General features: G+C 45.5%; 1 protein-coding gene across 6 annotated transcripts; it reads right to left on the bottom strand.

Annotated features, from left to right (window-relative positions):
* Positions 1 to 24,774: 24,774 nt before the first annotated feature.
* Positions 24,775 to 246,537, bottom strand: EXTL3 (exostosin like glycosyltransferase 3). Of its 6 annotated transcripts, XM_077812347.1 has the most exons (8): positions 246,415 to 246,537; positions 147,993 to 148,149; positions 109,761 to 109,808; positions 79,779 to 82,368; positions 39,982 to 40,109; positions 34,095 to 34,239; positions 32,624 to 32,752; positions 24,775 to 25,346 (listed from the first exon to the last, which is right to left on the bottom strand). In XM_077812347.1, exons 4-8 carry the CDS (start codon positions 81,924 to 81,926, stop codon positions 25,137 to 25,139), a joined length of 2,760 nt encoding a protein of 919 aa, XP_077668473.1. In that variant the 5' UTR covers positions 81,927 to 82,368; positions 109,761 to 109,808; positions 147,993 to 148,149; positions 246,415 to 246,537; the 3' UTR covers positions 24,775 to 25,136. The 6 variants fall into 6 exon arrangements, with proteins under 6 accessions (XP_077668473.1, XP_077668469.1, XP_077668471.1 ...); XM_077812343.1 differs by lacking the exon at positions 109,761 to 109,808; XM_077812345.1 differs by lacking the exons at positions 109,761 to 109,808; positions 246,415 to 246,537 and adding an exon at positions 231,279 to 231,425.
* Between the last annotated feature and the right edge of the window lie 21,687 nt (positions 246,538 to 268,224).

The raw sequence follows: 268,224 nt of genomic DNA, 5'->3' as shown, positions 1-268,224 counted from the left end.
CCCATCACATATTGACAGAGCTCATCGACTGCCTGAGGCTAGAAGGCGGGAGTCTGACAAGCCCAGACTTCTTATTGTCTTCAAGTTGCTGAAGTTCAATGATAAAATAATGGTAAGGAATGTTAAGGAATGCTGCCAAAAAAGCTGAAACCCTTTTGTACAAAGGCCACATGATTTATTTTTCCTGACTGTACCTAGAATCTCTATGGCTATAAATTCCATACTTGAATAATAAGCATATAGCAGGAAGACTATACTATCGACCGCCTGACCAGGATGGTGATTACAGCAGAACCACTCGGAAATAGTGACCATAATACAATTACATTTAACATCCTTCTGGTGGGGAAATACCAAAGAAGCTCACCGCAGTAGCGTTTAACTTCAAAGAGGAGAAATACATAAAAACGAGGACACTCGTTAAACAGAAATTAAAAGCAACAGTCACAAGCTGGAAGCTGGATAGAAACTATTTAAAAAGACCACAAGAGAGGTTCAAACTCAATATATACCCCAAACAAAACAAAACAGTAGGAGGACCAAAAAGTGCCACAACGGCTAAGCAGCAGAAAAGAGGTGGTTAGAGGTAAAAAGGGATTCTCTAATAATTGGCAGTCAAATCCTACGGAAGAAAATGGAAAGGAACAGAAACCCACTAGACCACTGGGGAGGGCCAAAAGCACCCTCTGTGTGCAGGCCCGAGACCAGCTAGGGACATGTGTCAGCAGTGCAGCAGGATGAGGAGTCGCCAGAGGACAGATAAAAGGGCCTTTCAGACCAGGTCCTGGAGGATGGAGTTTGAAAGGAAGGACAGGGGAAGAAGGGTGAAGGAGAAAAGAAAGAGGCACTTGAAAAGGAGAAACAAGAAACTCGAATACACTGGCAACAGTACAGAAGCAACCTCCAGGAATCAGCCTTTTTTGGCCAGGAATTGAACCCGGACCGCAATGCTGAAAACACCAAAACTCAACCACTAGATCATCAGGGAGAAGCCACAGTGAAAGAGCAGGCAGCTTCTGCTCACATGTGTGGTCCTGCTCCCAAGCAGACAAGCCTTGCAAACCTCAGCAGAGGAACCTCTGCACTCCAGCTAACTGCAGGGGATGGTCAGCCAGAAGGGGCAAGGGCAAGGGCCATGGAAAAGAGCCTCAGTTGGCCTTCTCTGAGGCTCGAAATCGGGACTTGCAGATTATGAGACTGACGTGCTGCCCACTGCACTAAGAAGGCCCCTTGGGAAAGCCCTCGCCACTGCAAGCTCCCTTCTCACCGACAGAACACTTCACTTCAGCTGCAGGACATCCCCTGCCTGAAGGCACAAACAGCCCCACTGGATACCCCGGAGCTGGCCCCTCAAGGGAACGGCCAAACTGGCTCAGAGCAGTGCTCCTCCTGCCGCAGGAGCCTCTCTTCCGACGGTAGCCTTTGCCAGAGCCGCCCCAGGGAACGAAGAGAAGAGGGCAATTTTGACTGAGTGGTCCCGTCATCCATTTCCAGCAGCTGGAGGTTTCGGGACCCGCAGAGCATGCCCTAATGATTCTCAGGGTTGGGAAGGATTTCCTGGTATTCCACCTGTATTTCCCTTCTCTTAATTTCACGGCCCTCTCAGGCCACCTTAGGATTTTTAGACCTAAAGCTGTATCACTTTACCCTTGCGTGCACTGAAATCCCAGCTGCCCTTCCCAAGGAGAATCCCCCAGTGTATTTACATCTCACCCAAGCTGCCCAGGGCCACCTGACAATACCTTGAGGGTGGATGTCATCAGACACATTGTTGCAGTGCTCTGGACGCAGCCCTGATCTAGCTCATTAACACAGCGGAAAAGAACAGCTTACTTTCCAACACCAGAGGGACACCACTCCCTCAGTCTCTTCTCGGGGACCTGTTGTCATTTCCGTGACCTTTTGTTTCAGCCCATTTAATTTAACCAATTTGCTGTCCAATTTATAGACCTGCCACAAAAGAAGCTGAGCTTGTTACAGGAAGATTGGCTGAAGTCCCCAAGGAGCTCCTGCTTCCATTGTGAAGAATTTCCTAAATGTAAATGCTGTTATATTTCTCTCTCCCTCAGGATACCATCTACCTTACACTGTAATAGGCTTTGTCTGGATCACAAGCCTGCTTTGGGTCCTTAGAAAGATAACAAGATGGGGTTTGTTTGTTTGTTTTAAATGTAAACCTTTCACAGGGTTAGTTTTATGACATTAACTGTCAGAAACACAAGGCACAAATTTCAGCGAAATTGCTTTTTATCAAGGAATGTGTCAGCTGAAATGGAAAATTGAGGGCACTCTTTATTGTGTTGGTGGGGAAAGTAAAACATTGTTTTCTCCTAGCAGAAGAGAATGAATTACATGGATTCTATTTTTAAGAGTCTTTCGTTCCTTTTTCTTCGCCCCCCTGCCCCTGCCCAACTCCCAGCCCACAGTACTGAACAGTCACACTGGGAAAGAAAAACCTCACACTGAACTAGTAACTGTGACATTATGGCTCATATCACCACGGTCATGAGAGTTACAGCTATAAAAATTATTTGACACAATAGGAAGTTTTATCCGATGAATAAGATAATAGTAGTTACAGATGGAAAAGTCACATTAACACAGAGTGTGTCACCCTGCAAGGTCAGCGGAGGATGTACTGGATATTAAACGGATGCTAAAAATCTTGGCATAAACTCAGCCTGTGGCAACACTGTGTTCATTTCTCCAATGGAAATAGGCCACCAGATCGCAGGCCTGGGCCCCCAGGGTTACCCTTCTCTACAGCAAGGTGTGAGCGCACAGTGAACTTTTTAAATCATCGCCCACCAGTTGCTGGATTGGATGATTTAGTTGGGGATCAGATGATTTAGTTGGGGATTGGTCCTGCTTTGAGCAGGGGGTTGGACTAGATGACCTCCTGAGGTCCCTTCCAACCCTGATATTCTATGATTCTATGAAATGTAAACAAGCTTGTTTCTCTTAGCGATTGGCTGAACAAGAAGTAGGACTGAGTGGACTTGTAGGTGCTAAAGCTTTACATTGTTTTGATTTTGAGTGCAGTTATGTAACAAAAAAAACTACATTTGTAAGTTGCACTTTCATGATAAAGATGTTGTATGAGGTGAATTGAAAAATACTATTTCTTTTATCATTTTTTCAGTGCAAATATTTGTAATAAAAATAATATAAAGTGAGCACTGGGCACTTTGTATTCTGTGTTGTAACTGAAATTGATATATTTGAAAATGTAGAAAAACATCCAAATATATGTAATAAACAATAGAATACCAATTGAAATTTATCTGTGCGATTAATCGCGATTAATTTTTTAAATCACAATTAATTTTTTAAATTAATCGTGTGAGTTGACTGCGATTAATCAGCAGCCCTAATTCTCATTAACCACATAAAAAGTCTAATCCTTTTTCTGAATCCTACTGAGCTCTTGGCTTCAGTGTATCTAGTGGCAATAAGTTCCATAGTTAAGATTTTTTTAAGTAGCAAATATATGCTTTTATCATTTTTAAGATTATTGCCTTACAGTTTCTGTGGATGTTTCCTTGTCCTCATATTCTGAGAGGGTAAATGAAGCACCTAGACTTGCCTTCTCTTTACAATTCATTATTCCATTTACATCCATCATCTCTTATTTGTTACCCCTCTAATCTAAACAGTCCTAATCTCTTTAAATTTTCTCCTCACACAGAAATCTTCCCTGGCCTCTAATCTTTTTCTAGACAGTCTCTGTCCCCTTATATTTCTGCTACATTCTCTTTGAGATTAGGTGACCAGAACTGAACACCATATTCTTGCTCAGGGGGTACCGCTGATTTACATTGTGGCATTGTAATATTTGCAGTATTTTCGATCCCTTCTTTATGCATCCTAAAATTCTGTTTGCTGTTTTGCGCACTGAGCAGATGTGCTAATTGAACTGTCAAAAAGCACAGCCAGCTCTTTTTACGCTGCGTCTGCAGTTAATTTAGAACTGTATCCCCATTACCGACCCAAACCATGAATCAGGCCCCAAACAAATGACAGCTAGGTATGTAACTAGAAAACATTGTTATTGCTTATATCATCCAAGCTCTCTGTTTAGTTCTTTTATTCTCTAGCAGGTGTAGCATGGACCAAGCAGAAGGCTGGGAGCCTGCGAATCCTGAGTTCTATTCTGACATCAACTGGTTGCACAGCCTTGGACAAATCGCTTCTTCCTAGATCTGCAAAGATATTCAGGTGTCTGACCCCCATTGACTTTAATGGAGGTTAGATGCCTAAATACCTTGGAGAATTCGGGTCTTCACCTCTCCCTAGCTCAGTTTCCGTTTCCTTAAAGTGGAGACAATTACTATTTACCTAACTCCTAAAGAAGGTTTGGTTAATGGTGAGCGAGGGTTCGTTAGTTATGTGTAACGAATTTGGGAAATGCAAAGCTTTCTGCAAATACCGGTCTGTCTGCATAAGCCAGTCCCTCCAACCCTGAACGGATCCGGGGCTCGTCTCCACATTCCCTCCAGCATGTGAACATGCTCCAGATGTCAATGACGTAACTCCTCCCCCTCCCCCCTTTTGGGATGCAGTTACTGGAGAAGTCTAGAACTTTATGCAATGCGCTAGGCATAGCCTCACTGCTGCCATGCAGAAGGAATACCGTGTTTCTGGACACTGCTCACGGAGGAGCTGCTGCAAGTGACAGCAGATTCCTGCATAAGCAGGAGTCACCACCACCAGGGCTTGAGAAGCCCACTCACCCGTGGAGAGTAGGTTCTCTTCCAGGAGTTAGTCTCAGGGTGGGAGAAAGACACCCCCCTGTCCTCCCCACCCGGTGCGGGAGGGGTAGAATAGCAGAGACTTACCCACCCAACACTCTGGAGCCTCTGCAGCAGGAGGGGAGAGAAAGCTCTCCCCTTTCCCGCAGCCAGATCGATCAGGCATCAATGTGGCTAAATAAACAGACCTAGTTCTGTGCCCTGATGGTAGCCAAGCCCAAGGTCTGATGGTCCAGAGAGGGGCAGGGAGTGCCGCAGGCAGGGCCCTTCCACTGAAAACGTGTAGCCAAAAGTTTCACTCCAGAGCCTGATGGCAAAAAGCTCCCCAAGTGATCTGAATTGTAGCAACAGGGCAGTGGGGAGAAAAGGTCTCTAAAGACTTGATCCTGTTTGCATCTACAATCGTGGGAGGGTTAGCATTAACTGCAGTGGGAGCAGGAGCAGGTCCTCAGCTAGCTGGTAACTAAACCAGTCGTGGCTTTAGAAAGTGCATTGCATGCCATGGTAGACACGGCATGGCTGGCGGCCAGGCAGAATCCTCCAACATGCTTAAAATCCATTCCTTACCGTGGGTCAAGCCTGACTCAGGCAAAGCTGCCATCAACTTCAATGGGAGTCACAGGTGCTCCTCACCTCTGAATAACAGGCCATTTCTATTTAGGAGCTCAAACACAGACTTCAGTGCCTAACTTTAGCCACAAACACAGGCACAAAAGTATGAACAGCACTGTTGCAGTTTGGAATTTACTTTCCTTTTTAGTGCATTTTTTTTTCCTCTTCCCTCTATCTGGGCACTGTAATTTTGTGGGAGGTGAGGGGGGGGTCTATTTAATATTTCACTAAGGGCATCTCAGCTAAACCTGTAGCTCTAATTTCTAATGGCTTCCTGCCCAAAGGCAAGAAAATAATCCTACCACTGTACATCTCCAGCAGGACAAAAAAACCCATCACACAATTAGATACACACAGGGTTACAGCACTGTTCCATGCTGCAAATTGCAATGACATTGCTGGGAGCAGAAGCATGCTATTTCAGTTCTAAATGAGGATCAAACAGGGAGACAGGAATGTAAGAAATCCCAGAAATGGGGCTAGACCACTGGGGACCCAGTGTAGCAGCTTCACTACTTTCTTTTCCTTCTGATCAATCTCCTCGCTCTGTGTTTACAAATTCTTCTCATCATCGCTGGCACTTGCCATTGCCCCCGTGGGAAACTTGTTCTTTATTTTGTATTTGTCCTCTGTACAAATTGCTTCTCTCTGCAGGGAAGGTTCGTCACCAGTTGCAACTCCAGAGGTGTCCCTGCTGCTTGTGCTTTGCTTGTTTGGGTTTTTTTTAGTGTTAATAGAAACGTGACAGAGGAGTAGCTTGCACTGCTCAACACTCCCACCTCTATGATTATTATTCCCATTCCATAAAGCAATTGCCGTTTCTCTAAAAGTCAGCACTGCAGAATGGATGCCTGTCCATTAGGAAGAGACTGCATGATCCAGCAACTGGTGGGCAATGATTTGAAAAGTTCATGGGAATGAGCCTGGTGAAAAGGGGAAGGTCCCAGGGCAGACCACACACACACGCTCACTCTCTCTTCTACTTGCTTAAAGCAAACGTAAGACATGGGTGTGTTTAACATTAACGTGGCCACTCTGGAACAAATTCAGCCCTAACTTATTCCCAGAGTGAATTCACTGACTCAAATCCCTTGATTTATTATAATCCTAGCACCACAGTGTGCAGCGCACTTTACGTACTCGGAGGAAGACAACCTCGGCCCTAAAGAGTGTACGGTCGAGAGAATCTAGACTTCAGTGTGGTCTGCAAGGATGGAGATTAGCCTTGGACTTCTCCTCCTCTTTAGAGTTAACCAAGCTGATCTCATCTGCTTTGTCACCCAATTATATTGACCCGTTAGTTACCCACCTGGGCACGCAGCTCTTCATTGTGACATTCACACATACCTGGCCCCTGCAGATATTGCTGAGCAATGTTTGAAAAGTGAACCGGGCCCCTACGGCACTAGCTAGTGGCCTAAGCCTACCTGCCAGAAGCCAGTACAGAATTACCGAGCTGTGGGGCCCAAGTTAGAACCCCACAACTGCTATTCCTGTAATAGAAAGGGGGCGGGTCTGCCCACCCAGGGCTCTGTTTAAGAGTTACTGATGTGTGGTATGCAGATGGGCAGTAAATACAGTTATATGTAAACATCTGTGTCAGTCATGCCTGGCGCTTTTGTCTATTTGGTGCGGCCAGACCCCTCTGTGCAGGCCGGGAGCCCTGAGTTGTGTTTAAATGCCTCTGTTTATTGAAAAACCCACGGCCTGTCATGCTGGCCAGTATTGCCTCACTGTTTCCTTGTATTTCCCCATCTGTCTGTTCTTAGCCATCTGCTGTCTCTTGCCGTACCCTCAGATTGTAAGCTCCCTGGGGCAGTGTAGCAGGGTGGTCACCCCGCTCCGGCCCCGAAGGGGTTAAAAGCAGCCCTGGAGAGGGCTACGGCTGAGAAAAGCTGAGTGAGTAGCTGACCACAGGTGTGGCCAGCTCAATCAGGGCCCAGCTGGCCCTCATAAGAGGGCTGGGGGCCAAGAGCTGAAGGAGTCTCACTCCAGCCCTGGAGTGGGAAGGGCTCGCTGCCTGGGGGCAAGGTTCCTGAGGTGGAGCAGGGCTGGGGAAGGCCAGAGGGAGTGGGGGAGCTCCAGCCTGGTAAACCCCCAGGCTGCAGGCCTTGGTGAAGGCCTACAAAGGTACTGGGGCTGCAGAGGGGCAGCCCAGAGTTAGGCAAAGGCAGCAGGTCCTACCTCCTTGCCTGTGATGAGTGGCCATTACAGACTGCAATCTGCCCCAGTGAGCGGGGGCTAGATGACGACTGGCAGTAGCCACTGAGGCAAGGTGGGTTTAGAGGGTTGGGGGTTCCCCTGGGTGGGGAGACTGAGAGTGTGGGTTACTGCTGGGGGCAGAACCCTGATGTAGAGGGGCACTGGGGTCCAGGCAGGACACCAGCCTGCAGAGGGCGCTCCTTAAGCTGGAGAGCTAATTCCTAAGACCACCAGCAGGAGGCGCTGCACCAGTCAGTTGTGACCTTGCTACAGGCAAGGACCAGCTTTTTGTTGTGGGGGTGAACAGCACCTACCACAGTGCGGGCCTGGCCCTGATTAGGACTCTGAATGGCAATACAAATAAAACTACAACAAAAAGAAGGGATAATGACATTGGTTTTTGTTTTTTTTTCAGTGCTAAAATACCTCCAGAGCAGTAAATTCCACAGAAAGTAGCACATTTCCAACAGGCCAGTAACCAGCTCAGTGTAATTAGATCTGCCAAACGAGTGACCCCTTCCTCCTCCTTCAGCAAGTTCAATCCAAACGATCGCAACAGCCTTTCCAGCAGAGGAAATTGCTTCTAACAGTTTCCAGCTTCCAAACAGCAGGCAGGTGCGCGACACCCAGCTAACCAGTGCAGTGGCAGGTGTTTCATTTGCTCTACCCCAATTTAGCATGTTCCCCAAAGCCCCTTTACAAACAGCACTTTGCCCACAACAGAATCCTAGCCATTTCTGGGGTGGAACATGGCAAGCATCTAACACCTGTACAGCTAAGCTGCAGCCTACTACGTACAGCAGTCAAGCTCATGCCATTTCTCAGAGTTTCACTGTGGTGGCCGTTTTAGTCTGTATCAGCAAAAATGAGTCCTTGTGGCACCTTAGAGACTAACAATTGTATTTGGGCGTAAGCTTTCGTGGGCTAAAACCCACTTCATCAGATATATGGAGTGAAAAATACAGTAAGCAGTATATATATTACAGCACATGAGAAGATGGGAGTTGCCTTACCAAGTGGGGGGTCAGTGCTAACGAGGCCAGTTCAATTAAGGTGGAAGTGGCCTATTCTCAGTGATCAGAGACCTTCTGCTGACCTTTCTGGGCTACAGGAAGTTATGCCTTTGACTGAGAGCTCCTTTAGGCAGTCCTTTCTTAAAAGCACAGTATTAGTATCTGAATGACCACAGTGCTGCACCCAATTAAAACCACAGAGGGAGTTCAGATAGGAAATACACCATTATTTAAATTAGAAACTGGCCAGGACATCAGGGTTAATAACCTGGTCTTGCAAAATAAACACCATGAGATTTCAGAGTAGCAGCCGTGTTAGTCTGTATTCTCAAAAAGAAAAGGAGGATTTGTGGCACCTTAGAGACTAACCAATTTATTTGAGCATAAGCTTTCGTGAGCTACAGCTCACTTCATCGGATGCATTCAGTAGGGAGATTAATATACACCGAGAACATGAAACAATGGGTGTTACCATACACGCTGTAAGGAGAGTGATCACTTAAGGTGAGCTATTACCAGCAGGAGAGAAAAAACCTTTTGTAGTGATAATCAAGGTGGGCCATTTCCAGCAGTTGACAAGAACGTCTGAGGAACATGGGGTGGGGTGGGGGAGAGGGGAGGAACATGGGGGAATAGTTTTACTTTGTGTAATGACCCATCCACTCCCAGTCTCTATTCAAGCCTAAGTTACTTGTATCCAGTTTGCAAATTAATTCCAATTTAGCAGTCTCTCGTTGGAGTCTGTTTTTGAAGTTTTTTTGTTGAAGAATTGCCACTTTTAGGTCTGAAATCGAGTGACCAAAGAGATTGAAGTGTTCTCCAACTGGTTTTTGAATGTTATAATTCTTGACGTCTGATTTGTGTCCATTTATTCTTTTACGTAGAGACTGTCCAGTTTGACCAATGTACATGGCAGAGGGGCATTGCTGGCACATGATGGCATATATCACATTGGTAGATGCGCAGGTGAACGAGCCTCTGATAGTGTGGCTGATGTGATTAGGCCCTATGATGGCGTCCCCTGAATAGATATGTGAACACAGTTGGCAATGGGCTTTGTTACAAGGATAGGTTCCTGGGTTAGTGTTTTGTTGCTTGGTGTGTGGTTGCTGGTGCGTATTTGCTTCAGGTTGGGGGGCTGTCTGTAGGCAAGGACTGGCCTGTCTCCCAAGATCTGTGAGAGTGATGGGTCATCCTTCAGGATAGGTTGTATATCCTTGATGATGCGTGGAGAGGTTTTAGCTGGGGGCTGAAGGTGACGGCTAGTGGTGTTCTGTTATTGTCTTTGTTGGTCCTGTCCTGTAGTAGGTGACTTCTGGGTACTCTTCTGGCTCTGTCAATCTGTTTCTTCACTTCAGCCTGTGGTTACTGTAGTTGTAAGAATGCTTGACAGAGATCTTGTAGGTGTTTGTCTCTGTCTGAGGGGTGGGAGCAAATGCGGTTGTATCTAGAGCTTGGCTGTAGACAATGGATCGTGTGGTGTGGTCTGGATGAAAGCTAGAGGCATGTAGGTAGGCATAGCGGTCGTTAGGTTTCTGGTGTTTATGTGACCATTGCTTATTAGCACCGTAGTGTCCGGGAAGTGGATCTCTTGTGTGGACTGGTCCAGGCTGAGGTTGATGGTGGGATGGAAATTGTTGAAATCATGGTGGAATTCCTCAAGGGCTTCTTTTCCATGGGTCCAGTGGATGAAGATGTCATCAATATAGCGCAAGTAGAGTAGGGGCTTTAGGGGACGAGAGCTGAGGAAGCGTTCTAAATCAGCCATAAAAATGTTGGCATACTGTGGGGCCATGCGGGTACCCATAGCAGTGCCGCTGATCTGAAGGTATACATTGTCCCCAAATGTAAAATAGTTATGGGTAAGGACAAAGTCACAAAGTTCAGCCACCAGGTTAGCCGTGACATTATCGGGGGATGGTGTTCTTGACGGCTTGTAGTCCATCTTTGTGTGGAACGTTGGTGTAGAGGGCTTCTACATCCATAGTGGCCAGGATGGTGTTCTTGATCTCCAGCACTAGACAACGGCTTGCCTGCCTTCCCTCCTGCACCCTGGAGAGCACAAGGAGGCGTTCGTGCCTGAACAGAGGGTGCAGCAATTACCATGGCATGCTGGGTAGGTCCAGAGGCAGAACAAAAAATGGATCTATTTGAACTAGACTTCGTTGCTATTGAACAAGGTGCCTTCAAGCCGGGTATCTATGGGGACTTGATCAGCCAGTTCTTAGGGCACTCCGCGGTGACAGGCCTGAGAAAGTGACGGTTTGGGGGGAGATGAGAGAAGGGCTGGCTAAAGGGGCCAAGTGGAAAACCAAAACAAAACCACAGAGGATATTTCTTACGCCGACCTAACAAGCAACTGAATTCTGAGCTTTGTAAATCCAGCAAGGGGGAGCTGAATTATATGAACAAAGCCAAACGGGGCCCTCACGGTGAAGTTATAGGCCAACACATTAAGGCTGGGGGTTGATAAGGAAAAAAAGCAAAATCAATACTTCTTTTCGGGAGTGGAGGGGATCTGCTTCCAGCTCGGGCGGTGCAAAGGGAAAGGAAACAACCCACCAGCCATACCCCCGGCACAGAGAAGTCTCACGTCAGTTGCTGTTGGCTCCGACACCTCTCTCCTTGCAGCCCCCGGCGCAGGGGGCTCCGGGGTGGCTGAGCCAGGCTGTGCTCCAGCCAAGCAGAGCTGGTACCCTGGCTCCCTTGCAGACCAGCCGCAGTGGATTTACGATGGAGCAGCAGAGAATCAGGCTGCTAGAGCTCAGCTGCTCTCCCCTGCATCCTCTCCTGGGCTGTGCTGGGTGACTGTCAGCATCATTTGCTCATCAAGGCGTCTCCCTCTCTGGCCTTGCTGTCCCTGTAGTCCCACAGCTGGGAAGGGAGGGCTTCTACCCCCCTGCCCCAACACTGCTGTTTAGAAGCCACAGCTCAGGTAGCCCATTTTCAATTTACAATCAAGGATCTTATTAAAGGCAAGTCAATGGCCATAACTTAGAGCCTCAAGGGCTCCAGCTGGACACTCCTGAAATAGACCCCAACTGTCCTGCTTTCTTAAGGTTTGCTGAATATCTGGAATTGGAGTCCTGGTGCTAGGCATGGGAGGAGAGGTAGATACGCTGGAGGGTAGGGATAGGATACAGAGGGACCTAGACAAATTGGAGGATTGGGCCAAAAGAAATCTGATGAGGTTCAACAAGGACAAGTGCGGAATCCTGCACTTAGGATGGAAGAACCCAATGCACCGCTACAGACTAGGGACCGAATGGCTCGGCAGCAGTTCTGCAGAAAAGGACCTAGGGCTTACAGTGGACGAGAAGCTGGATATGAGTCAACAGTGTGCCCTTGTTGCCAAGAAGGCCAATGGCATTTTGGGATGTATAAGTAGGGGCATTGCCAGCAGATCGAGGGACGTGATCATTCCCCTCTATTCAACACTGGTGAGGCCTCATCTGGAGTACTGTGTCCAGTTTTGGGCCCCACACTACAAGAAAGATGTGGAAAAATTGGAAAGCGTCCAGCGGAGGGCAACAAAAATGATTAGGGGCCTGGAACACATGACTTATGACGAGAGACTGAGGGAACTGGGAATGTTTAGTCTACGGAAGAGAAGAATGAGAGGGGATTTGATATCTGCTTTCAACTACCGGACAGGGGGTTCCAAAGAGGATGGATCTAGACTGTTCTCAGTGGTAGCAGATGACAGAACAAGGAGTAATGGTCTCAAGTTGCAGTGGGGGAGATTTAGGTTGTATATTAGGAAAAACTTTTTCACTAGGAGGGTGGTGAAACACTGGAATGCATTACCTAGGGAGGTGGTGGAATCTCCTTCCCTAGAAGTTTTTAAGGTCAGGCTTGACAAAGCTGTGGCTGGGATGATTTAATTGGGGATCAGTCCTGCTTTGAGCAGAGGGTTGGACTAGATGACCTCCTGAGGTCCCTTCCAACCCTGATAGTCTATGATTCTAGGCACTGCAGAGAGATTTCTTCCCCTGCCCTTGGCTATTTTTTCTTTTCTGTGGGGACTTTGGCTCAGAGCAAGGGTGGAGGCTAACAAAGGTAATAAGTCCTACCCCCTGCAATTCTTACCCACTGTGACCATCTGTACCCCTGTATTCACCCCTTGCACACTATCGTAAAGCTCTCTGTACAATGTGTGCAGTGTGAGAAACTCATAATTTGCTGGTCATTATTGTCCCGGTAAAATGCATATGATCACAATATATGGAAGTTATGAGATTCCACTGGCTGGTGTCACTAAAACGTGTTCTCTAAATCTGGGGAGGGGCCACACCAATTCCTCTGAGACCAAGGGCAAGCTGACACCTCATCCAGGTGTAAACAAGGCCAATGGGCCATCACCTGCTAAACAGCCATTCTTTTGCCCAGGCTCCCTTTCCTGCCAAAAATCTACATCTTAGCAAAGAAACAGGAAGGGGTTCCCATCCACAGATCTGTCTGCTGAATCCCAGCTGGAAATATTTCTCAAAGGGGAGACAGGGCTATACAAAGGAGGGGGAAGACACCCCAAAAGACCCCTCCCTTTCTCTCTGCCCACAGCATTCATGGCACCTGAAGGATAAAGGAAGCAGACTGCCCTGCGGGAGGGATCCTGACAGAAAGAACTTCAGTCAGGCAGAGTGCTGCAATGCGGTGAGAAAGCTTGGCTTTGAATTGAACATGGTTACGTTGGGCATCAGTGGCATTTTAGCTTCATTTTTCTGGTAACCATTTCTGACTTTTATGCCTCATGACTTGGACTCACTTAAAAGCTCTCTCTGTCTAGTTAACAAACTTGTGTTATTGTTTTATCTAATCCAGTGCGTCTGGGGAAACTCCCTTTGGGGTAACAAGTTCTGTGCATATTATTTCCATTGATGAAAGAACTGATCTATACACATTTGTATTGTCTAGGAGAGGGCTGGGCCGTACAGCGCATACAGCTCTGGGGGAAAATCTAGGACAGAGTGTGCTGGTCACCTGGCAGTGCAATTCAGACTAGTGAGAGCCGATGTGAAGCTGGCCGGCTGCAGCTCACAGACAGACATAGCTGGGAACGATTTACGTGCTGGAGGCTACTGCAGCAAAGCAGTGCTAAGGGCAAACCAGGTGAGAGGGCTGGGCTGACACAGTCTAGGTTGTACCTTGGGTATGTCACAGCCACCCAGGCCTCGATCCTGCTCCCACTGAAGTCAACGGGTGCTTTGCCATCGATTTCAATAGAAGCAATCCCCAAGTCGCAGAATTGGCACTGTGGGGGCTATATAAGCATTGACTTACCACCTCCCTGTGGCTGAGAGGGGGCTGGGCTCTGCAGGGCTGTCCTCCTGCTCTTGTGCTGAGTGATGCCTCTCAGGGCTTTCTCCCTGCAGGCCTGGCTCCAAACTCACCAGTCTTTCTCCCCCGGGGGTCAGGGTATTTCCTCCCCAACTTCCCCACTGGTCGGCAGGGGAACCGAGGCACTCTCTCTCCTCTGGGATCCAGTCCAGTGACCTTATGGCAAGCAGCTAAGGTCTGCTCCCTCAGACTCCTCACCACTGCTCTGGGCTTCTTCCTACCTTGGCCTTCCTTCAGGCCTGTCCAGATGGGCTGTAAGCCCCAGGGGCAGCAGTCTTCACGCCCACTCAGAGAGGGACTGCAGAGTCCTTCCGCTGTCTCCCGGCAGCCACGGGGGCTGCATTCTGCGGGCCCCAGGCCCCACGCCCCACGCGTATTCCGCAAAGCCGGCCCAGCAGCACCAATGTCTGAGGCAGGGGAGCACTCAGAAGGGGCCTGAGCTACCCGCCTAGCTGCCCCCAGGTATGGTGGAGCTACAGCAGGTATTTCTCTCCTACCTGGAGGGCTTCACCCCCGGACTCCCAAGTATCAGGGACTCTGCCCCATGCACCCCTGTGCAGGGCTTCACTCCCCTCCCCGCAAAAACCATCTTTACAGACCTGGCACCGATGCCTGCAGCCTCCTCCTCCTCTTTGCTTCCTCCCTTTGTACTCACCACCCAGCTGGGCTTTGTCTTCCCCTAGGCCCGAGCCGCCCTCCAGGTGCAACCAGGGGCTTTAACTGAGCTCACTAGCTCCAGTTCACCCTTTCACAGACCCCATCCCAGGGCCCAGTCCTGCAAGGTGTGCGGCCCCCTCCCTTTCCATTAGTGTCAGCGGGGGCGAAGGGTGCGCAGCATCGAGCCCGGTCAGGCCCTTGGGGCTACCAAGCAGATTTCTCCCCTTGTCTCCTGTATTTAATCACGGCTTTTAAAATAACGTTTCAAAGAGGTGGCCTGCCGCAGCTGGGATGGCAGCGCCCGCGTGCTCCCCACCACTCTCCACTATGGCCATTGCTTCCTTGGTCTGTTGAAAGGAACAGTCCACAGGTACCAGGGCTGTTCCTTTAGCTTCGGCCGCTGGCTCAAAGCCGGCACTCAGCCCCACGCTGGGCAGCCCCACCAGGATTTGGCGTTCCCAAGCCCCACTGAGCATGTGCAGGGGAATGGGAGATGGGGCATTGGTGTGAAGGCTGGATTCCAAGGGGCCGAAAGCTCCCAGTGAAGTCAATGAGCCTGATCACGCAGCCCAGTCAAATCAATTGCAAAACTCCCCTAGACTTCAGGGGGGTGGGCTCAGGCCCCGTGTGCTTCAGCTCCTATTCCCAGCCCTGCTGGCCCATCACCCAACATGTGGCATTACCCTTGTTGTCTTGGGTAACCCAGACACTTATTCAGCTCCTCTCGACCAGCCTCAGGCTCCCTGAGCCCTAATGAATCAGCGCCCATGCTTCACTTTCCGAGTTCTGTGGAGCCGGGCCCGCTGTATCACCACCTTTCAGGAGAGCTACTTGGGACGCCGTGTGGGAGAAGGCGTGAGAGTCGCCCACCCTACGGACTGCAAGAAACAACATTGTAAATTAGCATTTCCCTTCCTACAAACGTGCTCAGAGCCTGTGCTGAAGGAGACCGGATTGCCACACTGAGCAGACCAAGTTGGCAGGTGCCATGCTTTAGACACAGACACATTAGCCACCGTCATTGTCCCAGCATCAGCCAGGGCAGGGGAGCATGGTGTGGGCCGCTATTTTTCCGTGTACTGTGCTTGTGAATGTCTAAGTACTCCGGCCTGCAGAGAGCACAGCTACTGTGGTTGCCGCCTATTACAAAGGAGACATGCCCAGCCTCTGATCTCTCGGCCTCTTGACTTTTTCTTGGTGTCGTTTTCTTCCAAGCGATTCTAGCCTGACAGTGCAATGGCTGGTCTGGGTGGATGGAAAAACATTCAGAAGGGAGCGTAACCTTGTTCCCGAGCTGTGCCTGAGTCCTGGCCCAGTACACCCCGACTGGCGGGCAGCTGTCATGCAGAGTGACACAAGCCTTTCCCTTCACCCACCCAAAAGTACTTCGGTCTTGGCTAATCTCCTGAGTTTGGCAAGGTTATTGGTCCTGAACTGCAAACATCCCTCTTCTACCTCCACTGAAAAAGCTGGGTTAGCAACAGAGAACCATGCTGGTTTCGTTGCAGAGAGACGAAATCCTTTATTTCTCCCTTTTTCGCACAGACACAGCAGCAGGACAACCTTCCTTGAGTCCAAATCATGGACGTTGCTTCAACCTTGGCCACAGAGGAACCAGGGTAGATTCCCTCTTCACAGCCCTGTCAGTTGGTCTTTTGGCCGAGGCCTACACCAAAAGCAGCTAATTGTAGTGGAGTCTTTTGCAATCAGGGCACCTGCCACTATGATTCACATCACACCCGTCACTGCAGAGCCCCCAGGAAGTCGTTTTCAGTCACTGCTGGCTCAATTTCAACCGGTGATTCAGACACAAAAGGCTTTACAGCCCCTTACCTACCTTCTGAGCCATCAAGACCCACCTGGTGGCCTCCCAGATACCGTGGGTGGTGAGACTTGTGCTATGACTCATCCCCGCACCCCTCCAGTCAGCGAACAAGCCAGCGTGCCCAGGCTAGGAACAGGCATGTAGGAATGGGCTTCGCTACGAATGGAAAGATTGGGAAACCGGCCTTCAAGGCTCCAGGCCTCTCCTGCCCGTCGCAGCAGCAGCAGCGGCTGGGTGGCTCACCCTCCGTTCTATAGCCTGGGGTGAGAAATGGGGTGGAGAGAGTGGGGATGAGGAACAGTTGGGCAGGAAGTGCGCTCACTACAGTTCTCCCCGCAGCAGCTGCCGCCTCTGAGCCACGGGTCCAGTGGCACAGCACACACGGGCTCCAGGAACACAGCCCGGCTTTACAGATTACCCCTGGCCTTGCAGCAAGCGCCGGAAAGCTGCCTAGCTTTCCATTCGCGTTCAGACGGCTGCACGCTTAACCAATAGCTCCACCCCCCCCCCCCACACTCGTGTCCCTGAGAACGTCCCAGACAAAAGGGACTCCCAACTCCAGCACCTGCTGCTCCCGCTCCCAAAGGATTTCCGGACCAGTCACAGAATCCAGGGGGTGAAATCCTGGCTCTCTTGAAGCCAGGGGGAGCTTTGCTGTTGACCTCGCTGGGCCCAGGGTTTCCCCCCAGCGGTCCATTCACGCTTGGTCAGTAGTTACAGCGGGCGATAGGGAACCAGAAGGCCTGTATTCTCTCCCCAGCTCCAGCACTGGCTTCCTGGGTGACCTCGGCCAGGTCTCTCTTGGTCTCTCTGTGCCTTAGCCTCCCCACCTGTAACACGAGGATGATTGCGCCTAAGCCTGGCTTGCAAAGCACACTGCGATCTGGGGGCGGAAGGGGCCAGGAGGGCACAGCACTGCTCCCCCCGGGCACAGCAAAATGGTGGTTTAGAACAGCTGCTGCTGTGTCATCAGATCCCTCTGGTAAACCAGGGGCCGGGCAGAGAGGGGAACCTGCCCACAGCCTTGGCAGGGGCCTGGCTCTGGATAGCCCAGGGGACTGTTTGGGGTAGGGGGCGGTGAGGCAGGGGCAGAAAGAACACAGCCACTCGGGGCAGGTCCGCGCCCTGCCCCCGCCACGCCTGGGAAGGCGGAGGGATGATGAGCCGGTGGAGCGCCCCCCCCCCAGGTATGGGGAGGCCTGAGCAGGGGCTGCTGCTGCAGCTGCCCCCCAGATCTGTGCATGTACCTGGGAAGGACCACAGGAGCTGCCGGGGAGGCTTGGGGAGTGGGTGGGTGGGAGAACTGGGGGGGGGGGGGGGCAGAATTATTGGAGGGGGATGGGCAGAATGTTTGTGGAGTTGAGGCCAGCACATGCAGGGGCAGAAGTTAGGGCAGGGGGGTGTTACCAGTGCTTGAAGTGGCCTGAGACACTGTGTGTATGTGTTGGGGGGAGGTCTATCATGGCTCCCACATCTGCCCATCCCCCTTCCCAGCAACTGTCTGCTCCCAACCACATCAATCCAGTTCTCCTAATCCCCACATCAACTGTCCCCCCTTCCCCCAATTCTGCACCCGAAGCCTCACCCCTGCTGATCCTGGCGTTCTTCACCCCTCTCCCCTGCCCGAGGAGATCCCCATAGGGCAATCAAACTCTAGAGAAAGCCACGATCCTACCTCCCTATCCCCTCCATCAACTCGGCAAAGCACGTTGCATTGGAGGCTGTCCGGCCATCACACCAGCTCCCCGGGGCACACAGGCAGGAGTCGGCTGCAGCCCCACGGCATTTACATTCCTTGGTGGTTACAGCTGGAATGCTGAGGGCCGGGGCAAGGGACGCAGACACGAAGACGCCCGTGATCCAAACTCCCCTGATCTCAGGAGATAGTCACAGCCAGGTGGGAGTTTTACCATCGGCCAAGCTACCACGGGGCAAACGTCCCACTAACAATAAACAAATAAATACACCGAGCTGTTCTCTAGCACTTTCCAGCAGCAGGTGTCAAAGGGCTTTACCAAGGAGGTCAGCATCATAAGCCTCATTTTACAAATAGGGAAACCGAGGCACGGGGAGTTGACGTAATTGGTCCATGGTTACCCAGCAGACTGGAGAGCTAGATAAACACCTAGGAGTTAGGATACTGACCCAGCCATATACACCATGTTCCCCTTAGGGCTGGCCTAGGACTGTACAGCTGGGGCAATTGTCATGGGCCCAGCCCAGCCAAATCTAGCTCCCAGCTTTTAGCCAGAGGCTTTAACTCCCAGCCAATGGGACTGCCAGCCAATGAGCACCTTCTCTGCCCTCAGCTCCTCCAATGGGAAACCCAGCAAGGCAGAGACACCAGACAATGGTACAATATTCTGAATGTGAGGGTGTGCAGGTGTGTGTGTGTGTGTGTGGTGGTGGGTGGGGGGTTTCCCCCTTTCTGAGCCAGCTGCTGCTTTCCCTCCACCCCACACCTGCTCCTTCCCATCACCTCTCCTGGCTTGGAGCTGACAGCACAAATGCTGAATCGTGACAGGAGAGGGTACAGCAGAAAACGTCTACAAGCAACAGCAGGATTCGAAGCACCTCCCTCTGCTGTCTGGCTCCAACCCTCCTGCTCAGCGGTAAGGGGGGCAGACTGGGGCCTCAGCAGGACAGGCCTGTGCTGTGAGTTCCTACCTTGCAAAAGCCCTGAACACAGAATGAGGTCTCTGCTACAGGGACCAGAGATAATTGCGCTCACCTGGTTTGGCTTTCTAATGGTCGGCACACTGGCCTTCCCACTCCATGCATGTCTCTGGGAGCACAGGTCAAGCAAGCCTGAGTGCTGGTGCGACAGCCACTGGGTGCTCTCTCTTGCAAGGCTGATCCTCCCAAGACCTGTAATAGGTGCCTGGATCGGTCGGTTTGGGGCAGATGTTGCCCATAGTCCGTAGAAGTGAACCATTCTGGTCTCCCCCTTACCTGCAGCTCCCTTAATGTCTGTTCTTCTGCCCACTGGTCCTTCCCAATCAGTGAGCAAGACGCACAAATACACTCAAGTTAAACGCTCTGTTTATTTGATCCTTTTACAAAATCCAACATACGAATATTGTGCTCGTGTCAGAGGGGCTTTTTCTTCCTTTGTTTTTTTTTTTTTTTAAATATTTTACAACCATTTAAAACCTGATGCTCACAGAGCAGTTAACACAAACACGGGGCTGGGGGAGAGTTTGGGATCCACTGTGAGGACAATGGGAGTTAACCCAAAAGATGATACAGTAACAATATACAGTCAGTTGGATTCCACTGAAGTAGAAGATGCTATTTACAGTGGACATGTACAGCCACATACGTGACACGAGAAAGACCTTGCTTCATTACCAGGGAACCCTCTGGCCCAAATGCCCACTCCAATGTTAAGGAGCAGAGAGAAAGGGACTGCATTGCTTATGGCCCAAAGAGGGGAGAAGTGGTGGATGGTGGATTAGAGCGATGGGGAGTCATCGTGCCAGTAGACGCTGGAGACGTGCTGGCTTTGGACTGCTTGTGCCCCAACCCCTAACGATGCTTGGTGAGAAATTTGCTTTGCCTGAAATATAACGAGGCAGCTGATTGGCTAATTCTGACTCCCTCACCCGTCCTGATAGCAGCTGTTGAAATACAGGTTGCAGTAAGCTGGCAGAACGACACTCACCCTGGTGCTACCGGCCTTGCACTGCCTGGCCAGCAGGCATCATACTGCTCAGCCTCCAAAAGCCAAACGGCTGCTGATTTCACCGTATGCTGCTCTGCAGGTGAAAAGGCACCACCAACCAGTATGGCACTGACCAGCACCAATGGCTGGCATTAGGGAGAAGTTTACAACCGTTCCTAGCCTGCATAATGGGGGTGAGTCTGTTGCGATAGTTGCTGAAACCAAGCTGCAAGGCTGCCTTGCAGTAAGGCGAACGACCTGATTTACAATAGGCAATGGACAGAGTCGCAAGGTGGACAAGTGGGACCCATGTCACCCTTGGAGTTACAGAGGGACGAAACTGGTCCATTACCTCCGGAAGGAGATACAGCCACCGCAGCCTGTAGTCTGTTCCTTTCACACCTGGCATGTAGGACCACAATAAACCAGACCAAAAAACACAGCTGGGAGCCCAACTGCAACAGCCTTGCAAGGAGATACGAGCGATCTCCTCCCTTTGGAAGGGAAAGAGCATTTGCAACACCGATGAAGGACGGGGGAATGGGACGGGGGCAGGGAAGGCCCAGAACAGTTTGGTTTTCAACCTTTAATTTATACATTTGACTGGCTTTAAAAAATAATAAAATAAATGGATGGAAATAAACATCCAGTAGCAAACCAACACACAGAGTTTTAGATTTTGAGCTGCCAGAATTCCTGTTCTGAGGCTTCAGCTTGCCAGAGCAGCACAGCTGCTTGTCATGACAATCTGTTAGGTCGCTGGCTCAGCGTGTCGAACGGCAGCCGTGCCTCGTGGCTGGTGGGTCTGATAATACCAGCAAAGTAGTAATAACATTTAAAAAAACCCACCAGCAATGCAAATAGATCAACACCACACCCATCTTTGATTATTACACACTTCTTCAAGCTTGGTATATTTCAGCCTTGAAAATAATAAAATCATTGGAATAATAAAATCGCCCCGAAGATTTTGAAAATAATTTGATCACAAGTTTTTTTTATATATATATACACATTTTACAATTTTTGTTATAAAGTGCAATCCACAGTCTGCATTCATCTCCATTTTAAATTCTTGCTTGTTTCCTGCGGGGTCGTGTAAGGGAGAGAGCTGAGGGAGTGAGCTACATCTTTGTGGGATGGAAGAGGATCTACATCCCACACAAACACCTATGCTGCTGTCAAAAGCATCTTCTTTAGGTCCAACCTCACGAGAGGAGAATTAATGAAGACAACAGCAGAAAGGTTTGCGATTCTTTTCGGTGAGCTTAAGACTTGTCTGTAGGGATGGGTATTCAGGATCATTCCTGCCAATGAGGAGTCCAGTACATTTGCTAACAGTCTTGTGCTACTTTTGCACCATGAGGGAGCGGAAAGATGATGTCACAGGCTCCTTCACTGTCTATCAATGGTCACTGGTTGCATTTTTAAGGACTGTTACCCTTCAAAGGGTTTGTTTCGATAGCCTGATATTTTTGTGGCTAAAAACAAATTTAAAAAAAAAATTGATCTTGTTTCATTACACTCCACAGTGCTGGAAAACATGGAAAGATACAAAGTGACATGTCCTCTGCTCTCCTGGAAACAGGAGCATTGCCCTTAGCAGCATGCCATGATGGGTAGCAGTTACCCGCACAGTGGAGAGGTAGCGGGGGAGTTTCCACCATGGGGCTCAGATTTTCTGCGGGGTTCACATGGACAATCAGCTAAAATACAGCCATGTGCAGCTGATCATGTACCTCTCAACTAACCGTACTGGAGACTTGATGTAAGCTACTGAAAATGAGATATGTGGCTATAGTGCTCAGCTTTAAAGACAATCAAAATAACAGTTCAAGTACCAGGTCAGTTACCTTACTGATTATATGCCAAATGCACCGATAGCTAGACCGAGACGGGAAAGAGAGGGGTATGTGGCAGATTGCTCCATAAAAATGGGCATTGCTTGTAATCTTGCAGGAGCTGGCTCATCGATCCTTGCTCCGACAGGCTCCCATTCTGTAACATCGCAGATCACAACAGGAACAACAAACTGACCAGGGGGCAAATAAGAAGTGGGTAGTTCCTTCCCCTGCCCCGCCCCGCCCCACGACAACCAACCCTCCCCAGGAAAGTTTGGAAAAAGGCACCCTATTGTTAAAGGGACCCAGTCACATTTCCCTCTGACAGCTTTGCAACTACCATAATAACCAACCCGCTCTGGTTACTAACGGTAAGAGGAAGGTATCTTGGTCTCTGTTGGGTGTATTTGTGGAGAGCAGTGACACTGTTTTGCTGATGGTCAGTGGCATCACTCTCATACACAGTTCTGCAGGCACAACTCCTCTGAAGAGCAGCAGGATGTGCAGGGGTGTTTCCCAGTACCAGCCGTCAGAAGGAATGTACCCAGAAAGGAAGAGGAAGGTGGTCTTGGCATGGCTGGTGCTGGCTGCTTTCAGGCCTGTCCAAAGGACCTGTAGAAACACAGCAGTGGAAGACGAAACCCCTTTGTTTCGCTCCACATGGCTGAGAAACTCTGGTAGTTGGGGTGGCACTTTAGATCTGGATCCAGCACTGGCAAGAATCAGGGTCAGGGAGATGACGGGATAATATTAAGGATGATTTTAGATGGCAACGGGGGACAATTAATACATACAGAGAGCGCTCCTGGGACGCGGCTACTTTACCCTCTGCAGGCTGCCGTTAAAAATCAAGTAGAACAATTGAAGTGGCACGGTCGTTCTGAAAAGAAGAACTGTGGGGTCCTTTCTTGCATTATGGGAAATGAATGAGCGCGCTGCCGAGGGCAAGGGAGCAAAAAAAAGAAACCGCAGCAGCAAGAAGGGTGCAGATGCCAGGGAGGGTCACAGAGCACCACGGACAGATCCGGGGCAGTTTGCTTCAGAGGAAGATGAGCAGGCTCAGAGTGGAGAAAACAGTGAGGTTCAAGAGACCCTCCCAAATTCTGCAGGAGGAGGAGTTTGTTTTAAACTCCAGTGCGATCACCGCCAACGGAGGAAAAGCCGTCCTGCAGCAGTGTGTTTGTGTGTGTGTCCTGCTGTGGCGGGGGGGGGGGGTGTGCTCGTGTAGGAGGGGAGATTTTAAGGCAGGAACACTGAAGCCCATGGCTGTCTTATCTGACTGCCCTGGGGGGTGTAGGCAAGTGAGTATACCATGGCAGGTGTGGCTTTGTAAAGCAGCCAGTCCCGCTGGTACTTCACTTAGGTCCTCCTGGCAGTTTAAAGCTGTGTAACGCTCAGAGGGGGGGTGTATTCCCTCCCCGCTGCCCCATGAAGACCAGAGCAGCATTTGACACAATCCCAGAAGGAGAAGCAGAGTAAGTCCTACTGAATCTGAGCCCCCAGTTCTGAGGGGCAGGGCAGTGGGAAGCCCTGCTCACCACCACCACCGGCGCCCTCTCACCGAAACCAGCTTCTCTGAGTGCATCTACACAGCAATTAAACACCAACAGCCAGACTGGGCCAGCTGGCTCCAGCTGCGGGGCGCTAAAATTGCTGTGTAGATGTTTGGGCTTGGGCTGGAAACCAAGTTCTGGGACCCCACGAGAGGGAAGGATCCTGGAACCTGGACTCCCGTCTGAGCCAAACATCTACCCAGCAATGTTTAGCCCTGCCGCCTGAGGCCTGGAAGCCCCAGTCAGGTGCCCTGGGCCAACCATGGCCATGCTGCAGGTCTTTTATTCCAGTGTAGACGAACCATATAACACGCCTGCCTCCCCATGCACCTACTAGCAAAGCAATGGCCAGCTCCCTCTGCCACCCTGGGGAAGAAGCTGCTCCCACCAGGCTTGTGCGTGTGACCATCCCCCCAGGGTTTTGAATAAGCAGCACCTGCCTTTTTTACTCCGTTAACGATGACGCCCTGGAGCCTTTGGAGCGAATCTTGTGCCGTTCTTGACACAGATCTCCAGCTCCAGCAAATGAAGCCCCTAGAGGATGGGGAGCGTTCCTGATGCCCTTGCTGAAAGGCCAAAATAGAGACAATTTAAACCAAGCTCCCTTTACAACTAAGCAGGCTTCGGAAAACCACAGGGCCTCAGGATCGCCCCAGATCACACTCACCCTGGTTACTGCAGACGTCTGTCACCACAGAAGCAAGGTTTAAGATCCCCAAACAGGAGCCAAGGCTGTCAGAGTGGCTGAAGGTTAATAGTGTTTGTGCAGTGAGGAGCAGGAAGGGAAATGAGTGAGATCAGGGCGGAGAGGAACTGGGCTGGAACTCCAAGTGCAGGTTGGGTGTGTGCAGCGGTAACCGAATCCCTGAACAAGTGTGGCAGCTGAAGCCAGCTGAAGGACAGGTGGACAAGGCCGCCTCGTAAATCTGGTGCTAGGAGCCAGGAAAGACAGTTGGGGAGGGAACCTCTGGAACCCCCCCTCTCTGCTCTTCCCTCTCTGGGCTGTGAGGTGAAGGCGGTGGGTGGGGAGGGTGGCGGGGGTCTGACAGGGGAGGTGAGTTCATCGATGTGACGCCGGAAAGGCCTCAGTAGCCAGAGAGGAAGATAAACCAGAGGCATCGCAGCTGAGGAGCACGGCCCGCTGCTTGCACCGGCTCGTTATAACTTGGGCCGATCGAAACAGGGAGGGGAAGCAAGAGAGTGACTGTACCCCTGCCCCGAAACGAGTTAGCACAGAGGACAATTGACAGACGCAAGAGCTGCTTGGGGGCTGGGAATCGCCCCCCCCCCCGCAGGATAGACAGGCCAGCTTTAAAAAAAAAAAAAAAAAAGCCTCACTCGGCAAATCTAAAACACTTTCATTTTAAATAACAAGCATGTAGAAACCGGTCGCCCCTGGCTAATGGACTAGCTGAGCTACGAACCAAAGTCTCCAGTTCCTCGGCGTACGATCCTAGCCAGTGTCTTCACGCAGGTCAGATGGGCTGGTTCCATTTAACGCGGCGCAGTTACCCTGGGGCGGGCGGGCAGAAAGTATTGATTAGAATCCGTGATTTCCCCTTTGGCTTTGCGTCGCAGCCCGTACTGGGGGCGTTCCTCACTCAGAACCCGGCGCAGATTGCCACCCCTCCGCCTCTCGCCCGTGCCCAGAGTGCCGAAGGGGCCCCCCCACGATCCCGTCCTAAATGAATTTGAAGCATTTAGTCTTGTCGTGAGGCAGGCGGGTCTTGAAGAGGACGGAGTCCACGCGGAACTGGGTGTACAGGAGAGGCATGTGCCCGTACACCTTGACGAAGAAGTTGATGCACTTGTGCCGCTCGTGGAAGTGCGAGTCGTCGTGCGAAAGGGCCTGAGGGCAGCCAGGGCAGCGGAAGGTCCAGCGCGAGGTCACCTGGGAACAGAACAGAAGAGCGGCTATGCTGGGTCACACCAAAGGTCCATCTAGCCCAGTGTCCTGTCTTCCGACAGTGGCCAATGCCACGTGCCCCAGAAGGAATGAACAGAACAGGGAACCCTCAAGTGATCCATCCCCTGTCACCCACTCCCAGCTTCTGGCAAACAGAGGGTAGGGACACCATCCCTGCCCATCCTGGCTAATAGCCACTGATGGACCCTACATGAACTTATCTAGTTCTTTTTTGAACCCTCTTATAGTCTTAGCCTTCACAACATCCTCTGGCAAAGAGTTCCATGGGTTGACTGTGTGCTGTGTGAAGAAATACTGCGTTTTGTTTGTTTTAACCCCGCTGCCTATTAATTCTTGTGGCCCCTAGTTCTGGTGTTATGAGAAGGAGTAAATAACACTTCCTGATTTACTTTCTCCACACTAGTCATGATTTTATAGACCTCTATCGAATCCCCCCTTAGTCATCTCTTTTCCAACCTGAAAAGTTTCAGTCTTATTAATCTCTCTTCATACTGAAGCTGATCCATCCCCCTAATCATTTTTGTTGCCCTTTTTTGAACCTTTTCCAATTCCAATATATCTTTTTTGAGATGGAGCAACCACATCTGCACACAGTATTCAAGATGGAGGTGTACCATGGATTTATACAGAGGCAATATGACAGTTTCTGTCTTACTATCTAGCCCTTTCTTAATGATTCCCAACATTCTCTTCACTTTTTTGACTGTTGTGGCACACTGAGTGGATGTTTCAGAGAGCTAGCCACAATGATTCCAAGGTCTTTCTTGACTGATAACAGCTAATTTAGACCCCATCATTTTATATGTATAGTTGGGATTATGTTTTCCAATGTGCATTACTTTGCATTTATCAACATTTAATTTCATCTGCCATTTTGTTGCCCACTCACCCAGTTTTGTGAGATCCCTTTGTAGCTCTTTGCAGTCTGCTTGGGACTTAACTATCTTGAGTAATTTTGTATCATCTGCAAATTTTGCCACCTCGCTGTTTACCCCTTTTCCCAGATCATTTATGAACATGCTGAATAGGACTGGTCCCAGTACAGACCCCTGGGGGATACCACTATTTACCTCTCCCCATTCTGAAAACTGACCACTTATTCCTACCATTTGTTTCCTATCTTTTAACCAGTTACCAATCCATGAGAGGACCTTCCCTCTTATCCCATGACAGCTTACTTTGCTTAAAAGCCTTTGGTGAGGGACCTTGTCAAAGGCTTTCTGAAAATCTAAATACACTATATTCACTGGATCCCCCTTGTCCACATGCTTGTGGACCCCCTCCAAGAATTCTAGTAGATTGGTGAGGCGTGATTTCCCTTTACAAAAACCATGTTGACTATTCCCCAACAAATTATGTTCATCTATGTGTCTGACAATTTTGTTCTTTACTATAGTTTCAACCAGTTTACCCGATACTGAAGTCAGGTTCACTGGCCTGTAATTTCTGGCATCACCTCTGGAGCCCTTTTTAAAAATTGGTGTCATGTTAGCTATCTTCCAGTCATTTGGTACAGAAGCGGATTTAAATGATAGGTTTACATACAGTTAGTAGGTTACATACTACAGTTAGTAGTTCTGCAATTTCACATTTGAGTTCCTTCAGAACTCTGAGGTAAATACCATCTGGTCCTGGTGATTTATTACTGTTTAATTTATCAATTTGTTCCAAAACCTCCTCTAATGACACCTCAATCTGGGACAGTTCCTCAGATTTGTTACCTAAAAAGAATGGCTCAGATTTGGGCATCTCCCCACATCCTCAGCCATCAAGACCGACGCAAAGAATTAATTTAGTTTCTCCACAATGGCCTTATCATCCTTGAGTGCTCCTTGAGCATCTCGATCATCTCGTGGCCCCACTGGTTGTTTAGCAGGCTTCCTGCTTCTGATATACTTAAAAATTTTTTTGCTTTTACTTTTTGAGTCTTTGACTAGCTGTTCTTCAAATTCTTTTTTGGCCTTCCGAATTATATTTTTACACTTTACTTGCCAGAGTTTATGCTCCTTTCTATTTTCCTCACTAGGATTTAACTTCCACTTTTTAAAGGATGCCTTTTTGCTTCTCAGTGCTTCTTTTACTTTGTTGTTTAGCCACAGTGGCACTTTTTTGGTTCTCTTACTATGTTTTTTAATTTGGGGTATACATTTAAATTGAGCCTCTGTTATGGTGTCTTTAAAAAGTTTCCATGCAGCTTGCAGGGATTTCACTTTTGGCACTGTACTTTTTAATTTCTGTTTAACTAACCTCCTCATTTTTGTGTAGTTCCCCCTTTCTAAAATTAATGCTACAGTGTTGGACTGCTGTAGTGTTTTCCCCACCATAGGGATGTTAAATGTAATTATATTATGGTCACTAGTATCAAGTAGTCCAGCTATATTTACCTCTTGGACTAGATCCTGTGTTCCACTTAGGACTCAATCAAGAATTGCCTCTCCTTTTGTGGATTCCAGGACTAGCTGCTCCAAGAAGCAGTCATTTAAACTGTCAAGAAACTTTATCTCTGCATTCTGTCCTGAGGTGACATATACCAAGTCAATATGGGGATAGTTGAAATCCCCCATTATTGTTGAGTTTTTATTTGAATAACTGCTCTAATCTCCCTGAGCATTTCACAGTCACTATCACCATCCTGGTCAGGTGGTCGGTAATATATCCCTACTTCTGTATTCAGAGGAACAAACAGCATCATCTGACAGCCTGCTCCGAAGCTCCCTAGAGAGCAACGGATCCAGCAATCACTGATGTGCAACAGCAGCTTCCCAGCAGGCTGCAACCACAGAAAGGCTAGTAGAGGAAGTGAAGAGGAATACAGCTGCCAACTGAAAACACAAGGGAGGAGTTTATGGCAACCCTACTCATGTGAAAAACAGGTTCTCTAATGGCCCCAAACAAGACCTTTTAGCTGAGCACTGTGATCGGGACCTGGGCTTGCCGCCTCACTAAAGGCCATCCCTCCAGCAGCATAAGCCTCAGGAAAGCCATGCATTCAGTACACAGACTGAACAACACCACTTCCTTCAGCAGCTGGGCTTTCCTTTTAGGTCTCCCATCCAGGTACTGACCAGATCCTAACTTGCTTAGCCTGTGAGCTGAGACAGTATCACAGCCTCTGATGGGAGAGCTTCAGGTAGGTACTACAACATCACACTGACTCTTCCTGCTGCATGCATGTCTAGGTCTTCGGAGGTGAAAGGTACTAACCCCACCGATACACTGAATCACTACTTCTGATCTGTGACTCTAGAAAATTCAGCACAAGCACACACAGACCCTGCTCCCTACCAGCCATGCCGACTCATCTATATGGCACGGTTTACCTGGCTCCCTTAAAATTGGAGCTACAATTTCATTAGATTTGGCCTCCCCCCAAACACACATGCCCCAGCGATCTTGCTTGAGCAATTTGATTAACCAGGGAAGCACTCCGCCATTACACCGATGAGAGCCAGGAGAACACTTCCTAGATAGAAGGCACAGACTGAGCTCACAGAAGTTTTATTTATTTGATTATTTCAGTTCATTTCTCCAGTCCTTTTCCTGGGGAATCCATCCTACCCACACTATCAGAGGCTGACATTTCTGAGCCATTCCTGCCACCAGGAGAGCCCGCAATGTACCACTGAAAAGTCTGTCTTTTTGGCAGTTCAGCTCTATAAGCATTTAAGATACACAGATAGTATCCTTACTCGGAAATCTCTGGGTTATACTGCTGGGAAAGAGTCTCAGGTTATGGAATGACACTCGCGCCCCTTCCTACGTCATGAAAGAGATCCAAGATTAGAGGATACGGCAGCTCAAAGAGAAGCCATTGGCAGATGACAGGCTCCTTTCCCTGTGGCAGGCAGGCTCCCAGCAATCTGACCCTCTGACTGAAATATATGGAAGGGACATGAACAAGTAAGGAAGAAAACAGATCCTTTCTAGGAATGGGAGACAAAGTTTGGGCAAGGGGCAGAGAGATCAGTCTCACCTCAAGCCTCTGTCTTATTTCTAGGAGAAATCCGAGTCTTCCTTGATGGCTCTAAAATGTTTGGTTCCCTCCCACTGTTCCCTGCTCTCCAGCATCTCTGGGTGAGAGGGGAGCAGCGTGTGTCACAAAAGCATGAAAGGAAGTTCCTTGCAGCATTTCTGGCCTGAACTGAAACCCACAGCTAGTAACTTCCTCCAACTTTTCCACAGCATGAACCAGACTTTATTGGGGAGCCCGTCTCATATGCACCCCTCCCCTCCCTCTGCTCATTCCATAAGAGCCATCTGGCATCCCCAGCCATGGCTTCCATGGGAAAGGAATGTCAGGAAAGGGGAAAAATCTATTTTTAGCTGCAATAAGTGCTTTTGAAAATGCTAATCATGCCACTTCCATTTGCGCTTCATTCCCCTCCCCCCTCCATCTGCTCTGTTCCCCTTTCCTCCCCCCACCCACCCCCCACAGTGCATCTCTGCTGCCTGGCCCCCTTCTCCTCAACACAGATTCTCCATCCTGGTCAGCTCTAAATGACGTCATGGCTTGATATGAGGGTTGGAGCCCACACGCACCCAGACAAGCACTTATCAAATCCCAGCAGCACGCTTGATGCTTCATGAACAAAGACAACCACATGGCACCTGATGTGAGGCTCTTCTAGGGGCTCAGATACAGACCGTGGAACTAAGACACAGAGTGGCACAGGGACAGGAGGTGGGGTAAGACTTTGTTGGCAGACATGATTTCTGAAGGGCTTTGTGGAAGACCGTATATACGTTTTGAGGAGGGGCCTGGAGGAAGAAGCTGTTCCAAAAGTAGGGGGCAGCATGGAAGAAGGCCCCAAGAGGAGATGGGTAGAGGTAACAAAGGGCTCAGATCAGAGGGATGCTCAGGCTCCAGGAGGTAGGAGGAGGAAGTGAGAGTAGAGATGCCAGGAGAGAAGGACACGTCGACATGCAGACGGTGAGTGGATGAGCCTGGTCTATGTAGTCTAGGTACTGCGGGAGATCACTACAGACACTAGTCTCCCAGCCTTCACCTTTCTCTGCCCAGCAGTTGCCATAACCCAAAGCAGACCAGCTGTTAATGCAGAGAGACAGAATGCCCTGCAGCTCTACACGACTCCTAGATGAAGCAGCTGGTCCAGCACCCACCAAATCATCTAGCTACACAGCTGATCTGAAAGGCCGAAGCAATGATCAAGACTTGTTGATCATTATCAGACAGACTATAGCTAACAACCACCCAGTGTCGGAAAGACAAGAGTAGGAAGGGTCCCCCCGAACTGGGTGAATTACTGTGCAATTTCCCTGTTTCCTACAACAGATGGGGAATCTTCCATACAAAAGAAGAAAACAGAGATCGTTGGGAGTCCAAGTAAATAATGCTGAGAACAAAGCAGGTGTGGATTCAAAAGCATGCGACCCACCTCCTAATAAAGACTCCATCAGCTCTTTACTTTCCACACTCCTAAAAGAAAAAAAATCTAGCCTTAAAAGGGACTTCACTATCATCCTGCAGTGAATTTACCAAGAGGTGATGCTGTTGGAATTAAAGCCTGAAAGGCCTAATGTGTAAACTCAAATGAGAAAGGGCTGCTGGGACTTCCGTTATATATAATGCACGTAGCTTTAAAAGGGAATTCTTGATTTTGAAAGAGTGGTTAGTTAAGATGTTTTGTGTTGAGGGGTTTGGGAGGGTGTTTCAGGGAAAGAACTAAAAATAGGTCGGTCACCAAGCTTTAGAGGAGGGTTGGGTATTTAACAAAAACTTTACTGATTGCTAAGTACTCAGAACTTTACAAAGGCTACAACTAAGCAAGTTCTGGTATATTACGGTTTAGGGAGTTTGCTGGACTTACTTCATTGGCCACTGCTATTGCTTAGCATAAGTGCTTTGAAACTGAGACACCGAGGTACTAAGTGAGACAGCGGCAATCCTTCGATTAGAGTGCTGGAGACCAGTTTTCCAGCACTGTGCTCGGACGATGCTGCTTGTCTTTTCAGATTACAGTACATGGAGCTGGGAATGACGGAATCTGAGCTCAAGTCTGTATATCTGAGCAGACACAGTATTGAACAGAACGGTGTCCAGAGTCCATGCCTGATTGTGTTCTAAAGGAACAGGTAATAAGTTAACAACAAAAGAGATTCCTAGATTCCAAGGCCAGAATAAAAAGGGAGCCCTATGAAGCATATGCAACATACTAAGCACCAGCCCATCCTCCCACCCCCTCATTGTTCCTTGCCATCATTCATTGCGTTAAGATGCCGAGACACTATGATGATAGGTGCCAGTGCTGAACCCTAAGGGAGACGGATGGCTGAACTGAGATGGACGCTCTCTGGGGTAGGCTCTGTTCCTTTGGGGACTGCAGATACATGCCTGCTTTTTCAGGAGGAATTAGTGATCCTGAGTGCCTCTGTTTTGGGGTGCTCAACCTGAGATATCATGAAACATCCGATTTTCGGAAAGTGCTGACTACCCTCCCCTCTGAAAATCAATCCCCTTTAATGTGTCTCAATTTGGACACCCAACAACACCTTTACACAAGGGGCAGAGCCCATTGTTTTCTGGGACTGTGCTTCAGTGGAATCAGGTCCCAATAGCCTCATTATCTGTCTCCACCTGAGTGCGAAACTAGACCCTAGGATCTCCAGTTTATAGTAGAATGAGACATATTGCAGCATCAGAGGCTCCGCAGAGACACGCTCCACAGCAGATGGCCTGTGATGACAGAACATACAGCGCTTGGTGCAGAAATGGGCCTAAAGGTGCTAGAGGACTCTACAGACCCTAATAACAAGAAGGAATTGCATCCCCTGCTTGTGCCTGTAACTTAAAGAAAGGTGCAAGACCACTTACCGAGCCTCTCGGGAAGCAAGTGGATTAAAGCTATTGACTCCGATCCCTTTAGCCCTCCCTGGTCTGGGTCCTGCTGGTCTCAGAGACAAACTGTTCCTACAGTGGAGAGCAGCAGGGAGACATGCAAACAGTCCCCCAGCTCTAGGGGACTTGAGGCGTGGCTTCTCACTGATCTGTTCCAGCCCGTTTGACTACCCCTACTGCGTGCTGCAAGGTGCATCCAAGCTGGGTTTCCCTTATTCAGTGGAAAGTCTCTTGGGGCTGGTCGTCTCACTCTCACTATTGGATACATTAGTCCCTGGGCCTAGGTACACAGAGCTAAGATAGGTGCATTTCTAACAGATCAGAATAAATAACTATTTCTCCTGAAATCAGAAGCACTGTACAAGGTTCCCATCTACTGCTTTACCTTGATGGGTGGTTTCCTTGTGATGTGAGAGACTAGAAAGTTCATGGCAATATCCTCGCAGTTGATGTATTCGTCGACCATGTCACGGATGGCTTGTGGCATCACGTAAGAATACAGGTAGGCGTAGTACTGAAACAAACAAACATTCAACAGTAAAACAGACCCAAGACAGCTAGTGACATACTAACTATGGGCCTGATCCAAAGCCCATTGAAGTCAATGGAAAGGATCCCCAGAACAATGCTGGGGGTAGGATTTATCTCCAAGAGAAGTTCTGCTTCATTCACTCACAGAGTAGCAGCAAAGCCACCCCATGGCTGCCATTACAGACCTGCAACTCCTGGGATCCCACTCCATTGCAATCCGGACACACATGGCCACCTCAAATCTTGCTGGTCAGTCTACACAATGTTTCTGCTGCATCTTGGTCCCTTCCCAGCAAGGGATGATGGTACAGAATGAGCCCTTTAAAGACCTAGCCCCTCACTGTCCCAAAAGGATACAAATAGTCTCTTTGTTCTCCACTGCCTTCCCCAGACGGGGAGGAAGGAAGAAGGCTCTGAACACCTGATGGAGCTCTCTGCATCTGTCCCCAACTCCCCTCTTTTTATAACGGTAGCCTCAGATACAAATCAACTTAACCATCACCTTTCTAGCTTCTGAGCCCACTTCAGGATTCTTTTACATCTGGTAACCACAGGAGCCAGAGTTTCTGTGGTGACCCTGTTACCCCTTGCCACACTCGGGATGCATAAAATTAGATCCCAAAATAGGGTTGCTGCTAATTTTAGCTGTTCTTTGCTGGGGGAACCTGGGGCTGTGATTTCCAAGCTGCCTGAGGGATTTGGAATCCTAAGTCCCATTAAAACCAATGAGATTTAGGAGCCCAACTCCCCTAGCTTTGGACCTTAGTTTTTCATTAGTGAAATGCTTTGTGGCTCCATTGTGAAGGGTCCTAAGTACACAGGTGTGTAAGCTATTGTTGGTGTCACAGCAGTGAGCTTTTATGGACATTCCGCAGATTCCTAAGGACTGGGAGCAACAATCCAGGGCTGGGCATCTGAACCCAGACTCCTGCATGGCAGGGCAGTGCAATAACAAATCACTAAGCCAACCCAGAGAAGACCTGAACACTTTGATGGCTGGCATCACAGCACCTAAGAGAATTGCCGCAACTGAACTGGCCACATGCTCAGTCTCTCTCCCTCAGCTCAGAGCCATTCTATGCATCTTTCCTCAAATAAGCCACATCTCTTGGGACACGTATATATTAACCTTTCTTCAGCAGGGTTTCCGTTTGCAGTGATTAATGAAGCTTATGTTGATAATCAGAGACGCAAGAGAGAAGGAATGGTCAATTCTGGCACTAGTTTTTTAATCGAAAACTCAGGCTACTCTGAAAAGGAAAAGCAAAGCTGAGAGCTGGCCAAGGAGTACTGAGACTGGGTTCTCTCTGACCACTTGCTCTTACCTTATGAAAGAAGGCAGCACCAGTCAGCACCATGGACAGTTCACAAGAGTAGTTCGAGTTATAGAGCCAAGATTGATGGGGGATGTCCCACGCATGGTATCGCCCAGGGAATCCAACAATGCGGTCCCTTGCCTCTCTCCAGACTCTGCAAATGTAAAGACAGAACTTCAGTGGGGCAAGACCACAGCACACTCAAACTGTGAAAAGAATCACACAACCCACAACTGTAGTGTGGCTCTACCTAATAATGAAGATATGGATGGTCAGCCAAGGATCCCCAGGCCATAAAACAACGGCATGAAACAGGCACTCGGCAAAATCCTGGCCCCACTACAGTCAGTGGCAAAACTCCAGTTAGGCCAAGAGTTCACCCATTATCCCCATTTTACAGATTCAAAAACTGATGCATTCAGAGGTTAAGGGTGGAATTTTCAAGGACAAGCAGCATCAGTCTAACTCTGCTCCCATTGGAGTTGATGGGAGTTTTAGCACTGATTGCAGTGGGAACAGAGTTATGTAATACTGAGTGCTTTTTGGAAATCCCATCCTAAGAAACATGCCTGAGATCACATAGTAGGGCTGGAAACAGAATGCCAAGGCTCCTGACTGCCAGATTCAGCTCTAAATGCTAAAGAAACACTGGTGATACACTACAAGAAGCAAACTCCACAGACAGGGGCCCTGGCGAAAATTCCTTTTGTCCCAAGGATCTCGAAGTGCTTTAGAAAGAACGTCTAACACACAACGGTACTGGCTGTACTCTGAGCTCATTCAAAACTGATCTTTCAATCCCATACAAGTTTATCATCATCCAACCAACTTTTCCAAGCTCAGTCATGGACACTCTCCAGTACCAGCAAGCTTCTCAGTCCAGCCCCTTTCAAGCAGGGCAAGAGGCTGGTTTGGGTTGGTTTTCCATATGGAAAGAATATTTTTTCCACCTCACCTAACTTGTAAATTACTCAAGGGATTTTCCACAGACTTCAAAACAAAAAACAACCACCCCAAGTATCTTCTGGACAAGAGAAAGCACGGAAAACGAAAACCCAAATGAAATGTGCAGAAAGTTATGAGCAAGGAAAAGCCGGTTATAACAGAAATGGTTTTGTTTGCTACCAAGCCCACACCATAACATAGATCACTCACTTCAAGATGTTTTATCAACTAAGGATGAAAAGTTAAATAAAATCAACATTTCAGCTACTTTTGTTCCTAAATGTTTTCCCCTGAGAGGGGCAGGGTCATGTGTGTGTAGTTGAGGCACAGAACCAGGAGTCTAGATATCTGCGTTCTGTTCCCGGCTCTGCTGCAGACCCCCCCTGTGTGAACCTGAACAGGTCACCCCACATCTCAGCTTCCTCATCTGTCTAGTGAGAGTAATGCTGACCTCTCTCCAGGGGATGGGGGGAGGCTAAAGTCACTGGTGTTTGTAAAACACCAGGATATTAGCAGATGGGAGGTGTGCACAACAGCTAAGTATTATTATTCATCGTCACAGAAATTGGAGCTTTGCCAACTCCCAGCTGTGCAGGAGCGGGCATAACAGCCTGGCAGGATCTGCTCTCCACTCCTCCCCTCTGGCCACGTGGATTCCCCATGAAGGGGAGGAAGGGGCCTCTGCACACCCCCTTTCTCCCTTGCAGAGCCACATAAGAGGGGTCATGATTGAGCCTTATGTGATTAAATGGTGACGGTCACATATGAGAAAGCAAGCACTTAATATTCCATTCTCATTTGAATCTCTCTCCCCTCCAGGAGGAATCTCTCTGGATTATTGGAAAACTGTCAGGAATAATTAAGAAAAACCATCAGCGTGCGAGGTCTAACCTGGGAACTACGCCTGGCTTTATGCTGCAGGGCTCTTTTCAGACCATTTGATCTTGTCCAGTTAATGCTTAGTGTCTAAATTACATATTGCAAACTGGAACTTGGTGCCTCTCATCTAAATAGAACATGTCTCTGTTGAATGCAGAAAGGGGCTTTCCCTTCATCCTAGGAGCGAAGTGTGGCCACACATGGTAATTTTCTGCCACTGTGTATTGTACAAGTGTTCCCACCCGCGGAATATTCTCCTTTCAGGATGGGGGTTACAGAGATCATTGCTGCAGGGCAATAGCAGAAGTGCTAACAAGGACACTGCCAACGCCTCCTGGGCATTCGTTACATTTATCAGTATAGTAGGAGACAAAGATGCTTTAACTGTAGACATTGCTAATTAATTTAATGGAAATCCAATATAACCTGGTAATGAAAACATGAATAATTAAAGCTGTCAGCACCTTCCTGGTCACCATCCTTCCACCATGCAGTTATTTTTGTGGGTTTTTATTAATCCGACATGACTTAGTTTTTAATAGTTGGAGCAGGAACTATTCATGCCCTTATTAAGTTATTCCTACTTCTGCATTACTGGGGTGCTTTTCCCCCAAGCAGAAGTCAAGCCCTGGAAGTCAAGGATTCCTTGGCTTTAGACAACCGTCTAATGTTTATTTCTCTGAGGGGTTATAACTGGAGCATCGCCCCTGTTTTATGGTTAGGGAAAACGAGACAAGGTGAGGGAAAGCGAGATACCCAAGGTCACGCGGCAAGTCAGTGGCAGAGTTTGGAACAGAACCTAAGGCTAGAGCCCTGAAACCTGACCCAAACCCGCTAGGATCCGACTACAACTGTTGGGTCTGGGAAAGCAACCGGACCCTTGCGGGCTTGCTCTCATGGGATTGGTGTGGCAGTGGCCGCGTGATCCCCACTCCTGCTGGCCACCGCCACCTTGCTGCGCGGCGTGCACTGCAGAGCGGGCGTGCCGAGGAGTCCGTGTGCCTCACGCCGCAGCACGGCCGAGCCAACCCCACCCCGGGCAGGAAGCAGCAGCGCTGACTCGCGCGTGGTAGGGAAAGGGTCAGGGTTGCTTGGAAAACAACTTGATCCTTTCAGGTCAGCTGAGCTTGACTTTGGTTGGGGCCTAAAAATTAGGCCCAAACAGACCTCTACCTAGGAGTCCTGGCTCCCCCTTTTACCTGCCTCCCAACCACCAGGCCAACACAGCCTAGTGACAGAGAAGACCTGAACTCCTTTCCCCTCTTCCACTAGCTGACGGAGCTCTTGCATTAGTGAAGAGAGGCCACTGCGCAGACTGCAACCCCTATTGGCCAGAGGAACCAAGAACCAAGTGAGTGACACAAGCTTGCGTAGTGGCATCATCACCCTGCTGTGTCAGCCCCTGCCCTTGGAACACACCTCTTGGCATGTATTTACGAGCTCTTTAGCTGTACGCGTTGAAGGAGAAGCCCCGGAGCCTCCCACGATGGAAGCTCAGACTCAATTAGAACCTGCTGCCAGAGCCGCTCTGACAGCCAGAGTCCATCAGCGGCTGGAACAGAGACTGGCCTCGCTCCCTTTCCTCAGGCCCCAGTTCACTACTTCACCCCAGTCGCCTGCCTCTGCACCCAGGAAACCCTCTGCAAGTGCAGAGCGGATGGAAGTTTAGATGCTGAAGCGGGAGAGGGACGGGGACAACAACAACAACAACAACATGCTGATGACAGGATGTTCTGTGAAAGTTAATACAGCCCCAGTCAACGTGCCAGAGGCAGAAGAGATCTGCGGGGTCACGCTGTCAGGGGAGAGATTCAGGAGGACCGCCGGCAGCGCCTGGCAGTGAAGGACGCGTTCCCTGAGTCAGGGCTATATGTCAAACTGACAATCCCACGGCCACTGAGAGCAGCACAAACAAGGCCTTGCCGCCCCTGCCACCCTCATGCTTCTTCAGGCTTTCATAATTGAAGCTGCCATCCTTCTGCAGCCGGCGGGTAATCCATTCAACTGACTGCATAGGCCCTGCTTCCCCATTAGCACCTACATGGAACCAGGTCCCAGGGGGACTGCCCATCTTTATGCTGCCGCCCCCTACGGACCACATTAGATAGGTGCAGCTAATGTCAACAACAGACACCCCCACACCAGTGTTCCCTCTAATTTTTCCCACCCACGTGTGGAATGAATTTTGTTATGTGCACCAATATGGAGGTGACGTGTGACATACCACTTTCATTTTGGTGCACATAAGAAAGTTCATGGGGTGGGGCCGAGGGGTTCAGCGTGTGGGAAGGAGCTCAGGGCTGGAGCAGAGGGTTCGGGTGCAGGGGGTGAGGGCTCTGGCTGGGGGTGTGGCAGAGGGGATCAGGGCTGGGGCAGAGGTGCAGGGGTGTGAGGGCTCTGGCTGGGGGTGCGGGCTCTGGGATGGGCCTGGGGATGAGAGGCTTGGAGTGCAGGAGGGTGCTCCGGGACTACAGCAGGGAGAGAGGGCTCCCCCCAGCAGCACCTGGGCTGGACGGGGAGAGGTGCCTCTCCCTGCTGCGGCAGCTCTGAGGCTGGGGCTGTGGGAGAGGCACCCCCCCACACACTCCGGCTGCGGCAGGTCTGGGCCAGGACTGGGTTCGGGCCAAGGGAGGGGCGCCCACCCCTGGATGTGGCAGGTCTGGGCCATCCATCCTCCGATAGGTCTGGGCCGGGGCTGGGTTTGGGCCGCCCTGCCCCTGGCAGCTCCCAGCCGGACGGGTTCCCAGAGTGGTGCTAAATAGGCTGCTGCACAGCTTACAGGGAACTTTGCCCCACACCTGGACAGGCTACCCTCTAAGAACGGGTGGGAGAGTTTAAATCCCTTGGTCCATTCAATCCGGGAACTCTGCTGACTTTGTCAATGAGGGGGACAATTTGGATGGGGTGTCTGAGAGATGTGAACACCTTGGAACAGGACAGACCATCCACCCACTTCACAGAGGCTGCTGGACAGCCATCAGTTTGCACCAGCTTTTGTCACTACCTACCTGAGCTGGATTTGACCCAGCAGCATAGGAGCAAAAGGCTTTTCTACCCTGTTATCAGCCCCTGCACCACCCAAACGAAATCTTTAACGTCACAGTTCATGACTATGCAGGAACCTTAAACTTAACTCGGGCAGGCATATTAAGTCAGTTATTTAGAAGTATTTTAATTTAGGGGGTTTTGGTCAGGTCTAAATGCTTAATAAGTGACGATAACAGGAACGATGGGTAGGGCTGGTAGTACCAGATGTTTTTAAGGCTACCCAACACTTCCCATTATAAGACCCTGTTTTCAGTTGCTTATAAAACTTTGCCAAACTATCTGGGCTGAAACTTTCCTCGAGAATGGTTCAGCAGTTTCTGAGAACAGGACTAGGGAAAAATATGTTGTTTTGTCCATGTTAAAAAATTGCGGTGACCTTTTCTTGTGGAAAAAGCAGTATGTGATCGTGTAATTATAATAATTGCACAGGCAACCTTAATTGTGGCATTTCCTGACATTTGTGTGCTTGACTTTGTAATCCTATTAAAGTTCTTTTAACATTGTTTTTCTGTCTAAGAATAATACAGACTTTGTATTTATAGCACCTTTCACTCAGGGATCTCCAAGCACTTTATGATTAATCAGTAAGCCCGCAGCATCCCTCTGAGATACGGAAATATGACTGTCGCCGTATTAGAGATGGGGAAACTGCCCTCGAAAAGGTGAAGGCTAACATTTTGAAATGAGAGTGCCTGACTGTTCCAAAGCACTGAACAATGGCAATACTCACTGAAAGCAATGAGAGCTGCAGGTGCTCAGCACTCCTGAAAACCAGGCCCATTATTGAGGTGCTATAAATGAACTTTAAGTTGCTAACTTTAGACATCCAAGTTTCAAAACTCTGGTCGAAGTGGCCAAGGAAATCAGTAGCAGACCAGGAACAGAATCGTACTTCTCTTGACTCCAGTTCCTGGCTTTAACTACACTTCAGAGTGTGGATCTGAATGGAACATGGCTCGATTGTATATGGCCCGGTCCCCACGACCCCAACCAACCGCACATGCACAGACTTTACGCTACTCACCGGAACCCAAACATGATCTCGTCATGGCGAAGGTGGGCGTCATCGTCGATAGACAGAATGGCCTCTGTCTCGATCTCATCCCATGGCAGGAACCTGTTGTTCAGACTGTTCTTTTCTGTGCGGACAACCTAACAAACACACAACAATTATAGCTAGGTGCTTGCCAGACTGACATAACAAAGCTTTAGAGACAGGGGCAAGCCACCCCAGCACCTGCAGTTATAAGGCCATGTTTCTATACTGCCATTCAGCCCCAGTACCTGATAAACGGTAAGGTTTCTGCTCCCACACTGAATTCAGTGAATTCCAGCTCCTTGAATTACAGATTCCAACCTGTCTCATTTGGTCACTGGAGTTACTCCACATCCAGGGGCACATCAGTAAACCAGATTAACTCCCCTGAAGTCAGATGGAGCCAATTTACACCAGCTGAGGTTCGGGCCCCAATGTTGTTACTCAGAATCATTATACTGAGCCCAACATTTTACTCATTGTTTCCTGTAAATTTCCTGATTAAAGTAACAGAATGACTGAAATTAGAGATGAGAAAAAGGTCTGCGAGGACAGCTAGGCTATACCCTGGCTAGTGAAGGACTGATCTTGCAATGTATTTTCCAGTGCTTTGTCCAGTCTGATCTTAAGCATGCTGTGCGATGAAGCATCCATCACTTCTCTGTAAGAGGATCAAATCGAATACATCTCCTTTTCAGGAAGTTTCTCCAGATATTCATCCTAAAATTTCCCTTTCTTATATTTATCTCATTACTCCTAGCATACACCCCTGAAACCATATTAAATTCCTCCCGCTTCTTGGTTGATTACACTTTCAAATATGAGCCCGCCTCCGAGACTTCTTGATTGACCCCTAGCCTAGTCAAGCTATACCGAATTCAGTTCTTTTAGGTCTTTCCTCCTAGATAAATCTCTCCAGCCCTTTAATCATTTCTGTTGCTCTCCTCTAAACAATCTCCCCAGGGTTCTTTTTTTTTTTTTTTAAAACGTCTGCAACCTGATGAAAAGAACACAGCATTGTGGCAATCAAACTTAATTAAAGAAGATTACGTTTGATCATATAAAAAAACCACACCGAAGGCATTAACTGTGGAAAATATTTGTATCAGGGATCTGTGTGACAGCTGGGGAGATTAAAGTCCCATGTAAAGCCAGAGTTACTGCTCTCTTTTGTCAATAGCAACTGGAAAAAAAAATAGAAATTCAACGGGAATGCATTAAAATATTTCACGAAAGATCCATCAAAAGCACAAACAATTTATTGCAGAGAATGAACAAATTACGCAACTATAAGCTGAAGTGTATCAAGGCCACAGCTGCGCGGGCGGCATTCACACAACAGAAGGGCTGCCTACTCAATTAGTTCACATCGGAGAATACCAACCACAAACAGACACACAATATGGGAAGATGAATTTTTTTCCCAAGGTGGAGAAGTGAAAAAATGATGACAGTACTTGTGCTTATTTCAGTCCTAGTTAAACTGATACAACAGATGAGATCGCCAAGCAGTCTTCTATCAGGGGACTACATCAGCTGGCAGTTTCCTACTCGAATCACAGTCGAGGTGGGTCTGGAGAAGGGTAGTGGTTTTAGACTAAGCCAGCGAGGGTGTTCCAACCATAGGGAGCAGCATGGAAGAAATGAACAGTTGGGTGTTAGAGGATGGCCTGGTCACTGGTGCGGTGGCTTGGTAAGAGAAAAGAGCTGATAAGCAGGAGAGATGGGCGGTGAAGGGCCTAGGGTTTGAACACGATGCAGTGGAAACGAGGAGCTGATGGAAGATTGCAAAAGGGGGCTGACATGGTCATAACAAAGGACAAGGAGGATAAGTGTACTGGGCACTCAGCAAGGCCAGAGAGTAGGAGACTGCGGTAGTCACAATGGGAGACCACAAGGACCTGGACAAGAGTTTGAGCCGTGTGGTCTGGGATAAAAAGGGCAATCCTAGAAAGGTTACTGAGGAAGAAGTGGTGGTGGCCTGGGTGTGCGGGGCAAGAGAGGGAGAGAAGTCAAGGATGACCCCTGGGTGTGGCTCTGAGTGACAGGAAGGACAAACTTTTCCTTTGCAGTGTCACAGACTGGCCCTCTAACTGTCCTGAGCAAACAATTCTGCTGATAATACACAAGGAGGAGAAGAGTCCAGCTTGCTCTCCCTTAGCTGGGTTGGCTCTGCAGGGACAGCAGGAGCAAAAATGTATTTTAGTCACAGCAGTAAGACAACATGACTCTGCACATGCACAAGATACCACTTGAACAGAGTCACTTTTCAGAGGACAGCCAGCACTTTAGGCCGACAGGATGACAGGAGCAAGTGGATGTTCCAGGATGAAACTGTCAGTTGACACTTCCCTGCTGCTCAGGGGGTCACCTAATCGCGTCAGAGCCCTTGCTTTAACAGAATTCGGCACGAAGGACTGCAGTTGCGGAAGAGACTCGATAAAATTACATGCAGAGAAAAGCCCGAGCTATGTAGTCAGTCGTTCAGAAAAATGAGATAAAGGAGGGAGCGGAGCGGCTGCAGAGAAAAACAATCATTCTGTCTGTTTAATTGAGAGCTATTGACTCCCATCTCCAGCCGTTATAATTTATCATCCGACGTATTATTGCATTTACAGGGTTACAACTTTATTATGTGAATGCAAATGCCTCAGTAAGCTTCCTTCCTCCTCCATGCTGCGGACTCCTTCCTGTTTGCATTCTAACAGCTTTGTTTGCCTTGCACACCAGCTCTCAATGGATTGCTAAAGACTTAAGTCAGTGTCAGGATTGTGCAGCTATTGTAAAAGTGGCTGGAGAAGAGGTTTCTTGGTTTATAACATTGTCAAGAGCCTCTCCAGTAAATTACAGCCTTGTATTCATTTTGGAGCTATTCATCATTCCATACGTCTATTCAACAATACAAAATGGGTTTCATTCCCTAATGGATGTCGTGCTGCATTTTTGCAATATGCATCAGTTCACCTCATCATATCTCGTAAGAAAATACAGGCCATAGGTGACTTCTTAAAGAATATTTTCTTCCTCTCTGCAGCTCTTTACTTGCATCAGTTGTGTCTAAGTAACTAACAACACTGCCAATATAATTTCGGTGGGGAGGAGAGTAGACTGACACACTATGTGTCTCCCACATACAATGGAATTTATTATTGATCCCGTCAACCCTACAGAAGTCTTTTCATTGACTTTAGTGGGAATTAGATTGAGACCACAGTGAATTGGGATACAGTGAAACAGTCTTTAAATTATTATCTCTGTAGCATCAAGAGTGTTTAGGTATTTTACAGACAAGGAGGTCTTTGCCCTGAGGCGCTTACAAGCTAAGTAGGCAATGGACAGATGAAGGAAAAAGAGAGGAAAAGCAGCATGAGGCAGAGTGTGAGAGAGAAGGTTCTTCTCCTTTCCATAAGCAAGCAATGGGTAGAACTTCACACTTATCAGACCTACTAACCAGGGGCTGATGTGAAAGACAAAGGCCCCAGAAGAGGATCCAAGAGCATCCTGGTAAAAATCTCAACACCCTTTCTCTTCCCAGCAGCTGGAAGGTAGCAGGGCTGAACTTCCAGCCAGGGCACTGCTCCAGGACCTCACTGACGGGGCCTTTACCAAATGCAGCCAAATTTTCATTGCTTGGAAGGTGGGCATACATTAGATCTAGATTTTCTAGTATCCCCAACATTAAAGGCTATTCAGATCTGGGGGGTTCGTTCCACTGAGCATCGAGAGAAGGTCAAAATGCAAAGTTTGTATCCAGCTCTTCTGTTCCCCAAAGTGTGAGGCAGTTGGGAACTGGGGCTTGACCCAGCTCTAAAGAATTTTTAAAACCAGTTTGAATTTGCAAGCCAGCAATTCCTTTCATGAGGCTTCAACCCTCAGGGAGAGCTCTGTGTATGCTCGAAAGCTTGTCTCTCTCACCAACAGAAGGTGGTCCAGGAAAAGACAATTACATCACCTGCCTTGTCTCTCTAATATCCTCAGACCAACATGGCTACACCACCACTGCATATTTGCAAGAAGGCAGAGTTCAGATTGCGCATTCTGCTTAAACCTTTAAATTTCCTGATTTTCAAGTATTTAACTGTTCAAACAATGTTGCATTAACAATGCTTTTGCATTTCATACAGATTATGCACATTGTTTATAATGAGGCAAAAGTTTTTATTAGGGAGTGTTTAAGATGCAAGCAGCTTGTGAATCAATACATTCTAAGGAAAAGACCTGCACTGTTTATTGATTCAGCTGTTCTCCTGGAAGCTTACTGAACTGCGTAACACAAATATCGCCAACTGAGAAATTGAAATGGATCCTGCTGAATGTATCTGAAATTGGTAGCTTCTGTAGGATAAACAGATTAGCTTTAGTGCACTCCATTTAAATCAGAGGTTTTCAACCCGTGGCCGGTGGGCTGCATGCGACACAATTAGCACACAGCTGCAGCCCTTCTGTGTGCTAAAGGCCGCCAGGCCACACAGCAGGGGTGGCATTCCTGGCACCCCGCCCAGGGCTCCACTCCTGGCCCCACTCTGTGCAGGGGTCTCTGGGCGGGAGGTGCTAGGTATAGGGGTCTGAGGGGTTGGAGGGGGGCACGCTGGGGTTCTCAACCTGTGGTCCAGGTAACACAATGATAAATAGGTTGAGAACCACAGATTTAAACTCTTGTTCCAGTTACAGTAAAAAGCTGCTGCCAGGGGAACGGAGGGCTCAGAGAACTGGTAAAGTGATATAAACACCTTCTAGGTCACCAGTTCAAATCCAGCCAAAGCTGGATGTAATTTAAACTTGTTTACCCAGATCCCTTGTCTTCAGTGGAACTGTCCTTATTTACACCAGTTCAGGATCTGGCCTACTGCCATCTGTTGGCCATTGTTGACAGTTCGCGACCCGCCATGTAATAACCTCGTGACAACCCTGAGGGGTCCCGACCCCCAGTTTGAGAACCCCTGGCCTAGTGGCTGAGCAACTACATCACGATGCACCCTAGTAGCTGGAACCCTTGTGCGGAGCCTACAAGGTCCGCAATGAATGTCATGGAGTTTGTCCCTCTGGAAACAGGCATGATTGGCCATGTGGGGAAGCTGGCACTGCTGCTGTCCATGCTATACCTGTTCTGTAATTAAACGAAGGACTTCAGTCTCCAGGACTGATAGTCCTGCACCTTCCACCTGTCTACCTTAGAACAAAGGGAACACTGGGTAATTAGGTTTTTTTTTACAATCACTCCTTCCTAGTACGTTCCTAGAAGATTAATGTAAAAATATCCCGCTCTCTCTCCAGCAATTTTGCATTTTTAGACACCAAACCTCAATTTTCCCTACAATTTCAAGGGATCTGAAGTAAACTTGGTAATTTGTGTTTAGATAGGCACAGCCAAGGGTGGTAGATCTAAAATGAGACCTACCAGTTCTCTTGACTTGCGGACACATGGATGGTGCAGCCGGGCAGAGCAGAATGATGGTGGCACATGCATTCACCCAAGATCCCAAATTAAACCTGCACCCGGAGTCGTTCCCCGTGGGTTGCCTGCCTGACAAGCTGCCATTTAACAGCATTGCGGTCCTTGATTTAGGGGGCAGAAGGATCTCACACTATGAGGAGGAGGTGGTTTTTAGGGGTAGACTTTGCTCACTGGGTTTGATAGAGCACAGAAAGTTATTAAACCCGCAGTGATAAGAAAAGCAATGCAAAAAAATCAACAGACACACAGGGCAGCTCTGGAGATGCCTCACCCTAGTGGCTGGGTTGCTCTTGTAGACAAGTCCCAGGGCAGTACTGACACCTGGAAGCCTTCTTGCCTGTTCTGCTCTCTGGTCTTCCAGCAGCTGAGCTCGTTGGCCTTGCAGGGGACAGTACAAGATTTTTTTTTAAGCCAAGCTTACCTTGACCTTGGACTAAGAATCTAGAGGTGCTTCCGATCTCCTGACATCTGTTGTGATGGTTGACGGGGCCAGCTATTACTGCTACACGGGCAATACTAGTTTTGACTTTGAATTTATACATTGCATCCATGGGCTGGGGAAATGGACACATCATATATGATTAGATGGAAAAATAAAACCCTGGAGAAAGCTAACGGTATCTTGGGGAAACTTTTCTCCTCCAGCTCAAGTGACTAATTTGGTCCAAAATGGCGTCTTTTGATTCAAGGACTTTTTTTTTAAACACACAAAAAAAATGTCCCTGAATCAAATGCTATCTCCTGAAAGGTTTTTACATTCCAAAGGGACTGTAAAAAGAACCCATTGAATTTGTCGGGCATGAAATGGACATTACCGGTACAAATGTACTCTGTAGATTATTGGGCTGAATGAAAAAAGAGAGGTTATTATACCAGCAAAGTAAAAAGTCAAGGTCTCTCCCTTAGATGACATTAAGTGAGATTTAGCAATTCTTCCTGGCTTAGTCACAAAGCTCAAATAAAACTAAATGCCACTTCGCCCTTCTAGATCACCTTCCACCCGGGGATCCCAAAGCACCTTCCTAATATTAATTACGTAATCCCATTCTGGGGGAAGCCAGATACAATGATGCCTGAGTGTTTTTATAAATACACAGACAGACAAAGATGGATGGGATGTTGCAGCTGAACAAACATCATGGAGATCTGCAAAGTTCATAGACTTATGAAGTTTAAGGCCAGAAAGGACCATTAAATCATCTAGTCTGATGTCCTGTATCTCACACGCCGTCCAGTCTCACCCAGTTACCCCATACTGAGCCCAACAACATGTGTTTGGCTAACTCATCTCTTCCAGAAAGGCACCCAGTCTTGATTGGAACACATCAAGAAATGGGAAATCCACCACATCCCTGGGCCGTCAGTCACCCTCACTGTTAAAAATCTGTGCCTAATCTGAGCTGCTCAGGTGGTCCCTGGGCCAGCCGCATCTGCCACTCCAGAAGTCCCAGAGAGTCATGGAATCCGTGACCTCCGTGACAGACTCGCAGTTTTAAGTATAGTCAAGTCACCTCTCAATCTTCCTTTTGACAAATTAAACAGATTGAGCTCTTTAAGTCTCTCACTGTAAGGCATTTTCTCCAGCCCTCAAATCATTTTTGTGGCTCTTTTCTGCACCCTCTCCAATTTTTCAACAGTTAAACACATGAGAACACAGTAAGTCATCCAACAAGGCACTTAAGCATATGAAACCAATGGGGCTACTCACTTGCTTAAAATTAAGCTTCTGCTAAAACACTTGACTGGATTGTGCCCAAAGAATGTGAGCTTTGTGACAACACACTGGTTCAGTAGACTGTGACCCATGATCTAGGGAGGGTTGAGATAACGAGGTCATGCAATTACCCAGTGAGTGAAAAGAAAGATGAATATGAGTTCAACAGAAACTGCTACATACCAAACTTTTATCAAAGCACATGCATTGTTCTCACTATCTGCATGCAAAATGGAAAAAACATGTTATATGGGTACAAAACTCCACCTGACTTTTGACTTTTAGCTGCCTTTTCCATTACTTTTGTCCTTACTCTAGGAATTTCCCTGTAATTTGTTGCTTGCAGCTTTAGTGATAAGCCATTTAGAAAAGCGGTTTCTGTATTTGGCTTTTAACATCTTTGCTGCCAGTTAAATTAACCAGGGCAGTGTCCGACTCAAATCCCGGCAAACCTGGCTCCAAACTCTTAATCCGACACAAATATTCTGCAAACTCAGTGGATGAATGCGGTTCTTGACAGTCAACTAGTTAGGCTGTGTCAAACTGCTGAGACACACGTTACAAGTTTTTCTGATCTTTTCAATGGCCAGCAGGTCAGTACATGTCCTTCACTCCATAACAAATAAACCCACAACACTAAGCAAACTAGTTTAATAATATGAATTTGCTTCTTCTGTCATTCACAGATATGTTAGCCAAATGGATCTTTACAAGTGTGCACAGATGTGGCAAAGTCAAGTTAGGAATCCAGGATTTGTCTAGCGATAACTCCAAATAAACCAATGCCAATCTAAATACACTCAAATCATTGCCCTGGTGCAATTCTTCTATTACAGTATTGAGGTTTGACACATGGGTTTTAAATGAAGTGTCAGGTATAATCTGATGGTGAAAACGTGAAGAATGCCTGTGCCCTTGGAGAAATCCTGACAGCTCAGCTTAGTGTGCTGCGCTGGTTTGCTGCCAAAGAGCAAACTCTACAAGACACTGGGAGATTCACCACTGAGCCCTTGTCTTTATTGGGGAGGGGGGAGAGGGAGGAAGAGTGTGTTCCTACCACACGTTAGCCAACACATGGTAAGTAACACATGGGACAAGCCTAGTGAAGACAAGGCAATTGTAGTTCTCAAACATGTTCACAGATTGAGGTAAACCCATGGCTCCTCCCTAGCTAACACATGGTAAGAAAACTAAACTTTTTTTTCTAGTGTGGAAGCACTCAGAGAATGAGAGTGTTATACGAGTAAGTGTTCTAAACAGTGGTTCTTCTCAGCTTATGATATACTGGGGAGGGACAGACAGGTTCCCCAATAGCAGTATTAAAAATTCCATTGCAATTTCAGTTTGTATATGGCATTTTTCCTTTCCTAAAGTGTTAGGCAGCATTAAACAGCTGCTGGTTTTCCCAACAGTGACAGCATTTCCGTGGTAGGTGAAATGATCCTCTGGTATAGGTTTAAGTGTGACTTCTGGAAAGAAAGGTGCTATTATAAACATCAGTTTCTGATTATTTATGGCCTTCTGAAAGACACCATCACAGCAGTGAAGTCTGCACTATTGCCATTTTACAGATGCAGAGGTTAAGCAAGCTGTCCAAAGGTCACACACCAAGTCAGTGGCAGAGTTAGGAAGACAACTCTTATCTTATGACTCCCATGAACTAGCCACTAGATAATGTTCCGAACTCTGCCCTTGCCCTGGCCTACAACTGGTGATTTCTAAGGGCTATCTGTAGCACCTATCAGAAGGCATATTGAATCTAGGTGGCTATATGTGAACGAGCACATGCATGCAAACAGTATTAATCACATCTGGTTACATTGTCTCTGGCCTGATCACCTGCTCGCTGCAAAAGTGATGTGTTGCAGCAGACTGGCAAGCCTTTTCCTGTTACTCTAGCTGGGGATGCCCATTGCTGTGACAGCAGTTAGTTCCAAGGAACAAGGGCATCTTTGAGGCTGAGCGAGTCTTCAGAAGACCTTCAGAACCAGCGTGCACCAAGCAGGAGAAAAACGAATTGGAACAATGGACTGTCATAAGTGGGCAAACTGCAAAGTTCCCAAGCTGGGACTGTACCATGATGAGCATTGAAGAGGTCAAAAGAGGATCTGCATGGACGCTATCAGCTTTTCCGCAAGCTCAAAGTCTTGGAGATGGAACTTCTGCAGCAGATCTCTGGATATACACAGAATTTGATGAATCACAAAAGACAAGCAGGAGCTGTCTTAACAGGCAATATTAATATTCCTTTATGATCAGATCTCGCTACCCTACCTTCTACTACTCCCTCTCTACTACCTTCTCCTGCCAACCCTACCCCCTAACTTCCTCCCAAAACAACCCTTTACTCACGCAGCTCTGGTTCCACAGCTTTCCGGGCAACCTTTACTAGAGCAAAGCCTTATCTACACCCCAATTACAGTCACCAAGATAGCTGAACCAGCACAAACCCTAGAGTACACAGGCAAAGCCATGTTTTGTGCAGCTTACTTTGGTTTCTAGTGCTTACCACAGCTTAGAGTAGCTTTGTCTGCATATGCTGGGGGTGGCAAGGTACATCTATGCCAGCAGCCACCAAAGGCTGAAATCTCTACTGTAGACAAAGTTTAATATTTCAGCTATACCAGCTAATGTCACATCCCAGACAATCGTGTGTGCTTTCACCCCCAATGGAACTTGGGCTGCTTGGGAGTCCACACCTCTAAAAAGGGTCATGGGGCTCCAACAACTGCAGGCAGAGTGCCCTGAATCCAGATATTAAAGTCCATTCAGCTAAATACCTTGATTATAAGCAGCTTGTAAGCAGAGGCTCCCCTCTAACAGCGGAGGAACTGGAGCAGATCACAAGTGGCTGTTCAGCTCAGCAGGACTTCAGTGGTGAAGAGGAGGTGCTGAAGTCCTACTGCATTAACTGGCCACTCATGCTCCTCTCCAATTCCAACGGGAGAAGATGGGCAAGTTCTTTCTTCTCTCACAGGCAAAACTGGAACTCTGGTCCTCACTCAACTAAAACCTCCAGGAGACAACCTTAAGTCAGATAAAGGGGGCTCACAGGAGTTAAGAGGCGATAACAGATATCACCATTGTATCCAGTTAAGGCTTCTAGACAAATAAAACTAAGGCAACGCTGGAAAGAAGCAGCAGCCAGTTTCAAAGCAAGATCACAGCTCCCACTAGACATGCATGAATACTACTCACGATGAGACGCCAAGCTTGCAGGGATCATTCACAGAAGCCCAGGACCAGAATCAAAGGCACAGTTTCCCAGAAACACATGTACCATAGAAAGCCTTTCACAACCCATATGTGTTGTTGTAAGCAGGGCCCTACAAAATTCATGGTCCATTTTGGTCAATTTCACGGTCATAGGATTTTAAAACTAATAAATTTCATGATCTCATCTACTGAAATCTGAAATTTCACAGTGTTGTAACTGTAGGGGTCCTGACCCAAAAAGGAGGTGTGTGTGTGTGTGTGTGTGTGTGGGGGGGGGGGGGTTGCAAAGGTATTGGGGGGGGTGGGGGGGGTTGCGGTACTGCTACCCTTACTTCTTTGCTGCTCCTGGCGGCGGTGCTACCTTCAGAGCTGGGCAGCTGGAGAGCAGCAGCTGCTGGCCGGGCACCCAGCTCTGAAGGCAGAGCTGCCGCTAGCAGCAGCGAGGAAGTACGGATGGTATGGCATGGCCTGGTGTGGTATCGCCACCCTTCCTTCTGCGCTGCTGCCTGCAGAGCTGGGCCCTGAGTCAGCAGCCGCCACTCTCCGCCTTCCCAGCTCTGAAGGCAGCAGTGCAGAAGTAAGGGTGGCGTGGTCTGGTATTGCCACCCTTACCTCTGCCCTGCTGCTGGCGGGGTGCTGCCTTCAGAGCTTGGCGACTGGCCAACATACGCGGCTCTCCGGCCACCTGGCTCTGACGGCAGCGCAGAAGTAAGGGTGGCAATTCCACAACACCCCTAAAATAACCTTGGGACTCGCCCCGCGATTCCCTTTTGGGTCAGGACCCCCAATTTGAGAAATGCTGGTCTCCCCCGTGAAATCTATATAGTACAGGGTAAAAGCACACAAAAGACCAGATTTCACCATCCGTGATGCATTTTTCATAGCCGTGAATTTGATAGGGCCCTAGTTATAAGACCAGAAGAGACCGCTGTGTTAAACTAGTCCGACCTCCTGCAAAACACAGGCCATAGAACTCCTCTGAATTAATTCGTTTGAACTAGAGCATATCGTTTAGTAAAACGACCAATCCTGATTCCTGTTAAACCATCATAATCCCTGTTAAATTGCTCCAATGGTTAATTACCCACATTGCTAAAAATCTGCATCCTATTTCTAATCAGAATTTGTCTAGGAAGATTGGATGTTTTTCTAAAAGAGCTGCTTTTGGAATTATTGTGAGGAAGTTCTCTGCTCTGTGCTATACAGGGGGTCAGACAGATGGTCACAATGGTCCCTTCCGGCCTTGGACTCTATGAATCTATCTTCAGCTTCCAACCTTTGAATCTTGTTATATACCTTAACCTACTAGACTGAAGAGCCCTCTATTATCAGGTTTCAGAGTAACAGCCATGTTAGTCTGTATTCACAAAAAGAAAAGGAGTACTTGTGGCACCTTAGAGACTAACCAATTTATATTGGTTAGTCTCTAAGGTGCCACAAGTACTTCTATTATCAGTTTCTGTTCTTCACTTAGGTACTTTTAGACTGTGATCAAGACACCCCTTATCCTTCTCTTTCCTAACGTAAATAGATTGAGCTCCTTGAATCTTTCACTATAAGGCATGTTTCAGAGTAACAGCCGTGTTAGTCTGTATTCGCAAAAAGAAAAGGAGTACTTGTGGCACCTTAGAGACTAACCAATTTATTTGAGCATAAGCTTTCGTGAGCTACAGCGCACTTCATCGGATGCATACTGTGGAAACTGCAGAAGACATTATACACACAGAGACCATGAAACAATTGTTTCCCAATCCTTTAATGATTAATCTTTCAGACTTCCATGCGAGTCATGTGGTTGAGGCCATGATGGCAGGCTTCTTTCAGAGATACTCTGCTCTCTGTTTTTGAAAACAATGCCCTTGGTCACTGGCTTTTAATCTTTGATGATACTTCCTGGACAAACCTAGATAACCTACAAAAGCCTCGCAAAATCATCTCCTCTACGGGCCCAATCCCAAAATCTACTCACCCTCCTTTACTAAAAATTGTGATAATGAAAAAAAGAATGATGGTCACTTACCTCTCCAAAATTAACAACAAAGTTGCTGCCATAAGATGAGCAAAATTTTGCAAGGCTGCTCCTTATTGCCAAAAAACCCCAACCTCCAATCTTCTTAAGAGTGAGGTTCACCCAGCCCCCATTGGCCAAGATTTGGGTCTGGCTTGGGCATCGCAGCATTGAAAAGCAGAGTCAGCTCATCAGTTCAATCTACAGTTCTATAATCTATACAAGAAGAGACAGCCCCATAAATCAGAATATGAAGGTTCTGCCTGTACACACTGATATATCAAGTACAACTATACACATTTTTCAGGGGAGGGAGAGCAGTGCATCCTATTTCACCCTTGCAACCATACTCTGGCCCCATTTCAGACAAGAACTTAGGTACATGCTTCATGCAAGTGCTAAGGTTCCATTGACTTCTACAGGATTTAAGCACATGCCTAAACACTTTTCTGAATTAGGGTTTCTCTGAGCCATCAGAGCCCACCCCACACATGGCGCTTCACAGAATTTATGGCTCCAGATCCGACACACGGCATTTTGAAACTGAAGCAGAAATTCAGTCTTGTTTACAAAGTTATCATTGTCTGTACAGGTTATACCTTGTCCTAATAAGGTGAAGAAAAACAACAGATCTAAAGCTTGTATTGTGGCCAGCAGAGGGGGCTGCTGCACAGACCAGACAGATATTACATTACTGGATGAGGTTGGGACAGACTGTACCCTACCAGTAGAGGAAATGGTATAGACAGAGGGAAGTTTTGAAAGTTCCTAATGGGGACTCACCATTCTGTGGTAAATTACAGCCCTTCAGTTTGAAATTTTCCATAACACAGATAATTCATTTAATACTGTCAAGTATCAGGGGGTAGCCGTGTTAGTCTGTATCCACAAAAACAAGGAGTCCAGTTGTTTTCATTTAATATTGTAATTAACACTTACCATGGATGCTGCCAACTATGGAATATTTAAGAGGGTGTAGCGGGGTGGTCACCCGCTCCTGCCTGGAAGGGCTTAAAACAGCCCTGGGAGAGGGCTGGGGCAGGGGAAATGCTGGGCTGATTGGGAGGCAACCTCAGGTGTGGCCACGCCCCAAACAGACCCAGCGGGCCCTATAAAAGCCAGTGAAGCCAGGAGCAGAGGACTCTCTCTCTAGCCTGTTGAGAGGGTGGAACCTGGCTGCTGGGAGCATACCAAAGTACCTGAGGTGGAGCAGGGCTAGAGGAAGGCCAGAGGAACTGGGGAGCTCTGGCCTCGAAACCCCCCAGGCTGCAGGCCTAGTGGAAGACAAAATAGGTACTGGGGTTGCAGAGGGCAGCCCAAGGTGTAGGCAGAGGCAGAAGGTCCAAACCCCCCTTGCCTATGACGAGTGGAGCTTATGCTGTAGTCAGCCCCAGGGAACGGAGGCTGGGATGTCTGGCGGTGGCCATAGACTGAGGCGAGGTGGAGGTAGAGGATTGGGGGTTACCTGGGGAGGAGAGACCCAGATCTGTGCGGGGTACTGCAGGTGGCAGCTAGCTTTAATCTAGCTAACGTAGGAAATAACAGTAGTGAAGACATGGCGGCATGGACTTCAGCATGATCTAGAAATCCAAGTACGTACCCAGGGTCCCCGGCAGGCTTGTATCTGGCCAGCTGACCTGAATGCAAGCCTGTGCCACCACAGCTTCACTACTATTGTTACCCGTGCCAGCTACATTAAAGCTAGCACGGGTATGCCTACCCATGTTACAGTCACCTTCACTCTGCAGTGAAAACGTACCTGATGTGACCTGCCCACGGTCACACAAGAAGTCTGTGCCAGGGCTCAGAGTTGATCCCTGGTCTCCCGAGTCCCAGTCCAGTGCCTTCACATAAGGGCATTCAAAATCAGCACTGCATTTGATTTCCTCCAATCTCCCAGTAACTCTCCACTGTTCTTTAGCATGAACCTGTTATGTGTCAATTCTCATACAAACCTTTTTTTCTTTTGCATGGGTCCTTACCTGCTTTCCTTACTTGCCTTGAAACAGATTGCCTAGAACACGGGAGTACTTTCCAAGTTATTTATCTGCAACATCCCCTCTCTTTTTTCACCTCTCCTGAGTCACCATCCATGCTGCAGCCCATTGGGCTATTGGCCAGTCTGCATCAGAGATTTCCTTTTTAGAAAAAAGAAAAGGAGTACTTGTGGCACCTTAGAGACTAACAAATTTATATGAGCATAAGGTTTCGTGAGCTACAACTCACTTCATCGGATGCATTCGATGAAGTGAGCTGTAGCTCACGAAACCTTATGCTCATATAAATTTGTTAGTCTCTAAGGTGCCACAAGTACTCCTTTTCTTTTTGCGAATACAGACTAACACGGCTGCTACTCTGAAACCTTCCTTTTTAGAGTGCTCTTCTTCACCAACCTCCATCTAAGTGGCATCTTAAAAGCCTTCTCTACTTGCCACCAGGTATGCAGGCATTTTGGTAGCATTGACAGGAGGTCCCGCATATGCGATGCACTGTATTGGCCCCAACGAGTTTTCCTTTCATTTTAGAATATGGGTACCACATTTGCGTTCCTACACACTCTGGTTGTTGTTAGATTTTTCAAAAGTAATTTTTAGTGGCAGAGTAAATTTGTTAGCCAATTCCCTAGAAGGTCTGTCCAGTTAGGCATTTATATCATGCTCATCTCTCAGAAATCTGGGCTGACTGATTTGTACATGTTCAGATCGTCTACCTGCTCAACAATACCTACTTTTAGCAAGTCTTCATACCTCTTCTATATTTTTCTTATTGAGACCGGAGTTGAGGATCACCATTATCCAACTTCTCATTTATTAATAGACCTATGTGTCCCATAGTGCTTCCTTTGCCCCTGGAAATATTTATAAAAGCTCTCCTCGAGCGCCGGAACCATTATGGCTAGAATTCACTTTTTTTTGCTGTGTTCAGCCACCTCCAAACCAATCTCTAAAGATCTGAATTAACAGTATTAATGGTCTATCTAAGCAGTGCACCTCCCAAGGTTTGAAGGAGAGTTTTATCGACACCGTAGTTAGCTATAAAGATAATCAGAAACAGCATATGAATGAGCAAAACAGATGTATTTCAGAAATACGTAGAATTAAATAATGCAAGATAAAACCCCCATAAATAATCCCCCAATAAAATCAACTCCACACAACATAACACTAGTGAGCAACCCTTAGTCTGATATTGTGTCTATGCTCATGATGTGTGGAAACACTCATGCTGCCTTTGAACTACTTTACCAGTATCAGTGGGTTGCCAGACTTAGAGATGAGAGAACAGCTTGCAAGAGGAATAAAAGCGACTACTACTCATTTCCATATGGATGCAACTGTTGAACATCTCTAAAGAAACAGGAAGGAGAGGAGGAATCCAACATGTTTAATTTTAAATTAAAGAGACCAATGGTTTGTGCCTCTCAAACCCCACCCCCCAGTTAAGGAATTTCATTGCAGTGGCTGCCTGATTACATTTACTTTACCATTCTTTGGCTTCTCAGGACAACTTTAGGATTATGTTTTGCCACTGACTTCTTAGGTCTTCCAGTTCCAATGACTTCCAATGGGACCTGTACTCCTAAATCCCTGTCACAGGGTGGCTGGCCCCTTTAGGTGGAAGCAGGGCCCAGTCTGCCTGTGATGACCTACTTTACAAGGAACAAGCCCCTCTGTGATGAAGCAATGCCCTCAAGAATGCCTCCTCCATATACCAACTTGGGAAAGCAAAGGTCATACAGATGAAGAAGATGTCTGTGTCTTACCACTTGGTAGTGTCTTTTAAAATAGCTTCTCAAGAGTAGACTGAGCCCTGATTTCCCTTCAAGGCACCAGCTACCCAGTGACAATGCCATTGGCATCTTTTTTGACAACCTTCCCTATGGTCTACTGTACTTGATGAGTCTCTTCCGTAGTTGAGCCTTCAGCTAGCACTTATTATGGTGCTGAGTGACATTAAAACCAATAAAGTGCATGGTTGCCAATCATCACATTACAGGACAAGAGCCTGCCTTAAAAATGATGATCAGCTTGAACAATGCATCTAAGGAGAGGAGACTGCACAGTGAGAAATTTTTCACATCTAGGTCACTAGTTTGGAGGTCAGCAACTTGCAAGGCATTAACTTCTGATGGCCACATGGTGAAGTAGATGACACAAGTTGGTGCTCTGTATCAAGGTGCTAGCAGACATATGTCTGCATCACAAATCCACCACCACACCGGGAACCTTGGCTTGTAGTCTTGCTATTCAAAGACTGAATGATCCATGGAGAGTGAATTACCCTCTCAACCTTAGAGGTAGTCCCTTCAGGTCACAGTGAAGGTGCACTGGTGAGGCTATGAGAAGAAGCGTGCACTTCCAGCACTAGGGCTTGTGTGAATATCTGTGGAAATGGAGGTACAGACACTTACACACAAATATTCAGATCCCTCATTAAGGGTCTGAGTAACCAGAAACATTCACTCTTATACAGCGGGTCTGTGGCTGTTTGCTGATGCAATGCAAGTATTTTGATACTGCTGTTACCAGATGTTGACTTAAGCTGTAATGCTCCAGATATGGCATTGTTCACGGCTCCTCTAGGAACCCCTCAGAAGAGGCTGCATGGGCCTTCTAGTTCAATATTCTGCGCGAAGGAAGATTTTCCTCTAGACTACTCTCCGGTAACAGTACCTTAAATACCTGCCTCAGAGCACCCTCTGTGGAAAACCCGTGGCATGGATTCCCAAAAGGACTTCAGTGTTGTGAGGCTTAGTGGTGCAATGCCTAACTTTTAGGCACCTAGAAAGCCACTACAACAACGGTGGGATCCACAAAGCCTGAATTAGGCTCCTAGACGTCTTATACAATGCATGGAGAGACACGGGCACCTAAGAATAGGATCCACGAAAGCCAGCACCCTAGGCTGCAAGCCACCTAAGCTAGCCAGTCTCTACTGTTGAATTTGTTCTGCTTTGTATAAATAATTAGAGAGTCAGGGCCTTGACCCTGAGTCTCCCACTTCTGAGTGGATGCCCTAACTACTGGGCTACAGTCATTCTCACTCTCTGACCCAATGCCTATTTATCCTAAGTGGAACAGCTTCAACAGGAGTGATGGAGGGAACCTGACATCAGAACAGACCCCAGCTCAGGGCGCTTACCTCAGAGGTGGGACACCCCTGTTCAAATCTTCTCTCTCCAGCCGTAAAAGGGGGGAATTGACCCTGAGTCTCCCACATTGCAAGTGAGTGCTCTAACCACTAAGCTAAAAGTTAAAGGAAGCACCACCTCCTTGAGTGTGACTGGAACCCAATCTGGTAGGTGCTCTCTGAGCATGCCTACTGGATCTGGCCTCACAGAGAGATAGGTGGGGCACTTAATTTCCCTTGGCTTGTGGAATACGCTGGGGCTTAGGAGGAAAATACGTGTCCAGGGAGTTTGGCAGCAGGTCACATGCCTACAGGCAGAAATGTAGGTGTCTGGGGAACTTGTACTCTGAAAATTTAGGTGCCAAGTGATTTAGGCACCTACCTGGTTAGGCAGCAGCCGAGCAGGGGTTTTATGGACTGCAGCAGCACCTAAACCTAGGATTTAGGCACCTAAATACTTTTGTGGATCTGGGTCAGTAGGTCTGACTTAAATTTTCCTTTTGGTTTCAAGCCATTGCTCCTGGCTATGCCACTTCAACCCCTAAATCTTCCCCTTTACCGCTCAAAATATTTATAGGTAGTTATGGCAAGATAAAATGAAGTCCAGAGGTCTTTATCACTTGTGGTCATTAAAAGGTTTTATGATAATTTTCAGAAGATCAAGTTGTTAGTTTGGACAGAGTAGTCTTGTTTCATGTTCTAAAATATTGTGCAGTGTTAATGTGCGGTTTATATTCATCCCCAGAAGCAGCTGCATATTAGTGGTGAATGAAACAGTTCTTACAGGTCCCTTACTTAATTCATCATACTATTGTGAAGCTTGATTAACATTTGCCAAGTGCTCCAAGATCCTCAGATACAAGCAATTTATTGAAGGACCTATCAAAGGTTGGCCCTAGATAACAGGGATGTGGGCCTTTCAGACGCTTTTTGAGAATAGCTGTAAATTCCCTGACACACACAAATTTCATTTGACGCCCCATAATGCAGCACCGATTAGCTTAAAATGACAAAGCAACAGGCTCATAAATGTAGGCGGAACTCTAAGAGCTTGAGTCTCATTCTTCTGGAGGGGCAGAGCCCTAGGACTCTACCAGCTCGAAGCAGAAACAAACATTAGACCTGGGTCATTTTTCTGAGTCACTAAGGCTTTTAATTACATTTTAAAATCCATCCAAAGGCTGAATTTTCTTGTCCGCGGTGTCTTCTCTCTCTGTACAATTTTTCTTCTCTTGCACTTTAACACATACAGCACAAACCGGGCTGGTGAGGGACGATGTGCCAAACAGCACTATGTTGGTATCTGTTGTCTTGTATTTTCTATACTGTGCTAATAATGAGTAGTACAGAGAAGGTAGATCAGGAACTTGTACATCTTTCCCCACAGTACAAGAACCAGGGAACAGTCATTGAAATTGAAAGGTGGCAAATTCAAAACTGATAAGAACATAAGAATGGCCCTTACTGGGTCAGACCCAGGGTCCAACTAACCCAGTATCCTGTCTTCTGACAGTGGCCAGTGCCAGGTGCGCCAGAGGGAATGAACAGAACAGGTAATCATGGAGTGATCCATCCCCTGTGACTCATTTCCAGCTTCTGGCAAACAGAGGCTAGGGACACCAAGTGATTAAAAACACTTGTTCACACAATGCACAATTAATCTGTGAAACTCTCTGCCCCTAATATCACTGAAGTCAAGAGCTTGGTGGGATACAAAAAAGCATTGGACAGTTATACAGATAAGACTTTCCAGACTTATAATGAAAGGTACCATGTAATTGCAAAGGCTTATGATTATTTAAAACTCTAAAAACACCAAGTTAAAATAAACGTTTTAAAAACCGAAGTTCAGGTCCTTGTTAGCGCTTCACCCCTGAGAATAAACCTCCTCTCAGATAAGTTCATGCACTTCTAGTTTCATTGAAAAAGGCACATTGCTGGCCCGCAAACTACACAAAGGAATCTGGCAGAAAATGCACTCAGCACTCCCGGGTGGCTCTGGGAGATACTGTCACATCTCATTTGTGTAAGAGAGGGCACGTAAAAATTAGCCTGGTGGTTTAGCGGTACCCCTGAGGTACTCTCACCTTCTTAGAAGAACTGGTTTCATCCAAGCCTACAGCTGCCATGCAATGCTCATTTACTGGCATTAAAGGCATGGTCACAGCAATGTCAGATTTAAAGCAATGGCACTTGCATATGAAATACATGAGGGACAACCAGCGCGGGGGTGGGGGAAAGAAGAGCCAGGCACTGTTTGTCAAGAGGCTGCCTTCCCAGGTGGTGATTTGAAACATCTTGCCCCTGTTCACTAAGTCAGGCAGAGCTTACATTTCCACAATGGGCTCTTTGGCTGACTGCCCTGCTGTTTAATTAACAGAGGCTTTCTTCAGTGCAAATCCTCGGTGCTACTGTGCAATTATTTCTTCGGCAGGCTCCTTCTCCGCTGCTAGATATCTGTACAGCAGGATTTCTACAGCAGCAGTAAAATAAAACCTCTGGCAGAGCAGATGCAATTATTTTAAATTTGTTAAATTGGGTACGTTTCACCAGTTGAAGGTGTTATGGTTATTTTTTTTGGCACGCACAAAGAAAGCCGACATACATATATGGCCAACACCTATACAATCTCATGCTGCTAATGTTAATGCTCACAAACTAAGCTGCCTCAGGCTGGGTAAGTACTTGACCTCCAAGCTATTCTATTCTATATAGGATCTTATATCATACTCATCACCACAATAGCTGAGCCTTCCTAGTAGTGTACTAAGCAATGTGATTACACACGTCACCTGTTCTCCCATCCTCTCCCTCGGGGAGAAGAGCGTGCAGCGGCAGGCCTTGCTCTGGTAGGGTTTTAGCTTCGAGTGGTGATAAAATAGGTAGCACTCTTCCCATTGAGCCAAGGCTGAATCGATGCCCCAGCATGGTGCTCGGCTGTCTTTGGTGAGACATTGAAGATCACTTGCAACATCAAAGATCTTAAGAGTGACCAAATTTAAACTATTTTATTGTCACGTTCCTTTACATTCTGCTTACCTGAATTCCCTTCGCTATTGCAGTTGTTTAAGATATTCTTCACTTTCCATCCTAAACTGTTGCAAAGTGTTACTGTTCATTGTTAAAGCTGCATTGTCACATTCTAGAAGAGCTTGTACTTCAGTGGTGTATAAAATGATCTTTGTGTGTAATTTGCAAAGCAACTTGACTGTGAATCAGAGACTGAAGGAAGAAAAGGATTGGTACTTTACACGAGTTCCACCTAAAATTTAGTAATACTGACACTTTGGGTGTAAAATTGTTAGATTTCAGAGTTAACATGGCACTATAAATAATGGAGTGGGAGGCTGTTCACAGCTCTCTGTGCTGTTTTTCAAGCTCTCTGAAAACTCAGGAAGACGACAGCACATCAAGTTCACACCTGGAGGGTCTGTTTTCTGGAGTGTGAAAGAGGATATAGGCTTGATTAAGGCTTAAAGTCTGTACAGAATTCTGGGGCCGACAATGAGCTGACACAAAGCACTCAATAGTATCACTTGACTCTGACCGCTAAGTTTGTTAAGACTGTAAAACTCTTTGGGATCCTCCTTCAGTAAAAGATGTAAGATCTCACTGAAAGGGTTTGAAGAGTCTGGATAGAATGAATAGACTGTTTTCTGCCAGAAAGTCAATTCTCAGTGTATTATCTACTGATGCGGGCTCCCGTATGAAACATTAGGAGAAGGGGACTAGCAAATGTTTACCACGGTTCCTTAATCAGTATTTTATCTTCTGCTTTACGATATTGATGAGGGCAGCAAAAGGAAGGAAGCTATTTCCATCAGCTCAAATATCAGAGGTCAGAGGTCAGAACAGTGCTCCAGATCTTGATCAAATAAATGAGAAAGGCAGTTTCACCAATCACACAACCTCACCTCAGCAAACAACCTATATCAATCAGTCATATTGCTAGACATAGTGGAACCAGCTTATAACGAACAGGGGTACGAGTCCCATGTTGCTTCAATGCATCTCAAGGGATTTTCATCTGGTTAGAGAGAAGATTTTCCTTTGCAGGTCTCACTGCAAGTACAGCTCCTAATTTACCCATTAAGTGTTGCCCTCCAAATACCTCCTGCTCCTCCATTCAAACAGACAGATAGGGGGAGCGGCAGAAGACCTTGCTCGGACCTATGGAACTATGGAGTTGCAGTGGGGTGCGTCTACGTTTTTCCCAGATTAAGTTGACCTGGAGGCTTTTAATATTAACTGGGGGGCAAGGTGGGTGAGGTAGTATCTTTTATTGGACCAATTTCCATTGGTGAAAGACAAGCTTTGGAGCTGCAGAGAGCTCTTCTTCAGGTTTGGGTCTACTGAGACCTGAAGAAGAGTTCTGTGTAGCTCCAAAGCTTGTCTCTTTCTTCAACAGATGTTGTTCCAGTAAAACATTCTCTCACCCATCTTGTCGTTCTAATACCCTGGAACCAACACATCTACAACAATACTGCAAATATTAACTGGGACATTTAAACATTTTTTGGAATCCACTTTAAAAACGGGAGAACAAATGCCACTTAACATGGGATACGACATTTATCAACAAAGGGGTATCTGTTTGGGATGATTAAACTGATTAAAATAACTTTGCCACAACACACGGAATGGCTTGGAGCTTAGTACCTCACTGTGCTTGAAACAATGAATCTCACAGTTAAATCAAATACAATTTTATTTGGGAAAAAAAAATCCCTATTGACTAAGAATCATCTCCAGTGCTGAAAAATCCAACCCAGTATTTCCCATGTTTTGAAACCCATCCCCATTCGGTCACCTGAATTCAAAACAGAGAAGAGAAGATCAGTACCTTATTATAAAGGAGTATGGTCCAACTTGCTGAACTGCTGTATTAACTGCGTAAGTTAATGAAGCATGTCAAGCCAGTAATATATCAGGTTCCTTCTAACCTCTCTCATCCCAAACTAGTGGAACGTCTACACTGCGGTCAGAGGTGTTGTTGCAGCACATGTGGACAATTCCTAACTAGCCGTCATGTAACAGCAGCAGTGAAGCAGCGCGGGATGTACAAGCCTGTCTGGGACCCTGGGTACGTACTCAACATGCTGCTGCTGCTTCAGTGTTATTGTTATTTGAGCTTGCTAGACCAAAGCCAGCTTGGGCACGTCTACATCAGCTGTAAGGACATCTGTGACTGCAGTGTCGACATACCCTAAAAGACAACACCTTCCCCTTTCTTAACGTTGTCTGAATAGACACCAAACTCTAACAAGGATGGGATTAGGCTCTGCTAGTCTGGAATCTAAATTATTTATAAAACCTAATGACAGTATTAGTCCTTTCAGGTCACAGGTGCTAGAAAGCACCAAAACGCTTTAAAATGTTCTGTATCACACACAGGAAAGATCTTTTACCTAACCTGTTGCCATGTGAACCTGAAAGGATTCAGAGTTCAATTTCCAATAAGCACACAGGAGTCTGAGCCCTTATATGAACCATTTTAATCTGGAAGCCTGACAAGAACAGGCTCACAAGATTTTCCACCTTTCTGCTTTCAGTGAGGCTGGGAATACCATGAGAACGGCCTCTTCCATGGCACTTCCAGGAACCTGGAAGTGCAGAGACAAATATGGGAGGAAACACGGCCTAGCACATAGGGCTGGGCAGGGCAATCGGGGTTATCTATTCCTTGGTCTGTTCCAGATGTGTAGCACGCCCCGGACAAGTCACTTATTGTCTCTTTGCACCAGTCATTCCATCTGTAAGAGCAGAATGGTATTGCTCATCTACCATGACAGTTATGCAGAGATTGGTTGATTAATTCAGAGCTTTGACTATGTCAGATAGAGGATACTTATGATGACTTATTATTCAGAACTGTTGGGATAGGCCGAATTCACAGAAAGCTCAAGTCATACAATGAGAAAACAAAGTGCAGCCCTTGCTTCTGAATCAAGCTACTTAATCACCTCTCTGTTTGTTGATTACATTTTGTGCAGTATGATTCCCTCCTCCCAGGTTAAGGGAAGAAAGGAAGTGAATGTTCCTTTGGGGGAAAAAAGGGACTGCTCTGTATTCACAGGGTGGCAGGAGATTTGTCATGCCTTATCGTTAACAAAAAGAGGAGTACTATTTCAAGAAAAACTGAAGAAAAAAGACATTAATCAAGAACAAGAGGGAGAGCATGTATTTGTCTTCTCAGTGAGGCAAAGACAGATATCACTGGGGTAAGAGAGCCAGAGCCCAGAACGTAAACACTACTATGGCTGTCATGCCACAGTCATTGCTAGCCAGTGTGCAAACAGATCTGGGAAACAAACAACACAAAAGCATCTTCCATCCAAGGATCTCAATGCATACAACACATTAACTAACCTCCACATAGTCCCAGGAGGCTATCATCAGCCCCATTCTACAGAGGAGTAGACAAAGCACAGGGTGATTAAATCCCTTCACTGGTTTTGAATCGAATTCAAACTCCATATCCTCAACTTCCAGCTGCTACACACCTCTCTGTGCCTCTCTTCTCATCTCCTGCTTGAGCCCTGCTTCTGCTAGTTCCTTTCCCCTTCACATCCCTTTTGTATCTTTCCCAAGTACCTCCCACACGCTCCACTTCTCCGCCCCCTGCCCCGGAAAGTTCTCCCCCATCCTGTATGCCATGCAGGCACCCTCACTTCCTTTAAAAGCGTGGCTTTTATGGAAGGTTTATATAATTTCATCCTAACTATAACCAATGCTCCCAACGCAAACTAACAGCATCAAAAAGCAATGTATGCCATATTTTTAGTGCACATAAACCTCCCTCCTCCTCCTTTGCCTTGGGGACTGTCCATTTTTCCTTGTCTTCTTTTTTCCTTTTATCCAGCTGGCTGGGGTAGGATCACTCTTTTCCAGGCTTGCCTGTCCAACTTTTACTCCATATCCACTCTGTCCTCCTGTATGCAGTCCACTGTTTTCTTGGCTGTTCTCTTGTTCTCTGCCTGCAAACTCTAGTCTCAAATGCTTTCTTAACAGGATTCCCTTCATCCACCCTTCACAGTACCCAAACCATCTCAGCCTCCTCTGTTGCAGCTTCTCTCTAATGCCACCAATGTTGGTCTCACTGCTAATGACTTCATTCCACACATGGCCCAGCAATGTCACCGCCCTTAATACCCTCAAACATCTTATTTCAATGACTTTAAGTCTTCTCAAGTCTCTCTCTCTGGTTGCCCATGTCTCTGATCTGTACAGAAGAGCTGGTCTTACCATGGTTTTAAATAGTTGTCCCTTAAGTAGCCTCGATGTCTATTTATCAGAAATCACTCCACTTACTTTGGGCCAGACTTCCCGCATGCCCAAAAGCTTTATTTGCAGTTCTCTGTCGATTTCTCCATTTGCCACCAACCAGCCCCCAAAGTATTTAAACACAGAGCTGATTTAGGTGCTGGCCCCCAATGTCTTGGTTCCCTGTGAGTCACCCACATAACTCTAGCCTTCTCTTAATTAATTTTGAAGCCATAGTTTGTTAGTTCCCTTTTCGAGGCATCAGCTGTCTGGACTAAAGTTTCCTCACTAATGGCCATTAGTGCAATATTATCTGCGGAGATCAACTTTGTACCAACTTCCATTTGGATTTGCTTACTTATGAAGTCCATCACAATGTTGACTAGTAACAGACTAAGCACTGCTCCCTGGTGGAGCCCAACCTTCACTTCAAAACCTTCTGTTTTGGTAAGAGGCGTCCGCACCTGTGTCATGTAATCCTCAGACAAGCCCATCGCCATCTGCGCAAGGTCCTCCACTATCTCGCAGAATCGCAGCAGTCGCCTAGGTACTCTGTCGAATGCTCTCTCGACTCAAGGAAGGCCCATCCATGCAACAGATTTCTCTCCAGCTTCTTTTCCACTAATTGTCTAGCAATGAACATACCTCTTGTTCTCCCTTTTCCTTTTCTAAAACCCAACTGCTTCTTTCCTAAAATCGGTTCCGGTTTTTGTCAGCTATCTATGATTCTCTCTTCTATTGGACCAACTTCTGTTTGGGAGAGAGACAAGCTTTCAAGCTACACAGAGCTCTTCTTCAGGTCTGGGAAAGGTACTCTGGGCATCACAGCTAAGTGCAAGATGGAACAGATTGTTTATCACAGAGGTTTTCAAACTTTTTGATCCCCCCATTGAGTTAAAATTTTGGAATGCTCCCCCCCCAATATCTGCCCCTCCCCCCAAGGTTTTCAGGGTGGAGGAAGGCGTGTGCAACGGTCTCTCTGGGGGCGGAGCCAGCGCTGGGCACGGAGGCATTGACGCCGACCCACAAGCTGGCTGGCTCGCTGAGGGGGGTCAGAGAGTGGAGGTGGCGCTCCTTCCCCGAGCACCCCTGGTGCAGGGCTGGCCCAAGCCACCTGGCATCACCACTTACCTCCCCAAACACTCCTCCGTATCCCCCTAGGAGGGCGCACGCCACAGTTTGTAAAGCTCTAGTTTAGCATAAGTAGTTAGGACATATTCTAAGGGACTGTTCACGGTGAAGTGGCCTGTTAACATCCCTGTAGTCACAGGACTACAAGGGGAGCTTAAATTCCTAACTTTGCTAGACACTTAAAAAAAAAAAAATCATGGTCTTAATAAAGACACTGGATTTATGGCTTATTACAACAATCTGTAACCCACAAACCCCCCTTTTTGTCCTATGATTACAGGGGTGTTAACAGGCCACTTCACCTTGAATGATCCCTTAGAATATGTCCTAACATGCTAAATTATTTGTTCAATCTTGTATTTAGCAGTGACATTAGTACCATTCCCAGACCTGAACAAGAGCTTGTCTCTCACCAACAGAAGTTGGTCCATTAACAGATATTAACTCACCCATTTGGTCTCTCTAATACCCTGGGATTGACACAGCTACAACATCACTGCATACAACACATGATTCACTCTAACAGTGTCATGGCGTGGGACAGCAACTTAATTCCTCAGTACTTTGAACAGTTGTGTATATCACCTTTTAGTTTGTATATCGCACCCGTATGGTCTTTCTACATTCTCTTGGGATTTTCTTCTCTTTCCAAACTGTATACAGGACTCACATGAGCCAGCATACACCAACCTCTCTCAAGGCTTTGATAATTTCCACTGGGACTTTGTCTGGTCCTGATGCTTTTCCAGATGCCTTCTTCAATAGTGCAGACTTAACATCTCCCTTGACAGGCCATTGAGATCCAGGATCATCAGTTCACACAATGCTCATGGCATAGAAAGAGTTCTCCTCAATTAAGTAGGCCCTCGCAATATTCTCGCCATCCGTTATGGACTGTGTCAGGCTGATGATTTCCTAAACAGTTTACATAGTTCATTGCAAACCAACACTCCTACACCATCTCTCCTTCCACTACCACCTGTATAGTCCACCTTACAGCCAGGACTGAGTTCTCAGGCAGCATGTGTGCAGGAGGCCAGAGAGTATATTGGTGTTTCTTCGGACCATCATCTTGGCCAACTCCATGCCTTCACTTGGTAAGGACAGCACACCAAGTAGCAACTTGTGAAGAGTTGTTAAGCCTTCGTTTCACAAATCTAAACTTTTGTCTAGTAATTCACCTTTTGGGCTATTCTCCCCAACTCTGTGGAGACAACCGGGCACTGGCCACTGGCAATCCTACTGGCCTGGGGCTGTCCGGGTTGAGACAGATGAACTCCCAGCCGAAGGCTGAACAGCTCTCCCACCATTTGTGAGCGTCCCTGGTGGTGACACATAGGCTGGACTAGCCACCCCTTAAAAGCGCTAACTACTCTTGCTGGTTAAGTGTAAGCTGAAAAGAACAAAGATGCAGTGTGTCACCTAGTGCCATGATCTAGGTCTCTGGCTGGCAAGGCCTGACAAGACCTGCAGCCTCGGAGCTGCTTGCCCCATCTTGGAGTCCTATGCCATTCAGCTGGTTCTCAGGCGTTTTCGCTGGTCTCTCCAGAGCTCCATCACAGTACTTCCACTGCCCAGACCTCGAAATGTTTTCTCTCATCTCAAGAGGGTTTAAATTGGGGTTTTCCTTCTCCTAAGTGACTTGCTGGCCATGGCTAACTGGCCCCACCTGCCCTCAGCAGCCTGGTTTTAAGGCACCAGGCATTTGCCTTTCACCCTCCCTTTCCCTCCCACTTTTTGTTTGGAACATCTCTGCCATGAGAAGGCAAGTAGTAGGAGTTTGATTGTCAGAGGCTGTGTGTTATGCTGGCCATTTGGAACGTTCTTTTTTATAGGGACTGATAGCTCTTCCTCAGGCCCATCCCATGTCATGGCAATCCCGGTAGAAGGTTGTCCACTGCTCCCTGTATTGCATCATATTTCATCACCTGTGGACAGGGACTGTGTCTTTACACAGCACCATTCACACCTCTGGTCTATAACGACTTTCCCACAGAAGTCTGTGGTACAGGTGGGAGGGAACCCAGATATCCCAGACCTGTGCCTTAGCCACAAGACCACCCTGCCTCATAACATGGTTTGGGTGTCACCACACCTGGTTGCAGTAAAAAACACAACAACACAACACAACAAAACAAAACTAGGCAGGCAGAGGAGACTGAAAGAAGATAAGTGGGGAAAGGGAAGGGAGAAAAGATGGAGAAAATGCACACTCATTAGGCCTTTGGTCCACATTCCATTGCACATGTTCACCGAAGGGTGTAAAATGTCCTCTAGCTGTTTAAATATGCACACACACACACGCCTTCTAAAACAGTGCAACATCTGGCAGTGGGTAAACAATGTGGTTTCTGCCCCTACACTGATTCAAGTGTCATTTCCTACAGTGCCTCTCCTGTTCTATAGCAAGCAATTGTGATATATTGTGCACAAGAGCAAAGACTGCTTTTAAAATAGAAAGACTATCTAGCCTTTCATACTGGACGCCAGACTGCACATTACTCTCCAGGGACCCGACACTTGCTGCTACTTCCTAAGTACAAACACCAGGCTTCCACATGTGAGATTTTATATGCAAAAACCTGCCATGAAGTACTTCCTTCCCAGTACTCCCTTTGCATCATCTCAGCAATTACTACTTCCCCTCTAGGTTACCGATCCTGTTAGCTGCAGGATCTAGTCAGATTTCTGAGAACCAAACCTACAGTAATATACGTAGGTGTGTCTATGCAAAGATATCCAAATAGAGCATACGGCATGCAAGAGAATTAAGTGCTGGTTTTAGGCAGCAGCACTGGGATGCTGAAGGGCATCTGACTTAATGCTCAGTGGATGTATCCCTAAAACGTCAGTGCAGCTTGTTAAATTATCATTGTACATTCATGCCTCACTGCACATTTGCTTAAGCCCTGTAGTGACAAGCACCTGGACTTCTGCCTCTCTGGTAGATTAAGTGTGTGCTTTGTTTCTTTCCTGTCCACCGTGGAGCCTTTAAAAATAAATCAAGACAGTAAACTAATGGGGATTTGAGATGAAGTAATCTGATGTATATGGCAGCACTGTGTTCTCTCGGTGTGCAGCGGATAGTGCTACACACAACAAAGGGACAGACAAATGTAAAGGTAATAATGCTATTCATTTCTAGACTGCCTTTCATCAGATGATCTCAAGGTCTTTACAAACATTTAAGCAAGGACCACACCTCTGCAGAGGTAGGGAGATGGTATTATCCCCATTTTACAAATGGGTAAAGGAGAGGCACAAATGCGGATCTACTCTGAAATGACAATTTTAAAAAGGCATTGTCTAGTGCCTGTTCTGTACGGGACTCTAGATCAAATGTGCTCAGTTTACAAGCGAAAAGCTAGTTTTCCTAACTACCAGCCCTGCTCGTGCAGCCTGGGACACGTAAGCTGGGCTCTTTCCTTATCACATACTAATAGAAATAATAAGACTTCCGGCCTACGGGCATTATTGCAAAACCACTTTTTGGAATAAAGCTGTACTTTAAGTTACTTGCTCAAGATCTTGCAGGGTGAGAGTGGCAAAGCTGGGAATAAAACTCAAATAACCCTTCGACATCACTGCCCTACCTCAAAGGGCTGGAAAGGTACTCTGATATGTTTATACAACCCTCTTTCTTCACACAGTCTACTGGGCTTTGATTGCTCACACATTGAACAAGAAACAGATTTAAATTAGTTTCATTCAGAGGGTGGGATCAGCTTTTCCAAAGCATGAGGACAGAAGTCCAGTTTAAGGCCCTGATTGAGCAAAGTACTTAAGCACAAGTCCAACTTTCAGCATGGGAGCAGTCCCAGCAAACTCAATGAGATTACATATATGCTTAAAGTTAGGCATGCGTTTAAGTACTTTCCTGAATCAGGGCCTTACTTGGTATTTATGCAAAGCTACAAAGAAGTCCGAAAGGTGATACAGTCAAAAATCTGACCTAATAGTGCAATCAAGACTCCCGGAACACTTCTGTCCTTGACTCACTGTGACTAGATGGAGTTAATCTACTTGAAGTTCTTCGCCTCAATTGGCTTATATAACACACTTCATTTTGGTAAGAGTTACTAGTGATGATGTGCAAGCCAGTAAAAACACATCCTTCTCATATCCCCAGTTGACACTGCAGGGCTGGCTTCTTACTTGTCAAAAGAGCACATTTGATCTGGAGTCGCTGAAAGATGAACACGGAACCCGACAAGGCCAGTTCTACAGCCATTTTTCCAGAGTAGAGAGAGACTCCACAAGGTGAGGTGAGGGTCTGTCCATGAAAGAAATCATGGCAGTTAAAGAAGTAAAGTTTCACCCCTTCTGTTCTTGGCCGAAATCTGCATCCATCCTTCTTGTACAACATAGGTGGTGGTGTTGCCTATAAGTAATTTGCAAAGCACTTTAACATCCTTGTGGCAGAATGGTGCTGTAGGTATAAAATGTCAGTATTACAACAACGCCACTGCACAGTATGCAGCATTTGCACAGGGATTCTCTGAATAAGAGGTTTGGAAATCTTTCCCCACACTGTTTAAACAAGTGCCACTGCGAGGGTCCACGTGCCCAAGCAAATAGATTTGTCATTGCAGTAACGCCTCTGGATTAGAAATCGTCAGGGGATTATTTCTTTTTAAACTAGCATCTAAAGTGAACAAATTTTCCAGGCCGGCCACTGAGCCAGAGGGAAAAGGACATTATGTCGCTGGAACTAGATGCACAGATCAAAGCTAGCTACTTATTCTATAACAAAGCTGAGGGAAAGGATTAGTCACTGACAAGAACTACAGTAGCTGAACGCAGCTGAATTGCTCATAAGTGCCTACAAGTGCACAGAGAAACCCAAGAGGAAGAGGGGAAAACTGAATGCTGCCATGTTAGTATAGCTGCCACTCTACTACGAACAGGACCAGTCTGCACAACGCTGATCCTTCCCGAGAGAGAGAGCAAGAGAGGGGCTGGAAATTAACAAGAAGAGACAGGCGTATAATCAGGGTATGATCAGGGTATAATCTCAGAGACCGGGTGAGTGATTTACAGAAATATTAGTACATGGGCCTAGAGTGACTCGTCCCAAGGTAAGTGGAACACGCTCCCCAAGCTCATTAGCTTCATTTCACAGGTCTCCCATGCTGAGGAACCAGAACGCAACATTCCAGATAGCAGAGGCTGGTGACACAAACTTATTGGAAATTTGATTTATATGAAATTCCCCCAGAACCTGGATTTTAAAGCCAGTCACTAGATCCCTGAATGGGACTTTTTTAAAAAATCTCACTTCCGTCCCACCCTGCTATACGCACTCCCACTCGCACCTGCATTGTACTGTGTCCAGTTTTGGGCCCCACACTGCACGAAGGATGTGGAAAAATTGGAAAACATCCAGCAGAGGGCAACAAAAATGATTAGGGGACTGAAACACATGATTTATGAGGAGAGGCTGAGGGAACTGGGATTGTTTAGTCTGAGGAAGAGAAGAATGAGGGGAGATTTGATAGCTGCTTTCAACTACCTGAAAGGGGGTTCCAAAGAGGATGGATCTAGACTGTTTTCAGTGGTAGCAGATGACAGAACGAGGAGTAATGGTCTCAAGTTGAAGTGGGGGAGGTTTAGGTTGGATATTAGGAAAAGCTTTTTCACTAGGAGGGTGGTGAAGCACTGGAATGCGTTACCTAGGGAGATGGTAGAATCTCCTTCCTTGGAAGTTTTTAAGTCAGGCTTGACAAAGCCCTGTCTGAGACTATTTAGTTGGGGATTGGTCCTGCTTTGAGCAGGGGGTTGGACTAGATGACCTCCTGAGGTCCCTTCCAACCCTGATATTCTATGATTCTATAATAGACATCAAACCTCTTTCTATCCCTTGTTTAAATTTAAGTATGTAAACCTTTATTTAAAAAGATTTAGTTTTCCCACAAATTACCACAGTCTGTTTTTTGCTCACCCAAAGCCGCCCGCAACAAAGTACATTTTACCTGCTCCCGCTACTATGGCAGCAGGTCCTATGGGATCCCAGTCCTGCTGCAGAACTCTACCAGTCACTGCTGGGGCACATGGATAGGTGCTACGCTAAACTGGCTCTGAATAGAGTAAAGGGATGTAGATATTATCGGTGACCTGACCCAAAATCCGTATGTGGTAACACAACCAAAATTCTAGAGGAGCACAGAACGTAGACTGTAAGCTTCAGAGCTTATCTGCATTTTACTCGGTCTCTACAGTGCCCAGAACAATAGAGTTAGAACCTCTAGAAGCCCCCCTAGCTCGCCCCACCTCAAAAAACCGTGAGGTTCTACGGCTGCCATCATTGTTTACTCTGCTTGCGTGTTCTGCCCCGCCCTGTGTCTGTCTGGTTTATTTCGATTGTAAGCTTTAGTGGACAGTCCCTGCCCTGAACTCTGTGTTTGTACAGCACCTAGCACAACATGGGCCCATTCTTGGTTGGTCCTTTGGCACTACTATAATAAACATGATTAATACTATTTTAATACATAAATAATAATGTAGGCACCTGGCCAATGGGAATTTGACTGAGTCTAAGCCAGTAGTTTTCAATCTTTTTTCATCTGCAGACCCCTAACAAATTTCAAATGGAGGTGTGGATCCCTTTGGAAATCTTAGGCATAGTGTGTGGACCCCAGAGGTCCGCGGAGCACAGACTGAAAACCACTGATCTAAGCCTTTCACACAGACCACTAAGCAGCCATCAAATGGTTAGAAAATTACTATTGCTAATGTCCTGGTAAGAATGGGAATTGATAACCAAGAAATGAAAGGTTCTAGCCATCCAAGTACTCCTCTCAAGATACATTGCTGAAGTATTCCCTCACAGAAGATCAGACCAACAGGAGCCAACTCACAGTGAACCAGCAATCCAAGTCGGTTTCTAATATTTCACTTTTATTATCTCGCTTTTCAACACAGAATCTAGAGTACATTGGTTTAAGGGCAGATTAATTCTTTTGCACGGAAGGTTAGGATTATCATCATCATCACGTGAACTTGTCTCACTTGGGGATTGCTTCTCTTGAGTAACATCTGGGCAATGTCTTTGTATGTGCCGCTCTAAATTTGATGTGGGTATTCCCATCATAACACTCCTGCAATTACCACCTTTACAAGTAGAAATTCTTGGCCTGGTCAAACGAGAAGAATTTCCTCACAGGATTTTTTTTTTTTTTAAAACCCTACCCATAGCTGCTTGAAGCCTGTCTTCCATTTGAACATGTAGCCTGATGGTCATATCAGTGTATCATGGTCATCAGTGGAAGGGAAACGGAGTTAGGGCCTATGTTTCTGGGGGGACAGTTATCAAGGACACGCCTGAGGGACTAGGTAGGAATAGTCTCAGTTTGGGGCTGGGAATGATTCAGCAATTGGGCCAGCAGTATGGCAAGAGCAATGGATTGTGTTTAATTGGTTCTACTTGTATAAGCCAATCAGCTCAAAGATTTAATGCAACTGAAAACACTCCAACATTCTTGTAAGATTAAGAATGAAAGAGAAAGTTATTAGTTAAGTACTTGACATTGAAATAAAGGAACCCAAAGAACTAGCAAAGGACAGAAATAGGCCTTAGAGTTTTTTCCCCACTAATACTTCTTTGCCTATTCTAACAATAGAAGATTCTACACCATAGAACTGCAAACCTTAAAAAAAAAAAATCATCAAGCAATATGCGATAATTCTATTGTGGAAAAAACCTCCTCTGGCGTAATGGGCAGAGGGAAGATGTTCTAGGCCCAGCCAGTCAGGGAGGTGAGGTGACAATGGGGTCATTAGTCAGAGAAGAACTGCTACCGAACCCGAACCCCTTCAGACTGAACTCTTCCCTAGCCCCCTCAGTCCACTCCCTCCCTTCTTTCAGGCCCCCAGAGATTCCCTCCTACAACCCCTGCCCCTACTTCCTTCAGGAGCCCCCCCCAGCATAACAGAATAACTTACCCTGGGGTGGTAGCAGGGAGGAACTTCTGTGCCAGGGACATAAAGCCAGGAACAAAGTGCAGTGGAGCCTTACAGCCGCAAGTTTAAACAAAGGTCCTGTGTTCCACACTTCGCCTGTCTCACCCACCAAGTCTGAGGCCTGAGTTGCTGGCCAATAGCATTCAGACAGAATTGGGAGGAGATGGAGAGGTGAGGGAGGTGTTCTGGGAGTTTTAGTTTCCTTCCATGGGCAGTCCTCTACTTGGCATAAAAGACAGGAGAACTACCAATCCCAGAACCCCTCTCTTTCCCCCTCCTTCCTCTCTTCTCATCTGCTTCAATGGCTTCCTGGAAAGTGTGGTCTCTGCCCTTTCTCTCTAGGCTTGGAACAGAGAGACTCTTCCTCAGCACCTGATTATTGCACCTGTTATTTTGAACCAGCTACCGGTTTTTGTTTTATAGGCTTTGGTTTCAGTTTGGGTTCAATGTGAGAGAGGTTTTCAGCTCGGGTTCAGTTCCAGTTCCCTCAAAAAACCTCTCTGAATCAGATCTCAGGTTCAGGTTGACGCCTGGTTTTTATTACTATTTGCAAGGGTTGGGTGAGTGGTCTGTCTTTTTGAGATGGTTTATTTTGTTTCCCTTAACCCCTCAACTGGGTGAAAAGGGCTCTCAGGGAATTGCAAAGCAGGGAAAGTTATTCCTTGCCATTCCCTGCTCACTGTTTAGGGATCCCTCAGAGGGGAGATCCTGAAAGGGGAAGTTGGGAACCTCCTCTACAACCTCGGCAATATTTTGTCCCTAATGACAAATTCTTTTTCTGCGTTAGGGAATCTTTTCAGGATGTGTGCGCACACCCATGCATGTGGGGCATGGGTAGAGTGTGAAAGCTAACTCATCATCAATCTCTCTCTCTCCAAAGCTCTCCTGTGTTCTTAGCTTCCGTTCCACCTGTAAGAAAAATTATTTACTTGTCCCTGTTTCAGGAGTTAACTGAATGGCATAGAGTGGCTGCACCCTACCTAAAGTCAGAGGAATGATTAGTATCTCCCAATCAAGGAGATCTAATTTGAATGTGTTTATTTTTTCCCATAGCAGAGAAATAGCAGTTGCACTCTCTGTGGCTAAGTGGAACCTGACATGGTGTTAAAAATTGTGGCAAGATTAAGAACATAAGATTAATAACATAAGAACATAAAAATGGCCATACTGGGTCAGACCAAAGGTCCATACAGCCCAGTATCCTGTCTACTGACAATAACCAATGCCAGGCGCCCCAGAGGGAGTGAACCTAACAGGTAATGATCTACTGATCTCTCTCCTGCCATCCATCTCCACCCTCTGACAAACAGAGGATAATGCAATAGACCTGAATCAGTGCTGATGGCTGCCAGAAAGGTTTAATCCCTCTTGCAAACTAGACTTTAGCCAAATGAATCAGACAATTTTGCTGGATAACTCCTAATGCTAGAGACAGCATGATACCCAGGGCTGGGAAAACACTGCAGAAAGATGTTTGAATATGATCAAATTTTTAGATGCATTTGCCTTGGCAAATTCATACCCCTCCAAGTTCACTTTCAATGAAAATTCTGCTAATTCACAGTTCTACTCATACAAATACTTGAAGGAAGTATATTTTACACTCACATACATGAGAATTCTTACATGGTATTTTTACACGGGATGGGGAACTATTTTGCCATGAGAGAGGACTCAATCTCTCCGAAGTCCCCACCACAGCCCTGGCACAGACACACTTAAATTACATGGGGATCTGATCACATCCTTTCCAAATGGGAACATACATGCACACCCCCGCCCTCCCCCACTCTCTATGAATGAGACTAGGTAAAATATAATTTCAGCTCTGCACACAGCCTACAGACCTCAGAGTACCCTGATTTTTCTAGGAATGTTGCTTCAGGCATGGAATATATGGCTCAGAGAGAAAGAAAGAGGTTTAAAAGTAAAATATGTTTCCTAACTTTGTTTGCCTTCTCCCTCTCCATGAAAGATTCAAAGCCCCAGAGGCTTCTTCAAGCCTTGCTCTTGATTGTAAATTACACTCCATTGGGAAACAGAAATTATACCACGTGACTTTGTGAGACCAACCACAATTAAGCAGCGCAGCCCAAATACCAATCATCAAACACTCAATGAACTGTCTGTGATCAAACCATACAGGGGAAAAAATGACAGAATAAATTCAAGGACATGGCAACTTCTCCTAGGTATTCTGCAAGCAGAAAATATCACAACAAATTATTCACCGTAAATTATTTACTCTGCCGTAGCAGCACGACTGGTGAACTTTTGGGATCATCTGGGAGGGAAGGACTTCTCGACCAACTGTGACAAAACACAACATGGAAGCAAACATTACTAATTATCTGCACTGGATGCACAGGTTTCAGGATCCTTTCCTTCATCCTGTAATATGTGCTGACCCATTGGCTTGTCATTCAAGGTTATCAGTGGCTAGACTTTCAGCCCAGGATATACTAATCATGCTGCATTCTGTCTCATTACACTGTAATTTACTTTACTTCAATAGCCTTCTGGTTTTAGGTGCTTTGATCAGTGATCGCTTTAGCACAGCTGTATTATTGCTCTGTTCCTAGCAGTCATACAGTGCTAGTAATTGCTTGCATTGGAAGAGAGAAATGTTAAAAACCACAATTTTCTACCTGTAATTTAAATTAAGGCCAATTCTTGGCTCTCTGAATTTACTGGGCTATATGCTCAATAGACCACAGTAAAGACATTCTACGCTGCTTCATAATCTGAATATCCAATATTCTTGGATATTCTTCTCTTGTAAAGGGTTGAACTATACAGCTTGAAAGGTTCTCCCCTCCTCCTCCACCTTTCACTTCTGTGATTCAATTCCAGCTAGCTGGCTGGGTTTATGCTCTTATTTCATTAGCCCCACAGAAGAAGGGGGATTTTATAAAGCTAACTACTATGACAGACTCCCAATATGAGTTAAATATGAAGTCAGGAAACAGACTGGCTAAGAAGTTCAAAAATATTCTTCTAATTTATGGCCTCCTCCTGCAAAGACTTAGGCTACGTCTACACTTAAACTGCTACAGCGGCACTGTGTCATCATTGCAGCTGCAGTGATTCAGCGTAGCCACTTACTACCGCAACAAGAAGGGTTTTCCTGTCCCTGTAGTTCATCCACCTCCCCGATAGGTGGTAACTACAATGACGGAAGAATTTTTCCATTGACCTAGCACCGTCTTCCCCAGGGGATTTTCACACCCCTGAGTGATGTTGCTGGGTTGATTTAACTTTTTAGCGTAGACCTGGCCTTACACACGTACTTAAGTTTACACACTATTAGGAGTCCCATTGACTTTCAATGAGACTTAAGGCTCGTGTACGTGAACAATTGATATGTGGCAAGCTGGGGTGTGAATCTACCCCACATTAGCCTGCATGAACTGACTGCCCATGTGGACCCTGCTGATGCTCCTTAATAGTTTGTTAGTGGGCTCTGATCTAGTCCTCTTTGAAACGACTACATCAAAGCATATTAAACTGTTAATGCACATCAGCAGGGTTCACATGGGCAGTCAGTTCGTGCAGGCTAATGTGGGGTAGATTCACACACCAGCTTGCCACACATCAATTGTTGCAGTCTATGGCAAGCTAGTGTGGGGTAGATTCACGCCCCAGCTCTCTGCAAACTAAGGCTTTTTCTACACTGGACTTTCATTGGTAAAACTTTTGCCTTTCCGGGGTGCGAAACCCCCCCACCGAACAACAAAAGTTTTACTGATGAAAAGTACCAGTGTGAACAGAGCTTTGTCGGCGGGAAAGCTCTCCTGATGACAAAGCTACCACCGCTCGTTGAGGGTGGAATTGTTTTTTTTGTCGGCGGGAGAACTCTCTCCCGCCGACAAAGAGCAGCTACGCTGCATGCCCTTTAGTGGCATGGCTGTGTTGCTAAAAGGTGCGTAGTATAGACATAAATGTTCCTGTAGACAAGCCCTCAGGCCCCTAAGTATATATGGTATATTTTCTAAAAGGATTTATGACCTTATAAAGATCTTACTCCTTAGATCAGAGGTCTCCAACCTTTTTACACCCAAGATCACTTTTTGAATTTAAGGGCAACCCAGGATCTACCCCGCCCCTTCCCCGAGGCCCCTCCCCTCCCTGCTCACTCCATTGCCCTCTCTCTCCCACCCTCACTCACTTTCACCGGGCTGGGATAGGGCGTTGGGGTTCTGGAGGGGGTGAGGGGTGCAAGCTCTAGGAGGGAGTTTCGGTGCAGGAGGGGGCTATGGGCTGAGACAGGGGATTGGGGTGCGGCAGGGGGTGTGGGCTCTGGGAGGGGGGTCAGGGCTGGGGCTTGGGGTGCAGAAGGGGGTTCAGGGTGCAGAAGGGGGTATGGAGTGCTGGCTCTGGGAGGGGGGTCAGGGCTGGGGCTTGGGGTGCAGAAGGGGGTTCAGGGTGCAGAAGGGGGTATGGAGTGCTGGCTCTGGGAGGGGGCTCAGGATTGGGGTGCGGCCTCCCGCCGGGCAGCACCTACCTCCAGAGGCTCCCGGTCGGCGACGGGTGTAGCGAGGCTAAGGCAGGCTCCCTGCTTATCCCAGCCCCACACTGCTCCCAGAACGGACCAATATGTCCCTGCGGCCTCTGGGGGCGGGGAGGCACGTGGCTCAGCACGCTGCCCCTCTCTGCAAGCACCATCCCCACAGTTCTCCCAGCCAATGGGAGCTGCGGGGGTGGTGCTTGCGGGCAGGAGCAGTGCGTGGAGGGAGACCCCTGCTCTCCTGGCTGCGCTGGCCACTTCCGCGAGTGGCATGGGGCTGGGTTAGGCAGGGAGTCTGCCGTAGCAGCAGCCACGCTGTACCGCCAGAGATCACGATCGACTGGGAGATCCTCTAGGATCTACCAGTCAATCGCGATCGACCACTTGGTGACCACTGCCTTAGACTGTAAATCTGTCACACCAGGATCCCTGTCCTCTAATGGTCTGTAAAGTGCAAGCAGGCCTCTGGCACTACATCAATAATAAATAAAATAATATTTGCAAGGAGAGAAAAATGGCAAGAATAATATAGAAAAGAGGTTGATCCGGAGAAAAACATTTTTTCTTTCACAAATGACACCCATTAGCAAGTCAGAAGAGAAAATCCGCCCCACCCCCCACTGTCCAACTATGAAAGGGTTAACACTTTTTAAGCAGAACTGTTGCAAGAATTTCCCAAAATTCAAGCACTGGAGAGGACTAATGTGAATGTTTATTTTGCAATTATCTGAGCAATTTTCTCTCCTTATTGTGCTTGGACCTTAAAGGTTTTTAAACACATGCAGAAGGATTTATTTGTCAGAAATAATAATAAAATGAAATATTAAAATCAATGAATCTTTTTGCATGCATAATGCCCTAATCGCTCTAAAGTGCTATTATATTCAGAACTGCCTTGGCACAAAAAACACATTTAGTTTGTGCATTTAAATGCCATCTTCCTCCTCTTTTTAAAACTTTTGTAAAGCATTAGCCTTTTATTTTTCCTCTAAGCATGACTGGATTCAAACAACAACAGCAGTGATGAACAAACAGCTGGAGCAAAGATCAAAAACAGGAATTTAACTTCAGACTCCAAAATTCCTATTTAGGCTCCTGTATATGCAACTTGTTTTTCCAAAAGGTGCCAAACACCCAGCATCTTCCATTTACTTCAATGGGAGCCACTAGGTGCTCAGCACTTTGGAAAGCAGGTCACTTATTGGGGAGCCTAACTTTAGGCTCTCCTATTCTTGAAAATCCTGGTCCTGACAGCAGTTTGAAGCCCACAGCATAACAACAAACTTCAGCACAATGTCGGATTACTAGGCAGACATGCCAAGTTACAGAACTGATAAAAATGTCTACGTTATTTCCCACTGTAAAAATGTCAAACCAAATTGAGCATTTGGGTATTTCTTACCATGATTGGGACACCGATGTCTGGCCACAAGAGGTCTTCGGAGGGAAGTTTGGGGGAGTTCCACACTACTACAACTTTATTTAAGTAAGGGAGTCCATTGAGTCTCTCTAGGGAGTTCATTAACACTTCCTCCCGCTCGTAGGTTAACATGACTACTGTGAACTGCTCCCTTGGGACATTGCCACCCAAGGCAGCTTGGAACTCTTTCCCAGAACCACCTGCTCCTCCTCCAATTGGTCGAAATCCAGTCCCAGACCCAAGAAACTTAGCTTCTGAAGGTAAAACGGGATCAAAGGGTGTGTGTGGAAAGAGATGGAAAGGCCCTGGAGCTGAATTCCAATTCCTGTAGATATCCATTGCTGTGAGAGTAAAATTGCGAAGGTATTTGGGAGATGCATAGGGCGGTTCTGTTTCCACAGGCCCCAAGTCTAAGTCACCATTGTCTGCCATGTTGGGGTCAGTACCAGCAGCTTTGCCAGAGCGGTGAGGAATCTCCACGGCAGTTTCTTCTCGAATAGGAGCAGCCGGGATTTGAATTCGAGTCCTTATGATGGCTAAGACTGTGCTGAACACGTTGTCAGAGGTGGAGAAGTAGGTCTCCCACAAGAAGCGGCCCTGCCTCCTCATGGTAAGGAGATCGTTGTCAGAAATGCTTCTCAGAAGAAAGTGCACTTCTGTGATACGTGGCTTTGGTATGATTAAGGCTGCCTCATTCCACCGGATCACATCATGATAGGGCAGCTGAACTTGCTCTCCAAGAATCACTGGGATGGCTCCGACTTCCAGAGCCTCAAAGAGTCTCATGGCACACCCAGCAGAGATCAACAGATGGGTGTCCCCTGGTGTGATTATCAGTGCAAAAGTAGATAGCTTCAGTAGCTCTAATCTGTCATCCCTTTCTCCACAAAGTGCCCACTCAGTGGGCAGACTTGCCTTAGGCTGGTTCTTACAAGTGAATTCCACCAAGACAAAGTCCAACTTACTGTCTTGGACAGCCTTCAAGGTGGTAATGATCCGATCATCATAGTCAGCTGGGGCATTGCCTTCGATTTCCTCTTCAAACGAACGAACCTCTTGCAAGCTGGATCGAAGAGACTCTATTTTCTCTCCCTGGAAACTGAATAGGTACTTTCGCTTTACTGGCACCTGGGGTGGAATCTCTAGGAAGTTGGGTTCGGACATTGCATGGACTAGAGGCGATACCACAATATCAAAACCTGGCCGATACTGTACATCGTAAAAGGTGGATTGGGCAATCATGGCACGCCCTGTGCTGATGTTATAGATAAAGTTCTGAGTTTCCGATTTCCTCGATAAATTAATGATGAGATGGTTGTGTCCATCAGTCCTCCAATATGGCAAAGAGTGCAACTGTTGCTCCAGTTCAGTAGGTTTTGGCATTATGGGCTCTTGCATTTCCCCCACTAAAATTATATACACACAAGCAATGTTTGCATCTTCAGTAACATAAACATTAGTTCTGACGGTTGCCTCAAAGGCTTGCTTAATTAAAGGGTCTAAGGAGCTACCAAAAGGGTACTGATCACTGTTGTAGACATACACTGGGAAGCCAGACGTCAGTGGGCAGCGTGAGTAGTCAAAGCAGTTGTACAGCCTGCAGTTCCTGTTGGATTTTGGCAAAGGCAAGTTAGCTTCATCTTTGTCTGGCAGCAGCCGGATTGGCAAGGAGAGCTTTGGCTGGTTCTGAGCCATCAGTTCTTTGTAGGAATGCTCAGTCTGGCTGATGACATTCTTCAGCTGCAGGAGATCCTGCTTGGCGTTTTCTATGCTCTTCTTGCAGGCTTCGATTTTCAGGTTCAACTTGGCGATCTCGCTGTTGAGCTCCTGTCGCTTGGCCTCCAGCTGGAGCAGCTCCTCGCTGACTGACTCACGGATGCGGCACAGGTCCTGGACATGCTTCACCTCACACAGCTCATTTCCGGTGCGGGGGCCGAAGATGCGCTTGCCAGCATCATCCGCGTCATCAATGGTGGTCAAGTAGTAGTGGGCGATGAGGGGGAAGAAGACGAGGATGATGAACAGGGTAAAGCTAAGCCAGGTGAGCCGGATCCGACTGGACCATCGTAACACCCAGGGTTGGCCGCCATTCCCCACTCCCCCATTCCGCAACATGGTATACCCAGTCATGAGTCTGAGAATCGGTGCGCGCCCAATCACGTTGGATCAGTAGCCATAACCAAAACAGTTTTTATTAGCAAGTCTCTAAAAGAAAAGGTTATTGTGCCTGCTTAATAAGGGGCCAATAGAATGGAAATTTCATCTTCTTGTCGTGACGATGGCTGCCTCCAGCCTTTTTGTTTCAAATGCAACTTTTGGTCCAATTAGAATCAATCACCGAACTTCTCCCTTTGTCGCTGGTTAACTGGCTGTTGCTAGTCGTGTTGTGGTGTTGTCATGGCGACAAAAACACAATGGGATCAAGTTGACCTCTTACTGCTGCTCTTGACATCCTGCATTACCATCCAATGAATATGGAGAATCAACAGCCATAGTTGAAAACAAGCTGGAAGAGTCTTGGATAAGCATCAGTCTCTCTCATCACCTCTGCGCTGCTGATACTTTGCCATGCCTACAAGAGAGCAACAACGTCAGACAAGGCAAAAATGACACTTTACTAAGCTATAAAACGATAAAGACATTTACTAAAAGCAGCTGTACAGTCAAAATCATCAGCATTCTGATTCACTATTACTTGTCTAACACCTTCCTGTGTAGTACTTACAAACCTGAGGAACTGACAGGATTCATGAGACATGCACAGCTTTCTGCAGGGCAGTTCTATCAAAGGACTTGATAAAAGCTGTGTGGTCTAGCAGTCAGAACAGAGAATAGCAGTCAATAAATCGTATTTTCTATTCCTGCCTCTGCCATTGATGCACTGTGACACACTGGACAAGTCACTAAACTTTGCATGCCTCAGTTTCCCCACCTGTAAAATGGATATGTTTTTGGCATGTTGTGATCCTTAGATAAATGGCACTATAAAATTACAAATTATTACTATTACTACATATTAGAGTCGAAATACCCCATTCTCATCTTGGGCCCCATCTGAATTAAAAACTGATCATGTTATACAATTGCATGAAGGATTTGCAATTTGGACAAGCAACACTCAGGGGGACTGTGGGGGGGTGGGGTGGGGGCAGGGAGGAACTAGCTTTATGTGGTCAGCCTAATTTTACTTATGACCAAATGCAGGCATGCATTATATACCTCCAACTTGCTGCATTGGCAACCTCTGCTTTCCCATGACCACCTTTTGTCTGAATTTAGGTGGCCTTATAAAACAAGCCTGGGGGTGGGGAATTAAATAACTGATCTGTGTTTTCCATATATGATAGGTGTTCTTAGGACATGTTGATGCTCTGTATAAAAAGAGTATTATTTATCATAAGTAGCAAACAAACCATAAAAAGACATGATCATGAGGATCATAAAGACATGCTACATTGAATTATTGATTTGATATTCACCTTTACATTGTAAAGGGCAAACTTTCAACCTGTGGGATCTTAAAATTACTCTGATCAAACTCAATCAATCATAAGGGACCACAGTCACTCTTGGTGAAATGCCACTAACTTCCACCAATATGAATTTGGCCCAAGATACCCAGTTTAGACACCAGTGAAAACAAATCTTACATCTTACCTAAACAAGGAGAAGATCTGAGATGCTCCACATGCAATTCCCACAATAAAAGTAGTAACCCAATTTCAGAAGCCAGCCAGATAGAAACCTGTTTCAGCACGTCCTAGCTGGCACCCAGTAGAGAGAGTTGCTACTAATAAGCAGAGACAACAAAGATATGCCACCTTTTTGTTCTGTGTTTGTACAGCGCCTAGCACAATCAGGTTTTGGTCTGTGACAGGGGCTCCTGGGTGACACCACAATGCTAATAAATAAAAAATACACCACTTTTATTAACTGCTTTGTCATAGGCACCCTATGGCCATTATGAAAATGCAACTGAGCCACGATTAGGGAGTCACACATCAACCCTCGTAGCGTGAGTTGAAATCTTACTTACTGTCTTTGGTACTAAGTGCATCCACTAGAGAGGCTGCACTGGCAATAGAAACGTTACAAGAATCTACTCTCCAGTGCTGAAGACGACCAACTAATATCTCACTGAGCCCGTTCAAAGCTCCAGTACATTTGTGGGTATTTAACAAAGAAGAAATAAAGGCACAAGCAGAGCTTGTCCCAAACTGATAGCTGAAAACTGGCAGAAAGGTAAAGAGAGATGTCACTTTGGCAGGGTGTGGGTAGGAGAGATATCAGGAGTAATTTTCAGTTTAGAATGTTAGCATACACCAGAAAAATCAATCGAGGATTCAGATCTTAACAAGCCAAACCATAATTAAAGGGGGCAGACGGTAGTATAACCCATCCTGATAATACAGCCACAATTCCTAAATCTATTTTCATCACAAGGGCACCTGTTGTGCTAATGATTAAATGCAAATCCTCCCCAGCCCCTACCAGCAACACTTAGAAGCGGAACAAGCAGCAAGGACAGTGAAAAATCAAGGGACATCACAAATTCATAATGCTGCCCAGCAAAGGGCATCAGCGGACATCTCAGAAGGCTGGGAGGATTAAAAGGGCTAAAAAGTCAGGAAAAGGTTAAATCAGCTTTCTTGTTTCCTGGTAAGTATGATCGGTGTGGGAGGCCTTGGCTCTCCTAGCAGAACATTTTAATAGCATTCCCTGCACACCAGCTTCCATTTGTATGTGCTGAGGTGGAGGGCTGGCAGTGAATGCAAATCTCCCATTTTTCTGCATGAGGCTGTCACTCATGCACAGAGAGCACTGATAATAACAGGATCCTTTCATTGTGCCCCGAGGCCACATTGCTGTTGCTATGTATTACTGAACAGAAAGGTTTCATTATGCACAAATGTATGAGGCAAATGATTAACTAAAGTTTTTAAAGTTTATTTAAACTCGTATTTTAAAAATGCTTCCATTCGTTATAGGAAAGAGTGACTCATGGATGGAGAGGACGTTAGCAGCAACTCACATTGACACAGCTCCTCAGCCACCAAGCTTCAGAAGCACTCTCCAATCTTCCAGGAATTGCTCTCTCCATCACTGAAATGCAGCTGTCTCTGGGATGAGCGCTGGCAGACATTTAAACAGGGGTGACAAAATGTTTAGGATGGGAAGTGAAGAACATTGATCCACAGCCTCAGCTGAGGTCAATGGAGCTATGACAACGTATACCAGCTGAGAATCCACTCAAAACTAGAGGTGGAATTTCAGGAACGCAGACTGTAATAACTCCAAAAACCTGACCAACATAGGTCACCACTCCTAACTCTTGTGACAAGCACTACAGGACCTTTCATCAGAAATCTGGCACCCTCCAACAGCACAGAACTCCCTGGTATTATTCTAGGGCATTGATTCAGTGCCAGTTCAGAAGGGGGAGCGCTGTCTGCCATGGTGATGGGCATGACAAAAGAAATACTACAAAGAGAGTTCCTGCCACACCCTGGGCTTCCTTGGAGGTCTCTAACCTTCAGTCCCATTACTGCCCTTCTCCCCTTTGTCGTCAAGTTTTATCTGTGCCACAACTAACTTCAACTAGTGTTCTGTCAGTACCTCTTGCTGCTCTTCTGGCCTGCACTCCTGCTGGCTCCAGAGTTCAGTTTCCAGTACATCTTACGGTGGCTATCCTAGTAACAGGCTATGAACTAGGATTATCTTAATTTCCCCTCCCTTTTGGGAGACAGAGCAGAGCCACAAGAGCATGTAAGGCACCCTGGCACTGTCTCCCAAACTCAATTACAGCAGCTACAGGAGGACATTCAAGCAGCTCTATTTAAGGGCTTTGTGAATGTCAGGATCCCTGCTACAATGCAGATCTCCTGCTTGACCTTGGGAGAGTCACTGAGTCTCTCCTATGCCTCAGTTCCCCACCTGTACAATGGGGATAATAGCAAAGTCCTGCATCACAAGAGGGTTAGACGGATAAATACATTAAAGATCATGAGGCACTCAGATACCATGGTGATGGGAGCCACTAAAGTACCAAAACAAAAAAGGCGGCGTTGTGCGGAGAGACAGTGCCTGGTGCTCCTGGAACGGTCAGAGGAAAGCTTGACATCTCAGGGTCTGGAGTCATCCCCACAGGGTTGCTAACAGCAACCCTCATTAAATTGCCCTGGATCTAAACATAATTAGTGAGGTTCCATCATAAACAGACAGAGCACTTAAGGGCCGAATCCTGTGGGAAAGAGGCAGGACCGGGACCCTAAAACAGCACTAGTACCAAGGAAATGCTACACTCTGGCCCACTACCCTTGACAATGATTGCTTACAACTATTCTGCCTCCTGATCCTTCCAGCAGCTCCCCGTTCCGCAAATTCTGTTTACACAGAACAAATCAACAAAGCCCACCCGCCCCTGTCCTAAAACATGAAAGTAAAACAACTCTCTGCATTTAGAAACCTGAAACTTCTTCAGCTGTTTCTGTTGGTGGCGCTAACTCCAAGGCCACATGACAAACTAAAAAAATGCGAGGAGGTATTTTAAATGCAACATATGTGGTTTGGAATCAGTTAAGACTATCGACTGCTAGTCTGAAATACATGCTAGTCATAACGAATGCATGTTAGACACTCTTTCAGGCTGCTCTTCCTTACCAAAGGTTTTATCCCCCACCAGCTAGATGCAGTTGGACATTCCTTTTGGTTTTATTAAGACAGACATTTGTTGTTAGCATTTAAAAAAGAAAAAGCCCAATCTGGTGGTTTTCACATTAGAGCTTCCAGTTTTACTTTCAAGAGCAATAAGCATCCACTAGGTAAGAGACTGTTGCTTCCCCTTCAGAAAGGAAATCCTTGAGCAGGAAGAGTGTATTACTTCATTTAACTCCACAGACAACACAATCTGACTCCAAAGAACTACTTAGTTCTGTTAAAAACAGAATTCTGTCTAGAGAAAAGCCATGGTCCCATTTTAAGGTAACAACTGGTACCTGACACACCTAATTACACAAAAGGGCAGGTAAATTTCTCAAGAGATCAGAAGCTGTAATTGTGATAACCTTCTCTAATTACTGATCTAATTGACATCCCACTCCTCAAATGATTATTCCTGCAAACATTCCCCACCACCTCTCACTAGTCAACCTACTTTGCCATTTCTATTATAATGGAGAGAGAAGCTTTTTGAAGGCAAAGCTCCCAGTTACAAAGATCTCTTTCCTGGGAAGTTCTTTGCTCTGCACTACTAGGCTACAAAACTAAATTGTTGGCCTATTGAGCTGCAGCACCTTTCTTAGACCTGATCCACAGATATTTTCCCAACTTGCTTCCTTCTAAAGAAGAAGGAACACAATGCACCTGCCCTCCTCCGATAGTCCAACGCAGTTCCTTCTGCTTTTGAATTCTAGTTCAATGTACTAGGACAGTTTTATGCTCAGGTACTGGTGGAAAGCCATCATCATTGCTATTCAAAGTCGCCAAGTTCCACCTGCACATACTTAACCCTTGAGCACACCTGGTCTTTGACACATCTCCCGTCCCCCTTTGCCCTCACACATAGTTAATGAGATGTCGTTCTCCTCTGAACACATTTCTGAAATGAACCCTGGATACTTCAAGCTCTTCAGGGAATGCAGATCTTGAATTGGCATTAGAATCATAGAATCATAGAATATCAGGGTTGGGAGGGACCTCAGGAGGTCATCTAGTCCAACCCCCTGCTCAAAGCAGGACCAATCCCCAATTAAATCATCCCAGCCCGGGCTTTGTCAAGCCTGACCTTAAAAACTTCTAAGGAAGGAGATTCCACCACCTCCCTAGGTAACGCATTCCAGTGTTTCACCACCCTCTTAGTGAAAAAGTTTTTCCTAATATCCAATCTAAACCTCCTCCACTGCAACTTGAGACCATTACTCCTTGTCCTGTCCTCTTCTACCACTGAGAATAGTCTAGAACCATCGTCTCTGGAACCACCTCTCAGGTAGTTGAAAGCAGCTTTCAAATCCCCCCTCAATCTTCTCTTCTGCAGACTAAACAATCCCAGTTCCCTCAGCCTCTCCTCATAACTCATGTGTTCTAGACCCCTAATCATTTTTGTTGCCCTTCACTGGACTCTCTCCAATTTATCCACATCCTTCTTGTAGTGTGAGGCCCAAAACTGGACACAGTACTCCAGATGAGGCCTCACCAATGTCGAATAGAGGGGGACGATCACGTCCCTCGATCTGCTCGCTATGCCCCTATTTATACATCCCAAAATGCCATTGGCCTTCTTGGCAACAAGGGCACACTGCTGACTCATATCCAGCTTCTCGTCCACTGTCACCCCTACGTCCTTTTCCGCAGAACTGCTGCCTAGCCATTCGGTCCCTAGTCTGTAGCTGTGCATTGGGTTCTTCCGTCCTAAGTGCAGGACCCTGCACTTATCCTTATTGAACCTCATCAGATTTCTTTTGGCCCAATCCTCCAATTTGTCTAGGTCCCTCTGTATCCTATCCCTGCCCTCCAGCGTATCTACCACTCCTCCCAGTTTAGTATCATCCGCAAATTTGCTGACTGTGCAATCCACACCATCCTCCAGATCATTTATGAAGATATTGAACAAAACCGGCCCCAGGACCAACCCCTGGGGCACTCCACTTGACACCCGCTGTCAACTAGACATGGAGCCTTTGATCACTACCCGTTGAGCCCGACAATCTAGCCAACTTTCTACCCACCTTATAGTGCATTCATTAGACATAACTCTCTATTGAATAGATCAATGGAACACAAGGAGATCAACTGATCTAATCCCAAGGGAATGTACCAAACCTTCCAGAAGGAACCATCTACATGGCTCCTTCCTCTACTAGATCTGAGCTACTGTTACAAACCCAAACATGCTTCTTCTGCACACCCATCCCTGTCTTCTCCACCTCTCGCCTAGGTCCTTTTATCTACTCTCAACTAATCAATCCGCCATGGAATTTAATTGCTCCTCTGAAAAAAATGCTGAGCTATATAATTTATTCTACTCCAGGTGTAAAGCAAATTGCAATCTCCATCACCACAGCTGCTACTATCAGCCTTGCTAGCAGACTCCGCACAGATGCCACATACTTAATGAGCCACAGCGCGTGAACAAATTTCCTTCTTGCTCACACAAGGCAGATGTGAACCTCTCCTGGTTGGTACTGAAGTACCTCATGCGGGCAGCATTCATTGGGACCACCTCTGCTCTACTCGTTCTGACCTGAATATACGGCTTCCCTCTCCAAGGCTGTCAAAATGGCATCATTCACCAGCACCAACATTACTTTATTATTTTTTAAAGCAAAGACAGAAAAATCAAAAACTTCGATATTGCTCTGAAATTAAGACATACACCTTCTTCCTCTACCTCTTGGAGGTGAAGACGACTGGCTGGAGTGTAACAACAGGAAGGAAATACACTCACACACCTCTGTACCTAGGTTTAGGAGCTTGTGTGACAAATACGTTCACAGGGCTCTCAAAGAAAAGATTACATCCCAAATCTGCGATCTGTTGGCAAACAGGGGCATTCGAGGATTTTCCTTTGCAGCTGAACAAGGAGAGTAAACCTATTTAGTGTGTGCTTTAAAGTACGTTTGGAAGGTCGCCCAGCGTGCAAGTTCTGCTTAAAGAAGAGCAGATGGAAAATTCATTCTGAAGTGACTTACATGGTATGGCCTCAGGGATCATCACTGTGGATTTGAGCCATCTCAGGAGCTAGTAAGTACAGAGTAAATTCTCCCAGGCTAAGATCAATACTGCTACCCGTGCAACAGATACAAGCCTAGTAATCTGTAACTTCAGGGGACGAGGTGCAGCTATATTGTTTCCTTCTATCATGACCCAGCTTTCAAAGCAGGAGGCATTTAATAAATTCAAATCTCACAGCTAAATCATACCTGCCCTGCCCACCCTTCCCCAATGTACACATATAGAAGGATCCCTCCAAGCAGAGATCTCATCCTTTCCACACTGAATAGCGAGCAGCTGGTACCAAGGCACCACTTCTCCCTTATGACACTACAAAATGTTTTCCTGTAAATCTGGGATCCATGCAGGGGGAAGGGACAGGGACTGCATGTGTGAGTAGCCCCAACACTGGGCAGGGCTGAAAAGACAATATCATTCCTTCCACTGCGAGGGAGTCTTCTCTAAAGGTACCACAGTCTGCAGATCCCTGGGGGCAGTGTGGCCAGGGGGAGTCCCAGGTACTACGCGTTGCTAGGAAGTCACTGGTGGGAGAGATGAAAGAGGGGCAGGGTGCAACATGGTCTCTCTGTGCAGATTACATGGGTTTTACTGTGGAAGGGGGGAAATCTGGCCCTGGGATTGGACAGAGAAGTACTTGGTGTCTGCAAAAGTGGGAATCAAAAGTCTCTAGTAGAAGTCATTTCAGAGACCCTCTCTTGCCCCAGTTTTCCGTGGTGAAGTGTGCTCACTGCTTTAACCTCCACAGCACCTGGAAGATAATACTTTAGCCACCAGTGCCTGTTTTCCAGTCACTGGTGTGAGCACTCCACTTTAGAGTCGCACTGTGGCTAAGTGCCAGTATTTACAGGCTCCCTGAACGTGGAATAAGGAATTAGCCTGCTGCTGAAAGAATCATTGTCATCAGTGTTAACTCTGTTGACAATTGTGAATCCCCACCAGCCAAATTTGGAATTCTTCTTCTGGTCCAGACCTGAAGAAGAGCTCTGTGTAAGCTCAAAAGCTTGCCTCTCTCACCAGTGGAAGTTGATTCAATAAAAGATATTACCTCACCCATCTTGTCTCTCTAATATCCTAGGACCAACACAGCCTCAACATCACTGTACACAACCACGTGCAACAAAACACAGTCAACTAGCACCAGTAGATGACTATGCTGATGAGGGATATGACTCGTGGTGATATGTTTGAATGCTAGGCGATGCTTATGACAAACTATGGAAGAAGAATGGGGACGTTACACCAGTGACATGGCAACACTGCTTTCCCTGCTCCAATTGCTGAACTGCTCTCATGTAACTTAGGAGCCAGCACTCCTGGGTTTTACTTCCAGTTCAGGTGCTGTCTCTGTAACCTTGGGCAAGGCACGTAACCTCACTGCCTCAGTTTCCCTGTCTGTAACATGCAGATGAGGACACTCCCTGCTTCATGAGTATGCTGGAAGGCACAAACAGTTTGGGTTGCACTTTTATAGGACCTTTCACCCCAAAGCACTTTACAAAGAACCTATGTACGTGCAACTAACACTTTGCAATCCCTTCCAGAGAGGCAGGACGAGCCAGCTGCTAGGGCACCAGCCCAGGACTTGGGAGATGGTGGTTCAAGTCCCTGCTCTGCCACAGACTGTCTCTCAATTCCAGATCTGTAAAATGGGGATAACAGCACTGGCTCTACCTCATAAATTCTTCCAGGCCCTTCCCCCTCATCAAGGGAATATCTAATCATCTTACAGACGTTAATTAAATTTATCTGTATAATCACCTGTGAGCTACAAGGGTCATTAGCAACATTTTAAAGATAGGGAACTAAGGTACAGCAAAGCTAAGTGACTTGCTCAAGGCCCCACAAAAGTCTGACAAAGTTGGGAATTCAACCCAGATCTAAGTGCCCTAACCACTAGACCATCCTTCCTTCAATGCGCATTTTCCAGTAGCTTGATTCCGGTGTTTCAGTTACTTTCCTATAGGGTTGGGCATTTGACTTGTCAAATAATGTCAAATATTTTAAAGTATTAATAAATTAGAACAGTTACAACAGTAACAAAGAAGAGAGAGTCTTTACGGTCTCCAAAAGACTTAGCCTTAGGTAGAGACTTACATGTAATTACAAAAAAATAATGACAGAGTTATTTTAACTCAGAAAAATGTGAACCAATGAAATGAAGTGCTAAAAAACGAAATAATGGCACAGTGATGAAATCAAAAAGTAGGTCACTGCCTACCTCAGGACACTGTTGCTGGAGTAGTTGACAATATTTGACCGTGGTTAAATAACAGGCGGTCAACTGACATTATTTGACCAGAGAGACAAGGAGTGTGCAGTAATATCTTTTACTGGCTCAATTTCTGTTTGTGAGAGAGCCAAGCTTTTGAGCTACACAGATCTCTTCCTCAGGTCTGGAAACGGTGTCACAGCTAAATACAAGGTGGAATGGATTATTTACCGTAAGAAGTTAACACATATTTCACGGGACCATTCAAGGTGAAGTGGCCCATTTGACCAGCTTGACAAACCTACTTTCCCCACTCAGATCTTTTCCATAGATTTTCCAATACATTGCTTCACATATATAGCTCTTTAGGGTTTACAAGAATACATTAAAACAATTATGTTAATAAATCATTTTTTTAATTTATTTTTTCTTACAGCTGCAAGCCCAGAAACATTTTTGTGCACAAAGAAACAACAGCATAAAAGAAAATCCTTTTATGCTCTGCAGAATTGAGGGTGGAAACAGCTTCTGGACACAAAATTAAACTACACTGCTAATCCCAGAACAGGAAATCAAATGACAGAGCTTTAGAAGCAACCCTGGGTGAATTTGACAGTTGTGTGATAGCCAACATCATAATGACACTTAGTTTCACTTTAAAAAGATGCTAGACAATTTCTAGTGCCTGGAAACTGACAGTGCTAGAGAGGGAAGTTCTCTGCTTCGCCATACAGCAGGTACAGCCCAGGTAGGAGTATACTACACAGGAGATATTAATCTCTGGCCCAGAACCAGAACAATAGAAAACAAAGGGCAATGTCCAGCGGTGAAAATGAGAGAGATAGAGAGATTTTTCACTATATTCTTTATTTCTTGTTCTGATCTGGGCCAGTTGTGTGTTTCACTATAGCCCACTCCAATCACATAGATAGTGTGGTCGATATAAAGTTACTCCCCATTTAACAGGTTTCAGAGTAACAGTCGTGTTAGTCTGTATTCGCAAAAAGAAAAGGAGTACTTGTGGCACCTGAGAGACTAACCAATTTATTTGAGCATAAGCTTTTGTGAGCTATAGCTCACTTCATCGGAAGCTTATGCTCAAATAAATTGGTTAGTCTCTCAGGTGCCACAAGTACTCCTTTTCTTTTCACGAAAGCTTATGCTCAAATAAATTGGTTAGTCTCTAAGGTGCCACAAGTACTCCTTTTCTTTTTCCCCATTTAACGTCCTCTTGCTTGACGTTTCAATCTTACGTCCCTGCTCCATTACAGAACATGCTCATAAGAATGGCCATACTGGGTCAGACCAAAGGTCCATCCAGCCCAGTATCCTGTCTGCTGACAGTGGCCAATGCCAGGTGTCCCAGAGGGAGTGAACCTAAAAGGTAATGATCAAGTTGCCAACCATTTCCTGCCATCAATCTCCACCCTCTGAAAAACGGAGGTTAGGGACACCATTTCTTACCCATCCTGGCTAATAACCATTAATGGACTTAACCTCCATGAATTTATCTAGTTCTCTTTTAAACCCTGTTATATGCTCGTTTAAAGTTGGGCAATGTTCCGCTATAACGTCGTTTGGCTGCCTGCTTTGTCCACAGCTCACAGCCCTGCTACCAGCTTCCCTACGTCCTCCCCCCCTCACAGCACTTCCCGCCCGCTGGCAGACCCCGCGGATCAGCGCCTTCCCCCACCTCCTGCCCGCGGCAATCAGCTGGTTTGTGGTGTTCAGGAAGCAGTAGGGAGGGGCGAGGAGTGAGGACTCAGCGCACAGGCTCCCCCTCCCTCCCCTGCCTCCTAAACGCCATGATTGTCGCAGATAGGAGGCAGGGGAGGGAGGGGGAGGAGTGAGGATGTGGCATGCAGACTAAAGCGGTATGAGGGGGGGGAGAAGAGGCGGATTAAGGGTGAGGGCTCTGGGGAAGGGGTGGAGTGGGGGGGGCAAGGGTTGAGCCCCCCACCCCTGGTGATTGCACAGTAGGGGAAGCTGCAGCTGCTGCTGCGCAACGTGCTTCTCCTAGCCCATGGCACCTTCAGCCTCATTGCCTGTCTCATGTGCCAGTGAGTGGGCTGTGCCTGTTTGAGGTAAGGCGGGGGCACCTCCCATTGCTTAATACTACAATCATCGTTGCTGAGTATTACATTGTTTCTTTAAAATTGTTTAAAACTTATACCTGTATTAAATTGCTTGTTTATAATGTATACAATGCCTTTTGTCTGGCAAAAAAAAATTTCCTTGTAACTTAACCCCCCCATTTACATTAATTCTTATGGGGAAATTGGATTCGCTTAACATTGTTTCACGTAAAGTCTCATTTTTCAGGAACATACCTACAACGTTAAGTGAGGAGTTCCTGTATTCTTGCATTCACCGCAAATTCTTCCCCTTTGCTGAATTTGGTGCCAGTATCTTTGGCAGTGCACAGAAATTTGTTCTTCCTGCTCTTAGGAGGAATGGGTTGGGGGAGTAGATTTTAGCCTCAGCCCAGGACAATAGCAACTGGTTAAACCATCACCACCAACAGACCTCAATGCCCAATTTGGAGGAACCAACTTTAGGGCCAGAAGTTAGTTCAGCCCTTGACCACCTTTACCATTCAGTCCATCGTCTCTCTGCTGAGACTGCTAACAAGTGTGTAGTTAGGCCAGGTGCTTTCCGTGAGATGAACCCTGCCCACCGGCAATGGGAGCCTGTCCAAATTCACTTACCACAGGCCCTTTGTAACATGGTCTAGATCAGTCTGCTCATTCAGCTCTGCCTCAGGCTAGTACTGCCTCATGCCAGGGTTTCCTCAGGCACCATTTGAGGAGGAGAATCCAACTGTTCTGATCAGATACTCCTGATTCAGTCTCCTATGAGGTCTGAATTCAGCTGCCTGCTCTCTGAGAGACCCACCAAGGGTGACCCCCTATTTAACTGCTCCCTTGTCCAATCCCACTTATCCTAAATTAAAGCAAATATTCTTGGCATAGCACAGACATGCCCACAAGCCTGAAATGAAAGTTGTTTAAAGAAATCAATTTTAACATAGTGGGTCACTATGAGACGTATCCCTTCCTTCCCTAAGCAGACTGCACATTTTAATTATGGAGTGCTACTGGAGAAGATCAAACACCTTACATAGGAAATAAACCAGTGTCTCCCAGCTTACTCTGACCATCACGCCCCTTCTGCTCCAGAGGCCGGAGCTGATAACAACTGAAATAAATGGAAAGCCTCCCAAAGACTTTGCTGGGCTTGTGACCCTAAGTCACAGTCTGTATATGCCTCCAGACATCTTTGGAACTCTGTGTCTGGGAAACCCTGACCTCTATTCTTTGATATGTAAGTAAAGAGTTTACCCTGCTCTGAGTGCACTGTGAAACGGCAAAGTTACTTTTGAGCCAAAATCCATTATGATACAACCCGTTCCTTTTTGTCACACCCCAACTTGATCAGGTTAACTCCGCTGCTAACAGACTTCTGTTCCTTATATTGGCTAGTAATAAGTTTTCATCTCTGCACATCTTCCTATTTACATGGAGATTGTTATGCATGTACCAAAAGATTTCCCCTACTTCCCAGGAATGCTTCTGAGCAAAGGTGCATGGCACTGCATGCAGACTCATTAGCCCAGTAAATTGCCTTCAGCACCTTTTGGAGATGCTTATGAGTAAACGGAGGTAGATCCCCATTTCAGAAAGCCCAATCTAGCATGCTGCGTAACTAAATTACCATAAGTATTGTAATCACTGATATTTATATGGCACGTAGAATTCCCATCTGACAGGCACAGTTCATCTCAAAACAGGCTAGGTTGTCTGACTCACCACTGAAGAATCATCAGGCTGTAGCAACTCTTGAATCCTATTCACCAGGACTAGATTCCAATTAGTAACCTACAGGTAAAAGGCTCCTTATTCCATTACCAGTCACTAAGCCAAGCAGGCCCCTTGGAAGAAGTATATTCTGTTACCTTTCTGTTCCACCAATGGGCTTGCCACACAGCAACAGCCTTCCATGTAGCTGGGCATCTTCTCTATGGCAGTGACTTATTCCAGATACTGCAGAGGAAGGCAATTTGTTTGGATAAAACTGTGCAATACCCTACCACGGGACTAATTTCTTGTCCTGAAGAACAGGGGTGAATACTTTTTTTAAGCGTGAACTATGAAAAAAGGTTTACTGTCACCACCTTCAAAACTCTTTGTAGCTTTGCCCCTCCCTAGTTATCCTCTGGCACAAAGCTTCATGCAACCCCCATTCCTCTGCACTCTGCCAATGCCCCCAACCTCACCTTGCGGCGTACAGCTACGGTAAAGCATGTATCTATGCCATGCCAAGAGTCCTAGACCATTGTGATATCATAGGTAACTCAACGAATCACCACCCTTGCTCTACAGCTAATTTGCATGCAACGATTTCATTGTTTGCATGAAGGAGACTACACAGGTGGTGGATTACTTGACCCAACTGCCACATCCATCTTTCAGCTACTAGTACAGGAATAACTCCTTACATAGACACTCTTATTCTCGTATAAGAGTGCTTTTTCTTTTTGTTTATTTTAAACATCTTCCCAAGTAATAACTGAACTGGAAAAAGGCACTCATACTGAAATAAGAGTGTCCACAGAGGGGGCTATACTGGAATAACTGTCTCAGTTTAGAGACACTCATTAACTTATACCAGTATAAGTTTCCCATGCAGATAAGTCTGAAGGAACTTGAGCAGCAGGTGAAGTTACTAGGAGAAACGAAGGAAGCAATATCAGGAAGAAGCTGTCAGAGACATGGTAGGTCAAAGCCAATGTCCTGGATCTTCGTGGAGAAGCAAGAAGCAGGTGGAAGAATGTGGCAACTAGGAAGAGAGTAAGAAAAGCAGAGGCCAGAAATCTACAGTCTTCCAGGCTTGTCAACAACACATATTGTTGAGGAGGAGACAAAAACTAGGCCAGAGATAGAACAGTCAAACCAGTGACTATGAAGAAAGCAGGGAGAAGGAGCCTCAGAAAGGAAGTAGCAACAAATTTCGATTAGAGTCTCCACAAGTAAGGAACTAAGATATCTGTGGCACAGACAGAAGACAATGTCTTCTGACCCCTGGGTCTCAGGGTAATGCTGCCTCAATAAGAGTGCCAGGTATCTAAAAGAAAGCTGGAAGTTTCCTACATGGGATCAAGTGATACCAATGTGTGTGAGTTTTTCCGACAAGACCTCTGCTCTGCATGGATATGAATGACACCACAGCCGAACTTTCCTCATTCCTGCACCATTGTGCAGCATACCATGTGCCATCTGACCTTGCTGCCCACTGGCGGAGTGCTGTATGTAGTTTATGAAATGCTTTGGGACCTTTCAGGCCAAACGGTGCTACTCTGAATGTTCTGCTTAGAAAACTGAACACATTAACATCCATGTGGATGGGAAAACACCACAGCAGCCCACCACGGCAGCATTTAATTTCAGAAAGGGGAATTACACAAAAATGAGGAAGTTAGACAGACAGAAATTAAAAGGTACAGTGCCAAAAGTGAAATCCCTGCAAACTGCATGGAAACTTTTTAAAATCACCATAACAGGGGCTCAATTTATACCCCAAATTCAAAATCATAGTAAGAGGACCAAAAAAGTGCCACAGTGGCTAAACAATAAAGTAAAAGAAGCAGTTACAGACAAAAAGGCACCTTTAAAAAGTGGAAGTTAAATCCTGTTGAGGAAAATAGAAAGGAGCATAAACTCTGGCAAGTGAAGTGTAAAAATACAATTAGGAAGGCCAAAAAAGAATTTGAAGAACAGCTAGCCAAAGACTCAATAAGTAACAGCAAAAATTTTTTTAAGTACATCAGAAGCAGGAAGCCTGCTAAACAACCAGTGGGGCCACTGGATGATTGAGATGCTAAAGGAGCACTAACAGAAGATAAGGCCATTGTGGAGAAACCAAATGAATTCTTTGCATCGGTCTTCACAACTGAGGATGTGAGGGAGATTTCCAAACTTGAGCTATTCTTTTTAGGTAACAAATCTGAGGAACTGTCCCAGATTAAGGTGTCATTAGAGGGGGTTTTGGAACAAATTGATAAATTAAACAGTAATAAGTCACCAGGACCAGATGATATTCACCCAAGGGTTCTGAGGGAACTCAAATGTGAAACTGCAGAACTACAAACTGTCATCTGCAACCTATCATTTAAATCAGCTTCTGTATCAGATGACTGGATGACAGCTAATATGACCCCAATTTTTAAAAAGGGCTCCAGAGGGGATACCAGCAATTACAGGCCGGTAAGTTAGGTACAGCCTAACTTCAGTACCAGGCAAATTGGTTGCAACTATAGTAAAGATTAAAATATTCAGACACATAGATGAGCATGATTTTTTGGGAAAGAGTTAACATGGTTTTTGTAAAGGGAAAACTTGCCTCACCAATCTACTAGAATTCTTTGAGGGAGTCAACAAGCATGTGGACAAGGAGGACCCAGTGGATATAGTGTATTTAGGTTTTCAGAAAGCCTTTGACAAGGTCCATCACCATAAGCTCTTAAGCAAAGTAAGCTGTCATGGGATAAGAAGGAAGGTCCTCTCATGGATCAGTTACTCGTTAAGATAGGAAACAAAGGGCAGGAATGAATGGTCAGTTTTTAGAATGGAGAGAGATAAATAATGGTGTCCCCCAGGGGTCTTTACTGGGACAAGTTCTATTCAACGTATTCATAAATGATCTGCAAAAAGGGGTAAACAGTGAGGTGGCAAAATTTGCAGAAGATACAAAATTATTCAAGATAGTTAAGTCCAGAGCAGACTGAGAAATGTTACAAATGGATCTCAAAAACTGGGTGACTGGGCAACAAAATGACAGATGAAATTCAATGTCGATAAATGTAAAGTTATGCACATTGGAAAAAAATAATCCCAACTACACATGCAAAATGATGGGGGTCTAAATTAGCTGTTACCACTCAAGAGAAAGATCTTGGAGTCACTGTGGATAGTTCTCTGAAAATATCCACTCAATGTGCAGCAGTAGTCAAAAGAGCCAACAGAATGTTGGGCACCATTAAGAAAAGGATAGATTGGACAGAAAATATCATACTGCCTCTATATAAACTAGGGTTGCCAATCCTCCAGGATTGTCCTGTAGTCTCCAGGAATTAATCTTCAATTAAAGATTATGTCATGTGATGAAACCTCCAGGAATACATCCAACCAAAATTGGCTACCCTAATATAAACCCATGGTACGTCCACATCTGGAATACTGCATGCAGATCTGGTCGCCTCATCTCGAAAAAGATATATTGGAATTGGAAAAGGTACCGGAAAGGGCAACGAAATTATGAGGGGTATGGAACAGCTGCCATAGGAGACGAGATTAATTCAGCCTGGAAGAGAGATGACTAAGGGGAGGATATGATAGAGGTCTATAAAAATCATGACTGGTGTGGAGAAAGTAAACAAGGAAGTGTTGTTTGCTCTTTCTCATAACACAAGAACAAGGGTCCCCAAATGAAATTAATAGGCAGCAGGTTTAAAAACAAAAGGAAGTATTTCTCCACATAACGCACAGTGAACCTTTGGAACTCTTTGCCAGATGATGTTGTGAAGGCCAAAACCATAACAGGGTTCAAAAAAGAACTAGGTAAGTTCATGGAGAATAAGTCAACCAATGGCTATTAGCTAGGATGGGCAGGGATGCAAAACCGTGTTCTGAAGCATCCCTAGCCACTGTTTGCTAGAAGCTGGGAATGGGTGACAAGGGATGGATCACTCAATAACTGCCCTGTTCTGTTCATTCTCTCTGAAGCATCTGACTCCGACCACTCAGTGAAGACAGGATACTGGGCTACATGGACCTTTGATCTGATCCAGTATGGACGTTCTTATGTTCTGACAGCAAGATAGGATTACTTAGCCATTGCAAACCATGGGCAATTTTGTCTTTCAAGAACGTTTTAGGATTAAAATATGTGGTCTAAAAAGGGGGGGGGGGGCATTAAGAAACAATTCAACCAGTGGCACTGCAGCATGGAGACTGCTTCATGGCAGCACAAAGCAGATGTGCTGTACTCAAAATGTCTTTGTCTGTTAAAAATATCAGTTTCACAGATTAGTAAACTCCCTGTGGCATAAACAGAATTTATAATGAGCATCTGCAAGCTACAGTATCCATATGAAATGCAGCTGCTAAGAAGATCTTCCTTGTCCACCTCTCTGGCCACATCAACACACCTCCACTCCTCAGACCCTCCTATCTGAATCCCACCACAGGTTCCTCCCATTTCGGTACATCAATCTGAAGCTTTTGTCCTTTCCTTCAAAAATCTGCCCACTCCCCACCTGTCTGCTCTTGATTTTTACTGCGTTGCTCCTGCCTCCTCTGCTCTGTCAATGACACCAGCTTCTCCAGTGCCGCCCCATTTATGCACAGGATGTCCTCCAAGGATTGATCCATAAGGCTATCACGCTTGCCTCAAGACCCATCTCTGCTTATAAGAATTCAGCCAGTTGCTGATGGCTTGAGGGGCACATGGGGTGGCTGGTAGTTGCTTTATCTACTTACAATTATTTTACAACTTTGCCAACGTCACTTGTCTTCTCAGACTGTAAGTATCTGAATGATTTAGTAGGGGATTGGTCCTGCTTTGAGCAGGGGGTTGGACTAGATGACCTCCTGAGGTGCCTTCCAACCCTGGTATTCTATGATTCTATCTCATGTCAGGGACCACGTCGTCTTTGGATGTACGTATGCAGCACCTAACACAAGGCGGCCACAATCCTGGCTGGTTCCTCTGAGACCTACTTTTAGCCTCAGTATTGCCTTTCAGGCCGTTCCATAAATGTTTTGATTGACACTAGGAGTCATACACTATTTCTTGTGTGAATAAAAAACCCTCAGAACAAACCTGTAAACTTTGTGGTCTGGTCCAAAAGAACTTCCCTTTCATTATCCCATTTCTAATGTTTGTTCTGTCACCTGGCTGGGATGCAACTTTCACTGAGGTTGGGAGACCCTGAATCAGGAAGCCTTGCAACCTCCCTTCCACTCGCCATGGAGTGGAGAATTTTGGAGGGTAGGTCCATGAATGTCTATTAGCCAAGATGATCAGGGACGCAAGCCCATGCTCTGGGTGTCCCTAAACCTCTGCCTTCCAGAAGCCTGGACTGGACAACAGGGGATGGATCACTTTGATAATTGCCCTGTTCTGTTCATTGCCTCTGACGCATCTGGCTCCAGTCATTGCCAGAAGACAGGATACTGGGCTAAACTGACCATTGGTCTGACTCAGTATGACCGTTCTTATGAGAATTAAGCTCTATATCTCTTAGATTATGCAATATGTACTCATTACAAGTGGATCATTTAGACTGTTTTTAACTTATAATAATTTATTTATAATACTCGTAGATCTCAAAGTGCTTTACAAAAAGAGGTCAGTATCATTATCCCCATTTTACAGATGGGGAGATGAGGCACAGGATGAAATGACTTCTTAAGGTCACCCAGCAGGACACTGACAGAACCAGGAATAGACCCCATGCCTCCCAAGCCCCAGTCCAGTGCTCTATCCACTAGGCCACCCTGCCTGCCTGCACCTTTTAGGGCAGGGATTGTCTCCCCCGGTGTTTGTACAATTACCAGTACAATGGGGCCCCAGTTCTCACTAGGGCCTTTCAGTGCTGCCTTCATGAAAATAATGAATAATCCTCCTCGCTCAACAGACAGACATTCCAGTGGCATAATCCACCCCACAGCACTTAGTGACTCACCATTGCCACTTCCTGCAGCACCTAGGTGTTCCTTTGAAGTTTCCCACTCAAGTGCTGAGTCATCCTGACCCTGTTTACTTTGCACTTCCCAAGAAGATAAAAGCACAAGGTGATTACGGCTATCGACAGTTGGTGCATTTCAGTTACTATGCGTCACTCATGCTTCAAATCCTACAGATCAGTCTCAGCACAGTTATCCCCTGCATTTTTTTATATCTGGTAGTTGTGAACACGTAACAATCAGCATGCAAGTATCACGTAATGGAACCTGCACAATCCCAATGTCACAGTTCTTTATTAACATTGTCACAAACCAACCAGAATGTAGGTGAACTGCTGCTCTCCAATGCATAAAATCCAAATTGCTTGAGTGCATGTCTGATGCCCTGTACTGCTGACAACAAAATGAACCTTTTCCGTAATTCAGGTGGTAGATGCCTGTGTTCATGGACTAGAAGAATACAGGTTATATGCCCAGTGGCACCATGAAGTTCCAAGTGGCCATATCACACACAATAATGACAGCCATGAAGTCACTAAGTTGCAACAGATTTGCTATAAAGTCATTAAGATAAACAAAAAAAAATCACAGTCCTGTTTGACATTTGGATTGAGAATCTAACAAGAGAATACAGGAACTACCAGACTGGATCAAACTAATGGTCCATCTATTATTATTATATATTATTTGTACTATCATAGTACCCAGGGACCTTAGTCCTGGAGCAGGATCCCACTATGCCAGGTACTGTACAAACAGAACAAAAAGACAGGCCCTGCCCCAAAGAGCCAAGTATCCTGTGTCACTGATCGTGATCAGTACCAGCTACTTTTGGTGCAAAAAACCTTTCAGAGGACAATTATGGAGTAACTTACTGAGGAAAAGTTTCTTTCTGACCCCAAGCACTTAGTGGTTGGCCTATAACTTGAAGCATGAGAGTTTCTCTCTTTTACATTTTTTTAATCTATCTGATGCAACTGTGGACATTGTTATCCATAACAATGTCTAAACTTTTTTCAGTTCTGGTAAGTACCTGTCCGCAGTAACTTATTGTGGCAGTGAGTTCCACAGCTGACTTGTGCTTAGTACAAAAGATTATTTCCTTATATCAGTTTCAAATTTGTTGCCTCTGTGACCAAAAGACCGCTTGATGCCAATTGGCAGAGGGCACAGAGATCCCCTAGGTTCAACCAAAAGAATGTCATGTAAGGTCTCTTATGAACATCTGTCCCCCATTGGCTGTCATAATCATTATAAGAGATTATATATATATATAGGGAAAATATGTGATGAGAACTATGTATATATGCAAAAAGAAAAGGAGTACTTGTGGCACCTTAGAGACTAACCAATTTGTTTGAGCATAAGCTTTCGTGAGCTACAGCTCACTTCATCGGATGCATACTGTGGAAAGTGTAGAAGATCTTTTTATACACACAAAGCATGAAAAAATACCTCCCCCCACCCCACTCTCCTGCTGGTAATAGCTTATCTAAAGTGATCACTCTCCTTACAGTGTGTATGATAATCAAGTTGGGCCATTTCCAGCACAAATCCAGGTTTTCTCCCCCCGAAACCCACGCTCCTGCTGGTAACAGCTTATCTAAAGTGACCACTCTCCTTACAATGTGTATGATAATCAAGGTGTATATATGCTGAAAATTATATTATCTAGGCCTTGCAGTTAAAGGCAGGTCACTTAAAGGTAGTGTGCATTGAGACAAACTTCTCCAGAAACGCACTTATCTCCCTGATGGACCATTGTGTATTATGTATCTTACAAAAGAAGACAATTAGCATACAGCCAATAATGAAGAGCTGGTGGAGACTTCAGAAGCAAATTAACAGGAAAAGGCAAACAGCAGGAGGAGGTGGGAATCCTGTTTTCAGTTGAAGATCAAAGGTCTGGTCTGGTATATCTGAGGGTGTAGAGGGATGCTCTGGCCTCCTTCAATCTGTGAAGACAAGCTTCCACGAGGCTTGATCTTACAAAAAGGGGATCTTAGCCCTCCTGGTTGAAAATGCTGGGGAAAGGACTTTGGGAATGTCTTGTGAGTTAAGTTTAGACTTTAGAAAGTATGTTATGATTCTGTTTTCATAGTAGGGCTGGGTCTAGTCGAGGCACTACAAATACAAATGAACAATAACAATGAGGAAGAATTAACAGGAGCTCCCAATTTACCTTCACTAAACTGTTTACTATCTTAAATACCTTTGTCATCCCACCTCTCGTTCATCTCCTCTCCGAATGACACAGCGTTAATCTTTTCAATCTCTCTTAATACAGACATCCACAAAGGGTCCAAACGTGAAGATGCTAATCCCATGAGACAACCCCAGCATCCGCCTGCCCTGCTGTCTGCTGCCCTGCTGTCCCCCAACTCTGGATCTATATCCTGGTTCTCCTATACACTTTTTCAGTGTTTTTTTTCTGCAGAGAGGAGCCTCCTTGTCTTTCTTCCAAGGGCCTTTGCAACATTTATGTTCTATGTCCACTCCAGTCATTGTCTGAGTTGTGCTGGGTTTGGTTTTTGGTTTTGTTGTTGTTGCTCCCAATATGTCACTCTACATTACTCAACATCAGATTTATTTAAACTTGTCGATGCTGTTGCTTAGCAGATCTGAATATGCTTTAGAATTGAAGCTCACTGTCAGAACCACACAGCCCTCTTCCCATCCCTCCTCAGCAAGTTTGTATCATCAGCAAGTTTACTGAAGAAAAAACAACAATCCCTCCCTTTCTGCCAGTGGGTCTGCCTGGAAAATGCTCACTGGAGGTTTAATCATCTAGGTGCAAGGCGAGCAGGAAAGCTGCCAAAAAGCCCACCTAATTTTGCTACTTGGTCTGGAAGCAATCTCGGAGACGATTAGTCTTCCATTCTCTACCATGTACCTCAGAGCTTAAATAAGAATCCATCAAGTAAAATCACCATCAAGGGCTTAGTACAGAGTGGGTATCAGCCGGCTCGAAGCAGCAAGCTAATGTTATATAATGGCCTTCAAACTAGACACAAAAGACACAAACACCCAGGTGACAGGATGTTCTAGCCTTTGAAATCAGACTTGTGCTAGGGGGAGGAGTGAGGGGGCAGGAGAGAGAGAACATGCTAACTAAATCACATGTGCAATGTTTGCTGGTTAGGCTTTTAAAATTGGAGCCAGCTATAGAGTACCCTGTCTGCTGCTCCCCTGGACGTTCAGCTAGCAATGATTTGTATTACGGTACTGCCTAGTGGCTCCAGCTGAGATCAGTGAGACACTGTACTCAAGAATCCTTCTCCCAGAGATCTGACCTTCTAAACAGATAAAACAGGAAGTGTGAGAGTTTGCTGAGCCATGGAATCCAAGGTCACACAAGGAGTCTATGGAAGAACCAGGAGCAGAACCAAGATCTTCTGAGTTTCAGCCCCAGTGCCTTAACCACAAAGCCAGCCTTCATCTCGATGGGCTCGTCTTCCCGCAGTCAGCTCAAGATATAATGCACTTATTGCCCCTAACGCAGTTCTCAGCCACACACAATCTCTAGCTCATTTTACGTGGTGCTTCAGGGGGTACGGGCAGAAGCTGCAGTGTTGCTGACGCTCAAGGTAGTAACGTAGTGCGGACACAGCTACAGGCTACAGCTCCAGTTAGCACAACTCACCAGCTGCTAACCCAATCACGCTGTATTGCCTGAGGGTTTTTTCACAGGATACGTCTACACTGAAACCAAAGGTGCGACTGCACAGACAGACACAATTGTCCTAGCTTTAATCTAACTAGCACAGCTAAAAATAGCAGTGAAGAGACAGCATCACGGGCTTCACTGTGGGCTAGCAAATTGAGTACATACACAGGCTCCTGTCTTTGTGGCCACTGTCACCTGAGCTAGGCTTGCTCAAGAGGAGCAACTCAAAAGGATTAACTCAAGTTAAATGTGGCAGTGAAGACAAATCCTATGATCTGCAGGTCAAAGTGTACGTGAGAGAGAGATCAAAAGAGAGAAACTATCCAAGCGCAGATAAAAATCAATGCATCCTGTCATAGCACTGCAGGCCGGTAACATGGCATAAGCTTTTTTGGCTTTCCAGAAATAATGAGAATTCTATATCAGTGGCTCTCGACCTTTCCAGACCACTGTACCCCTTTTTCAGCAGTCTGATTTGTCTTGTATACCCCAAGTTTCACCTCACGTAAAAACTACTTGCTTACAAAATCAGATAAAAATACAAAAAAAGTGTCACAGCATGCTATTACTGAAAAATTGCTAACATTCTCATTTTTACCATATAATTATAAAATAAACTGATTGGAATATAAATATTGTACTATTATACATTTCAGTGTATAGTATATAGAGCAGTATAAATAAGTCATTGTCTGTATGAAATTTTAGTTTTACTCCTGGGGGAATTCTGCGCTACTGCTCACATGCAGAATTGAGTCCCACATATTTTTTTGTGCAGAAAAAAGCTTCTGCCGAAATCATGCTGCAGTTCTGCCTTTTGCCCACCAGAGAGTAGTGTGATGCAAGAACAGCAGCAGCTCCCAGCACAAAATAACTTCTGTAGTTCTTCCTTTTGCCCACCAGACGGCACTGTGGAGCTAGAACAAAGCAGCAGCTCCCCGCCAGCAAGGGAAGAGAGAGAGCCTGCAGTGCCTTCTTCACCGCAGGCCAGATCAGGAGATAGGGGCTATGGGGAGACAGAAGTGTGGGGTGCTAGGGGGATCAGATAGGGTCTCATAAGGGCTAGTTGGGGAGGACAGACTGGGGCAGGGGCTGAATGGGAACGGAGGCACGGGGTCACATGGGAAAGGGAGCTGCAGAGACACATGGGGACAGGGAGAGGTGGTACAGGGACATGGACAGGGGGTGGCTGAGTGGGGGCACAGAGACACATGAGGACGGGGTACAGAGACACATAGGGACAAGGGAGTGGCTGCGTGGGGGCACAGAGACATAGGGATGGAGGAGGGGATGCACGGACACAGGGATGTGGGGAGTGGGTGTCCGAGTGGGGGTGAAGGGACACATGGACAGGGGGTGCAAGGACACATGGGGACAGAGGCAGATGTGCCTGACTGAATGGGAGAGGCTAGGGGTCAGCCAGGGTCTGCATGAGGGAAGCTCCCTAACAATCCCCTCCTGCCCCTCACCCCCACAAAAATAGACAAACACCTGTTCCATACTTTTTCCTCTCATACCTAACAACTCTCCAAGTTCACACCCAGGCTCCTTCCCAGCAATTTACTTCCCTCTCCCTCAGATCCTCCATTACCCGTGACTTCCCCAAGCCTTTGCACTGCTACTGAGGGGTGCGGGAAATTCAGTTCTGTATTGTAGTTTAAATGAATTATTACTCAGAATACTGTATTAATATGCCTAGTAAGGAATCTTTTCTGTTGTCTGTATTGTTACAGACATACTTGCTGACAGGTATTTTGATATAAATGATCAAAAATAATTGAAACTGGTGTGATTATATTGTGTTATTTTGACAAATAAACTATGCAGAATTTTGCAGAATTTTAAAATATTGTGTGCAGAATTTTTAATTTTTTGGCACAGAATTCCCCCAGGAGTATAGTTTGTACTGACTTAGTGCTTTTTATGTAGTCTGTTGTAAAATTAGGCAAATGTTTAGATGAGCTGATGTACCCATTTGGAAGACCACTGCATACCCCCAGGGGCTGAGAACCACTGCTCTATATGGTGCCCAATGTCCAATGACTTCTGAAGGCCTAAAAATAACCCTTCCCACTTGAAGTAATGAAGAGAGCTGAGAAAAGTGAAAAATAAATCATCACTCAACACTTTGAAGACTAAACTAGATAAAACACTTAAAAAATGTAACATAGGCAACAATCCTGCCCTGGCCCAGCAGAGCGGGGTGGATGGGACCTAACAGATCTGCACCAGTTATGATCAAGTTTATTTCCACTGTGTGTGATTCAAAATATAAAGCAGAAAAGTTTTAACAAACACTAAAAAATAAAATAAAACTTAGCATTTACATCATATCCCACCTTCAAAGTGCTTTATAAGTGTTACTAATCAGTCCTCACCAACCCTGAAAGGAATGGAGGTAAGCAATAACACAATTTTACAGATGGGGAAACTGAGGCACAGGGATGTCATAAATATACAGGGAAGGGTAGCTACCTTTCTGTATACAGAACTATAAAATCCCTCCTGGCCAGAGGCAAAACCCTTTCACCTGTAAAGGGTTAAGAAGCTAAGACCACGTCTACACTACCCACCGGATCAGCGGTTAGTGATCGATCTACCGGGGATCGATTTATCGCATCTCGTGTAGAAACGATAAATCAATCCCCAATCGCTCTGCCGTTGACTCCAGAACTCCACCAGGGTGAGAGGTGGAGGTGGAGTTGATGGGGAAGCGGCGGCTGTCAATCCCGCGCTGCGAGGTCGCCAAGTAAGTGATTCTAAGTCGATCTAAGACCTCATAGCTGAAGTTGCGTATCTTACATCGAAACCCTCCCCCCCTTCCAGTGTAGACCAGGCCTAAGATAACCTCGCTGGCACCTGACCAAAATGACCTATGAGGAGATAAGATACTTTCAAAGCTGGAGGGAGGGGGAGAGAACAAAGGGTCTGTCTGTGTGATACTTTTTCCGGGAACAGAACAGGAATGGAGTATTAGAACTTGTTAGTAAGTAATCTAGCTAGAAATGCGTTAGATTTTCTTTTGTTTAAATGGCTGGTAAATAAGCTGTGCTGAATGGAATGTATATTCCTGTTTTTGTGTCTTTTTGTAACTTAAGGTTTTGCCTAAAGGGATTCTCTATGTTTTGAATCTGATTACCCTGTAAGGTATTTACCATCCTGATTTTACAGAGGTGATTCTTTTACTTTTTCTTTAATTAAAATTCTTCTTTTAAGAACCTGATTGCTTTTTCATTGTTCTTAAGATCCAAGGGTTTGGGTCTGTGTTCACCTATGCAAATTGGTGAGGATTTTTATCAAGCCTTCCCCAGGAAAGGGGGTGTAGGGCTTAGGGGGATATATTGGGGGGAAGACATCTCCAAGTGGGCTCTTTCCCTGTTCTTTGTTTAACATGCTTGGTGGTGGCAGCATAGGGTTCAAGGACAAGGCAAAGTTTGTACTTGAGGAAGTTTTTAACCTAAGCTGGTAAGAATAAGCTTAGGGGGTCTTTCATGCAGGTCCCCACATCTGTACCCTAGAGTTCAGAGTGGGGAAGGAACCTTGACAAAACATAAAGCAGAAAAGTTTTAACAAACATTAAAAATAAAATAAAACTTAGCATTTACATCGTATCCCACCTTCAAAGTGCTTTATAAGTGTAACTAATCAGTCTTCACTAACCCTGAAAGGAATGGAGGTAAGCAATAACTCAATTTTACAGATGGGGAAACTGAAGCACAGGGGTTAAGTGACTTACCTAAGGACACTGAAGAAGTCAGTGACAGTTCTTGGATTAGAACCCTGGCATTCTTGGCACGCAGTCCTGTGTTCATTCCACTAGACCTACCTATTTTCGATTCATAGAACCAACTATCTTAAACAATTTTTTCACACTTGCAAGGCAATAAGTTTGATATGGAAGAGCGCAATGGCTACTAATAAAGAGCTATGATCCACCCAGTAGATGCAAAATTAGCAAATATGAGAGACTATTCAGACCTAATAGGAAAATGCAGCTTTTCAACATTCAAATATATGTGTTTAGCAATGAGATACCTGACACTAATATCTTCATTTAAACTTCTAACAGCCGCAGGTGCTTCTGAGTAATTGAACTGGCACTCTTAGCAAAGGCATGAAAGCCAATAGCTTACAGACAGCCAAGAACTCAAGATGAAGACAAGGTTATCAGCAGCACATCTCTGGGATTACCAATGACAATTCACTCTTGAGAATATTTTTACCTCTTAGGTAAAAATAAAGGAAGGAGGATGCCGAGGCAATTTGAAAGACTGAACACGCCTGACCCAACAACTTGGATATTATTTATGCTGACAGCGAGATCCGTGGACTATAGAATCCAAAAGGAAGAGATGAAAGATCTGCCTCTAAGACTATTGGAAACTAGACTAGGCAAAGCATTAGAGATAATACATTAGTTAACAATTACACACATACCCACCTGGAGGAGGGATGGACTAGACCAATACGGTCTCTCTTTTCCATCTCTTACTTCAATGATTCTATAGTAGGATAAAGTTATACTAATAATCTGCACTTATCACTTTTCATGAAGGACTGCAAAGAGATTTACAAGTAGTAAGTTTACCTTATGATACTGCTGAAGTACATACCTACGTGTTATTAGAGAGTTATATTACCAGGTTATGTCCAAGGTGAACCTGTGGAGAAACCAAAAACTAAAATATGAGTTCTCATTCCCATTCCCCTGCTCTAACCACTGGACTACAGTCCCTCGCATGGTACAGCTGTTTGTGAACCATCTTCCTTTACTATGGTTCAAAAAAGGGTTAGATGCTCTCTTTCAATTCATGGATATATTGTAGAATTTTTACTTCTTTAACTTGCTAACCCTACCCCACGAACACCTCCCCGCACTCAGTTATTTGGTCACAAGACAACCAGGGAATTCAGCCATTATGCTTTCCAGTAACAATGGAAGTATTGAGCTTATACAAATTCAAAAGCTTCTCACAGCTTCATTTTCTTGTAAACGTACTGTAACTGTTGTCTTCCCAAAATCAATATGAGACAAAAATCTATAGCTCCTAATACACACTCTGGAGAAGAGTTCAAAGCAGAGGGTGAGGCTTTCTTACTTGGTCTAGTCTTGTAATTGGCAAGACATTCTCTCTCTCTTCCTGTTTTTGCATTGGTCTTGCTTCAGAAAAACTGATTCAACAACCACTGTTCTCTGGGTTAGGGTACACTTTTCCAAGGAAGAAGCAACATCGCCCACAGGACTGAGAGTCAGGAGACCAGGAGACCTCTGCCATTTATCAATCTATAATCCCAGGCAAATCATTTAAACACTGCGTACCTCAGTTTCTCGATCTGTAAAACATGCTCAGTGCTGTATAAGACATAAATAAGACTATCCGCTCCTGAAGGGACTCACAATCTAAAAGACATGCACAAATAAGATCCACAGGGTTGAAAGGTAAAGTGGGATAGTATTTGTGGCCCTTGTGGAAGACGATTCTTTAAACAGGATTTTAACTTGGAAAAGCTGGAGATTGGAGCTCTGAGATGGGGAAGAGATGCACAGGGGTAACACAGAGAGGGCAAGACTTCTGGACCTGAAAAATGGGACTAATATTCCCTGTCTCATTCAGATGATCAGCCTTAACCAGCAAGAACTGGATTTATGTAGAGTCTCCCACCCAAGGCACTCAAAAGGGCTTTAAAGATCAGTTGAGTCTCACCCTGATTTACAGGAGGTTCCAGAAGACAATGTGTTTGGTGGCTTTGCTCCTTTCACCAGCCTAAGAATCATAGAAGATTAGGGTTGGAAAAGACCTCAGGAGGTCATCTAGTCCAACCCCCTGCTCAAAGCAGGACCAACCCCAACTAAATCAAATCATATACACCCCTAATTTAATACAGTTAGTGATCTCAGCTCCAGGCAGACAGATCCATGACCGGAGCTTCGTCGATACTAAATGCAGCTCCTCATACATAGATACTTGTGTCATTTTATCTATTGCAAGTCTAAACCACATACTTAAGTGTTTCGGCCCCTTTTGCTGGCCTCTCCCAGCCCCTCAGCTATTTGTCTCACTCCTCCACATGAGGGAGCTGAGCATGTTTCTTGTACCTGTTCCTGCATGGCTGGAAGGGGGACAAGGAGGTGCTTGGCAATTTGGAGCAGCAGGGGTGACAGGAGCCTGCCACACCAGGCCTTTCTCAGTGAAAAGCAGGGCAGAAGAAGCACATAGTTCAGAGGGGAACAAATGAAAGCTTGTAGGTGGGAAACGGGCTGCCCCCTGGAGCTCCATTCCTGCATGCCCTTGGAACTGGACAGCCAGGTACAACATGGAGCTCCTAAGCCTACAAGTGCAGCACAACCCCCCCACAGTTTGGGAGCCTGAATCTAGCCCCATGCAAGAGCGTCTCAGTTTCTTTTACATGCCACTTGCTTCCCCAGCAGGCCCTGCAGCATAAGAGGGCTCCTCCCTCTGTGCATGTCTCCAATAGTCTTGCAGGAGTGATGTCCCCCTGCTGCAATGCAAACACTAATGGCTCTACTTTGTGGTGCGTATTTAGATTATCTCCACAAAACCAAAGGTTATCAAATAGTTTAGTAACTAACACTGCTACATAATTCCCATTCTAATGCATAATTAGGTACAATAGCTCCTCATTTAACGTCATCCTGGTTAATGCTGTTACATTGCTGATCAATTAGGAAACATGCTCGTTTAAAGTTGAGCAATGCTCCTGTATAACATTATTTGGCAACCGCCTGCTTTGTCCACTGCTTGCAGGAAGAGCAGCCCGTTGGAGCTAGTGGTGGGGGCTTGGAACCCGGGTGGACCGGCAGCCCCCCATCAGCTCTCCTAAGTTCCCCATATGGCAGCTGCCCAGCAGGCTATCAATTGCTGGCAATTCAGCTGTCCCTCCCCCCACTGCCATGTGCTGCTCCCGACCTCTGCCTTGGAGCTGCTCCCGGGAGCCTCCTGCTTGCTGTGCAGGGGGGAAGAGGGGTGCTAATGTCTCCCTCCCCCGGCTCTTGTACCCCATCTCCACAGAGCAGGGGACACACACAAAAGGGCTCAGGACAGAGGGAGCTTTCTGGCAGCAGCTGCAGCCTCAACTTGCTGATCTACTTAAAAAGGTAGTGTACTTAGGGTGCGGTCACCATACTTAAATGGGCAATGTGCGTCTCTCTCTCTCACACACACACACACGGTGTGTGTCTCCTCCCTCCATTCCTGCTGCCTTGTAGAGTGTGAGGCTACATTAACAACGTGTCAACCCTCAAGGGCTCAGCCCAGTGCTAGTTCATCATTTAGCAGCAAGGCATTCCTTGGGAAATATCCCACCCTCTGACCCCACCACCTCAACCAAGCTTCACAATCATCATTGCTGTGTGTAGTATTAAATTGTTTGTTTAAAACTTATACTGTGTGTGTGTGTGTGTATGATATATATAGTCTTTTGTCTGGCGAAAAAAATTTCCCTAGAACCTAACATCCCCTATTTACATTAATTCTTATGGGGAAATTGGATTTGCTTAACATCGTTTCACTTAAAGTAGCATTTTTCAGGAACATACCTACGACGTTAAACGAGGAGTTACTGTACAGCTCTGCTGAACAGACTGGGGGTGATGAAGGCTTGCTGCATAACTTAGATCTAATGTGCCCTACAGGTCACAGGGCCTTGTTAATTCACAGGCTGCCTCCTGCAGCAGCATCTGTTGGAGGGGTCACAGAGAACCACGAAAGTCCCTGCTAGCTAGACACTAGTCACTGCAAAATGCTGCCTCTCTCCCTCCTACAGAAAGAAAAGGAGGACTTGTGGCACCTTAGAGCCTAACAAATTTATTTGAACATTACACCTCCTACACTTTCCCCATCGCTCAGAAAACTCCACTGGGCTGCCTGTTCTTTTCAGGATGCAGTTCCACACTACTCTCCTTGCTTTTAAAACCTTCCCAGGAACTCAGCCCACTCCACCTCACAGATCTCTCCCCTTCCCCCGCCATCCCCCTCCACCAGCACAGCACTAGACTCCTCTGTCTCCCCATGCACCCTTGCCACTCCTGATGCAAGAGCTTTCTTCTGTGCAGATGCTGACCCCTGCAGCAGCTCTCCTCCCTCATCAGCTCACTATTCATTTCAAAGCTGAGCTCAAAAAAAAAATATTCTCTCTTCTCCAACTGTGACCTGGTCACCACTAGCCGAGACTGTGGCAACTCCCCACTCTGGCTCAGCTTCAGAACTCCCCCTCCCCACATCTGAGACGGTCCCTTCCTGTCTCCTTCTTCCGAGTCAATTTATTGCAAAGCTGTAAGAATCAGACTGCTCTAGCTTAGCAGCATAGAGCCTATGCCACTTTAGGTACGTCTACATGGGGATAAAAGCCCCAACACACGGCCACCGCTGGCCCAGGTCAGCTGACTCAGACTCATAGCGCTGAAAATTGCTTTGTAGACATTTGGGTTCAGACTGGAGCCAGAACCTACACAGGGGGGACACAGAGCTCAGGCTCCAGCTTGAGCCTGAATGTCTACACAGCAATTTTTCAGCCCTGAAGCCTGAGCCCCAAGTGCCTGAGTCAGCTGACCAAGGTCAGCTACGGATTTTTTATCCCCATGTACACATACCCATAGACAGGCAACTCTACTTCATCAAGTAGAGGGCAATAATGCACATTATTTTATCAGTATCCTACTACCCTATTCAGAAAGGGAACTAGCTCTATCTCCATTCTCAAGAGAACAGACCGCACTGCCTGTATGCCCCGCCAATTCTATTCTGTTTAGGTTCTTATACCAGGCCCATCACCATGGTGTCAGAGCACCATCCCCTGAAAAACTGCAGAAGCTGAGTGTGTAGAGACGTGGAATTAGGCACGTAGAAGATCTGAATAGTCCTGTTCTTTCTGCTCAACTAGTGTTTTTCATGCCCTTCTCACCATTTCAGTGAAGAGACATCACACCTCATGCTCTTTTCACACATCTGTAAAGTGATACTTTCAACCTTATGACAGGTTTCAGAGTAACAGCCGTGTTAGTCTGTATTTGCAAAAAGAAAAGGAGTACTTGTGGCATCTTAGAGACTAACCAATTTATTTGAGCATAAGCTGTAGCTCACAAAAGCTTATGCTCAAATAAATTGGTTAGTCTCTAAGGTGCCACAAGTACTCCTTTTCTTTTTTCAACCTTATGTTTCAGAAGAAGACTGATTAGCTGATAAGATCTCCTGAACATTCTCGTTAGTTACTTATCCGGAGGTGCTTGTGTCATTCATGGGGGAGGGATGGCTCAGTGGTTTGAGCATTGGCCTGCTAAACCCAGGGTTGCAAGTTCAATCCTTGAGGAGGCCATCTGGGGACTGATGACCTGAGGTCCCTTCCCGGCTGGTGAGGGCCAGGAGAGGGGCTGTGTGCTCAGGGCTTTCTATTGCCATGGCTTTGATTCAGAGATCAGAAAAAGAAGTCTTATTTCGGGAGGGATAGCTCAGTGGTTTGAACATTGGCCTGCTAAACCCAGGGTTGTGAGTTCAATCCTTGAGGTGCCATTTGGGATCTGGGGCAAAAATTGGGGATTGGTCCTGTTTTGAGCAGGGAGTTGGACTAGATGACCTCCTGAGGTCCCTTCCAACCCTGATATTCTATGATTCTATAATAAGGAGCTGCATTTGAAATTCAAGGCCACAAGCAGATAACCATATTATGCATTTATGCAGGGAACCAGCACATGCAATTTAACAGGGACACAACAGCACTGGGAAGTTCTCAGGCATGTGAACAGATCATACAGCTAAGGATTACGCATATTATATGGAAGATGCTAAATTAAAACAATTAAATTGCTCAGTATTATATTTCTCAACTTCTGTAATACAGATCTATGTAGCACTCATGACTGCACTGAAGTAAATCCAGAGCCACGCAGAGCTTCACAGCAACACCAAGAATAGCCGTGCTCCAAAAGCACAGCTCCTCCCACTTGAGCTAAAGAAGAATCTCCATTAGCTGTTAGCAGTATAGGGCCTATGCCACTCAGTTAAGCAATACTGATTTCATCCCATAGAGAGCACTGATGCACATATACGAGCTACCACACCACAATTCAGAGACTGAAAAGGAACACACTATTAACATCACAAGCTTGACAGTACAACAATACAAATCAAATAATGCTTTTGCATAGGCAATCCAATAGCTCCAACTGAACAGTCATTTGAACAATGAGTGTTTCGGTACAAACATGGGCTGCTAATCAATAGCTCAATTATGAAGTCTAGTAAAGGTGGATTGCAAGGGAATAAAAATCAAAGACTTCTTCCTACATAATCTTTACGTAGCTCACAGAATCTTCTGCACAGCCAGAGCAGCTATGGAGCGTGAGTCTGCTACGGTCTCTGTCCCTTGACCAAACCACAATGAGGTCAGAGCCATGCCCCAGGATGTGGATCACCAACTTTTCTGACTGAAGTGATAACCCAAACACACTTGTCAAGACAGGATTTCCATGCATGTGGCTCTGCAAGATTTTAAAGAGACAGACACACAATAAAGGTGAGCAAGTCTCCATGACTTGGAGGTGAGCATGGCTCCATGTCTAGCTGGCAGCCGGTATCAAGTGGAGTGCCCCAAGGGTCGGTCCTGGGGCCGGTTTTGTTCAATATCTTCATAAATGATCTGGAGGATGGTGTGGATTGCACTCTCAGCAAATTTGCGGATGATACTAAACTGGGAGGAGTGGTAGATACGCTGGAGGGGAGGGATAGGATACAGAAGGACCTAGACAAATTGGAGGATTGGGCCAAAAGAAAACTGATGAGGTTCAATAAGGATAAGTGCAGGGTCCTGCACTTAGGATGGAAGAATCCAATGCACCGCTACAGACTAGGGACCGAATGGCTAGGCAGCAGTTCTGCGGAAAAGGACGTAGGGGTGACAGTGGACGAGAAGCTGGATATGAGTCAGCAGTGTGCCCTTGTTGCCAAGAAGGCCAATGACATTTTGGGATGTATAAGTAGGGGCATAGCGAGCAGATCGAGGGACGTGATCGTTCCCCTCTATTCGACATTGGTGAGGCCTCATCTGGAGTACTGTGTCCAGTTTTGGGCCCCACACTACAAGAAGGATGTGGATAAATTGGAGAGAGTCCAGCGAAGGGCAACAAAAATGATTAGGGGTCTAGAACACATGACTTATGAGGAGAGGCTGAGGGAGCTGGGATTGTTTAGCCTGCAGAAGAGAAGAATGAGGGGGGATTTGATAGCTGCTTTCAACTACCTGAAAGGGGGTTCCAAAGAGGATGGCTCTAGACTGTTCTCAATGGTAGCAGATGACGGAACGAGGAGTAATGGTCTCAAGTTGCAGTGGGGGAGGTTTAGATTGGATATTAGGAAAAACTTTGTCACTAAGAGGGTGGTGAAACACTGGAATGCGTTACCTAGGGAGGTGGTAGAATCTCCTTCCTTAGAGGTTTTTAAGGTCAGGCTTGACAAAGCCCTGGCTGGGATCATTTAACTGGGAATTGGTCCTGCTTCGAGCAGGGGGTTGGACTAGATGACCTTCAGGGGTCCCTTCCAACCCTGATATTCTATGATTCTAAGTTTAATGGCCAAGTATGTTCTGATCAAACACTGTAAAGCAGCAGGGCTCCTAGCAAAGAGGTAAAGGGTGGTGCAACCGGCAGAGAAACTGGAACAAGGAGAAATGGTTGCTTGCTACATACTCAGAGCTCACCAGAGGAGGATGTGAGGGTCACAACAGATTACTTTGCACAGGTACTGAGAAAGCTGTCTGTGAACTGGCTACAAATAGTAAGAGCCTGATGGTATCTTACCTAGAGTTGCCAACTTTGGTTGGATGGATTCCTGGAGATTTCATCACATGACATAATCTTTATTAAAAATTAATCTTTGATTCCTGGAGACTCTAGGACAATCCTGGAGGGTTGGCAACCCTAATCCTGCCCCTCCTATGTGCTTGTAGCTCTCTACATGAGCTCAGCAGAGCCTGTACCAGTCTGCCTGATGATGTTCTCTTCAAGCTTAACTTAAACAAAATAATGCCAGGGGAGTTAAGTTCAGAAATACAGACCTATGGCTGCAACCATGCCATGTGGGCTGAGTTTCCAACTGATCTGGCAAGCAAAACAGCTCAGTGCTTGGATGGAAACCCAGCAATTCAGCTGTGGACATGCCTCCCCACAACTAAGCACTGAAGCACCACAAACAGATGCATGGAGGGGCTTTAATGCTGGAAGTACTTTCTTTCAGGCCAGACATAAAACCAACATCCCCATCACCTCTGGCCTTTAATGATACTAACATAATTTTCATAAGGGGTACATTCCACTAAGCCAGCTTACCTTCGTAGAATCCATTTTGAAAGCTACGTTGCTGGCCTGGACTGCTCAGGCTCACACTTGACAAACAGAAATCACCATCCTCCAGCCCAGTGCTTCTCAAGCTGTCTGATGTGGGGAACCGGCAATTTTTTTTCCCAATGTGCGCGCAGACCGGCAGCCGATGGCTCGCGGATCACCACTTTGAGTAGCACTGCTCTAGACCTACAATGGGTTTTTGTGCCCAAACATGGTCTGTTTGGACTATAAGCTCCTCATGACAGGGACAGAGGGTCTTCCCTTATGCTCTGTACAGCACCAAGGACACTTGTGGCTCTTGACTAGATAACAGGTTGCATTAGGTTTCACACTTCCTGTCCTAATTTACCGTGCTGTGAACTGTTAAAGGGTTTCCACATCCTATCCGATCTGTGGCTACAGTTAAATCGAGAAGGAGTGATATAGAAAATACTGCAAGAGTAGCTGTATCTGGACACCTGCCTGGGGGTCTAGTGCCCCTTCGAGTCCTGGTTCAGAGTGTCACTGGCATTGAGACTCACTGGGGACATTGTGCTTGGTGCCAAGTGATAAGGAAGCCCTGTACGGGGCTCAAGTCACCTCTCCCCATCTGGTCCAGAAGCAGAGGTGAACGGCTCCAGAGGAATTGGCTCCCGGGCCATAGAAAAAGGACACACATCGTAATGGAGAGATACGAAGAAGAGAAACCGAAGGACCCCACATGTATTGGCAACACGAGCAGAATAGAAAGAAAGATTCAAACTATACGGGGGGAAAACTGTGACTTTGCATTTATGGGAAAGTGGTGACTCAGTGAAGATAAAGGGCAGCATTTCTCAGCCTTTTTGATACCAGGCACTGGCTTGCTGCCTTCCTAAACTGTGTCATGGAGATCTCAGGGACTGGTGCCAGTCCCTGGACTGGTTGTTGAGTAACACAGCTCTAGGGCATCACACATGTGCATTCCCCCTTACCATTGACAGGAGGGAAAGTGGGCAGCACAGTGCTTGATAGAGTCTGCTAGCCAGACCAAGTCCAGGGAAACTAGTTTGCTTCTACAGAGGAGGAGGAGGGTCTATTCAGGAGCATAAAGAAAAGATTAGCAATCCCAAAATGTCAAGTGTTAGGGGGTAGCCGTGTTAGTCTGTGTCCACAAAAACAACAAGGAATCCGGTGGCACCTTAAAGACAAACAGATTTATTTGGGCATAAGCTTTCGTGGGTAAAAAACCACTTCTTCAGATGAAAACCCATAATGAAAGTTTCTCTCTCTCTCCCCCTCCCCACAAATTGATTTTAAAACAGGAGCCAGGCACTGAGATTATAACTGCCTGCAGATCGAAACCTAGAGTCCCAATCCATCCCCCCCCCCGACTTTTTTTTTTTTTTTGGAGGGGTGGGTGTTTGAAGGAGAGAAAAACAGAAACTTTTGAAGACCACAAGGTTCACTTCTGCAGCTCAAACTGCCCAGCTGCCTAGCAGAAGCGAGACCCCCATAGCTCCCCATCACCAACTGGCTACTCCCTGCCTGGGATTGGTGCCCCTGCATGTTTTGTTAGATTCATACAATGCATTTTAAACCTAACCTGTCCCTGGGGTGAGGAAGTGTCCTTCCTCCTGAAGCTCCCAAAGCAGAGTTAGCTTCTTCCATCCCTGAAGTGCAGCCACCTCTGAACTGAAACACAGCTGCTGTTTAACAGGACCCAGCAGCTACCATGTCCAGTTGGAGCTGAAGGAGGAATGTAGACAGATAGCATGTAACTACTGGAAGTAGAATTTGGCTCAGACACTGTGGTTAATACACTCCACCCCAAAACCCCATTGCCCCTGTGCTATTGTAATTGCCAAGAGATTTTTCACAACTTCAGGTATCAATGTCTTTTTCATATTTCATGCGAGAGGCAGTACCTCCAGCAGCAGAGCACCTATAATGTCACACTGGGGTAGAACAAATTCAGAAAGAATAGCACGGTACAGGAAACACGCCATCACTCCTACCCCTGCAAAGTAGTATGGTACTCTGCCAATAACCCTATGGAAAGCAATGGGACTACTTGTACAGCAAGGTACTACTCAAGTATGGGCAAGGGTGGCAGAATCTGGGTCTATACAAACACCAGAAATACTACACAATGGTTTTATTTTACAGTCTCTCATCCCAGTACAGACCAGGCCTACCCAGCTTGGGAGAATTGACAGGATCACAGCACAAGGGAAGGATGCGGGCCACTATCACAACAATACGGCATCAGCCTTCTCACAATGCTGAGACACGAGTCACCAAAGTTTTGCCACTGAAGTCAAATCAAAGCAGATTTTGTAACCTTGGGCAAAGTTAATTATGTTGTGCTACATGCTAGAGATCTGTTTGTTTTGCTAGACCCTAAGGATGTGCAGTGTGGGCATGTTTATGTTATCACAAATTTAACTTGTTTCCTAACTTTTGTGCATTTAAATTTGTAACCCTAATGTGAGACCAGCTGGTTCTGTGTTTAAGGCACTGGGCTGGGACTTGGGAGATCTGGGTTCAATACCTGGCTCAACCACAGTCTCCATGTGTGATCTTGGGCAAGTCATTAGATTTTCTTGTGCCTCAGTTTCCCATCTATAAAATGGAGATAATACTTCCTTCTTCCAGCCCTTTGTCTGGCTTGTCTTTTTAGATTATAAACTCTGAGTCAGGGACAATCTGTGTCTGTCTGTATGTACAGCACCGAGCACAAAGGGGCCCTGATCTCAGCAAGGCTTCTAGACCTTACTATACGACTACTAATAATTATGATGTTAAATTAACTTACACTTTTGCATATTTAATAAAAAAATATAAAATGAACATGGAAGGGGGGGTTATGCGCGTCTCCAAAGGAGTGATTGAAAAGGCTAGAAATGTTACTTCCAAACTTTTAAGAGGAGATATTCTGAACTAACCGAGTAAAAACAACTGTTTACAAAAGCAGTAACAGGCTCTTCATTCAAGGGAGAGATTTCAAGACAAAGCGGGACCGGATTCATGACCAAATATCGAAGCAAACTGATGGATATAGGATAGTCCATTATGATGGAGCGCTGGAAAGCTTTCCGGCAGCTTTTTAAAAATTAGGATTGCTTATGTTTAACTGCTTAAGCAGAATTACCTGGAGCGAGTACTTCATACTCCTAAATACAGCTTTTTCTGAGAAGAGCTTATGATTTTAGATAAAATGTACACCGATCACTAGGCATTCTAAGCATCCTCACCTCGCAATTAAGTCACTACTGGTGCAGGAAACTCAGCAACATGCCAGATCAGGCCCCTACTTTTGTTCCATTATCTCATCTCATCTCACCTTCTTTCCAAGTATTCTGTACTCCCTGTGGCACATTTTCACTGGGGAGAAACCCTCCCACCAGGTTAACTGCTCTCCAGATACTACCTGATGATCCAAAGACTTGCAACTCACAACTCTAAATGCAGCCACATGAAGCCAGTGACACATGGACTCCGAGTGAAATCTCCCAAGAGCAGTAAACAATCAGGAAAGAAAGAAATTAACCAGTACACCTAGACTTTCTGGTCCCCTGAGAGCCATATAAAGTGTGCTAATGCACCTAATTATGATCTAAATTATGTATAAGAGCTTCTGCCAAGTACAGTCAGAGTTTCTTTATTGTTAAGATGGAAGCTGCTTAAGAATGGTCCAATCATCAGATTACTAATTAGATTTGGAAAAAAACATTTCCCCAAGTCAGTACTGATTCAAAGTTTAGGTTTGCTGGGTGTTTAGCGTTTGTTCAGTTTTCTGAGGGAAAAGAAAGACACGTGGCTTTTGTCTGATGAACAGCCAGCCTGTAAAGTGGTGCAGGAGTGAGCAAGTGTACGTGATCCATTACATGTTATTGTACTGTAATCTGACGTCCCTGGATTTACTGTACTTTGACTTGTCAGAAAATTACTGCAATTTTAGCTGTTTTTTAGATGTAATCAAACTTTTTTGGAGGAAAGAAAGCACATGTGTCTTCACACACCTCTCCCCACATCCATCCACCCACCCTCCCATTCTCTGGATTCTTATACTTGAAAATAAAGTATTTCATTCCATATCAGATTTGCTCTTCTGTATTTTGCAAACATGAGAGACTTCCACTGCTGAAGAGCTACCTGGGATAGCACTCACTACTCACACCAATGACACTGGCTGCAGGCACAGCTGATGTCAGATGGAAGAAGCAAGGTAAGCCAGCTAATGACTGCATACTGGGCAGTCAGGAAAACCATTCTTCGTCCGTTTGGAGCTTTTAAAAAGATATACAATAAATACATCACTGAGAAATGTGCATCAGATGAGGAGAGATTTACAGACACACACAAATACATTGCAACTCTGTTTGACTAGTCCCTGGTTAAAATTCTTGATGAACCCCAGTTTGGTCATAGCCTCCACTACTGACTTAGCTGCCACAGTGTCAACCAGCTCTGGATTTCACAAGTCTGGAGCAAAGTTACTTTGCTGGGGACAACCAGATTTAAAGGGAGGGAACACCTACATTTTAAAAAATCCTCTCTTTCTCTCCTGTCCATCACCCTCAAGACTCATGCATCTTGCAACAACTATCAGAAATCAACTAGCTCATGATGGCTACATTGAGGAGGCAAAGGGGGAATAGCTAGCACTTTATTTTTCTAGCTATAACTTTTTACTTTGCAAAGGTATTAATCAATGTATATAAACACAATAAGTATTTGACTCTATAGCTCTCCCTTCACCCTTCACATGTTACTCATAATCTGGTATCATAAGCTCTCCAGGGCAAGGACTTTTATAGACAAATATTTGTTCTAAAATTATATTTGAATAATAAAATATTAAGAATAAACATAAGAATTTAGACAAACTTGCTAGACACATGCCCTATGTGGCCAGTTGAGAAGCTTTCATATTGGCCTCTTCATGCCTTTCTCCTATCTGTCTCGCAGTCCACCGCACTCCCTGTTTGTTGTAGTTCTTAGTGCCTGAACCCAAAAACACTTCCTACCCAGCAAAGTGATTATCACCATGAGCAGAACTATCTCCTTCAGTAATTACCCCAAGGGAGTAATTACTGCACTCAGTAGAGTTTGCAGGGTCAGATCCTTAGAGCGGATGATCTTTAGAGCACAGACTCTCCATCAGTTATCTGTGCCAGAACCAGGATTAGAACCCACAACTTCCAACTCCCAGTTCTGTACTCTACCCACGGTAGAATTGTATTGTGAGCACTTTGGGGTACATCGGAGGTTGGCTCTCAGCCAGTGTCAGTTTAAAGAAGTATTTTCTGTCTACTACTACAACATACAAGGTGCTTAAAAATAAAACCTTTGTCAAACAAGCAAGATTTCAACTAGAAATTCTGTGAGTTGGGTCTCTCCTTAGCCAGAGGCAAGATTTATTCCCTTGCACTTTACACAGCATGCTCTTTCCTTCTTTTTTGAGGAAGTATTTTCTTATTCATTTTTAACTATGAGGAGAGATGGAAGACCACAATCCGACCTCAAAGAAGTCACATCTTTTGAACTCAAAGTCAGCATGGCTCTCACAAGAGCGGAGTGCCAAGGGCTACCCTTGAATAAAAAAAAAAAGCATTTACTCTTTCCCTTGAGCAAGGGGGAAAACAATAAGATGCAAAGATGGGGGTGGGCATAGAAGTGAACTATTAGGTTCAAGGAAATCCTACTTGAAAGGAAGCCATTATGGCTATATTGCCACGATCCCGTAAGCCACTCACAATCAGGCCTGGTTAGTTCAGGGACGGATTTGCTCAAGAAAATTGCCAGCCCTGTTGATAAGTCAGTAGAAGACAATTTATCGAACAGATGGCCCATAGATGGCATGCAGACGCACAATACTCCTGGAGATACCATTTTTGGGATCAGTAAAAACAAGGCCCTGACCTGATTGCTTGTCATTAAAGATATCATAGCGATTTGCATAGAATCACATAGAGTTTAAGGCCACAAGGCAGCATTAGATCACCTAGTCTGACTTCCCGTCTATCACAGACCATTCAATCTCATCCAAATTTTCACAGAAGCAGGGGTGTGAACCCCAATGTACTGTCCAAATTCCAACTTGAGCAGTTACATTATATCTGACAAAAATTCCACTTGCAACTTTCACCGGGGCGGGGGGGGGGGGGGGGGGAAGGAGGAGATTTACCCCCGTTTTTAGACGGGAAAGTGGAGAGTAACAGATGGAGCAAAATTGCCACCACATTCCACTACAGTGATGGCTGCCTTTCAGCAGCCGATGAAATGACCCTTACACAGTTAATGTACATCAGCAGTCAGCTTGGGGGTGAGATGCTTCTAGATGAATGGCATTATGGGTAAATTCTTCTAGAGTGACTTAGGTAGCTTAAATCCAGTTTACTTTCAATGGGAACTACATCTTCCTAAGTCACTTAAGCGCTTTGGTAAAGTTTATCCTAAAACAGGTGGTGCTGGCAGCGCTTTCTATTACAGCGGGAAGTGCCGGGCAACCTTACGAAGAGCTAGTTTTCAGCTGTTTACAACTCTGCCAAACTTTAAACATTTAAGCTAAAATTTTCCATTCCGGTTGACTTGTTTTTGGAAAGTTTCAGCCGTTTCCGACTAGTACAGTAATTGTATGTGATCATGTAATTAAGGTCTGTGTCATAATGCAGATACACAAGGGGGCTGAATTAAGGGTACACAGGCAATCTGAATTCAGTAGTTGACTTGGCAACCTTCATGTTCTTTTAACATCGTTTTTCTTCACATGGAATATAAATACTCTGTGTTTATTATAGAAAAAAGGGAAAATATTATCTGAGACTCTGATTAAATCAGCTCTGCAGGGCTCCTTCATAAGTTACCTCCTTCGGTTCTGCTCCTTTGTGCAGAGCGATGCTTTGCACACACCAGCTTCCATGCTCATTTTCTTTTTGTTTTGAGCACTGCTCTCAAGGGTTCCTCTCTCATTTAAAATAAAAACACAAACAAAACCACATGTATTTAGAAACGTATTACCCAATCATGGAGGGATTGTGCAAGGGAAGCGGACGATTAGCACGCTGGCTGGAAAGCATGCCTCCCAAGTCTCCAAACTGCAAAAAGATCCATCAAATGAAACGGTCTCTCCTAAGCCTGAACACTCTCCCGTGCTAGAGGGCAAAAAGGACAGCCTGGAATTCTCCTGACTCCACCCTGCAGTGCTGAGAACACTGTGCAGCTCACAGGATCAAGCCCAGAGTGAATTGTAATTCACTGGGTGACATGAGGCAGAGAGCTCCGGGACAGAGCTCACGATCCTGTGTATTCCTTAACAAACCAGAGTGTCCAAGGGAAATGTAGAGCTTTAGTACCAAACACCAACCCAGCCCAGCAGGAAAAGACGGCTTGCATGCTGGATGCCATTTGGCTATGCGGCAGGTTTTGATGCCCAGCCCCAATCCCTCTCACTACCATAGCTAGACCAGTAAAAAAACTAATGAGCAATTTTAATCAGAGGATCACAAGCCTTATGAAAGAGCACTGTGCCCAGTTATATAGACAGCATGGTCCAGTAAAACACACAGAACAAGGAGTCAGGAGAGTTGGCTTAGTTCCCAGTTCTGTCACTGACTTGCTGTGTAACCCTGGGTAAGTCACTTTACCAAACTGTGCCCCCCCTCTATGAAATGAGGGGTAAGGAGACTCACCCACTTTGTAATGCACTTTGAGATCTACAGGGGAAGAAGTGTGAAGCGTTAGAACAGGGGAGGGCAAACTATGGCCCGGGGGCTACACCTGGCCCTTCAGATGTTTTAATCTGGCCCTCGAGCTTGCCCTGCTCCGTGTGTGCCATGGCACCGCATGGCTCCTGGAAGCAGCGGCATGTCCCCCTCCAGCTCCTACACGTAGGGGAAGCCGGGAGCTCCATGCTGTCCCCACCCAAGCACCACCCCCTCAGCTCCCATTGGAACCACAGCCAATAGGAGCTGTGGGGGCCACGCCTGCAGATGGGGCAGCGCGTAGAGCCGCCTGGCTGCGCCTCCACATAGGAGCTGGAAAAGGGACATGCTGCTGCTTCTGGGAGCTGCTTGAGGTAAGCGCCGCCTGGAGCTTGCACCCCTGACCCCCTCCTGCGCCCCAACCCCCTGCCCCAGCCCTGGTCCCCCTCCTGCCCTCCAAATCCCTTGGTACCAGCCTGGAGCACCCTCCTGCACCCCCAACCCCTCCTCAGAGCCTGCACCCCCAGCCGGAGCCCGCACCCCCAGCTGGAGCCCAACCCCCAATTTTGTGAGCATTCGTAGCCCACCATACTACTTCCATACCTAGATGTGGCCCTCAGGCCAAAAAGTTTGCCCACCTCTGCATTAGATGCAGTAAGCAATCATTACACTGCGCACAAATATGGCATTTACATCTGTGTCTTATCCAGATACCATGGAGATGGGAGGTTATAAATCCTTAGATAGCTAGTCAGGAATAGAACCCAGGGCTCCATATTCCCAGCTCCATGCTTAGTCATCTAGTTCAAAAGTGAACTCCTCTAGCTTCTCAATTCACTTCACAGAACAATACACCCATTAAGTGGTAACTGATGGCTGAGAAATCAGGTTTCTTTGGTTATTTCCTGTCACAAAATGATTTAAGTACTTCTTTCATAGATGTCAAGGCCACAAGGGTCTAGCTAGTCTGACCTCCTGCATAGCACCGGCCAGAGAATTTCCCCTACCAATTGTTGCACTGAGCCCAACAACTTACAATACCTCTTTGTATCAGTTTTCCCCAAACTCAATTCATGACTCCATCTTAGACACGCTGCGGATGCAAACAATCTCCCCTGATCGTAGCAGCTAAGCAGAGAGAGATCTGATACAAATGCCCTTTAATAACCCTCCTCCAGAGCGGCTTGGATTGCTGTGTAGCAGCTGACACTTCTGCTTCGTACAGCATTTCCTTTTGTTAAAAAAAAACAGTAACAATGCTGTGCATCAGGGCCATCCACATCCTGCCTTCACCCTCCTACACACAGGCTTTTGACACTTATGACATACCAAACACGGTATTGCAGCACATAAATCAGAACCAGAGCATCTTCATCTCCCTCACCCCATCCCAATTGAAGAGGCACTCTAGAGAGGTTACTTTCACTAATAGGTTCCATACTCACAGCCTTTCACATGGTCCCAGCCCTGCCCCGTTCTCTGACAGGAGAAAAGCAAAGCAGGAGCTTCGCTCTTTGGTTTGGTGGCTGATGTTGGACCCTGGTGACAAGACTGACAACTGCTTATAAAGGCTCCCCCCACTTCATTTTTCTCTCTCTCATAGAAAAATACCTCCCAAGTTCAATAAAGCGCTTGGTCTTCGTGCTACAAAGGAAGAACTCTCCCAAGTAAACACAACATGAACCTAGCCCCTCTTTCTCTTGGCAAAACACAAGACATGGCAGATTTCCATCTGCATAAGACTACAGCGTGATTGCAAATCTGGAACCTTAAGAGCCATGTTTTCTTTTATTTTCTTTTTCAAATTGAAAAGATCTGCCTGGAGGACTCGGCAAAGATTTCTAGATCACAATCAGGAGTTACTTGACAAGCAAAGTTTCAGAGTAACAGCCGTGTTAGTCTGTATTTGCAAAAAGAAAAGGAGTACCTGTGGCACCTTAGAGACTAACCAATTTATTTGAGCTCATGCTCAAATAAATTGGTTAGTCTCTAAGGTGCCACAGGTACTCCTTTTCTTTTTGACAAGCAAAGCTGACGACCTTAACTCGATATTCACTGCAAAATACATGCCCCGGTAACAAACAAAGAACACTGTGTGTATCCATGTATGTACATACAGCCTTAAGCAGCTATTTGACCAGCAGTCTATAAAAATATCTGTACTGTAAGCTTAAAAAAGGTGCACTACTTTTTTTTAAAAAAACATGATAGTCCACTGTTTTCAGAAGTGACTAGTGATTTGGGTGCCCAACTTGAAACATCTTAAAGGGACAAATTGGGCTGCCAAAATTTGAGGTACCCAAAGTCACTGGACCCTTGAAAAACTCAGTCCACAATTAAGATATTTCAGCTTTAAATAAACAGCATGTAAATATTAGTTATACAGTGCCTTTGATAAACACGTCCCTTAAAGACATAAACCAAAGTTCCTTCCTTAAGGAACTTGCCGTCTAAATTTGACAATATAACTATTCCAACGTATAATAATTATTATTGATACCGCATTAGCTACCCTGAATTTAGCTCACCCACAGAAAGAATGGCAATTTCTCTCCACTTCTCAGCAGAGATTTCACAGCAAAGCACTACCAAGATTTCATTTTAAAAGTTACCACCAATGACTTGGTAGGTTGTCAGCATAAGCGAAGGACAAAGTGTGCTGCATTAATCTGGTTCTTTTATTGTTCGGCTGCTTGGAGTGGCCTAGCTAGCTTAGGCATTGGAAAAGTGCCCATCACCACAATATCCAAGCCTTTAGCAAGTTGCCATTAAAAGTCAGCCTTGGCCAGAGTTGGCTTGTACAAGAGAAGCCACTGAAATATCAAACCTTGCTGACTGATACCACAAAGATACTACATAGTAGTAGAACTTCGCACCCCTTGATATTCTGTACGTTATTTCCTGATAACCAGAAACTTCTACGCTTAAACTCTGTACCATTTTCTTTTTATTTTATCATCTTAATAAAATTCTTAAATCTGAAGTTACCATAGTTATCCCCTGTATTCAGAATAGGAAATAACTATGGCAACAAGTGGCAAGTGCTGGCTTTTTCCTAACTCTTAAAAAACCCAGGTCCTATAGTGGCTCTCCCAGTCATTAGTGCGAATCAGTAAGGTTCTGCCTTGTAACTGCGGTGACATGACAATACAGCCTACAGGCAGCTTCTCAGCCTTCCGGCTAAGATCAAGCGTAGTATGTTGGATATGCGGCTATGAGAATGAAACATTACCCCACATTCTGTGGGCAACTGTCGGTTCATACATTTTTTTCCTATTCCTGGTTATATCGTTTTTAATGCACATGAAGTGACACAGCTGGGGTATTTGAGATATGCATTCAACAATTTATGTGTTTTATAATTAAGTTTTAATCTACTTCAATATTTGATGGGCCTTTCATTGGCTGGATCACCGCACAGCCTTGCAAGGGGATGGACTCTGATGTAATGGATCATCGTCAGGAGTTGGAGAAGACCATACATAAATTCGTTTCCAAACAAATCTCTCCTCCAACTTCAGCCCCATATGCAAAAGAAAACTGAATACAGATAAGCTGATTTAGACCTTTATGCCTTTCATCATAGTGCTTTGGATACCAGTCCCTTCTAGTCTGTTTTCAAGATCTGGAGGATATGGAACAGAGACTGCTGGACAGTCTCCTTTCAGAGCTATGAATGGAGATCAAATGTCTACACCAATATTGTTCTCTCTCTTGACAGAACTTATACGTCGTTGACCATGAGGTGCTGCTGACCTGCCTGAAGGACCTAGCAGGGATGGACAGAGTAAGTTGACTTCTCTAGGTCAGACTGAGAAGGCTGCTGGGGGATACCATAAGATTTTATAAGGTAGAGTGCCATCAATATACTGTAGCCCAACTACAGGGCTCTTCATCACCAATCATGTACAGATGTTCCTATAGATGAAAGATGAATCCAGGAAGAGGTCAGGATGATATTGGCAGGCAGGGAGAATCAATATGAATCTCTAGAAGGTGAATTCTTCCTTGAGAGCAAGCATCTGGCCTGCATCACCTCAGGTTCTTGTGGATTCTTCTCAGCTCATGGTCCAAAGAGCAGCAGTTGCCAGGGTTGATTTTTTTTTTTAAATCATCATCTAATGTCTTAACTCTTAGATGAGGGACCATCCATGGCAATCAGTCTATGCTTTTCTTACTTAGAGTGGACTAGTGAAAGACACTACTTCGGGCTGACCCTGAGGTCCACCTGGAAACAACGGATCGATACACAGCTGCCCGCTCAGTCAAGCAGAGGGACAGAGTACATTGTGTGGATGCCCAGCACTCTTTGCTGGCTGCTTCCCCAGAACTGGTCCTATTTCCAGATCCTGATTTTAAAGCTCTAGCTATCAAAGAGACAAATGGAGAGGAGCTATTACTGTGGGAGTGGAGAGGGTGGAAAGGGGGCACTTTGTCTCAGCAACGGAGCTGCAAAGTTGGCGTGGGCTCCTAAGAGGAGAGAGGAAGGGGGAATGGGTTTGGGGGAAACTAAAAAACGAAAGAAAGACTCCAACAAACAGAAATGCAACTAGGCTGCTTTGTACCTTAGCATTTTGCATTTATATTGTTCATCTGCCTGTGAATACAGATTGCAAGTCCTTTGGGGCAGGGACTGCACCTGTCTTTGCAAAGCACTTCGTACAACAAGGCCCTGATTTTGAGCAGGGACTCAAGGTGCAACAAGAACACAAATAATTAATAAAAACCAGTGGACCGTGCAGGGCAGTGGAAGTGATGGAGACTCCCAGGCTCAAACCTGCAGGATGCCAGGCAGTCTCAGCAGACAGTCCTTGTCTATAGAATTTATTACTGCTGAAAATGAGGCTGAATCCATGTCTTGCCACTTGTAGGGCACAATGCAGGAAGTCCTCTGCAGGTCTTTGCTTAACAACCAAATCGCAAAACAGCCTCGGGCACTTGGCCTGGGAAGTAAAGCAGCTGTATTTGTTTCCTTTGAAGTATAACTGGCTTTAATCTGGAGGGGAGGGGGTGCTTCAGAGTATTGTGGAAGGAACTGATGTTCTGAATGAATTTAATCAGATGCTACAGCAGGGGTCGGCAAGCTTCGGCACTCAGCCCATCAGCATGATCCGCTGCCAGGCTGCAAGACATTTTGCCTACATTGACTGTCCGCAGGCACACATTGGGGGCCATGCCTGTGGACGGTCAACGTAAACAAAATGTCTCGCGGCCCACCAGTGGATTACCCTGATGAACCACGTGCCAAAGGGTGACAACCCCTGTGCTACAGTGATGTAAGGAAGCCTTACACAGGTGCATTATTTAATATTAATAGGCCAAATTCATTCCTGTAACCATAACCCCACTGACATCAATGGGTTCACCCCAAATATGAAACAGGCAAATGAGTCTTAACCTCAATGAGGAAGAATTGCCTACTAAGAAGGAGAAGACAGTGCATTCTCTACTGCCCACATTTTCCTTGGGTTCCCTGGCTGACGACGGGTGCCAGAGGTTTGTGCGATGTGGAAGCTCTTTCACTAGGAACCAGAGTAAGACCTTCTAAGTCAGTCCACAAAGTCCACCACATGTGCACTCACTCACTTGCCAAGAACAGAATTCAGGGTTCTGCACTTTCCCTTACAGAGACAGCCAAAACCGAAATCCCTTCTTCTGCTTGTGTGCTTTAAGTGTCCACGAAGACAAGTGACACACACACACACTTTCCAAACACACTGGGATCTTTAAGCACACACTGCGCCTGTTACTAGTCTTGGGATTTTTAAGTTGGGGGGGAAGGGGGAAGGCGTTATTAAAAGATTTTCAGGTCACCTGTAAGATGTGAAAACTCAGCTAAGAAAGCAAGCCTGTCAGATGGTCTCTCAGTGAGACAGTATCTGTTCCTAGGGCACAGACTCAGAACCCTATGAACTCCCTACACCATCTGGATACTACATATTTGAACTCCACAGTCCTCCTGCTACTCTTTTAATGTGTTACTGTTTGGGGAGGTGGCATTCTCAAAAGTCTTTAAAGATTATAGGACTATTTGGGGGGGACCGCGGGAGGAAGAGATATTCAGCTTTACAAAAACATTGTGAAACAAAAGTTTTAAAAAGACTTTCAAGTTACAGTTCTCTTGCCACTCCAGTCTTTATTCTGTTGTCTTGCTAGGCAAACCAGGGTTGCATTTGGGACAAAAACAGAAAGGAATTGCACAAACTGCAGAGACAATGTTTACAGACATCTGTCATTCACATCAGTGTCAACCTTTAACCAAGAGCCTCGCCTCCATTGTCCAAAGGAGAAAAGCAAATGACAGATGTCTGCAGCAAAGAGGCTCAGCGAGCATCATGTTCATGGAAGAATTACTCTAAAGACAGAAAACAAGCTTCTCTCCGAGCAAGCAGATCCCCATTACTCAGATTCAGGTACAAAGTTACAGACCTTAGCAACTAGAAGCCACAGACTACAGAACCTTAGCATCTAGGTCACTCACATTCGGAAGGTGGACATGAGAAGGGGTTTAGCTGATTTCAACAACAACGAAATTTCAACACACCGCCATAAGGGATATCCAAACTCAATATCTCATTTCCCTGGCCAGCAGGGCATGGAGGCGCTGAGAAGCCAGTCAGCTCAGCGAGTGCTTGAGCATACACAATGAAAGACTTGCTCTCAAGGGACCCCTCCGGTCCACACAGCAGCAGATGGTGCTGGAGAGCACCACACCCAGCCCCTCCTGGCTTGAAAGGGAGAGATGACCTCCGCATTTGGGATCTGAGAGTGACATAAAAGAGGAAGAGTTCCCAGAGAAGTCCTTCCATGCTCTTCAGGAAGTCTGATTTAGAGTATAATGACTGAATTCATAGGACAGTTTTTGTGACCCTTCTCCCCCAGAATAGTTGTGAAACCCTCTCCCACTGGAAGATGCTTTCTTGGGCCATCTTCATCAGCTGCCACAGCAGCAGCACTGCCAGTTTAGAGCAAAGCCCATCTCGGGTCTTACCTTGATTGTGTTCACCACCTCTGCACTCGACTCAGCTATCTATCTGCCTTCCACCCTTACACTATCCCAAGCCCCAAGAAGCCAGCTCTGATCTTAAGCACCTTTTATTTACAGCCTCTATGATTTGCTGCTCCAGCAAAAACAAGTCAGACCTGGAAATAAAAACAGCATCTAGGTAATGTACATGGACGGACATTTTTCTCCTCCAGTGGGCAACAGACTCGGAATTCTCTGGACCAATTTGTACTGGAACAATCTACGTTCCCGGGGTTCAGCAGGGGAAAAAGAAAACAGCCAATTACTTCCACACTATAGCATCATAGGACAGGATGTTTAACTACAGCAATTCTCTGCTCTTATCCCCTCTTCTCCTCCTCTCCTTCACTCCCACTCATATAACCCCACTCCATTTCCCTGGCTTACTCGGAGGCTGCCCCTTCCCCATGTGGGAAAACAGCTTCGCAATTCTTGATCACAAAGTCCTCTCCCACTCCACTCTTCAAACTCACCTTTTCCAGGTTATTGTACACATTTGCTACACCCCTCATCTGTTCTTTCTCTCCTGCAAGGTACTTCCCGCTTTAACAAACAAACAAACAAACAACTCAAGTTGCTTTTTATTTTTCTCATCCGTCTGCTTGACAGTTTTTCATTGTACAGCACTGGATTCTGTACCTGAAGTTTTTTTCCCCCACTCTCCTGCTCTAAGGATCTCTTAGACAAAAAAAATGCTACTACTCAGGTATTTACAATGAACCCTCCAACAGTTTACAGGTATATACAGGTATCATACAATGCGCCCTCCAACCGCTTTAATACAGATATCCACCCTCTGGAAACTACAGTTCCCAGCATACAATGCTCCACCTCGATCTGAGCAGAATTCCAAGATGCAGGGCATGGTGACTGGCGATCTGTAGTCTCTGTGGGCCATTCATCCATGACAAAGATTACACATGCCACAGCCAGTTCCCGTTTTATGCACATTGACATCTTGCCAAGGGATGCAGCTAAGTGGGCTCCTGGGTTGACCAAAACTAGGATGGTCCCCACAGGGGATCCCAAACAAGGTCAGATCTAAGGGATATCTAGCGCTCCTGTCTCTGAAATAACTAGGCACCCCTAGGAGCTATTAAAGTCCAACAGAAATCTGGAGAAAGCAAGACATTAAAGCTCTCAAGAGCAGAAAGTTTGCTGGGCAAATGCTAACAATGTCACATAGAACTGGCAACATAATCGTCTGGATCCATTACCTACATTTGCTCTCTAGCTATCATGGTCTGGAATGTTTATGATTCAGTTTACTATTATTATTTCTGAGCAGAACATTTCAACATAGAGCTAGAAACAGACAGTGTTTGCTGTGTCCTTCATTATTCAAGAATGAGACACAGTACAGATAGCAAGCAAACAATCCATTTAGTTTCCACCCCCGGGTGACAATTAAAATCTGCTTCCCTTATTGCAGAATAGAGAGCAAATGAAAGACGTTGATCCCACCCTACGAAAGGCCTTTATTAAAAAAAAAACTCTGAAGAATACGAACAAACCATTAGCTCCTCGCATAAGAAATATCACAGAGAAATGGTTTCACAGAGTCAAACTGGGAAAAGATCTGTAAGGTTGTCTAGTTCTTCAACAACTGAATGGTTCCCTACAGTATATCCCTCAATCTAGTTTAATTTTCCCACGCACTTTTGCCACTTAGATTAACAGGTGGTAATCTCAATAAGAGAGGGGGGACATCTGGCATAAGAAAAGAAGGGAGGCATCATGGCCCCAATATGAGGGAAGCAGAGGAGAGTTATCATGGTATTACCAAGTAGTACGTCCTCCTTTATGGAGCAGTCTTAACATTTTAAACTTCAAAAAGGAAAAACCTAGAAACTTGACAGGAACAATAAAATAATAGAATAATAATATAAAGTAACGTTAAATACTTGTTCAGGAAAATAATAAAACTTTAAATTATCATCACAATAAAAGAAGTTTTTTCAACACCACACTGTGTGGCCCCATGAGGGAATCAACTCCTCCAAAGTCCAGCTTCACCCCAGCTGTTCTGCCTGCCCCTTGCTCCAGCTGGGGATGTTCCTTTGCTTTGACGCTGCAATGAGCGCACCTCTTTCCAGCAGGTCCGCCTGCGAATAACAGCTCTGCGCCAGAGGCCTACACCCAGACACCCAAACTGTATTTCTTCTGTCAGTGTCCCAACAGTCAACCTCGTGGCTGGGCTCCTTGCACACAGCCCTTCACACTCCAGCTTCCTCTAAGACAGCTTCCTCTGGGCAATCCCCTGAGCACAGTCTCTTTTCACCTCCGTCTCTATCTGCCTTCCAAGTACCCCCTTTGGGCAGATTCCAAGCCCCTTCCCCAGCTGTCTCTCTCCCCAGGACAGTATTCTATGCTCCTGCACCACAGCTAGAGCGGGTGGTAATGCCAGGGCTACTGCACTTTAAGGATGCCACCAGCATGATATCCACCTTGAGCGATAATATGAACCTCATCTAGGAAGAGAAAAAGAGGGAGACCTAGAGAAGCATTATGCAAAATAATAGGGACAGAAGCCGAATTCATCAACATGACACTCAGAAGCCTGAACAGACCAGCACAAGACCAAAATAAATGGTGGAAACTGGTGAACACCGTATGCACCTGAGGTGTCTGAGGAGGACAGAGGAGACGATGATGTGGAGAACAGATGACGAAGAGAACATCAAAAGAAACCCATTGGCTTAGAATGGCTACAGGGATGGCACATGCCTTCTTGCTCTGTGGGGATGGTGCATGAGCAGTCTGGTCAGCACTAGGAGCTGAGAGAGGACGGAGCACGCCCAGGGTACACAGAATCTTTGGAGATTTTAATTGTTAAACTCTAAGAAGTCTCTAGTGAGCTTGTGCAACAGCCAAGTTTTGGCCGATACTCACAGGGACAGCAAAAGACTTATGGGGATGCTAGGGTTTTTCAAATGAAAGGCAGAGTTTGGGTTTTTTTAAAAAACACATTGCAAAAAAAAATTTCCTACCCTCATTCTTGGAAATGGCTGAACTGTTTTGGATTAATCTTTCCAGAAACGTCCAGCCTGAGGCAGACACCTGGCATGGAAAATACCAGTTCAATTGGTTAATTGAGGTTTGCAAAATTATAAGCAGCTGAAAACTGGGTCTAATAATAGGAAGAGTCATTAAAACCTTGATAATTGACTATGCTACCAGCCCCACCTATATTAAAAAACATACTGTAGATAGATTAGATTCTAAGACCCCTTGATATGTAATCATCTTTGTGTTATCAATCTAATTTAGACCATATGCTCCTTTTGGACAAGACAATGACTTTATTTGCACATCAATAGCATGATATAAAACAAAAATTATGATGATATGTGTGAAGGTGCCAGTTTTATGTAGTCATTTATCTCAGAGCAAGCACATTTTAAATAATATTCAGTTTAAATTTCCTTTAGCTCACACATGGGCAACTTGTAGAGAGCATTCTGAACAGGTGGTGGATAAATACATGTTCTGATTACTGAATGCGACATTCAGATTTCCTTAATCATGATTTCTTGTTGCCCAGAAACAGGTCTTTTTAAAACCTCCTATGATTACTGAAGCATGGGTGGCCTTGGGTGAAGGAGGAACAGAACATGGGCAAGGCTTTCCCATCAGCAGCACATCAGAAGAGACAAAGGGGTGTGCGTGTTAAACATCCCCAGAAACCGTGGTGCTTCTCTCATGAGTTGTCCTCCCACCCCCACACCTCTGCACATTCCTAACCATGCTGCAGAAAATGGCATACTTAAAAATCAGTTGCAACCCTAAACAAGCTCGTCCGCAACAGACAAATGATGAAACGAAGGTGAAATGAGATCCTTTGAGAAGGTTAATATAGTCGGACGTTGCTTGCCATTTCTGCTCATTAAACCTGGCAGCATTTCCTCCCCAGGAGGTTCCATGAAGTAAGAACGACTTAATCAAGGGAGCTCTTCTAGGTAGAGAGAGAAAGTTTGCTGGGTCAGGCTGATGAATAAAGGACGGGAAATCCTCCTCCTCCTATGAGGAATTGACAACATGAGCGAATAAGTGGAAAGACACTGAAACATCAGGAGTAGGTAGGCAAAATCCATCTACACTCTGGAATGCTGCAAGCCCCTGGCCAAAGATACACTGCAGGGAATCTGAAGTACACCTTGCTAGTTTCAAAACCAAACCCCTCTGCTATCTGAGCAGGCATCTTCCTTCCAGCAGAGGGCAGTGATGTGCCCACACATCCACCAAGTCTGAATTTACAAAATCATAGAAGTGTTATATAAAGGGTTGCCAGCCTTCCCAGTTTGGCCGGGAGTCTCCTGGAATCAGGCTTGATCTCCTGGGGGCTACTGAAACCAATCTGGGAGATTTTAGGCCCCTAAAAGTCCAGCAGCGCAGTGGGGCTAAGGCAGGCTCCCTACCTGCCCTGACTCCGCGCTGTTCCCGGAAGTGGTAACATGTCCAGCAGTGGCTCCTAGGAGAAGGCGCAGCCAGGGGGTCCCCACACACAGCCCCCGCCCCGAGAGCCAACTCCGTAGCTCCCATTGGCCAGGAATGGGGAATCATGGCCAATGGGAGCTGCGGAGGCAGTGCTTGCAGGCAGGGGCAGCACGCAAAGCTGCTGCCTCTGTGAGCCTAGGAGCCACTGCTGGGAGCCACTCAAGGTAAGTGCTGCCTGGCTGAAGCCTGCACCCTGAACCCCACTCCTGCACCCCAACCCCCTGCCCCAGCCTCCTCCCAGAGCTTGCACCCCAACCTCTTGCCCCACCCCGATGCCCCTCTTGCACCCACACTCCCTCCCAAAGTCTGTACCCTGAACCCCTGCCCCAGGTCAGAATCCCCTCCTGGAGCTTGCACCCCCTTCTGTAACCCAACCCCCTGGCCCAGGCTCAGCCCTGAGCCCCGCCCCCCCACTCCAAACCCCTCGGCCTCACCCCCCAGCCCAGAGCCCACACCCCAACCCTCTGCCCCAGCCCAGTGAAAATGAGTGAGGGTGGGGCAGAGCGAGCGACAGAGGGAGGGGGCTGGAGTGAGCGGAGCCTCGGAGAAGGAATGTTTTATTTTCTAATTGCACAAACCCAGTTATATAACTAGGGTTGCCAACTGTCTAGCTTACTATCAGAGACCCAGAACAACATTAGCTAACTAAGCTACTGTATATCACATGTCACAGGATCTGTGACACGCTTTAAAAATTCTTTGCTGTTTACACATTTCCAATATTAATTGTTCCTGAATAATACATATTAAGAATATACGGTCCATATTAAGACTTAATGCACGATTTTGTATTTACAACACATTTTTGTAACTGGTTTTGCAGCATTATAGATAGTTAATAGCACAGCATTCCACAGAGTTTAAATACATAAACGCAGAAGAGTGCCTTAAGAGACTGCATATTTATATAGTTTTGTTTTTTTACAGTTTTTTTAAAATTAAAATTAAAAATTGCTCCCAGATAGAGGTGATAACATGCCAAGTTTCAAGCTAGAGGAACTCTTCCTTTTTCTGAAGTGTCAAGTGCTATAAAGCTCACACAATTTGACTTCTAATAGAAAAGCTAACAACTTTTAACACTGCTGGGAAGAGATAATTCATCTATAGGAACCTTAAGAAATATTTTTTTTTTATATATATATATATATATATATATATATATATATATACACACACACACACACATATATAAAATCAGAACATTTAAATAAATCAGAAAAAACTCAGTTTCAAATATTAACAGCAAAGTTTGCCCTTAAAAGCACAATGGGTACATCCGTCTGTGGAAGACCCCAGAACAGAGTTCCGGATTCCTTAACAGGGCAGCTGTAGCAAGAAAAGGGACTCAAAGGTGAACAGCGTCAAGTGACTTTCTTGCAATGGCTTCCATTTGCAAGTCAACAGATTATTTTTTTAAGTGCTACCCTCACAGCCCCTGGGATCTGATAACTTTTCTTTCTGCTTCTCGCTTCATCACTAGGAAGAGACTCTGCACTGGGAATTTAGCTTACAGTTGTGCTGGTGATGCATAAAGTAGAACAGAATCCAGCTCACCCACCCATCGTTATGTTGATGGCACAAGGCCCAACAGAGTAAAGACCTGTTTGTCGATCAAGCGTTTTCCGATCATAAGTGCCTGCTCCGAGCGGCAGATATGGTAGACTAAGGCTAAGATTATGCCATTGTTATGATCACTTTTCTGATAACATGCCACATAGGCAGAAGAGGGGACAGCACCAGACAGGCTTGCTAACTTTGGTAACTATCACAAATTTCAGTATAACAAGTGGCGGCAACAAACCAATAGGTTTGCATCCATTCTTCAGACAGACATTTTTAGAACAGATTTTCCTGGCTTGATTTTCATTGTTGCCCTCCTTGACATGTATTTCTCTTTGGCAGCATTCCGTACAGAACGCTTTTCCATTTCTGCATCTTTAAATGACTTTGCTCCTTCAAATTATAATGTATTAACATGACAAAATACCATGCACACTCACCAAGAAAACACGACGTGCACACAGTGTATAGTGCATGTTTTTTTCGTGTCACTTGTTTATCCCACGCCCAGTCTTTCATTTCTTGTTGTGCCTCGTTTGACTTAACTCCCTGCTCCAAAGATCTTACAATCTGTCCGCTTGTGAGGCACAGCTATAGAACAGTAAAGTGGTCATTTGAAACATTTAGCTATTAACCACCTGCATGAGTGAATTCTACAGCAATTGCCATGGAATGACTCATACAAATGAGTATGTGTGCTTTGAGAGATTCATTTAGGAGAAACCGAAAGCTGATTCCTGCCTCCTTTCCTCATTCAGGCATCTCTAGACACCTCTCCTCATTTCCCTTCATCCAGTTCTCTTTCATCTCCTCCGCACACCGCTATCCTTATTCAGATGTTAGCACCATCCCAAACCCTCATACTTCCCCCACATCCACTATTAAGCAGCCTTCCTTTTAAGTTCTGATGCCAGCACCAAGGTCCCATCTAAACTACAATTTCTACAGCATAGGGGGATCCTGTTACAACTTAGGACTAAAACAATGTTCATGCCTTCAGTATGGACAGGATCAAGTTGTGCTACAGCCAATCAGAGCCCATGGCTGGGACAGACCAACAGGGGCTGGATCAATTGGTGATTGCCCTGTTCTGTTCATTCCCTTTGAAGCATCTGGCATTGGCCTCTGTCAGAAGACAGGATACTAGGCTAGATGGATGGGCAGTCTGACCCAGTGTGGCCGTTCTTATGGTGCAGTTTAGGGAACCACTTAAAATCGTTTTCATCCGAACTGTGTTTGAGCCACACTTGGGGTGGAGGGAGACAGCTCTGGTAGCAGGATCTCACAGCATGGTGGAAACAATATTGACGACCATGCTGGGAAGTTGGAGCTTTCTGCAATACCAATACACAGCCCTGGTCAGGAAACATGGACTGGTGCCAAAGTAATGTGTTCTACACTAGCTCCCTCTTGTCGTGGATTTCCCCCACGCAAACAATGCATCTTCCTTCCAGGCTGAGGTCTCACTAATTGGAACAATTCAGGATAGTTATTTCAACGGAGTGAAAGAGGGGCAGAGTAATCTCAGACAAAGCACTGGTTTGGGGGCCAAGAGTCCGGAGTTCTATTCCCAGCTCTGCAATTGACCTGCTATGTGATTTGGGTCAAGTCACTTCTCTAAGTCCTCTGCTCCCTCACTGATAAAACGGGGACAAATGTTATTTTTCTTCCTTTGCAAAGCGCTATGAGATCTATAGGCAGAACAGCTCTACATAAGAGCCAATTATTACTGCTTCACTGTAAGCAGAGGGTTTCATTGTGCACCCCAGAGTAAACAAGGGACTCAGAAAGTAGCATCAATCCTCGAGTCTTATTCACCATTCATTTCCATCGTACGTTGCTAAAAGGTGCACTGGGTGGGCTCTTTAAATAAAAGCACTGCTGTACAACTAGCAACCACAGCAAAAGGAACATGTCCCTATTAATTCCTGCCTACTGCAAACTCCAGGACTCAGCTAGCCCAGCATAACAACGCCAGTTACAGAGATTTAACACAGTAATTTCAAACCCATTTAACGTCATGAACCTCTGTCTCTCCCAGATAAGGAATCTCAGAACAATCAAGTTAAAGGTGATTGGGCTGAAGTGCGTAATAGGAATGTTAAATATTGTGATTAGGCAAACAGAAAGGTGGGGGAAGTTTCCAGGTAGTTCCTAAACACTTAGAACAAGAGGATTCTTAGTATTTATCATCTATATTTCAGTAGCGTCAAGAGGACCCTGTGTCAGGGCCTCCTTTATACTACATGCTGTACAAAAGGCAAAAGAAAAAGGAGACCCTGCAACAGACGGCTTACAATCAAAATTGCAAGAAGATACAACAAATGGGCATCACACACAATGAAGGGGTAAGCAGCGAGGGAAAAGACAAGGGAGAGAATAAGAACTGACTACTGGAGAAGTTCTGTGTTGGACAAACGGGTATCCCACCTCTCCTGCAGGACAGGAGCATCTTTTCCAGGAACTTACTGCTTTACAACAGAACTCATCATGCAGGGCAGGTGGTCAGACAGGTGGTACTTTAAGGCTAGAGACTCTGCATGCACCTGAGACACTTTATATGGTTCTGAATAAGGTGAGACTGTTACACTAATATTTAAGGTATGTGATGGTGGGGTGGCTCCACCTCGCAGGTTTATGATGGCACCCTCTGCTTTCGGTTTGTCTCTGTTTATCACCTGTTATGGAGAGCACTGCAGTTTGTAGGGCAAACAGGAGACCTCACTGCAAATCTAGGGCACACAACCTTTCCATTGATCAATGGCACAAGCCTCAACCCTTCCATGTCTCAGAGGGGTTAAAGGCTGACCATTCCCAATAGTCAAGCTTATTCTTTAATGCATACATGCAAAATCTTATACACACTATTGTCCAAGAACCACAATCCGCAGCCCCTGTGTGTGTTGTTCATGCTACAGATAAACGGAATGTAGTGCCGCGAGGCACTAGCTGCTACTCTAAGTGCAGGTTGGTAACACCGTGCTCTGTTTACTAGGATTTCCTGCTTTTGAAGCTGTATAAACAGTTGCATTTTTAATTTAGTTTCAAGTAAATGTTGCTTGCCCATATATTTAGAGCAGAAACTTTAGGAGGAAGGAAGCCAAAGCTAGAAAAGCAAAAGGCATTAGAATACATACAATGTATACACACCCTGATTTCATTTGTTATCCCCTGTATCAGACCCTTTCCCCGCAGTGTCCCTCCTAGTCCCACCAGGACCCTTGAGCTATATTTTGGGTCCAACTCTCCCAAGACACAGCCCTACCTTATTACAGTTGTGAAGTGCTTTCAGACCCTAGGATGAGAAGCGCTAAGAGACGTATAAAATTTCCCCCTCTTACCCTTTATATGTCTTCCCCCTGAAATTTCTGTCTTCCCTGCTCCTCGTTCCACACCCCGCTCTTCTCTTTTTCTCCCACAACTCCAGGGAGGATGACAGCTGCCTTCAAGTTCTCCCACCGATGCAAGATAGTAAGTGCTGCTTACTGCCTAGTGGGCCACAGTCCCCTAAGGCCCCCAGTACTCAGTGCAGCAGCTCCCTCCTTCAACCCAGCCATCCAGCTGCAGGATGCTGTTACCAAAGTCACATATCTTTGAAGCATGCATGCAAACTCAAGGCACTGTACAAATAATGTCCATCCCACTCTAGGGTACCGCACAGTTTAATAGCAAAGGCAGCCTGAAAGGACAGGACATTAACAAACTGATGAATGTGAGGTAGAAGCCATGGGGAAACTGAGGCAGAGAGCAGTTAAGTGCCCAAGGCTGCAGAGGAAGTCAGTGGCAGAGAAGAGATTAAAATGTAGGAGTCCCTTGTTGACACTGTTGCGCTCAAACCCCCAATGTGACCTTCATTAGACTAAGTCAATGGGACAAAACATGAGCTGAGTTTGGAAACTCCCGAGGAGACAAGAAGAATCCATGCCATTCAGCTGCCAGGTCATTTGCTTCTGAACTGAGCACACACATAGGAGCATGGCAGAGACATGGCTCATTGCTCTAACACCCGTCCCTCCACAATTGTTCAGACATTTGTGCTTCAGCACAAACTAATGTTCTTCTCCCTCCCCTCCTCAATGCCCAGAGGGACAAGAGCCCCGGTGACTGATTTCTGAACAAGATGGGGATCTTTATTGCAGAGAAACCAAAGAGCCCCTCTCCCTTCCCACCCCCACAATGCCCAGTGCTCAAAGAGCTGAAGGCCACCGCCTGGGCACCTTCTGGCTATGCTGCCAAAGACACTGTGATAAGGACAGGCTCCTTTGCGCACAGCTGCAACAGAAGGGAACAAAAAAGCCTTTCGGACACTGCAGCAACAGGAGGCACTGCCCCTGCTTCTCCCAGCTCTGATTGGGGAGCCCCATGGCTCAGCAGGGGAAGTTGGGTAGGCAGAGCTATCCCTGGACGCGTCACTGAGAACGCTCGGCAGGGGGCAGAGCACGGTCAGGGAAGACATGCAGTAATAGTTTCCTTGCTATTCTAGCGTCTTGGGACTCCAAACCCCACAGGGATTGGGGGGGGGGGTAGGGGGTAATTAACTTGGAGTAACAGGATAACACTGAACAAAGGGAAACTTCAGATAATGCTCACTCTAGCCCACAAAGCCTCCCTAGATTCTAGCAACGGAAGAGACTCATCAGGGCATCCTCCTACAGCTAGGCTGAACCGGCAGTACAGGCTCTTGTCTAGTTTTAAATGTGACCAGCAGTAGAGCTTCTCCTGGAAGATTATTTCAGAAACAAACAAGATTTCAGTGTTAGGATGTATTCAAAGAGGAAATTCATACATTGGCTGCAGCTATTTGAAGATTTGTGGCCATAGCAACATTACCCTAATCTACACTGCATGAAACAAAAGCTACTCTCATCATGTTGCTCCCCACCCCCTCCGCTTCGCCAGCAATGCCAGCCCCGAATGCCCATTTGCCCACTTCCTTCCCCAGATTCCTCTGTGCTTTCTTCCACAACAAACCCCTTGTGTGTGGAATGCGCTCCTTGAATGCTTTGGCCTCATTCAGTTCCCCCATCCAGACCCACCTCAGCTGCAATGTCCCCAGGAAGTCAGCCACATGACAACGGTGAGGTTGAGGGGCACTCTTGGAAAGCTGATTATCTTGATAACTAATAATAAAGGAGTAACACTTTTCGTGGTCTGGGCCTATCACACTATGCACCTACCTGGCCTGTGCTTTTCTTCCTCCTCCCTCCAACGGTTTGTTACACTCACTTGCTCTGTCTTATCTTAAATTTGATTGTAAGCTCTTTGGGCAGGGGCTGTCTCTTATTGTATGTCTTTTCAGTGCCTAACATAATGGGGCCCTGATCTCCGCTGGAACCTTCAGGCACTACCGTAATAAAAACAAAATCAATTAAAATACTGAGGGATCAAGCTAACGAGCTGTTTGCCTGCCCCCTGTTCCATCTGCCTCCAACCACCAAGGCGCATCTGGTGAGAGGAGCTGCACACTGAACTGAGGAAGATGCTGGTGGTAACGCTGTCACTATATTTAGCTTCACAGGTCAGCAGTAGCATTTGGGCTTCCTGCTTCCAGACAGAACATCTGGATTCTATAAAGTCAAGCGAGCGTTTTCCCACAACTCAGATTTTAATAAGGGCAATGGGAAGGGGGGGAGGCTAGGGAAAACGGCTTCCTTTCCAAATTAGTAACAAGGGGCACAGGGCTGCAGTAATTCTGCATCTAGGATGGCCCAGCAGAGGTGATCATGTTCTGCCCACTTGTTCCTGCGGTTACATTTGGATACACTATAGGAGGAAATCTCACACAGTGGTTTAAGCAAGGGACTGGGAGTTAGATGATCTGAGTTCTAGTCTAAGCTCTGCCACAGACTTGCCCTTTAGCCACCCAGCTTTCTCTGGGACATACTAGGAACAGTTCCTGAGACAGAGGAAGAGGAAACATTTTTTCCCCGCCCCCAACAGGACTGGGAAAGCTGGAGCTCATCTCTCTTCACCCACAAGCAGGGAAACTCTACAAGCTTGTCCTGAAATCCCCAGTCACTAATCTCCCCACTGAATGTGTCCGATGAAGTGAGCTGTAGCTCACGAAAGCTTATGCTCAAATAAATTTGTTAGTCTCTAAGGTGCCACAAGTCCTCCTTTTCTTTTTACTTTCCAATAGACACCCAAGTGCCGCAATACCTCTCCCTCACCAAACCACAACACAACTAGAATAGGGGAAAAGGCTGAGTGTTTTATAGCAGGCAGAAGACTGTAAATATGGGAACTAACCACATCTGGAGCCGAAGTGGCTGTAAGAAATAGGCATGTTTTGGGGACGGGCATAGCTGGAGCCATTAGACTTTCAGTCATCTGCTAGAACTCTCAATCAGGGTCTCAAACCATGCCTCCCTGGGCAGCTGGTCTGATCTGTTCCAGGGGAGACACCAATTCTGGAATCGCACGAGCTCAACACCTGCCTACCCGAATAAAGATCTTTCAGAGGAAGAGAGGACACTTCTGTAGTTCAGACCCAGCGGAAGCAAGCTCAGCAAGACAGAAGAGTTGTCAGGGCTCCCTGGACACATGTAACCCCTTTGAAGTTTTAGGCCCTTTTCACATGTTCAGCACCCAGGTATTTCAGTGCCTGGCACTCTAAAAATACCTTACCAGCAGACGACTGCATTCCACAGGAGTAGTATGCAGCAGCCATCTGCTAAGTGCCAGTGTTCCAACAGAACAGGAGTTCTTTAGCACATATGCAAAGAAGCAATGGAGGTGTATGTTGCCCCAGGTATGTTGGAAAACACCAAAAGGACTGAAGGTAAAAAAATCCATTACAATCAACATACCACACTGACTATGGTGAGAGATTGTGCCACACACTCTCAAAGAAACTGCGGAACCACCTGATCAACATCCTATACAGCAAACAGGAGAAGATCAAGAATGAGCTCTCAAAACTGGAGACTCTCATAAAAAAACAACCTTCTACACAAACTTCCTCATGGTTGGACTTTACAAAAACTAGACAAGCCATTTACACCACACACTTTGCTTCTCTACAGAGGAAAAAAAAGACACTAAACTATCTAAACTCCTACATGCCACAAGGGGCCACAACAGTATTGTTAATCTATCCAGCTATACTCTTAGGCCAGCAGAAGAGTCTGTCCTATCTCGGGGTCTCTCCTTTTGCCCCACCACCCACACGAACATGATATAGATCTGCAGTAACCCAGAATCCTACTTTCGCTGTCTCCTACTCAAGGAATATTTCCAACTCACCACCGAACAGCACACTAACCCACAGAAACCTTCCTACAACGCTACAAAAAGAAGGATTCTGCGTGGACTCCTCCTGAAGGTTGAAATTACAGACTGGACTTCTATATAGAGTGCTTCCGCCGACGTGCATGGGCTGAAATTGTGGAAAAGCAGCATCACTTGCCCCATAATCTCAGCCGTGCAGAACACAATGCCATCCACAGCCTCAGAAACAACTCTGATATCATAATCAAAAAGGCTGACAAAGGAGGTGCTGTAGTCAACATGAATAGGTTGGAATATGAACAAGAGGCTGTTAGGCAGCTCTCTGACACCACATTCTACAGGCCATTACCCTCTGATCCCACTGAGGGTTACCAAAAGAAACTGCACCATCTGTTCATGAAACTCCCTGAAGAAGCACAGGAACAAATCTACTCAGACACACACCCCTAGAGCCCCGACCAGGGGTATTCTATCTGCTAACCCAAGATCCATAAACCTGGAAATCCTGGACACCCCATCATCTCAGGCACTGGCATCCTGACAGCAGGATTGTCTGGCTATGTAGACTCTCTCCTCAGGCCCTACGCTACCAGCACTCCCAGCTATCTTTGAGACACCATTGACGTCCTGAGGAAACTACAACCCATCGGTGATCTTCCAGAAAACACCATCCCAGCCACTATGGATGTAGAAGTCCTCTACACCAACATTCCACACAAAGATGGACTACAAGCCGTCAGGAACTGTATCCCCAATAATGTCACGGCAAACCTGGTGGCTGAACTTTGTCCTCACCCACAACTATTTCAGATTTGAGGACAATTTATACCTTCAAGTCACCGGCACTGCTATGGGTACCCACATGGCCCCACAGTGTGCCAACATTTTTATGGCTGACTTAGAACAACTCTTCTTCAGCTCTCGTCCCCTAATGCCCCTACTCTACTTGCACTACATTGATGACATCTTCATCATCTGGACCCATGGGAAGGAGTCCCTTGAGGAATTCCACCATGATTTCAACAATTTCCATCCCACCATCAACCTCAGCCTGGACCAGTCCACGCAAGAGATCCACTTTCTGGACACTACAGTGCAAATAAGCGATGGTCATATAAACACCACCCTATACCAGAAACCTACTGACTGCTATACTTACCTGCCTGCCTACAGCTTTCATCCAGACCACATTACACGATCCATTGTCTATAGCCAAGCTCTAAGATACAACCGCATTTGCTCCAATCCGTCAGACAGAGACAAACACCTACAGGATCTCTATCAAGCATTCTTACAACTACAATACCCACCAGGTGAAGTGAAGAAACAGACTGACAGAGCCAGAAGGGTACCCAGAAGACACCTACTACAGGACAGGCCCAACAAAGAAAGTAACAAAACGCCACTAGACGTCACCTACAGCACCCAACTAAAGCCTCTCCAGCGCATCATCAAGGATCTACAGCCTATCCTGAAGGACAATCCCTCACTCTCACAGACCTTGGGAGACAGGCCTCAGTCCTTGCTTACAGACAGCGCCCCAACCTGAAGCAAATACTCACCAGCAACTACACACCACACAACAAAAACACTAACCCAGGAACCAATCCCTGCAACCAACCCATTGCCAACTCTGTCTGCATATCTATTCAAGGGATACCATCATAGGACCTAACCATATCAACCACACCATCAGGGGCTCGTTCACCTGCACATCTATCAATGTGATATATGTCATCATGTGCCAGCAGTGCCCCTCTGCCATGTACATTGGCCAAACTGGACAATCTCTACGCAAAAGAATAAATGGACACAAATCAGACATCAAGAATTGTAGCATTCAAAAACTAGTAGGAGAACACTTCAGTCTCCTTGGACGCTCAATAACAGACTTAAAAGTGGCAATTCTTCAACAAAAGAACTTCAAAAACAGACTCCAACGAGAAATTGCAGAACTGGAATTAATTTGCGAACAGGACACCATCAAATTAGGCCTGAATAAAGACTGGAAGTGGACGGGTCACTATAAAAAGTAATTTTCCCTCTGCTGATACTCACACCTTCTTGTCAACTGTTGGGAATGGGCAATGTCCACCTTGATTGCATTGGCGTCATTAGCACTACAAAAGTAATTTTCCCTCTGTTGCTATTCAGCCCTTCTTGTCAACTGTTGAGAATAGGCCACTTCCACCTTAATTGAATTGGCCTCATTAGCACCAACTCCCCCCCACACACACTTGATTAGGCAACTCCCATCTTTTCATGTGCTATAATATATATACTGCTTACTGTATTTTTCACTCCATGCATCTGATTAAGTGGATTTTAGCCACGAAAGCTTATGCCCAAATAAATTTGTTCGTCTTTAAGGTGCCACAAGGACTTCTTGCTGTTTTTACTGTAATTTAAGAAGACTTGGTGTAGTTTCTCCTGGACCACATTTCAGCATGAAGACATACGGCAGTCACATCCAAGGAGCAATGCATGCTTGAACCCACAGTAAATACCTTACCTGAAAATCAGGTTTCTGCAACCTGAATCCAGCTTCCAACCAGTCAGATAGCTGTGATCACCAATGAGAAAGTTTTATCTGGGCGCTTTCAGACTCCTTCGCAACCACCTTCTTGCTCAGATCTCACAGTGTTCCCATGGACAAACAACAGGGTCAACTAAACACAAAAACAAACAAAGACTTCTTTAACTGTGGTGTATTATTGTAGTTGATGAACTTGGAACCAAAGCATTTCAAATCAAGCAACTCCAGTGGGGGAGGGATAGCTCAGTGGTTTGAGCATTGGCCTGCTAAACCCAGGGTTGTGAGTTCAATCCTTGAGGGGGCCATTTGGGATCTGGGGCAAAAATTGGGGATTAGTCCTGCTTTGAGCAGGGGGTTGGACTAGATGACCTCCTGAGGTCCCTTCCAACCCTGATATTCTATGATTCTATGCAATATCTGTGAGCTCCAAAGTCTACTGGTGAACAAGAGCCACTGTCTGTGTACTCAATTACTGTAGGACAGCTTACTCCTTTTCCTTTATTTTCTGGAGCATAAATGCAACAAGATAAAAGTGTGCAACAAATGCACTCAACACAAAGACCTTCGACTCACAAGCACTTCTGCTTCTTCTATGTTTCAAATAAAGTTTGGAGACCCTGCACTCCCCAATCAACCAACACATCAACCACAGAGATGAAAGTCATTTACTTTAACAGCTATTATTTGAATTATCTCCTCCACTATGCTCAATTGTGATACATAACCACCCGCTGCACACAGGAACCACACCAAGCTTGTAAGATTTCAAATCTACTTTCTGATTTTATTCAGCTGAAACTCAGAGTGGTTCAAGAAAGAGCTCTTGAAAAGACAAAAACGGATGTGGCACTAATCAAGAGGAGGAAGCCAAAAACATTGACTTGTTTTTTGTTAGTATCAGTTTGCAAAAATCCCATGATTCTTTAAAAGAAGGGTTCTGTGAACCCTCTCCCACTTCTCCCTTGACCATCTGCCTTCCATGAGCAAACATCTCACCACCAAGAGGACCACCCAGCTGATATCAAGAGTCCCAGATCCTGTGAGCAATTCCAGTGTCTTAAGCAAGCAAGCAAGTTCTCTCAGTTAAGAAAGTAATCATTTCAAACTTTCAATGGAATTATAATCAAAGTAAAGAGGAGATTATCTTGGACAGTGGTCTTTAAAAATTAAAAGAGTAACCTGTGTTAAAGAGCCTTTGTTTTTATATTCTGCTTTCCATGTGGATTTGGCTTAGCCATGGGGTTGAATTTTGCTTAAAGACTGTAATCGTTTATACAGCTGTTTAAGCCATGATTAAATTTAATTGGTGTGCACCAGGGAGAAAGTATTGTTCCCTCCAACCACTAGAGAACACATTTGTATCTGAGCTCCGTGCTAGGTGCATCCAGCTCTGTAAAAACACTGTACCATAATCAACCACAGTATAGCCCTTAACAGGGACCTCAAAACAAATTCCAATGCCAGTTTTGGAACTCTCTTAGGAGGGATCCCTTTTTTAAGAGGTTGCAGGTTCGAGACATCGGAGGTTAAAAACCAATTACAAACAAGTTAAAATGGACAAAGTACTTTAAAAAATCCTCATTTGTTCACAGAAACAGAACAGCCCAATTTTCTCCTCTCTGAAATCCTCTTGTGGTCTTAACATTTATTTTTAAAAATAAAACAGTCCTTTGATTTCAAAAATGCAGTCTAGAAATGGAGACATAAGATACTTTTTGATCTGATTTCAACATTATTCTGATAATTGCACCAAAGTAGCCCATTTCCTTTGATGCTACAAACTTTGATGCTGAAGACTATTAATTTAGTCTGGACCGGTCCTCCAGACCTTCTGCACGGCAGACCATTTCTAGTCACTAGTCTCAGCTTACTACAGTGAAACCTAAACTCTTAAACCCTTTTGATCAAACCATTATTTTTTTTAAAAAAGCACATTAACCAATGACTAAGGCCAAAGGGGAGGAGATGTGATAAGAGGATACAAATATTTGAAGGGCAAACAGCGAGCAGACAAAGGAATGTGGGGAATGACAGAAATAATTACATGAAATTTGGAAAGGGAACACTTAAGTCTGATTTTATTAGGAAGCGTGTCCAAAAAGTTAGAGCCATAGACTGCAGTAGAGTCTTCCAAAGGAAGAAGATGAAGCCATGTATTTTTAGTGGTGGCCAAAACAATAGTAAATGTAACAGAACAATCCAACTGAGATTGGGGTTCCCTCATGCTAGGAGCTGTACAAATACATAGTAAGAGATAGTCCTGGCCCATAATAGCTTAGAACCTAAACAGACAAGTAGAAAGGTGAGAAAGTAAATAGAGGCACAGAGATGTACATGCCCTAGGTCTCCTGGGTCCCAGTCCAGTAGACTGCTCACAGAAACACAGTACCTCAATGGGCCGTAGGTGTACAAGATGCTCTCTGTTCGGAAGAATCTACAATCTAGGTTAGATACAACATGAAATGAGACAGCTTACAGCAATCAAGGGGAGGGAGAGCTATACAAGGTAAGGTGAGAAAGCGCATTCTTTTCAGGAGGTGCACATTATGTTATTGCCACTTTTTAAATTTTTCCTTATTTCAGAATTGCGAGGAGTCACAGGGAGAGAATGGGTCACCTTTTCCATAGCTAGTTCTATAGGTATGTCTACACTGTAATCAAAAGAGCACAATACCACATGCAGACAGGAACATGCTTGTACCGTTCAATCTTTAAAAAAGGGCATAAGCCTTTCAGGAATTTGCACACCAAATATTAAACAAAACCTTTGCACACTGGAAGTTAAACAGAACCCTTGAACTCCCTGGACTGCCGCCTAGAACCAGCACTGCATTCTCCATTACATGCAGCAACTTATTTCTAAGAGATCAGACAGGAGCAATACCGCTCAGCTTTTGTAGCATAACTTGCACCTTCTGTGTGAACACATCATTTGCTTGTCCGAGACGGCACAGAAATCTAGTGATCCTCGCACCTCCCCATGAAGGTCCCTGCAAAGAGGCCACCATCCATACTAACTAGAAAATATCTCATGTTTTGAGGGAAATCTCAACTGCCTCTTAATGTTGCAGCAGTTCAAGACTCTACAACGCAATGTATTGTAGGAAACAGTCTTGAGAAGCAGCATGGTCCAGTGGACCAAGAATGATGCTGAGAGCCTTGGGGTACTGAATTCTTATCCCGCTTCTGTCGCTTTGAAAAGTCACAACCTGCATGACTTAGTTTCCATACCTTAAAAAATGGAGCCCATTCTTCCCTACTCCACAGGATTGCTGCAAGGATTAGCATGCAAAGCACTCTGAAGATGCTGAGCATTACACAGGTGCTACATATCCAAAGCCCTTCATTTTTAGTTTTTATTTTGTTTAAAATTTCCTGGTGTTTATTCCAAAAATTAAACAACAGGTGAAAATCAGTGCAAAATGTAATAGTCTTCTGGGTAAATAGCAGCATTAAATTTGGGGAGCGGGAAGACAGGGGAAAAAAGCAACAAATAGAGAAAAGTAACAAGTATCAAATGGAAAAGCAGTTTAACGCTGTAGCTTGTTTTATGAACTGTACATTAAGAGTATGTACATGTATGCACATGCATGCTTCTGTATGCATCTTCCAAGACATTGCCTTATCCTAACAGATGGCCTCACATTTACACTTCAACTAATTTATTCTTCACATAAACATAGCTACCTGACGTACTGTATTGGATTAACACATTCAGTATTTTCATGTAGACTCACAGACTAATGGCAGAAGCAGTTTCTCCCCTGTCCCCCAAGCCTGCTCCTGTCCCCCACAGATCTTGGGTGCAGCCCCCCACCCCTGCGGAGGCCAGCCTCCCCCCTCGTGGGGGGGGGGGGGGCTGCGCAGTGCACCACAATGTCTTGGGACGGCCCTGGCCAGAAGGGACCACCATGATCATCTAATCTGACCTCCTGCACATTGTAGGCCATAGAACTTGGCTCACCGACTCCTGTAACACACCCCTAACCTGTGGCTGAGTCACCGAAGTCCTTAAATCATGAGAATTCACCACTTGCAAGTGTAAACTAGTGTAAGTGACCCATGCCCCACACTACAGAGTAAGGCAAAACACACCCTGGGTCTCTGCCAATCTGACCCTGGGAAAATTCCTTCCTAACCCCAAATATCACAGTCAGTTGGACCCTGAGCATTTTGGCCTGGACAGAATGCTCTGTAGTAACTCAGATCCCTCCCCATTTAGTGTCCCATCACCAGCCACTGGAGATATTTGCTGCTAGCAGTCACAGATTGGCTATATAGGCAGTCTCATCATACTACCCCGTCCATAAACTTGTCAAGCTCAGTCTTGAAGCCAGTTAGGGTTTTTGCCCCCATGGCTCCCCTTGGAAGGCTGTTAGAGAACTTCCTTTCTCTGATGTTTAGAAACCTTCATCTAGTTTCAAGCCCCTAAAAAAACAAAACAGCTGTTTTTGTAAAACTTGGGAATTTTACAGAAAAAAAAAAGTAGTTAAACTGAAGACAAAGGGACTTGTGCACATCATAACACATGCCCTCTTTTGCCTTGGATCCAACCATTCCCATCCCCTTTTCCCCTCTGTAACTTTCCCCTCTGTTTTCTTTTCCCATCATCTCTTTGACAGCTGGACTACTGCACAGGGGATTCAGCCCACACCCTCCTCATTAGAGCATAGACTGCCTTTCAAGAAGCTCTGGAAATGTCCATTCCAGGATATTTCATAAGCATTGAAAAACAACTGCAATGCAGGTGAATAAAGTTATCACCGAGGAGAGGAAAAGAAAAGACACAAAACTCCATGTGTTAACAGTGCCTGTGAGCTGTGACTGTGTCATTGCCCTGCTCATGGGCGGCAAGTTCTATGGGCCCGTGGTGCCCGGGCACCAGGAATATTCCTGTCCCAGGGGCCCAGCTCCAGCAAAGTTTCCCATCTCCCCCCCACACACACACACACCTCTCCCCCCCACCCCCGCGCTTCCCCCAGCCCCACCTGCTGCCCCCAGGTGATTTAAAACAGCCCGGGGGCTCCCGCCACCACCCAGCAGTGCAGCGGGCCTGAGCGGCTTCCTGCGCGCTCGTTCCATGTGGCTGCCGGCAGGTCCTTGCAGCCCACGTGAGGGGGTTGTGCCGCTGTGCACTGCCCCCACCCCAACGCCCCTGCGGCCAATGGGAAGCTACAGGGGCAGTGCCCGGAGACAGCAACTTGAGGAGACACCTCCTGGCCTGCCCCACCTAGGAGCCGCTGCCGGAGGGGATATCCCAGATAAGCATCGAACCCCCCCATCCACTTCCAGAGCCTGCACCCACACCCCCTCCGCAAACACACCCTTCAGCCCCCAAATTTCCTCCTGCACCCCCACCCCCCTTGTCCCCAAACTCCCTCCCAGAGCCTGCACCCCTCACCCCCTCCTGCACCCCACACCCCCTCCCCCCTAACTCCCTCTTGCACTCCCACCTCTCCCCTGCACCTACTTTTGTCCCCAAACTCCCTCCCAGAGCCTGCACACCCACCCCCTCCTGCACCCCACACCCCCTCCCCCCTAACTCCCTCTTGCACTCCCACCTCTCCCCTGCACCTACTTTTGTCCCCAAACTCCCTCCCAGAGCCTGCACACCCACCCACTCCTGCACTCCCGCCCCCTTCCCAGAGCCTGCACCCAGGACCCAAACTCATTCCCAGAGCCTGCACTCCAGACCCCATCCCCTACCCAAACTCCCTCCCAGAGCCCAACCTCTCACCCCTTCTGCACCCAAATTCCCTTCCAGAGCCTGCACCCTGCACCCCAATCCCCTGCCCCAGCCCAGAGCCTGCACCCAAACTCCATCCAGAGCCTGCACTCCAGACCCCGTCCCCCACCAAACTCCCCCCCAGAGCCTTAGGCAGGTGTGTGGGGGGAGTTTGCAGGGTGTGGGGGAGGGGTTCTGGGTGTTCTGGGCACCACCAAAATTTCTACAAACCTACCGCCCCTGGCCCTGGTCCACAAATCGTTTAACATTAGCACCTACAAAAAACACTGAAGATTATGGTTCACTTTTATGGACCACCACTAGGTGGGGCACAGAGTTGTCTTTTATGTAACCAGGGACTTCCTCATGTCCTGAACTCCTGGGAACAGGATGGGGAAATCAACACAAGATTCCAACTGTATTAACTAAATAACTAATCAAAAGTATAAAATAAAATTCATATATAAAATCAAAATCAATCAGATCAAATTAATCTAATCATCAGGTTGACTGAACCACATAAAATAAACCAAAAATTCTTTGTAAGATTTTTCTAATAATTTGAGATAGGAGCAGTTTATCCATCCGCCCCAAAATAACAGGGCACAATCAAATCACAATGCTAGCTGATATATTTACATTCCTGCTTCATGCCTGATACAGGGAGCATCAAATCACTCCCACGTTGAAGATGATGTTGGGCCAACTCTGAGGCCAAACAAGGCTGCCTGTCCAAAGTACAACTTTATAACACATAGGCAACAATCTCTTCTCCCCACCCCACCATAGGGTTACATGAAATATTCCAATTCAATTCAAATGATACAGCTTGTTACATTCAAAATTCAAATACAAATTGTAGGTGAAAAGACCATGATTTCCCAGGGGAAACATACAACTCCTAACCATAAAATATACGCTTGTGTGATATTTTTAGACAGCGTGGCTATTTAACCTATGGCTGTTTCAAGTGTTTGAGAGATTATTTGACAGGTGTCATTCTCAGATAAACTCTGAGTTCTATACACACATGTGCTCACTACCAGGAATCTGCTGGAGTTAAAATAAATGTGTGCTAGACTGGTAAGGTAAAAATATGTCCTTCTGCTAGTAGAAACTGGAAAAACAAACCCAAAAGATCAATGCTTATGTAAGATGGTTGTCACGACTCTTGCAGTTTCATGAAGCTGTTTAACGGGGTGGCATGCACCTCTCACAAGCACCGCCTGGCTGGGTGTGTGTCTGCACCTCTCAGCTTGCAGTGACTTCTGTGAGCAGTTTCTCAGGTGAGTTTCAGTGACCCAGCCCTCAGACCGAATCACACACAGTTCATGTGAATCACGAACAAAGCAGACCCCTCCTGGGGTATCAGTCCAACAAGGCCCTTCTAGTGCCCTCAACAGTCCTGCTAGGGTCTGTGCCCCCAGGGCTCCCTCCTTGAAGACAATGTCTTTGCCCTCTCTGGGCCTTTTACTGACCCAAGCCCTCCAGCTGAGTCACTAACCGTTCAAGTCCCCTTCTGAGGGTGTATCAAGATCCAATAAAGTCCAGTATGACTGACCCTTTTCAGGGTCATCAATCCCCTCTGAGTGGAATAGTAGCCACATACTGCTGCATCCCCTTTAACTCTTTACTATGCTGCTACAGTTCCCTGAGCCACTTCCATGTAGCCCCAGCACCTTCACCAACCAATCATCTTACCTCAGGACATACAGCAAGTCCCAGCCAGGGGCTCCCTCTTGTTCCCCTAGTCCCTGCCAGCAACTGCTCTGTCCGCACTCATGTAGCTCCCTCAGCCAGCCAGGAACACCATTCTCACTCCTCCAGCTCCAGGGAGCAACTCCCTGACTCTGGCTCTGCAGTTCCTTTTATATGGCTGCTTCCCCTGCTGCTACTCTAGGCAGCCTGGAGGACTGCTCTACTGCTCCTTTCTGGGACAGGGTGTGGTAGGACCCTGATGCCTGCAGCAGGGGACCTCTGCACTTGGTACACTCTGTCACACGCTGGTACATGATCGAAATGATTAGACAGTTTCTGCAGCACAACTATTTTAGTGCTGACAGACTTCCTGGCTAGCTACGGGTCAACTTCCTTGTGGCTATGGAAACTTAAATGTGTGTTGCTGGACTCCTACTTGTCAGTGGCCAGTCAGGAAGGTAGAGGCAGCGCAGGCCTCTCTGTCAGACATGGTGGCATTGCACGACCAAAGGCCAGCAACCAGAAGCAAGCCATGGCTTCTTTTTTTTTTTTCCTTCAAATTTTGAAGATGGCAGCCTTGCTGTTTCTTCTTTCCTCAGGAGTCCCTTGGCAAATCAGAATGAGATATTCCCCTTCTGCAGTCATTGGCATCTCTGGAGTCTGATTACTCTCACTCCAACTTTATGCAAATGAAGAACTTCCCCCTTCCAATAATTTCTTGCTCAGAAAGTCCACAATTCAAAAGCAAATATGTACTCAACAGTCAGTCAGCAAGTCCATAGTTATTTTGAGAACTCTGTGGTCATGGCTGAGAGAATGTCTGGACTGACCCTTCTCCAAAAGTACTAAAAAATAATTTTAAAAAATCCTATAAAACTTGAAAAAGATTACAACATTCATCACCACCAATCACACATGCAGTCACCAACAGAGGAGCAGTTCCTTATTCTACAGACAGATGCTTAGAACCTCCCGCTTCGCATCTGGTACTCAGCAGCTCAACTCTGCATAGCATTTTTGACACACAAAATGTGGGTGCAAACGCAGACTAACTATGTCAGAGCAAAAGTTCTTGTCCTCCTAGAATCACAATTTTGGGGTCCAATTTTTAATATCTGGGTCTCTCACTACTTCACAACATACTCCTCTGATACTATCCCCACCAGCTCACCACCCACACTGCAAATCAGAAAAAACACAAGGATGGCTTGAGAAAAGGAAAATAATTTACAGCCTACTGGAAGAAACAAGAGCAAAAGCACACACACTCTTCATCACAAAGAAAGATCTGAACTGTTGTTCCCCTTCCCTACTCCCATTTTCTGTTTCACAGGGAGACTCAAACAGAAATATTGCCAGAAAGGATTGTTTAGATGTCTACGCTTCAATTGTTTCAGAGCTGGATTTGTGCGGAACCCCATCCTAGCAGGGTAGATGTGGTTCTTCATGCTTCCATGAGAGAGAAAACAGTTTCACAAAAAATGTTGATGTTCTTATTTCCAAGTTCTCTATTTTTCTCTCCCTCTCTTTTTTTTTTTTTTAATTTTGCACAATAGTTTTTTGTTTCATTTCTCAGAAACAGTTATTGAAATTTTTCATTTGGGTTTTTGATAAATGAAAACTTTCAACGTTTATTGTGAAGTTTCATTAAAGGCAAGAATGAACAATTTTTTGTGGAAAAAAATATTTTTTCTAAAAAACCCCCAACTCTGCTGAAAACCACGCAGTTTCCTCTGTGTGCAGGGAGGGAAGGCAAGTGGGATTTCAGGTGATGATATCTTATTATCCACGTAAAGCAAACAGGGTATAGGAATACAAGAATACGCAATATTTCCCCTCTCCTCACTGTGGAGCATGGCTACCGTTTCAGCTGACAACCACCCTGCCACCGGACAGGCGACCAACCGTATTTCCATGGTACTGTGTCTATGCAACCCATGTGCCTATTAGGGAGATACCTCTAAGAGCTCTAAGGGGTGGGAAGGAGGGGGGAAGGGAGGGAAGAATAGGAACGAGTGGTGTCTGAGTCATTGTTACCTGGCAAATGCATAATTAGCACTCCACATCCACAAGTTTCTGGATGTTGGGTGTGGTAATTTTGGGTATGGACAATAGATTCCCTTTAGCTAGACTCAGACTCCGTGAGGGCAAGTAGTCAGGGCAACTGCTTTAGAAAAGGCCATGTGCCCTGTGTGGGTGGGGGGAAGCTAAGCCACAGGGAAGAAAGTAGGCTGGTTTCCCCCTGACTCTGAAGCATTTTGCATCGTTAATCCTCCAACAGTGTTAATTACAGAAAGGGAAAACTAATTTTTTATTGTAATTGTATACTTGGAATGTGGTTTGATTTTAGCCCAACCGTTTTAGTTAAATTGTCTCAACTAGAACGATTCACCAACTTCTCTCTTATTTAAAGGCAATAATAGGGAAAGAATGAGTTGTATTTTGCTATTCTCCGTTTGTATTTTTCTTGTCACAGGGGTTTGTTTTTTTTTTAATCTATACACTTAAACGGAGTGGATGGTTAGCTGGGGAGCTGACTAGCTAACTGAGTGGTTTCAGCAGAGGAGGAGGAAAAGTCTGCATGGATTCCAACTGAAGAGTACTACAAGCAAGTGGAGAGAAGATGATGGTGCAGTCCTTTTGACTCAGCAGACAATAGATTTTGGTGATCAAATACTGTACCTGATGGCATGGCTACACTGGAAACTTCAAAGTGCTGTCGCGGAAGCGCTCCCGCAGCAGCGCTTTGAAGTGTGAGTGTGGTCACATGCAAGCGCCGGGAGACAGCTCTCCCAGCGCTCCTGGTAATCCACCTCCACAAGGGGATTAGCTCCCAGCGCTCGGCGCCCGTTTACACTAGCTTAAAGCGCTCTGACTTGCTGCACTCTGGGGGGTGATTTTTCACACCCCTGAGCCAGCAAGTTAGAGCGCTATAAAATATAAGTGTAGCCAAGCCCTGAGACCTAAGCTTTGGGAACTCTGAGTTTCTTCTCACTGTATTTCTGTGAGAATTGACCTGCTTCGATTTAATCTGTTTTCTTTATTTATGTTTATGTAGAACTGTGAAGATAATATATGTGGATTATAAAGTAGCCATGTTATGTTGTAGAAATTAAGTTATTATTATGTTGCTTTATCATTATAAGATTTTACAAAGTTGGTACTTAAGAATTAAGTAAATTTCTTTTGTTCTTTTTTGGACTTGATTGTGGAGAGGCTGATCCTGCACAATCATTGCTGAAAATCCTTCGTGACTGAATTCAGGGTCTCCAGGTACTTTTCTATGGAGTTGGGGTTTTTAGGCACTGGAAAAGGGCAGTGAAGTAAAATCTAGCCCACCCAAAGATTACACATGTACAGTTGTAAAGGATTCAGGGATCCTTTGGATAAAAAGCATTTTATGAAGCAGCATAAGTTAATTCCACTTGCATGTCAAGTGGCTGAACTCAGAAGCCAGCCAGATAGAAAAGAAAGTCCAGTTACAAAGAGTTGGAGCTCAATGGGTTTCTTTCCCCCATTTAAAAAAATTTGAAACTAAGGAAACTTTGGAAAAGAAACTGAGAGAACACTAAGGATTAACTGTTCTCTTTCCAAGTTTGCTGGAGTGCATCAATTCCCTTAAGCTGCAGAGACCACTTAAAGGGTGTGAACTGAATAAATCGTACTGGAACGGAGAGAACTGAGCACAGCAGTGAAGATAAGGACTGATTTGTCCAGATTTTTTTTTAAAAGTGACAAGTAGTAAAAGGTCTTCTGAGGGGAAAGCTGGCTAGTGAGAGAGGCCAAACAGAAATTGGAGTTAGGTGTGACAGAGATCAGCAAAGGCAGGAGTAAATAAGTATATAGCATTCAAAGAGTCTAATCAAACAGGGGACTGCAAAAAAGGGAGGGCTTTTGGATAGTAGGGCAGCTCAGTCTTTGCAGAGTACAAATGAGGAGAGGTCCACAGACAAAAATCAACTGTTGCAAAGAATGACTGTTTGAACGTCCAAGACAGGCTGCTCGAGAATATGCACAGCACTCCTCTTTATGAATGATGCCCACATGGACTACAGGTGAATGATGCTCAAGTTGATTTCCGACCAGCTGGGCAAAGGTGGGGGAAAGTGGGAGTGCGTGGAGAGCAGCTGAAGAGAGAAAAAGGCAGCCAACTGGAGCCACCCCAAAGGTAAAGACCCACAGCAAGACACAGCAGATGGGATTGAGGTAGGAAAACATGTTCAGGACCAAGATCTGTTACAAAAAGAGACCAGGACAAATTGGAAGGAGTTCTTTGCTGCACTGTTCTGGTCAAGGAGCTGGAAAGACCAAATGATGTAGAAAGAGCTAGAAATGTAGAGCCTGGCTACCAAACAGCTAAAAGAGGGACAACATGACAACAGCTTACAAATATCTGAAGGGAGAGAAATTATTTAGTGTAGTACACAGCAGCACAGCTTGGAGTGATGGAATCAAAGTTTAAGAAAGAAAACATAGGCTGGACTTCCCTATGGCCTGCTCCACTAGGATGTGGAAGAGTCTCCTAGGGGAAGTGGCAAGTGCCCCATTGTTAAGCACAGTTAAAAAGTATAATAACCCCATTAGAGAATGTACTGTAGGAAACAAATCTACAGTGTGCACAGGGGGTAGAAAAAGTGTCTTAAGAAAGTCATTCCCAATTCTAATTTCTACAATGCAGTCATTTTTCCATAGCACTGCAGACAATTAATGTTTAGGATTTAACGTCCCCCCAAAAATGTGCACAGGTATTTCTTATATTTCTTTTCCCTTGTTTTGCTATCAAGAACTTTTGTGCAGAAATAGGCTCTTTGAGGATCTATCTGCTTGCTAGAGAGGATTATTTATTTCCCCACCCGAGGCTGCTGGTGCTGTCCAAACAAGTTGCCACAGCAGACAATTGCAACATCTCAAAGGGAGGATAATGTTATCAGATGAGAAAGGAACCCTGTACCAGGGAAGAACACACAGACGCAGAATTGTTTCCAAATGCCAAGCAATGGTTTTCAGTATTTCATACAGGAGAGTCAGGAACTCCTAAATATAAAAGAAATGAACTGGAAAATTTTACCAGCTAAGTCCTGAGTTCAGGAAAAGGCACTATGCACACCACTCCCATTGAGAGGGCCACGCAGGAAGCCAGGGAAATCCAGACAGGAGGACAGAGCACCCACAAAACCTAGACTTCAACCAAAAGAAAGGACTTGGGGCTCCCCTGCACTGCTTCAGGCAATCACGGTGGGAAATGCAGCACCACACATTCAGATCTCTGCAGGTATATAAATGAGGAAATGATTTTCAAGATATTTGGCTCTATTTTTGTGTAGTTTTAACCTTACTTGTTTGTTATTCACTTGGGATAAATCAGTATTTATTTAAATTGAAGATTTTCTATTCCCATTTAAAACACCACAAAACAGAGCGAGGGAGGGAGAGAGAGGGGACTACTAGTTTTGTGTGCGAGCTACGTACTTGCCTTGATTCATGAATACTAGACTCCTGCAAGGGTAAGCAAGGAATGGAACCATTTCCCCAGCATGTACTGCTCACATGCAATGATTTATTACGTTAAAGTAATTACTGACACACAGTTCAGATTTATCTTCTGGGGAAGGACCTTTTTAAATTTCACATGGGAGCCTTTGCAGTGGCTACTCTCACAATAAATTCACCCAAATAAACAGATGCAAATCTTCTAAAGTGCAATCAGAATAGGGCAGGGAAAATTGGACAACAAATCTAATCCTCCAAATCCCTTAACCAATATCGACCTCAGTTGGAAACGAGGACGTTCAGTACTTTGAAGGTCTGAACCCTCGAGCTGCAAGTCATGGAAGAGAGAGTAAAATGTCACATAATGAGAGGACCAATCTAGGAACTAAGAAAAAATGGATACTGATCTATTCTGTAACTATTATTCTTCAAGACGTGTTGCACATGTCCATTGCACTTCAGATGTGTGCATGCCCAACACAGTTATCAGAGATTTTTTCCCTCCGCAGTACCTGTTGGGGTGGCACATGCGCCCTTCTGCTGCCTCATGTCACTGCATGAAAGTATAAAGGGCAGAGCCATCCCCAGTCCCCTTCAGTTCCTTTTTTACCAGACAGACTCCAACAGAGATGGGAAGGAAGGTGGGTCGTGGCATGGAGACGTGCAACACATCTTGAAGAACAGTTAGTCCCTGTTTCTTCAAGTGATTGCACATGTGCATTCCACTTCAGGGGACTCCCAGGCATTTCAATCTGCAGGCGGAACTGGAGTCTACCTGAGTAAGGATTGAAGGACCATACGCCGAAATCTGGCATCATCTCTAGATTGCTGAGATGGCATAACGTGAAGCAGAGATGTGTACTGAAGACGAATCTGAAGCTTTGCAAATGTCCAGAACAGGCACCTGGGCCAGGAAGGCTGCAGAGCGAGAGAGAGATCTGGTTTCATGTACTAGCGCTCTACTCAGTGGAGTTACATTAGCCAAATTGTAGCAACAAATGAATACAAGAGAAGATCCACAAGGAAATCATGTGAGAAGAGACTGGAAGGCCTTCCATTTTGCCCGCAACTGCCATCAACAGATGTGATGACAATCTGAATGGTTCTTTTGACATCAAACATGTGGAGTCTCCCTTCGTCGTTATGATTACGAGGCTCAGAAAAGAAAGTTGGTAAATATGTAGCCTGATTAATATGAAAGTGAGACATCACCTTGGTGAGGAACTTCAGATGAGGATGTAGATAAACTGTGTTCTTGTAAAAGACCACATGCACAGGTTCAGAAACCAGAGCTTGTACTTCACCCACTCTCCTGGCGGAGGTGATTAAGACCAAAAATTCTTTTCATTGAGAGATGGAGTAGTGAACGGGTAGTCAATAGTTTAAATGGGGGTGGGGGCATTAGCGTTGCTTAGATTAGGTTTAAGTCCCAAGGGAGGCAGGATCCTCCACTTGGGGAATATAACTGGTCCAACCCCTTTAGAACCCCGATCATCATTGGATTGGAGAAAAGACAGCAGTTATCCATTGCAGGTGAAATGACAAGACAGCTGCCAGGTGGACTTTTATGGAACTAATGGCAAGATCTTGTTGCTTCAGGTATAACAGACAGCTCCAGTCCACCGCATGTTGGATTCAGACTGGGGAAACACCTTTCGGCTGTGACCAGACAGGAAATAATCTCTTCCACTTTGCCAGGTAAGTATACCTAGAAGAAGGGAGGAGGGATAGCTCAATGGTTTGAGCATTGGCCTGCTAAACCCAGGGTTGTGAGTTCAGTCCTTGAGGGGTCCATTTAGGGATCTGGGGCAGAAATTGGGGATTGGTCCTGCTTTGAGCAGGGGGTTGGATTAGATGACCTCCTGAGGTCCCTTCCAACCCGGATATTCTATGATCAGGCTTTCTACTATTTAAAAACATATCTTGGACTCCCTTTCAACAAATTTCTTCTTGAGGAGTTAACCATGGAGCACCTAGGCTGTCAGATGAAGGGCCTGTAGGCTGGGGTGGAGGAGGTGATCGTGGTCCTGACAGATCAGGTCTGGTCCAGTTATAGTGTCACTGGAGCACTATGTGAGACAGTTAGCAGTGTGGAAAATCAAAGTTGCTGCAGCCACACCAGAGCTATGGGTATAACTTGAGCTTGGTCCTGCCCGACTTTCAGCAACACTCTGGGCAGGAGTGGAGCCAAAGGAAATGAGCACAGGAGTTTGACCTCCAAGATAGGAGGCAAGCACCTGTCAGAGACCCAGGGCTGTGACCTGCCTGAGAATAAAAATGATGACGCTTCCTGTTGATTTTTGTAGCGAACATGTCTATGAGGGGAGTCTCCCACCACTGGAAAATGAATCTGGCCACATCTGGACAGGGAGACCACTTGTGGTGACTAGGCTAAATGATCTACTTTATGTGGTCTGCCAAAGCACTCAATACCCAGGAGGGGAGAGACTGAGGTGGACTGAAAACCTGGATTTGTGCTGGAAATGGCCCAACTTGATGATCACTTTAGATAAGCTATTACCAGCAGGACAGTGGGGTGGGAGGAGGTATTGTTTTATGGTCTCTGTGCATATAATGTCTTCTGCAGTTTCCACAGTATGCATCCGATGAAGTGAGCTGTAGCTCATGAAAGCTCATGCTCAGATAAATTGGTTACTCTCTAAGGTGCCACAAGTACTCCTTTTCTTTTTGAGAATTCCCAGAGTGTCATTGCCTCCTGGCATAACAAACTCAACCAGGCTGCTCCCTGCCTGTTGATGTAACACACGCAGGGCCAGCTCTGGGCACCAGCAAAACAAGCAGATGCTTGGGGCGGCACATTTCTAGGGGCAGCATTCCGGTGCCAGCCATGCCACCCCTAGAAACGTGCCCCCCGCCATCCCAGCTCGCCTCCGCCTGCTCCTCTGAGCATGCCACCGCCACTCCGCTTCTGCCCCCTCCCTCCCAGGCTTGCCGCATGCGAAACAGCTGTTTCGTGCGGCAAGCCTGGGAGGGAGGGAGGGAGGGAGGAGAAACCGAGCAGCGGCGCACTTGGGGGGAAGTGGCGGTGGTGGAGCAGTTCCCCTCCCCTGCCCCGTTACTTCCTGCACTCCCCCCCGCACCCTTGCTCACCTCTGCTCTGCCCGCTCCCCTGAATGCACTGCCTCTCCCTTGCCTGAGAGGGAGGGGGGAGAAGCGGAGCGGTGGCATGTTCAGGGGAGCAGGTGGAGCAGAGGGGAGCTAGGTGGCGGGTTACGGGGGGGGGAACCGCAGGAAGCAATGCGGGGGGCGGAAAATGCGGCACACCCGGGGGGGCACGAGAAAAAAAGCGGGGACTGCAAAAATCCTAGAGCCGGCCCTGAACACATGGCCATTGTATTATCTGCCAGAACTAACAGATTTCTAGAGCCTGGCAAATCTGCAGATATCCACTTTATATCTGCAGATGCGGATATCCATGGACCATGTTTGTGGATCGGATGCGGATACAAATTTTGTATGCACGCATGGCTGAACAGATTTCTCCCTTTGACATGGGGAAGGAAGACCTGATGAGGGCCATCTATCAGCTTAATTGTCTTACATTTATATAGAGAGTCAAATCTTGGGCAGACCATAACCCGTTTGTCCACAGGAACCCCATGTGAGCCCCCCAACATAGGGAGGGTCTGTCACTAAGATCAAAGCTGGCTGAGGTGGAGCAAATGACACACACACACACTCCTGAAAGGTCTGTCCACCAGTCTAGGGAGGCCAAGAGTCATGTGGGCACCTCAGCCACCGTGTCCAGAGGCAAAAAGAAAAGGAGTACTTGTGGCACCTTAGAGACTAACCAATTTATTTGAGCATGAGCTTTCGTGAGCTACAGCTCACTTCATCGGAGGGTGACAAATCAGGGAGAACCCAGAACCTAGCCAGCCTTGAAGCTTCTTGAGATAGAGCCTGGCATGATGAACTAGATATGTGCATGAAACCATTTTCCCCAGAAGCCTAAAGCAATTTATGCTGTGGTGACAGGATGGGCCTGCAGATCTAAAGCAAAGGCCCACATTGCCTGGAATTTTAACTGCGGGAAAAAGGTGGTAGCTTCTGCAGAGTCGAAGACTACACTGATTAACTCTCTTTTGCACAGGTGACAGGATTGACTTCTTTGTGCTGATGAACAATCCAAGTGCTTTGAAGGTGGACTGGATAACAGTCACACTGCCCAATACCTGAGCTTTGGACCAGTCTCTGCTCAACCAGTCATGAAGGCGGGAAATGAAGAATTCAAGAGTTTCCCTGAGCTATGCTTCCACCATTGCTATGTGCTTTGTGAACACGTGGTACCACAGATAGACCAACCAGTAGAGTGATTTCTTGACCAAAAATCTGAGAAACGTTCTGTGGCTCCAAGGTAATGCCACATAGAAATACATGGCAGTGGTACCATCAGATACTCTCACTGTGGTCCTGCTTCCAGCAGAACCATTCTGAACTGAAACATTCTAAGACTTCCTATATTTTGCCATTCGATAGCACCTTCCCCCAATCAAGGATCTCATGTGCTTTAAAACACTAAGCAAGCTCCACAAGGGTAAGTAATATCTATATGTTACAAATGGGAAAACTGAAGCACAGATTTGTTCAAGTCAAGGAGGAAGGTTCTGGCAGAGTCTGGAATAGAATCCAGATGTCATGACTGTTCTTCTCAATAAGTCTATCGAAAATGTTTATGCTTAGTGTTAACTCCTTGGAGACTATGAATGTACAAGTCTTATTAAGCATTCATTTAACTATTAACTTTTGTAAAGAGCCATACAAGTACTCAGTATTAATGTCACTAATAGTACAGAAAACAATTATAATAGTTAACTCACCAGGTGCATGGTTCATGAACATGTGAGAGCTAGTTTCCTTTGGAAGGGGGGCAATTGTTTTGGTATTCCACAGAACTTTACCAAATATCACAAAAAATGCAGAAGAAAATTACCATAGCTCTCCCTGAATTTTGACCAGAAGGCTGCCAGAACGAACATTGCTATAAAAACCATGGATTAAAAGGTAGCCACCCAGCTACACCATCCTACAGGACATCTGTAACACAAAAGACACAGAACAGGATGGGATGGGCAAGAGGGGCAAATGTGAGAAGCAGATGGTTTGTAAATGAAAAAGAGAGTGTGCTAGGCTCTATCTGAAATGTTGGAAGCATTTTATATGCTTTGGGGCTGGGGGGAGGGAATATCTAAAGCAAAGCAAACCACAAGGCATCAACAACCTCTTGATGACAGAAGCCCAGTTTTTGTCAGCATGACTCATGACAGCTGGAGGAACAGGGACCAAAGCAAATAAGAGAATGCCTAGAATACATTTTGCCCTTAAATAGCATCTTTCATCCGAGAAAGAAAAAGAGCATTGTGCAAACATTACAATCCCCCTTGGCAGATGGAGAAGTATAATTTATCGCCATTTTGCAGATAAGAAAATGAGGATCCAGTTCTGTTTTATTAACCTAAGATTTTTTTCCTATTTATGAAGTGTGCTCCTAAGGACATACACAATTAAAGAGACAAGTTGACTTGATTCTGTTAAGGTGTTAAATCCCTCACTGCAAACCCTACACAAGATCTCCATTTCTCTCTCTCCAGTGATCCAAGAGAAACCTTGACTTATGTGCAGAAACTTAGGCTGTGTCAGACCAAAAGCAATGGTGAATATTAGTAACACAGGTAAGGATTTTTACAAGTTATCTGTATGTTAGCATTGTCCCTTTAAGAGTTTTAAAATGAAAAGTTAGCAATTCACCATCTGGACTGTATCTTACTTACCCATAATGATGATTCAGCTGTAGTAGAAAGAGAGCTTGAGACATAAGGCCTTGTATCAGAGACCTAAGGCCTGAGCTAAAGTAGTGGTCAAAGCTTTGCTGATATAAAGCAAAGCCAGGTTGTGAACAAGAGAGACGCCTGCTCACAGAATCTGGCAAGAACAGGGCTGATATCACAGAAACACATATTCCTAAGGCCTTGTCTACACTTACCGGGGGATTAACGAGCGGCGATCGATGCATCAGTGGTCGATTTAGCGGGTCTAGTGAAGACCCGCTAAATCGACTGCAAATCGCTCTGCTGTCGACTCCTGTACTCCACCGCAACAAGAAGAGAAAGGGGAGTCAAAGGGAGAACGTCTCCCATTGACTTCGCGTAGTGTGTACCCCATGGTAAGTAGATCTAAGCTACGTTGATCTGAGTTATGCTATTAATGTAACTCAAATTGTGTAGCTTAAATCGACTTTGCCCTGTAGTGTAGACAAAGCCTAAGAAGTGCTAGGCACAGAACACTCATGCAACTCATTCCAGAAGGGTGGTACCAAAACACCCCATATCAAATATGGTACAAACACACGTCCCAAAGGTAATGAGAACACACTGACGCCTCCTAAAGAGAAGGTCAGGGTGACAGTGTGATGGATAGAGATGTTCTGATTGAACCAACACGTATGAGGTAATGAGCAACAGTTACTGCCTCCTGATGTGGGTGGTTAACTATGTCAGAAGGCAATATGTAACTTGTTTGTATCAGGGTATAAAATGAAGTCTCAGGGGGCGTGTTTTTGGCTGGCCTAGGGGATAACAGAAAGTTCTACCGTTATCGAAGCTAGTCCATTGCAACGGGCATAAGTGTGTTAGTGTACCTGTAACCATTGAGCCAGGGCATAAGGACCGTGCTTCGTTGACAATAAACCTGGCCTTCACTACGAATCAAGTCTGTGCTTACTGGGTAGTTTGATTGGAGCCTGCTGAATGGGCTATCTGGCCAGTGTCAGTACAGTCCGCAGAGAGAACACACATGCAGCCAACATCTAACATCACCAGCCATTCAAGATTGACCAGGTACCTAGGGAGGTGGTAGAATCTCCCTCCTTTGAAGTTTTCAACATCAGGCTTGACAAAGCCCTGGCTGGGATGATTTATTTAGGATTGGTCCTGTTTTGAGCAGGGGGTTGGACTAGATGACCTCCTGAGGTCCCTTCCAACCCTGATATTCTATGATTCTAAGTAGGCATCATGCTATGGCATGAATGAATGGCATTTCTTCCATTTGAGATGCCAGATTCATTCTGCTTGGAATTGGTAGTGTACTTTCACTGTAAATTCAGGACTCAGCCTGAAACAACCTTCATTCCAATAAAGATTTTGCCATTGCTCTTTCCCCCACCCCTGCTCTCTCACTCACTCCGGCCAAAGGGGCACATGGTAGAAACCAGTGGGTGGCAACGTGAGCTACCCTGCTCCCACAGCCACTTTACTAAGAAATGATGCCCCAAACACACACTATGATGATCTCATGGTTAAGGCATGAGACTGGGATCTACAAAATTTGGGTTCAATTCCCAGCTCTGCCATGGACTTCCTGTGTGAATCTGGCAAGTCACTGACCCTTTGAAAGCTTTGGGGCAGGGGCTGTCTATCATGTACTTGTATGTACATCACTTAGCGCAGGGGGGCCCCTAATCTCAGCTCTAGGTGCTGTTAGAACGCAAATATAAATACAATAGCTGGGACTTATCCCTTCCCACAAAGAGGAGGAAATTTTCCCTCTGATCTTTTCCAATTAAAAATTTGTAAAAACATCTTTTTAGGCTAAAATCTTCTTTGTAGGTAGACAGTGCCTGTAAGATCAAAACCAGAGGAAATAGCACATAGTGATCTGCCTGCCTTAAAACCACCTCCTGTTCTACCCAAAAAGTATATGTTGTACAGTTTCCTGCATCTTCCCAATGCAAGAGACTGATTAGAGCTGATAACCTGGTTTTCATCCAACCTCCTTCTAATTAGACATTACACAAAAGTAAACAATTACTTCAAGGTAGCTTTAAGCCCCGCTCAACACCTGCTGCCATCATTCCGAACAAGCTTCTCATATACCCATATAGCCTCAGTGTGTCACAGGTGAAGTAATATGATGAGTATGGATTAGAACAAAATGCCATTTTGAAAAAGAGAAGGGCACCTTGAATACTGGAAGTGAAATATTTTAAAACAACACAGAACAAAATAGTATAAAGCAGCACGGAGCAGCTTTTCTTTACCACACAAAGGACTACTTTTAGGTTTACCCCCAAAAGGAAGCTCCACCGGTTAATTGTCCTTTTTGCTGAATTCTGACAGGAGGTTTCAGATTTGGGAGGTATAGGATCAATGTATGCTTGCATCTACTCAGAGTGATTAAGAACATCTGCAAATATGAGAAAGAGTATGCGCAAGAGGGCACTCACACACGTGCGCATACAGAGTAAAAAGCCAAAACACACAGTGGTGCCAACCTTTATGATTTTACCATGAGTCTCATGATATCTGAATTCTTTTATTAAATTCCTGGTTCCTGGAGACAGCTGTTTACATGAGAATCTCAGCTTTCATTTAACAAATGATTTTCTAGACCTCCTAATTGTAAAGAAAAGCCTGAAAACATGAAAGGAGTGCACTCTTAAGGCTCAACAACCAGAAGGCAGAGAAGACATCCCCACAATTTACTATTTTTTAAATCTCAAGATTTTTTTAAGCCAATCTCGTTATTGTGGGAGTGCAGACTCATTATTTTTGAATACTTGGGAGTTGACCATGCTGAATGTAGTAATGGCTGGGACAAGCCAGCACATGTGTGAGCAAGAAGTTGAAGTTTGGAAATCCGAACTAACAACACATAAGGGGCAGGTTTCCTGCCCTAGTTCAAAACTGCCTTCTCTTACACCAAACTCTCCAAATACTAGATCTTGGTAACTTTTCCCAGGCGGGCTTGACAGGACTCCCACCAGCCCTGCTTTTGGCTCGGGTCAGAAGAATCCCTGTGGGAATAAACCAAAAGGCTTCAGCTCTCTTCTTTCCACTGCCAGGTGCTGAGGATGCATGCTCTGGCAGACCTCCCAGTTCCTGCAGGCCTAGGACTTGACAGAAATGAACTCTGGCCGCTTACATGCTAAGGAAGTAAACCACAGGTCATGAAGCGAGCCACACTTTTATATTTTGGTGTTACCTTAGACCTCATCAATATACGGATTTTGTACCGATCTTGCTATGCCAGGGGTATTTTTTTTTCTAAAACACTGAAATAATTATATTTGTACAACACCTCATGTGGACACAGCTGTGTTAGTTTAAAAGGTACCTTATAGTATAGGTTATTCTCTTTCCAGTATGGGACTAAGCTATACTGGTATAAGAACCTTTATAGCAGAAGAACTTCATCACACTAGGGGGGTTGTATTGCTTTAACTGTACCACTATTGTTCAAGTGATCCAGCTTTTGTGTGTAGACAAAAGCTGAGACTATGTTAAAGATGGGGTGGAAGAGGCCTTCCAAAGAAGGGGGTGTTTAGGGGTTTAGAAATCAAAGTGTGATTGGGTCACTACCCTTTAATGCTTTGGGAGAAATTCTTCACACGTTATAATTTATGCTGCTCTTTGCTTGTTCACGTATCACCCCCTTCCGGCAACTGCTGTCGAGTCTTTCATGCATCAATGAAGTAGACACAAAAATCAACTGTTCTGAATAATAAAAGTTAGAGAGAATAAAAATCCATTAGGGCAGCTAAAATCAGCTTTACAAGAGGAGCTCAGCCATCAACTCAGGTTTCCCACAAAGTATGTTAACATACATACAAAATCACTACCCTTGCCCACAATCAACAATCCTGCAAGGGTACACATGGCACACAAGCATTTGCACTCATCTCACTGCTACAGGCATTTGTGGTGGCATCATGACACCATCACCCCAAGATGGGGGAAACCCACTCAGAACCTTAACTTGAGTCTTGGCAGATAGGTAGAAGAGGACATTATTTTGTTATGTTGATATTTCTCCTTACACTCATAGTGAATATGTTCTGTTCATGATCTGGGATCTCAAATGGAATTTTTAGAAAGCTTTTCCATTCAGCCTTAGCTTCCTTTTAAGCAGTTTTTGGAGACTAAATTCTATGTTCAAGGCAGATGTACAAGCCTTCTAATTTAGGCCTATTAAGCAAAGCCCAGCTGTTCAATCGCTGGCAGCCAACTTTTGTCCTGTTTTCTTTTTCAAATCGTGACTTGAAAAGTGTAACTTAAATGCATTTTTAATTTTTTAAAAGTTAATAAATACAGAATTCTTGAGATGATTATTGAAGCACAGATGTCAGAGACAGAAGATACAATACACCAAATAGTCCTCTGCTGGGGACCAGTATGGAATTGTTCCCTCTCTTCCCGCCTCCCCCAACCCCAGCTCCCGATCTAGCTTTGAATTCCCAAGGCAAAAAATAATTAACTATCCCAGAATGAAGTTTGAAAGAGTCTACCACTTACTTCAGTTAAACATCAGAAAGCCTTGGAAATCCAGGTGAACAGGCTGAATACTTTACCACAAACCCCTAAAAGATCTGAGAAGTGTGCAAACGCATGGTTACGGTCACCCAAACAGCCTTAACTTTGTCCCCCATAGTGCCACAGTGGGGGTAAGCAGAAACTCAGACTAGCTTATATAAATCAAAACAGGCTTAACTGTCAAATCAATGCTTTACACTGGAACAATGACAAGATGCAAACTGGATTCTGGGAGATCCAACTGAGATTTCCTTTTCCGCTTCAAATCTAGCCTTTTGAAAGCATATGGGGGAGGAGAGGTAGGGGGAGGAAGAGGAATGAAGTGGATCCTTTACAGTCTACAGTTGATTTGTTTCACCACAGAGACGCATTTTACCCACCCAAGTTAAACTCACTTCAATGCCACATATCATAGGAATTGCCTTACCAGATCAGTCCTTTCATCTCTCAGTACAGTATCTCTTCTCCAATGGTGGCCAAAACCAGATGTTCCACTGGAAGACAGACTTCCCTGTACCTAACTATGCAATACAGTATGTGAGGGTGAATTCATTCCAGATTTCTGTATGACTAGTTTTACCATGGAACATGAGATTTCAGGATCCTTTATCTTTCCTTTTGTAAATACAAATATTAATGTCCATAACCTTATCCAGTCCTTTTTCAGCTCTAGCGATCATTGGACATGCAGCTAGACAGCTGCATTTTCCACCAGGATGGTCTCTGTACAAAGCAGGTCAAGAACCTAGTCTGACATCACACAGATGCATGAACAGAATTTGAACCCGTAAAATTCCTGGCTTTAGCCACTAGGCGGCACACAGACTCCTCATTACATTTTCATCAATGGATAAAAACTTAACAGCAAGATTTTGCTGAAATAAAATTCTAAAGAGCCATCATCATATAGCAAAATCCACCATAAGCAACACAGGACTTTTTGAGAGTCTGGTTTCCTGGTCAGGTTTGATATATCTGAACAAGGCCATGCCTACACTGGGAATTTGCCTCAGTTACAGCCATCGGTGCAGCTGCACCAGGGTAACCCTCAATAAACCATAATTCTCCCAATTAGGCTTACTGCTCCTTGAAACTGGTGCAAATCATGCCTTACAGCAGCTTTGACTGCCTACATTAGGCATTTGCACTGATGTAGCTACTCCAGTGTCTAGCCTCCAATACCTGAAATCTCCAGCATAGTCAAGGTCTGAATTCAGAGGATATTTCATTTTATTCTCCAAACCAAATCCTACAGAGACTTACTTCCATGAATTCTCTCACACACCCAAACATTTAATCATACCCCTGGGGACTGTACATCAAAGTTAGCATGGAAAACCAACAGTGTCAAATAGCACCGTCCTATTCAAAACACATCTGCTCGTGTTATACATTCAGAGCCCCAACTGCTTACTTTACTGACAAACACATTTTTGCTATGTTCTCCTCCCCAGCAACCCCCCTCAGCAACAGAGACAATATAGCTACCAATGAGCCAGTTAGATTCTACTCCGACTTGTGCAGCAGCTAGATCTCATTGTAACACTTATTTAACCCACCTACAACTCCCATACTTAGCTAGCGCAGACAACCTTGTGTTCCTAACGCTGTCATCCTTGTCTTCTTTCTTCCTCCCCTTCTGCCCGTACTGAGTTCTGCACTCAGCTTTCACATCTTGTCCCTATTTAGACTGCAAGCTCTTTTGGACAAGGACTATTTTGTATTTGTCCATTCTTCATGACAATGGGGGCCTGACCTAGATTGGTACCTCTGGAGACTTCTGTAATGCAAATGATACAGAGCAAGTTCCACTTGTAGTATCTTTACTTCTGATGAGGGTGTAAAAAGAACCCAGCTTCACTTTCAGATCCCAGGATGAGAGTTTGTAGTCATGGCAGTGAGAAAATATAGCATAGTTTATTTGTTAATGAGAAATAAAATTAGGTCTGGAGTCACTAAATGCCTAGGACTGAGCTTTATTCAGCTCTTTTTGTCATCATTTTTAGGATTTTTAACCAGGGCTTGAAAATTTCCTTGCCACCCTCTAGACTGAGAGCTAAGGTCTTGTCTACATTGAAAGCCAGAGTATGAATCCACAGAGCAATAGTACGCCATATAGACTCTGGATGTATAAAAAGAAAAGGAGTACTTGTGGCACCTTAGAGCTAACAAATTTATCTGAGCATAAGCTTTCGTGAGCTACAGCTCACTCCATCGGATGCTCAAGCGGCACTATGGAACTCTTTTAGCATGCAGCAGCAGGGTCCACATGACCAGTTTATTGCCCGGCAAGCATGCTGCAGATTCACACCCTGGCTTGCCACACACTAACTCGTCATGCAGACAAGCCCTAAGCCCCAGTCCAGGTGAAATACAGCTGGGCTGGCCACACCCCTGAAGATACAGAGTATCTTTTGAGGTTGATGCATAAAAACGTAGCCTTTTCAGACATGAGAATTTTGGTTTAGTTTTTAATTGTTTATAGATATAATTGTGCTGATTCCCAAGCATCTTGCTGTGGTCTGCTTTGTTTCTCAACAGCAGCAGGAAGAGGTGTGGGGGAGGGAAACACAAGTTGTTTAAACAACAGCAGCTGTTACAATACTGCACCAATACAGGCCTAATGGAGCATTAGCATCCTGTCCTTGTCAGAGCAATCACTGTGTAAAAAAGAGCTTTGCCTTTTGAAGAGGAGTTTATAACCTAAAATGCAAACATTCAGCTACACTTTGTTCTAATCAGAAGTCAATTATCCTGCCCAGTGATGGCAAAACAATTCCACAAAATAAACACATTTCATAATCACAACACTTCAGTGCCTTCTACAGTCAGATGGTGGCGGAAGATACTCACACACACACAAGCAAGGAGGTTCTCTCAAGCTTCACACAACCATTCCCAGGGTCTTTTCCCTATGAGGTTTATGCAAGTCCAGAGCTGACAACATACAAAAAGCTGTACAGTGGAGTCGCATCTTACGCGGGGGTTAGGTTCTAAAGTCAGTGCGTAAGGTGAAAATTGAGTATAGTCAAAATTACCCTTGAAAATCCCTTAAATCACCCATAAAGTACAGTATATTGTACATGATTGTGTATACAACCCTGTACAGTAATATGTATAAATACATATGTATACAGTAGAGTACATATGCAAAATATAATTTTACAATACTGTATTTTTAATTATGGGGGTAATTACAGAGGGTCGTCAGGGCTTGATGTCGATCCAGGTGATGGAGAACGAGTCGTAGACGAAGTGGTTGGCTCTGGTTCAGCTAGAGAAGTTGACTGCATAGGCTCATCTGCTGCTGGTTGTTTTTCCTTGAAAAACATGGTGATCGGCAACTGTCGCTGTTGTCTCTTGGGCTGCTCAAACATTTCTTGATACGGTCTCAAATCGTCCGTAATACTACATGTGATTTTGAGGCTTCGTTCCATAGAGGGATCGTATTCAGAAATTAAATCATTCAAGCGTTTCACTGCTTGGAACACTTCAGCAAATTTATGAAGATTTCAACTTGCTGGCTCTTCCTGTTCGTCGTCATCATCTTCGTCTTCTGTAGACGATTTTATCAGTCCCTCTAACTCTTCGTTAGTCAATGTTTCTCTATGGCTCCCAATTAATTCTTCAGTTTCTTCCTCAAGGATGTCAACGAAGCCATCACCACCCACTTGCCTGGCTGCCTGAACAATGCGTTTCACTTCTTTGTCAATGGTCGGGAAACCCTTAAAATCATTCACACATCCTTTCCATAGGTTTCGCCAACATGCATTGACTGTTTCAAGCTTGATTGCATCCATTGCCTGTTTAATATAAGTGATGCAATCGGCAATGTTGAAGGACTTCCAACACTCCATCACATTAAGATTGGGATCAGCAGCCATAGTGCTACGTATCCGTGAGAACGTAAGCCTTGTGTACGTGGCCTTGAACCAGCGAATCACGCCTTGGTTGAGAGGTTGGAGGTGGTATTGGGGGGAAGAAAGACTAGGAGCATTGTCTACGATCAGCAACACTTTAAAGTCAAGTCCTTTCTCTTCGAGGTACCACTTGACCTCCGGAATGAAACACTTGTGGAACCAATCCAGAAATAATGCTGCCGTCACCCAAGCCTTTTTATTTGATTGCCAGAACACAGGCAGGAGATTTTTGTTCTTGCCTTTTAGGGCACGGGGATTTGCAGCCCTGTAGAGCAAGTCTAGCTTTATTAAATGCCCAGCCGCATTACCACAAAACAACACAGTCACACGGTCTTTAGCTGCTTTGAAACCAAGGGCTTGTCTTTCTGATTTCGAAGTGTAAGTGCAGTTGGGCATTTTTTTTCCAGGAGAGCCCAGTCTCGTCAGCATTAAAAACTTGTTCCGGAAGACAGCCCTTTTCTTCTATGATTTTCTTTAATCGTTCGGGGTAGGCTTTTGCTGCCTCTTCATTGGCAGATACAGCTTCACCAGTCGTCTGCACGTTTTTGAGGTCGAAGCAGTTCCTAAAACTGTTAAGCCAACCTTGGCTGGCTTTGAATTCCTTCTCATCAGAAGGCTGTCCCTCTTCAGCAGGAGGTTTGAACAGTGCATAGAGGCTAAGAGCCTTTTCTCACAACGTGTTGCCATCGATAGGCACACGTTTACGGTTCATGTCTTCCATAAGTTTAATGCCTTTTCAGTCTTCTCTAAAGTCTTATCACGCATCTGGCTCATCACTTTAGCAGTTATTGGAGCACTTGATGCCATGGCTTGACAAATTTCTCTCTCTTGAATCTCAATGGCACGGATACTAGATTCATTGCGGCCACATTTACGCGCCACACTGGAGACCAACATACCATCTCTCAATAAGTCCAATACAGCCAATTTTCCCTCCAGCATTGGAACAGATCGTTGTTTCTTCGGTTGAACACCAGATGAAGTGGTTGGCTTGCGTTTAGGGGCCATGTTATACGAAAAATACGTACAGTATCTTTAAACACTAAAATCACACTCAGCACAGCGAGATGTTCACACTATGAGAGGCACACGGGAACTGAGACCGACTGAGGGAACAGCAGATTCATGTTTCCCATCTCACGCTCACTCCGGAGCATACACTCATTGAGTGGAATGGTGGGCGGAATCGCCTACATTATTTACAGGTATCTTGTTATTTTTCTTTTTTTTGGCCGAGTGTATATAGTTGAATTTGCGTAAGTTAAATGTGCATATGATGCGACTCACCTGTATCTCCATCATTGGAGGTTTTTAAGAAAATATTAGGCAGACACCTGTCAGGATTGGTCTATATCAGTGGTTCCCAAACTTTAACAACCTGTGAACCCCTTTCACTAAAATGTCTAGTCTCACTAACCCTCTCCTAAAAATGAATATTTCCAGGGATTTTCTCCTTTATCTGAGTATAAATTATAAAAGCAGTGATCTTGGAAATATAAAATTTGATTTTATGATATGCTTATTACACGCTATTCATTACAGTATTTTTATTACATTATGAAAATGGCAACACTCTTCCAAGATCTCACTTTTGTAGCTTGTATCACTTTGAATAAGCTTGTTATAAGACAAGGCTCTTATGTTTCATCAAGGAGTATCAGATGTGAAACAACATGAAGGTATTTAAGAAGCCAACTCAAAGAGTTCCTCCTACACAAGCATTCAGGTCTTGAGCAGTCCAGACAAACAACACACATTACAACAAAGCTTAAACTTGTTCTTCCTAATAATTTTAAAAATAATACTAGCTGCCTATTTAATTTTAAAAACAGCAAAAAATATTCACCTCCCTTTCCATTTCTTATAAGGAGTCTTGAAGTTTAAATCTTCTCAGTGTGATAGATATGCTTACTTTGATCTGCTTAGCTCTTGGAAGTCCAGGGGCTCTGGGCTGCTGGCCCCATGCTGCACAGGGTTCCTAGGGACAGCTCTGTCTGCCATTAGGGAATTTTTTCCCAAGAACCCCCGTAACATTTTGCAAACCCCAGTTTGGGAACCACTGGTCTAGATAATACTTAGTCCCACCTCAATGCAGGGGACTGGACTAGATGACCGACCAAGGTTCCTTCCAGTCCTACATTCCTTTATTACACCTTATCATTAAGTACATTCATCCAAACTGAAATCTCATCTGCCATTCCACTTCCCAATTTCTCCCCTGACTCCATCTAGAAAGATTTGACTCACAGCCCTCTATATATTTTACTAATCGAGGCAAATTAGTGTCACAGGCAAATGTTACCTACTTGTTCCCTGCTTCCAAATCATTCATATTTAAATACTGGCCCCAATGCAGACCTCTCTGGAGAGCCCCATTATTACTTTTCTAACCACTTGGAGATATTTATGTCACAGTTTCCTACCATAACCCATTTTTAATCCACACTAGGACTTTGCCCCTTGGCATATTTTCCTTAACAGTCTCCAATAATGTTCAATTATTACTTAACATTTTTCATCCTGGAGGATCCCAAAGTCCATATATACACAGGCATGAGTCACTCCTGCTACCTCTGGGGCAGAAGACAGTAGCTGTTTTTCAGTGCAACCCGCTGCCCACCTCCCATGCTGTTTTGGATAACTGAAAACTACCATACCCAGAAGAAATTTAGGGAAGCCAAAAGCAATTACGCAAATGGGAATTTGGTCAGGGCTAACAACTCTATTCTTGTGACAAGTTCCACAGGGTCTTTTAATGAGCACAAGTGGTCAAGACCTCAGCTTTGCAAATCATCCATAAGACTCCTCCTCCAGTAGTACACTGTCCTCTAATCTCATGCTGAGGCATGAGCGCAGCACTGACTCACTGCCTGGGAAGAGAGCCACCTACTGACCCACCCACACCACAGGTGCACAAACTGGTGTTCTCATATCAAAGTATGAAGCAGGCCAGATCCAGCTAAGCTTATATGACTAAGGCCATAGCCCAAGACGGAAGGTAGAGCAGAAGGGGACCTTATCAAAATATTTCTGGAACTCCCAGAGTCTTATGCCCATCACGTCACCTTCACTATTTTATTAACATTTCACCTTGCAGAAGTTGTGCTGGTTTGACCTTATCAGATTATGCGTAGCTAAGTGTTGTACTACTCTACCCTTCGACTTCGTTTCTTCTCTGAACTGAAGGTGAAGCTAACAAGTCTAAGGGATTCCGGAATTCCTCTGCTCCTTTGGGCAGATACGCAGCACACACCAACAGCTTTCCAGTCTTCAAGAACAACTGCTGGATGCAAGGATACATTGCAAATCCTAGTCAGTATTACAGGTTACCTCACACTTAGTGTCTTCAATCACCCTTGGCTCAATACCATCCAGTCCTGGTGATTCAATATGAGCGTTTGAGGTTGATTCACTGCTTCCTTTGATGACTTCAAATGCAGTGGGGGGAGGCGTTTGCTAAAACGCAAAGAAGTTCATGGCTGTTTAAAAGATGTACTATTAAGCATATCTGGCATAAGAGGCAGCAAATTCCTGGTTTCTCTGCCAAGATGATAGTGCAGGAACCATGAACTGAAATGATATGGATGAATTGTTTAGAAGGCAACTTGCTGTTTCAAACCCTTGTTACAGTACTTCTAATGGCAGGCACTCCGACAGGGTAATTAAGCCTTGTGTGCTGCACATTTCCCAATATCCTAAGCACCAACTCTTTTTCTCTCCCTTCTCATTATTACTGACACTATGTGTATATGCGTGGGGTTTTTGTTTTTTGTTTTGGTTTTTTTCTTGGGGGGGGGGGTGTTCCTTTTTAGGGATCTTACAAAGCAATTTGGGTGATTTAAGAAACAGCTCAAAGTTCACCTTTAAGGGGTGGCTGAACAGTCTAAGGTGCTGCATTAAGGTCACAGACTCCCTTGGAAGCACGTACTCATATTCATCCTAATCCACCTCTCTAGGTGTTCAGATACCACAATGATGGACCTGTATAATAACCCAGAGAGTGATCTCATTAGAAGTTCTTTTGCTATAGGTATTTCCTCATCCTACTCTACAGTAAACACAGATGAATAACGTCCAACACCTCCTCACAACTTCACCATTCTCTTTAATTGACCCATCTCTTGCACACCCATCCCTTGGTGGCCTAAATTCATGTATATGTAACCTTCCTGCTTCAAATTAGGTTGTTCTGCTCTGAAAAGGGACTCTAAAAATGGCATCCTGAGGTTCTGCGCTCATTTGGCAGCCCTGCAAACTCAGCTTGGATTCCAACTGCCAAACTAGGTCCCATTTCACACATCTCCGGCAATAATAAATCAAATGATACCCTCAGTGAAAACCTGCCCGCACACATTGAGTTATGCAATTGTCGGACTGGAACTTACCAGGTTCTACTGAGGATGTCTAAGGAGGAATGGAATCCAACTGTATTCACTTATTATAATCATGCATCCGATGAAGTGAGTTGTAGCTCACGAAAACTTATGCGCAAATAAATTTGTTAGTCTCTAAGGTGCCACAAGTACTCCTTTTCTTTTTATAGTCACTACAGTCAGCAGATATGGTGCCAAACAGTCCCTGAAAATAGATCTGTTGATTAAGAATGTGCCATGAGGGCACTTGATAGGAGTTACCATTTGTCCAAATCTGCGTCACTTGTTCTTCAGATAACCTCTTCAACCCTTTCTGTTTTATTATTAATCATGTTTATTATGGTACTGCCTAGAGTCCAACAGAGAATAGCACCCCACTGCGCTAGGCACAGTACATAGAATAAGAGCTGGACCCTGCCCCAGAAAGCTTACAATCTAAACAGACAATACAGACAAAAGTTAGGGGAAAGGGAAAGAGAGCATACAAACAGGCACAGTTCAGATTTACGTTTAGACAGGATTTTTACTTTTTAAACAGATTTAAAAAACCCTAAAAAAACCTTGCCCATTTTAATATTCCATTTTTACACAGAACCTCGGTGCTTTTCACCTGATGTGTTTAACTGACCTGCAGACAGACTCCAGTTGCCAAGTTTACTTGGTTCTTCAGCTTTTTTAATGATCTCCCTCCACTTTAAAACTCACCATCCCCCATGATCCCATGGGAGTCACTTTCAAGGAGTATTACAATAAACCAAATTGTGCAGTGGTCACCGTGAACCAGAACAGCTCCTACACTCCTCTGCTGTGTTAGCGCCTATATTTTACATACTAGAGTATCCTCCCATACTCTGCATGTCTAAACTAACTAGTTAACGGTTTCAAACTCACTAGAACACTTCTCCCAGCTTGGCCGGCCCATCTAGGCCTGCCTGTGGTTATTATTAGGGCTGTCGATTAGTCGCAGTTAACTCACGTGATTAACTGAAAAAAATTAATCGTGATTAATCACACTTTTAATCGCACCATTAAACAATAGGATACCAATTGAAATGGATTAAATATTTTGGATATTTTTCTACATTTTCAAATACATTGATTTCAATTACAACACAAAATACGAAGTGTATAGTGCTCACTTATTTTTATTACAAATATTTGCACTGTAAAAATGATAAACAAAATAAATAATATTTTTAATTCACTTCATACAAGTACTGTAGCACAATCTCTTTATCATGAAAGTACAAGTTACAAATGTAGTTTTTTGTGTTACATACCTGCACTCAAAAACAAAACAATGTAAAACTTTAGAGCCTACGAGTCCACTCAGTCCTACTTCTTGTTCAGCCAATCACTCAGACAAACAAATTTGTTTACATTTACAGGAGATAATGCTGCCTTCTTCTTATTTATGTCACCAGTGAGAATAGGCGTTTGCATGGTACTTTTGTAGCCAGCATTGCAAGGTATTTACACTCCAGATATGCTAAACGTGTGTATGTCCCTTCATGCTTCAGCCACCATTCCAGAGAACATGCTACCATGATGATAATGCTTGTTAAAAAAAAAAAAAGTGTTAATAAGATTATTGACTTAACTCCTCGGGGGAGAATACTATGTCTCCTGCTCTGTTTTACCGGCTTTCTGACATATATTTCATGTTATAGCAGCCTCGGATGATGGCCCAGCACAAGTTGTTCATTTTAAGAACACTTTCACTGCAGATTTGACTAAAGGCAAAGAAGGTACCAATATGAGATTTCTAAAGATAGCTACAGCACTCGACGCAGGGTTTAAGAAACTGAAGTGCCTTCCAAAATCTGAGAGGGACGAGGTGTGGAGCATGCTTTCAGAAGTCTTAAAAGAGCAACACTCCTATGCAGAAACTACAGAACCCAAATCACCAAAAAAGAAAATCAATCTTCTGCTGGCGGCATCTGACTCAGATAATTAAAATGAACATGCATAGGTCCACAACGCTTTGGATCATTATTGAGAAGAACCCGTCATCAGCATGGACACATGTCCTCTAAAATGGTGGTTGAAGCATCAAGGGACATATGAATCTTTAGCGCATCTGGCATGTAAATATCTTGCAACACCAGCTACAACAGTGCCATGCGAATGCCTGTTCTCACTTTCAGGTGACGTAAACAAGAAGTAGGCAGCATTATCTCCTGCAAATGTAAACAAACTTTTTTCTCTGAGTGATTGGCTGAACAAGAAGTAGGACTGAATGGACTTGTAGGCTCTAAAGTTTTACATTGTTTTATTTTTGGGTGCAGTTATTTTTTTGTACATAATTCTATATTTGTAAATTCAACTTTCATGATAAAGAGACTGCACTAAAGTACTTGTATTAGGTGATTTGAAAAAATACTATTTTGTTTTTTACCGTGCAAATATTTGTAATCAAAATAATAATATAAAGTGAGCACTGTACACTTTGTATTCTGTGTTGTAACTGAAATCAATATATTTGAAAATGTAGAAAATATCCAAAAATATTTAAATACATTCTATTTTATTATTAATAGTGCGATTAATCACCATTAATTTTTTTAATCGCTTGACAGTCCTAGTTATTATTTAAAATTTCTTGGCATTATTGTACCAGAAGCTTTAGAAACCTTTTAGCACCTTATAAAGCATGGACTGACCATTAGAACATGCACATGAGGTTTTAATGTGACCCTGTGAAAACTGCCATTTTGCCTTATGAAGTATTCTGATTTTTTCAATTTAAAAAAGTCACCCTCTGTTGTCCTTGCCACTGGACAGACAATGCTGTCAGACCAATTCTTTTTTCCTGCCCCCTTCTAATGTGCATGCTCCAATCTAAATACACCTCATCACCCACCTACTTTTCCCATCACAAGATCCAGTTCAAATCATCCTTGAGTCTCTAGAAGTAGCTCCATCTCTCTCTCCTATTTTGACATACACATGGAGACTGAGCTGGTGGATCTGAACCTCTGCTACCCCCAAGCTTCAGCACAGAAAGCCACATGCAGCTCAGTACTATGGGGTGGCCCACTGCAGCCCGGATCAGCCACCAGGCAGCAGAATGGCAAAAGATCACTGATGAAGGGATTTTGCACATTTGGTGGCAGGCAGTGGATGCGAGCAAGGTGAAAGGTGCTGGTGTTTGACAGACAAACCACCCCAAACTAAAACAGGAAAGGGGTTTTATACGAACAAAGTTCATTGTTAGGGTAGGACTTTCCAAAGCAATTAGCGCTGGTCTAACCCTGCTCCGACCGAAGTCAACATCAGGCCAACACTGAGCACTTTGGAAAATCCTCCCCTGAAGATGTTTGTTACTACCGTTTTATAGATGTACATGTTAATATGTGCCATGCACAGACAAATTATGCTTCAAGGAGACATTAAATCTCCTCTGAATTAACAGAAACATCTCATAAGCAGAGCATTAAATAATTCCTGACCATCCAGCAAGACAACTGACGACAGAATTATTCTTCACAATCTGTCCCACTCCAATCACAATCTGTCCTTACAGCAACAGGGTTGAGGGGGGATTTTACTTCTGTAGAATTATTATTTCTTTATAAGGACTCCTCACTGGAAAATTACCTGAAATGGACACCTTTCATGTTTATCAATAACAGAGCAAGTGATTTTTATGCAAGCACTGAAGCTTTCCAGTAGAGCCAAATAAGACTTTAGCCATCTTGCCCATTCTCCCCCAGACAGCTAATCTAAATGCAAATTATAAGAAAATGGCAAAACTAAGAGGATTCAGAATGGTACTGAAAATTTAAAACTGGGGACAAAGCACATGATCTTAAAGAACAATCCTCCAACTGCTGGCAGGTGGGAAAGGAGTCGATATCGTATTACTTATTCACCCCTAACAGATATATTTTTAAAAAGTAGGCTATAGCCTAGGATTTGCCAAACTGCATCATGTATGACATAAGGCAGTGCTTTTTCATATCACAAGTCCACGTTAAAAAAAGTTTCCGAACAAGCTATATAGAAAAGCAGCGTGGTCTAGTTCAGTGGCTCTCACCCTTTCCAGACTGCTTTACCCCTTTCAGGAGTCTGATTTGTCTTGAGGGCCCCAAGTTTCAGCTCACTTAAAAACTACTTGCTTACAAAAATCAGACATAAAAATACAAGCTTCACAGCACCTTATTACTGAAAAATTGCTTCCTCTCTCATTTTTACCATATAATTATAAAATAATCAATTGAAATATAAATATTGTACTTACATTTCAGTGTATGCTATATATAAAGCAGTATAAACAAGTCATTGTCTGTATGAAATTTTAGTTTGCACTGACTTCGCTAGTGCTTTTTATGTAGAGATTGTTGTAAAACTAGGGAAATAACTAGATGAGTTGATGTACCCCCTGGAAAACCTCTGTGTACCCCCAGGGGTACACGTACCCCTGGTTGAGAACTACTGGTCTATCTACATCGGGGTATCAATGTCATCCATCACCATAGCATCTGAGCTCCTTCCATGTAAAACCACTAACAGCAGCAGCCTTGTGGACTTCATGGAGTCTCTTTTTGGGTGAGAACTCTGCTTAACGTAAGGTTCTTTTGGGTTTTTTTATTAATTTCAGTAGGGGCTAAGGGGGTAGTATGAGTACCATTCTTATGGTAGAAAGACTTTTTTTTGGGCAGCGGGGGGAGAGAGAAGAGGACCTATTCAGGACCAAGTTGAGAATGGGAATCAAGTGTGGGACTAGTGGCAGATCTCAAAACATGCCCCCATGTTCCATCTTAGTGGTTTAGTCAGCAGCGCGCACACACACATGAAGCTGATTAAAACAAAGGCCTAAAATCCTTCTGACAACATGCCACTAGCATTAGTTTATGAATAAGTCTTCAAGGGGGCTCATTCTAACCACCAGAAGAAATCAGACACCAAAACCACCATTCCCAAGAACGGGGATATAATAAGAAGGATGCAGCTAATTAACTGTATAGCTGCAAACACTCATTACATGGGTTTCACAGTAGCAGCCGTGTTAGTCTGTATCCGCAAAAAGAACAGGAGTACTTGTGGCACCTTAGAGACTAACAAATTTATTTGAGCATAAGCTTTTGTGGGCTACAGCCCACTTCATCGGATGCATAGAATGGAATACCTCATAAGAAGATAGAGAGATAGAGAGATAGACAATCATGAAAAGGTGGGAGTTGCCATACAAACAAGTTCTTAATACTTCGTATAGTCTGAAAGAACATATTCAGGAATATTCATAGAGCAGAATCTTGCTAATTAGTACTAATGAATGGGAGGCCCCTTTGCAAATGGCTGGATTTTGTGAATTAGCCAGCTAGTGAACCAGCAAAATTAGAAAAGCAAAGACAATGCATCAAAAAGTGCACTTGGCTCACTTATTTTGACAACTGCAGATTAATTATTTAGAGACCGTACTTTACAAATACATTCTGAAGTATCACAATAAATAAAGCTACTTTGTCATGCAAGAACCTCACTTGATCTGATTAGCAGGTAGTTAAAATAAAAAACAAATCCTTCTTCATTCCATCAGAAACTTGTCATGCTGATGGGCGTTTCTGAAAACACAGTCAACTCCTATGTTTTTACAATTGTTTTGACATGCTTGATGCGAAAGCCATTACTCGGGCACCTATCAGTTTATGCACTGAAATGCAGGCTTTTGATCTTTGAGCCTAACTTGGAATTGTTAAGAGGTCCTATCCTTGCCCACCTTTTATCATCTCTGGTATTTCAGTGGACTTCAATGACAAGGCTGTTTCCTACTACAGTAGGACCTCAGAGTTATGAACACCAGAGTTATAAACTGGCCAGTCAACCATACACCTCATTTGGAACCAGAAGTATGCAATCAGGCAGCAGCACAGACCAAATAAAAGAAAAGAAAAAAAAAAGCAAATACAATATAGTGCTGTGTTAAACATAAACTACTAAAAAAAATTAAGGGAAAGGAGCATTTTTCTTCTGCATAGTAAAGTTTCAAAGCTGTGTAAGTCAAGGTTCAGTTGTAAACTTTTGAAAGAAAAACCCTAATGTTTTGTTCAGAGTTACACACGTTTCACAGTTACAAACAACCTCCCTTCCCAAAGTGTTCGTAACAAACATGTGAAAATGGACCACATGGTTTATTACCACCACCACCACCACAGGTGAAAATCATTCCAAAAAAAAAGAAAACAAAAACAAAAAAAAACCTATTAATGTTCTGGGTAAATATTAGGGTTTATTTTGGTGGAAAGAAAGATAGGGAAAAAGGTATTCAGTAGATTGTTTTGAATTCTGTTCATCAATGTGGTTTGCTGCAGAACTAAAACAAAACTCAACACACAATGCCACCTCTGAATTTAAGAAAACAATATATCTCAAGTCCCCAAATAAAACTTTTCATCTGAACAGTCTGCTGTTGCAGACTTAGAACTATTAGTCTATAAATATTTAAATTTAATAAATTGGCCACACCATTTACAGTGCGTAAACTCAACTTCATTCTTTTCTCCTGTTTGTTTTTAAACTTGTGAATACTTTTTTGTATTCTGAAATGTATTCGGATACAGATTTTTGTTTTCTTCCCATTATAGTGTGCCAAATCTTTAAAGCATTATCTGCTAACAGCTTGAAATGTGTACATGGTGGACGTGAGATTCATCAATACATTCAGATGCACGCACACTTCAGAGCTTGCATGCGTGCCTGTTTATTGTGTGTCTCTTCTAGACTAATACATAGCCTTACTTCAACAGGCAGCTTTGCATATACACACACACACAGACTAATGTATTATCATAATACATCTATCTCATGCAATGTATTGTATTTTCCTAATAAAACAAATTATTTTTATATATTTGAACAATACAAAACTAATGTGAAAATCAGAAAAAAAGGAATAATACTTTTTGTAAAACCCAGGAAGGAATAATACTTTTTGTAAAACCCTGGAATTTTTTGGTAAAAAAAAAAAAAAAAAAATCGGTTTAAACTGATAACGATGGGGCTTAACTAGAGGAAGGGACCAAGTTCCTATATTGTAAATGGTGTGGCCAACTTTCATGAGTCTCGTGATAACTATTGCTTTCCTTAAAGCCACAGCTCCCGGAGTCAAGTGGATGTGTGATGATTAAGGCTACGTTTAGGTCATGGAGGCCATGGAAGTCAGGAATCCCTGACTTCCAGAGACCTCTGTGACGTTCTCTGCTTCAGCCCCAGGGGTCCAGCAGGGCCCTGGCAGGGTTCTAGCGACAGCGGGCCCTCTGCAAGGTTCCAATAACAGGGACAGACTCCTGAGGGGACCCTCTTCAGGATTCCTGCGACAGCCTCGCCGGGAGGGGACACCTCGGGCAAGTGGCTGGGGGTGTCCTGTTTTCTCTTTGAGAAATATTATCACTCTGAAGCTTCCAGACGCCGAGGGCAGAGAGGGGCCCCCCCGAAGCTTCCAGCTGCTGTGGGCAGAAGGGGGACCCCACAGCTCCCAGCCACCACAGTGGTGGGGAAAACCATGGAGCCGCAGCAGCAAAAGTCACAGACAGGTCACAGGCTTCCGAGAACTTTTGTTTGTTGCCCGTGACCTGTCTGTGACTTTTACTAAAAACAACGATGAAAAACCTTAGCCTTAGTGATGATTTCAGCCTTCATTCTAAAAGAAAAAGTAAGTTTCTAGCCCTTGTGGCTATGGAGAAAGTTTTAAAATGTGACCCCAGTGCACCCTAAAGGCTCAAAAAGCAGAAGGCAAATATAAAGAACGCCAAATCTATTATTTTTACATAATGTCATGATTTTAAAGCCAAATGACATAATTTTTGGTGAGCCTGACTCAGGATTTTTTAACATTTGGGGCTGGCAAAACTGAACCCATCATTGTCATGCCCAGCCACTCACTAGGCATTGCTCTCTCCCCACCATCACCTCGGTCCTTGAAATGACAGTGACCACATCTTAAAAGAGCTAGTTCAAGTGACAATGTATATTTTCAGGCTTGCCCAGAAGAGAAATTATTATTTTAAATGGCAGGTCTGTTATGCAACAGCAACAAGGAACAAAACCAAAGAAGCAAGTGGCAGGTGTTGACACTTGCACAGTCCAAAACAAGTGCACACTCCAGGAGTAAACACATCTCTCCTAGCCATTAACAAACGTTTCTGTGCTGAGCGTGGGTGCCAGAGACGGGCAAGAGTATTTTGGACAGCCAAAATCTCAGTGCTTACTACATGAAAACAGAAGATACCATTCTGCATATTCAGGGCCAGGCTGGAAATAAACACCACTATTGTTCCTGTGCAAGGATGGGTAGTGACTTTATAGAATAAGAACAGGCATCAAAAGAGATTTTCAGAACAGCTCAGCACCCAACAGCTTCCATTTAGATATTTAAAACAGGCACTAAGATCTCATAAGTCAATGGGAGCTCCAGCTGCTCAAAACTCTGAAAAAGCAGGCCACGCTATACTCGCTTCCCATTGACTTTGGAAGTCAGACCAGAACACCACAGTGGTCTCTTTTTGCCTTAGAAACGACGAATAAAAGGAAAGAAGCGGGGGGGGGCAGATAGCTCAGGGGTTTGAGCACTGGCCTGCTAAACCCAGGGTTGAGAGTTCAATCCTTGAGGGGGCCATTTAGGGATCTGGAGCAAAAATTGGGGATTGGTCCTGCTCTGAGCAGAGGGTTGGACTAGATGACCTCCTGACGTCCCTTCCAACCCTGATATTCTATGATTCTATGACTTCTTCTGAGAACCAGGCCCACAGTAAACGTAGGGATTTCAGGAAAGATGAGGACAAATTGGAGAAAGTCCAGAGAAGAGCAACAAAAATGATTAAAGGTCTAGAAAACATGACCTATGAGGGAAGATTGAAAAAACTGGGTTTGTTTAGTCTGGAGAAGACAGAGAGGGGACATGACAACAGTTTTCAAGTACATAAAGGGTTGTTACAAGGAGGAGAGAGAAAAATTGTCCTATCCTCAGAGGGTAAGAAGAACAAGCAGCAATGGGCTTAAACTGTAGCAAGAGTGGTTTAGGTTGAACATTAGGAAAAACTTCCTAACTGTCAGAGTGGTTAAGCACTGGAATAAATTACCTAGGGAGGTTGTGGAATCTCCATCATTGGGGATTTTTAAGAGCAGGCTGGACAAACATCTCTCAGGGATGGTCTAGATAATACTTAGTCCTGCCTGGGTGCAGGGGACTGGACTAGATGACCCATCAAGGTCTCTTCCAGTTCTATGATTCTATGATATAAAACAGGATGTGCCACACCAGGTCAGAGAGCTGGCCAGCAAACCCAATGGCCTCCCCTGGCAGTAACTGATACCTGATGCTTCCCAGGAAGAGGAATTCCCCCACAATGCACCCAGCTTACTGCACAATGCTGGGGTGAAGGATGATCCCTTCCTGACCTCTGCAGTGACCAGTTTACATCCTGCACAGCATGACTACTATTAAATATTTACAGCGCAGTAGCATGCTCTAGGAATTATTGTGGGGAAGTTCTCTGGCCTATGTTACACAGCAGGTCAGACTAGGTCCCATCTGGCCTTAAATGTGTGAAAGCATCTAGAGGGCAAGTGTGAACCTGGACCCCACTGTAATGGGTGCTGTAGAGAGTTCCTGCTCCAAAGGTTTTACAGACCTTATTGATTGCCCTTACCTCCGTGACCCTAATTACAAGAGTCGGTCATAAAGAGAAAAGGAGCGTTGAAGGAATTCCTTCCTTCCTAACCCTAACAAGACCCATCCTACGCAGACAGTAGTTTGAGGAGTGCATCTGGGCCACTGACTCTGGTCATCTTTCAAACTGCAGCTCTGTAGCTGAACTGCTTTTGGAGGTGAGAATAGGCCTAGGAGACATACTTGCCCATCAGAGCTACTCCTAAGAACAAAGGATTGCAGATGTTAGTTAATTTCTCCTCTGTGTATGTATTTTGACAGCTCAGATTCACCATTGTATTTCTTTCTCTGGGGAGGCCCATGGTTTCTCTGGAGCACAGCATTAGTCCTTTCTGACCCTCCCTCATCTTTTTAATCGCCACCCACAAAGGCCTCAATTCACAGCAAGGGGGGGAAGATTAGACTTTGCTTTCTTCCAAACCCACAAATGCTGATCTGCATGACTGCCAGGAGAGGCTCACCCAAGAGAGGTACAAGGTTTCCCCATCCCCAAACTCCCCAGAAGATAACTGCACTGCCCCTGCAGTGATGCCAGACCCAGCCTAACACAAGATTCCCCAGTTGTCCTTTCCATGCTATTTTCACAGGGCTCAATCATGATCCCAGTGAGGTCATGAGCGAAAGATCCACAGAGGCGTCACTGGGAGCAGGACTGGGCTCTGAGCCTGCTGTGCTTCCTGCTGATAAAGGAAGCCAGAAAAAACAAGATAACTCCTTACTGACAAATACAAGCACTTAAACAACAAAGCAAAAATAACCTCACAACAACGCTTAAACTGCTGGAAAGTTTCCTCCGCAAAGACTCTCATTTGTGGCTCATGCTGGGATGTTTTTAAAAGCACAGAACCAGATTTTTAAGGCATCACATGAGAAAATACAAAGCATTTATTGAGAAATAATAGCTTAAACAATGGCCACAATTTCCCCAAGGTCTGAACACCACAGCTGACAGTAAGCTGTATTTCTGCACAAAACCCCCTTCACAGGCTTGGGGGATTTGCTTTGTTGGAGTTGGATTCAAGTTGGAGAGTTAAAACAAAAGGCTCTTTGGATTTTCAATGCCATTTCCTCCAACCATGCACATGTGACCAGAGACTCAAGAATCAGAAACAGGGGATAGACCTATTATGTTCCTCCCTCTGCTAGTACAGGCTTGTCTCCCATATCACCTGCCTACAGTGCTTTGCTCATTCTAGCAGGACACTATCAGAGATGGGTTCACAGCTGAAAATGTAACAGTAAATTTGTACCCAGTATATACTGCAGTTGCAAAAGAAGAACTTCAGCATCCTTTATGGATATTTTGTACCACATTTATCACTATATACAACCCCTTCCCCAAAGCAGCCAGCATCAGCTGGAGCAGGGAAACAGTCCCCCAAATCCTAGACTCGCGGAGCCAGTTGTGGCACCAGGCCAGAGGCATAGCTTTCCCTCTCCCTCACATGGGAAGGAGCAGCGGCAAGCCTTTGTGGCCTCCCAACATCACTCCAGTTGGAAGCTTGGGCTCTGGATACACCCCACTCCATATCTGATGCATCGTCACTGGTGGCTGCTCCCACTTCATCCAAGCACTCCTCTAACGCTGCAACCCTCCAGCTCTGACTCCCCCTGCCCACTATGCTTCCCACCCCGTTAGCTCTCTTCCTCGGTCCTCCTCTACTCACTTAACCCTGAGCATCCCCTTTCCAAACATCCCCTTCCCCTTCAAAAGCAAGTAACACACAAACATATAAACAATCATGGAAGACACTACACTGCCATGCACATTATCTGTAGGTCACAGAATCATAGAAATGTAAGCTGGAAGGGACCTCAAGAGGTCAGAAAGTCCAGCCCCCTGCCTGAGGCAGGGCTAAGTAAACCTAGACCATCCTTGACAGGGCTGGTCCAACCTGTTCTTAAACACCTCCAACGATGGGGATTCCACAACTTCCCTTGGAAATCTGTTCCAGAGCTTAACTGCCTTCAGAGTTAGAAAGTGTTTCCTCATATCTAACCTAAATCTTACTTGCTGCAGATTAAGCCTATTACTTTGTATCCTACCTTCAGTGGACATGGAGAAGAGTTGATCACAGTCCTCTCTATAACAGCCTTTAACATGCTTGGAGACACATCAGATCCCCCTTTAGTCTTCTTATTCTCAAGACTAAAGATGTCTAGGGTTTTTTCTTAAAAACCTTTCCTCACAGGTTTACAAAACCTGACCTTTTATCATCTGCTCTCCTCTGGACTCTCTCCAATTGATCCATAATTTTCCTAAAATGTGGTGCCCCAAATTGGGCCCAATACTCCAGCTGAGGCCTCACCACTACCGAACAGAGTGGGACAATTACCTCCCGTGTCTTATATACGATACTCCTGTCAATACACCCCAGAAGGATATTAGCCTTTTTCGCAACTGCATCACATTGTTGACTCATATTCAATTTGTGATCTACTATAATCCCCAGATCCTTTTCAGCAGTATAACCCCATAGCCAGTGTGTTAGCAGAGCATCCAATTGGAGTACTTTGGCACTAAAAACCCCTCTCTCCAGAAGGCAGTTCAGGTCTTGTCTTCCTCAATTCTGAATATTAATTCATCCAGGAGCTTAAGTTATTTGTTCATATTTTGGTAGCATCTAGAACTTCAACCCCAGTTAGATTTAGGGCCCCGTTGTACTGGGCACAATGCAAATGCACAAGTAAAAGATGACTCCTGCCCCGCAGAGTTTATAACTTTATTAAGACAAGACACAATGAGTGGGTTTTATAAAAAAACAAAAGGGACACTAGAGGGAGGCCAAAGGAAGTGGTAACAAGAAAATGCATCTTCATTGACCAGATCCATGCACAGCTAGATGGTTTCAAATTTATTTGTAACTTATTAGGGGAAAGAAAACCCCAACACATCAGAGTCCTGACCAGCCACCTATCTAGCTGTTATCAAATGACAGTTGCCTGGAGGCATCATCCAGGAAATTGATTTTGAATAAAGATTTGAAGGAACAGGGGTTAGGACGTGCAATTAAGGAACTGGTCTAGGACTCCGGAAATTTAAGTTTAATTCCTGGCTCCACAACAGACTTTCTGTGGGTCCCTGAGCAAGTTCCTTAGTCCCTTTGGATCCCAATTCCTCATCTGTAAAAAGAGGACAATACTACTTTCCTTTCTCTTTCCCTATGATTGTCTATTTTGAGTGTAAGTTCTTTGAAGCAGGGCCAACTGTTACTATGCGCATCTACAGCATCCAGCAAAATGGAATCCTGAACTCATCTAAGAACTCTAGATGCTACCAAAATACAAATAATAATCAGCTTGCTTTTTAAAATGTTTGTGCATGCTTAGAGCACAGCCAGCCACATATACTGCATCTGTAATTTTGAAATTAAGGATGCCAGACATATTGGGGTACTACCCCCTACACAGACCATATAGAACAGGGGCGGGCAAACTTTTTGGCCTGAGGGCTGCATCAGATTTCTGAAATTGTATGGAGGGCCGGTTAGGAGAGGCTATGCCTCCCCAAACAGCCAGGCATGGCCCAGCCCCCGCCCACTATCTGACCCCCACCCTGCTTTTCGCCCCGACAGCACCCCCCAGGACTCCTACCCCATCCAACCCCCTCATTCCCTGACGGACACCTGCCCCATCCACGCCCCCTGCTCTCTGTCCCTTGACCGCCCCTGAACCCAGACACCCCATCCAACCCCCCCATCCTTCCTGACTACCCCCCCGGGACCCCTACCCCATCTACCCCCCCCCACTCCCTGTCCCTTGACAGCCCCTGGAACCCCTGCCCCTGACTTCCCCCCTCCTTCTTGACTGCCCCCCCGGGGACCCCTGCTCCCATTCACCCCCCCTGTTTCCTGCCCTCTGACTGCCCTGACCCCTATCCACACCCCCGTCCCCTGACCACCACCCCAAACTCCCCTGCCCTGTATCCAACCCCCTCCCCCCACCTCCTGCCCCCTTACCGTGCTGCCTGGAGTACCGGTGGCTGGTGGCGCGACTGCACCAGGACAGGCAGACACACTGCGCAGCACAGAGCACCGGGTCAGGCCGGGCTCTGCGGATGTGCTGCCCCAGGAGCTCGCTGCTCTGTCGCCCAGAGCATTGCACCAGCGGCGCAGACAGCTGAGGCTGCGGGAGAGGGAGGACAGCAGGGGAGGTGCCAGGGGCGAGCCTCCCAAGCCAGGAGCTCAGGGGCCAGGAAGAATGGTCCTGCGGGCCAGATGTGGCCCGCGGGCCATAGTTTGCCCACCTCTGATATAGAACTTATTTTTTTGCAGCAATCCAAGATCACATTCTAATCAAGCAAAATTCACTGGGACAATTTCCAAGCCTCATAATCACAAGGTTTGTTACAATATCTGGAACTACACGGAGCCTAATCAAGCCAAAGGCAAGCTGGGGAAACAGCTGCCATACTGCCTGAAGTGCTACCAAAGTACTGAACACACACCTGGGAGGGATCTTACTCTTGTCAAAAAAGTTGGACACTCATTTCCGATCAGTAAAATCTTGAAGAGGCAAGCAAAAAATTCACAGCAAACCCAACAGAACAGAGGGAACACATGTCGCTCAAATCAACATTCCTCGTGTCAGAGGGCTTGCTGCAAATCACAAGTGTACGTATTAGCAGCAGCTGCTCTGCGGACAGACAACACAATCCCCCTTTTAATAAAGGATCAGAGGCAGCCTGTAGTCAATGCTCTAACAACAATCAATGAACTGTGGTCAGAGGGGCTTTAATGGAGCTGGGAAGGTAAACAGTGAAACTTTTAAAGGCAGCCTTAACATGGCAACCAACAGCTTATAAATATGAACTATAGTCACAAGAATAGAGTACAAAATGCTTCCCTGCACTCAATCATGACTGCTGTTTAAAGTGGAGTGTTATAGGAAGGAATCAGGTATCATTTGGCTAAACAACTAAGCCCCGCACAGATACAAAAGCTATCAGTAAACAGGTCAGTTACATATCTTACCGTGTTCAAGGCCTCAACAGGAAAAACACCCCTCCCAACACACACTTACACACAGTCATGCACCTGTTCAACTGAAAATGGTTTGGAGGTCAATCCTAAACCCGACTCCATTAGCTGTATGATGATTCATATTGCAATTCACTAGGATGCAAATCGCAATCCACCTCACTGCTGAGAAGTCTTTTCCTAGAAAACATTCCAAATCATCTTCTACAGCAAGCAATCCCTCCTGCATGTACAGAATCAAGGATGTACCTTAGGCTTTAATAGTAAATCTAGGTTAGAGTAATCCTAAAGAGGAGAATAAAATTGTGTAGATTTGGTTTAAGAATTCTGCAGGATTCAGAAAACAAGCAAAGAGAGAGAGTACTGGGGTATTTTAAGCTATCACAGACACAGGCTACACACATGCGGCTTTGGAACATTTGCAAACAAAAATTGCAGACATTAAATATGGATGGAATAATGGCTATTTTATCCAACTCCTAGTTAACCAAGGACTGCCTCCTGACAGTGTACACCAGGCACTGTTTCTCCCACTTATTTTTAAAAAACCCACTCCTCCCCAACAGTATCCCGATATTTGTGAAACCTTTAGAAAAATACAGGCTTGCACTGTACTAACATTCAACACCATCAATGACCTTTACCATAGGACTACGTTATATTTTTATCATATAATGAATATGCTAGCTTCCATCCACTCTCTGAGCTATCAGTCAGCTAAGAACTGATCAATCAGGGACATCTGTACACATACAGTGCCTCCAAGAAGCTGAAAGCTACAAATGAAGACCCTAAAGCATGCATACAAATGCAGCAAGTATAACAGATCTGGGAAGAAGACAAAAAATGCCTCGATGATGTATTGAAAAGCACAGAATCATTTATGTAAGCCTCCACTGCCTATACCAGGGGTGGCCAAACCACAGCTTGCGAGCCACATGGGGCTCTTTACAGTTAAAGTGTGGCTTGCACACCCTCCCCCCCACATTCTCTACCTATCAGACTGGTGGGGTGGGAGAGCTCAGGGCTTCTGCTCTATGGCAGGGTGGTGGGGCTAGGGGCTTGTCTTCTGCTCAGCGGGGAGGTGGATCTCGGGGCTTCAGCCCCATGGGGCATGCCTGCCAGGGCTCGGGGCTTGAGCAGGAGCAGGGCTGAAGCCCTGAGTCCTGGCAGGTGCCTTCCAAGGTCTGAAGCCCCAAGCCCCGGCAGGCATGCCCCGGCTCTCAAACTTCTGAAGATTGTTGTATGCGGCTCAGAGGGTTGGTAAATTTGGCCACCCCTGATCTATACAATACCAATACATGCGGTAGCTCAAATACAATTGGTCATGAAGTTGCATCGCTTTTCCTCTTCTCAATTTTACTGCGGAGTCGCTATGGAATGAGGCAACCCCTACAGAAAACATGCTGTATTTCAAAGGAAAAACTAGAATGTAATATTCAAAAATAAACCTCCAAAAAGTTACAAGTTCTAGGCCCAGCCCTGTCACTGACAACCTCTGACATCTTGGGAAAGTCACTTCACCTCCCTGTGCCTCCGTTTCTTCATCTGTTCAATAGGGGCAGTACCTCCCAATCTCACAGGAGCGTTCTGAAGATTAGAGTTTGCAAAGGGTGATGACGATGAAAGAGTACTTACTATCCCAGGGATGCTGTGCAAAAGTTAACCCCTGCCAAAAATAACAAAAAACACCACCAAGTAGTTCTAGATCGGGGTGGCCAACCTATGGCTCCAGAGCCACATGCAACTCTTCAGAAGTTAATATGCGGCTCCTTGCATAGGTGCCGACTCCGGGGGTGCAGCTACAGGTGCCACCTTTCCAATGTGCCTGGGGGTGCTCACGGCTCAACTCCTGGCTCTGCCCTAGGCCCCAGCCCCACTCCACTCCTTCCCTCAAGGCCCTGGCCCCTTACCCTGAGTCTGCTGCGCCCTTGCTCCTCCTCCTTCCCCCCCACCCCGCAAGCCTCCTGCACACCACAAAACAGCTGATCGTGGCGGGCGGGCGGCGGAGGGATGGAGGGTTAGGTGCTGATCGGCGGTGTTGCTGGCGGGTGGGAGACACTGGGGGTGGGAGAGCTGATGGGGGTGCTGCTGATGTATTACTGTGGCTCTTTGGCAAAGAATTTACCAATGTTCAGGCTCCTTCTCAGGCTCAGGTTGGCCACCCCTTTTCTAGATTCTTCTCTTCCATTTTTGCCCCAATGGGTATATGGAGCTAGGAAACATAATGGAGCCAACAGGTTCCAATGGGACATTCGTTTGCCCTATCAGTACATGCCAGCAACTTGGGATAGCCAGACTGCTTCCTTTTTGGATAACCATTTTACAACAGGACTAAAAAGGATGATCTTGTGCTTAAAGCAACAGACGGACTCAGGAGATCTGGGTTTAATTTGTGGTTCTTCAGCAGACTTCCTGCATGATAAATTCCTCAGGCAAGTCATTTTGCTCTCCGTGTGCCTCAGTTTCCCCATCTGTAAAACAGGAATAATGCCTCCCTTCTCTCGCCCTTTGTCGGTCTTGCCTATTCAGATATAGACAATCCCTGTACTACAGAGTTTAAAACGTTCATGGGTACTGCATCTAGCAGTAAGGGGCCTCAAACAGGTTTGAGGCCTCAGGGTGCTACCACAAGACAAATGGGTGGGAAGGAGGAATCTCTGGTGCTTGCCTTATGTTACAGCCTGAAATATTTAATTATAAAGAGTGTAGCTACATTCCTAGTAAGAGAATTGTAAAAAAAAAAAAAAAAAAAAAAAAAGAATGTCCCAATTTCTCTTTTCAATTTAGTCCCAAGATTCCATATTATAAAGGTATTTGGGGTTTTCACCATAAAATATTGTATTTACAAATGCTCTCCCCACCCCCGCATCTTTCCACATAAGCCTTTACATCTAGTGCCCCTATATCGTGTTTCCAAGTTCTTTCTTCCTCTCCTCACCAGAAGTTAAGGCGATGTCCTAATTTCACCTGCCTCCCAATTGGGATTAGACTGCCAATGTCATTACATGATAAAATTATGGAATGACAGCACATTCCATTGACTATTTAAATTAATATCTGGAAAATATTTAATCTTTACTACATACTAGAATTTATTTCAGCCTTGTGGATTACACCAGGGAAGTAAGTTTACCAGAGGGTGTTTGGTTTAGAAAACTCTGGGAGACAGCTGGGTACAGTGTGTTGGGTTTTTTGCACAAACTCTGGCTGCCTTATAATCAGGGATTTCTCCTTCATTGGAGACCATCTGTCACCAAATGAGGTCTGGATATAGCCTTAGACAGAGGGGCACACGGGAAAGATCTACTGATGTTGTTAGCTCCATCTCCAGACTTGTTGAGCTTCATGATCATCTGCTAGCGTTCCTGTGAGCATTGCAGCCAGCAATGTGACACTACTAATGCTCAAGGTCCAACCCTATAGCTGATTCGGAGTTGCAGGACTACTAAAGAAAATGAAGCAAAAGAGCTGTATCTACACTACCCTTGTGTTTCTCAGCATGTCCCATCGTCTCTCGCTGAGGTGCAGCTCCACCCATGCAAGCAAAGGTAGGAGCTCCAGCTACCACCCTTTAACCACTCCGTTCAGATCAGATCTGGACAACAAAGGGATGAGAACAAAACTAAGTGGCATTGTCTAACATTTCCATTGCCACACTGGAGCTAGCAGAAAGTTGGGATATTTTGAGAAACAAAAGCCGAGCACAGACACGACCAAAGAGGATAAAGTTGAAAACAGCAGACAGTGACGGATAAAGATGTCAGATTAGTCTTAACTACATCATAAATGGAGAGTGACCCATTACTCTAACCTATTTTTCATCGTTGTCTGGACACTGACCCACTCAATCAAACTTCTGAAGTGGTCCTTGAAAGCAGTGGCAACCCTGACCATCCCCCACTCCCCTCCTCCTTTTTGCCATAAATACCCTCAGAGGACAGCTTTTCAGGCCCCATCCATGCATTTTTTTTAACAGCGTCTTCAATCCAGTTGTTTAAAACAAAGGCACCCTCAGAGGAGATAGATGCTGAGAGACAGTTATATCATAGCTGTGAAGCGAGAGCTCCCAAAGTGATTGTTTTCAAGAGCAGCATCTCCATACTGAGTGCAGTGTCATCTCAACGGTCTCTTTAACGTTTTCTGCCAATACAATCAAAAGGAGTAAGAGCCATGTGAATCACAGCACAGTGCCAAGTTAGTTAATATCATCACAAATATACAAAGAAATGGGTTATCCCAAATTGTGGATCAGCTCTCACAAGGGGACACTCAAAGTTAGGCCAAATTAAAATTAAAAAAAAAGTTTTAAAGTAAAACCAGTTCCCTTAACTGCAATTTTGGTTTTTCATAATAACGATCTGCTGTTCTCCCCAATTACTGTTGGGTATCCTGTCTGGTCTCAATGATCAGAGGCAGCTACTAAGGTTTCTGAATACCACCCACTCCCTCCTCAATGCATTGCCAGTTCTCACACACACATACTGCCTGATGGCACTGCCTACATGAGCGACAGGAAATATCACTAAAACCAAAAACTAACGGCTGGGTAACAGGTCAGTGAAATACACATACATGCAGGCCCAAAAGCAAAAAACGTGAACTCAAATCTCTCTCTTCCAAACACAACCCTGTTAAATATACTTGTGTTGGCAGATATAAAATATTAGCACAGGGTGGGGCTGCCCAGAGCAGTGAAATCCCTAGTATGAAAAACCAAAATGATAAGGAAAGAAACTAATTTTACACTTTGCAGACACAGGAATCTGCTACTCTGGCCAGTTACTGCTAGGAAGTATCAAGTGAGGAACAAACATCCGCCCAACGAAGGAAGGAAATGAGACAGAGTAGGAGAGGTGTGAATAAAGTAAAAACACACACCCAGGTGAAAGTCAACTGTAAGATTTAATTTTTCTTTTTTGCTGTTAAACAATAGAATACCATTTATTTTAAATATTTTTGGATGTTTACTACATTTTCAAATATATTAATTTCAATTACAATACAGAATACAAAGTGTACAGTACCCACTTTATATTTTTTATTACACTCAGTCCTACTTCTTGGTCAGCCAACCACTCAGACAAACAAGGTTGGTTACAATTTGCAGGAGATAATGCTGCTTAATTCTTGTTTACAATGTCACCTGAAAGTGAGAACAGGCGTTCACAGAGCACTATTGCAACGCCAGCTACAAGTTATTTACGTGCCAGATGAGCTAAAGATTCCAATGTCCCTTCATGCTTCAACCACCATTCCAGAGGACGTGTCCCCATGCTGATGATGGGTTCTGCTTGATAACGATCCAAAGCAGAGCAGACTGATGCATGTTCATGTTCATCATCCGAGCCAGATGCCACCAGCAGAAGGTGGATTTTCTTTTTTGTTGGTGGTTCGGGGTCTGTAGTTTCCACATCAGAATGTTGCTCTTTTAAGACTTCTAAAAGCATGCTCCACACCTCGTCCCTCTCAGATTTTGGACAGCACTTCAGATTCTTAAACATTGGGTAGAGTGCTGTAGCTATTTTTAGAAATCTCACTTCGGTACCTTCTTTATATTTTGTCAAATCTGCTGTGACAGTGTTCTTAAAATGAACAACATGTGCTGGGTCATCATCCGAGACTGTTATAACATGAAATATATGGCAGAATGCCGGTAAAACAGAGCAGGAGACATACAATTCTCCTCCCAAGGAATACAGTCACAAATTTAATTGACACATTATTTTTCTAACGAGCATCATCAGCATGGAAGCAAGTCCTCTGGAATGGTGGCCGAAGCATGAAGGGGCATAAGAATGTTTAGCATATTTGGCATGTAAATACCTTCCAACACCAGTTACAAAAGTGCCATGCGAACGCCTGTTCTCACTTTCAGGTGACATTGTAATAAGAAGCAGGCAGTAGTATCTCCCATCAATGTAAACAAACTTGTTTGTCTTAGCGATTGGCAGAATAAGAAGTAGGACTGAGTGGACTTGTAGGCTGTAAAGTTTTACACTGTTTTGTAACATAACTGCAGTTATGTAAGCAAAACAAATCTGCATTTGTAAATTACACTTTCACAATAAAGAGATTGCACTACAGTACTTTATGAGGTGAACTGAAAAGTACTATTTCCCTTATCATTTTTACAGTGCAAATATTTGTAATCAAAAATAATAATATAAAGTGAGCATTGTGCACTTTGCATACTGTGTTATAACTGAAATCAATATTGAAAATTTAGAAAGACATATTTAATAAATAAAAAATATTTAATAAATTTCAATTGGTATTCATTTGTTATAAGTGCGATTAATCGCGATTAATTTTTTAATCATGATTAATTTTTTTGAGTTAATCATGAGTTACCTGCGATGACAGCCCTAAAAAAAAAAAAATTAGATGTTTCACTGAATGTAACTGGGAGCAAAATATGTACTGAGATTTGTACCAACTACATAAAAGAACCCCCCCAGTCCCCAGGCTGTGGGGCCCCTTGACAAACTCTTAGAAAGATCACTCATCCCAACCGACTCAACAGAATGAGGAAGTGAAGTCTTTGTAGGAGCACCATGAGCACCAAGACTTCCAAGCTGCTTTGTGAATTTAAGTGGTGGAAGTTTTTCTGGAGTTTAGCCAGAAATCCAGCATATCTCAGTGGTAGATGGATCTCTTAAAGTACAGCTATTCACGTTGTAGGTGGTGAGTTTCTAGTTGAGAGAGAGGACCCTTGGTGAAGGAGTACTAAGATAACTGGGATTACTCATGGACTAAACTGCAACATCTATTCTGACTGGGGGATCTAGAGTCTCTGCAGCCAGTGGAGAGTCTTCAGAAAGACTGATGGTTGGTCCCCACTGAATTTTCTGCCCACTTTTCTTATCAAAGTGAATGAAGTAAAGGTGGATTCCTGAAAGATCATCCAGGGTAACAAGAAGGCAGCCACGTTCCACACTTGTGGATTCAAAAAGAATTATTTGGGGGAAGTTCTCTAGCCTACGTTATACAGGAAGTCAGACTAGATGATAACAGTGGCCCCAGAATCTGCAAGTCTAAACCAGTGCCGAAAGCAAAAACCTGAGTCTGTCCTATTAGGCCTGGTTGTGAATGTTAACTTGGGGAAGGAGCCATCTGAAACATGATCCTCAAACAGCAGTTCTCAAACTTTAGCAACCCAAGGACCCCCATTTTGATTTAAATTTTTTTGCGGATCCCCTCCCCTGCCCCCCCACTCAGCCCCAGGCCCCACCCTTCCTCTTCCCACCCCTGCCTTTCATCTTCCCTGCCTCTTTCCGCACCTCCCCCAAGCATACCTCCTCCCTCTCCCTCCTGCATTCTGGGGAACAGCTGTTCCAAGGTATGCAGGAGGCACTGGGAGGGAGGGGAAGGAGTTGATCAGCGGGGCCCCCGGACACTATTCCACTCCCTCCCCTCAGCGTGCCCCGTCCCTGCTCCTCCCCCTGCCTCCCAGCACCTCCTGGCATGCAGGAGGTGCTGGTAGGGAGGGGGAGGAGTTGATCAGCAGGGCCCAGGGCCCCTGGAGTATCCTTGCAGACCAGAAACACTACTCTAAAAGATTTTCTGAGTTCCCATTCTGCTACTGGCACTTGGCCAGTTAGTCTTCCCTTGAAGAGGTGCGGTTCTGACTGTGCTGCCTTATTTCTCTAGGCATGACCAAATCCTCCGTCTTCAGAGCTCCTGCTTTCATTCTGCACTGGCGGCTCAAGAAAGCAGCCATGGCGCTTTTGTTGCTTTCTATGGTGGCCTTCCAATGGATCTGCAGGAAGAGACTGTGTTTCTGACAATCCGCAGCCCCCAGGAAGTTGATGCATGTGATGGGAGCAACGATGTGAGAGCCCCCACTTGGACACTCAGGTAATCTGATGAGTCCCGGGGTACTGTGAACATTTCTGCCCCTTTTGTTTGTCTGAGAAGTTGTCCTGGAAGGCCTAAATAATGACTGGCTCCAGAAATAGCAGGCAGGCAGACTGGCTGGCAAAGACTGCTAAAGCCCAGTCATCCTACTTGGAAAATTCCCCAGATGCTGACAAGAGGGGGAGGGGTTACTAGGTCAATGCTGCATGTGGGACTTGGGAACAGGAATAAGCAGCCCTCTAAAGTGCTCCTACAAGCAACAGCCAATGAGGAAGCACTTGGAGAGAGACTGTGGTTGCTAAATAAAAGCTCCAATTCCACTCAAAAAAGCCTGGTGCAAAAAGAGAAAAACCAGTAAGCCAAATTTTGGAGCGAGAGGAGAGGGAAAAGAATACACAACGGCCTGTAAGAAGCAGTTTTCAGAGATGGCAAAGGAGAAACCACTTTACTGCAGCAAAAGCGTGGCGTTCACACTGGCAGTGCAACTAGTGAGCTCACTGCGAGCATATCCGACACAGAAACAGACTAAGACAGCAGCGGCAGAGACAAATGCGATTTTGTTATAATGTGCTACGCGTGTTTAACCTCCCTCCTGCACATCACCCCAACCTGGCTGTAACCCTGTGTACTGCACAGTCACCAAGGAATGGGATTTCGCTAGGCTTTGCTTAACCCTTAGAAGATGGCCACTAAGCATGCTCAGAAATGGTTTTTCAGCTTAACTCTTTGATTTGTAAGTAATTTGCCAAGCCAAGCCAAGGTCTAACTTCCCAGTAAGGGCTATTCACATACATAATATTTTTAAGTGGGGACATAGGGAAAGGTATTTTTGAGTGATTAAAAAAATATACAAGATGAGAATTTTCCCTCAAACTTTCTGAAAATTCCCCTCCAAAATGAGACCAAGAAAAGTTTCAGCCCCCAGAAGAGAATGTTCTGGAGAGTTAGGAGTCTATCAAAGTCCCAATTTAAATGTAACTATAACTTTGCTAACAGAAGAGCTATAATACAATACATATTGTTAGCAAAGGAACAGCCCACAGGTGCTTTTTTTTTTTTTTTTAAATGTTTCAATTCTATTCTTTGTGAAGAGTATTAGGAGCTGAACTCTGGAAGGAAAGCCAAGCAAAGAATGGTAAGTAAACAGACTTCCACTTCAAGATTGCAATGACTCATTGCAAACAACGAATAGAAAGCAAAATCTGAAAGTAAAAATAATACTCCTTGATTTTTTTTTTTTAATGTTAGTTGTAAGTAGTGAGCAGTATCAGAATTCCAAAGCTCACATTACTAGACAAACAATTTAGATCGGAGTACCTGGAACACATGGAATAGATAAATACCGAGCATGAAAAAGTGCACAATGTGTTTGAAATTAACTGAACTCCCAAACTTCCCACCCGCCTCCCCAATGTGTATAAAGAGATGTCTGAATTTGCCACCTAAATTAAGAAACATATTCCATGCAGTTCTCAAAACAGATCTAGTCTGCAATTAAACTTGGGCTGGAATGAAGACATTCCTTTCCATAAATGGGAAATAATGGAGATTACTAATTTCATAGCTCAAAACAGAAGAACTCATGTGAAAGGGTCTCAGAATAGAGTCTTGCAATAAAACAAGTGGACAAGCCTCAGAAGATTTGCACCAATAGCAGATACTTTTGAGACATCTTATTGTCAAATAGATGAACAGTCTTCAAAATGGGTATTTTCTCCTTTTTGTGCTAACTCCAGTTCACATTAATGGGAACTATGCTTGTCTAGCCACAAGAGTACAAACCTCGGTTTTATACAGAAGCATGTGACTGCGGAACAGAATGACAGTGTCCTGCTTTCTGGCACCCTTCATCATTGTACAGAATGACAAACCACTTTTATCCATTCTTTGTGAAAAGTCAGATGTACTGAGCTCCACAGCCCTGCTAAATTACCACTCTGTTGCTGAAAGAAAACTGCCTTTAGAAGCACCACCACATACCTAAATAGGCACTCCTTCTTGCTCCCATTGAGATTAACACCAGCACTGGGACTGACTTAAATGGGAGGAGGACTGGAACACGTCAACTCTTTCCAATGTTAAGATAAAGCTAATTTTTCCACTGTCAATTCATGAACTATGAAAGCCAAGTTCTAATTATTCACAGAGGAAGGATGGTTCCGTACTTAGGGAACTAACCTAGGAAATGCAAGTTCAATTCCCTGCTCCACCACAGACTTCCTATATCTCTAAGATAAAGGAAATGGGGAATATATGAGTGTATGTAGGTACCATAGAGGGATACAAAGCTCCCTCTTCACAAGGCACTGCCAAACAAAAATACACACACAATAAAGCTGTTGGTGACACTGGGCACTACACTAGGCACACTGGGCAACGAACCCAGCTGTTGCTTGCCTCGGGCACTCTGTGCCGGCAACAAAGCCTTAACATAATAACCAGCCACCCACGAACCCTTGCTTCAAATCAGTTTTAACAGAGGAAGTTCACTTTACTTCTGTCTATACAAACTGCATTATCTGTGGAATTTGTCCAATAGTTCCCACTTATTACACGAGAGATGGGCACTTCCAGTGGTGACCAAAAGGATTTCTCTGTGTCCATGTGTGTAATATTGATCACAAGGTGCATATCAAGATAGAATTATGATTCTGCTTTGACATATATCTTGTGTTTCCCACTCTGGATCAACTGGATTGTATTTGGAGGGAAGTCAGAGCAGAATCACACTTTACATAATAATTAATTTTGGAAGCTCTTTTGGGGCTTATTTGCCTAAAAGTTGCTACATGAAATGCATGCTCATGCTAACCAATTAAAAACAGTTATCTTCCATCATAAAAATATTTGCTATATCATGGGGAAGAAGAAGTTAGACAACATGATTAAAATAGGACTTTCCTAATCAAGATCAATCGATCAGGTAAGGTACTATTAATATCTATAGCAGGGCTAAAGAGTTTGCTACTGTGCCTGAAGAGCATAAAAGTTTGAGCCTTTAGTGAAAAGCTTTCAGCTACCCATCACCTCCAACTAGATTTCAATTCTAAATACAACTGTCCTTTCCAAACACCTCCACACAGGGATTTGGTACTGTTTCTCAGGGCCATTAACTAAAAATAGAGAGCCAAGAGACCTTAGACACAAGTAATAAGTACCCAAGTGCAACAGAGGAAACAATTAGTGTGTGTTAAATATTATTTCTAATAATTTTCAAGTTATTAATAATATGCATGTAAACTTGGCGTGTCATCCAAGGATCTGAAAGCACTTTACAAACATTGACTAAACTCCAAGCTCTCCTGTAAAATAAAGAGGCATGATACCCTCTTTACACATTCATCGAAAGCAGAATTTTCAGACAACTTGCCAAAGGTTACACAGAATGTCAGTGACAGACTGAAATTGTATCTGAGCAGTGGTTCTCAAAGTTTTCTACTGGTGACCCCTTTCACATAGCAAGCCTCTGAGTGCGACCCCCCCTTATCAATTAAAAACACTTGTAAATATATTTACCACCATTATAAATGCTGGAGGTGAAGCAGGATTTGGGATAGAGGCAGACAGCTCGCAACCCCCAGTTTGAGAACCCCTGTATTTGAGCATGTCAAATCCTAGTGCTCACTAGACAACATTCCTACACACTGTCCCCTAGTCTGTTCCTCCTCATCATCCATTTTATTACATCGCTGGTGCTATTTGATAAACTACGATTTCTTTCCTGCATCACCTGGCAGACCATTCTTATTTTCTTCCACGTTTTTTGTTGTTTCTTGATGAACTGTTGGGAACTATTGGGAAAAGGTTTCTGAAAAGCCAACTGTCAGCTACCCCAATAATTATTTGCACTGGAAAGTTGCCATTCTCTCTGGCTGGTTTTCCGATAGCTGGATAGTCCTCAGTCCCTACATTAAGATTCAGATACACAAGTTGTGAGGGGGTGATGCATTTACAAGCTCCCAAGGCTTGCCAGAAGAGGTGCCTAAGGAAATGAATAACTACTTGTCCTAAATAATAGATGGCTTTTTTTCATGGTTGCACAGGGGACCACTATCTTCATTAATATTGGAAAATAACGTTGGCCCAGATCACTGTAGCACATTACTGCGTTCTGGAAGTCAGCCTTCCCAGTCAATTGGCTCTCTCTACTGCACTACATCATGCGGCTGGCCACCCTATTCCTCAGTGGGAACCATGAACAAATCCAGCGTTCAAACCGGTGTTACATTTTTTTCAGAAGCTGGGCAAAAGTAGTTTCTTACCTGTTAATTACTTCTATATATGCCTAGAGCAGGGGTGGGCAAACTTTCTGGCCCGAGGGCCACACTGGCATTGCAAAACTATATGGAGGGCCGGGTAAGGAAGGCTGTGCCTCCCCAAACAGCCTGGCCCCCACCCCCTATCTACCCCCTCCCACTTCCCGCCCCCGACAGCCCCCCTCAGAATCCCTGACCCAGCCAACCCCCCCGCTCCTTGTCCCCTGACCGCCCCCTCCCAGGACCCCCGCCCCTAACTGCCCCCCTGGGACCCCACCCCCTATCCGACTGCCCCCTTCTCCCTGTCCCCTGACTGCCCCGACCCCTATGCACACCCCCGACAGGCCCCCTGGGACTCCCACACTTAACCAACCCCCCCATTCCCCATCCCCTGACCACCACCCCCAAAACCTCCGCCCCATCCAACCGCTCCCTGTCCCCTGACTGCCCTCCCAGACGCCTGACCCATCCAACCCCCCCGCTCCTTGTCCCCTGACTGCCCCAACCCCTATCCACACCCTTGCCCCCTGACAGGCCCCCCGGGACTCCCATGCACTATTCAGCCCCCCCCCGACCCATTCCCTGACCGCCCCCCCCAAAAAACCTCCGCCCATCCAACCGCCCCCTGCTCCCTGTCTGCCCCTTGGGACCCCCCCACCCCCTTACCATGCCAGAGCCAGCCACACCGCTCGCAGGAGTGTCGGGCCAGAGCGCTGAGGCTGTGGGGGAGGAGCCGGGGGCGAGCCTCCCCAGCCGGGAGCTCAGAAGCCGGGCAGGATAGTCCCGTGGGCCATAGTTTGCCCACCTCTGGCCTAGAGGGAGTGGTAGGAGCCTACTGACATAGTTCAAGGCAACTGCCCATCACTGTTTGTGCACACAGATCCTAAACCCCGCGCACACGGCGAAGCGCCGCACACACAAAAATTTGCACAGAAGCACAATTTGCACAGAAATTTTTTTGCACACATGGCCTGTCAAAAATTGGAGGGAACATTGATGTCCATGTATTCCCCCTCTGTGGTCCCTCAAGAGCACCCACTCCAGGCTTCTCAATTACCACCTCTGCTGGGTAGAGGGACACATCTCTCCTTCCTGTCCTGACTGGGGTTTTTCCAAGCTGCACAGTTCCCTGCTTACACTGTGATATTCCCAGCAAACCAGAATGCCCAAATAGGCCGGTGTCTGCATTTTACATTCTCTTTGAAGGCTATACACAGCTGTAATTACCAGCAGTTATAAGTTAACACATAGCTCTTGATAAGCAAGCACATTTATTTTTAAGGCCAAAGCATTACAGAGAAAACATATTAACAGTGATAAAAGAACCTACACGCACGCTAATAAGCTTACCTGAGATCATCCCAACTCCAACAAGGGCTCTGATAGGAGTCAGTCTTTCATACCCCACTGAAGGGTTTTTCTGTGGTTATAAGTTCGTAATAGCCTCATATCATAACTAGCACCCCCCAAGTCTTTCCTTTATTACATGTTGCGCCTTTGATGTTCAGATTCCCTGAACTGATCATCAGCAGATAATGGTCTCCTCCTCAGAGCATAGCTTCAAAAGGTTGGGGTTTTGCATAATCAGGGGTGGGGAATTTGCATTCACCTCCTCCCATAGATTCCTCAGGAAACCTACTTTACACATATTGTCCCAAAAGACCATTCTTGTCTGCAACATTGTTCAGTACAGTCGTTTGATCATCCAGGCTCACAATAACACGTAACCTTTGCATTTAATACAATGGACGCCAAAGATACTTAAACTTAACTTCAATACGGTTTTCCAAGATTACTGCAGGAAATTCCCATGCCTATCACACCTACTTTCAGCAGATGGACACGAAAACACCAGTGCTTTCACATCAACAACAACTCTTTATATGCTTTAAGGAGGGCTCTTGGCTCTCAAGCTCCATCAGTTTACTGGCTGTCTTAGTGCTTTTAGGCTATAGGGTTCGTTTTCTTTTGTTAGCTAACATTTTCCAGAGTTCACCTGCTAGTCAGCAGTTTCCACTCCACTCCCTCATAGTGCATATGGCACACAACAGGTAAGACAGCAGAAATGCCCAACATCAGTTCCCACCAAATAAGCTCAGATAGTAATTAAATACCCACATGCAATAGCTCTGCAATTCTACCAGGCCCAAAGGTCAACACCAGAGAGAAAGGTAAATAGGTTTTATTTCAAAACACTCCTGTCTAACATTTATACACTGGAGCGAAGGCATATACTACTCCTGGGGGTATTCTGCACCACTGCAAGATGCAGAATTCCCTGCTTTCCCCGCAGAATTTCTGGCCGCCACTGTGGGCCGCTGGACCCTGCAGAGCCCAGCTTGCAGTGAGCAGAGCACCCAGCCTGGCTGGGCTCAAAACTGCACAGTCTTTGATGTCTTTGATCCTCATTCTCCCAGGGAAGGGAGAGGGTCTGGGAGACCCAGCCAGATATGTGAAAGGATGAGGAAGGGCACGGCCACACTATACCACGTCCCCCGGCGGGACAGTAAAGAAGTTGTGGGGAGTAAAAGATCTGGGGGTGCTGGTGTGTGGGCTGGGTGCTGCCCAACGCCTGGGCTCTGTGGTGGCGGGGGTCCCCACGGCTGGGCTCTGTGGGGAAGGAGGATGCTGGGGTCTGGGCTGGAGGGTGCCCCACAGCTGGGCTCTGGGAGTACAGGTGTTTGGGCTCTGGGGGCCTTCACAGCCCCCTCCAGTACCCCCCAACTTAAACTGGGCTGTTATAGGGGTTCCTTGAACTCTCTACTCCTGGGGAAATGTTTTTTGCTGTTGTCTGTATTGTTGACATACTTGTTGACAGGTATTTTGAAATAAATTACCAAAATAATTGAAACTGGAGAGAGTATATTGTATTATTATGACACATAAAATATGCAGAATTTGGCAGAATTTTAAAATATTGTGCACAGATTTTAAAAAAAAAACCTGCGGAGAATTCCCCCAGGAGTAATATACACAAAAGCCTCTCTTGTGCTCTGTTTCATTCCATTGATTGTACTTCTGACGTATGGGGGTGTGTCTTCCAGTTCATAACTGGGGCATACTAATGAGAAAGTGGGATGGAAGCTAGACTTGCCATTACTCATACTGTTTTTATTCTGCACTGAAACAGAGGGCTCCAGTCCACGAAGCACAATACCAAACCTGTATCTTTCACCAATTTGACTGCGACTTGTGGATGCTCAACACTTCTTAAAATCAGGCCCAGGTCTCTCAAATTGGGCCCCAAGTTTAGAGCACACTTTTGGACATTTTGGCAGAGATAACTGTCCTAAAAATTGATTAATAGATGATGGTTTTATTGGCATATATTTGAGAAGACCACATAACTTCCAAATGGCATAAATCAACTGGTAGAGCACATAGACAGGCAAATACATAATGAGAAGAGAGTCTGTCCTACAGGATCAGGTCAGAGCAAGCACCTGAGGAAACAAAACGATATATGCATTGAAATGAACTGCAGGCTACCTGTACTGCTAGCACATCCAAGACCAAAACCACCAGGAAGGGTTCCGGGGATATATGTGAAACAGACAGTTCAGAATAAAAACTCTGTACTTATTATGAAATATAATTGTTCCATGGAAGACCAAAGGGCCACAACTGACTAGCAATGCTGCTTTCTTAACAGTAATAAAGGGCAGGGAAACACTGTATTTCACTCAGCTTTAACCAGTAGGAGAGAGAGGTCAGTTTCACTTTGTGGACTTATTGATCATGTCAGTACAACTCTGAGAATTGGGATTGCTGGTTATCTACAAAAAGAAAAGGAGTACTTGTGGCACCTTATCAACAGTTAGCTGCAAAAGCCAGCAGAGGGAGCACAACATCTAGGCAGATGTTATATAAATACTGGATATTTTAAACTTTGTTCTCAAATAAGTGTTGGATTTTAAAAATTGAGATATTGGAATCTATAGGACATTCCCTACAAAATTATAGCAATTTGAAAGCAAGTCAAATATTAGGCTTAAACTACTCAATATCCCTTCAACATTTTCAGAGGTAAATCCATTTGCAATAGATTAGTCAGGCCACTAAACCTCTCTGGCTGGCAACAGACTTCAATTAACTAATAGCAACAATTTATCAAAATGGGATTTCAATTTGCACTTCGCAATTGGCACCGTGTCTGCTGTGAAATAACATCAGTTTACCTGGTCAGCCAGCACTCAGCGCTTTTTATTCCTACACAGTTTGGGGATTGATTATCTGTAAGCAGCAGAGCTGTACATGCTGCTGCTTTTACCCATCCTAACAAACCCCAGAACTCATTGGCTTTGCACCTGTTTTCCAAACAACATCTAACTCATTTGTGTGACAAGCAGCAGCGTGAAGCTGAGCTGCAAAAGCCAAACTCAATCATGGCAACCACCATGAAACAGCAGTATAAAATCACAACTAAACACTATGTGCTCTTCAACATTTAGAAAGGACTGCATGTGTGCATGCATGTATGTTGCTTTCCCAGTCAAATAAGCAAGTGTAAAATATACCCAGAAAGCAAATTACATGCAACTGTCCTGCAATTCATTTACATCACAGTAGCACCCAAAGACTCCAGTCAGGGTCAGCACCCCATCCTATAAGGATCTGTCCAAACACATCTACTAGAATTCTTTTAGGGGTCAACAAGCATGTGGACAAGGGTGATCCAGTGGATATAGTGTAATTAGATTTTCAGAAAGCCTTTGGTAAGGTCCCTCACCAAAGCTCATAAGCAAAGGAAACTGTCATGGGATAAGAGGGAAGGTTCTCTCCTGTATCAGTAACTGGTTAAAAATAGGAAACAAAGGGTAGGAATAAATGGTAAGTTTTCAGAATGGAGAGAGGTAAATAGTGGTATTGCCAGTGGTGGGACCAGTACTATTCAACATATTAATAAATAATCTTGAAAAACGGGTGAACAGTGAGGTGGCAAAATTTGCAGATGATACAAAACCACTCAAACGAGTTAAGTCCAAAGTAGGCTGTGAAGAGTTACAAAGGGATCTCACAAAAGTACGTGGGTGGGCAACAAAATGGCAGGTGAAATTCAAATATTGATAAATGCAAAGTAATGCACATTGGAAAGCACTATCCCAACTATACATATAAAATGATGGGGTCTAAATTAGCTGTTATCACTCAAGAATGAGATCTTGGAATCATTGTGGATAGCTCTCTGAAAACATCCACTCAGTGTGCAGCAGCAGCCAAAAAAGCAAACAGAATGTTGGGAATCATTAGGAAAGGGATAGATAATAAGACAGAAAGTATCATATTGCCTCTATATAAATCCATGGTACACCCATATCTTGAATACTGCATGCAGATCTGGTCGCCCCATCTCAAAAGAGATATTAGAATTGGAAAACGTTCAGAAAAGGGCAACAAAAATGATTAGGGGGATGGAACTGCTTCCATATGAGGAGAGATTAATAAAACTGGGATTTTTCATCTCGGAAAAGAGATGACTAAGGGGGGAGATGATAGAGGTTTATAAAATCATGGCTGATGTGAAGAAAGTAAATAAGGAAGTGTTATTTACTCCTTCTCATAACAGAAGAACTAGGGATCACCAAATGAAATTAACAGGCAGCAGGTTTAAAACAAGCAAAAGGAAGTATTTCTTCACACAACACACAGTGAGCCTGTGGGACTCTTTGCTAGAGGATGTTGTGAAGGCCAAGACCATAACAAGGTCCACCAATGGCTATTACCCAAGATGGGCAGGGATGGGACAAGGGATGCCAGAAGCTGGGAATGGGCGATAGGGGAAGGATCACTTGATGATTACCTGTTATTATGAGTAAGGGAATGCAGAAAGATGGTGGTGGGCATCAAGAGCAAGGAGACAGGGCTCAAACGCTACAATGGTAACCATGGTATAAGAATCTATATAGAATAGAATGAGACTGGCACCAGAGAGCACTTGGGAAAGGAACAGACAGACAATTAGCAAAGAGTAAAAGGCTCAAAGTTGTGAAATGCAGAGTCTGATGATATCACTGGTTCCCTGAGCCTGAAAGGGTCAGGTTGGGGTGGGAGGTAGCATGGTCCCTGAACTGCATTTCCACCCATGCTGCTGCTGCCCCTAGAGCTTGCCAAGCAAAGGCCTCATTGCCCAACATTCAATTCATTGTCTTCACTGTCCTGGAGAGTCATACTTAAAAGAATTCCAGCAATAGCAAAACTCCCATTCCCCACCCCATTTTAGTAGCTCAAAGACACTCCTTCCTTTTTATTTTTTGTTGTGTGAATGAGCCCTGTGGGTCAAGACAACTCAAGAGATCACTCTGTTTCCCTTTAGCTTGTGCATTTGGTTCTTCCACTCCACCTCTACGACACAGACTCCCACGTGCAAAACAAAAATTGTTAACATTCTTCCCCTTCCAAAGTTAGGCTGTTTCAGAAAATTATTTTGAACATCTCTTTTGCAATGAGATATTGGGAAGTTCAAATCAAGGACCGTTTTGCACAATAGTTCAGCTGCCAGAAGAATTTGGCTGTTCTCTGCTGAACTCAAGGCAGTCAATTACCCCAGTTCCAGGCTCTCTAACACTGAGCTGAACCGATGTAAACTCTAGCTCTTGGCGTGAAGAACGGAAGAGGAGAGACACAGCAGAGCCTTAACTGAATACTGATAAAGCTGCATGTAGTGATGGGACTGTCAAACTCTTTATCAGTGTTTAAAAAAAAAAAAAGAGGAGCACTCTAAATTTCCTCCTCCAGCAGATTTAATACCAAGATAAATTAACCACTACTCCCACTCAGAAATACTTTGTAAATACAACATCCCGCATTTTTGTGCCTTTGCGTATCAGAATAGTTAAGACTCATTCATTTAATATTGATTTTACCAAACAGGGAAAATAGCCTATGATTACCCAGTAATGAACAAACACTGACAGTGTATAAAAACCCATGGCCCCTGCCCTGAGAACCTGACAGTCTTAAAGAGACTTGCAACACAAATCCACAAACCAAAATATATTGTTGATGATTCTGTCTCAGGCCCCAGTCTTGTAAATGCTTACACAAACACCCTTTTTCACATGTGCGTACAGGTGTGCAAAATCAGGTCCTTAAAACAGATTTTTTTTTTAAATGGGAGAGCAACAGCAATGCAGGATAGCAAGTTATTTAGATCTCTTGACACACACACACAGTTACTAGATTTACCCAAAAAGGAAATTTTAGAGCTGAGATACCTTACTGAGATATGTAAGTACATACTGTACCAGCAGTGTTGAAAAAGATTCAGATGGCACTAACCAGATCTTTGAATTTTAGCATACACAAAAACAAGACACTTTTTTTGTTGTTGTTTCTGGTCATAATTTTAGAGAAACAAGCAGTTCTGGAAGGTATGGTTTTGTTCCTCAGCTGTTTGGCCTGGTCTCGCTGTTCCATGATGACATAACTTGGCTAGCAGTTTCCCCAATGGTACCAGTTTCCCCAACTGAGACCTTGAGGATGTAGCCAATTTCCAATCCTTACTTACAATTCAACTATGCAGGCATCTGAGTTGCCACAGTTGGTTAGGGCCAGAGTAACTAGCCAACAGCAACACATGAGCACTGCACCAGTAAGATTCATGGATTAAGTCAAGACTACCGGTGGTATTATGTTATAATATGAAGTATACAATCTCCTAAAGCCCTTGTATAGGGAGAAGGATTAGGGGGATGGACAAATTCTCCTATGAAGAGAAATTAAAAAGATTGGGATTACGTACCTTAGATAGGAAATGTGCGATGGGATATGCTAAAAAGCATATAATATAAGAAACGGTCTAGAGAAGAAAAGGAGTACTTATGGCACCTTAGAGACTAACCAATTTATCTGAGCATAAGCTTTCGTGAGCTACAGCTCACTTCTGTAGCTCACGAAAGCTTATGCTCAAATAAATTGGTTAGTCTCTAAGGTGCCACAAGTACTCCTTTTCTTTTTGTGAATACAGACTAACACGGCTGTTACTCTGAAACCGGTCTAGAGAAGGTAGATCAGGAGCTTTTGTGCTTCCAGTCTCATAACACAAGAGCAAGGGGACATTCAATATCAATAAAAGGAAATACTTTTTCATAACAGGTTATTAGACTGCAAAACTTATTGACGAGACCAAGAATTTAGCAAGTTTCAGAGAGAGATTGAACAATTAGATGGATAACAAGAATATGACTATCCAGAGTTATAAACGTTATTGCAAACAAAATCTCTGGAAGGGATATTAAACCTCATGTTTTAGGTCTTAAACCAATCTCTATTAGAGCTCAGAATATAACCTAACATTGGGGGCAGATTATCCCACATATACCCGCTGGAGGTTAACAACGCCTTCCTCTGCAACAGCTGGCACTGGCCTCTGTCAGGATATTGGACTACATGGATCTCAGGTCTGGTCCAGTCTGGCAATACCTACGTTCCTGTCTTCTTATAGGCACATTTTTTTAATTTAAAAATAAACCTATAAAATTAACAGGGAGATGCCTATGAGTACCAGTCACAAAAGCTGGATGCACCAGTAGAAGGAGCAAAGGCTAGTAATCAGAGTGCCATCCAGCAGAAACCAGTGCACTGCATAACTGAGTCCAGCACACAGGGAGATGATGTACTTGGAGACACAAAACACAGAAGACCCAAAGCACATCACAGTCTTGGTCCATCCACCTCCTCAATCCCACCCCCATCAGAACCCTGAGCGCTGGCAGAGCCCCCAACCCTTCCACAGCAGGACTCCCCAATTAGTTCTGATGCAGGACCCCCATCCCTATTGGGTTCCCCAGGCCCGATACTGCCTCTCCTCCCACATACGAAGGTCCTTGGTACGACTACAGCTCCTACCCATGAGAGCCTGAACCCCTGCCCCCCCCACATACACGGGCCCCCCATCAGGGTCACTGACCCCGATCCCCACACACAGCAATACACGTCCCCGTCCATCAGGCTCCCTAACCCTGATCACCCCCCCACCTCCATGCACCCCCCCATCAAGGTGCTGGACACCTCCACCACCACCACGCACGCACCCACCCCATCAGGGTCCCTGACCCCCTCCCCCCCACGTGACCCCCCTTCAGGGTCCCTGACCCCCCCCCACCCCCACACATGCCCTTCCCCTGCAAGGGTCCCTGACCCCGACACGCACCCCTCCCCCATCACGCTGTTTGCCCCCCCCCCCCCCGCGCGCTCACACACACCCCCCTATCCCTATTGCCCCGCCCTCCCAGCAGGGCCCTGGTGCTGCCCCGCCCTCCAACGACGCCCCCCAAGACTGTACCACTCGGCGGCGGCGGACAACCCATCTCCAAGCTCTTGGCTGCCCCCCCATTGGCCCCTCAGGCTCCCCCCATCCCCATCGGCTCCTATCCCAGGCTAACAGGACACAGTCGCTTTGCACCGCATGCCTCCCCCCTCCCCAGTACATGGTATGATCCTTCCTACCTCCTGCGTCTCCACGCAGCCCTCCTCTGGGAGGCGCCGTCCTGGGCTTCACCCCGCCGCCGCCGCCCTCGGACGGGGGGGGGAGCCGTAGCTGCGGCCTTCGCCTCCGTCCGTTCGAGCCTGCTCCCCCCCCCCGGTCCAGGCACAGTTGGTTTGTTCCAAGAAGCCGGCCGGTCTCCTCCACCTCCCCTAAACCGCAGGATCACACACGTCTTCGGCCATTTCCGATCGCGGAGCGGAAATTAACGACACTAGCCGAGGCCGTACGGAAGTAGCCGAAGCGGTGAAGGAAAATACCGAAAAGAGCAGGGGGGCCCACGCGTAGGAGGACGCGGGTCTATTCCGGAAACTGACGAAAACTGTCGAAGTTCCGAAGCGTTCCTCAGCCCCTTGTGGAGGGGGAGGGATGGCAGGAGGAGCAGCAGCGGCGGCTGATACCCTCACTGCGCAGCCGCAGTAGGTGGCGGCGCCCAAGTCCCTTCCCAGCCAGGGGACCAGCCTCACAGCCAGACGCTGCCCCCTCCCCCACCACTGCCCCCGGCCCTCCTCGTGACCCTGCCCCCCAAGAGCCCCATCCCCCCTCATCACCGCCCCTGCTCCCACCCCCCCCCGCCTGTCTGCTCCCCTGCCCACCCCAGGGCTCACCCGTGGGGTTCCTCAGGAGCCAGGCTGGGGGGCTTCTGGCCCTCCCCTGCCCCGGTCAACAGCCCCTGCGTTTTCTACTGGGGGCTGTCCCGCTGCCAGCCCCAGTCCCTGGCAGATGAATGGACTAAAAGGCCCCGCCCGGGGAGGACAGAGAAATTAATCTTTCTACGACGACGACTTAAGTTCTCGTGTGGTCGTCACAGGGCCCGAGAAACCGAGATTCCCACCCAACACCAGGGAACGTACAGTGACCCCCACGCACCCAGGTTCCTCTGGGGGGGGCATTAGCATTCCCTAATCATGTAGGTGCTATTACTCGCCCCCTGCCATCTGGGCTGATACTGGGGATGGAAGCGGGGACCTCCAGAGCTAAACATCACGCATTGCTATAGTCTGAGCTCGAGAGCCAGGCCCCTACACAGACTTACTCTGCGGATCAGGCACGGACCAGGATGCTTAGCACACTCACTGCCTGGTGGATTATAGTCAGGCGGACAACCTCCCTTCCACCCCCCCCAATTTTACCCTTCAAACATTGACCTAAAGCATCAGTGCCATGATTACTGCATAGAAGGGTTGCCAACTTTCTTCTCACACAAAACCCAACACCCTTGCCCCCCCATCCTCCAATGCCACACCCATGCCCCACCCCTACTCACTCCATCCCCCCTCCCTCCATCTCTTGCTCTCCCCACTCTCGCTCATTTTCACCCAGCTGGCTCAGGGAGCTGGGAGGCAGGAGGTGCGCGCTCTGGGGCAGAGCCAGGGATGAGGGGTTTGGGGTGCAGGAGGGGGCTCCAGGCTGGGGGGTGCAGCTGAGGGATTCGGAGTACAGGAGGGGGCTCTGGGCTGCGGCAGGGGGTTGGGGTGTGGGAGGAGGTATGGGCTCTGGGCTGGGGGTGCAGGTTCAGGGGTGTGGCCAGAAATTAGGTGTTCAGGGTGTGGGAGGGGGCTCTGGGCTGGGGCAGGGTGTTGGGGAATGGGGGGGTGCGAGGGCTCTGGCTGGGGGTGCAGACTGGGTTGGAGCTGGGAATGAGGGGTTTGGGGTGCAGGAGGGTGCTCCAGGCTGGGACTGAGGGGTTTGGAGGGCAGGAGGGGGATAAGGACTGGAGCAGGAGGTTGGGGCACAGGGAGGAGTGAGGGCTCCGGCTGGGGGGTGCAGGCTCTGGGGTGGGAAACCTTTTTTCTGTCATGGGCCATTGACCCACAGAAAAAAAAATCAATCATGGGCCACTCACTCGCCAGGGAGGTGTGGAGGCTCAGGGCTTTCCCCCCCGGCAATGGGGCGAGTTGGTTAAGGAGCAATTCTTAACCAACAAGGATCCATTCTGAGATTTCTATCCTAAATCATTCAGTCACCATGCACTTCTGTAACACTTTACAAAATGACAGGTTTCAGAGTAACAGCCGTGTTAGTCTGTATTCGCAAAAAGAAAAGGAGTACTTGTGGCACCTTAGAGACTAACCAATTTATTTGAGCATGAGCTTTCGTGAGCTACAGTACAGTACTGTAGCTGTACTGTACTGTAGCTCACGAAAGCTCATGCTCAAATAAATTGGTTAGTCTCTAAGGTGCCACAAGTACTCCTTCACTTTACAAAATGATGGTCATGTGCCATCACTGGTCTACATCATGAATGGTGTTCCAGACTTCTGGGGAGGTTATCACATGTTGCAGTATCCCATGAAGGATGGTCTTGTTGCATCATTAAAAAGGATGTAATGAAAAACACTGCAACAGCCCTGGACTGTCTGCAAACCCTACTTTCAAGATCTAAAGCACACCACTGGACTCATCTTCACTAGCAAGCTAGGTTGTGTTAAGCTTCAACCAGAAGGAGTCATGTTAACATGATGTTAAACATACCTTTACAGACACTGTAAATAAGGACATGTCATGTTTAACACAACAGCAGGTTGTGGGTAAACCTTATTAAAAATCAGGATAATCGTGCAAATTTTAGGATAGGTGGCAATCCTTCAGGAGGACGAAAACAGAGCACAGGGGTTGGGGAATAAGAGACAGAATGTTGAGGGGGGGACTAAAGATGGAATCCACCTTTTATGCAAGAAGGGTTTGCAAAACTAGGTTATGCCTGTCTGTACAGAGATTCAGTACTTTTTTTGTTTTTTTTTTTTGTTTTTTACAGGCCTCACGCATTTAAATATTAATTACATATTATAGAATATACCTTTGGTGTCTCTTGAAAGGCTCTCACACCCATTGGAATCAAATCTCTCACCCCAGAACATATACATTGACAGATCTGTTCAGAAAGGGACGCTTGATCATATTGTAAAAGATTAGGGTTTTACCTGTTCAAAAGGGGTAGGCTGACAACTGCAGTTAGCAAATTTCTAACCGTAACACAATGGAAATCTCTTGGAGTCCTAACAACAGGACACAGAAATTATTCATTGAAAATGTATAATCTGAAGAGGGTAGGCCCAATTTTCCACTGCCTTGCACTTTTATAGTCATTTACATGTGCGCAAAACGGTGGTAAAATGCAATCAAATCAAATTCTCCATTCATGCCAATAGTACTGTTTTACACTCACTTTCCACCAGTGTAAACAACTACACCAGGGGGAAGGCTCACTATTGGTTATGTGGTATGAAGTTCATTCTCACGAATGGGGAGCATGCTGCACAGAGGAAGGGACAGAAGACGTATTGCAGGTTTAAAAGTTCTCGGAAATTGTACATCATCACATTTTCCAGAAAGAAGACAACAGATGATGACAGCATTACAAGTTACCTAGACAAGATGTCACCCAGGCTAATGAACACTCCCACACATCCTCTCTTGGGCACATACACACCCTTTTGTCTGTACTCACTCTTTCCCACCACCTTTACCCTATTCTTAAGGATATCCACCACAGCATTTGCAATATACTTACCGTTTTTAAAACAAGAGTTGTTCAGTGACTGTACAGCATATAAAATTTTGAATACACTTTGCAAAACTTGTATGCAGTATCTGAAACTTTTTCAAATAGTTAATGAATACAAGAGGTTCAAAGTAAGCTTCCAAAAGAGGATTACACCTTTATATGAACGTACATTTTTACCCTGTATAAGTGATATTATCCATAGTGCTTCAAAGCAGAGGCCATCCACTAACTGGCTGGAGAAGGAAGAAATTTCCCCTCTAATCTGTTTAGTTCATGACTGTCCAAAACCAAGGATTATAGCATAGTCCATTGAATGATCTGGTATAGCAATTCTTCCATACTTACCATGCTTTTGGAACTCCCCTCTTCCCACTCTGTGAAGGTAGGCAGCTTCAAAGTGCCTTACAAAAATAATCAATCCATCCCCAGGACATCTCTGTGACTTAGGTAGATGCTACTAGCATTTTACAAAAGGAGAAACTGAGGCAGAGAGATTTCTCAAGCCCACAGAGGGAGGATGTGACAGAGCAGGGATCAGAAGGCAGGAGTTTATTATTTGTATTGCCGCAACAGCTAGGGGCCCCAGTCGTGGGCCAGGTCCCCATTGTGTGAGGCGCTGTACAGACAAAACGAAAAGTGATCCCTGCCCCAACGATTTTACAATCTGGCTCTCAATGCTATGCTATGCTCAGTTCATGCTTCTCTCTCATGAAATTCCCTCACTGATACAATCCTTTCTGGACTTAGCAGAGAAGGAAAAAGAAGTGGAGAACTGATCTCCCAAGCCCCCGAAGAAACAGTGAGCTTTCAGGAAAAGCAGGCAGCTTGGCAAATCTCTCCTTTCCTTCATTAAGTTCTGCCAAGATTATTATGTACATTTCAGTTAGGGAAGAGCAGCTCTGGTTTAGTTCTCTTATCATTTTTATCCCTATTAAGACATCAGTACTTCCAATCCATCCGGAGGGAACTCTCTGCTCTGACCTCCCCCACAGTGCAGAGCTGCTGCTCATCTGCCTCACGCATAGGGAAAGGACATCAGCACCATTTCAAGTACACCTCTCTAATAAAGATAGTGGCATGGTGACGTATCCCCAGCTCTCACTCCATTCCACTTTCACAGCTATTGGTTTCATTCCCTTTACCCAGCAGTATTCACAAGATTTCATCTCAAAACTGTATGCAATTGGGTGAAGGGTTCCATCAGTGACTAAAAAAAAAGGGGGTTAAAATTCAGTGCAGGGGTCCTATTAGCACCTTTTCTAACCTAAAACAAATCTTTTGATCTTGCTAATTGTTTTTGTTTGTTTGTTTAAACCTAAAGCTACCTTTGTGCTGGGAACCTTTCTCGTCTGCCTGGAAGTGAACCTGGGATTGAGAGTTGCAGTTTCTGATGGGATGATCCCCCTTTCCTTTCTTGTATTCCAACTCCATCCATTTTACCTCTCTGCCTTTCCCATGGCCAGATCTCTCCCATCTCATTTACTTCTAAGCATTTCTCACATCTAACGTACTGGTGTTTCCTCCCCACTGGAAAGCACATCAAGTTACTCTGAGTGGCTATTTAGAAGATCTGAAACAGGCCAGTGCTACAGATTCTTGGCACTAACCCACAGCCTGAGATGAACCCTGAAAAGCATCTGTCGCTCTCCAAGGCAGCAGCAATCAAAGTTTTCACCCCCTTCCTCCACTACAATAGCCATTATGTTGGTCTCTTTCCTATCATTTTAATTGATTCTGTGTTTTTAAAACTTGCCTTCTTTCAGAAGAGATAGCACCCAGGCCGTGACCATTTGTGCGTATTAAAAGATCTCATGGTATGTTTGCAGGTAGCTGTCTTAACTGCAGTTTGTGGTATTGGATCTCTCAGTCTTCAGCCAGGCTGCTCAGTACTTGCATAGGAAGCCTCTAAAGAAAACCCAGGGTGCTGCAGGAAACGATAAGGGAACTAAATAGGTAATATGAGTCCCTCAATCATTACAGAAACCAGTGCCTCAGCATGATGCTCAGGAGCACTGTGCTGCTGAACTCTGGATCCTGCTGAGATCCTGAATATTTCTGGCCATTAAGAATCCCTTGGCACTCTTCACAAAAAAGAAGTGTTAATCTGGTGTCCTGACCAAATTCTAATTTAGGTAATTACATTCTATTGAAATTCCCATGGTAGTTGTTAAGGGATACGGGTTTTTCTTTACTTCATTCTGTGTGGTGGCGCAGTATGCACGATCGGAACAGCTGCCGTTTTGCAGAATATGAACCACCATTTCAGTGGTTGATGAAGGGATCCCCTGGTCAGGAAAGGTACCATATAAAGTTAAGTATTTTAACAGCACGAAGTCATCACTGCCCAAAAAAACAACACAGTAAGGTCCAGAGGGCAGGGAAACACCGAATGACAATATCTATACCATGCTGGAAAAAGTAAATATAAAAAGTCGTTGGAAATTGGAACGTCTCAGAGCCACAGGTGTAATGGAATGCAGTCTTTTCCCTCCCGGCTTCCAATTCAGACTTATGGCCTCACTCAACACAGAGCTTGGGCTGCAATCCAAAGAGCGAGGAAGTGGAATTGTAAATGAGGCACATGGGAATCCTGATCAAGTCCACAAAACATGGAATGTTTACAAGACATGAAAGTTTTTGCTAACACTCTTAGATGCTAAAGAATAGTGCCGGTTAGTAAAGATGGGTGGAGAAGAGAAATAAATGTTCCTTGTTAACAGAGACACCGATATGCAGTGAAGCTTCTGTCTCCTACTGTACCTGGTGATTTGAAGATGGAAAATCAAGAGATAATAGTCTGGGAAGAAGGTTTTACTTTAAAGCTAAACACTGAGGGTCACAGGAAAAGTATATCACATCACATTGTCGCACAAGTAATTAACAATTAATATTACATTTTACATAACTCCAATAAGCTACTTTATTATGTTGTATTTACATAACTGCACTGAGATAGTATCTTAATGAGAGCCACAATGCTTAAAAGGGTAATTTTCATACTGAAGCAATTAAATACGCAAAAAGGGATTAGAAGGGTGGTCAGAAGTAAGCCGTGAGGGACGAGATGTCTCAGGAGATTGGTAATGTAATATAGATCTTTTCTCCTGTGCCCCAGGTCACTAGCAACTGAAAGTTACCACCACCTGACCCTTGTATGGTGGCCTTTCTAGTGGACAAATATACCCGATCACAACTGGCCACCTCATGGCAGTCTCAGAGAAGCTAAATGACTGACTGTCACTAGACCATGAAGACTGAACTACTTCTCACTCCCAGATATGGACCCTCTACTATGCCCACCCAGGTCTTACTGGGAGGGAATGGTTTGTGGTGGATTTGCGCACACCGTGCCTCTTCTGTGGATAGTGGCCTTCAGAGCTCTCAGTCCAAAAAAATCTTTCACCAAGCACCAAAAATTCACTCAAACTCCATTATAAAGAACAACAAAAGCTTTCATACTGTAGTACACCTGGGAATATCAGCAAACACTCCTGAAGTGGTACTGCGACAGCAGCAAGGAGCAACCTACCCTTGCAAAGCTTTGGTTTGAGGGGGTTAAGTGCCCAAACTGGGCTGGCACTGCAGAACGCTGAGGCTGCCTTTTGGAGCAGTAAAAGAGAAGGAACAATGCATGGGGCTAATTCGCTTCAGTGAGCCCACCGCTCTAAGGGCCTGCTCTATCTCTCCGAGTTCCCTTGAATTTTGTGTGTCAATGCAGGTCAGACCTCTCCTTTCCTTTCCTCCCTCAAAACACACACTTTGAAGCTTTCCAGAGATACCCTTGAAGGGATGTCCATAGGGGACATCAGAGTAACTCCCCAACCCCCAAACTCTACCCTACCGCAGATGGCTAAGTTATAAATACAGAGGCATTTGGTAACTGTTGGTAGGAAAGAGCAGCCCAGCTTTTTTTCAACTCATTCAAGCTGTTTGTTCAACTTAAAGCACTGCTGTCTAATGCAGTTCAGGCAAGAAGCCAACGTACATTTTATTTTGACATATTGTTACCAAGTTATTCTGTAGTATTTAACATTTAACACGATTTATAGTGACTGAAAACTGCTAATTTAGGCCCCCAATCCAGCAGAGCACACATGTAATGTAAAGCATGGGAGTAATCCCCCTGAAGTCAATGCTTTGTTGGAGTGGGCCACAAGACCCAATGTTGTGAGGTTGCAAACACCTCAAATTCCATTGAAGTCAGTGAAATTTGAGGACCATCAGCACCTTGCAGGACTGAAGGGTTCTCTACTGCAGGGGCTCCCAAATGGTGGGCCACGACACAGTCCCAGTGGTCCGCTGGCGCAACTGCAGTCTCCAGTCAAGATCTTAGTAAACCTTTAACTCTACGTGACTCGTGTAATCTAAGTAAAAGCTAAATAAATGTAATGTTTTGAGCTGTATATGTCAGAGTATAGAAAAAATGGATTTGTTTTAAAGAAACAAGCTGCAATATGTCAAGTTTAAGTCTCGTGAGTACAACAGTGCGTTTCACTGCAAGGTAACCTAGCAACACAGACACAGTCCTCCATTTACAACAGTAAAAAACAGCAAGCAGTATTTCAATCTGACATGGATCGATTTATTTTTCAAAAACAAGAAGGGTGCACTAGTGGAGAAGATAATGAAAGTCCCAGTCCTGGACCATCTGCAGCTACACAAAATGAGCCAGCCAGAAAAAGAAAGTGGTAAGAAAATATGATAACATGTACTTGATGTCTGGATTCTCCTTTACCGGATCGGATGAGTACCCATTGCCTTATTGTGTTATAACTGTCATTTTATATTTTTATTTACAATATTTTATTCTTTTCTCATTAGAAGACAATAGGGTTGGGTCTTTACTTACACAGCACAGAAATTCAGATTTTACACTAAAAAAATAAAACAATGTTGGACAACTATTTTGTTTTAAAATCAACACCATGTTATTTAACAATTTTGTTAATGTTGTGTTGCTTATTGTTCAGTTTTATACATTTGTACATTTATACATGGTGTTTTCTCTGTTTGACCACCACATTTTGCTCTCTCAACATATCTGTACAGTGCAGTTTTATGAAAACTGTTTGGTTTGAAAGATCTTGAAGTATTTCTTTGCATGCATATTGCTAGGTATTCTATCATTACAATTGTTTACATTAAAATGTAAAGGAAAAATTTACATTGTTTATTTACAGTGTTACACTTTATACGTATGTAAACATTAAAATTAATAATTTTCCTCAAGAAGTGCGAATAGTGGGCCACAATATCTATTGCAGCTGGGAAAAAAGTTTGGGAACCCTCTTGCTCTCGTGGACAAAAGACTGGATCTACGATTCAGCCATGACCCTAAGAACCCCTCAATGCCAACTGGCAAGGCAGGTACAAGAATATCCAGACCTTGGTCTGTACGATCTTATTCACCAAAGAATATCATGTGAGGTCTCAAACAAAAGCTGGTCGTTAACATTGTTATGAAATCTATGGCGATATTAGCTAAGGAGGTACATATCTATACTGAAAGTAAGTTCCTAAAGTCTGTATCGAGGCAGAGTTGACAAAAAGGTGTATTCACCTGTCACTCTGTTGACATGTAAATTAAACATTGTAAGTAGGACTGTCGATTAATTGCAATGACTCACTCGATTAACTCAAAAAAATTAATCGCGATTAAAAAAATGTAATCGCACTGTTAAATAGATTACAAATTGAAATTTATTAAAAATATTTTTGATGTTTTTCTACATTTTCAAATATATCTATTTCAGTTACGACACAGAATACAAAGTGGACAGTGCTCACTTTATATTATTTTTATTACAAATATTTGCTCTGTAAAAATGATAAAAGAAATAGTATTTTTCAATTCTCCTCATACAAGTACTGTAGTGCAAACTCTTTATCACAAAAGTGCAACTTACAAATGTAGAATTATGTACAAAAAAACCCTGCACTCAAAAACAGTGTAAAACTTTAGAGGCTACAAGTCCATTCTGTCCTACTTCTTGTTCAGCCAATCACTAAGAGAAACAAGTTTGTTTACATTTATGGGAAATAATGCTGCTCACTTCTTAATTACAATGTCACCTGAAAGCAAGAATAGGCGGTCACATGGCACTGTTGTAGCTGGCGTCGCAAGGTGTTTACGTGCCAGATGTGCTAAAGATTTGTATCATCGTTCCAGAGGACATGCTTCCATGCTGATGACGCTTGTTAAAAAAATGAGTTAATTACATTTGTGACTGAACCCCTTGAGAAAGAATTGTATGTCTTCTGCTCTGTTTTACCCACATTCTGCCATATATTTCATGTTATAGCTGTTTCAGATGATGACCCAGCACATGTTGTTCGTTTTAAGAACACTTTCACTGCAAATTTGACAAAATGCAAAGAAGATACCAACGTGAAATTTCTAAAAGATAGCTACAGCACTCGACCCAAGGTTTAAGAATCTGAAGTGCTGTCCAAAATCTGAGAGGGCCGAGGTATGGAGCATGTTTTCAGAAGTCTTAAAAGAGCAACAGTTGATGCAAAAACTACAGAACCCAAACCACAAAAACAAAAATCAACCTTTCTGCTGGTGGCATCTGACTCAGATGATGAAAACGAACATGCATCGGTCCGCACTGCTTTGGATCATTACTGAGCAGAACCTGTCATCAGCATGGACGCATATCCTCTGGAATGGTGGTTGAAGCATCAAGGGACATATGAATCTTTAACACATCTGGCATGCAAATATCTTGCGATGCTGGCTACAACAGTCCTATGTGAATGCCTGTTCTCACTTTCAGGTGACACTGTAAACAAGAAGCAGGCAGCATTATCTTCTGCACAAGTAAACAAACTTGTTCATCTGAACAAGAAGTAGGACTGAGTGGACTTGTAGGCTCTAAACTTTTACATTGTTTTATTTTTGAATGTAGGGGGGTTTTGTACATAATTCTACATTTGTAAGTTCAACTTTCATGATAAAGACACTGCACTACAGTACTTGTATTAGGTGAACTGAAAAATACTATTTCTTTTGTTTTTTACAATGCAAATATTTGTAATCAAAATAATAATATAAAGTGAGCACTGTCCACTTCGTATTCTGTGTTGTAACTGAAATCAATATATTTGAAAATGTAGAAAACATCCAAAAATATTTAAATAAAGGGTATTCTATTATTGTTTAATCACGTGACTAAGAAAATTAATCGCGATTAATTTTGTTAATCGTTTGACAGCCCTAATTGTAAGCTGATACAATGGAAACCCCACTTACATACAAAATCAACGGGGGAATGTGAAATAAGCACTCTGGAGAATAAGCTAAGGGAAGTTATCCTGACTCTAGGGCCAAATATAAAGAAAAGGCAAGGAAGACACCCCTTTATCCTGCATGTAGGAAGTAAACAGAGAGTGCATTTATAGTCATGAAAACAGGATCTCAAACAGGCTTGGTGGAAAACACTGCAGAAGATATGTGAGGTGATATAAATGTACTCAGACTGGAGGTTAACCTGTTATGGTTAATCTCTAGAAAGCAAGTTAGAATTTTGTTTTATATTAGCATCCTATTAGGCACTCAGGCATTCTCAGAATACCAGACATTACAGTACCTCTGGGAAAGGTGCAAGCCTGCCCCAGCTGGGGTGACCCTGCCTCCACCAGCATGACATAGTCATGCTGCTCGGAGGAACAGATGCCATTTTTAAGAGTGCACCGCTTTGCCACTGCCGGCATGAACTTGCACGCAAGGGCATGCTGGCGGGGGCAGGGCAGCATGCTCTTCAAAAAGGCATCCCCCCATCGGCTAGTAGACAAAACCACATCCAGTTTTGTCTTGAGTACAAGACAGGGGGCAAACCCTAGAAAAGCAGAACTGTCCAATTTGATACCGGATGAGTGGCTTGCCTATTTTAAACCTGCTGTTTCTATTATCTTTACTCTCTATTTCTTAAAACTTTGGTAATAAACTTATGGATGGTGTTTTCACTATAAATATAGCTGAGTGCTGTGGTATTAAGCTGAGTGCTGATCCTGAGTCGTATCACACAAGCTGGGATATACACTATTCCCTTAGGGGCAGCAGACCTGGTATTTCTGCAAGTGTTCAGTAGAGAAGGGGTTGGACGCTACAGGTGAACACTTCAAAAGGGCTCAGGGATTGGGGTGCACCGACTGTTAACCTACAAGGCAAAGTAAGGGCTGGCACAGCACAGAGGAGAGTGTCTGGGTGGCTCGCAGGCTGGTGGCATCAAGGAGCTGACATCCAATTAAGCACAAGCAGGACTCCCTTGCCCTGGAGACAGAGGGATAACAACGTGATTCACAGTCCTTGGTACCCCGAGAACCAACACTTCAGGAGACATAGGTTCAACATCTTGCTCAGTTACAGACTTCCTTTGTGACCTTGGGCAAGTCATTTAATTTACCCTGTGCCTCAGGTCCCCATCTGTAAAATTGGGACAACACTACCCTTCCACACAGGGCTGCTTTGAGGAAATAATTCATTACAGATTACAAGGTACTCAAATACCATGGTGACAAGGACTATAGATGTAAATATATAGAGATAAAAAAATTAGACAAAAGCCAAATTGGAATGCATTTTGTATTTTGAAAAATCTACTTAAATATATTTTTAGTTCCTTCTGTGACACTGAGTGAACTATTTGTCTGCTAATGTATTTAAAAATCACACAGTGACATTCAAAATTTCTATAGTGCTTATTCTAAAGCAATAATATTTGCCTGTGATTTTCTAAAATGTGTCTTTGCACCTATGTAGCGTGGGAAATCATGATCATGGTGTCAAGACTGACAAATGTGTTTGCAGCTTTGGTTTCCCAGAGGGCCATGCTTGTCGCTTCACAAAGAAAAAGCAACAGATAGCTCTATCTACTGTCCAAAAATCTGGGGCCTAATAGTATTCAGAAGCATTCCCTAGTGACATAAATTGGTTCGTCTCTAAGGTGCCACAAGTACTGCTTTTCTTCTAGTGACATAAGGCTAAGCCAGGGTGGCCAACCTGAGCCTGAGAAGGAGCCAGAATTTACCAATGTACATTGCCAAAGAGCCACAGTAACACATCAGCAGCGCCGGTCAGCTCCCCCACCCCGCTCCCACCGCCTCCTACACACCGGCAGTCCCGCCGATCAGTGCCTCCCCCTCCCTTCCCGCACCTCCCGATCAGCTGGTTCGTGGCATGCAGGAGGCTCTGCGGGGGAGGAGTGAGGGTACGGCAGGCTCCAGGGAGGGGGCGGGAAGGGGTGGAGCGGGGGCAGGGCCTGTGGCAGACTCAGGGATTGAGCCGTGAGCACCCCCCGGCCCATTGGAAAGTTGGCGCCCATAGCTCCAGCCCTGGAGTCGGTGCCTGTACAAGGGGCCACATATTAATGTCTGAAGAGCCGCATGGGGCTCCAGGGCCACAGGTTGGCCACCCCTGGGCTAAGCCATCAATTACTGCAAAACTGAAACTTCCATTTAATAAAATAAAATAAGTCAGGCCAGTGGCTCTCAACCTGCCCAGACTACTGTACCCCTTTCAGGAGTCTGATTTGTCTTGAATACTCCCCAAGTTCCACCTCACTTAAAAATTACTTGCTTACAAAATCAGACATAAAAATACAAAAAAGTGTCACAGCGCACTACGACTGCAACATTGCTGACTTTCTCATGCTTACCATCTAATGATAAAATAAATCAACTGGAATATAAATACTGCTCTTACGTTTCAGCGTATAGTATATAGGGCAGTATAAATAAGTCACTGGCTGTATGAAATTTTAGCTTGTCCTGACTTCACTGGTGCATTTTATGTAGCCTGTTGTAAAAGCAGGCAAATATCTAGACGAGCTGATGGCCTCTGGTTGAGAACCACTGAGTTAGGCTACAGGGTTGCAAAGATAACCTTCGAATATGAACCAATGCAGTGCTGTCCTTCAAGAGTCTGCTGCTGCTGTTTATAACTCTCCCAGCCAGCAGAGTGAATTTGACAAAGCTATGAGCCAGTTAAATTTCTACTATTAGGAATGCAGAGGGCAGCAATTAAATGGAGAGCAATCATGTGATCTTAAAGTCTGAATCAGAGCCAAGCACCGGAGCTCTTAGTGGAGGACATTCACCAAAACAGAGGCTGACAAGAGGGAAGCCAAATAAAAGGACAAAAAGGAAATGAGCTTTTAGCTTAGCATATATGGGTGGAGGGAGGAGTATGCTCAAGTGGGAAAAGCACAATCTCGGGAGCCAGGAACTCTAATCCCACTGACTTGCTATTGGCCATCGGAAAATCATGGCACCTCTGTGCCTCACTTTTCACATCTGTGAAATGGAACGAATTTTATTTCCCTACTTCCTGGAGGCCTTCTGAATCTTAATTCATAAGCATTGATAAAGTGCTTTGAGATCTTCTGACAGGAGGCACCACGACAGCATAATCATAACTGAAAACATCTCCTGAGTGAGAACAAACAATGTGCCCTCCCCGGCAAATGATACATACACAATGACATTCCACAGAAAGTATTATGACTAAGGTTTCATTTGACTGGATTTAGACTCCACAAGAAGTCTTCCTCTTTGTCTCTAATAGAAGATAGTCAAGGAAGCTACAAGCTTTATGTCCTACAGGTTTTTTGTTTGTTTGTTTGTTTGTTTTAAATAAAAGGTGGATTCCTAGATTACTGTTGTGCTTGAGGCAGTGGAAGAAGCTGAATAGAATACATCATAAAAAGATGCCACTGGGATCAGTTAAATCCAGCAAAATGGAAAGCACTGAGAAACGCTGGAGCCAAAACATAAAACTGGATTTAACTGGACATGTTCCATGGCAGGATGTCAATAAAAAGGGAACCTCATAAAGTAACAGCAATGTGGCTTATTGGTGCAGCCAATAAAGAAAGTGCTATTGGCCAGATACTCAGGTGAAGTAAATCAATGTAGCTGTGTTGAAATCAATGGAGTGATGCTGATTTATGTCAGCTGAGGCTCTGGCCCTGTATATGTAAACTCAGTCATAACCCCCTTCCCCCACCCCCAACACTTTCAGCCATAAAATTAATGAGAACTTTGCCTGTATATAGCACTGTTCATCTTCAAAGAGCTCTAGAACGATCAATAAGACTCTTCGCATCCTCTTGAGGTAAAGGCATTTTATGAAAGGGGAAACAGAGCCACAGGTTAAGCTATCTGCCCATGGCTACAGAATGAGACTATTAAAACCAAGATCACAGGGCAGAAGTTCCTGGCTCCCAGTCGCAGTCTCATACCGGTAGGCAGAAATTATCAGATTATTTAAGCAGCACAAGGGAGGTCACAGATTTATAGACTCCAAGGCCAGAAGGGACTGTTGTGATCATCTAGTCCGGTGGTCTCCAAAGTTTTTGGATCGCGCACCCCCACGGTGCTGCCAAAGAAAGGAGAGGGGAAGACCTACCGCAGGCATGCAGAGCTGCCGCCGAAGAAAAAAAAACAGCAGAGTGCTATCCGGCAGTGCTCCTCCTGCCGCGCACCCCCGGGATCCTCTGGCGCACCCCACTTTGGAGACCTCCTGATAACGCAGGCCAGAGACGTGCCTCACAATAATTCCTAGACCGATCTTTTAGAAAAACATCCAATCTTGATTTTAAGATGGTCAGTGATAGAAAATCCACCAAGACCCTTTGTAATTTTTTCCATTTATTAGTTACTCTCACTGTTGAAAATGTACTCCTTATTTTCTGTCTGAATTTCCAGCCATTGGAACATGTGATACCTTTCTCTGCTAGAGTGAAGAGCCCATTATTAACTATTTGTTCCCCATCTAGATACTGATAGACAGGAATCAAGTCACCCCTTAACCTTGTCTTTTTTAAGCTAAATAGTGCAGTATACTCAAAGCACCAATTCTCCACTGCCTTAGACCTTGAGTCATCATTTACGCATATGCAAAGTTAGAGTGAAACATTAGCACCAGTGTGAATGAAAGCAGAATTCTGATTCAGTAGCATTTTATACCCACTTTGTACTGGGATAAATGGTGCACGGCAGTGCAAGATTCAGCTCCATAGGTGAAATCCTGGCCTCACCTAAATCAATGGGAGTTTTGAAGCTGACTTGGATTTCATTCACATATTTTAACCTGAAAAACAAGGGAGCAGAGTCTATAGTAGTTTATAGGAACGGCAAATCAGCATTCTATTCTCAGCTGTACTACTCATGTATTGTGCAATCATGATCAAGTTACTGAACATCAGATTCCCCCATCATCAAATGGAGAAAACAGCAATCTGACAGCGATGTTGCAAGACTGAATTAATGTTTGTGAAGCCTCCTTGAAGGAAAGATGCTACAGAAGAGCTAAGCGTTACTGCTACTACTGCCCTGCTCAGAGAATAAGTCCCCAGGGGAGACCAGAGCTGGAGTATAGGTGATGCGTGGGGGGAGGCAGAAGATGTGGAGTCACATGCCCCCCCACCCACCTCCAGATTTGCTGCTTGGCTTGTACTGAGCCTGCTCCATAACACTGCTGAAGCCAGGGGCTCTCACTCTGAGCCCCCCTCTCACACACACACCCTCACTCACTATCTGCAGGCGTGGGTGGTCTCTAAACTGGATAGTTTAATTTACAATATATATCATGAGTGGAATAAAAATAAGCAGCCTAAAGGGGGGGGGGGGGGACTCCAAGATGTCTTTGTTAGTTCTAAGTATTCAGGGAGAAAAGAGTTATTATTTGAGGTCCAGATTATTCATGAACTTTCAACAAATGCAGATCTGCCATTGCTACAAATTCACAAGCAGCTACTGAGACAAATGGATGTAATTTCTGTAATTTCATCTGTTGCAACTGCAAGCCAGAACAGAGGGTTTAACTAGCTTTTGCTTTGTGCTTAGCTTCGTTTCTGAGTCCTGCAACTAGACACATTGTCATAGTGAAAATTTGCTTAGGTTTGTATGTTAGTAGGTATGGCTTTGGCTAGGCTAAGCTTTACAATGTAGAGTTGTTTCAGAGTAACAGCCGTGTTAGTCTGTATTCGCAAAAAGAAAAGGAGTACTTGTGGCACCTTAGAGACTAACCAATTTATTTGAGCATGAGCTTTCGTGAGCTACAGCTCACTTCATCGGAATTGACCACTCATTGTACGGGTTTGGTGAAACCAATTTTTTAATGAGGGATCATCTTGTTGCTTGCAGCCTATGTTAAAGCCACTAGTTCTATGGAAAAGATATCCTCAAAATGAACAGTTGGCTGCACATTTTGTTATAGTATCTTTCTTTTTTCTTTTTCTTTAAATGTTGCTTCCAAGTTTGCAACAGCTGGCATGAGATCTTTCCTTTGGTTTAGACAGAGTCAATTTTCATCTGGTCTTTCTCTTGAAAGTATCACCCTGATTTGTATTGTCTTTTCCTTTTGAATTTTCAGTTCTCCCTTCTCTGGGTTGCATGCATGCAAGCTCTCATGTTTTTTAATCTCCTATACCTCTTATTAAGAGTTTCTTCATTCACACACACACACTTTTGCTGTGAGAAAACAATAGGACGCAGGGGAAGTCCCGCTAGAAGGAAACATTAAAGATCTCAGGCCCAGAACTAGCTGAAGCCTTTAGCCCACTGCCTGAAAGAATCAGTGCAGGACTAGTGATCTCCAATTCCCACTGAACTACAAGCTTCCCCGGCCCCAGTCTCCACTGGGTCCTAACAGCAAACCGTGGGGGCTGTTTTTAAACAGATCAGTAGGTGTAGTGCCAATGACGAGTTCCGGCCTGAAAAAGGAGCGATTGGCACTGCCCAGCGAGACGACACAAGGCACATGGGGAGAGGGGCTGTTAAACCCAGACGTCAGTTTAAATTGGAAGCTCTTTGGGGTATGGATCCCCTTTTTGTTCTGTGTTTGTACAGCAGCTAGCTCAGCGGGGTCCCAGCCCGTGGCTGAGGTTCAAATAAGGTTGCCAACCCTCACGGTTTCGCCGGGAGTCTCCTGCAATCAGGCTCTATCTCCCGGAGACTACTGCAGCCAAACCCAGAGATTTTGGGCGCTAACAGTCCGGCAGCACAGTGGGGCTAAGGCAGGCTTCTGGAAGCAGCCAGCACCATCCTTGCAGCCTCTGGGAGGGGGGCTAGAAGGGTATCTGCACACTACCCCGCCCCGAGCGCCGACTCCGCAGCTCCCATTGGCTGGGAACTGTGGCCAATCAGAGCTGCGGGGGCAGTGCCTACGGGCAGGGGCAGCGTGCGGAACTCCCTGCCCCCCCACCACCTAGGAGCCGCTGCCAGAGGGATGTGCCGGTCACTTTCAGGAGCTGCCCGAGGTAAGCGCTGCCCCCTTCACCCCAAACCCCTGCTCCAGCCCAGAGCCCACACCGAAACTCCCTCCCAGAGCCCACACCCCCTCCTGCACCCCAAACCCCTGCTCCAGGCTCAGCCCGGAGCCCCCTCCCACACCCAATCTCCCTATCAGAGCCCGCACCCCAACTCCCTGCCCCAGGCTCAGCCCGAAGCCACCTCCTACACTCCGAACCCCTCAATCCCATCCCCCAGCCCAGAGCCTGCAACCCCTCCCATACTTCAACCCCCTGCCCCAGCCCAGTGAAAGTGAGTGAGGGTGGGGGAGAGTGAGCAATGAAGGGAGGGGGGCTGGAGTGAGTGGGGGCAGGGCCTTGGAGAAGGTGCGAAGCAAGGATGTTTGGGTTTGTGCCATTAGACAGTTGGCAACCGTAGGCTCCAAGGTGCTGCGGTAATACAAATAATAAAAACCAAAGAGGGAAAAATGTGGATGGTGGTGTGGGTACAGGATCAAAACAAGGGATCCAGTGGGGGGTGACACCAAGCATAGGAAAGTGGACAAAGCCTGCTGCTCCGTGAAGGAGCCCAAGGACTCAGCCAAAGCTACCCACAGGAATTCTGTCTGGAAGCATGCACAGACAAAGGACCGTTAAAGGACCCCAACATTCGGGGAGAACCCTCCTGGCCAGCATCCTCCTCCTGTTCTAATGGATGGCCACCTTGGCCAGCACCAGGCGGCCAATGGAAAGGTCACAAAAATGCCAGATCAACAGTCCCAGACACTGCAAACTTCTGTTTATCCACAGCGCAAGCAGCAGTCGTGAGAACTCCCCACACTGCCTCTAAGTGGGTCAGCTTTGATGGGAAAGAACTACGTCTAGCAGTAATAGACGAAGTTAGTCTCCATGATGTATTAAGTCTGTGGCCTCCCACCCACCCGGGACAGACAATAAGGTGCCAATTTGTGCCAACTCTAATGTAGACACTTGTCCAATGTGTGCTGAACAGTGACCTTCCAACTCATTATACACAGACCATGTACCATCAGGTGGTGACATCCACAGATCACTATTTACCTCAGCTTGACTCAAATCAGTGACCTAGAGAGGTCCCATTGCCAATGGCCTCGGCCATCAAGTTATTTCCTCTTTTTAGAAAACTGCTTCAACACACTGAGAATTATTTTCCCCCTTGGTTAATAGCACCATTGTCCCTATTTTTTTCCTCTTTTAACCTCAGAGAAGGGAAAAAGGCCCAATTCAGAGTTCGCCTTGTGTTCCTGATCAATAAGCAGGTTGCCTGAAGTTACACGACTCCTTTACAGTTTTGAGGGTAGTCATAGGATTGATTTGGCCAGCAATAAAAGGACAGAACACTTATGCTCAAAGCTTGTGCCAAGCCACAAAGAGTCAAGATAGATAACGTAATGAGCTGGCTAGTGTATATATGTACTACTTCCCCCTACCTCCTGGAAAACACGTGACAGATATTGAAAGCGTGACGGATGTTCATCACATTGTTTGATGCCCTACTACAGTGGTTTTCAACCTGTGGTCCACAGACTCCTAGCGGTCCGCGGACTATGTCTAAGGTTTCTAAAGGGGTCCACACCGCCATTCAAAATTTTTTAGGGGGCCTGCAAATGGAAAAAACTGTTGAAAAACACTGCACTACCGGATGGCGCTCAGAGACTATGGTGAAAGCACAGTGTAAGAACCTTTACAGAACAGAATCAGAACTGCTCAGATGTATGTCACAAGCCCTGTACTGCTAAACACATAATGGAGATTTTCCTTTAGCACAAAAGACAAGGGCCTCTTTGAGCAGAAAGCCTCGGTCCTGTCTTCTGCTGAAGTGAACTTCCTAGTGACCACAGACTGCAACCAAGTGACAAACAGGAAGTGTTTAGGTGGACACAGATTTATTACAACACACAGAAGCATTAAGATCTGCCTCCCTCAGACCCTCATCTATGTTAGGAAAATGATGAATTACAGTCACTGTGATGCGATATGTTGATGAATGAAGAATATTCTACCCCCGTCTCCACATTTCAGTGATAGGTTTGAGACCAGGCAGCAATATCATCCCTTGTACTTGATGAGCTCAGATGTTTTCACCCTTAATATCTATATTATTTAATTACATACATCCAAAGTCGGAACTTCCCCAGTGGGTAAAATTATCCAAAAAACAACCAGTCTGCTGGAGAGTTTTATTACCAGACCAGAAGAAGAAATGAGGGTGTTCACCCACCAGCTGTGAAGAGTCGGTTCCATGATAGGAAGCTATCTATGATGAAAACATCTCCCCCTTGTTTTATTGTAGCTCTGCCCTAGCAGCCATGTAGTTACAGCTGTGACATGACTTGTCCAATGTAAGCTCCTATTTCCAGGGGTCAGAATAACCTAGGGGTGGGGAGGAGAAAAACACTCCACACTTTTTGAGGCTGAAATGTCTCCTGCTCATTCTCAGTCCAGAAGCTAATTTCTTTTTGTTTTTAAAAGTTTGATAACTCTGCATCAGCCAAGTCGATTCTTATCTGAACGTGTTGGTGATGGAGAGGCTTTTTAACTAGTTAAAGTTTTTAGTTCCTTTTGTTTTTCACAACACTGCAAGTGGGCAGCACAGCTGAGAATAGGTTGTGTGTCCCTGTTGAAACCATTAGAGAACATATTGCCTCTTTGCGGGGAAAAATATTTATCCTTCCTGTACTCCTTAAAAAGGCAGGTCACCTAGGAGCAAACATTTATCAGTCTCAATTGAATTGAGTGTTCCCACACACCTCTGATTTCTGCAGAGTCAGCTGGATTTAAAAGACAATATGGGTCACCTTTGAAGTATTTCCATACTTCATTGTGCAAGCTCCTAATCGCTACAATATATTTTTCATGTCTTCAATGGGAATTATGATCCAGCTTAATGTGGTGGATTTATACATGTTTCCCCTTGAAAGCGAGAGCTATAGAATTAAATTTCTTTCACTTACGTAGATATAATTCACTCCAAAAGAAAACTCCAAGAAACTTACAAGCCTCTCAAAAGAAGGATTTATAACAGATTGTCCTTCTCCGTCTTTTCCCTTAGCTGAGACAATACATGCAGTAGCATAATTGTCTTTTAAGTAGCTCCATAGTGGCACAGGGGACAATGCAACTGAAACCTTGCAAAGATTTATATAGGTTTTAATCTTGCCTTCAGGGGTTTAAATGCTACCACCACAGCCCCCCAAGGTGCTTGGGCCCCACTGAACCCAGAAGTAGCAGTTCAACAGGAGCCTGAGACAGCTGGCCCATGAGGGAAGAGGAGAGAAGGCAGCTGATGTGAAAACAGGCCACACTCAGCTGAAGAGGAGTGAGCTAGGCAGAGACCAGTTGCCCGTGGAGAAACAGGAACAAATGCAGCCACTGCTAAGCAGAAAGGTTGGCGGAAAGGTCTTGGAAAAGAGGAGCGGGAACGTTAGGGGATGAAGGAGTTTGGAAAGAGAAGCGTTCATCTGAGCATGTGAGGGGACAGTTGGAAGAGAGAGCGTATAGTTTTGTTTTGTTTTTTAAAAAACAACCCTAAGGGATACATTTCAAGGCAGGAACATGAGCCAATTTTGCAGAACTGGGAGTGGTTTTGGCTTCTAAGGTTTGGCTTGAAATGATTTTCAACAACAGATTTTTCTTTTCAAGGATTTGCATGTGATACATGTTACATTATTACGACCATTGGGATCTGCTTGGGCTCGATTATACTGTCAGTTGCATACAACGCTTATTGGTTCCATGGGAGTTACCAGTGCTGCCAACCCCAAGTGTTCAAAAAACAAGTCAGGACCAAAATATAATGAAGGAAAAAAAAAAGTGGGGCTCCTTTTATTTGCCTTCTGGGTTTTCAGCCTTGGGGAGGAGGTAACTTTTGTAGTTCTCCTCTGCAATCATGCACTTTTTTTTAGCTTTCCTTTGCAACCATGAGGGCTAAAAATAGAAGCTGAAAATTTTGCATAGTCACATGACTCCAGGAGCTGGAGCTTTTTTTTTTTCTTAAACAACCACAAGGCTCACAATAAAACCATGAACGTCGGAAACACTGGGTTGCACTTGAACACAGAAGCCAAGGTAATGTTTAGTTCACTCAGATGCAATTGCATTGCTAACAAGTTTGGCTGCAGCTGCCCCATCAGATATTTATTTCTGAGTCTACAGTATATCTTGGACCCCAGTTTGGGCCTTATGTGTGTGGCCAAGGCGGGGTCAGAAACATTCAAAGCTGTGTAGCAAACTGCTTTTCTCCACAGAAACTTGTTAAGGTGACTTTTTTAAAAAAAAAAAAAAAAAAAAAGCTTGTTCACCCAGTTAAAATTAAAACAAAATTTCCATCCTCACCCCATTCCCCCTCCACACCTGAAAAAGTTGTGGGGAGGGGAAAGGCACTATCTTATTGAGGATTAGCCACTCAGAGTTTGATCATTTTAAAAGGCAGCCTGTTTTTGAGGTTAGGCTTAGGAGCCATTGGCCATTATCTTTGAAAACTCGTAGCGAACGGGGGAAGTCCCGGATGACTGGAAAAAGGCTAATGTAGTGCCAATCTTTAAAAAAGGGAAGAAGGAGGATCCTGGGAACTACAGGCCAGTAAGCCTCACTTCAGTCCCTGGAAAAATCATGGAGCAGGTCCTCAAAGAATCAATCCTGAAGCACTTACATGAGAAGAAAGTGATCAGGAACAGTCAGCATGGATTCACCAAGGGAAGGTCATGCCTGACTAATCTAATTGCCTTCTATGATGAGATTACTGGTTCTGTGGATGAAGGGAAAGCAGTGGATGTATTGTATCTTGACTTTAGCAAAGCTTTTGACACGGCCTCCCACAGTATTCTTGTCAGCAAGTTAAGGAAGTATGGGCTGGATGAATGCACCATAAGGTGGGTAGAAAGTTGGCTAGATTGTCGGGCTCAACGGGTAGTGATCAATGGCTCCGTGTCTAGTTGGCAGCCGGTGTCAAGTGGAGTGCCCCAGGGGTCGGTCCTGGGGCCGGTTTTGTTCAATATCTTCATAAATGATCTGGAGGATGGTGTGGATTGCACTCTCAGCAAATTTGCGGATGATACTAAACTGGGAGGAGTGGTAGATACGCTGGAGGGGAGGGATAGCATACAGAGGGACCTAGACAAATTGGAGGATTGGGCCAAAAGAAATCTGATGAGGTTCAATAAGGATAAGTGCAGGGTCCTGCACTTAGGACGGAAGAACCCAATGCACCGCTACAGACTAGGGACCGAATGGCTAGGCAGCAGTTCTGCGGAAAAGGACCTAGGGGTGACAGTGGACGAGAAGCTGGATATGAGTCAGCAGTGTGCCCTTGTTGCCAAGAAGGCCAATGGCATTTTGGGATGTATAAGTAGGGGCATAGCGAGCAGATCGAGGGACGTAATCGTCCCCCTCTATTCGACATTGGTGAGGCCTCATCTGGAGTACTGTGTCCAGTTTTGGGCCCCACACTACAAGAAGGATGTAGATAAATTGGAGAGAGTCCAGCGAAGGGCAACAAAAATGATTAGGGGTCTGGAACACATGAGTTATGAGGAGAGGCTGAGGGAACTGGGATTGTTTAGTCTGCAGAAGAGAAGAATGAGGGGGGATTTGATAGCTGCTTTCAACTACCTGAGAGGTAGTTCCAGAGAGGATGGTTCTAGACTATTCTCAGTGGTAGAAGAGGACAGGACAAGGAGTAATGGTCTCAAGTTGCAGTGGGGGAGGTTTAGGCTGGATATTAGGAAAAACTTTTTCACTAGGAGGGTGGTGAAACACTGGAATGCGTTGCCTAGGGAGGTGGTGGAATCTCCTTCCTTAGAAGTTTTTAAGGTCAGGCTTGACAAAGCCCTGGCTGGGATGATTTAATTGGGTATGGGTCCTGCTTTTGAGCAGGGGGTTGGACTAGATGACCTCCTGAGGTCCCTTCCAACCCTGATATTCTATGATTCTATGTCTAAATCTTTCTTGTGAAACCAAAATGAAAAACATAATTCTTTCAAAAACAAATTCTTCCCTCGACCTAGCTACCACCTGTCGGGGAGGTGGATTATCTACGCTGACAGGAGAACCCTGTGTTGGCATAGATAATGTCTACACTGAAGCGCTAGAGAGGCGCAGCTATGCCACTGTAGCATTTTAAGTGTAGACAGGCCCTTAGACCAGTGGTTTTCAACCTTTTTTCATACACAGATCTTTAAAAAATTTCAAATGTCACTGTCGGACCCTTTGGAAATCTTAGACATAGTCTGCAGACCCCACAGGCCACAGACCACAGGTTTCAAACCACTGTTCTGTGGTAACAACAAACTTTCGTGGACCCCTCACACATAATCTGTGGATCCCCAAGGGTCTGCTGACCACAGGCTGCAAACCACTGCCTTAGGCTCTGAGAGCCTGATCTGCAAGGTGCTTAGTTCCTCCTGAGAGAGACAGAGCAACTTCCATTTACTGATGGGACTTGAAGTCACCGAGAACATTCAGCACCAGATAGCATCAAGTCCTTATACGAGTTTGGAACAATTTTCTGCCAAAGTTTGTTAATGGTGCTAGTTACGTTCCCTTTCAGAACTTGCTGGTTATTGAATTTCTCCGACTTCTGAGACAATTCTGTTGCTTTTTAAACTATCTTCTAAAAAACTGGAGAGGGAGGACTTTAAAAGGATGGCAGCGCAGTAGGTATTAAATAAACATCTCATCTATATTTAAAACTGGGTTTGATCTTTACTGTTTTCATTCCATCCTCCACGTCTTGACTTGTAATTTCTTCTGTTGCTTTTGTGTGTGGTGGGTTGGATTGGGTTTTTTAAACATACTGCTTCAACTAATTTTTTGATCAATTTTTTGATTGCTCTCCTTTTTCATTCTCTGCTCCCAACAGAAAGTGCAGCTAGAAAGAAAGTTGAACTGGAAAGATTTTTTTAAAACAAAATATTTTGAAAAGAAATCCTACAATCCCAGGACAACAACAGAAAATATCTTTAATGATGGAAGTTATAGCTTCGGCCCCCATCCTGCAATCAGACGAAAGCCAGCAAACCTCTTTACTGGGGATCTGCCCAAGTGGATCTGATTACAGGATTGGTGGCATAATTTTAAAAAAACAAATGTACTGACCCTTCCCGTACGTTTTCCTGCATTACTGTCAGCATCAGTAATGCTGTAACAAATCCTTGGCCGCATTGGAATTTCATGAGTGCCACTGCACTCGGCACCGAGAACTTCATGGCGACAAGAATGACAGGACTCAGATCTTTGTGTCCCCAAAGCACATAAAAGGAAATTTGTTACCATATGAATACCGTGCCAGCAGTGCTCGGCGCATGTTTTGCTACAGTCCTGTCAGAGAACCTACAATCTGAACGGACAACACGCAGTCAGAGGAAGTGGGGTGGGACGTAACGAAGAGGGCTGTGATTGAACAGCGAAGTTAAGCATACATCACTCACCCAGCGCCTACACTCGCACTGTGTTCACCTAAGTAGGTTGACCACGGCTCTGCATCACGTGGGGAGCTGGTGATATTGTGCCACTGTAACAGGACTGTTAGATTGGCAGGAGACAAATTTGAGTGTAGACACTGGCATATCTCAGCCGATGCCAGCGGACTTACGTCGACCTAACTTTGTAGCGCAGACCAGACTTAATTCTGGTTGTTGGGTTAGTGTGTGGGGGCTGGGGTGTGTCAGTGTCCTGTGATATACAGATCGAAACAGATGATCTGGAGGTCCCTTCGGGCCTTGAATTCTATGACTATGTTAGTTCAAAGATTTTATTTGATGTTTTTAAATCAAAGTACTGTTATTTAAGAGAGAATCTCCATTAACACGTAGCAGTACAGAGTCTATGGCAGCGTGGAACAGTTCCAATTCCATCCACTGGAGGATGGTAGTACACATACAATGACCAATTCATTGCGATATCAGCACTCATATAGTACTTCACAACTTCAAAGCACTACGCAATTAATAGCCGCAACGACCAAGTAGTATTATTTCCCATTTAATAATGTGAACTAAGGTACAGAGGGAAACTGACATGCCCACGGTCACACAACAAATCAGTGTGAGAATCAAAATTAGAGCTCAAGAGTTTCTGGCTCCCAACCCTGTGCTCAACCCACACCTCTCGACAGGGAGTTAGACTAGCAAATGCATGTATGTCGGAATAAAAATTTAACCAATTTCAATGTGAGCCTTTCTAGTGCTCACACCTTGCACACGGATATCCGGGAGTCTGTGCATTCATAAAAAGAGCTGGAAGAGACATTGCCTCTTGTCTAGTCTCCAGTGTAGGACTGCTTCCAGCAACAGATTACTCAATGTTATGTCTAGTCTAATCTTAAACGACCCAAGCAATGGGGCTTCCACCACTTCCCTTGGGAGACTGGTCCACAGCCTCCTAGGACTGAGTGTTACCAAGTTTAGGCTTGAATGGGCCAAATTCAGCATTAGTGTAATTCCACTGACATCAATTACATTCAGCACAAGGGAAACGTTTTCTGGTTATTGAGCCAAACTCAGAGCTGGCACAGACTAGGGTAAGCACAGAGTTGTCCCCACTTACACGACCTCCCTCTGCAGCACTTGCAAGAACAAAGCTGCACCCTGTTTGCATCCAGATCCACTTGTGTCTCCTAGTCGGACCTGCTGAGTGAAGATAAACGTCAACTCGCCCCATGCTGCTGCAGATGACTTGATGCAACTCCCTCCCCTCCACCTCAGGCACTTGGCTGGCAAGACCGAACTATTCAGGCAATGCATGGATGTGTGTGTAGATGGCAGCTCCAACGCACCAGATAAGCCCTATGCATTTCTAACTACAGCGTTAGAACTGGGAAGCAGCGCTAGGAGTGCAGAGCCAGGACCTGGCTGAGCCACAGGACAGGACTCTATGCTACTGCACAGGTCACCTGCCTGCTTCTCTGCGCGGAGTGGCCTCCCCCAGGCCAATTCATCACCCACCTTTGAAAGGAGATTTGAGATGCACCTGAAACAGTCTCCCCCACTCGACCCAGCACCCGTTTCAGCCTTCAAATCCCTACTCAAAATGCACTTTTCCAGGAGCCATTCCTTCCTTATTCTCCTCTCTGATGAGCTCTCCATACCCTCTTCATCTTATTTCACTCCAGCCAGGTCATCTAACGAAGCACCCCAGTCATAGGAGCAGAGGAAATGCCCTGTAGATAGCCCTCTGCTCTGATCTACGCCAATAGCCTGTTTTGACAGTGGCCAGAACCAGCCGCTTCCAAGGACAGTGCAAGAAACCCTGAAGTAGCCAGCTGGGGAATAACCGGCTTGCAGGAAAAGCGCCTTCCTGACCTTCACAGTTACAGAGTTTGGCTTCTGCTCTGAAGCATAAGGGCTCGATGTCCTTTTTCCACTCCTGCCTCTGTGCCCTCTTCTGTGTAACGTCCTTTGCACGAACAACCTCCCTATCCAGCCCCACCTTCGCCTTGGCCTTTTCCTCCTCCGAGTCCCTATTTCAAACATACTTCTTCCAACAAGCTGGCCCACTGTAACCCTCCCCTCAGCAGGTGCCTGACATCCCCTAACTGTTCATTAACGAGACGAGTGCTCATTGCTTCTCGCTGCCTCCTTCGTATCGTCTACCTGGACTGGAAGGGAACCATGCCTTTCTCTGTGTCTGACCATCAACAGTGCCATACAAATAGGTAACCTGCCTCTCCTACATTGCGCAGGCTCTTGTGGATAGGAGATGTCTCCGACGCTGTCTTGCTGTATGAGCGCCATGCACGTGGACGGTGCCATGTCAATGATTTCTGGAAAGGATTCCAGCCTCATAGCAGAGCGTCCTCCCTCCGGCTTCCCCTTCTGCTGGCTCCTGCGCGGGCAGCCCTGCGGGAGTGGGAGAGGCACATTCCAGTGCTCTGCGGGAGTTCAAAGCTTGTTCAGACTCCAGCTTCCGGACCTGGCCAGGTCCTGCAGTGGTGGGCATGGCACAGGAACTTCTCTAAATCTTGCCAGAGAAAGGTGCCAGCTTCTTTGCTTTATAGCATCCACTGCCTTACGATCCCAGAGTGGCACAGAACATTAACTCTGCACCAAACCCTCGCCAGCACACCCAGCCCCGAATGGAATATAACAGCTACCACCACCACCACCAGTAATCACACTTGGCACTTACACAGCCCCTTTCATCTCAGGGTCTAACTGCTTTACGGACACCCCTGTAGGGGCTGTTGTATCGGGACCTTGCAGCCAGCAGGACCTCAGCAAGTTGGTTTTAAAAAGTGAGGTGGGGAAGGAGGAGTGAAGGAAGAGCCTCTGAAAGACAGACTGCAGCTTCCTCAGAGGACAGGGAAGAAGTTTGTTCAGATGATTTTGTTTAAGACAATAAGAGACTGGAAACGAGTTTTAAAGGAAGATACTAGGTTGGACCATTTGCCCTTTAGTGAGCCCCAGTAGTCTGATGTGGTGGGAAAGATAAACAAATAAACCATGTGTTTCATGATGTAAGCTTCTGTCCTATTTTTGTTCCTGACAAAATTCCCTTTTTTCTTTTTTTAAATGTTGCTCTTTCTTGGTGCTTTCACACAGCTCTACAATTAAAAAAAAAAACCCGTAGGTAATGTCTTGCTAATACGGCATTAGGCTTCTTCCAAATCTATCACCTCCAGACTCAGAGTTACAGGCCTATGCTGGAAGCATAATGTGCCAAGAGTACTGCGCCAGCAAGGGGGATGAGGGGAAAAGACAGAAGATTGTGCAATGACAGTGGGAGACTCGGAGTTCTGATTTTAGAAGCAGTAATATCTTCATTGAAAATAAATCAGAAGTGCCCTAATAATCCACATCCCAGCATGAGGAGTTAACATGAAAAGGAGATACAGATACCAATAAGAAGTGATGTGCAGGAGGAGGGATATCCTGAAACACCCATGTTCAAGCTAAAGGGAATTTGGGATAATTTTTCCATCCCCTCCTCTCTGGACATTGCTAAAATCATCCCTGCCAGGAAGGGCTTCTCTGCACCTCAAAAATGATTGCAAAGATCAAATTTTCCTTACTTTCCAAATGGTAAGGTTCTTTTAAAAGTAAGATTTGCCAGGGGAAGGATTCACTTGGGTTCGACTGTAACGTGACTGACTGCCATTCCCTTGCATTGAAGTGCTGTGTTATACCATCAATACGCTAACTGGACCAAAACCAGGGCTTGGTGAAGGGGTTGCAATCCTGAAGTTTCCCAAACTCCAGGTATTCGCTTTGACCCAAGCTTAATTTGACCCAGCATGATGGGTGGCTGTTGTTTTTTAAAAACAGAAACAAATTCCAAACTGCCCCCCCTTCAGAATTGGGGGAGGAGGAGACAAGAGTCTTACACTGCCATGTAAGAAAACACCAGAGAGCCCCGATCTGAGAAGTATGTAGCTGCTTGAGCTTGCTTTAAAAATACATAATGATATGAGAGTACCGCAGCAAACTCTGCAGACTTTCCCTCACAGCTATGGTGGTACCATACTAGGGTGACCAGACGTCCCGATTTTATAGGGACAGTCCCGATATTTGGGGCTTTTTCTTATATAGGTGCCAATTACCCTCCGGACCCCCGTCCCGATTTTTCACATTTGCTCTCTGGTCACCCTGTACCATACTCACTCCTAGAGCGCCCTGCACTGTTGATATATTGGGAACTAGCTCCTGTCAAAAAGAAAAGGAGGACTTGTGGCACCTTACAGACTAACCCATTTATTTGAGCATAAGCTTTCGTGAGCTACAGCTCACTTCATCTGAATGCATATTGTGGAAAGTACAGAAGATCTTTTTATACACACAAAGCATGAAAAAAATGGGTGTTTACCACTACAAAAGGTTTTCTCTCCCCCCACCCCACTCTCCTGCTGGTAATAGCTTATCTAAAGTGATCACTCTCCTTACAATGTAATGTAATGTAATGTAATGTAATCAACATAGCTCCCGTCAGTGTTTGGCTTTTCCCATTGCTGACACACACAAACACACACACACACAGAGCAAGAAAGTTCTCTACGGGACCCGCCGGGCCAGCCACACCAATGTAAAAGGGAGTGGTGGGAGGGGAATAAGGAGGCTGCCCGGCAGATCTGGGAGCGGGGGGCCGGGCAGACGGACGGAAGCTGGGCTTCAGAGCGGCAGGGTCCCCCGCGCTCCCCGGGGGGCGTGAGGCTCCAGGCCCGGGGCGCGGCTGCCCCCGCGTGCTTCGCTTTCCCCGGCGCCGGCTGGCAGCCTCTCGCTCCGCGCCGGCACAAAGAAACCCGGCCAGCGAACAAGGCGGAGCGGAGCGACAGCGAGCCCGGAGCAGAGCCGCTTCGGGCGGGACGTTTCCCTGCCTCTGGGGCTCGCGCGTGGCTTTTCGGCGTGGGGGGGGGGGGAGTTACAAGACAACAAAACAAAACAAAACAAAACACGACCCCCCCCCCCCCGCCGGCCGCGCTCCCGTCCTCGGAACGACTCGGCGTGGCAGCCGCCGCCCGAAGTCCCGCACACGCCGGGGGCCGGCTTCCCATCCCGCCCGTGCCCACCGCAGGGCACCGGGACACACGCCGGGGGGGGGGGGGAGAGTGCGCCCTGGCACGGACCCACACGAGCGTGCAACAAGCCCTAGCTCTTTACCCCCGTGCGCCCTCCCCTGCGGCCACACACGAGCCAGCCGCCCGCTCCGTGCGAAGCGGCCAGGGCTCCCCACCCCAGAGCCTCCGGCGGCAGGATAACCCCAATCGCGGCTCAGCCTGCCGCACCGGCCAACGCGCGCCCCCATTCCTCCTCTCCCACCCCTCCGGGAGCGGCTGGGAGAGGGGAGCCATGTCTGGACAACCCCAGCCTCACAACCACGCGAGGCGAGCCCGCCTCCAGCCCTTACCTGCCGGCGGCGGGGAGCAGGGCCGCCAAGCGTGCAGGGCGCTGCAGGCGCCGGGGAGGCTGGTTGGCCGGCGGAGAAGGCTCGCGCCGCTTTCCCCCGCCCGCCGGCCGCCCCCCGGCTCTCAGCTCCCTGGCGGCGGCGGCGGCGGCATTGTGCAACAATCCCCGGGTGCGGAGCCGGAGCCAGCGGCAGCCACCAGGCCCATGGTGCATTGTGGGAGGCCGCTGCGAACCAGCGAGGGGAAGGCGACTCCTGGCGGAGATGCGGGGCGGGTGGGGAAAGGCCGCGTTGCCCGGGGTCGGGTTGAAGCAAGGGAGGGGGGGCGTCCTGGCGGCGCTTCAGAGAGGAACACGTTTATTTGGGCCTAAGCTTTCGTGGGCTAAAAGCCCCTCGTTGTTTTTGCTGATACAGACTCGCGCGGCTACCCCTCTGGAAGAAGAGGGCTGAGGACTGTGGGCGCGGGGGAGGGGACCTCTAATGGGCCCTTAGCCTGAGAGGGGACCCCCCCTCCCCCGTGTGATCTATGCAGAACAGCCTCCATGATCAGACCCGCCTGGTGAAGGCAGGGGGCGGGCAGCTCTGGCAAAGGGCACCCCCTGTGAGCTTTAGAGTCAGTGGCTGTTTCCAGGCCTGGCTGTGTCACACCATTGTAGGTGCTGGGGGTTCGGGTGAGAGGCTCTGGAGGAACCACATTCAGGGCGAAGGAGGCCCAACTGAGGCAAGATACGCGGCCCCCACAGGGTGACCGTATTTCCTTAAATTGAAAACGGGACACCGGGTATGTGACCGCAGCAGGCGTCTCAGGCTCAGCCCCGTGCTGCCTGGTGTCAAAGCTCGCCTGAGCCCCACCTCTCAGAGCTGGCCCAAGCCCTGCCAGGCGAGGCCGTCAGCCTGAACCAACGTCACAGATGTCATGACTTTTTTGGCAAAACTGGACATTGGTCCCACTGGCTCTTGTCCAAATGTTTCTCCACGCTAAATGGGATAGCAAATGGGACAAATGCCCATTTTTGCCCCCCAAAAAAGTTGTGATGTCCAGGACCAAGCTTAAAAAGGGGACTGTCCCAGCCAAAACGAGACATATGGGCACCCCAGGTCAAACCGGGGAAAGACATAGTCTGGACTAAAAGAAAAGGAGTACTTGTGGCACCTTAGAGACTAACCAATTTATTTGAGCATAAGCTTTCGTGAGCTACAGCTCACTTCATCGGATGCATACTGTGGAAAGTGTAGAAGATCTTTTTATACACACAAAGCATGAAAAAATACCTCCCCCCACCCGGTAATAGCTTATCTAAAGTGATCACTCTCCTTACAATGTGTATGATAATCAAGTTGGGCCATTTCCAGCACAAATCCAGGTTTTCTCACACACACCCCCCCCACACACACACACACACAAACCCACTCTCCTGCCAACCTTCCACACAAACTTCCTCGTGGCTGGACTTTACTAAAACTAGACAAGCCATTTACAATACACACTTTGCTTCTCTACAAAAGAAAAAGGACACTAAACTTTCTAAACTACTACATGCCACAAGGGGCCACAGCAATGGTTCCCTCAACCCACCCAGCAATATTGTTAACCTATCCAACTATACTCTCAGCCCAGCCGAAGCAGCTGTCCTATCTCGGGGCCTCTCCTTCTGCCCCTCTACCCCCACAAACATGATACAGTTCTGTGGTGACCTAGAATCCTATTTTCGACGTCTCCGACTCAAGGAATATTTCCAACATACCTCTGAACAACATACTAATCCACAGAGATCTCCCTACCAACACTACAAAAAGAAGGATTCTAGGTGGACTCCTCCTGAAGGTCGAAACAGCAGACTGGACTTCTACATAGAGTGCTTCCGCCGACGTGCATGGGCTGAAACTGTGGAAAAGCAGCATCACTTGCCCCATAACTTCAGCTGTGCAGAACACAATGCCATCCACAGCCTCAGAAACAACTCTGACATCATAATCAAAAAGGCTGACAAAGGAGGTGCTGTTGTCATCATGAATAGGTCAGAATATGAACAAGAGGCTGCTCGGCATCTCTCCAACAACACTTTCTACAAGCCATTACCCTCTGATCCCACTGAGAGTTACCAAAAGAAACTACAGCATTTTCTCAAGAAATTCCCTGAAAAAGCACAAGATCAAATCCGCACAGACACACCCCTGGAACCCTGACCTGGGATATTCTATCTACTACCCAAGATCCATAAACCTGGAAATCCTGGGCGCCCCATCATCTCAGGCATTGGCACCCTGACAGCAGGATTGTCTGGCTATGTAGACTCCCTCCTCAGGCCCTACGCTACCAGCACTCCCAGCTACCTTTGAGACACCACTGACTTCCTGAGGAAACTACAATCCATCGGTGATCTTCCTGATAACACCATCCTGGCCACTATGGATGTAGAAGCCCTCTACACCAACATTCCACACAAAGATGGACTACAAGCCGTCAAGAACACTATCCCCGATAATGTCACGGCTAACCTGGTGGCTGAACTTTGTGACTTTGTCCTTACCCATAACTATTTCACATTTGGGGACAATGTATACCTTCAAATCAGCAGCACTGCTATGGGTACCCGCATGGCCCCACAGTATGCCAACATTTTTATGGCTGACTTAGAACAACGCTTCCTCAGCTCTCGTCCCCTAACGCCCCTACTCTACTTGCGCTATATTGATGACATCTTCATCATCTGGGCCCATGGAAAAGAAGCCCTTGAGGAATTCCACCATGATTTCAACAATTTCCATCCCACCATCAACCTCAGCCTGGTCCAGTCCACACAAGAGATCCACTTCCTGGACACTACAGTGCTAATAAACGATGGTCACATAAACACCACCCTATACCGGAAACCCACTGACCGCTATTCCTACCTACATGCCTCCAGCTTTCACCCTGACCACACCACACGATCCATCATCTACAGCCAAGCTCTGCGATACAACCGCATTTGCTCCAACCCCTCAGACAGAGACAAACACCTACAAGATCTCTATCAAGCATTCTTACAACTACAATACCCACCTGCGGAAGTGAAGAAACAGATTGATAGAGCCAGAAGGTTCCCAGAAGTCACCTACTACAGGACAGGCCTAACAAAGAAAATAACAGAACGCCACTAGCTGTCACCTTCAGCCCCCAACTAAAACCCCTCCAATGCATTATTAAGGATCTACAACCTATCCTGAAGGATGACCCAACACTCTCACAAATCTTGGGAGACAGGCCAGTCCTTGCCTACAGACAGCCCCCCAACCTGAAGCAAATACTCACCAGCAACCACATACCATACAACAGAACCACTAACCCAGGAACCTATCCTTGCAACAAAGCCCGTTGCCAACTGTGCCCACACATCTATTCAGGAGACACCATCACAGGGCCTAATCACATCAGCCACACTATCAGAGGCTCGTTCACCTGCACATCCACCAATGTGATATATGCCATCATGTGCCAGCAATGCCCCTCTGCCATGTACATTGGTCAAACTGGACAGTCTCTATGTAAAAGAATAAATGGACACAAATCAGATGTCAAGAATTATAACATTCATAAACCAGTCGGAGAACACTTCAATCTCTCTGGTCACACGATTACAGACATGAAAGTTGCTATATTACAACAAAAAAACTTCAAATCCAGACTCCAGCGAGAAACTGTTGAATTGGAATTCATTTGCAAATTGGATACAATTAACTTAGGCTTGAATAGAGACTGGGAGTGGCTAAGTCATTATGCAAGGTAACCTATTTCCCCTTGTTTTTTCCTCCCCCCCGCCCCCCCAGACGTTCTTGTTAAACCCTGGATTTGTGCTGGAAATGGCCCACCTTGATTATCATACACATTGTAAGGAGAGTGGTCACTTTAGATAAGCTATTACCAGCAGGAGAGTGGGGTGGGGGGAGGTATTTTTTCATGCTTTGTGTGTATAAAAAGATCTTCTACACTTTCCACAGTATGCATCCGATGAAGTGAGCTGTAGCTCATGAAAGCTTATGCTCAAATAAATTGGTTGGTCTCTAAGGTGCCACAAGTACTACTTTTCTTTTTGCGAATACAGACTAACACGGCTGTTACTCTGAAGTCTGGACTAACTATGTTTCTTTGTATTCCAGTAGCCCTTAAAAGCCCCAATCAAGACTGGCACGCCCTTGTTGCAGACCCCATATGTACACACAGTAAGAGACAGTTCCTGCCCTGAAGAGTTTATACGTCTAAATGGGCTAGATGGACAAAGGAAGTAAGTGTTGGTATTAGAACTGTTGGGAATTTTATGTTGGAATAGTTTTCTGATGGAGAATGCACTTTTTGCAGCAATGGGATTTTCTGCAGGAAAATTTAGATTTTCTGTCAGGAAAAGCAAAATGAAGCTCCCCAGCTGCTCACCTGGAAAGCTCTTGTTAATTTCATTATCTTCTGCCTGCAAGGTTAACGTGAAAGTGACAAGAGCCTTCTGGGCAGGCAGGAAGCTGAAAAATTCTGTTCCCCTTCTCCTGAAATGGATTTTTTCTGGAAATCCCTTCCTGCAAAAAAAATTCAAATTTTTGACCTTTCACCCCAATTCAAGATGAAAAAATACGTCAAACATGCCAGATTCTTCACACAACGAGATTTCTATTTCCCAGCCAGCTATAATCATCATCCCCATTTCACAGGTGAGGAACTGAGGCCCAGAGGAATTAAGTGATTTGCCTAAAATCATCTAAAGAAGAGTTAGGAATTGAAGCCCACCCCCACCACACACACATCTCAGATCAATCCCTCACCCCAGGCCATCCTTCCACTTGCAGGTTCATTCTGATTGACAGGCTTTTGTTTTTAAATCTCCAACACCAACAAAGACTCCGACTCTCAAAGAAACCAGGATGAAAAAGAGATGCAAACTTTCAGGTTTCTGCAACTAAAGCTAGGTACTCTCCTTCACAGACAGCCAAACGCCGCTGAGCTCCTAGCTAGAGAAAGTCAGTTGCAAGGTCCTTTCACAAGTAGAGTCTCTCCATTTGCCTTACAGTTGGAACTGCTAAGTCATTAGCATCTTGGATGAAAAGCTTGGCGATCCACTTCTTTCCCTTCTGTGGATCATCAGGAGAATAATCCCACAGCTGGGCAGATATTGACTTGTGAGCTCCCAGTTGTTTCTGGCCAGCTCTCAGACCCTCCACTGAAATCTGATACAAGAGGAAAATACTCCAGGTTTTCTCTTTGCACTCAGATGGAGTTTTCTGATGAACTCTTCTGCCCTGATGTGCATAGGCAGAACACAGTTATTCCGCCCCTGCAGAGAAGAGTCCAGCTATCATAGATGTCAGCAAGGTCAGTTGAGCTTGCCACCCAGCACCAATTGCTGAAAGGCAAGGGTGAATTGCTGAGGACTCAGGAAAACCTGCTCTTCTGCTCTTCATTTGAAGAGTTGAGTTAGCACTTTTGCCTTGCTGCAGTGTGAAAGTGCTGGTGAAGGGAACCTCACTTGTCACACAGCAAGGAAAGAAGTTCAGAATGCATAGGACCGACAGCCTTTCATGAAGTTCACAGCTTCGTTAAGGACATGACGAAGCTTTTTCAGACATTTCTAGAGCAGTCAGAGCTTGGCGGTGTGTCAGAGAGAGAGAGTAGCTGCGATGCTTTGGATCTCTATGAAGTTCTATGCTATTTTTACCTGGCACTGCCTGGGCACCATCTGTGCAGACTGCAATGTCTTGTTCCCAGCTGAGCTTGGAAAATTTTGACTGCTTCCATTCAGCATCCTACTGTGAATACTGGCACAGCCTTGCAAAGTGGCAAGTCTACTAGAGCGAAACACACCCACAGATGCTAGGTGCCGAGAAGCAATTTCCCTGAATTTGAAAGCACTGGGTCTCAGACATCCACAGCCCTGCCCTTGACATGGCCTGAAACAGTGTTATTGACACAGGCATGTTTTCAATTTGGTAGCTGCTCTATGCTTACTGTGATGGGGCAAGGCCAGATGGCTATAGAAAAGTAGTGGGAGATAGACATATTAGCTCCAGGCTAAACAAATCCCTGGTACCAGGATAAGTGAAATGGCAGCTGCTCCAGGTCAATTAAGACACCTGGGGCCAATTAAGAACTTTCCAGAAGGCAGGGAGAATGCTAGGTTGATTGGGACACCTGAAGCCAATCAGGGGCTGGCTGAAACTAGTTAAAAGCCCCCCAGTTAGTCAGGTGGGTGTGGATGTCAGGAGCTGTGGGAGGAAGTTGTGCTGTTGGAGAGACTGAGCAGTACACACCATATCAGGCACAAGGAAGGAGGCCCTGAGGTAAGGGTGAAGTGGAGCTTGAGGAAGTGGGGGCTGCTTTGGGGAAGTAGCTCAGGGAATTGTGTCATGTTTCTAAAAGGTCAGCTACCATAGCTGATACTATTAGGGTCCCTGGGCTGGAGCCCAGAGTAGAGGGTGGGCCCGGGCTCCCCCCTTTGACCCCCCCCCCCCCGATTAATCACTTAGACTGGGAGACAACAGAGACTGTGCAAGGGAGGATAGCTTCTCCTCACCTCCCTTGCTGGCTTATGATGAAAATGGCTCAGTAGACTGTGACCCTTGTCTCTGGAGAGAGAAGGGTTACATGGAGGGTCACAGTGAGCCTCTGAGGCTAGCAAAATCCGCCAGGAAACACAGGACTCACAGAGACAAGGACAGAGCTTTGTCACATTACTTAAAGGTCAATGCTGCTTTCAGCCTTCACATTTAGAAGGTATGCTCCCCAGGGCATGAGCCATGCTTGCTCAGCAATTGCCCAATGCGAAGTGTTGTAGGAGCAGCAGTGATCTGTATGCTATGTATGATCTGTATGCTCAAAAGGTCTGTTACACTTCCCCCCCCTCCCCTTTTGTCTCCTCTCCCTCTTTGAATACCTGTGAAGTGGCTTTCCCCCTCCCCCTCCCTCCTGGAATGCTTGTGGGATGAATGGGGTGGTTGAACAGCTGGAAGATCAGAAGAGCTCCCAGGTAGACAAGGTGTCTGGAACTCTAATTAGGCAACGATCACACACCCAATGCATGGACACTGCCCAAGGTGGAGTGTGACCAACCAGACACGGCCAAGTCATCTCTAGTCGCAGACCATGAGGAGCAGGTCCTTAAAAGGGGAAGGGGCCATATGCTCAGGAGTGCACTCACAAGCTTGTACCTCCCGTGAAGGCCCTTTGCCCGGACCCCCTGGCCAGTGGTTTGCTGCATTGCATTTCATCGTGCTGTGGGAAGACTTACCTTCATACACTTACCCTGAAGAATCCTGACATTTCCAGTGCTGTGCCTGTTCTGGGAGCGTGAGTATGTGAGTGTGAGTGTGACATACACCCCCCCACACACACACTCCCCCAACGCTTTTCTTTTGAGCTTAGCTATCAGAATAATAAACGTGCTGCTTTCTGCCAAACTCTGGTGGGTCATTAGTCCTCCCTAAGATTACTAGCTGGCCCAATTTCAGGTAACACCAAGAATGCTGGTGGCAGAGTCAATAATAGTCACAATCCTGGCTCTTTTCAGATGCTCTAGAGAGTAGTCCCAGTAAATTCTAAAAGTTAATTTCATTTCCTTATTGGTAAGATACATTCAGCATCCTTTCACCAGTCCTTGACCTTGGATGCCTATATGGTTTTCCAGTTTATCCCTCATCTGTCCGATGTTGTGAGCTATGTAGAAACATGCTCTGATGTTTATCCATACCTAACAATGGAATTAGTTTATTACCTTGCCTTGGCAATCCAGCAAGGTAGCAAGCTGAAGCTGTGTAGTAGTGCACAGGGTTAGTGCTTGGATGGAAGACCACCAGCCAAACCTAGCAAAGGTCCAGCAAGCAGTGTGCTATGCTTCCTGAAGCAGCATGCCAATAGGGCCGTAGTGCTTTCATTCAGAATCACTCTGCAAGCCAAGTTAGCATTCATTAAAGAGTCTGCGGCACTTTTTGCAAGAGGAAAGGGTTACCACATGTGGTGTCCTGGTCAAATTCCAATTGGGGTAACTATATTCTACCTATCCAAAACTCCTCCTGTAGTTTCAACTGGATGCAGTATTTTCCTCAACTATTCAGCTGCGTAGTGGTGTAAAACTGCTGCAGTGTTCCACCCCAGAGATGGTGGGTCCCTACAGTGTGGCAAAAATAGACTCGCCTGATCCTGAGGGTTTCTGAGCATGCTCAACTCCCACTGAAGTCAACAGGATTTGCAGGATTTGCTCAGCATCTCTCAGGATCTGGCCCTGAGGTCAGGATGCAGAGGAAGACCCACAGAAGCAGTCCATGTCATATGGCTGTGTGTTTTCTGCCAGGAGAGAGACTACATTGAAAGGCAGACATTCCATGGAAGATGAAAAGATAAAGGTAAGAATATAAACTGGGTTACTCACAATCAACGAAATTAATTTAAAGGAGGAACAAATCTGAGTAATTCTCTTTGGGGACAGCAGGAACTTTGACCAAGAAGAACCAGAACTAGGACATAAATGAGAAGCATTACAGGGTGAAGGTGCTAGGAAGAGGCACACACAGAATCAGGGAAGCGGCAAAGAGACTTAGGGCCAGATTCTGGCCAGCTTTGCACAGAGGTGTGGGCATGGTGACACAGAACAGATCACTCCACTGAGACCAGATGCAATCACAGTTCTTGTGTTTGCTGAGTACAAAGTCTCATCCAGGGTAGTAAAGTCCTGATTGGTATGATTTAATTGGGGTTGGTCCTGCTTTGAGCAGGGGTTTGGACTAGACGAACTCCTGAGGTCTCTTCCAACCCTAATCATCTGTGATTCGATGAACGCTTGCAGATCTGTACAGCTCCAGAGAGGACAGGAAGGTTAGAGGAGATATGGTGCTGTACCCACCACTGCACCTTTCCACAGGTGACAGTGGCCATTCCACCCTGCACTCCAGGAGGAATTCTGAGTCAACAAGGATGTCCCACTGCACCACAACCCCATCCACACTCCTACCAGCATGAGCCGTGCCTTAAAGACATGGTCTGGCCCTTGGAGAGTTTTCCCTTTGTATGTATAAATGACACTTTCTTAGCCACCATATTAGCTCTCTGTGTCATGGTGATATTTGCTTGCTATACTGGCAACAGCATGTTCTTACTCCTGTTAACCCTGAAACCAATGCAGTTATGGGAGAGGGAGCTGAGTTCTATTCTACCTCATGAATTGTCAGCTGATTTTCTACCACAGCATCCTGGTGAATGCAAGGGAGGCAGAAAGAACCCAGCTTGATTTTCAGATACCAGGCATGTTTTGCAGGCCTGTTGAGTAAGAAAAGAAAAATAACGTCTTGAACTTTAAACTTAGCCTATTTGATTTGAAATGATGGAGCGACATTAAAATATGAACCTTCACAATAGCATTTGTAGAGACGCTGTTCTGATTACCACCTCCTGCCGCAGTAAAGCAAAGTTACATTGACAGTGTTAAAAACTTGGAAGGGTGCAATTGCAGTGAAGGAAAATCATCGACTGGGGAGGCAAGAACTTTTGTCAAGTAATGATCGGAAAGCACAGGGTGCAACTAATGTACTGCAAAGAAACAGGGAGAGCTGGCACAAGTGGAGCAGCTGAGTGGGGAGTCTGAACTGACTGGCAGCTCTTCACATGTATAAAAACAGCAGTAACAAAGTTTCCCTCTGTAATACTGTATATTATACTTGGAACCCAATTGATGAAAACATATACGGCACTTTGATAAAGTAATGGCCTCTACTGAGCTTGGACATCGCAGTGATGGGTGAACGATTAAATCCCTGAGCTAATAAAGTGCTATGTGTAAGGGTAGCCACTGAGGTCATTGGATACTAATCATGTAATGTGACGGGGATATTAACCTTTTGTAACCCTGACTCATGACAGGAGGCCAGAAATCAACCCCAATCCAGCAAAATTGCATATGGACCAAAGTGCTTTACGAGATGAGGGCTTACAATACCCTGTGATCCTTGCGAACCAGCCACTAGAGGCCTGACAGGCACAGGGTGGTGGCATGACTTGCCCAAGGTCACCTAGCAGGCTGATGACCAAGATGGGACTAGAATCCAGGTCTTCTGAGACCTGACAAGATCAAATGGCTAGAATTTGAAGCTAGGCCAAGTCCCACAGACATGAGGCACAATTTTTAACAGTGAGGATAATTAACCATTGGAACAATTTACCCAGGGTTGTGGTAGAATCTCTATCCCTGAAGAAGAGCTCTGTGTAAGTGTAAAAGCTTGTCTCTCTCACCAGCAGCCATTGGTCCATTCAAAGATACTACCTCATCCACCTTCTCTCCATCACTGAACATTTTAAAATCAAGAGTGGATGTTTTTGAAACTCAGGGAAGCCCTATGGCCTGCACTAAACAGGGGGTCAGACCACACAAGGACACTGGTCCTTTCTGGCCTTATAATCTGCAAATTTGTTTCCCCTATCACTAGGTGACTACAGGAGGAGGGAAGGTTAGGTGGCGGAGGGTCAGGATTGGGTTTAAAACAATCTGAGTTTGATTCCTACCTGTGCCCGAGACTCCCTCAGTTCCCCATCTGTAAAATGTGCATCTTTCTTCCACCCATTGTTTGTTTTGTCTATTTAAATTAAAAACTCTTCATGGCAGGGACCGTCACTTACCATGTGTTTTAACAACACCTAGCACAATGGGGCCCTGACCTGAATTTGGGCCGCTACCTGCTACTGCAGTGCAAACAATAAAGTAGAGAAGGAGTGAGTAGATGCAATACATACTTAGGAACACTAGAGACAGCACGTGGAAAGAGTGTAAGTGAAAGAATAGCATGATGGTTTACCTTTTTGTAAATTTGCTTGAATAAAGTACCCAGCTAATCTTGCTGCCTATTTGATAACTTCAGTCACAATCCCCTGATATTGCTGTTCTGATACATTTATCTTGACTCGGGCTTTTGTCCTACCTGTTCAAATCTCTAAACAGACAAACAGTATTTTCCACAACCATTAAGAAGTTTTGACATTGGTCAAACTGGACAGTCTCTACGTAAAAGAATAAATGGACACAAATCAGACGTCAAGAATTATAACATCCAAAAACCAGTCGGAGAACACTTCAATCTCTTTGGTCACTCGATTACAGACCTAAAAGTGGCAATTCTTCAAAAACAGACTCCAACAAGAGACTGCTGAACTGGAATTAATTTGCAAACTGGATACAATTAACTTAGGCTTGAATAGAGACTGGGAGTGGATGGGTCATTACACAAAGTAAAACTATTTCCCCTTGTTTATTCCGACCCCTCACCCCCCACTGTTCCTCAGACGTTCTTGTCAACTGCTGGAAATGGCCACCTTGATTATCACTACAAAAGGCTTCCCCCCCCCCCCCCCGCTCTCCTTAAGTGATCACTCTCGTTACAGTGTGTATGGTAACACCCATTGTTTCATGTTCTCTATGTATATAAATCTCCCCACTGTATTTTCCACTGAATACATCTGATGAAGTGAGCTGTAGCTCACGAAAGCTTATGCTCAAATAAATTTGTTAGTCTCTAAGGTGCCACAAGTACTCCTTTTCTTTATCCGTATAGTTTGGCATTAGGCTAACACTGCTCCCACGAAGGTCAATGGGAGTCTTACTATTAGCTTCTTTTTGAGGAGCAGAATTAGGCCAGTGCTGAGTGCTTTAGAAACTCCCATGCATAATGCCTCTGTCAGAACCTTGATGTGTGTGCCACCAAGGCTTGATTTTCAAAAGTGACTAGTGATTTGGGGGAGGGGGAACTCAACTTTTGAGGGCCAAACATGGGACAATTAAAAGGGGGTGATTTGCATAGGGTGGGTGCTCAGCATGGTCTAAAAATAACCCCTGTATAGTGTCTTCAATCAGACCCCCAAAAGTTGAGGCACCCAGAATCACCCGTAATTTCTGCAGCCCTCCGTGATTAATATGATGTACCATGTTTTCTTTATTTACCTTCACAGGATTATTTGTACTGATTTGGGAGCTGATCCATCCTGCCTCCATGAGATGACTCAGGCTTTGCAGAGCTAGACACTATATCCACCTCAGCTCTTCAATGGCATTTAGTCATTTCTGATATCCCCGAGAAGAGGATAATATGACTATAATAGTTGAAATCACACAAACTTGACAACATCATAACATTTCTTACGATGCTCAGCTGAAGAGGGTCCAGGAGAGGGAACGAGCCCACTGTTTGATCAGCATGCGAATAGGGACTGAGAATTACCATTTTGAAATCACTGAGTTATTCTGATTCACCTGGGCAGCAGAAGGGACTGGAGTGGAGCATGTTTTATACCGGCACCTGCTTGTCCTCCTCTGCTACAGTCTCGGACTTTGTTGGAAGGGCAGGTTGTTGGTATTTTTCCCAGTGCTGTATGAACACAGACGTCAATTGAAGTCAGTGAAATTAAACTGGGGGTGAATTTGGTCCCATGGCCCTGCTTCACAGAGATTAAAAACCAGATTGAACTGCATTGTCTGTCCAGACACAAAATACACTGGCCGCTCAAACCCACTCCCAGAGCAGACAGTGTTTCTTAGGAAGATTATTTCTGAGAAAGGCTTTGCGGGTGAAGTGAGTTTTAAGGAAGGATTTGAATGGAGAAAAGGTGGAGATTGGCACAAGAGAACTAGGAGATTGTTTCAAATCCCAGGGGCAGTCACCAAACCGTGCCAGGATATTGTCTCCAACAATGCATCCCAATTATAGTTAAGTCCTTGCTGTTGGAAGTGGCTGGGCTGGGTTTGCTGGAGCCTGGCGTGTTAGCAGTAGCAGTGTTTTGTGTCAGGAATACATCACTGGTTAAGTGCCGCTTGCTAATTACGTACATCATAACGCATTTTCAGAAAGCAGATTAAATGAGGTGCAGGTTACCGCTCTTTGTGTTTTACTGAAATTGTCATTCGGTAGATTAGTTATTACCACAGGGCCTCAACCGTCTAGTGCCCTGAACGTAAAATGCATGAATGGGACCTGCGCTGGATTTCAGAAGAGCTGAGCGCCTCCGGCTCCCATTGACTTGAATGGGTTTAGTCCTGCTCACACTTGCAGCAATGCCAGAGCAGAAACAGTAGTGAGGGCCCAAAGACCGCTCTATCTACAATCCCCATCCCAGCACTTGTTTGCTTCTGGAAGCTGTGTGCTTGCAACAAAAGAATAGAAATACGGGGGGGGGGGGGGGGGGGCTGATCGACCTCCAGAATCTCCCTGGCAGCAAAAGAGGAGCCCAACAAATAAGCCCCCTCTCCCTGCCAGCATAAAGCAAGAGGCTGAAAGCTCAGAGGGAAACTAAGGCAGAGAAGGAAACGACTGCCTAAGGTCTCACAGAGGGAGCAGATTTGGATCGGCCTGCAGAGAAATTTCCCAGGAGTCTCTAGGACTCAGAGGCCTTCCAGTCTCTCCAGACAATAGCAAGTTAAGCCCGGATCCTGCTGAGCTGTGGATCGAAGGCCTAGCTCAGAGGGCCCATGGGAGGGGACACAAATCCTGGAGACGGATGGGGCTAGCAGGCACAGAGGGTAGGGATGGAGGGTGGGGCAGAGACTTGTCACTTTCTGTTGCTTTTTGTGTTTGAATTTAGTGCATTCCCGTGTTCAGTGCGGTTGGGCGTGATCTCAGACACTGCATTAATTCAAACACAAGGTGGTAAATAGTGGGAGGGCAGCACATGTGACAGTTCAAGCTCTGAGGCAGCTGGGCCCACTGGAGAATCCCAATATTAGGGAGAATTTTCCAATTCCTATATCTGAGGGAAGGAAAGACCACCCCTGGGTACTGCTGGTCAAGAGGAGCCTCAGCCTGAGCCACCACAGTCTAACCTGCCCTCAAAGGCCCCTGTTGTCTCCTTTCCTAGGAGGCCCTGGCTTCCCCAGTCTGACACCAAGATGGAGCCAGTCCCTGAACTCAGGGATCCCCTATCCTGCGTCCATACTGAACAGCTTTGTTGAAATGCTTCTGACAAAATATAATTTTGAGGAAAAATGGCTTTTAGTCACAAATGAACATTTTAGGGGACAAACTTCATTTTCAGTGAAGTGTTCTAGTTCTTCAACCACAAAAATCAGAAACTGCAAATTTATTGAAAACTGAACAATTTTAATAAAATTTTTCAGTTCCTGGTTTCGTGTTTGAAAAAAAAATTCACGGGGAATTTCAACAAAAATATAAAACAAAAACAAAAAAAGACCAAACAAGTTTAAAAAAATGTCCACACAAAAACCCCCACAAAAATTCAGCAGCATTTTTTGACTAGCCATAGTACTGAACCAGGTGTCTCTTTCTCTGAGTTCTCTGGCAGCCTACTGTGTATTGGGAGGCAGTGAAATCCAAGAGATACTTGGATTGATTTCCATACAGTCTTGATACAATTTATGGCAGCACTTTCCAGCCGGGCTGCTGATGTACTGGGCTATTCCCCATGCTCTCCTTCAGGAGCTAGGCAATTAAACAGAGAACCAACAACAGCAGCTAATGACAGGTTTCAGAGTAGCAGCCGTGTTAGTCTGTATCCGCAAAAAGAAAAGGAGTATTTGTGGCACCTTAGAGACTAACAAATTTATTTGAGCATAAGCTTTCGTGAGCTACAGCTCACTTCATCGGATGCATACCGTGGAAAATACAGTGGGGAGATTTTATATACACAGAAAACATGAAACAATGGGTGTTACCATACACATTGTAACCAGAGTGATCAGGTAAGGTGAGCTAGTACCAGCGGGAGAGAGAAGAAACCTTTTGTAGCGATAATCATGGTGGGCCATTTCCAGCAGTTGACGAGAACGTGTGAGGAACAGTATGGGGGGGAAATAAACATGAGGAAACAGTTTTACTTTGTGTAATCCACTCCCAGTCTTTATTCAAGCCTAATTTAATGGTGTCCAGTTTGCAAATTAATTCCAATTCAGCAGTCTCTTATTGGAGTCTGTTTTTGAAGTTTTTTTGTTGAAGAATTGCCATTTTTAGGTCTGTAATCGAGTGATCAGAGAGATTGAAGTGTTCTCTGACTGGTTTTTGAATGTTATAATTCTTGATATATTCCGTCATGTGCCAGCAATGCCCCTCTGCCATGTACATTGGCCAAACTGGACAGTCTCTATGTAAAAGAATAAATGGATACAAATCAGACGTCAAGAATTATAATGTTCAAAAACCAGTCGGAGAACACTTCAATCTCTCTAGTCACTCGATTACAGACCTAAAAGTGGCAATATTTAGTTTGCAAGCTCTCTGGGGCAGGGACTTTCTCTGACTGTGTGTACAGCACTAAGCACCCTGGAGCCCCACTCTTGGCTGGTGCATCTAGGCCCTTCCATACTGCTAATAATAAAACTAAGTAGGGTCAAAACACATTTCATCCTAAGGCATAACACAGATAAAGCTGCCGACCCTCATGTAATCTGTACTGATCACGATGCCACTTATCCACTACTTTGGGATCAACAGATATTCCCTTATTCAATGGAAAAGTGGTCCCAGTGTAACTGCATCTCTTGCGTGGTCCGCAGAACTGCTCCGGTACGTATGGGTTGGTTTTCACTAGAGTAATAAAAATACCATGTACAAAACTGTGATTTATTAATGTGTCTGGCATCAACAGAAATATTTTTGCAAGTTACGTGCTTTTATGTAATCTGTCAGTTTAGCTTCAGATCCTAAATTTTGTTCCCACTTTAGTTTAATAGGTAGCAGTCTTTTCCACTTGTCAGTTTTGTTTATCGTCTACAGCTCATAACTCTGCCTCTCAGGTTGCCCTGATTTTAGATCTAGTAATTCTACTGTAAATACACTTCAAAGATAAGTTAGAAAATTAGAAATGAGAGTTTACCACATATGTCACACAGGCCAAGATCCTCAAATCCCACTGATTTCAGTTGGAGTTAGGTGCCTAAATACCTCAGAGGATCTGTGGCATAGCCTTGTAGATATATATGCCCATAATTAACTTATGCAGTATTGTTGTAGCCATGTCGGCCTCAGGATATTAGAGAGACAAGGTAGGTGAGGTAATATGTCTTATTGGACCAACTTCCGTTGGTAAGAGGGACAAGCTTTCGAGCTTAGGCTATATCTACACTACAGCTTATGTTGGCATAATTTATGTCGTTCACTGACGTGAATAAACCATCCCCCTGTGCAACATAAGTTACACCGACATAAGCGTTCATGTGCACAGTGCTATATCAGCGGGAGAGCTTCTCCCGCTGACACAGCTTTTGCCGTTTGCAAATGTGGGGTTTTTTATGCCAACAGGAGAACTCTCCCCGTCAGTCTTTTCCACTTCCTTTCCCTGTTATTGCCTAGTTTGTGGCTTGAACCTGCAATGTGCTAAGTGCCCTCGACTCCCTTTCTCTCTTGCAGGAGTTGTAGGTGCTCAGTGTCATGATACATGGAATCACAGTCCACCTGAAAGGGGGGATTTATCAAAGAAAACCACTACAAGTTATAGACACAAACAAACAGCTTTCCACAGAGAATTAGTTCCAGTTTTGTATTCCTTGTTTACCAGGGTAAAGGAAGTCTGAGAGCTTGTCTACACTGCCTTGCAGTTCAGGCTACAGGAGCGTGTATAGCAGTGCCCACCAAAGTGCTGTGCTGTAATTCCCCAGTGTGGACGTTGCAAGCACAAACTAAAAGATTCCTAGTTCGCATTAAGTGTAGATATGCCCGGAAACGCTATAAATCGCACAGACATCTAATGGCTGGATACTGCAAGTTAACATATGAATAAATTCACTAATTAATGGGATAGGGTCCATAATGTACAAATGGTCATATAGCACAATAGCAGATTCGTGATGTATTAGGGAGACACGAATACAAATCTAAAATCATGAGAGCCACTGAGGTTGCATTAAAAGCACCTAGTACATTTTGCAAGTGAGTTATTATTAAATTGCATCCTGGTGAGGGACTTGTGGTGTGATCTCAATACATTTAGGTACTGATGTAATAACAGGAGTATCATAATTTCCTGGGGTTGACAGGTCCCTTGTTCTACTGTACGCAAACTATCACTTAGGGCCAAGGTCGACTGGGCAGGGAGAGAGGTGCTTTTTAAAATCAGGTTAACTAATATTACTTGAAACACCAAATTTATGTCTACACTAGGGCAAGTTCTACATGAAAAAGTTAGGTTGACCCTGCTACATTGTTCAGGCATATGAAAATTTCACAAGCCTGAGTGACGTAGTTAAGCCAACCTAACCACTGGTGTAGACGGAGCTAGGTTGATGCAAGAATTCTTCTGTTGAGTTAGCTACTGCCTCTTGGGGAGGTGGATTAACTACAGTGACAGGAGAACCCCACCTGTCACTGTATTGAGTGTGTCTACACTGAAACACTACAGCAGTGCAGCTGCAGTAGTTTAAGTGCAGACATAGCCTAGTTGTTCAGGGGAGTTTCAAATCACATTAGGTAACCTGGTTTTTAAAAACTCTTTTTTTTCTAGCCTAGACAGATCCCCATAGGGCCAGACCTGAAAGCCCTACTCATCTGAATATTCCTTAGCCAAGCAACGAGTCTGCTCCTGAGAGCAAGGTGTACTCATGACAGCAAAGATTGCAAGGTCAGGCTGTTAATCTCTGGGCTTTTAACACAATATATCTCTGTTGTCAGTTTGATGAACACATAGATGAACACAATATGTTGGGGAAGAGTTAACATGGCTTTTGGAAAAGGAATTCATGCCCCGCCAATCTATTGGTGGGAGGGATAGCTCAGTGGTTTGAGCATTGGTCTGCTAAACCCAAGGTTGTGAGTTCAATCCTTGAGGAGGCCATTTAGGGATCGGGGGCAAAAATTGGGGATTGGTCCTGCTTTGAGGAGGAGGGGGTTGGACTAGATGACCTCCCGAGGTCCCTTCCAACCCTGACAATCTATGATTAGAATTCTCTGAGGGGGCGAAATGGCCCCAGTTAATATCATGTACTCGGACTTTCAGAAAGCCTTTGACAAGGCGTAGGGAGGCAGAGAGTGGCCTCCCTCCATTCGCCCTGCCCCCCTCACAGGAAGTGCAGGGGTGGGGCAGGAAGTATAAGAGCAGGGATCTGCAGCTTAGCTGCGGCCAGACCAGGGAAGGAGGCAGATGTCCCAGAAAGCTGAGTCCTCAGTAGAGTCCAGGACTGGTCACAGGGAAGAAGGGCAACCCAGTGCCCTAGGAGACCCCTGGGGAGAGACTAAAGGAAGGGCCACCCACCCGCAAGTCTGAGAACCAGATCCCAGCAGAGACGGAGTGGTGCCAGCAGGAACTGGTAAGGAAGTAGCCCAGGGAAACAAGACATTGGTCCGGTTGTGTTGCGAGGCAGCAACCACATGTTTCCCTGCTGACCCTGTGGCTGGATCATCTGTGACTACTAGGGCCCTGGGCTGGGACCCAGTGAAGCAGGGTGGGTCTAGTACCCCTCACCCCAGCCTTGTATGCAGGGCTGGATGCACACTAACCTTTAGACCAGAGCCATAGACTGTTGCTGTTTGCCCCAGCCCGGAGGCTGAGGGCCATAAACTGTTTAAGTACTTAGTCCATGCTCATTGTTGTTTGCCCCAGCCAGGAGGCTGGGGCTACCAGCTAACTGGGGGTGTACTGAACCCTTCTGATGGAGACCTGCACTACTCTTTGGCTGACTTGCACAGTCTCCGCTCAGATCGCTCCCCTGTGACAAACTTCCGGCGGGCGTGCTGACTTCCAGATGCCGCCAGAAAGGGGTGCCCTGACCCAAAAGGTAGGAACATTACACAAGATCATTGCTCTTAAGCAAAGTAAGCTGTCATGTGATAAGAAAGAAGATCCTCTCATGGATCAATAACTGGTTAAAAGACAGGAAACAAAGAGTAGGAATAAATGGTCAATTTTCTCAATGCAAAGAGTTAAATTGGTTCCCAACCAATGTGCCTCAACCCCCGAAAGATCTGTACTGGGTCCAATGCCATTCAATACATTCATAAATGATCAGGAAAAGAGGGTAAACAGTGAGGTGGCAAAGTTTGCAGATGATATAAAGATAGTTAAGTCGAAAGCAGACTGAAGAGTTAAAGGGATCTCACAAAACTGTCTGACAGGGCCACAAAATGGCAGATTAAATTCAATGTTGATAAGTGCAAAGTAACGCACATTGGAAAATATAATCCCAACTAATACATTCAAATGATAGCATCTAAATTAGCTGTTACCACTCAAGAAAAAGATCTTGGAATCATTGTGGATTGTTCTCTGAAAACAGCCACTCAAAATGCAACAGCAAATCCAAAATTCCCTAACAAAATGTTGGGAACCATTGGAAAGGAATAGATAATAAGACAGAAAAGATAATAATGCAACAATATCAAGCCATGAAACATCCACAACTAACCAAATATACAACCAAAGAGAGAGAAATCATGGCACCATATAGACTTTATTTCTTTTGATTTATAATTACAACAAAAAAGGCTCCCACCTGCTAGTCCAGGCAGTTTTACATTATTTGAAAAACCAACCCAACCAGTGCAAACCCAGCAACAAATTCCCCCAGCTGCAATGCAACCCAATAGATAGGACTTTCCCCACCTCTTGTCCCTGCTAAACAAGTATCTTATTAATCCTTACTGCATGCCCTGAAGCTCAGCAATCCTGGACTATTTCAAACCAAAGGCAGAGGCTTGTTCCAGTGCTCCACCATACACACAGCAATGCAACCACTTCTGGGGTGGAGGCTGAAGATCAACTCAGTTCCACATATCAACAGCGGAAATCTGGGCCACACATGCTGGGGTAACCCCTGCTCATAACACCACAGGGGGTCTTTATTGTTCCCACAGAACAGACAGGAGCTCTGCTTTTAATGAAATCTCATTAGACAGCCCCAAGCAATCTGCATGGGACCCAAATTTTCTGCCTTGGAAGTATAAAGCGCTGATGGGCAGCAGCAGCAGGGGCAGCTTTCCACATGCAACCCAACCAATGTGCCTGAACCCTAGAGCTGGGTGAATTTTTGTCAGCAAATAGTAAATTTGCTGAAAAATGCATTCTGCAGGGCACCAAAAGCCATTTTAAATGCTTTTTTGCATTTAAAAAAAGGAAATTTAAAATTTGGAAAATAATTCTGGCCAACCCCCCCCCCCAGGAAGTGTTAAAACATTTTGGCTCAACATTCTGGTTCAAACGGACATTCACAACGGTTCCTTCAACAGAAATGAAATGGTTTTGGTTTTCCATTTTGGGGAGAAAAAAATCGGTTTCGGTTCAAAACGAAGCTGATTTTCTTTCGGATTTTTTGGTTCAGCCACTGAACTGAAAGAAAATCTATTATTTACTCAGCTCTAGGCCACCCTGACTGAGACGCACCACCTCGAGGGGTGAGCTCAACAGCCACAGCCTGTTCAGACCTTCACGTCTCTGCAGAGCCGGCCAACAAGGGGAAATGCAGTGTGGGCCTTGCTGCCACTGGCAGTGGTGTTTGTGTGGTGGAGACCTCCAAGGAGCTGGATGCAGATCAACTCGCTTCGTACGTGCCATCAAACAGCCCCCACCCAATGACAGCATTTCATCGCCGCCCTCCTGGGCTGGATTTCAACTTGTAACTTGGAAGGGAAAGGTTCAGCAATGAGCTGCCCACAGGGCAGCCGTGGAGAAAAGATGATAAGAGGCAGAAATGATAGAAAAGAGCTGGAGAAGGAGCTTTCTCTGATCAAACAGACCTGCTCACCCATGAATTTTTCATGGGAACAACCAACAGAGAACACAAACAACAGCTCACAGAGCAAAGTTTTCTTTTCAGATCCACATGGCAGATCTTGATGCTGATAATCCATCTTCTTTAAATGTGTGAGCTTCTACAGGACCTGCCATGCCAATGTAAGGGGAGGATTTTTCGTAGTTTTAAGGCTAGAAGGGTCATTGTGATCATCTAATCTGACTTCCTGTATAGCACAGGTCAGAGAACCTCACCCAATTACTTCTGCATTGAGCCCATCATCATTTGTCCTCCCTGAGTTTATTTTTCCTCCACTTGCTTACAGAACAAGGAGAAGATGCAAAATGAGGCTCTGGCAAACCTTAAGGGTCAGTCCTGCTTTTCCAGATGTGAAAATTCAAATGACTCCGTTTCAATTTACTGTGGAGAAACGGGGCCAGATGCTCAACCAGTGCCAACTGGCATCACTCTACCAAAATCCATGAATGGAGTAATGCCAATTTACACCACCTGAGGAGCTAGTCCAAAGGGATCATCTGAGTTCTGGATAAGGGTCTGGGAGTGGAATTTAATCTTTTCCATGTCACTGTAATCAGTTCATTGAAGAAAACCCCAATAACACAGTTCAAATAAAGAGCTGATGTCTATTATTCCTGGTGGATTAGCCTTTTTATTTTAACAGCTAAAGATGACCGCATTTCTTTCCATCTGTCTTACACAGCATTAGGAAGTGGAACACAGAGGGAAGATACCAGATAAGTGGGAAACCAGCTTCCGAGCCCCCTAGCAGGAGAGAGACAGACCTTTCTGTATTTATAGCGTTTGCTAAAAGGATTCGGGGTGGTGGAGGTGGGTGCTCGAGAAAGAAATAGAGCCCTGAGAGCTGATAGCATTTGCATTGTATTAGTTAGCAACATCCTCTGTGGCATCTGCCTGGAAGCAGCCTCTTTTAGTGTCTAATTGGTTAAGCAACTGCACAGCTAGAGAACGAGAGGTGCTAGCTGGAAACTAGAACTTTACATAAGATTTTTCATGTTTCCTGATTAAACAGAGTCCCTAGCTGGGATGGGCCCTTTCAAAACGAAGGCAAAAGGCTAAAGGAACAATGCTTTTAAAAAAAGAAATTATGCTTTATAATTCATTATAGTTATAG

Source organism: Eretmochelys imbricata, chromosome 3, assembly GCF_965152235.1.
Source record: "Eretmochelys imbricata isolate rEreImb1 chromosome 3, rEreImb1.hap1, whole genome shotgun sequence".
NCBI lineage: Eukaryota > Metazoa > Chordata > Testudines > Cheloniidae > Eretmochelys > Eretmochelys imbricata.
The sequence above is the reverse complement of the archived record's forward strand: the minus strand, read 5'-3'. Positions and strand labels throughout refer to the sequence as shown.

What these genes read in the sequence shown, in the direction of transcription:
- EXTL3 (XM_077812347.1), bottom strand. Translation starts at nt 81,926, where the DNA reads ATGACTGGGTATACCATGTTGCGGAATGGGGGAGTGGGGAATGGCGGC. An exon ending in GAGATCATGTTTGGGTTCCG is followed by an intron (nt 34,240 to 39,981) that starts GTGAGTAGCGTA and finishes TTACATTTGCAG; the next exon opens with AGTCTGGAGAGAGGCAAGGG. An exon ending in CAAGGAAACCACCCATCAAG is followed by an intron (nt 25,347 to 32,623) that starts GTAAAGCAGTAG and finishes TTCTGTTCCCAG; the next exon opens with GTGACCTCGCGCTGGACCTT.